Genomic DNA, 288358 nt, shown 5'->3' on the forward strand with positions numbered 1-288358 from the left:
ACGTGAATTAATTCTGTGCAACCCCGTGCTCACATATTACATTTAACCAGCACGTGAAGTGATTTGTGCTCTCCTCGTGCCTAAATACAAATCTACACTTTTAAATACACGTGAAACACAGACCCGTTTATATCCCGTGTACCAATGACTATACACCAACATTTACACACGCACGCAACACACAACACACAAATGCACACAGGGGCGGGGCGCATTGCCACATATACCCCCCCTTGTGTGCAGCACACATGGCCTCAACGGCCACCTCCCCCCTTAAAAATCCAGCAGTCCAGGCCAAAGTCTCGGGCTGGGAAGGGAGGCTTCAGTGGGCCCATGGCTGGCAATGCTGTCAGCACCCCTGCCGGTAGTGGCACGGCTGACAGCCTGTTGGTCCACTCCTGCAGCGAAACTGCTGCTGGGGAAAGTGGTCTCCTGACCTCTCCCCCTGTCTTTGTAGCCGGTAGCTCCCTTTGGTGGGGCTCCGACCTCAGTACTGCCGGCAGCGAAGAAGCTGCAGTGGGAGCAGGTCTCCGGACCTCCCCCACGATCTCCGGCAGCGAAACTGCTGCAGTGGGAGCAGGTCTCCGGACCTCCCCCACGATCTCCGGCAGCGAAACTGCTGCAGTGGGAGGAGGTCTACGGACCTCCCCCACGATCTCCGGCAGCGAAACTGCTGCAGTGGGAGCAGGTCTCCTGACCTCCCCCACGATCTCCGGCAGCGAAACTGCTGCTGGGGTTGGTGGTCTCCAGACCTCCTCCCCCTTCTTCGTGGCCGACAGCTCCCCTTTCTGGGGCTCCGGCCACCGTACTGTTCTGCTTCTGGGGCTCCTGCTGTTCAGCTACTGGCAGTGGCGGAGGCAGAGGCAGCTCCTGCTCCTCTGCTCCTGGAAGTGGCAGAGGCAGCTCCTGCTGCTCTGCTCCTTCCGGTGGAGGTGGCGGAGGCAGAGGCAGCTCCGGCTGCTCTGCTCCTGCCGGTGAAGGTGGGAGCAGCGTGTAGTCTCCTGCCGATGGAGGTGGGAGCAGCGTGTAGTCTCCCCCTTTTTCAGGGGACTGGTGCTGCTCTGCCTCTCTTGCAGCGGACTGGTGCGGCTCTGCCTCTGAAGGGGAAACCAGCAGGCATTCTTCCTCTGCTGGTTGTGCTGGGGAAACCAGCAGGCATTCTTCCTCTGCTGGTTGTGCTGGGGAAACCAGCAGGCATTCTTCCTCTGCTGGTTGTGCTGGGGAAACCAGCAGGCATTCTTCCTCTGCTGGTTGGGCTGGGGAAACCAGCAGGCATTCTTCCTCTGCTGGTTGTGCTGGGGAAACCAGCAGGCATTCTACCTCTGCTGGTTGTGCTGGGGAAACCAGCAGGCATTCTACCTCTGCTGGTTGTGATGGGGAAACCAGCAGGCATTCTTGCTCTGCTGGTGAAGGTGGGAACAGCTGCCTCTCAGGCTTCGGATTCCCGCGGTCCCCCCGTCTGGGCGCTGGACGCTCGCGGTCCCCCCGTCTGGGCGCTGGACGCTCGCGGTCCCCCCGTCTGGGCGCTAGTTCCTCCTCTTCATACTGGGTGGGGCATATGGCTAACGTGTGCCCATAAGCCCCACAGCCAGGGCATAACTCTGCTGCGAGGTTCTTTAAAAAAACCTCCCAGCCATCATCCCCGACCTCCTCCCTTTTGGGCTGTGGACGCCCCGACTCCTCCCTTTTGGGCTGTGGACACTCGGGTTCCCCCCACTCAGGCGTAGGACATTCGGGTTCCTCCCACTCAGGCGTAGGACGTTCGGGTTCCTCCCACTCAGGCGTAGGACGCTCAGGCTCCTCCCACTCAGGCGTAGGACGCTCAGGCTCCTCCCACTCGGGCTGTGGACGCTCAGGCTCCTCCCACTCGGGCTGTGGACGCTCAGGCTCCTCCCACTCGGGCTGTGGACGCTCAGGCTCCTCCCACTCGGGCTGTGGACGCTCAGGCTCCTCCCACTCGGGCTGTGGACGCTCAGGCTCCTCCCGCTCAGGTACTGGAGAGGGCAGCGACTGCTCCTTTCCCTCTTGCTCACTGGAAGGCATCTCTCCCATGTCTGCAGCTAGGTAACCCAGCACCACCATGGTGAGGTCACGAACGGATGCCGGGTTGTGCTGTTGCTCCCAGTCCTCCCATCGTTTCCCATCTCGCATCTGCAGTGCGTGAATAACCATGGGGAGGTCACTGGCGAAGTTCCCCTCGGGGTGCACCAGCCAGTCCCATATTTCCCGGGACGGTGGGGAACCCGGTGGCAGTGGGGGTAGAGGGGTGGCTACTGCCCCGTTGTGGCTGTCCTCCTCCCAGCCCGGCATGCAGGATGAGGGCTGCAGCTGTTGTTGCTGCTGCTGCTTCTGCTGCTTCCTGCAGCTCTTTCTTCCCATCCTCGCTTTACTATTTTTTTTTTTTTTTTTTTTTTTTTTTTTCACAGAACCCCCTCTCCTGGTCTGACGCTTGGAGGCGCTATTATCCCACGATGACACCACGTGTCACAAAGATGGCCGGAGTGGGTGGCGTCAGACCAGAATATAAAGGAAATAAATAAACAGAGAGATGTGGTTTGGTATAAGCTGGGCGCGTGATCGCGCTCAGCATTTAATAAACAGAAAATAAAAGGTTTTAAACACAAAAACACGGGACACGGCACTACACGCCAAAATAAACAGGTAGACAAAACGGACAGACACTAACAAACAGGGACGAACAAACACGGTGAGTGAAAACACTTATCTTTACGCTTTTGCTTTCTTTTACTTTCTCCTTCTCTCTCTCCCGTTCTCCACTCACCGAACACCTAACCCTGAGTGAAAGAAACGTGCATCTATATATACTGTTGTGCTGGGATTCAATTACTAATTAATTATTCACTTGAATCCCAGCACGTGAATTAATTCTGTGCAACCCCGTGCTCACATATTACATTTAACCAGCACGTGAAGTGATTTGTGCTCTCCTCGTGCCTAAATACAAATCTACACTTTTAAATACACGTGAAACACAGACCCGTTTATATCCCGTGTACCAATGACTATACACCAACATTTACACACGCACGCAACACACAACACACAAATGCACACAGGGGCGGGGCGCATTGCCACATATACCACCCCTTGTGTGCAGCACACATGGCCTCAACGGCCACCTCCCCCCTTAAAAATCCAGCAGTCCAGGCCAAAGTCTCGGGCTGGGAAGGGAGGCTTCAGTGGGCCCATGGCTGGCAATGCTGTCAGCACCCCTGCCGGTAGTGGCACGGCTGACAGCCTGTTGGTCCACTCCTGCAGCGAAACTGCTGCTGGGGAAAGTGGTCTCCTGACCTCTCCCCCTGTCTTTGTAGCCGGTAGCTCCCTTTGGTGGGGCTCCGACCTCAGTACTGCCGGCAGCGAAGAAGCTGCAGTGGGAGCAGGTCTCCGGACCTCCCCCACGATCTCCGGCAGCGAAACTGCTGCAGTGGGAGCAGGTCTCCGGACCTCCCCCACGATCTCCGGCAGCGAAACTGCTTGAATCCCAGCACGTGAATTAATTCTGTGCAACCCCGTGCTCACATATTACATTTAACCAGCACGTGAAGTGATTTGTGCTCTCCTCGTGCCTAAATACAAATCTACACTTTTAAATACACGTGAAACACAGACCCGTTTATATCCTGTGTACCAATGACTATACACCAACATTTACACACGCACGCAACACACAACACACAAATGCACACAGGGGCGGGGCGCATTGCCACACTCGGTTATGCTAAAGTTATTTAAAATTGGATAGGAACAGGTCGACATGTGGGGCATGTTGTCCGTGTCCTCCTTTGTAAAAACCTGTGAAAAGTAATCATTTAATATATTTGCTATTTTTTTTTTTCCATCTATGATTTTGCCATTTGTGTCTCTTAGACATTTAACCTCCTCTTTGAATGTTCTCTTGCTGTTATAATATTGAAAAAACATTTTGGAATTGGTTTTAGCCCCCTTAGCAATATTGATTTCTATCTCTCTCTTGGCCTTTCTAATTTCCTTTTTGACTTGTGTTTGCAGTTCTAAGTACTCTTTCTATGTACTTTGTTTTTGGTCCCTTTTAAACGCTCCGTAAAGTGCCTTTTTTCGCTGAATCTTTTTTTTAATTGATCTATTAAACCATTTTGGCCATTTTGTTTCACAGTTAGATTTGTCTACTTTTGGGATGTAATTGTTTTGGGCCTCTAGTACTACATTTTTAAAAAACAGCCATCCTTTTTGTGTGGATGTTTTCTCTATTTTACTCCAATCTACTTCTGTTAGTCTCTGTTTCATACCTTCATAGTTTGCTTTTCTAAAATTGTAAACCTTAGCTTTAGTCTTTACTTTTGGGGTTTTAAAAAATATTTCAAATGCGACCATGTTGTGGTCTGAGTTTGCCAATGGCTCTCTGACCTCCGTTTTAGTTAGTTATTCTGTCTTCATTATTTGAAAAGACTAAATCAAGGCATGCCTCCCCTCTAGTCGGTGCCTTGACAAATTGCGTTAGGAAGCAGTCATTTGTCATTTCCATCATTTCAATTTCGTCCGTCGTGCTCCTCACCGGGTTCTCCCATTTTTTATGGGGGAAGTTGAAATCCCCCATTAGTATGGCTTCTCCTTTTCTACACGCATTTCGAATGTCACTGTACAACAGATTATTTTGCTCAGTGTCTGAATTTGGCGGTCTAGCACGCTCCTATTATTATGCCCTTTGAATTTATGTCCATTATTCTGACCCATATTGATTCTGCATTGTTTTCTTTGTCCTGATTTAACACCTGGGCTTCAAGACTATTTCTTATGTATAGCACTACCCCCTCCGCCTCTTCTGTCCTGCCTGTCTTTCCTATACAGTGTGTACCCACTAATATTATATTTGTCTCCATCACTCTCCGACAACCAAGTTTCTGTAACACCTATCACATCGTAGTTACTTGTTAGTGCAGTAGCTTCAAGTTCTAACATTTTGTTTCTGAGACTTCTAGCATTAAGATAAATACATTTAATAGTTGTCTTACCTGAGTTGTTCCCCTTGTTTTGATGTGGTCTCCCTTCTGTTTTTTTGTTTTCTCCCCCCTTCCTTTCTAGTTTAAATGCTTCTGGACCTCCTCAAGGATCCTTTCTCCGAGTAGATTGGTTCCCTTTCTGTTTAAGTGCAGTCCGTCCCACCTGTATAGATAGTCCTTGTTGTAGAATGTGCTCCAATGTTCAAGAAAGGGAAGCCTTCCTGTGTGCACCACGATTTCAGCCATTCAGCGCGTGTCAGGCGCGTCAGGTGCGTCAGGACCGATTTATATTCACACGCGCAGTTTATTTTAGACGCGTTGTTTAAAAGTATTTTTTTCACAGTAAAAGGTTTAAAAGGCACTGCATATCAACAGGACACTCAGTACTGCATCTCCAGCACCGCTCCACCCCTCTTTCGGTATATTTTTCAAATAAGTCTTAATCAAAGTACATACCGATAAATCATCTCTTGATCACTCGTTTTATCACCAAACTCCTCAATAATGCGATTCAAGTAGTTCAGTAGTTCGGGACAAACACCAATCACAAAATGTTTTAGTACAAATATTTATTGTAGAGAATGTGGAGTATGCGATTTAGAAAAGTATGCTGTATATACACACATTCATTTGGCATCAAACCTAACTTGGTTTGAGGGTTCGCTGCCTGGCCAACTGGACGAGGCTGAGACCCCCAAAAAGAACAAGCCGGTCTCAATGCCACAATTAGAATTGAATATAGCCCACTTGAAGGTTTAGCCAACCTTTAACAAATGATCATCAGCACGCAGGAGAGGAAAACAAAACCCATTTTTGGGAAATAAACCTCTGGGAATCCATGGCTGATTCGATTGCCCTTCCTCCAGGCAGGCTACTAACCCTTAAGAGCACATTTCTGTAAAAGCATTTTTAGGCTCCATAATATTTGTTATAATATAAACTTGGTAAGCACTGGAGGATCAACAACCTAACCGTTTGATAAGAGAGTCTGGAACTCAGTGGAAAAAAGCTGCTACGATTCTGAAGGAAGGACCGGAAAACTGCTCAGCTGCGAATCCGGACCTGGAAATAAATCAGGTGAAAAGGTGAAAGAACAAATGTTGAGTGACGATTGTTCAGTTTTCGTTAATAAACAGCGGGCCTGAGGGTGATGCGCCCTAAGAAATATGGAGATGGACAAGAGAGAAAGGGGTCATATGGGCTAACATGGGAGTTTAATTTATAAACAAATTGAAAAGCTTTCTCTAATCTTCCTGGCCCATTTTACTTCTTTTGAGCAGGAAGGAAAGGGTATCAGATGAGGGGATTGCTAGGTCAGAGATTAAGGGGTGAATCTGGGGGTTGAATTTGAGAGCGATGTAGACTCCCAGCACCTATGGGAACCCAAGAAGGCTAAGAGAAAGAGCTGTAAGGTTTTATCTAAAAAACAGGCAGGAGTAGCTGGAGCAGATGAGAGGCACGAAGAGAATACATTGATGGCAATAGGTAGGCAAGCAGGAGGAGAAAGAGATTCTGATAGTTGAAGCCCTTTCAGGATTAGTGAAATTTGTGAGTTGCAGAGTGTAAAGCTGGGACACTGAAATTGAGTTTATAGAAAAACTTGATGCCGGAAATTCAAATCTTATAGCTCTGTTCTTAAGGGACAGAAAATAGGATGACGCTACGGGGACTGAATGATGGAAAGGAATGTTGAATGCAAAGTGAAATTTTAAAGCAATTCCAGGATGACCAGTACATTTGCAGTGAGCGGGGAGTGATGCTGAGAAGAGTTGTTTCTTGAGCCTGCAGAAATCAGGGAATGCAGCAGGTGGCTCACGTGAATGTCAGGTCTGAAATGAGGCATCCGAGTTTGCAGGAGGTAGTCTTCGGAAGCCAATGCTCTGAATCTCTGCGTTTGGAAACGAGAAAGAGAATCAATTATATTCAGGTGGCCGAGAATGTGTTGAGCTCTGAAAATGAACTGATGAGTAACAGATAAACAGGTAATCCTTCTGAATATTCTCATTATATGGTGGGAGAATGAACGATCTTGTTAAAGATTTAGACTGAAGGTGAATTGTGAGTGGAGAAGAATGGATTTTGAGCCCAGGAAGACCCCCAAAAGGAGTGCGGCTACAGCAAATGGACACACTTTGCGCAAAGACGAGGAGTGATCGGTTATAGGAATAATGCTGAATTCGTTGGGCCATGGAGCAGAAAACCAATTTTCCCTTGTAGTATCCTCCAAAGCCAAGAGAGGGAGCTGCATCTTTGAACGGCTGAATGTCTTTGTGCAGCAGGAGACAGTTGTCATAAAAGAAAGTACTGCCATTCCTTTCTTTTAGTAGGAGCTCCCACAGGCGGAGTTCCTTGCGAAAAAAAAAAAAAATAAAAGAAACCAAACCATAAGTATGACATCATTGAGGGAATCGACAGAAAGGATCAAATAGAGAGAAGGTAGGAGATAAAAGCTCTGCCTCGAGGATTTATCCTCATTGCGTACAAATTGCAAAGCATATGACATGGTTTATTTAAATTTCGAGAAAGCTTTTGACAAAGTCCCACATAAAAGATTAATTTCTCATATTGAACGCAGTAGGGATTCAATGAAATGCATGCACGTGGATTAGGGAGTAGTTAACATGTAGAAAACAGAAGGCCTCCAGAGTATGCAGTATTGCGGCCCTGACTGATATTCAAAGAAATGGGAATGGTTTTGAAAGTGTTTGAATAAACTGCCGGTAAGCTGAAAGAAGAAAAGCATCTCACAGAGAAGAGACCACTATGGGGTCGTGCTGGACACCCATGGCGGCCAGGGAGGTCACTGCAGGGGCCTGCTGAATGCCTGCAGTGAGGGGAGGGTAGCCTAAAAGGTTACATTTGGAAGACCGCGGAGGTAAGGAATAGAAGGGGGCAGTGGGGCCCTGTTGAAGCTCGCAGCTGGTAGAAAACCGTTTGACAGAGAAGGGAGCACTATGGGGGCCTGCTGGACGCCCATAGTGGCCAGCGAGGTCACTGCAGTGATGGGGGGTGGGGAATGCGGGAGCAGCCGCACCCAACTGTAATTACTGATTAGAGGAGACATCAAAAATAGAGCAAGGTAACCAGTGGTGTATTACAGGGATCAGTATTAGGTCCTCTGCTATTCCTAATCTACATAATGATTTAGATTATGGCATAGTAAGCAGACTTGTTAAATTTGCACACAACACAAAAATAGGTGGAGTGGCAAACACTGTTGCAGCAGCGAAGGTCATTCAAAATTATCTAGACAGCATTCAGAACTGGGCAAGCACATGGCAAATGACATTTAATAGAGAAGTGTAAAGTACTGCACACAGGCAAGAAAAATGTGCATTATAAATATCATATGGAAGATACTGAAATTGAAGGAATCTTTGAAAAAGACCTAGGAGTTTATGTTGACTCAGATATGTCTTCATCTAGACAATGTGGGGAAGCTGTAAAAAGGCCAACAAGATGCTCGGATATATTGTGAAAAGTTTTGAATTTAAAATCAAGGGAAGTAATGTAAAAAATGTACAATGCATTAGTAAGACCTCACCTAGAATACTGTGTTCAGTTCTGGACACTTCATTAAAAGAAAAAGGATATTGCTGCTCCAGAAAGAGTGCAAAGAACAGCGACCAGAACTGTCCCGGATTTAAAACACATGTCGTATGCAGACAGGCCAAAAGAAAAGAAGCTATTCAGACTTGAACAAAGACTACGCGGTGATCTGATTCAAGCTTTCAAAATCCTAAAAGGTATTGACAACGTCAACCCAGGAGACTTTTTGAACCAGGACCAGGGGTCACAAATGGAAATTAGACAAAGGGGCATTCAGAACAGAAAATAGGAGGCACTTTTTTACACAGAAAATTGTGAGGGTCTGGAACCAACGTAGTAATGTTGAAGCCGACACCCTGGGATCCTTCTTGATCCTTCTTGATGATACTCTGAGATCAATAAGCTACTAACAACCAAACGAGCAAGATGGGCTGAATGGCATCCTCTTGTTTGCAAATCCTCCCATGCTCCCATGTAGTTTAAATGGCCTAGGAGGGACAGAAGATTGCGTTTAGTAGGGGGGGGGGGACCGGACCGGACCGAAAAGTGGAAATATAAAAAATACAATCCCCTGAGGACAGGCTCAATGGGCATGATTTTAAATGTGTTTGATATATTGGCTTTAGTCAATCATGCGTTTTTCCCAGCAATTTTGATTAAGAATATGGCGTGGTCGATTTGCATATTGCAGGGAGCAATCTTCGTGAGGGACTGTTGATGCTGGGTGTGGTGGAGTTACGGTGAGCGGAAATGAAGGAAGTTACAGGCAGAATAGCACAGGTTCCTTCAATGAAGTTATTACAAATCTGGGAAAACAATCTCTGGATACAAATGCTCAAAACTGCCGATGAGCAGTGAGGGAAGGGAACCTGCAGTGAGAGAAGGGAACCAGAAAGGTTATAGTTAGAGGTGAAGGGAGCACTATGGGGGCCTGCTGGACGCCCATAGTGGCCAAAGAGGTCATTGCAGGGGCCTGCTGGACGCCTGCAGTGAGGGAAGGGAACCAGAAAGGTTATATTTGGAGGTGAAGGGAGCACTATGGGGGCCTGCTGGACGCCCATAGTGGCCAAAGAGATCACTGCAGGGGCCTGCTGGACGCCTGCAGTGATGAGGGGGTGTAACCAGAAAGGTTACAGATGCATATTATACAACAGTGGCGGGTGTCGAAACCCCAGGATAGATCGCGGGAGCAACCGCTCCTAACTGTAATAACAATCTCTGGATACAAATGCTCACAACTGCTGAAGCGCAGAAAGAAAAGCATTTCACAGAGAAAGGATCACTATGAGGGCCTGCTGGACGCCCATAGTGGCCAAAGAGGTCACTGCAGGGGCCTGCTGGACGCCTGCAGTGAGGGGAGGTAACCTGAAAGGTTAGAGTTGGAGCCAGAATGCTCAGGAACTGCTAAATGAGCATTTGATTGACAGGTGCGATGGTCCTGCTTTCGGATTTTTCCGGTAGTAGAAGCGCTTCGTGGAGATGCAGTCGGTGCGGGCGAGGTGTTTCAAGTCCGCTTATAATACGCGGAAATTGGGCTAGCTTCTTGAGTCGCGGGTTGGAATTTGTAAAAACACCCATACTAACATGGGTTGGGCTTGTTTTGTCGCGATACTTGGCAACACTGCGTAAAGCAACGATCAGTGCTGACGTCATAGCGCCTGCGACGGGAAGGATGAAATAAAGTAAACAGATTCTCCTTACGTGCTGTAGATTTGAATGGGATGTTGTTGCTACGAAGATAAAGCTGGAGCCGGGAGATCGTCCAGTCTCTGATTTCAGGAGTTGCGGAGGAACGAGTGGCCAGGCGGGAGCCACAGCAGACAGGAGAAGCTGACATCTGGGCCGACCGAAGTTGTGGTGGAGTTGGCCCGGGAAGGGCTGGTTGAACTGGTTGCGTGGATCTCGGCTCCGGTGAAACAGCAAACAGATCATCATACGTCGAAACGGAATAATCCAGAATGCAGACCATGATGCGTGCATGTACGATGAAATCAAAACACAACTGAGAGATAAGTGAAGCGGGTATTTATAGTGCTAACAATTTAAATTAGCTAATGTGTAAATTGAATGATTCAATTTGGTGACGCGGAGATTGGTGTCTGACCCTCCTCCCGAACTTTAATTATAAATTTCATTTATTTTATTACTATAACATCTCAAACAGCTCTGCAAATGTCTGTGATATTCTCGGAGCACTGGATGCGGAAACAGCTATCTTGTTTGTCTATGTCTGTGTTATCTATGTGGTGTCGGGTCTATCAGTATTCATGAGATACGCCGCCTTTTTTTTCCGGCTTCTCTCGGCTCCTATCGATCTCACTTGGCCATTGAATGGTTTTCTCAGCTTTTTCCGGAGAAAAAACGACTAGAGACCTGTTTTTTGCGTCTTTTTGACAGGGTCCGACATAGGCTCGCAAAGGGATATAAGGCATGTCGTATGCAGACAGGCTAAAATAATTTAATTTATTCAGTCTTGAACAAAGAAGACGTGGTGATCTGATTCAAGCATTCAAAATTCTGAAAGGTATAGACAATGTCGACCCAGGGGACTTCTTTGACCTGAAAAAAGAAACAAGGACCAGGGGTCACAAATGGAGATTAGATAAAGGGGCATTCAGAACAGAAAATAGGAGGCTCTTTTTTACTCAGAGAATTGTGAAGGTCTGGAATCAACTCCCCAGTAATGTTGTTGAAGCTGACACCCTGGGATCCTTCAAGAAGCTGCTTGATGAGATTCTGGAATCAATAAGCTACTAACAACCAAAACGAGCAAGATGGGCCGATGGGCCGAATGGCCTCCTCTCGTTTGTAAAATTTCTTATGTTCTTATATTCTTATGTAAAAACACTAAAAATAAAAACATAATACAACAAACTATAAATCAAAGATGCTGTGAAAACAGCAGGCCTTGCAGCAGCCCCGATCCTAGGGTTCGCCATGTTTTTATACTGACGCTCCACTGAGACGCGCCCACCTGCCTGCTGGAACAGCTGATCGCTTTCAGCTGCTGTTCCACGCAGACAGGTAGTGGTCCTAAACAGAGCGTCATCACAATTAAATAATTCAATTAATCTATTTACACAAATCGATATATTTATAACAATTAATCTCAAACATACAAATATACACAATTCCCCATGTGCAGGGCTTCTGCACTGTCACATATCCCCCCGCTCAGAATGGAACCCGTAGGGGTCCATTCGACAAAATATTTAGTTTTTTTCCTAAACACACACACACACACACACACACACACACACACACACACAGACAAACAAACAAACAAACAAATCACAAGGGTGGGTAGGAGGGAACATTGGAGCCAGCAGCAACAATCAACACACGTCAGGCTCCAATGTTAGCGTCCGCACAACCATCAGATAGATCATCAACGTCACTAACATTCTACAACAAGGACTATCTATATAGGTGGGACGGACTGCACTTAAACAGAAAGGGAACCAATCTACTCGGAGAAAGGATCCTTGAGGAGGTCCAGAAGCATTTAAACTAGAAAGGAAGGGGGGAGAAAACAAAAAAACAGAAGGGAGACCACATCAAAACAAGGGGAACAACTCAGGTAAGACAACTATTAAATGTATTTATCTTAATGCTAGAAGTCTCAGAAACAAAATGAAGCTACTGCACTAACAAGTAACTACGATGTGATAGGTGTTACAGAAACTTGGTTGTCGGAGAGTGATGGAGATGAATATAATATTAGTGGGACACACTGTATAGGAAAGACAGGCAGGACAGAAGAGGTGGAGGGGTAGCGCTATACATAAGAAATAGCCTTGAAGCCCAGGTGTTAAATCAGGACAAAGAAAACAACGCAGAATCAATATGGGTCAGAATAATGGACAAAAATTCAAAGGGCATAATAATAGGAACATGCTATAGACCGCCAAATTCAGACGCTGAGCAAAATAATCTGTTGTACAATGACATTCGAAATGTGTGTAGAAAAGGATAAGCCATACTAATGGGGGATTTCAACTTCCCCTGTATAAAATGGGAGAACCCGATGGGGAGCACGACGGACGAAATTGAAATGGTGGAAATGACGAATGACTGCTTCCTAACGCAATTTGTCAAGGCACCGACTAGAGGGGAGGCATGCCTTGATTTAGTCTTTTCAAATAACAAAGACAGAAAAACTAAAACAGAGGTCAGAGAGCCATTGGCAAACTCAGACCACAACATGGTCTCATTTGAAATATTTTTTAAAACCCCAATAGTAATGACTAAAGCTAAGGTTTACAATTTTAGAAAAGCAAACTATGAAGGTATGAAACAGAGACTAACAGAAGTAGATTGGAGTAAAATAGAGAAAACATCCACAGAAAAAGGATGGCTGTTTTTTTAAAATGTAGTACTAGAGGCTCAAAACAATTACATGCCAGAAGTAGACAAATCTAACTGTAAAACAAAATGGCCAAAATGGTTTAATAGATCAATTAAAAAAAAGATTCAGCGTAAAAAGGCACTTTACAAAGCGTTTAGGCACATTTTGACAGGATGTAAGGTGGCTCTTAGCCAAGGTCGGTTTACTTGGCGCAATGACTAGGTGCTGCAATGTTTGGCCTTAGCATTGGAAAACAAGCGTAACATGACCAATAAGTTGCCACCAGTTCCATCAAAACATTACACACAAAAAACAACATTCCTCCGCCCAGGAGAGCAACCACCAAGAAAAGGTGTTAAAACCAAGCCTCGCCCAGGACAACTGGATGCTGCTAGAGACTGGAAAATGCTGGCAGATGTTGGTCAACGGCTTATTTTTCCACCTGAGATTGCCACCACTAACCTTCAACCAGATATTGTCTTGTGGTCTGGCTCAGCACGCCTTGTTCACCTGGTAGAGTTAACAGTGCCATGGGAGGATGCTGTAGATGAGGCATATGAGAGGAAGAAACTTGGTATGCTCAACTAGCCGCTGAAGCGGAACAGCGAGGATGGAGAATCCGGGTTTACCCAGTGGAGGTGGGTTGTCGAGGATTTGTGGCACACTCTACAACCTGGTTTCTCAGAGACGTCGGATTCAGTGGCCAAGAGTTAAGAACATAAGAAAGTTTACAAACGAGAGGAGGCCATTCAGCCCATCTTGCTCGTTTGGTTGTTAGTAGCTTATTGATCCCAGAATCTCATCAAGCAGCTTCTTGAAGGATCCCAGGGTGTCAGCTTCAACAACATTACTGGGGAGTTGGTTCCAGACCCTCACAATTCTCTGTGTAAAAAAGTGCCCCATATTTTCTGTTCTGAATGCCCCTTTATCTAATCTCCATTTATGACCCCTGGTCCTTTTTTCTTTTTTTCAAGTCAAAGAAGTCCCCCGGGTTGACATTGTCTATACCTTTTAGGATTTTGAATGTTTGAATCAGATCACCGCGTAGTCTTCTTTGTTCAAGACTGAATAGATTCAATTATTTTAGCCTGTCTGCATACGACATGCCTTTTAAACCTGGGATAATTCTGGTTGCTCTTCTTTGCACTCTTTCTAGAGCAGCAATATCCTTTTTGTAACGAGGTGACCAGAACTGAACACAATATTCTAGGTGAGGTCTTACTAATGCATTGTAGAGTTTTAACATTACTTCCCTTGATTTAAATTCAACACTTCTCACAATATATCCAAGCATCTTGTTAGCCTTTTTTATAGCTTCCCACATTGTCTAGATGAAGACATTTCTGAGTCAACATAAACTCCTAGGTCTTTTTCATAGTTCCCTTCTTCAATTTCAGTATCTCCACACGCACGTGTTGTGTTTTCAATGATAGCTTGGCTTCTTTTGCTGAAGGCCCAGTTAGTCCAGATTTAGCATGATGTAGCACCTAAATGTAGTCTGCTATTCGACTGGTGGTCTAAAAGTCCAGTTGTGAAAAATGAGTTGGCTGTGCATCTGTGGAACGTTTAAATTAGTCCAGCACTCTCTTTTTGTAATCTGAACTTTTACTTGATGCCTGCTTTTGTTTGTTGGAGAAAGCGATGCTCATGGGCGTTATTAGGTAAGAATGTTTAATTGACATTTCCTAATTGTCAGGTAACCAGGGAGCTAATTGATTGCTCAAGGGTACAGCAGCAGTGTCCCCCACTAGGGATTGAACTCACAACCCTCCGGTCAAGAGTCCAGAGCCCTAACCACTACTCCACACTGCTGCCCAGTGTATACTGAAATGTATTTTTTGTGTAAAGTAGGTAGCTAATCCACAGGTTTGTATCACCCGTACATAAGTTTTAATCAATTAGAAGAGAAGGTTGGGGTAATAAATTATTCACTTTGAAGGTTTTTTTCAAAATAACATTTTGTAAACAAAAAAGAAAAAAAAAATCTAATAGTATTATTTTCTTAATGTTAAGTAATCTGTATCCCCAAATGCTATAAACTTAATTTAAATGACAATATGTAGCTAATTGTGCAACTGTTATTATGTCGAGAAAGTTTATTTTTTTTAGTAATTATTAACTACATTTGATATGGGGCACAAAACTAATTATCTAGACGTACTTTACAAATGTATTGTTTGTATTATTATTTATATTCCTAATTCAATCAAATCAGTAACTGTCTACAGAACGGAATGACCTAATGTCAACATTGATAGCAATGTAATTTATGGTAATTTTTATTCTATCAGAAGTAAAAACCGGAATCGTTTTCACGTTTTCTTTCATACCATAATTTTTGCCTGAAAGCATAGTGACGATAATGAATTATGAGAAAACCCAAAGACCAAGAAAGTTAATATATTTAGCTAATTATAACGTAAACTCTCTAAAATATTGCCAGTTAGCTACACACACATTTGAAAAGGACCGTGTAAATAAATACGTTTGTATTTATGACAGTTTTTGAACAACAAAAAAATAGACCAGCTTTTTTTAAGCGGTCCTTTACACTAAGTTACCAGAGTACCACAAACTACCGCAAACAGAAGTTAAATAATTACCTCAGTTACCACAAACTACCTAAATATAAGTCAAATTACCACAGAGTTACCACGAACTACCAACATAAGTGGTCTCTGAAACAGCAATATTGTAAATTTGTTTGCAGAATACAACGTTCTCCTAATTACTACAAAACATGTAAGTGATCATATATTATGATATTATTAAGATTTATTTTCATTACGTATGTTTATAAAGGCTACAAGTACTATTAGGGGGAAACAACAGCCCGGTAGTTAACGGTATTTAACAAACTGTCAGACTCGAGATCTTTTTTGAGGCACCAGTTGCTGTAGCAACGTCATCAGCTCACTTATTTCCTTCAGTATCTACCGGTAGAGGCGTTGGGTAATACACACACGACAAAGTAGTTATTAAACAAATGGCAGGTTTATTAATAAATAAAAGTAAATACAACCTTGTCACCAGCTCAGCTCAGAACAGATCATGAGTTTGACTCAGGCGTCTTTGCAGGATGGTGGAGTGACTAACACCAACCCCCTTTTCCTCCCGGCTCCGGGACATTCACTCGGAAGCGGAACTACCTGGTACCTACATTACAAATAAACTCCCTCTGTGCAGTAGCGAATTAGGTCCGTATTTGAGTAAATTATTTTGCTCAAATTGCGAAATGTAAAATACAGACCAAGAAAATATCGAAGCAGAAGACAAAAACATCTGCATCGCTCTTTGTATGAATGGATTTAAACAAATTAAGAAATGGAAAATGACACACTACCACAGAGCAAATCAGAGAAAATAGAAAGCTGCATCGGTCTCTGTGCAAAGCTATTTACACATTGCGAAATTAACAGGAAAACTACAAAACATAAAAGCAAATACATCTTTGTGTAGTATTATTACACTGTGTAACATTTTTTTTTTATTTTATTTTATTCCTGGGGTAGTAAGTGTTATTTCCTAATTGCTTGTGCCTCAAAAGTATAGAAAATAGCTTTTATTCCCCACAAACTTTGCTTTTGTGACCAGGACAGTGATATTTTGAAATTTACCTATTTTCCAGAACATTCCAGATAGATTCAGTGCTGAGTAAACTTGGAGTAACTTCTAGAACTTTCCAGTAATATAAATAGTAGTATAAATACAGGGGCCTTAAGCCCACCAGTTCAGTTTAGTTCCAGCTGCCTAAGTGGATGCATATCTGCATTTTTCTGAGATGGCATCAAGGTCATAGGAGACTTCAAAATGGTGGCATTCCTGATGGGTCACCAAGGGGGTTTTACCAAGTTTCCCTGCTATCTTTGCCTTTGGGACACCAAGGCGCACTACCACAGGCGGGACTGGCCACAGCGGACCGAGTTCTCTGTGGGGAGGAACAATGTCAAGTGGGAGCCACTGGTGGATCCCCGGAAGGTGCTGATGCCACCACTGCACATCAAATTGGGCCTTATGAAACAATTTGTCAGAGCTCTAGATAAGGAGTCGGCAGCCTTCAAGTACCTTCAAGACTTCTTCCCTAAGCTGTCTGAGGCAAAGGTCAAAGCCGGTGTCTTCGTCGGACCACAGATAAAGAAGATCCTGGAGTGCAATGAATTCCCCAAGAAGCTCACTAGTAAGGAGAAAGCGGCTTGGAACAGCTTTGTCGCAGTGGTTCGGGGCTTCCTGGGCAATCACAAGGCCGAAAACTATGTGGAGCTGGTTGAGACTCTGGTGAAGAACTACGGCACAATGGGCTGTAGGATGTCCCTCAAAGTCCATATCCTTGATGCTCATCTTGATAAATTCAAGGAGAACATGGGAGCGTACTCGGAGGAGCAAGGCGAGCGCTTCCACCAGGATATACTGGACTTTGAACGCCGCTACCAAGGACAGTATAACGAGAACATGATGGGAGACTACATTTGGGGGCTGATTCGTGAAAGTGATTTACAGTATAATCGTAAATCTCGAAAAACTACTCACTTCTAAATCTTTTGTAGTCATTTTTGTATTACTTTAGTATAAATACGTGTTAATTTGGATTCATATGTTGTTTTTTTCTGACTATGTGAACGAAAAGACACAAATTCGCCCATTTTCTCATTGGAAATAGGTAAATTTCAAAATATCACTGTCCTGGTCACAAAAGCAAAGTTTGTGGGGAATAATAGCCATTTTCTATACTTTTGAGGCATAAGCAACTAGGAAATAACACTTACTACCTAGGAACAAAAATTGTGTTACATAGTGTTATTATTTGTTTATAATAGGAGACGCCTTACCTTTGTAAAATCATTGACAGTTCCTGTGGACATTTTGAAAATGTTCATGCTGCTGCCTCGATCCCCAGGCTCCTAGCGTATACACCATAAACTTATATTGAATATGATCGTATTGTAACGTTTTTGTCAGGTTTATGAAGCAGGACTCACGGAGACAGTGTGGAATTCTCGGTCCCGAATTTTTATTGGAATAAACTGGGAATTCCTGTCAGGGGCTGGAATTCAACAAACTAAAACAACAAACCCTTATTTATCCTATTGCTATCTCTCTCGCTTTCTCTCAAGTCGCTATCACTCTCTCTCACTCTCAGTCTCTCCCCCCTGTCACTCATGCACCACCTTATATAACCTCGCCTCATCTCCCGCCGCTGTCCGGCTAAACCAATCGACCCATGGTCTACAGTCCCCCTTTTCCCGCTGCTAACTAACGGCGTAACCCGTTCCCCTTACAATACACATAACATAAAAGATAGACAAGACAAACAGGACAGACAACAAGTCCTGCAACAATACAATTGTCCGGGTCGTTACACAGCCCCCCCCCCCTTAGTCCCTCGTCCTCGAGGGAGGGCAAAGTCTCGAAAATGGCCCAGAAGCCGACGATGTCGTTGCGGCCGTGGTCTCCTCACAGGCGTCGATCCCCTGTCAGCCACAGCAGATGGACTGACAGAGTCCAAGGGTGTGGAGCTCCCAGGCAAGGGGCTGTCAGGAACTGGGGTAGAAGGTGAGGGACTAGCAGGACAGGGTGAATCAGCAGGAGGCAAGAGGGGACTGTCAGGGGTCGCTGTGTCAGTCTGTGCTGGGTTCCGTCCCAGGTAGGGGGCCAGCCGGTCCCGGTGCAGGACCACTTTGCGCCCTCTAGGTGGAAGCTGCACCCGGTACACTACCTCCCCGATCCGCTCCAGGACCTGGCAGGGCCCGAGCCAGTGGCTGTCCAGCTTGGGGCAACGTCCTCGCTTTCTCTTGGGGCTGAAGATCCAAACAAGCTCCCCGGCGATGAAGTGGCGGCCCCGAGCCCTGAGGTCGTAGTTCCGCTTCTGCCTGACACCAGCAGCCTGCAATTGGTCCCGGGCAAAGTGTTGGGCTACCTCCAGCCGGTCCTGCAGCCTCCGGGCGTACTCAGGACCTGGGGGCACACTGGGGGTGTCTGAGGGGCGGCGGAAGATCATCTCCGCTGGCGTGCGGAGCTCACGACCCAGCATGAGCAGAGCTGGAGTGCAGGCATTGGAGTCCTGCACAGCTGAACGGCAGGCCAGCAACACAAGAGGCAGTTGGGTGTCCCAGTCTTTTTGGTGGCTTGCGGTGGTCACAGCCAGCTGTACGGCCAGCGTGCGGTTGAAACGCTCAACCAATCCATCACTCTGTGGGTGGAGGGGGGTGGTCCGGGTCTTCTGGATCTGAACGCTTGGGGGACGACCACCTGCCATCTCACCTCCCCTGTTGCTGGCTCCTTCCACCTTCCACTTCCCAGGGTGGTCTCCACTGGTCCTCCAGCCACTGCAGCACAGGACAGAGGTCTGGGTCAGCCTCCTGGTACCTCCTCCACTCCATCCTCTCCACTGGCACCAGTGTACAACACTGCTCCGTACTTCCTGAGGACAGCTCGGCCTCCTTCTGTTCCCTCCAGTCGCAGTGTGCACAGCCCTCCTGGGCACAGGGTCGGCGGGACAGGGCGTCCGCATTAGCGTGCTTCTCCCCTGCCCGATGCTGGATAGAATAGTTAAACGCTTGTAGTTGTTCTATCCAGCGGGCAACCTGTCCCTCCGGCTCCCGGAAGGTCAGGAGCCACTGCAGGGCTGCGTGGTCCGTCCGCACTGTAAAGGGGAGCCCACAGAGGTAGTGGCGGACCGACTCGACCACTGCCAGCAGCTCCCGTCGCGTCACACAGTACCGGCGCTCGGTCTTGCTGAGTGACCGGCTGTAGTATGCAACTACCTGCTCACCATCTGACCCAGGCTGCGACAGGACAGCTCCGATTCCCTCGTCGCTCGCGTCAGTGTCCAGCAAGAAGGTGGAGTGGGGGTCTGGAGGTGCCAACACAGGGGACTGACACAGGGCCATTTTCAGGCTGTCGAATGCCTCCCGACGTTCCTGGGTCCACTCAAAGGGCTCACCCTTACGCAGGAGGCAGTGTAAGGGAGCAGCAATGGTGGCGAAGCCCTGCACAAACCTCCTATAGTAGGACGCGAGTCCAAGGAAGCCTCTCAGCTGGCGGAGGTTGATGGGGGTAGGCCAGTCTCTGACTGCTGCGACCTTGCAGGGCTCTGTACTGATACCGTCCTCTCCAACTCGATCGCCCAAGAAGGTAACCTCCTTGCGCAAGAACTGGCACTTTTCAGGGTGCAGCTTCAGTCCTGCCTCTGTGACTCGTCGGAGCACTTCTCGCAGGGAGGCCAGGGCTGCCTGGAAGGTCTTCCCATGGACCAGCAGGTCGTCCAAGTACACCAGGCACTCTGTAGGGGGCATGTCGACCAGCACTTTTTCCATGAGTCGCTCGAACGTTGTGGGGGCGTTGCAAAGTCCGAACGGCATCACGGTGAACTGCCAGAGCCCTCGGCCAGTGAAGAAGGCAGTCTTGGGTCGGGCAGCCGGGGACAGGGCCACCTGCCAGTAGCCACTCCTTAGGTCAAGGGAGGAGAACCACTTTGACCCAGCCACCAGGTCCAGGGACTCGTCGATGCGGGGGAGGGGGTAGGAGTCCTTCTCCGTGACATCATTCAGGCGTCTGTAGTCGACACAGAAGCGCCACTTGCCACCTTTCTTCGGAACCATGACCACCGGGGATGTCCAGGGACTGTCTGAGGGCTCAATGATTCCAGCCTCCCGCATCACCTTCAGTGCCTCCTCTGTAGCCTCCTGGCGGGCCAGTGGTTGGCGGCGGGGCCGCAGCTTGATGGGCCGGGCCTCCCCTGTGTCGATGGAATGCTGGACCATGTGTGTCCGGCCGACGTCTTCAGGGTTGGTAGCGAAGCTATGGCGGTAGGTCAGTAACAGCTCCCATTGCTGGGCCTGTTGATCCGGGTGAAGTCCCTCACAATTCTGGCACCAGACTGCGGTCACTGTGGCAACAGTGGGGTCCTCCATAGTACCTGGGGGGGGGAGCAGACGAAGTTGGGGCTGACACGGTCGTCTTTGCTACTGATGGGGGCTTGGAAAAGGAGGGTCTCCGTCCCTGGCGGCTGGTGGCCCAGGAAAGGGCTGAGGTCCCCTGGGCTGGCATGGGAGGGCTGCGGGAGTGGAAGTCTTCTCCGGCGCTGGGCCCGTCGGAATGCTTAGTTGCCCCTGGGGGCAGGGGTAGGCGATGGGGTCAGTATGCGCTGGCGTGGTGGGGTCCGGGAGAGGGCTGAGGTCCCCCGGCCCAGCGTGGAGTGGCGTGGGCCATGGCGGTGTAACAGTGGGTATGGCTGGCTCATTAGCTCCCCTCTCTTTGCAGTCTGGCCCTGACGAGCAAAGGGGTCCCGGTCACGGCCCAGCTGCCCCGGCGGGAAGGCTCGCCCCTCCAGATAGGCCAAGGCCAGGGCCGGGCCCCCTTGTAAGTGCAATGTCCCGGTTCGGAGGTCCAGTTGCCCGTCTGTGTAGCGCAGGAAGTCCAGACCCAGTATGCAGGGGTCCTGGACAGCTGCTACCCAGACAGGGTGGCGTACTGTCCGCCCAGCCACTTCTATGGCCAGGTTGCCCCGCCCTTTCATAGGCATCAGCTCCCCAGTGACTGTGCGGAGTTGGACAGTTGTGGGTTCCAGCCAGACCCCCTCTGGGAGCACATCGGGGCGGACCAGGGTCACCGTGGAGCCAGTGTCCACCAGGGCAGTACAGGGGACCCCCTCAACCTGGACAGGAACATGACAGAAGTCCCCTGCGGTGGTTCGCCCGACTACCACAGCTGGTCTGTGTGGATTGCTGTCAGTGGCTTCAGGAGAGTGGGGGGGGCACCCTCTCCCCGCTTGGCGGTCGGGCCCCAGCTGTGTGTGGTGCAGGTGGACGGTTGTAAGTATGGGAGACAGGATGGGGGGCCCACGTTGTCCCACTTACGCGGGCCCCTTGGTGTTTCCCGACGATGAGTGGGTGGGTGGGGCTGCAGCAGAGGGGCATCGTCGCTGTAGGTGCCCAGGTTTGCCACAGTTCCAGCACAGGCGCGTGTGGGGGCCCTGTGTGGATACGGTTCGGATCAGGGCGGCCAGGTCAGAGATCCAGGGAGGAGCAGCGTGGCTGTCTGCAGTCTCCTCCTCTTCTGCTTGGGCTTGACATGCAGTGGGCCTGGGGCGGTCGGTCCATTCTCTCCCCTCTCGTTGGTTTCCCCCAGAGGCCCAGTCACGCTCACCCTCCTTGAGCACAGCCTCGACACGTTCTGCATGGGCCAAGGCGAGCTCTAAGGAGGTTGGGGCAGTGAGCCGGACCTGCTGGCGCAGGGCATTAGGGGTCAGGCCACGGACAAAGGCCTCCATGGCCAAGTCCCCTTGCGTGGCTGGCGGGTAGTCGGAGTACCCCCGCCGGGCCAAGTACAGGACATCTGCTGCAAGTACACCCAACTTCTGTCCCGGGACTCTGATCCGTGTGGCCAGGCGTTGGCGGGGGGCCGACAGCAGGCTCTACTCTCCCAAAGCGGCAGTCCAGGCCGTGGCGATAACATCATAGCTGTCCAGCTCGTCTGGGCCCAGGTCTAGCAGCACCTGCAGCGCTTTCCCGTCCAGGGCTGCCGCTAGCTGCCCAGCTTTCTCTGTCGTGCTCCAGGCATTGTTGAGCGCAGCCATCTTGAATTTGGCCTGGTATGCCTCCCATGGTGATGTCCCGTCATAGCGGCCTGCTTTTACCATACTTCGGCCCGCCCCCTGCATCCTGTCACTCACACTTGCTCTACTTCCACTCCCGTGGTCGGCACGGGGCCCATCTCGGGGCCTAGCTACCTGAATCCCCACAAAACAGTCACTTAATTGTGCCAACACACTTTTGTAGCTGTCACCGTGAGCTACATCAATAAACTGGAGGTATGGTAAGGCATCACCGGTCAGGCTGGTGATAATGCCTACAGTTTTTTCCTTATCAGTCCATCCTTCTAATTTCGCCATTAATTCAAACTGCATTAAGAACATTCGCCAGTCGGCCTTACCATCATAGGTGGGTTTGTTGATGCAGACCCCTTTGTTTTGATCCAGCAGCTCAGAAGTCGCTCCTGCGCACCGTGATGACGTCACTTCTTCCTGGACCATTTTTTCTCCATGGGCGCTCAATGCCCTGTGCTCTGCCCCACTTCCGCCCCACTGTGACTGTTTGACACGTCGTGATGCTTCAGCCGCAGCTCCTTCTTCGCTATCGACGCTGATGACACACTGATCCCCTGCGCGTGTGGCAGATCTCCCGACCGCAGCCTCCGCCATCTTGACTCTTCGTTCTATTTCGCCCTGCAGGCTCCCGCCTTGCATTCGTTCCCCGCTGTTCCTAGTCCTACTGGCGCTTGTCTTTTGCACCCCTCTGACACTCAGCTCTGCTACAAGGTCCTCCAGCCTGCAACGCAGCTTGTCTCCTCCCAGTGGCGGTGAAACTGCCATCTCCGCCGGTTCCTGCTTCATTTTCCGAGGCAAGTGCGCCATAATCCCGCTTCTGTACACCAGTGTAACGTTTTTGTCAGGTTTATGAAGCAGGACTCACGGAGACAGTGTGGAATTCTCAGTCTCGAATTTTTATTGGAATAAACAGGGAATTCCTGTCAGGGGCTGGAATTCAACAAACTAAAACAACAAACCCTTATTTATCCTCTATTGCTATCTCTCTCGCTTTCTCTCAAGTCACTGTCACTCTCTCTCACTCTCAGTCTCTCCCCCCTCTGTCACTCATGCACCACCTTATATAACCTTGCCTCATCTCCCGCCGCTGTCCGGCTCAACCAATCGACCCATGGTCTGCAATCCCCCTTTTCCCGCTGCTAACTAACGGCGTGACCCGTTCCCCTTACAATACACATAACATAAAAGATAGACAAGACAAACAGGACAGACAACAAGTCATGCAACAATACAATTGTCCGGGTCGTTACAGTATTCTATTGGAATACGCTCATATATATATATATATATATATATATATATATATATATATATATATAGACACATAACTCGTTTGATTATATAACTGCTTTATATTATATTAAGAACAGCAAACATTTAATGTATTGAAATACCCAAATACTTAACATAATTCAATTTTTGAGGTAAATATGGACAAACACAAAACAAACCCTTCTTACTGGACAAGACAGCGACACTTGCTTGCTGCTGTAAACAGACATATGACAGATATTGGTCAACAAATGCATCAGGACCTACGTGGTACTTTAGCAGAGGAGCCATATAATCAGGCAGTATTATTATTATTATTATTATTTATTTCTTAGCTGACGCCCTTATCCAGGGCGACTTACAATTGTTACAAGATATCACATTATTTTTACGTACAATTACCCATTTATACAGTTGGGTTTTTACTGGAGCAATCTAGGTAAAGTACCTTGCTCAAGGGTACAGCAGCAGTGTCCCCACCGGGATTTGAACCCACGACCCTCCGGTCAAGAGTCCAGAGCCCTAACCACTACTCCACACTGCTGCCCCTAGTAGATGATAGATGATACAGTAGATGATACATGTGCAGAGGTCTTTTACAATTGTGATGAAGATTCAGAACCATCACACAACCCGAACACACTTCAATATCAGGAGGATGATGACTCAATGTTCTTGGAAAATAATCAATCTAGTAGTTATCAGAATGATGAATCGGAATTGGATGAGTCAGAATCATCTGACAATGAAGATCAAAGTGATGAAAATATATTGGAAGGTCTGACAAATTGGTCTATTCAATTTGGCATCAGTCTTGTTGCTCTGTCTGCTTTGTTATGCATACTTAAAAAATTCCACCCAAATCTACCAAAGGATGCCAGGACCTTACTTAAAACTAAGAGAGCAAGTGGAGTTCAGACAAAGGCTGGTGGTACATATTTCTACTTTGGTGTTGTCTCAGTCTTGAACAATTTTCTAAACAGTATGTATGATCAACTGAAAGATGGGATGTGCTTAAATCTACAGATTAACATTGATGGTTTATCCCTGTACAAAAGTTCAAATATTCAGTTATGACCAATTTTAGGAATGTTACAAGGATTTACACACAGAGTACCAGTGGTCATTGCTTTGTTCTGTGGTTCACACAAACCAAAACCTGTTGGTGATTTTCTTCACAACTTTATTCAGGATATTAATTGCCTAGAGCATGGGTTCCAGTTCAATGGAAAGCAACTGAAAATGAAAATGTCATCAATCATTTGTGATACTCCAGCCAGAGCATTTGTAAAAAAAATATTAAATCTCACAATGGCTGTGGAAATTGCATTCTGTCTGGAGAGTACAGGGAAAATATGACTTTTCCAGAAACAAATTCCATTGAAAGAAATGATGATCATTTTCAGCAAATGCTTTATGAAGATCATCAATTTGGTCCATCTTCTTTCCATAAAACATCAATAGGAATGGTATCCCAGTTTCCCAGCAAATGCTGGTATCCCAGCATTTGGTATGCTTAGGTGTTATGCGCCGTTTGTTACTTTTTTGGATCAAAGGATCACTCAAATACAGGCTTCCAGCTTTTGCTGTAAAGACACTGTCCAACAAATTGATTAACCTAAGAAAATATATCCCAGTGGAATTTTCCAGGCGACCAAGGGGACTGAATGAACTGGATCGGTGGAAGGCTACAGAGTTTCAACAGTTTCTCCTTTATACTGGTCCTGTGGTTCTCTCAGAAACACTAAGCCCACCATTGTACAACAATTTTTTGCTTTTTTTTGTAGACATATATATATATATATATATTTGCCAGTCCAAATCTATGCATGATTTACTGCTCCTACGCACATGAATTACTAGTTTTGTTTGTAAAAAACTATGGTAATCTATATGGTAAAGAGTTTATTGTGTACAATGTGCACAACCTCATCCATTTAGCTGAAGATGTCAGAAATCATGGACATTTAGATATGTATTTTGCCTTTCCATATGAGAACTTTCTCAGCAGACTGAAGAAGGTTGTGAGAAAACCACATATCCCATTGCAACAGGTTGTACGACGTTTATCTGAGGGAAAATTCCATTACAATTTGTCAGCAAGCAATCTCCCGAAATATAAAAAAGAACATTCCAATGGACCTGCACCAAATGAGTATACAAACTGTGCTCAATACAAAGAAATACAACTGCACACCTACTGCCTGAGAATGACCGAACCAGACAACTGTATAATTATAGGAAATTATGTTTCATTAATTCGAAACATATTTGTTCATGATGCAAGATGGGCTGAATGGCCTCTTCTCGATTGTAAACTTTCTTATGATTCAGCTGCATACATGGTTGTTGAAAGATTTCGGTACAAGAGTTCCCTGTTTGAATATCCACTGGATTCTACCACTCTGGGCATCTATGTGGTAGCAGACCCTTGTGGGGAACTAGAGTGTGTCCCTTTAGAAAAGGAACACTGTGGCGGAGTGTCCCGCCCCTATATATTTATTTATTATTATTTGTATTTTTGTTTGCGGCACAGTTCAAAGCGCCGCGTATTTGTTATTGTTTTTATAATTTAAAACCCTGTGAGGATGCGTTGCTGACCAGCTACTGATTATTTAACTAGCTGACAGTCTAAACTTGTGCAGACTGTGGCCGAGGGGTAATAAGATAATTAACAGCTAGTTAACCTCTCAGCCAGAGTATAAGAACCTGCAGCTGTCCGTGCTGCGGGGAGGAGTGTACAGAGGAGAGTACTGGGAGCAGAGAGAGCGAGGAGAGAGAGAAAACTGTTAAGAACAATTGCTATATGTAAATATACTTGTTTCTGTTTATTTGTTTGGCCAACGCGCCTTTTTGTTTTGTGTTTTGTTTGTTTAAATCTTTTGGTTTATTGATTTAGTTTCACCCGCCCATCCACTGTTTTGGTTCAGTTACTTCCTGGTCCGTGACGTCACCACCCCTGAGCACTGCAAGCCATCCTGTCACAAACACACAAAATGTGTTCTTCTCCCACATGGACATCATTTTGCTGCCATTCCATCATTGTGATTACTGAACATTATGATTAATTAACATTTGTACAAACCAAGGTATGTGAACACAATTCACCATCAAACAATATTTTCATAAGTACTTAAAATTCCAGTAATTTACATCCAATATTTATATTTTTTTAATGAAAAGGTGAATATGTATTTGTTATACAAATTATTTACAATTCCTTTTTTTCTCTTTTTAGCTTACATCATGTTCCTCACTGTAGAATTTTTAAAAGACCATGACGTGGCAGTGGTCCCTAACAACTGGGTGCAGGGAGATGTGTGTAAGTGGCCTCCTTATAGAATGGGACACATGACCAGCAAGGCTATTCAAAATAAGGAATCACCATCTATTTGTTGGCAAGACTACAATATTAGAATTTTGTACAAGTCAGGTAATGGATTATTTAATCATCTGTCTGTTGCTATAATAGGCTATTAATAATAACCTATAATAACAATGATAATAATAAACTAATAAGAACAACAACCACAACAACAACAACAATAATCAGGGTGCTTATAGGATACATGGTTTTTCAGTGTTTAACAAAGGTACCTGTGCAGAGCTGATGAGCAAGGTTTCAACCGCTATACAGAGCAGAAAATGTTTTTATATTTCTTCTTTAAAAATGGAGCTCCAGAATATGAAAAAAGCAAACAAATGCTACAGAATCTTAATACTAACAAGGAAATTGAGTGAGTAGCATTCATATTATTACACTGTTAGTACAAGTGATAATTGTTATGTTCATTTTTGTATATTTTTAAAGAAACCTACAGCAAGGCTTTACAAAAATTACCACATGCTGTGAACAACAGTCTGACCTTCAAACAGATGGTGAAAATGAGGCACCAGTACACAGACGTAGGAGACTGTAAGTCATTTGTATATATATAGTATATACAAATGACTGTATATGTATAGTTTTAGGCAGGTGTGAAAAAATGCTGTAAAGTAAGAATGCTTTCAAAAATAGACATGTTAATAGATTATATTTATCAATTGACTAAATGCAAAGTGAGTGAATAGAAGAAAAATCTACATCAAATCAATATTTGGTGTGACCACCCTTTGCCTTCAAACAGCATCAATTCTTCTAGGTACACTTGCACAAAGTCAGGGATTTTGTAGGCATATAGTCAGGTGTATGATTAAACAATTATACCAAACAGGTGCTAATGATCATCAATTCAATATGTAGGTTGAAACACAATCATTAACTGAAACAGAAACAGCTGTGTAGGAGGAATAAAACTGGGCGAGGAATAGCCAAACTCAGCTAACAAGGTGAGGTTGCTGAAGACAGTTTACTGTCAAAAGTCATACACCATGGCAAGACTGAGCACAGCAACAAGACACAAGGTAGTTATACTGCATCAGCAAGGTCTCTCCCAGGCAGAAATTTCAAGGCAGACAGGGGTTTCCAGATGTGCTGTCCAAGCTCTTTTGAAGAAGCACAAAGAAACGGGCAACATTGAGGACCGTAGACGCAGTGGTTGGCCAAGGAAACTTACTGCAGCAGATGAAAGACACATCATGCTTAGTTCCCTTCGCAATCGGAAGATGTCCAGCAGTGCCATCAGCTCAGAATTGGCAGAAAACAGTGGGACCCTGGTATACCCATCTACTGTCCAGAGAAGTCTGGTCAGAAGTGGCCTTCATGGAAGACTTGCGGCCAAAAAGCCATACCTCCGACGTGGAAACAAGGCCAAGCGACTCAACTATGCACGAAAACACAGGAACTGGGGTGCAGAAAAATTATTATTATTTATTTATTAGCAGACGCCCTTATCCAGGGCGACTTACAATCGTAAGAAAATACATTTCAAGTGTTACAATACAAGTAATACAATAAGAGCAAGAAATACATTAACTTTTGTTCAAGCAAAGTACAAGTGTGACAAACCACAATTCAATAATACAGCAGATAATAGTGATAGTTACATCAGGATATGATTAAATACAAAGTACTACAGGTTAAACACTTGGCAGATTACAGTATTCTGAAGTACAGGATTAAATGCAGTAAAATAGGGGGCAGATAAGAGCAAAATAAAGCACATTTACATGAAGGGTGATAGTGTCCCAGGATACAAACAGAGGAGTTCTACAGGTGCTGTTTGAAGAGGTGAGTCTTAAGGAGGCGCCGGAATGTGGTCAGGGACTGGGCAGTCCTGACATCTGTAGGAAGGTCATTCCACCACTGCGGAGCAAGGGTGGAGAAGGAGCGGGCTCTGGAGGCAGGGGAGCATAGCGGAGGTAGAGCTAGTCTTCTAGTGCAGGCGGAGCGGAGAGGTCGAGTGGGGGTGTAGGGAGAGATGAGGGTCTGGAGGTAGCTGGGTGCAGTCTGGACTGATGAGTCAAAATTTAAAATATTTGGCTGTAGCAGAAGGCAGTTTGTTCGCCGAAGGGCTGGAGAGCGGTACACGAATGAGTGTCTGCAGGCAACAGTGAAGCATGGTGGAGGTTCCTTGCAAGTTTGGGGCTGCATTTCTGCAAATGGAGTTGGGGATTTGGTCAGAATTAATGGTCTCCTCAATGCTGAGAAGTACAGGCAGATACTTATCCATCATGCAATACCATCAGGGAGGCATCTGATTGGCCCCAAATTTATTCTGCAGCATGACAACGACCCCAAACATACAGCAAAAGTCATTAAGAACTATCTTCAGCGTAAAGAAGAACAAGGAGTCCTGGAAGTGATGGTATGGCCCCCACAGAGCCCTGATCTCAACATCATCAAGTCTGTCTGGGATTACATGAAGAGAGAGAAGCAACTGAGGCTGCCTAAATCCACAGAAGAACTGTGGTTAGTTCTCCAAGATGTTTGGGCCAACCTACCTGCCGAGTTCCTTCAAAAACTGTGTGCAAGTGTACCTAGAAGAATTGATGCTGTTTTGAAGGCAAAGGGTGGTCACACCAAATATTGATTTGATGTAGATTTTTCTTCTGTTCACTCTCTTTGCATTTTGTTAATTGATAAATATAAACTATTAACATGTCTATTTTTGAAAGCATTCTTACGTTACAGCATTTTCTCACACCTGCCTTAAACTTTTGCACAGTACTGTATAATTATATATATATATATATATATATATATATATATATATATATATATATATATATATATATATATATATATATATATATATATGCCTTGCAAAAGTATTCAGACCCCTGACCAATTCTCTCATATTACTGAATTACAAATGGTACATTGAAATTTCGTTCTGTTTGATATTTTATTTTCCAACACTGAAACGCAAAATCAATTATTGTAAGGTGACATTGGTTTTATGTTGGGAAATATTTAAGAAAAATAAAAAACTGAAATACCTTGCTTGCATAAGTATTCAACCCCCACACATTAATATTTGGTAGAGCCACCTTTCGCTGCAATAACAGCTTTAAGTCTTTTGGGGTAAGTATGTACCAGCTTTGCACACAGTGTCGGAGTGATTTTGGCCCATTCTTCTTGGCAGATTTGCTCCAGGTTGTTCAGATTGGTTGGACGACGCTTGTGGACCGCAATTTTCAAATAGTGCCACAGATTCTCAATGGGATTGAGATCACGACTTTGACTGGGCCACTGTAGGACATTCACCTTTTTGTTCTTGAGCCACTCCAATGTTGCTTTGGCCTTGTGCCTGGGATCATTGTCCTGCTGAAAGGTGAATTTCCTCCCAAGCTTCAGTTTTTTAGCGGACTGAAGCAGGTTCTCTTGCAGTATTTCCCTGTATTTTGCTCCATCCATTCTTCCTTCAATTTTAACAAGATGCCCAGTCCCTGCTGATGAGAAGCATCCCCACAGCATGATGCTGCCACCACCATACTTCACTGTAGGGATGGTGTGTCTTGAGGCATGGGCAGTGTTAGGTTTGCGCCACACATAGCGCTTTGAGTTTTGGCCAAAAAGCTCTATCTTGGTCTCATCTGACCACAAAACCTTTTCCCACATCGCAGCTGGGTCACTCTCATGCTTTCTGGCAAACTCCAGACGTTCACAGTGGGGTTTTAATCCAGAAAATGTGACAGCAACTTTAATGGTTCACAGGTGTAGGCCAATGGTAAGGTAATTGTGTCCTCATTAGGGCAATTTCTTTCATCGGTGTAAACTGGGAGCTTCCACAGCACAGGGGTTGAATACTTATGCAAGCAAGATATTTCAGTTTTTTATTTTTCTTAAAATATTTCCCAACATAAAACCAATGTCACCTTACAATAATTGATTTTGAGTTTCAGTGTTTTAAAATAAAATATCAAACAGAACCAAATTTCAATGTACCATTTGTAATTCAGTAATATGAGAGAATTGGTCAGGGGTCTGAATACTTTTGCAAGGCACTGTATATAAGCTTCCCGCACCCCAACCAGACATAGAATGTAATTAACAAGTATCAGAGGCGGCTAAAGTGAAGCAATAGACTTTACTTTACAAGTGATTATTTTGTTATGGTAGCTTCTGCTCTTCTGCAAGGATATCTTTCTGCAAACTCAAGAGCTCAGAAAGTACTTCAAAGAACACTAAAGGATATGTAAATGATAAGGATACGGAAAGAACGAGGTATACTGCATATACATAAACATGCCTATGGTCAATACATGGTTGGCTAGCGACGCCGGGCCAACGTGGTCGGGGCAACGTTGGCACGATGAGCAAAATGACGTTGGGTCGACGTTGGCCCAACGTTGCTGTGCTATCTGGGCTGGCACAAATTAAGCACTAGTTAAATAATAAAATGTAAGCCTCGGATAAAGGCGTCTACCAAATGGATCAAAAATAATAAAGACTACAATGTATTTGTTATGACACCTCCTATTTTAAACTCCAATTGCTTTTTTGTTCATTGAAGATCGTTGTTATTGGGTTTGTGATTATTTGTTTCTATCAAAGTTGTAATTTGCTTTGTTAAACTAATGATCTGACTGACAGCTTTACATGGCCCGGCTTGAACAAAACTCTTGTTCCTGGAGGAACACATTGATTCACATAAAGTAAATACATACTGCCTGCTGGATACGAAAAAAAAAGAAGTCTGTCAATACGTGTAAACGCAATACCGTAAATGGTTATGATCTTGTAGGTTCTAAAAAAAAAAAAAAAAGTGAGAAGATAATGTTTTGCCAAATAGAATAAAATACAAATGCATACTATTATATGTATGCATGTTATATATTCCATATTTAAGCACATACATTAAACACTTTCTGCTATTTGTTTACTGTATATCGTTGCCAAAGGAAGTTAAAAAAAAAAAAAAAAATTAACAGCGCGCGCTGGTTTACGAAGTTGTTCTTTCAACTGCAACAGAATGTTCATCTTGAAAGAACCGCCTGGAAGTTGGTTACTTATTCCCGGTTCCTTATTTGCGATGTAGTTGACAAAGCAGCGTGTCCTTTTTCTGTGTGTTTTAACTCACTTACACATCTTGCTCAATTAATATATTGCCACTATTTTAAAAAAATCGCTCCTTCTTTAAAAAAAAACAAAAAACGAAAATATTAATAACAAATCTGTGTCAGCAGCATAGCGGTACCCTATATTACCCGCTTGTTTTGCCCCATTTAACCCACCTTAGACGGCTGTTACCAATCATAATGACTTACGTATGGCCAGTCTTTGGGGAGAATTTGTCATGTGCTTAGGGATGTCATTGCCCATGTCATTGATGATGTCATATGTGACAGGAAACATACACATAAGGGTGCAGAGTTAAGGTTGCGTGGCTACCTTAACTTGAAATTTCCTAACCTTTTGGACATTTGCAAACAAACCTTAACATTACTTTAACAAAGTTTTTGCCATTGAATATATATATATATATATATATATATATATATATATATATATATATATATATATATATATATTGATAAATAGACTGAACACGATTATGCCGGCGGGACTCAACAGAAAAGAATGAACAAATTAACTTCAATAAATCTATAATATTTAAATAAATAAACAAAATTCATTCAATAGTTGTGCATGCTGATGCGCTGGGGAGGCCAAATCTAGACTGATCCTCAGAGCCAGCATTGCATGATATAATAAAAATATAGGTTTATATAAAGTAGTGTTAATTAGAATTAATACAGATTCAAAGATAGAAGTAAAAATAATGTCACAATATATATAACACCATTACATCATGTAAGAATAAATCATGAATTTGAATGTAAACAATAACAAGTAGTTGTCATGCCGTCAAAAACCTATAAATACCTCCAATGTTTGGATTCAAACACAGGCTCCCTTGAGAAAGATATGTACAACATATCGAAACGTTGGGCAGCTGGCTCTTTGAGCTAATATATATATATATATATATATATATATATATTTATATTCAAGCAAATAAGAATAATAGTTTTTTTGTTGTTGTTTACAGTTCAGTAGTTCAAAGTAACAGTTAAAATGTAAGGCTGTAGTTCAGGGGTCTCCAACCCTGGTCCTGGAGAGCCCCTATCCTGCAGGTTTTATAGGTGTCTTTACATCATCAGTGGCTAAAGATCTGGAACACCTGTTAATCTTGACTAATTAAGCTAATAATTGGTGCAATTAAGTAACAGAGAATGAAAACCAGCAGACCCAGTTGCTCTCCAGGACCGGGGTTGGAGACCCCTGCAAGTGTAGTTAATGCATACCCAATACATTAGCATTAAAGTATGTACATTTATTGAAAACATGTATAACTTCATGGTAATGTTGCATTTTACTCACCCAAAATACATTTTATTCACATAGTGTCTAAATTGGAAAATAAATGATTCAATGACTCATAATCTTACTTATTTACACAATGATTTATAATCTGGAGATCTGAGCATACCAGCATTAAATCTTATAACCTGGAGAGCTGAGCATACCAGCATTAAATCTTATAACCTGGAGAGCTGAGCATACCAGCATTAAGTCTTGACCAGCTGGAAATCCGCAAACTGCCATCTCTGCCCAGAACAGAAAAAAAAAATGGAATTTCCAACATGATCACAAAACTTTCAGGGACAGAAAACGAAAGTATATGTTACTGTGTACTATGATGTACTTTTGCAGTATCCCAGATAGCATTTTGAGGGATTTCTGAATCAGACAGCAAAACATTAATAATTATATATATATATATATATATATATATATATATATATATATATATATATATATATATATATATATATATATATATATATATATATTATTTAAAACGTTGATATTTAAATTTTGCAAAGTGTTATTATCATCATATGGGACAATATAACTTTAAATCCTATAAACCTATAGAAAAAAACCTCCTTTAATTTTTTATATATAACGTATTTCTATAGTATAGAGATAGGTTTGATCTGATTCTTCTGCAAACAAAGGGTTAAGTCAGTAAGTATAACTTTTTGATTGCAAAAGAAGCCTGGGCTTGAGTGTCATAGTTATTTGTAGCAGGTTCACGCTATCAGTAAATTAAGACTTGGATTGGAGAGCAGCGTTTACCAGCCAGAGAAAAGGCAGACACTAACTCGTGCTGAAAAAAAGACATATATATATAGCAACCTAAGGCGTGCGGATTTTCACGTCTGTTTGTCTTTCACTCTGTTATGTTATCATATTAATACTATATCATCGTTAAAAAAATAGCGACCATCGTTTACAATAAATATATATAACGAAATGGTCACGTTTATGCTTTGTTTACTTATTTTGCCAATATATCTTCAGCAGAACGAATATGTTAAAGGTGAGTACGACATCCTACATTATGTAATATGAAATTTAATGGTGGCTGGCTTTGTGTTATTTTTTGTGTTGAAAAACGCAAATAAAAAGTGTAATTGAATTGGCATGAAATGTGCGTGAAATCTTTTCGTTATTATTACCAACGTAATGGATAACCAATTTGCACAGCTCCAGGTGACCCATATAATCCGTTTAAAAATATTTGTCTAAAGAATATTTCTTATTTTTGTCACTTATACGGTATTAACAATAAATAGGAATATACTTTTCAATACATTACATTTTTCCATTGTATTGGGGGTGGGGCGATGTTGATACTTGAAACAATGAAAATTAGAATATTTATAAACGTTTTTGTTCGACAATGTTTGTTCTAACTTTGTATTTCGTAACCATGTGTCTTGTTTGGACAAGCAACATAAAAATGTATCGCCTTATTCAGTTATCTGAATGTACGTATATTTATAGGTATATAGAAATATTAATAAAAGAAACGGCGACAAATTGTCATTAAAATAATCGTGTTTTAATACGATTTTGTTTTAACATAAATTAGGCCTGGCCCAGTATGTTTGCGTACAGTACATTTACAATGGGCCTGTTGTCAATAGTGCAGGCAGCACTTAATATCTTAATCTTATCTGAAAAGAATGTACGCATTCTAGCATTTAGACATTCTTTTTTAAGTTGAAGAGATCAGTGTGAGTGAGCTGTAATATTTGTCAGTCTACACCACTGTATTTGCACTCGATGTCTTTTTTTTTTTTTAAATTTTCATTTTCCAGTTAGTGACAGTGATAAGACTTCGCTTGTTCACTAATGTCATAAAATAACATTTTGTTAGTAACCTTGGTTTCACAGTACGTTTTCTTATGGTTACATGTCTTAATCTTGATTTCTGTTCCATGTTTCTGAATGCAGCTTGTGTGTTGCAGTACAGTATAGGGGGCGGGGGATGTAGAAGACAACATTGGGAGGTATTCCAGCAAGGTCGACTCCTTCTTGTTGGGGCGCGCGGAGAGTTCTGGGATAGCATCCACGTTTTGCTTTGCTGTGCGTGTTGGATTGCAGCTGGTGTGGGGTGGTGTGGTGCGGTGCCCAGTGAAATTCACGGGAGAAAGACATGACTAACCTGCAATTCAGTCCTTAAACCTCAAGATAATAGTTGCAGAATTTAATAAATGCATACAAAGCACTGGCATAAGAGTTGCACAGCACAGATGGCAGAATAAACAATCAGTGTGTTAATTTTACACTAAGTTTTTGAAAAATTGACTAGTTACTATAGCCCTGATCAGTGCAGAATAAAACCACGTTTTATTTAACCAGCACAAAAGTTTCTGAAGGCAGTAAGTATTTTAGGCCCACAACATGTTTGGATAAATTAGATTGTATTCCCGTTTAGATTGTATTCCATCTGGGTTTGTTGCCCACTGTAAATCAGAAATGGAAGGATAAACTATATGCAAAAGCTAACGGTGGAATTTCTTTGACTGAATTTTTGGAGAAATGCAGAACAATTATTTTCTAATTTAGCAAGAAAGGGTAAAGTGTAAATATACTTCAGCCTTTCTTGCTAAATTAGAAAATAGTTGTTACCAATTCTATGGATGCTGAAAAGTGTTTCTTCATATGGACGCATTTTTACAAAGCAGCTTCAATCCCTTAGACTCGGTTAACGAACTGACAATGCTTAAGTTAAGTAGCAAAATATGATGCACAAGAACTATGCAGATTTTTTTTTTTCTTCATGCAAACAAGTAACACTTACGGGCTTTTTTTATTTTATTTTTTATATATATTCAAAGCACCAAACCGATGTTTCAAAACCGATCAGGATACCATTTGGCACGCTTGTTTGTCCGTGTCATGGAGAATTTTTTTTGGTATAGATTGTGAAAATGTATTCGGTAGTTTTAAAATTAGAATGGCGTAAAAGTTTGTTTATTACAACAAGTTATTCAGAATTTTTTGCACTCAAATAACAAACGGCTGCGAGTTTTTAAATACCTGCTTTGGTAGGCTGGTAGAACTCATTAACGGAGCGCCTTTTTTGTGGAACCAACAATTAAATAAACTTGGCATTCCAGTAAACAACAAAAAGGATATTTAAAAAAAAAAAACAAAAAAAAACTGTTAAGTGACAGTAAGAGCCGAAGAAGACTGGGAAATGGTCAGTTAAGACCGCCACTGCGCTCTTGCTTTCACCCATGTTCTGACAAGGCTTTCCAGCACACACTGCTTAACTGGTACAGTAGGTGGGTTCCCTTCAGACAACACAGGTAGTCACCACCACTGGGCATGTCAGTGGGGTGCTGAGGATTCAATAGTTATATCTGAAACGGCCCAATACAGTAGATATCCTTTAGAAGTTTCGTAGAGTCACTGTCCTTTTGTGATTAAAACCAAAAAACTGTAGTACTGACTGACATTTTGTTAATCTCAATTTGTAGTATTCCTATGAAAGTGTGTACTGTTCTTTATGAACGTTATACAACTGTGTAATTTCCAATACAAAGATACATACACGTTGTGTCAATTTCTGCTAAAACAAAAAACAAATGTAAACAATCTCTTCTGTTAAAAATCAAGAGAACAAATCCGATTGACACTTACGTTGTTTCAGTTATCTCCTTAATATGCCACACGTACATCAAATTTATTTTTCGGCATATTTAATGGCTTTTGTCAACAAAATTAAATATAGCTGAAAGGGTTGTCAACAAGTTACTGTTGGAAATGTTTGTATACTTGAAAGGAAAGAACAGAAGAAATACATTGTCTCACTTTAGATGTGTTCATATTCTAATTGTTCTGTGTTTTTTTTTTTTAAATTCACATGTCAATGGTTTTGCCACAAACAGTGAACTTCTAAAGCAGTGGTTCACAGCCCTGGTCATGGAGACCCCTTGTGTCTGGTTTTTGTCCCAGCTGAGCTCTTTTACTTAAATGAACACTCGGGTCAAGTAACTATTTTGGTTAATCACATTTAACTATTCACCTTTTAAGATGTTGGAAATTTTAAAGTTTGATTCAATTTCATACATAACTTAATCTCCATCTCTTTCAAACCATTAAACAGCTTTGATTAAGCCAATTTGTTAGAGTGTTCAATAAAGAAATCCGGGGGGGGGGGGGGAATAACAGCAACACAGGGGGGGGTCTCCAGAACCACTGATCTACGGCATATTAGACTGTTTCAGAGAACTTTTGAATCCTCAGCAACCCACTGACCTGCCCAGTGGTGGTGACTGTACCAGTTAAGCAGTGTGTGCTGGAAAGCCTTGTCGGAACATGGGTGAAGTAAGAGTGCAGTGGTGGTCTTGCCTGACGATTTCCCATCTTTCGGCTTTGTCGGCTCTTACTGAAAACATAGGTTTTTTTTGTTTTGTTTTTAATATCTATAGTGTTCAGCGACCGGTGCCAGTAATCGGAAATCCATTTTATTTATATAACTGTAGTGTACAAAATTGAAGGCATACGAGATTGTTGGTTGGGTTTTAATAAAAAAATAAATAAATTTACAAGATTAAACAATCTTGTGTTCGGGACGTTTTGGCAAAAACCCTTCAGCTGTTTCTTTTTAACCAGCTGGAGGGCTTTTGCCTGAAACGTCCTCAAAGAAAGATTATTTCTCTTTAATTGGCAGCTACCTATAAGCCACAGATACCATCCATAATTTGAATTCTGAAAGTGTCGAGTATATCCTTTCCCTTCCCGTGTGAGCTTGGGGATCTGTGGTGTACATCTCCCCTTTTTAAAAATCTCCAATTTCGGAGAGTTCTCCTTGAAAAAATGATTTGTAACCAAATTGACTATGATGTCTCCTTTTCTTATTTTATTTATTATTTTAGATGTTGTAAAGGAATTTGTATTTTATGAATGTATATTTTATAAGGTATAGTGCAAATCCAGCTATAGCTAGCAGTGCTAACCAAGGAATATTCATGTTTTGGGGTTGCTCACTAATGATTGGTCAGCTGTCGGAGCGTTGACTTTCCTGTTGGTTGCTAAAGCAGGCCCTTCAAGTGAGGCAGAGAATACCCTGGGAGATTTATGGCCTGCCTCTACTCACTCCTGATTGGTCGCCTGTCTAAAAAAAGACATTCTTCGACTCGCCTATTGGTTAAACTCACTAAAGACCTTCAACTGAAATGGAGAATACCCTCAGCTGTTGTGTGGGGTGTTTGTTTTTTATTTTATTTATTTATTTTTTGTAAAAACCTCTAGTAAACCCTGTAAGCTATCTTGGATAAAGGTGTCAGACAAATTAACAAATAAGTAGTATGTTTCATAGTATAAGCAAGCACACTGTACGCGTATGAGTGAGGCAACATAATGTCATTTGACTGACTGTTTACTTGGCACTATCTGGTCAGCAAAGAATACCTTGAAGGTCCTGACGGCACGCCATTGACATACACACACAGTTGTAGTAAAGTTTACATACTCCAATGGAAATGGTCGTTTCTGGGAATTTCTCAAACCAATAATATTAGTTTTGCCAATTAAAGTGTTCATGTACTGACAAGGAATTAAATTAATAGCTAGTTGAGGCACCTTTTTTAGCAATAACTTTTTAAATAATTAGGATATGACTGACCCAGGGGACTTTTTCAACCTGAGAAAAGAAACCAGGACCAGGGGTCACAAATGGAGATTAGATAAAGGGGCATTCAAAACAGAAAATAGGAGGTACTTTTACTCAGAATTGAGGGTCTGGAACCAATTCCTCAGTAATGTTGTTGAAGCTGATAACCTGGGATCCTTCAAGAAGCTGCTTGAAGTGATTCTGGGATCAATAAGCTACTAACAACCAAACGAGCAAGATGGGCTGAATGGCCTCCTTGTTTGTAAACTTTCTTATGTTATCAAAATGGCTTGTATTCCATAGGGTTAAGGACAGAATGCGAGTCCTCACAGTTTGAGTGTGGAAATGGTCGCTGTATCCCATCTGTATGGAAGTGTGATGGAGATGAAGACTGTTCTGATGGGAGTGATGAGAGTTCCTGTGGTGAGTATACAACAATGGTGCCAAATATCTTGGTATCTTATTTTCAGATTCACATACTTGGGTTGGTACTCGATATCAAGTTTTAAAATGAGAATACGTGTTTAACTTCCTTTCAAAATGGTACTTTTGCGACTGATTTAGTGAATGGAGTGCATGATGGGTAAGATTTATGCTCCTGTTGATGATTGATTCTGTCAGTCATGTGTCCCACAGTTTAAACAATGCAGGGTAGAACATCTTGTGTTAAATGGAGTTTTTACTGCAAAGTACATAGACGTAACCTGAATAGTTGTGTTTCTCAACAAATCGCTGAATTCAAATCACTGCCTTTGTGTTCTACGCTTGGTTTGCCTTTTTATTTGCCTCCTTACACTTCCTGGTGTCCAGTCTACCACAAAGATCTAAACAACAGTTTTAATAAGTTAACTTTAAGATCAGTTACAGCCCCTATTTGGTTTATGTGGAAATCGGGCAAGTCAGTTTATGAATTTCTCTGGGCCCTAATCATTAATGTAAGGGAAGAAGAAATAAACAATATTTAAACAATACAAGTAGGAGGCAGTGGTTGTTGCAAGCATGACAACATACTACAGTTTGGTTAACAGTAGAAAATAAAGGTTCAAAGAAGCAGTTCTTAAATGATTAACATAACAAATCACTGTATCAAAAAAAGTAGTGTGCAGAGTAGGGCTGTCAGTTAAGCCTCCAAGTAGCAAACGTTTAATTGGACAGGCAAATATAATCGTTAGAAAAAATATTGATGATTGTACCCCCCATGTGGTTATTTTAATGTCATTGCTCTTCAGTAAAAGCTTGTGCACCACAATGGAATGCGAGGGTTAATTAACTAATACAGCTTTGCGCTTGGTACTGTAGGAGTACCGGCATTAAAGCTGTTCTGTGGGCGGCACTGATTGTACTTGCATCGACCTAGATGTGATCCTCAATCAGGAAACTCGGACGGCGCACGCAGGCTGGTTTTGAAGAGAAAAAAAAATAAAAAAATCCCCAGGTTTAACAGTTAATTTTGAAACTCGAAAGAAGCACAAACTATAAACAGTCTGTTTTTCCATGCACACAATGTGCATGTTTGCCAGGAATACAAGCTTGTCGACCAATGCGGTGTGCTTTTTGTTTACATCGAATGCACAGAGGGTGTTTCATCGATTTTATCGGATATTTATATCTATGTAATGCAGAATGGAATTGATTTTAAATCAATTTTTGAATTAATCTAGCAACCCTAATTCAAAGGAATGGCTTCTGAAATAACACGTACCATCTTGTAACTGAAGTTGGCCTACCAGTTTTTTTTTTTTTAAATGTAAACCACCCATTCAACAGTTCATTTATCTACTATTGCATGGTTTTGCTAGATGGGATTTGGGTATTAAACTAATTTGGCCTAATGTTTTTAAACTGATTGTAATTAAGTCATTTTCCTATGTCAGTTAGGAAGACCTGTGCTGAGGTGGACTTTGTGTGCAGCAATGGCCAGTGTGTCCCAAAAAGATGGCACTGCGATGGTGAGCCTGATTGTGAAGATGGATCTGACGAGAGTCTTGATGTCTGTCGTAAGTTGGTATTTAAGACCAAATCATAGTGTGGGTCTGCATTTCCTTGATTTGAGACGCAGCTAGTGTGGTGCTGTGATTCATATAAACAAGTCTCACCTTTTGCCATGCTATTTTAATTTACACAGTTTTTATTTTGGAGAAATCCTCCTTTCAACATGCAAATACAGCTATGGCCAAAAGTTTTGCACTACCCTATAGAATTAACTAATTTTGAATGAAACCTGCCAAATGTTACGTTGAATTACATACCACTTTGTAGATTTCCATATACTTCACAAAAACTGACATTTGAAAAACTGTACTACTATTATGACTTCCGGTAGACTATTTGCGATATCATTTTGTAGTTTTGATTACCTAATGAGAAATATCAATTGTCAATCCTTAATTCTAGGTAATGCAAAACGTTTGGCCAAAGCTGTATTCGTATTGTAATATAGGAAGTTATTGTCTGATAGCGTTCCAGTTCAGCCTTGCATGGACATATTGTTCATCTGTCTTAGAATTAACATAAGGATTTTAGATTTAAACATAAGAATGCGGGAAAAGTATGGACGTGTTTTGGCTTCTCTGGTGATAAAGGAAATGACACCAAAAAAAGTAAACTATGATGGCTGCAATACACTGCAACAAGAAGTCGAATGTTGATTTGAAGGGGTAGTTATTTATCAAGTAGACTAGTTGGACACATTTTTGAAAGATCTTTCTCTAGAAACCACAGGGGAAAGTATGTAACTTGTATTTAGAAACCCTATTCAGATGCATTGTGAAGCAAGCCCTGCAGCCACGAGGTGCTGCTTTGGGCATCCTCTCCTGCTTGAGCACAAGAGAATTTTGTAGATGCCTGTATAACCGCACAAATTAACTGTGTGAAGTTTATAGAACAGTATAGGATAATGACAGTCAAGTCTGCTAAAATGTGGTTTCTTTGCTAAATGCAAAGATTTACAAACTCATCCTCCAAACCCCCCCCCCCCCCCCCCCCCCCAAAAAAAAAACAAAAAAAAAAACAAATACTAGGAAGTATACAATGAGCATTTCTTGAATTAGTTTAATCACATTAATAACACTTTGTTAGCTTTGGATACTGAAGGTGAGGCTGCAAATTATTTTGATTAACCTTATGAATGTTCCTGCAAGCTCGTGGAAATGTATTTTTGTACAGGGATTTGAAGATAAATAGACTAGATCCAGAAAACTGGGGGAGACTGGGTGTCTATATTGTAATTGTCGTCCACCTTTCAAACCCTCTATTGTATTCAATTTAGTGATTCCTTATCTATATTGTCGGTCATTGGCACTTGGATTGTTTTACTGGGCGAGTTTAACAATCCTGTTGACATTGATTCTGATTCCAACTCGAATTTGGGGCTACTGAATTCCCCAGATTATGTCCAGCATCAAAGGTCCTACACAATCGTGGCCATGCTTTAGATCTAGTAATTTACTCATGTTTTTTGCCATTCTTTGAGATTAATCTGTCTGTAACTACAAAGTGTGGAATGTACAGTTTAAACTCGGGTAGTTAATTCTACAACTGCTGTAAAGTTTTCTGAGGTGAGCTCATTGCCACTTAATGAGTTATCATGAGTTGGTTAACACCTGCAGCACCTCCTTGACTGTTATACAGTAGTGCCAGTAAAAGAAGCTCGCCATGGTTTTAATGCTATGACTCGTAAATTGGAAAAGAGATGGAAGGAATCTAAACTGCATTCATTACTTTGCATGGAAAAGTCATCAGGTAAAATATAGGCAGGCTCTGGCATTAGAACATAAAGTTTACAAATGAGAGGAGGCTATTCAGCCCATCTTGCTCGTTTTGGTTGTTAGTAGCTTATTGATCCCAGAATCTCATCAAGCAGCTTCTTGAAGGATCCCAGGGTGTCGGCTTCAACCCCATTACTGGGGAGTTCGTTCCAGACCCTTGCAATTTTCTGTGAAAAAAAAAAAAAAAAAAAGTGCCTCCTATCTTCTGTTCTGAATGCCCCTTTATCTAATCTCCATTTGTGACCCTGGTCCTTGTTTCTTTTTTCAGGTCAAAAAAGACCCTGGGTGGACATTGTCTATACCTTTTTAGGATTTTGAATGCTTGAATCGGATCACCGCATAGTCGTCTTTTGTTCAAGACTGAATAGATTCAGTTTTTAGCCTGTCTGCATACAACATGCCTTTTAAACCCGGGATAATTCTGGTTGCTCTTTGCACTCTTTCTAGAGCAGCAATATCCTTTTTGTAATGAGGTGACCAGAACTGAACACAATATTCTAGGTGAGGTCTTACTAATGCATTGTAAAGTTTTAACATTACTTCCCTTTATTTAAATTCAACACTTCTCACAATATATCCGAGCATCTTGTTGGCCTTTTTTATAGCTTCCCCACATTGTCTAGAAGACATTTGAGTCAACAAACTCCTAGGTCTTTTTCATAGATTCCTCCTTCAATTTCAGTATCTCCCATATGATATTTATAATGCACATTTTTATTGCCTGCGTGCAGTATTTTATACTTTCCTCTAAATGTCATTTGCTGTGTGTCTTCCCAGTTCTGAATACTGTCAATCATTTTGAATGACCTTTGCTGCTGCAACAGTGTTTGCCACTCCTCCTATTTTTGTGTTGTCTGCAAATTAACAAGTTTGCTTACTATACCAGAATCTAAATCATTAATGTAGATTAGGAATAGCAGAGGGCCTAATACTGATCCCTGTGGTACACCACTGGTTACCTCGCTCCATTTTGAGGTTTCTCCTCTAATCGGTACTTTCTGTTTTCTACATGTTAACCACTCCCTAATCCATGTCCTTGAATCCCTACTGCGTTCAGTTTGAGAATTAGTCCTTTATGTGGGTCTTTGTCAAAAGCTTTCTGGAAATCTAAATAGACCATGTCATATGCTTTGCAATTATCCATTGTCGATGTTGCATCCTCAAAAAAATCAAGCAGGTTAGACATGATCTCTCTCTCCTAAAACCTTGCTGACTGTCTCCCAGGATACTGTTTACCATATACCGTATTTGCTGGAGTATACGTTGAGAAATTTAACTAACACAATGCTGGAATGATGGGGGGGCGGGGGGGGCGGCCGGTGTGTGGTTACTGCAATACCTGTCTGTACCTAGCAGAGTTTAGGACCCGGGAGCCCTGTGGCAGGCAAGTTCACATACAGTACTTGGCCACGCACCTGCACCCTGAGCCCCCTGCCGCCACTGCTCTGCACTCCAGATTTTTGGATTTCCAAAAGTTGACCGGTATGTAGTAATGTTATCTTATCAATTGTGTGATCCTGCAGCATAGTGCTTCTGTGAGAAACGGCAGCACATCAATTGGTGTGGGCAAATCCTTGTTGCCAGGGCAAATGCTTCTAATTTCTCTCAAATCAAAATGTAAACATCTCAAGATTTGGCAAACAGTTCTGTGACATTCATGGGGTTTCTATGCAGGCCAATTTACACATGAAATGGCAATGCGTGTGCATGTTTACTTGTGTAAATCAGCAGTGGCTTCCTTCTTGCCACCCACCCATACAGGCCATGTGTGGAGTATTCTTGAAATTGGGGAAAATGTTGACTGTCCAACAATCTTAGCCAGAGACCTCCTGTAGTTCTTTTAAAGTTAATCTTAGGCCTCACAGTGACCTCCCTTTTGGAGGGTCGGCCTGATAGAGGCAGTGTCTTGGTGGTGCCGAACTGTCTCCACTTTACCATGATGGACCTGACGGTGCCCCAAGGGATAGTCAAAGACATTGAAAGTTTCTTTTATAAACTTCCCCGAATCTCTTCCTTTTCAATAACTTTATCCCAGAGTTCTTTTGGCAGCTCCTTGTTCGGCATGTTTTGCCATTCTGCTTCAAATTCACTTCATACAACAGAAACAGTTTGATTTCTTCTTCCAGGAGTATTTGAATCAGTTGAACTACTGTGATTGGACACAGGTGGGCTCTATTTATCTTATGTGCCTTAAGGCAATTTGTTGTACCTGAGCTTATTTTGGGTTTGCTATGAAAAAGGGTGTGAAGACTGATGCAATCAAGACTTTTTGGTTTTATTTACTTTTTTGCATATTTCTATAACTGTTCTTTCACGTTAAGTGTAAATGTTGTGTAGATCAGTGAAACTCCTACTTTAATGTTCAAGGGTGTGAAGACTTTTTCAAGGCTGTGTATAATTTATATATATAACACCACACATACACCCCCCACTAATGACATTTGAAAAACAATTTGGGCAAGAGCAGTCAAACACATACATTAACCAACCAGGCACGAGGTATTTTGCTATTGCAGAAGCATAGATTCACTCGTGTACCAGTTCTCTGTGCATAGAAACCACATTAACAATTTCACTAGTAATCTTCAAAAGCAGCAAGAGTACTTTTTATGCATAGCTAATTTACATATCAAACCCACCTTTCCCATTCATTTGTATGACGTTGGGTGAAAAGCCCAATTTTCTCGAATAAAATAAACTGAGTGAATGGAAACCCAAAAAAGGCATTTTACACGACATTTCTTGTGTAAATGTTTAGTTTAAAAAAACAAATTCATGGAAACCCCATGACTGTCTAAATATATACAGTGCTGTGAAAGTATTTGCCCCCTGTTTCTGCATTTTTACATATTTGACACTAAATGTAATCAGATCTTCAACCAAAACCTAATGGATAAAAGGGACCCTGAGTGAACAAAGAACACATTTGATACGTATTTCATTTATTAGTTATGCAACACCCAATGCCCCAGTGTGAAAAAGTAATCTTTCCCCCCTTACTCAATAACTGGTTACGCCACCTTTTAGCAGCAATAACTGCAACCAAATGCTTCCTGTAGGTATTGATTGGTCTCTCAGCGGCGTGGAGGAATTTTGGCCCACTCCTCCATGCAGAACTGCTTCAACTCTGTGACCATTTGTGGGTTTGAGCATGAACTGCTAGTTTCAGGTCCTGCCACAACATCTCAATGGGGTTTAGGTCTGGACTTTGACTAGGTCATTCCAAAACTTTTAAATTTCTTGTTCTTCAACCATTCTGATGTAGACTTGTTTGTGTGTTTTCGGATTATTGTCTTGCTGAATGACCCAGCTGCGCTTCAGCTTCAGCTCACGGACGGATGGCCTGACATTCTCCTGCAGAATTCCTGATACAGAGCAGAATCTATGGTTCCTTCAATGATGGCAAGGCGTCCTGATGCAGCAAAGCATCCCCAAACCATGACACTACCACCACCATGCTTGACCGTTGGTATGAGTTTCTTACTGTGGAATGCAGTGTTTGGTTTTCGCTAGACATAACTGGGCCCATGTTGGCCAAAAAGTTCCACTTTTGACTCCTCTGTAAATGGAACATTGTTCCAGAACTCTGATCATCCAGGTGCTTTTCATGTTCTTAGTGAGCAAAGGTTTCCGCCTTGCTACTCTGCCATGAATCCCATTTTTGCCCAGTGTCTTTCTGATGGAGTCATGAACAGTTGTAACTTTTTATTTAAGTTTCTATTTCAATTCTGTTTTCTTTCCCTCAGTTTTGATATGGATGTTCTTAACCATTTCTATTTCAATCTTCATTTTTAATGATTTCAGTTTTCACTCTAAACCAATGGTGGGCCCTGTACAGGTATTAAGTGAAGTGCTCCAAAATATTAGTTTGTTAGTGCTGTTAGAAAGCAACAGTTTCTGATTCATCTTCAGAAACACTTTGTTCCGGAGATGTATCCATCCAATTCCTTCGTCCAGATGATAGTTGTCCACACACAGAATTCTCTCTGCAAATGCTTGGGATGCAGGGACTGCAAGAAGATCTTCAGCAACTGGTGCAAGCCTTGCATACACAATCTCCCTATTTTGCCAATTTCAAAGGAGTCTCCGTCTCGCAGCATGCTTTGCTTCATTCGGAGATATGTGGAAAGTTCAGTATGTGCACTTCCTGCATTGCCAGTAGTATTGCCAGATGTTGGAGTGAGTTCAGCACCAACCTTGGAAGCCAAAAACTTGAACCTCTAACACAGTTCCTTCAGCAGTAGCACTGGTAGCGCATTGGAGGTTGACACTGGATTTTTGTTGTGACACTGAAGGACACAAGACCTGGCTGTTTTCATGAGGCTTTCCATTTCTGTTGTGAAAAGTGCAAAGGCAACAGTTGGGTCCATCAGGCAAGCTGCTGCAGGTGTGGCATCAAAATCTGTTGCTTGAGGGTTCAGTAAACAAGCAGAGTGTTCATGAAGTGACTTCAGCATAATCTGATCAAGTAGTTTTGAGATGACTGACTGTAGTGTGCTTCTAGATTCAATAGGCAGGGCACAACTTCAGACTGGCTGGAGCTAATCTATATGTACTGCAAATGGTTCAAACAACTTCACAAGTTGCTCCAGTTTGGACCAATCACTGGTGAGCAAGGTGTTGCCAAGCTCATGAGAACTTGGTTCAAAAACAGTCTTGGTCTCCAGAAGTATCCATGTTCAGAGTACTACTCCAACATGTCGCAGTCTTTAATTTAGTGTTTTGCCACACTTGGAAATCATTTTTTCAGTGGCCACTGAAGATTTACATACAGTATTCACCAGGCTTTTAGCTCTGCTAATTAAATTTCCAGTACTGGGATGTTTGAAGGCATCCTTCAGAGTGAGCTGCAGGGTATGTGCCAGACATGGCATCCTTGTGTACTTACTAAGATCAGCATCTTGGTCGTCAGTTGTTTCCACAACAGAATCCATACCTGTAAAAATACAGGTGAATTGAACACTGCTAAATTGAAAATCTACTTGGAAGTAATTACAAAGTATTAACAAAAAATAGTATACAGTACATGGATTTTGTCATTGGTGATTTTAATATATATATATATATTATATATAATCTAGAAATTATGAGCAGTTTAACCTGCCCAAAAGGACTAAGATGACACTCGGATTGTTAGAAACAAATGTATAGATTGTAAAAGGGAACAAAACAATTTTCGCCGTGCAAAAAACATGTTTAAGACAGACCATTATTTTTATAAAACTGATGTAATTATATAATTTAAATCTATCTGTACAAAGCTAAACATAATCACAATAAGTGATTTTTAAATTACAATCAAAGACCAAGCTGTAGTTTTTGAATAGGTTGTGGAGATCGTTTTTAAATGTCACACTTGGAGGTAGTGGAGTTAAAAAAACAAAAAAAAACGCTTATGTAACAGGATTTGTAGCTAGCTAATAGGATTAGTATGAACCACAACAAAAATCACAGTAATGTGTGTTTTAATCTGTCAAAGTTTAATTATGGGCACATCGATGTAAAACAAATTTCTGTTAAATGCACTGAATATTACTTACTTGTATCGGAGCCTTGATACGTGCTGCTTGCATCGCTGTCATCAGGCTCGTTTTCAGCATATTCCACTGCTTTTTCAGTAGCCTCACAAACCTTGCCACTTTGCGACAGTATCTTAATGGCTTTCACAATGTTGGCTCCATTGTCTGACTGTCAGTAGTACCATTTCCTTTAATGTCCCAGGTAGTGAGTGTGTGTTCAGTACATTTTGCAATCACTTCTCCTGTAGGTGGATGAGAAATTCGATGTAGGTTGATAAATGTTGAGCTGCTTTTGCAGATGGATTGTAGAAGCAGGCAGAAATTCCCATGTAGGAGGCTGTCCGACCTTTCTTGCTCCTTCCATCAATACATAGGGTTACTTTGCAAGTTGTTTGCAGCGTCTGTTTTACAAGTGTTGTTGCACTGTCCATTCTTTGCGCAAGCTGACTGGTAACTCTGCCAGAACCTGGGACCTTGAGCTTCGGGTAGAGTACCCCACAGAACTTTTTAAAGGCTGGTTCACATAATCTAGTTGGCAGGCCAGTCTCCACGAACAAACTGACCAACGCATCTTCCCGTTTTGAGTATTCAACTGACCTAATTCCCCACACCTCTGCTCTTTTAAAGCACAATGTAAGTGTCTGTTGTGATCCAGATGAAATGGAGGTACTCTGAACAGATTATCTTTTTCCGATTTTGAGCCTGCTTTCTGTTTGTGTCCCTTTTTGCCACTTCGAACACCTCTTTGTGACAGCTGTTAAGGTTTATTTTTAGGTTGGTGGAATTTTCCCTTATGCTCCACTCCACATATAGTAGGCCTACTGTTGGTATTTTCCCCTTCACGGAGCATTAAATAGACATTTGCTCGCATCTGAGCTTTCATCCAGCATGTGGTGTTGGTGTACGCACACTCGTATTGATGAAATGGTGAGAACGTTTTATTATTTCTGTAGCTACCTCGTGTAACTGAATTCCTTACTCAAAACGCAACCGTTTACTTGCTAAGGAAGTGCGTCTAACACAACAGCCAATCTCATCTAATTGTGTTCACTGATGCAAAAAAATAACCCAATGAGAAACAGGTTTTACTTTTAAAATGAAAATGGAGAACATTATATTACAGCTAGCTTGCAACTGAAACGGGGGGGATCTGAATTTAATATTTCTATTGCGTTTGTTTCAAACTATTAAAACAAACAACTTTTGATCATTTGTTTCAGTTTTTATTGGTTAATGGAATAATTTATCTTCAGTTTGTCAGTTTCAGTAACCCTTTCTAGACTGGGGCATCAACAACTTTTTTTTCCGGAGGTCTTCAGGAATTTCTTTTGTTCGTGGCATGATGTGCCTCTAGAACCTGTGTGCTGACAACTTCACTCTGATGGTAAGGGCCAAAGTTAGTCAGATTTATATTGGGCAGGGCTGGCCCAAATCAGGCCTGGTTGTTAAACAAAGTACTCCACCAGCTGACCCTAATTATCCCTTTAATTCGGTCGAGTTAACTGGGGGGGGGGGGGCGGCAATAACTTTCACACCTGACGATTGTATGTTTGATTACCTTGCACACCAAACAAATGAAAGCATCAAACTGGTGTCATTTTTTCTCTGACTCCCCTTTTGTATACTACAACTCACACAAATCTGACCAAATATAATGTGAAATGTGCAAAAATGCAGAAAATCAGACGGGGCAAATACTTTCATGGCACTGTTATATATAAATTAATCCAAGGTTTTTTTACATCCAGAGCTGTCGCGTAAAAGATGCAGTTGTACAGCCAGACCACACCACCTCCCACATTCCATTGAAATACATACTTCCATGTGGGCTAAGGAACTGGGGGTGTGGCTTGAATACTAAAATATTGTAGGCTATACAAAAAACATGTACTGTAGTTCTAGGTAGAAGTGCTTCTAAAATTGTCTGCCACTCAAATGCCGTTAGGCTATCTAATGCATTTTAGGAAAACTAACACCTGTAGTGCACTCCCTAACAGTTTCAATTTCAGGAGTTACTACTTGTTTTCTGTTACACAACTTACCATGTGCTTAAATTAAAAAAAAAAAAAAAAAAAAAAAAAAAAAAAAAAAATAGCCCGATTCTCACCCAATGGGGGCTCGACTTACTCGAGCAAATACGGTAGGTCATTTTCAGTTTTGGATCTTTTGTTTCCATAGATCTACATAACTCGGGTAAAAAGATAATTGTCAGGACGACTTTTTATTAGCAGCGGTTGTGAAGCTTTTAGCAGACTGTTTCCCCTAAATAGCTGGTGTACGTCTGAGAACTGGGGTTTTATTGATAATGGGCATAGTTTTTGGGCTAGACCTAGTTGTGTTGTGGTGTGTTGGCTTTTTTTTTTTTTTTTGGTTACAGTTTACACCCTAACAGAAGGGGCTCATTTACTTGCAGAAAACAGAATTTATATTAAACTCCTGACTAAAAATAAAATGAGGGTCCCAACGACCTAGTTTTAAATGACCATAATTTAAAAAAATTATCTGTTAATCTTCGGCATCATCCAGAGGCTCACACCCTGAGAATCTAATTGCCCCCAGACCATTCAAATGATCATGTACCCCGATCCTATGACTGGGACTACTTTTAAAATCTTTAGCAAATCTGTCAACCTATTTTATTTTGGAATCTAACCTTTTTAGCAGTAAATTTTATTCAGCGTGTGTCGGGTCCAATTTTTCACGGTTTATTTTACACAAGCTGTTGTAAAAGTGTGTGGTCTCCCCCCCCCCCCCCCCCCCCCACCCCATCCCACACAGTAAAACCAGTTTAAGGCACTGCATAGCGACAGGACAATCAGTGCTGCATCTCCAGCCCTGCCTCACCCCTCGTTTTGCTGTATTTCGCATACCTCTTCATAGTCATGCATACTGATAAATCCTCTCCTGATCACTCGTTTAATCACCAAACTCGTCAATAATGCGATCCAAGTCATTATTTTATTACTACTATCTCAAAGCTCTGCAAATGTCCGTGATTCTTTTGAGCGCTTGATGCAGAAGCCGCTATCTTGTTTGTCTTATGGCCATGTTCTCTCTGTGGTGCTGGGGCTATGTGGTGTGTTTGTGGTTTTTTTGCTTCTATTGGCCATTAAATTTTGGTTTTATCTGCTCTTTCCGGAGAGAAACGACCTAGACCTGTGCTCTACGTATTTGATGTTGGACCGGAAAGGGTAAATTGTAATGTCGGACCTGCTCCAACATAGGACCGCCAAGGGCTAATATAGATATTTTAACATTAAGAACATAGTTTACAAACGAAAGGAGGCTATTCGGCCCATCTTGCTAGTTTGGTTGTTTAGTAGCTTGGTGATTCCAGAATCTCATCAAGCAGTTTCTTAAAGGAAACCAGGGTGTCTGCTTCAACAACATTTACTGGGGAGTTGGTTCCAGACCCTCCATTCTCTGTAAAAAAAAAAAAAAAAAAAAAAAAAAAGTGCCTCCTATCTTCTGTTCTGAATGTCCCTTTATCTAATCTCCATTTGTGACCCCTGGTCCTTGTTTCTTTCTTCAGGTCAAAAGTTCCCTGGGTGGACAGTGTCTCTAGCTTTATTAGGATTTTGAATTGGTAGATACTTGGCTGAAACACGACGCAAATGCTCCCCTGGTAGAGGCTTGCCGGTCAGGCTTTTCTTTGTCAGAAGGCACAAGCCACAGGGTGAGGAGGAGGAGGTATGCCAACATCTTTGTGACTGAAATTTGTACTAAAGTGCAGGACTGATGGCTATTCCTCATTTGAAATTTTACCACTTGTTTCTAGTCCACTACATACTGTAGTTGTATATTGGCCACCAAGACCCAATTCCCTTTTAATTTCTGAATTTGGAGATTTCTTATTGACATTGATTGTCAAGCATGATAGGATTTTGCTGTTGGGTGGGAGGGGGGTGGATTTTTTAACATACATTTTGATGTGGGTTAGGATCCTCTTGCCAGAACTTTTATATCACTGATGGAGTCACTGGGATTTACACAGCATGTTACCAGCCCTACCCATGAGCGTGGCCGTACACTGGATTTAGTCATTCCTCATGACTTGGATGTACAGAAAATAATTACTGATCTCACTTTCTCTGACCTATGCTTTTTTGAGTTCTCATTATCTGGTTCCATCAAGCACCAAACATGGTTTGTTAACTGTCTTATAATTCATCAACCACCAAATTTGTTCTTTGGAAGCTTAGTTTGCTTCAACTCTCCTACAAGCAGGATCAGTTGAACTGGTAGTTTCACTGCCACTCTAATGCATTACTCGGTAGCGCCGTTTAAAAAAAATGGAAAATGGCTCTTACAAGATTTTCCCCATTGGTTTAATGAGACAACTTGTGCACTTTAAACGTGTGCGTTGTACATCAGAACGTTGATGGAGAGACACTAAATTACAAGTCTGCTACCTTGTCCGAAAAAATGTTTTGAAATAGTGCTGCTCTATCTTCTGCCAGATCAGCCAACTATTCAAACTTTAGATAATTTGAATAATCCCAGAGTTTTGATTCTCTAGCTAAATTACTAATCCACAGTCTGAGTCCCCTCTGTTGACCACTTTTTGACTGAAGATTTCATGAATTGCTTTAATAAAAATGCTGACATTCACAATCTGGTACTCAATATCACCATTACAGGCTGTCACGAAATAGCAACTTATTTGATGCTCCAAGGTCAGAACAAGTTTTTGACACTTTTTCTCAGATAAGCTTACAGGATCTTGCAAATCTAGTAACGAACATGAAATCCACTACCTGTATTTTATAATATTGCTCCAAGTTATGAGGAAACTTCCATTGCTACGCAGATGACACTCTGCTATAGTTATCACTTAAACCAGGGGACAACTTGGCTGTGTGCACTGACTGGTCTGGCCGACGTAAAATGAATGTCAAATGTTTTGATGTTCCAAGTACTTTTTATTCTTGGTCCCTTTTTAAATGCTCAAAGTGCCTTTTTTTCCTGAATATTTATTTAATTGCTCTATTTAATTTGGGATGTAGTTTTGTAACTTTAGTACTACATTTTTGAAAAATAGGGCTTTTTCTGCGGATGTTTTCTCCTTCCTTCAATCCTAATTCTGTTGGTCTCTGTTCCGTTACTTCATTAATTTACTTTAAAATTGCAAACCTTGGCTTTTAGTTACTTTTGGGGTTAAAAAAAACACTTCAAATGAGACCATGTTGTGGTCTGAGTTTGCCAATGGTTCTCTGACCTCTGTTTTTTAGTTGACTCCCCTCTAGTTGGTGCATTGACAAATTGCATTAAGAAGCAGTCATTTCCACCATTTCAATTTCGGCTGTCGTGCTCCCCACCGGGTTTTCCCATTTTATATGGGAAGGAAGTTGAAATCCCCCATTTAGCATGGCTTCTCCTTTTTTGCTACATGAATTTCTAATGTCATTGTATAACAGATTTTGCTCAGTATCTGAGTTTGGTGGTCTATAGCATGCCCCTATTATGCCCTTTTGGATCTTTTGTCCCTTTTATTCTTGACCCCATAGTCTGTTTTTTGGGGTGGTTTTTTTCTCTCAGATTTAACACATGGGCTTCAAGACTTGTTTGTATAGCGCTACCCCGCAGTCTCTTCTGTCCTGCCTGTCTTTCCTATACAGTGTATACCCACAAATATATGATCTAGCTGAAGACAGAGCAGTCTTGTATTTAATCAGACCATCTTTCCAGACGAGAAGGCCTGTAATTTTGGTATTTCTCCATTTGTTCTAGCTTACGACGTGCACGTATTAAGCATCAGAGTTGTGTCATTAAACCACAGGGATGATATCTTGAAAGCTACTTTTTTTTTTGTGGTGCTACAATATCCAAGATACTATGGTGGAGTTGTGAGTTTGTATAGCATGTCAAAACTGCCTCAGTCAGACCACTTAAATAACAGTAAACACTAATACAAAAGCAGCAATTTTAAAGTTGCATTAAAACCCAGAGCCATTTTGTAAAAGTGTATTTTTAGTCTTGAATTAAACTGCAACAGTCCCAGCTTCCCTGACCAAATGAAGGCAGAGCATTCCATAATTTAGGAGCTCTAAAAGAAGCAGTCCTGCCTCCCGTGTTGCTTTTGTTGATCCTAAGAATAACCAGCAGCCCCGCATCCTGTGATCCGAGTGCGGTTTGGAAGGGGTCAGTAACTCCTGCAAATATACCAGGTGGTAATCCATTCAGGGCCTGGAAAGTTAACCGCAACATCTTAAAATCAATTCTATACTGCACAGGGAGCCAGTGTAAAGAGTCCAAAATGGGGGTGATGTGTTCACTTTTTGTGGTTTGTCAGAATTCTAGCGGCGGTATTCTGAATAAGCTACAAGTGGGATAACACACGTTTTGGGATACCAGAAAAAGTGCATTATAATAATCCATTCTAGGTGAAACAAAGGCATGCATTAGTCTCTCTGCGTCTGCTACAGAAATAATTGGTGTAAGTTTGGCTATTTCTCAAATGGTAAAAAGATACTTTTGTAACTTCCCTAAAGTATATTCTCAAATGAGAGATCAGGATCAAAGATGACCCCCAAACTCTTTAATTTCTAGTTTTGATGAGACTGCAAGGGTCGAGCGCATGTAATCCCACATTTCCTTTTAATTGGTTCTGTGAGCCCACTAGCATAGCCTCTGTTTTATCTGACATCCAATGATTAATGTCCAAGGCAAGAAAATTCCTTGCTTTAGGGACAAATATAGCTGGGTATCCTCACCATAACAATGGAAGTTCACTCTGTCTGCAGATAATGTCACGTAACGGTAGCATATCTCTGGGTGGCCAATCCTGTTCCTGGAGAGCCACAATCCTGCAGGTTTTCTGGGTCTCTTATATCATCAATGACCAAAGACCTAGGAAACATGGTGTTGAACAATTAAGAAAACAATTGGTTCAATTAAGTAATTGAGAACTCTGGTGGAACGAAAACCAAAAGACTCTGCAGCTCTCAAAGACCAGAATTGGCCACCCCCGGCATATATAATGAAAACAGCGAAGGACTAGAATGGAGCCCTGTGGAACACCACGGACAACTTCTGATAATGCCGAGTTTACCTCCCCAATAGACAGACAAACTTATCGGAAAGATGAGATTTGAACCAGGATAGGACAAGGCCAGACAGTCCTACTGTGCTTTTCAAGATGATTCAGTAGGATGTAATGGTCTACAGAAGGGGTCTCCAACCCTGGTCCTGAAGAGCTACTGTGGCTGCTGGTTTTCATTTCAACCAATGTGTTACTTAATTGAACCAATTATTGACTTGGTCAAGATTAACAGGTGTTCCAGATCTTTAACCACTGATGTAAAGATGCCTATAAAACCTGTTGGATAGGGGCTCTCCAGGACCAGGGTTGGAGACCCCTGGTCTACAGTATCAAAGGCAGCACTTGCATCTAGAAGAAATAGACCTGATGGAAAGTCCGAGTCACAACTTCAAGGGCTATCTCTGTGCTATGTACAGCATGAAAACCAGACAAACTTCTCGAAATTTTATATATATATAATAAATTATACCATTGAGTTTGAAATGTTGCAATTTGAATTGCAACAATTGTCTAGAACCTTACCCAAGAATGGTAGGTTGTAGATTGGCCTATAGTTATTGAGGACTTTAGGCTCAGTTTGTGTTCCTTAGACATAGGCTTTATACCACAGATACCTTCATCCTTTGCGGTCCTATGTCGGACCTGGTCCGACATTGCAGTTTTCCCTTTCCGGTCCAATGTCAGACCCTGTCTGACATCAAAAAGACGTAAAAAACAGGTCTCTAGTCGTTTTTTCTCAGGAAAAAGCCGAGAACCATTTCTATGGCCGATTTGAGACCGATAGGAGCCGAGAGAAGCCGAAAAAGAAAGGGGGGCGTATCTCATGAATACACAACACCGACGCCACGTAGATAAGACATAAACAAACAAGATGGCTGCTTCTGCATCCAGCGCTCAGAATATCACAGACGTTTGCAGGGCGCTTTTTAGGTGTTGTAGTAATAAAATAACAACTTGGATCGCATTATTGAGGAGTTTGGTGATAAAACGAGTGATCAGGAGATGATTGATCGGTATGTACTATTAAGAGGTTTTTTTTTGAAAAATATAGCGAACGAGGGGTGGGGCGGGGCTGGAGATGCAGTACTGAGTGTCCTGTTGATATGGAGTGCCTTTTAAACCGGTTTTACTGTGAAAACTTTTAAACAGCGCGTCTAAAATAAACTGCGTGTGAAAATAAATTGACGTGCTGAATAAATGGACTGCAAAGGGTTAAGTACAGAGGGAAATATACCAGAGGAAAGTGAACCATTTATAATTTAAAATATGGGTGGTCATAACTCCAAGAATATCTTAATAGTTTTGTAGGAAATTGGATTGAACATTTTATAGATTTAAATTGTCTATACATTTAATTTTAGGCAGGTGTGGAACAAGCTAGCCTAGGGGTTAACCTGTTGTAGAAAAATGGGTCCCCATTTACTAACCTCAATATACAGAACATGTTATTTTTAATTTAATTGTGGCCTGTATCATCTGGAAGCCTAGTGAAGAAATACTTTTGCGTTCAGTTTTATAGGGCACGGTATTCTGGCATTTTTATCTGACTTTCGGGGGCAGGGTTCCAATTGACACAAGATGTGTCCTCTCCAACAAAGTGTGTTTTTTTTTTTTTTTTTTTTTTTTTTTTTTTAAATACCATGGTTGCGTGGTTTAATATTTAAAGAGTCGTCATAATTTGCCGTTTTTATTCTTGAAACTAAGACAGCTGCATGATTTGTATATGTGATATATAAAAATCTGCATGAGGTAACAGATCACATTTAAAAAAAATATATGAATTGACTGTAGATTTAACCATGTCTATTTTCAACTTTGGGTTGAGCAAAAATATCAGGATAAAGAAAAAAAAAAAAGCCGCAGGAACCTAGTGCCGTGCTAATGTTGCAGCGTGGCTTATATTTTCTTGAAGCAAAATGGTTGGTTATTTAATTGGTTGATTTTTCTGTTTGCGGTTTTAAATAAAAGCAAGGTCCTTCTTTTTTTTGTGCGACTGGGAGGGGGCAAGTACATTTAAGGACAAGTAGATTTTTCTAGCATTTTGCCCCTTGGACAAGTTTTCAAAAATTAAAACCACTGCATAATCTATTTTGTGATTAATGAGCCTGAGTCTGCTTCTTTTTTATTAATACATATGTACTATTATAATTGTGTGCTTTTGGTCCTCTTAGATATGAGGACCTGCCGAGTAAACGAGTTCAGCTGTGGCGTTGGGTCAACACAGTGTATTCCCGAATCCTGGAAATGTGATGGGGAAAAGGATTGTGATAATGGGGATGATGAACTAAACTGTGGTAAGTAGGCTAGGCATACTTCATGTGGTGAGACTGGCCCACCAAAAGGGAGCTTTGTTGTAAAACACTCCATCGCTGTCCAACAACTTTTGAGTGCGTCAAATCAAATCTAAGTGTACAGACCTAGAAAAATTAAAAGGTATTTGATACTTGTATTGTGTGTTGTCAATTTTTAGTTGGCGCTCCTTGTTTGTTTTATGATAAATACCCGGTTTTGGAATGTAGCTGTTTTGAACACTGTTCCTTACCCTAGAAGATGGTGATAAATGTCCTGAAAGTGACGAACCATAAACGGGGGTGCCGAATGAACAAGTTTTAAATTTAAAAAAAAAAAAAAAAAAAATTATATATATATTCATATATTCATCTATTCATCTTTTAAACAAAGCATAACACCACTTGAGCACTAACTACACTTTAAACAATCCTAACTAAATATCGGATGGCAAAGCCGATCCCTCAAAACACTTGTTAGACAAGTTACACACAATGATATTACCTTTTAGGTTCACATGCACAGGCCTATACACACAGGTTGCAACCTTCAAACAGACAACCTAACAAAAGCCTAACTCCACCAAAAAGCGCCAACTACATTAACACACAAAAGTATCAAATACCTTTTCCTTTTCCTAGGTCTGTATGCACAGACTACTCATTTATACTTTGGAACTGTTTATATACGTGTCTGCAGAGGTGGAAGACTCTGACTCATGAATCCTGAGATCGAGACAAGAGGTGCGTTTACACTAGCGCAAATATTCCAGAATGAGCGGACAAGATGTATTTTAGTAGTGTAAATGCTACTAAACATGTCCTGGAATCTGCCTTTATCCTCAAAGTTGTTCGTATTCTGGAATATGAACTCTTTTGAGAGGATAAGAGGCCAGATTCTTTATGCATTATACTTTGCTAGTGTAAATGCGCAGAAAAAATATTCCGGTAAGATAGGAGAAAATACCCAATGGGCAGTGTACGCCAACCAGCAACGTCGTCAAGCTGCCTTCCCTTAATTCATAAACAAGAAAACATTTTTAACTTCAAAGTCATACTTTCTAAACCTAAGTGCAACTTGTTTCTATACATTTTTTAGAACAGTTAGTTATATATATTGTATATTTTTTTTAATGAATTTTTACATTTTGTGTGTAGACTGGGTGTCCGTGTAACACTTTCAATGCAATTTTTTGAATGTGTGGGGTGTGTATTTTTTTGTAACTTCAAACATACTTGCTATTTGTGTAATGGAAGGGTCATAATCTGCCTGTACCAGAGTAATAAAATTAAAATGTGTCGCATTCATATGTATGAACGTAACTATCAGGATTTATTTTTTACAGTTCAGGGGTCTGTTGCCATGGTAAGAGTATGTAATGTAATTTTTATATCTTAAATCCTGAGCTCTATAATGGTGATACTTTTCACTGGGCTTCAAGTCTTGTGTCAGTAGGATAGGTTCTCCACCTGGCAGTCAATCATTTTGTAACCTATTTTATTAATTGGTCACTCTAAATAGAAACAAGTGCTGCAAAACTACTCTTGTATTGACACAAGCATGGTATTCATAAAGACGGCCATAGAAGTTTAACTGCAGTATTATAAAACAACACACCCAGTTATTCAAGGTCATTTAAAAAAAAAAAAAAAAAGCTAGGGTTTTCAAATGTTAATACAGTAAATGGGACAGAACTCTGGGAGACGGTTCTTCCCAATGCAATTTAGTTTTAATTGGGACGTTGCTTTGTATAATTGGGATACAGTATTTCAAATGATAGACGGAGATCGGTTTTTGGAGCAAGACTGTGGCTTCTGTAATTGCTATTGTCAGGTCATTCACTTTAGCCCCTCTTCTCATGTGTCTGTTTTGGGGCTTAACCAATCGTTTGATTTTATGCTTTTGTTAAAAAAAAAAAAAAAAAAAAAAAAAAGGTAGTTCCCGTTTCAACAAATAATTTGCCTTCTACAGGCAACATTACCTGTGCCCCCATTGAGTTTACTTGCTTCAGTGGTCGTTGCATTTCCCGCAACTTTGTCTGTAATGGGGAAGATGACTGTGGGGATGACAGCGATGAGCAAGAATGTGCACCCTCCTCCTGTGGACCAAGAGAGTTCCAGTGCAACAATGCCTCCTGCATTCCTGCCAGCTGGGTGTGTGACGATGATGTGGATTGCCAGGACCAGTCAGATGAGTCTCCACAGCGTTGTGGTCAACATCCTACACAACCTGCAAAGTGCTCCTCTAGCGAAATGCAGTGCAATTCTGGTGAATGCATTCACCGCAAGTGGAGCTGCGATGGAGATGCTGACTGTAGGGATGGGAGCGATGAGACCAACTGTCGTAAGTAAAGAGAATAGTATGCATACTTGAAAATTCACCTTTTTGCTATTTGTTTATAGTGTGCCAAATTCTTCACTGTGCATTTACTGTTTTGAGGCATGACTTGTTCTAATAAGTGGTAAAAAATGACATTTATCATACCAGCTGTAGTACTGCTTGGCTCAGATTCTTATGAATTTCACATTTGTTCAAGTTCATAAAGCAAGCCCTCTAACAGATTCATTTGAATTTCTTAAATTGATTAAATATCAAGGTTTGAAGTGTGCTGTACTGAGATTTTTTACAAAGTCCTCCTTGGTTAACAACATCCCGTGGGTTGCAGTTTTAGTGTCGACATCCAAGGTGTCAAGTTAACCACGGGTGCACATGGCATTAACATGCATACAAGTAACAAATCGCACGTTTACAGTATTTACAAGTTCTTATTAAATGTCCTTATGAAAATGTTTGAAAACTGCAGTTAAAGAATCAATTGGTGTACTGTACAAATTCTTATAGTTCAATTGAAATAAGAATGAACACAAATTACAGCGTTATTTTTGGAGAAACAACCGAACCACAAACTGACTATATACTTTTTTTTTTTTTCTTGGCTTGTACAGTCTAATTTTAATGGCTTAAATAGCAAAGGTTAACAAATGTACAGAATAGTCAACTTTCAGTTTCAGGAGTCAAGCATTGTCTTGTTTCACATTCAAAAACACCCGCTTAAACTTCTGCTGACAAGCTTGTTATCCTGAATAATCTGATCTTTAAAAGCCAATTGAATGTGAACTAATTTTTTTTGCTTCTCACTCATTGTGAACTGATACTGTGACCAGCTGCACTTGGTATTTGCAAATGAATGAACAATCAGTCACCAGTGTTCAGTCACGTGAAACGACAGTGAGTTATCCACTAGTGTGGTGTGTGTGTGTGTGGTTTTTTTTTTTTTTTTTTTTTTAAATCATAACCGGCAAGTGTCATTTTGAGAAGTGTGGTGTCGGAGGCAGGATCCATATATATAGTATGGAGAAAATCCAGCACCAAGACTGGTCTGATTTTAAGCAACCATGTCAAGGCTGACTGTAGAATTAACCAACAACTTTAGAAGTCGTAAGATGGAATGGGGAAACATGAGGGAGTTTTCATTCAAGGATAGTGTTGGATCCTGAAAAGGGGTGGGTTTTTTTTTTTTTTTGGTTTTTTTCCCCTGTGAAATGCACATTAAATGAAATTATTTTAAGTTGAATATTCCAGTACAGTGAAATGTTTGTGTGCCTTTTGTATTTTGTGCATAGTATTAAACTTACTGTTAAACTTAATATTGTTGAACAAAGGAAAACCGAGACTCTTTTAAATTTAGGGGTAAAATTTTTCAGCTCCTATTAAAGGATAAGAGCCAAGTGCTTTTGCCCATATCTGGCATATTGCCCAGCACTGAATCTTATGATGTAGTGCTTGGAACCAATTAAGGCTGTACAAACTACCTACTTTAACTTTTAGGCTTAAGTCCTACATTTCATACCTTTACAATTTTCCTTGAAGTGTATTTGAAGGGGCTACAGCCAACCACATCTGTGTTTCTGTTGTCTTAGCTGCCCGGACATGTCGTCCAGACCAGTTCAAGTGTGATGATGGGAACTGTATCCATGGAAGCAGACAGTGCAATGGGATAAGAGACTGTGTAGATGGTAGTGACGAAGTCAGTTGTAAAAATGGTAAGTGTTTTACAGCATAACAATTTAGATTGGGGTATTGGTATACTGTAAGATTCACTATACCTGGGTTTCTACATTTGGTGTTAACTCCAGTGGAACTTCTGATCTCCTTGTACAGGTCAGAAGATCTGATTACACTCCTTCCCCCCCCCCCCCCCCCTTTTTTTAATTTTTTTTTTGACACTTTACAATGGAAGCAGTTTTTCCTGTATTTTAATTTTGCTTGATCCCACTCTAGGCTAAATGTTAGTTCAAACTTGATTTTCTTGCAAGTTATTGAAGAAAAGCTTTCATTACATCAGCTGGTGTGTGCTTAAGCTTTAATAGCCAGTATACACGTGCACATTCCATACGTGAAACTTGTAGCTGATAAGGTTCCTGATCTCCTTGCGTCAAGACAATTTTTCATTGAACCCCACGCCTGCTTCCTACTTGTGACTATTGTGTTTGCCTTGTGCAGAGCCAAATGGTGGGGTGTTTTTTTTTAATTATAAATTTTATAGTGCAAAACTGACATGTTTCCCCCCCCCCCCTGTTGATTTAGAACCCAGGACAAAACAAATATATACAAAATAGCAGTAGCCTGATTGATAACACTTATCTTGCCTCCCAAAACACTTTTGTTTGCGTCTGCAGAAATTTAACCATTTCACTTCCATTGTTTCAATGATGCAGATGTGTCTTCATTTTTCAAACCACTAAATCTGAGATCCCTATAAAGGTGTATTTTCAAACACACCTAGTCCAGAAAACAGCAAGTGGATCGCTCTGCTTCCCCGATGTACTGTTGAATTTCTGGAGAAACACTAGTCGTATTAAATATTCAAATCAATCTCTTATGCATTGCAAATTTGATTTTTATATTTAAATTAACTTTCGTGGGCGTGGGGTCTTGATGTCTAATCTTAATGAACCCTTTTAGGCATTTGACACCAGTGTGTTTTCAAACTTGCTTCCAGTACCTAGCAGTTACTGCAATGGTAAGTTTAAACAAACTCTGGAGCAACTGGAAGCATATTTTAATGTAGTTTCTGGGAGAGAATATTGTATGAACCATGCTGACCTTTTTATTTTAACTGATTTTCCAGGCTATACTTTTTTTTTGATAGCATAATGTATATTGGCAGTACTTGTGGTTTTAGGACATCAGACTTTTATATGCAGCACTTGCAGGGATGTGTCATCTTGGATTTCTACATTCAATTGTTTACACCCTTTTAAGACTTTAATCCCTTTGTGGGATTTCTCCATTTCTAAATGGGCAGCATGAGAATACATGAGATGTTTGACATCTCACCAATAGACTACTGTGGGTGGTGTGTGTGTGGTGTTTATTTTTTTTTATTTTTTTTTTTTACAGCATTGAGTTACTTAAGTTTTATTGGTGCTTTTCCCCCCCTTTAAACAGTTGCCCAGTGTTCTGGTTCTGATAAATTCAAGTGCAGGAGTGGAGAATGCATAGAGATGAGCAAAGTCTGCAACCAGAAGAGAGATTGCCCTGACTGGAGTGATGAACCCCTGAAAGAATGCAGTAAGTACAGTATTTCTGATATGATTTGAAACCCTTATCAGTTGTCATTTCATGAAGGCATTTATTTGCAATGGTAGATCTAATGTGTCGAGTCGTCGTAGTAGTGACTCGACGCGTGACCAAGTTAAAACTAGTTGCAAGCAACTTTAAGGCTTCCAAGCAGTTATAGTGAAATTAAGCGCATTATGTACAAAATTTCACAGCTGTGCTATTTACTATTCTTGAAGACTTTTGAAAATTGCTCAAAATTCTTTGACCATTTTGACCATCGCACAACATACCATAGTCCTCTACTTGTGTCAAATTTCATGTATTTTGATGCAGCCAATAAGTTATAGGCAGTTTTGTAGCCAGTTGCGTATGTTGATGTCCTGCATCACATTTGACCTTTTAGAGGTCACAGGCTGACATTTTTCATCGGCATTCCCTAAAGTTAAAATTTCAACGTAAATTCCAATATGGCCACCGCACCGTGTGAGCAATCTTTGTCTTCAGCAGTTATTACTGTCCAGTGGTCGGTGCAATTGTGTTGACATTGAAGAGCATAAGTGCAATGGTGTTATGGGTTGCAAAAGTTTTTACAATTATCAATATGGCCACCAAACCATGTGACCAAAATGTGTCGATCATGTCACCAGTACTTCACGAGTCTCTATGGTCATATAAAGTATCATGACTAGTGTATTGCACCTTGGATTTATGCACGAATGTAGATAGAGCTGTTGTGAAATGTTTATTTGTGCGCCGCGGCCATGTTTAACGAAAGTGTGGATTTTACAAACTGTAGAAAGGACCTGGTCATGAACATGCGTACCAATTTAGGTGTCGATTTGACGTTGCGGTTTAAGACAAGATTGTTGAATATTTGGCGCCAATGCAGCGTAGCGGGCAAAGGTGAACATGTTCAATCGAGGTCGATTGAACAACTTTTATAGGCCATTGCTACACTATCTGCTGCCATTGTCATAGTTCCACCTTAAGTTGTTTTGAATGGCAAGAGTTTCGAAATTCCCAGAATTTCCACGAGATCCAATATGGCGGTCAAACCATATGACTTTCATTTGGGGACGCCAGTCTGGTTGTCCAGCCATAGGCATCTACTTGCGTATGCGTTTTCATAACTGTTTGGGAAGAAAAATAATAAACACAGCAGTAACAATAGGCTTCTCTGCCTAAACTAGAGTTGAGAGCAACTTTACGGCTTCCAAGCAGTTACTGTGAAATTTAAGCGCATTGGTTACTATTTACTGTTCATGAGGCCTTTTTTTAAAAATATTTTCCAAAATTCATTAAATCATAAGAAATATAGTTTACAAACGAGGCGATTTCAGACCATCTTGCTCATTTTGGTTGTTAGTAGCTTATTGATCCCAGAATTTCATCAAGCAGCTTCTTTGAGGATCCCAGGGTGTCAGCTTCAACATTACTGGGGAGTTGGTTCCATTCCCTCAATTCTGTGTAAAAAAAAAAAAAAAAGTGCCTCCTATTTTCTGTTCTGAATGCCCCTTTATCTAATCTCCATTTGTGACCCCTGGTCCTTGTTTCTTTTTTCAGGTCAAAAGTCCCCAGGGTTGACTGTCAATACCTTTTAGGATTTTGAATGCTTGAATCGGATCGCCACGTAGTCTTTGTTCAAGACCTGAATAGATTCAATTCTTTTAGCCTGTCTGCATACGACATGCCTTTTAAACCCGGGAAAATTCTGGTTGCTCTTTGCACTCTTTCTAGAGCAGCAATATCCTTTTTGTAACGAGGTGACCAAAACTGAACACAATATTCTAGGTGAGGTCTTATTAATGCGTTGTAAAGTTTTAACATTACTTCCCTTGATTTAAATTCACAATATATCTGAGCATCTTGTTGGCTTTTTTTTTTTTTTTTATAGCTTCCCCACATTGTCTAGATGAAGACATTTCTGAGTCGACAAACTCCTAGTTCTTTCATAGATTCCTTCAATTTCAGTATCTTCCATATGATATTTATAATGCACATTTTTATTGCCTGCGTGCAGTACTTTACATTATTCTCTTAAATGTCATTTGCCATGTCTGCCCAGTTCTGAATGCTGTCTCGATCATTTTGAATGATCTTTGCTGCTTCAACAGTGTTTGCCACTCCTCCTATTTTTGTGTAACCTGCAAATTAACAACTTTGCTTACTATAACAGAATCTAAATCATTAATGTAGATTAGGAATAGCAGAGGACCTAATACTGATCCCTGTGGTACACCACTGGTTACCTCGCTCCATTTTTGGGGTTTCTCCTCTAATCAGTACTTTCTGTTTTCTACCTGTTAACCACTCCATAATCCATGTGCATTCATTTCCTTGAATCACTACTGCGTTCAGTTTGAGAATTAGTCCTATATGTGGGACTTTGTCAAAAGCTTTCTGGAAATCTAAATAAACCATGTCGTATGCTTTGCAATTATTAGTTGTCGATGTTGCATCCTCAAAAAAATCAAGCATGTTAGTGACACGACCTCCCTTTCCTAAAACCATGCTGATTGTCTCCCAGGATATTGTTCCCATGTAGGTAATTTTTTCCATTTTCGATCTTATAGTTTCCATAAGTTGACATTTCAGGCTTATTGGTCGGTCTATAGTTGCCTGGTTTGGTTTTGTCTCCCTTTTTGTGAATTTTTATATATATATACGTGTGTGTGTGTGTGTATGTATGTGTATATATATATATATATATATATATATGTATGTATATATATATATATATATTGTGTGTATGTGTGTGTGTATATATATATATATATATATATATATATATATATATATATATATATATATTATATATATATATAATATATAAATATATATATATATATATATATATTATAAATATATATAATATATAAATATATAATTTATACAGTGTGTGTGGACATTGCCAAAATAATCTATGGAGAGTTTCTGTGATGTCATGAATTGGGAGACAATTGGTTGTCACAGAATTTAACTCGCTGAAGTCCATATTTTAGAATACCTGGATATTGGTATATGGGGTGTCCCTTTCTTTGACTTAATTTTGTAGAAAAAAAAAAAAATCTTAGAGGTCTAGAGAGGAATGTCTTGTTTTTGTAATTAAATTTAACATGATTGGTCACATGACAAATGCTTGGGAGGGGGGAAATGTATTCTGTGCTGGACTGTAGCTATCCTGCTTGGCGTACGTGCACACGTAGACACACTGATAGACAAAACAAGTACACTTTCATTGCGCTCACTGTCACTCGGGTCACTCTTTGCACTGTCTATAGACGTGATACAAGTGTTGCATAATTACTACCATTACTTTCAATGCAAAAGTTGGCACATTTGCCAGCTATGTAATATAGCATTGCCACATCTATCTAAGACCATTGGTTTACAAATGCAGCAGTGTGGAGTAGTGGTTAGGGCTCTGGACTCTTGACTGGAGGGTTGTTGGTTCAATCCCAGGTGGGGGACACTGCTGTACCCTTGAGCAAGGTACTTTTTTTACCCAGATTGCCCTAGTAAAAACCCAACTGTATAAATGGGTAATTTTGTATGTAAAAAATGTGCTATCTTGTAACAATTGTAAGTCGCCCTGGATAAGGGCATCTGCTAAGAAATAAATAACAGCTTAACGGCACAGTATTCTGCATACCAATACTCCTCCTGGGCAGTCTTGGTGGAGCATTTGTCATGTGATTGGTCATTGCTGATGTCCATGTGTGACATCATATGTGATGCGATGCATAGGTATAATAGGGGTGAGTTAAGGTTGCGTGCCTGAATGTCTCATTTCCTGACCTCCTTTTATTTTTGAACTGCAACATTAGTGTTTTAACAAGTTTGCTAATGAATTTCCATGTGGGTTCCACCACCCCCGGTCCTGGAGTGCCACAATCCTGCAGGTTTTGTAGGCATCTACTTATCAATTGTGAAGTACCTGGAACACATGGTAATTTACCAATTAAGCCAATTAATGAATCAGTTAGGGCTTGGGTAAAGCAAAAACCAGAAGTGTCCGTAGCACGCCACGACCAGGGTTGCCTACCCCTGTTTACAGTATCAATTTCTAAGGTACTACACACGTGGAAGGAAGTACACGTGTGTGGAAGCAACATCGTGGGAGAAGTATGAGTGGACAAGTACAACGCAGTTAGAAGCAGGTTGACAGCTGCAGAAGCTAAACTAAACTTTCAAAAGAAATTGTTCAAGCCAGTAATCTGTGACAACTGCATGATGTGGGAAATCCGAGAAAACCCAAGTTTGTGTAAAGTGCCGCACGATCCAGGACTTGCTTCAACGATTAAGCCTGCTAGAAAAGGAGCTGGAGGAAATGAGACGGCAACAGGAGCTTGAGGAGCTGACACCCACAATTCATGGAAGTCTGCACCCCTAGCAGGCTGAAAGCCACCACGGAGATGGAAGAGAGTCAAAACAGCTGGGTTCAGATAGGCAGAAGCAGGGAAAAGAAGAAACTTCGTCAAACACAACCACCAGAAATCCAGACAGCCAACAAATTTGAGCCACTTCAACATTTAGATGACCAAAACCAACATCCAGGACTCTAAAAACAGTGCTGGCCAGGCAGCAAAAAGAAGGGAGTCATGATTGTTGGGGACTCCATATTGAGAAACACAAAATTCAGTTTGCAGTTTGGACCCCCTTACTACAACAGTGTGCTGCCTTCCAGTAGCCTCTGTCAAGCACATCACTGAGAACGTGGACAGGCTCCTAGAACGAACAGGAGACGACCCGGTAGTAGTCATCCATATCGGTACAAACAACATTGGAAGACAGACCAAGAACCCTGCAAAACAAATTCAGAGCTAAGAAGGAAATTAAGACAAGACCAAAACTGTGGTATTTTCCAGGATACTGCCGGCACCTTGCAAAGGACCATGTGGACAGCTGGAAATACAAAATCAAAATGCATGGCTGAAATCGTGGTGCACACAGGAAGGCTTCACCTTTCTTGAACATTGGAGCACATTCTACAACAAGGACTATCTATATAGGTGGGGCGGACTGCACTTAAAGGGAACCAATCTACTTGGAGAAAGGATCCTTGAGGAGGTCCAGAAGCATTTAAACTAGAAAGGAAGAGGGGAGAAAACAAAAAAAAAAAAAAAAACAGAAGGGAGACCACATCAAAACAAGGGCAACAACTCCAGAGAAAGCAAAGGAGAGAGTTGTCTGAGGAGATCAGAAAGAAAATAGACAAGCATGGTAAAGGTAAAGGCTACAAGACCATCTCCAAGCAGCTTGATGTTCCTGTGACAACAGTTGCAAATATTATTAAGAAGTTTAAGGTCCATGGAACTGTAGCCAACCTCCCTGGGCGCGGCCGCAAGAGGAAAATCGACCCCAGATTGAACAGAAGGATAGTGCGAATGGTAGAAAAAGAACAAAGGATAACTGCCAAAGAGATACAAGCTGAACTCCAAGGTGAAGGTACGTCAGTTTCTGATCGCACCATCCGTCGCTTTTTGAGCGAAAGTGGGCTCCATGGAAGAAGACCCAGGAGGACTCCACTTTTGAAAGAAAAACATAAAAAAGCCAGACTGGAATTTGCTAAAATGCATATTGACAAGCCACAATCCTTCTGGGAGAATGTCCTTTGGACAGATGAGTCAAAACTGGAGCTTTTTGGCGAGTCACATCAGCTCTATGTTCACAGACGAAAAAATGAAGCTTTCAAAGAAAAGAACACCATACCTACAGTGAAACATGGAGGAGGCTTGGTTATGTTTTGGGGCTGCTTTGCTGCGCCTGGCACAGGGTGCCTTGAATCTGTGCAGGGCACAATGAAATCTCAAGACTATCAAGGCATTCTGGAGCGAAACGTACTGCCCAGTGTCAGAAAGCTCTGTCTCAGTCGCAGGTCATGGGTCCTCCAACAGGATAATGACCCAAAACACACAGCCACGAATGGATAAGAACAAAACATTGGACTATTCTGAAGTGGCCTTCTAAGAGTCCTGATCTGAATCCTATCGAACATCTATGGAAAGAGCTGAAACTTGCAGTCTGGAGAAGGCACCCATCAAACCTGAGACAGCTGGAGCAGTTTGCTCAGGAAGAGTGGGCCAAACTACCTGTTAACAGGTGCAGAAGTCTCATTTGAGAGCTACAGAAAACGTTTGATTTGCAGTGATTGCCTCTAAAGGTTGTGCAACAAAATATTAGGTTCACGGTCCCACCATTTTTGTCCATGCCACTTTCATTTGTTATTTACAATATTATGTTGAATAAAAAATCAAAAGCAAAGTGATTTCTATTAAATATGGAATAAATGATGGTGGATGCCAATTACTTGTCAGTTTCAAGTTATTTCAGAGAATTGTGCATTCTTCGTTTTTTGTGGAGGGGTACCAACAAATTTGAGCACATCTGTGTGTGTGTATGTGTGTGTATATATGTGTGTGTGTGTATATATATAATATATATATATATATATATATATATATATATATATATATATATATATATATATATATATATATATATATACACACACATATACACACACACATATATACACACAATATATTATATATATATATATATATATATATATATATATATAATATATATATATTGTGTGTATATATGTGTGTGTGTATATATATGTATATATATGTATATATATGTATATATATATATATATATATATATATATATATAATATAAATAAATAAATTGCATCTATTTAGTGTAATGTGATTTCTAAACTTCCTATAATCCATGTATACTTATAAAGCAGTAAATACAGTAGGGCTAGTATCTATTTCAAGCATGAATGCCATGTACTTGAAATACAGGTACAATTTTTATTTTGGTCCATTTTTATAGTGTACTTAAACTGTATGGTATTAATACTAACAGTTTACTACCATAGTAATAATCTCAAATACATCAACACTACTAGCAATCTAAATGCTTAAGTATTCCTTTGCAAATCTAGTGGTATATGGTGTACTTTAAGCTCTCTAGAAATGTATTTACAATAAAATAATACTCTGTTATTCTCAATCTTGGAATCTTGACATTGGTTATTGTACTTTGCACAATGTCATGATTCTAAGTGAGTGTAGCAGTAGTTTTCAATTAATAAAACTAAGTTTTTTGAAGTCTTAACACTTTTTATATGCTTTACATTTCTATGGGAAACATAGATCCTTATCCTTGTATTTAATATCTAAAAATTGGCCCTTTTTTATAAATGAGATGTATTTAAAATATTAAACCAATGTTTCATTTCTCATATTCATAGGTATAACGGGGCCCATTTTTGGATATTAGAATTAAGGGTTTTTTTAAATCATATTTTAATTTGTTGTTTTCACCATATGGGGAGCATTTAACAACATAAATGAAATGTAAAATATAATTTTACCCCAAAGTTAATTTAAATGATAAATAAACTTAACACAGGCCCAGACCAAATCAAGACTTTGACCCACCCGCTAATTGCAAGTTACAAGCCCCTACAAGTGACGGGTTCCCTCTGGGGTAGAAGGAATACCTCTGACAAGCAAAAAGTTGCCATCAGTACCAGGCTTGTAAGTCACATGTGGGTCAAAGTTTTGTTATTGCTATTGCTGCTTCTCATGATGTTTCCTCGTTGCCTGCAAGAGGCGCTGCTTCCTTCCGCCTGCCCGATCTTGTGCATTTTAGTCACAGCATGGCTACTGTCTCGATTTCTGAGTCCTGTGCTGTTTTTGTCAGGGGACTCTGGCGTGCAGCAATTAATCAATTTAACAACATTTTTTAATCCATTCACCTGCCACAATGTAGCTCTAACAGAACCTTGTGGACACAGTTATTAGACTTGTTTTTTAGAATGAATAAATAAATTAATTTAAAGACTTGTCAAGTCTACTAAATTGGGATAGCATGCTATCTACTATTCCCACGCATCCGTAAGCTTAACTCGCGCATTTTGAATAAATATGTAAAATACACATGACTCCAGATAACTTGAATACCCATGGACTCTGACAATGTCAACATATCTAAAGTTACCATTCTGACCCAAAAAGTGTTATTCCCCCAACCTAACACCAACCCCCACATTATCCCCTCTCGCCCCCACCACCCTCACACTCATACCTTCCCACCATCCCAACCATCAGGAAAATGTTGTACTAGTAAAACAAAAAAGTCTGTTAAGTACTTCGATACTTCTGTTTACTTCATAATATTCTTAACATGACATTTATTTAACATATCCTCATGCAGATTTACTGCTCATTTTGAAAAGCATCAAAAATGATCAAATGTTTAAGTAATGTTAAGGTTCTACACAGGCAAGGTGTAACATGAGTAACTCACCAGCCATCACTTTTTGAAGTTTGAGGTCCTAAAATGATCTTTTGTTTAAGTCCCTTCCAGTTGAATTTGGTTGCTAATTCATTACCAAGTAAGGCAGCCATAATTCTGCAGACAGTGGTAGGAACAGCCACCCCACCAATGGTTCCAAGGAAGGCAGTAACAAAATCAAAAAGGAGAGTAGTTGGCTTGGGGTTAAGAGCTAGAATGACCCTTTGCTATCAGCATGCTTGCAAGACTGCAAGTGCTGTGACATGTTGGTCCTTGCATAGCTTAAAATCTACCTTTTACATTACAACAGAAATTAAACATGGTTTTAAACTTGACAGCAGTGTTTCTGAGATGTGCTCCGATAAAGAATATATATTTGGTATTATCAATCTACATTTTTCTAAATTTGTGCCTAACAGTGGTTGGTACAGTATTTAACAAAGCCAAGTGTGAATGGATTTTAAATTAACTGCTAAAGGTTTTGTTGGCAATACATTTTGTTTATAAAGTTGCTCTATCTATCAGTTGCTCTGTATCAGGTGAAGCTTGGTTTGGATTTTTTTAACTTTTGTAGGATTTTCTACTGGTATATCCCATAACTTATCTGGTATCACAATTTTTATAATGAATGTTGCCATTTTGATCCTTGTATCTCTTCTAGAAGTTGTTCAAGGCTGTCCATGTTCAAATGTATTCAGTGGCAGGGAGACCATCTGGCAATGCCACCTCAGAACCGCTGTTCAACTGCTTTGCTATATTTGCCACCATCTTCTTAAAATAAAATAACCAGCTCACTTTTAATCTCCTCTAGGGAGGTCACAAAGTGACGGTCCCTTGTTGCAAAATTCAAAACTTTATTAGCTATGTAATATTTCACTTATGATTTGAGTATTGCTCCTCACAATGTGAGCCACCTGGTACGTGAAACTGTAGTGTGGAAGCTACTAATCCCACAGCAACAGCATTTGAGATAGCAGGCTATTTGGTGTCATCCAAATCCACTTTTGTTTTTATCTAAAAATTGTTTAGTACAGTAACCCCGACGTGGAAAACACAACTGCAAATTGGGAAACTCAATGACATTAACTATGAAGTGGAAAGAGTACATACACTCAAAGACAGAATAACTAAGAGGTCAGAGAGCCATTGGCAAACTCAGACCACAACATGGTCTCATTTGAAATATTTTTAAAACCCCAAAAGTAATGACTAAAGCTAAGGTTTACAATTTTAGAAAAGCAAACTACGAAGGTATGAAACAGACTAACAGAAGTAGATTGGAGTAAAATAGAGAAAACATCCACAGAAAGGGTGGCTGTTTTTTAAAAATGTAGTACCAGAGGCACAAAACAATTACATCCCAAAAGTAGACAAATCTAAATCTAAAACAAAATGGCCAAAATAGTTTAATAGATAAATTAAAAAAAATATTCAGCGAAAAAAGGCACTTTACAGAGCATTTAAAAGGGACCAAAAACAAAGCACACAGAAAGTACTTGGAACTGCAAACACAAGTCAAAAAGGAAGTTAGAAAGGCCAAGAGAGATAGAAATCAATATTGCTAAGGGGGCTAAAACCAATTCCAAAATGTTTTTCCAATATTATAACAGCAAGAGAACATTCAAAGAGGAGGTTAAATGTCTAAGACACAAATGGCAAAATCATAGATGAAGAGAAAAAAATAGCAAATATATTAAATGATTACTTTTCACAGGTTTTTACAAAGGAGGACACGGACAACATGCCCTACATGTCGACCTGTTCCTATCCAGTTTTAAATAACTTTAGCATAACAGAGGCAGAAGTGTTAAAGGGACTAGGAGCTCTTAAAATAAACAAATCCCCTGGGCCGGATGAGATCCTCCCAATAGTACTCAAAGAAATGAAAGAAGTTATTTACAAACCGCTAACCAAGATCATGCAACAGTCTCTTGACACAGGGGTTGTACCAACAGACTGGAAAATAGCAAATGTAATACCAATCCAGAAAAAGGGAGACACAACCGAACCAGGTAACTACAGACCAATAAGCCTGACTTCTATTATATGTAAACTTATGGAAACTATAAAGATCCAAAATGGAAAATTACCTATATGGTAACAATATCCTGGGAGACAGCCAGCATGGTTTTAGGAAAGGGAGATCATGTCTAACTAACCTACTTGACTTTTTTGAGGATGCAACATTGAAAATGGATAACTGCAAAGCATACGACATGGTTTATTTAGATTTCCAGAAAGCTTTTGACAAAGTCCCGCATAAAAGATTCATTCTCAAACTGAACGCAGTAGGGATTCAAGGAAATGCATGCACATGGATTAGGGAGTGGTTAACGGGTAGAAAACAAAGTACTGATTAGAGGAGAAACCTCGAAATGGAGTGAGGTAACCAGTGGTGTACCACAGGGATCAGTATTGGGTCCTCTGCTATTCCTAATCTACATTAACGATTTAGACTCTGATATAGTAAGCAAACTCGTTAAATTTGCAGACTACACAAAAATAGGAGTGGCAGACACTGTTGAAGCAGCAAAGGTCATTCAAAATGATCTAGACAGCATTCAAAATTGGGCAGACACATGGCAAATGAAATTTAAAAGAGAAAAGTGTAAAGTATTGCATGCGGGCAATAAAAATGTGCATTATAAATATCATATGGGAGATAGTGAAATTGAAGAAGGGAACTATGAAAAAGACCTAGGAGTTTATGTTGACTCTGAAATGTCTTCATCTAGACAATGTGGGGAAGCTATAAAAAAGGCTAACAAGATGCTTGGATATTGTGAGAAGTGTTGAATTTAAATCAAGGGAAGTAATGTTGAAACTCTACAATGCATTAGTAAGACCTCACCTAGAATATTGTGTTCAGTTCTGGTCACCTCGTTACAAAAAGGATATTGCTGCTCTAGAAAGAGTGCAAAGAGCAACCAGAGTTATCCTGGGTTTAAAGGGCATGTCGTATGCAGACAGGCTAAAAGAATTGAATCTATTCAGTCTTGAACAAAGAAGACTACGCGGCGATCTGATTCAAAATCCTAAAAGGTATAGACAATGTCAACCCGGGGGACTTCTTTGACTTGAAAAAAGAAAAAAGGACCAGGAGATTAGATAAAGGGGCATTCAGAACAGAAAATAGGAGGCACTTTTTTACACAGAGAATTGAGGGTCTGGAACCAACTCCCCAGTAATGTTGTTGAAGCTGACACCCTGGGATCCTTCAAGAAGCTGCTTGATGAGATTCTGGGATCAATAAGCTACTAACAACCAAATGAGCAAGATGGGCTGAATGGCCTCCTCTCGTTTGTAAACATTCTTATGTTCTTAAAGCATCTCTGATTTGGAGGAAGAACAACCTGTCGATCACTGATGCAACCAACTTCAGAGTTAATGTTTTTGTAATAGCAGTTGTGTTTCCGAATTAGCAGTTTTTTTTCTAATTTGTCATTTTGTGTTTTCTAATCTGCAGTTGCTTTTTTTTTTTTTTTTTTTTTTTTTTTTTTTTTTTTTTTGAACTTGTAGTGTTTTGCACTTCGGGGTTAATGTACTAAACCATTTTTTTTTTTTTTTTTTTAATTTGGCCATGTACATATTAAATGTCTTCTGCCTCCTGTTTTGCTATTGGAGCATTTTCTGGTCCTGACACCTGTATTTACAAAAGCAGTATCTGAGGAATCACGCCCCATGCCAGCAGGTTCAGAAGTTGACAGCTTTGACCAGCAGGAAAGCGATACAAACTGCTAGCCATTTCAGTATTTGTATATCCCAGATTTATCTGCAAAACAAAAGGCTGTGCTCAAAGTAATAGCAGATTCAAGTGTGGGTGAAATTATTACACCGTACATGGGTCAGTCCTCCTTAACAGACCTATATGTTTATTGAATCACTCCACAGAGATTTATTTCTTGCCTTCATGCTGTCATATTTCAATTTAATTTGTTTCCCATATAATCGGGGATATATAAATACTAAAATCAAAACATAGCTAACCATTTGACAATTGCAATGTTGAGAGAGTCGGCGAGCGCCAATTTTTTTTTTTGTGGGGAGGGGGGAAGCGGAGCTCAATGAAACAAATCCGTGAACAGCTAAAGCCTTCAAAATAGAAACTAGAAAACCTATAACGTATGTATCATTCTAATTTAGTCCTATTTGAAGTACTTTAATTTTGTCATTATTTTTGTTGGTGCTTTTGGCATCAGAAAAAATCATACAAATACGTAAATGAACACTTTTTAAAAAAAATTTATACCGTTATAGCTTCGGTTTGTGTGTACTGGCTCGGCTATGGTGGCTGTATTCTGCTGTACCCGAATTGGGCCAGTGCGGGTTTTGCATGGTCTGAACATGCCCATGTTTTGCCCTCGTGGGCCTAATATGTAAATGTTTGCTGGGAATCACTCAACCAAGAGTTTTTCAACAAATTAGTCATAGTGAAAAAACACAAAGCATTGCAAGCAAAGATAAGTCGTGTACGCTCCAGCGCCAGTGCAAATTTCTAAGTAGGGCAGCACAGCTGCCTGCTCAACTCAATAATACTGTTATTTAAAAACATGAACTTGGATAACACACTGAACTGATTAAACTACAAACACTGAGCATTTAAACTCAAAGTAAACGTACCTAGTAAATACTACACATTTTAAAAGAAGCAACATCATACAATGTGTGGGTTTTTAAAATTTTTATTTATTTTTTTTGAGCACAGACAGCAGAACCACTGCCCTGCTATTTAAATATGTAATTTAGCCAGCAGCCAGTTGGTTGTTTTATAGTTAACCTCACCCAACAGAAAGGAAACACATACATCAGTACGGCTTTGGTTTTATTTGAAAGGAGATTCAACATTATTCATTAGATTGCGAATTACTACAATGTGTTTTTAAAGAAAAAAAAATAATAAAATCTGCATTTGTAGGATTTGTCGCGTACTCCCTGAGGAGCGCTCGCGTACTCCCTGAGGAGCGCTCGCGTACCCCAGTTTGAAAACCGCTGTTATAGAAATTAATACGTCATGTGAAGGGTGTCTCTTATTGTATAAGATGTAATCTCATGCAGTTTGGGCGAGAGGACCGTGATTTCTGGCTGCACAAACTGCGCAAATGATGTGTCTTGTAGTTATTATATTAATTTAATATGTATTACACACATCTTTACAGTAAATAACTTATTTTCGTTCTGTAATATTCAATCCCTCGTCTCCCAGTCTAAAAATGGTTTGTTCCTTGATCGACCGTAACTGACCTACAGTAGCCGATCTGTGCTTTTTCAGGCTAGTTAAACATGGTGAAACTATTTCTTAAATGTACAGTTGTAGTCAAGTTTGTACCCCAATGGAAATTTCTAGAAATCTCAAACAATTTATAGGAAGTCTTTTGTAGCAAAAGTTTTGCTTTTGTGGATGAGGAAAGATAGAAATAGATGTGTACAATTGTTCATTTTTTTTTTTTTTTTTTTCAAAACTCAAAATGCTCATTCAAAAGTATTCATACCTACAAGGAAAATGAAATTAGCTAGTTGAGGCACCTTGTTAGCAATAACATCCTCTTTTAAATGATTTGAGTGTTTGTCATGATCTTTTGGCATGATTTCATTAGCGATTTCTTTTTTTGACCATTTAAAGGCAATGCCACCAGACCTATAGTGCCGGAGGACAACACAGATCTGGCAGCTCCACTGCAGAACCGCAGGCGCCCTATTGGCCACAGGGGTTGCTGATGCATGGTGAACCGTGGCTGAACCTAAGCCCTCCCTACCTGGGTGGCGCTCGGCCAATTGTACGCCGCCCCCTAGGAACCCCTGGTCATGGTCAGCTGTGACAGCCTGGATTTGAACTTGATCTCCAGGCTATAGGGTGTATCCTGCACTCCACGCAGAGCGCTGTTACTGGATGCGCTACTCGGGAGGCGCTTGGTTTTTTAAAAAAAACAAAACAAAAAAAACCAAAACATTCTTAAATGCAAAATTTGTTCAATTTCATTCAGATTCGAAGGACTTCTCTTGTGCACGGCCTTCAACAGATCGGAACTTTGACTTGGCCATTCCAGAACCTTGACTTTATTGTTCAACGATTCTGAAGTAGATTTTGATGTGTGCTTTGGATTGTTGTGCTGGAACATCCAGTTGAGCTTTTAAACCAAGTTTTGTAGCGGAGGGTTTCAGATGATTGGCCAGTATCTTTTGGTAATCTATGGAATCCATTTTACCATGTATTGGAACTACATTTCTTGTGCCATTGGAGGAAAAACAGCTTCCTAGAAGGATATTGCCACATCCGTGCTTGACAAATATGGTTCTTTTCTTTGTACGCCTCACCAGACTTTCTGCAAACGTAACGAGTATCGCTGTGACCAAATTTAGCGCTTTTTTCATCCCTCCACAAAACCTTTGACCAGAACTCGTATCCATCATTCAAATGCCATTTTGCAAACTAAGCGATTTTGTCCTTGTGATGTTTCCCTAACAGTGGCGTTTTCCTTGGCCTGCAACCATTGAGACCTTCACCATGCAATACTAGACCTATGGTTGAAATGGAAACCCCAGTCCCTCTTTGAATATCTTTGGCAGTCAATCTTGGATTATTAACCTTCCTTGCACTTCTACTTGTTCTTTGTGAAAGAACCTTTCTTCCAGACCGCGGGAATATTGCGACAGTACCACGAGTCTAGTACTTGAGTTTTGCAAAAAAAAAAACAAAAAAAATTGCTGAAATTGTAGACATCTTTTTGTATTTTTTTCCCCTCCACAAAAGCAAAACTTTGCTACAAAAATGTGTAATTCTTTGAGATGTCTAGGGATTGTAAATTTCCATTGTGGTATGTAAACTTGACTACAAATGTAAAACTTGCATTGCTAGCATTTACAGTGCCTATAGTAAGTATTCACCCCCCCTTGGATTTTTTCACAGTATGGTTGTGTTACAACCTGAAATCTTGATGCATTTAAATGGGATTTTTTTCCCTTTTTTGATTTACACAACCTACTCAACACTTAAGAGGCAAGAGAATTTATTGTGAAACAGTTAATGGAAAAATAAAAACTGAAGTGTCTTGGTTAGATAAGTATTCACCCCCCGAGTCCATGCTAGGTAGAACCACCTTTTGGCAGCAATTACAGCTGTGAGTATTGGGGTAAGTCTCTACCAGGTTTGCACATCTGGATCATGCAATATTTGCTCTTTCTTGGCAAAATTGTTCAAGCTCTGTCATGTTGGATGGGGATCGTTGGTGGACAGCAATCAAGTCTTGTTACAGATTCTCGGATTTAAGTCTGGGCTTTGACTGGGCCACTCTAGGACATTCACTTTCTTGTTTTTAGCCACTCCAGTGTCGCTTTGGCTGTGTGCTTGGGGTCATTGTCCTGCTGAAAGGTGAATCTCTGTCCCAGTTTTCAGTCTTGCAGACTGAAGCAAGTTTTCCTCAAGGATTTGCCTGTGTTTAGCTTCATCCATTTTGCCCTCTACCCTGACAAGCCTCCCAGTCCCTGCCGATGAAAAGCATCCCCATAGCATGATGCTGCTACCACCATGCTTCCAGTAGGGATGGTGTTACCTGGGTGATGTGCTGTGTTGGAAATGGCTTCCTTCTTGCCACTATTCCATACAGGCCAGATTTGTAGAGTACCTCAGCTATTGACACATGGACAGTTTCTTCCATCTCACCCATGGAATGCTGTAGGTCTTTCAGAGTTGTCATTGGCCTTCTCTGACCAACGCCCTTCTTACCCGGCTGCTCAGTTTGGGAGGACGGCCTGCTCCAAGCAGATTCTGGGTGGTGCCGTATACCTTCCACTTCTTAATGATCGACTTGACTGTGCTCCAAGGGATATTCAATGACAAATCTTTTTATACCCCTCCCCTGATGTGTGCCTTTCCACAACTTTTATCCTGGAGTTGTTTTTAAAGCTTCTTGGTCTTCATGGTAGTATCTTTGCTTTGAATTCAACACCCAACTGTGGGACCTTTTAGATATGGGTGTATTTAATCTGAAATCGTGTGAACCACTTTTATTGCACACAGATGGACTCCATTTAACTTATTGTGTGAATTCTGAAGGCAATTGGTTGCATTTGATCTTATTTAGGAGTGTCATAGCAGAGGGGGTGAATACTTATCTGATGCAGACCTTTTCAGGTTTTTTATTTTTAATTGATTTGTCCCCCCCCATTTTTCACACATTGAAAGTGTTGAGTAGATTGTGTAAATCAAAGGGGGGGAATAAAATCCCATTTTTAAATGCAACAAGATTTCAGGTTGTAACACAACCGTACTGTCAAAACATCCAAGGGGGGTGGATACTTTACTATAGGCACGGTAAGTGTCCTGAAACATCATTGGTAACAAATTGAAACTGTTTATCTGATTTGGTGTAGGAAAGGTATTACTAGGCAAATGAAAACAAAACAAACAGGATTTTCCATTTTGTTATTTAAACTAATTGGATAAGAGGTATAGGAATGTTTGGAAATGCTGCTCTGATTTGACTGACTTTTTTTTTATTTTTTTTTTATTTTTTATTTATTTATTTTTTATTTTTTTTCTCGTATCTGATTTTATAATCAATATAAGGACTTTCAGAAAAAATGGAGGTTTATACCACAAATACCTGAACTGACTATTCAGTACAGAAAAGGTGATCTGGACCAGCACTGGTTTCAGCAATCTAGGATGTCTAAAGTCGGCATAAAAACATGAGCATTCCTAAAGTCAAATTTTAAAGTTTATGGACAAACACAGATTTATCAAATCTAAGCTACAAGGCAGTTTCCTCATGGAGGTAATTATGTGCAATTATGTTCACTTGTCAACATGCCACAATAGGGACGGACTAGTTCTCTAGCGAGTGGTCCCCTGAAATTCAGAATCTTTCTTGCTACCTCAAAGCTACAGCTCTTCTGGAACTGTATCCAATCGTTGCAGCTGCTCACATCTGGGGCCACCGATGGTCAAGAACATCTATCGCGTTCTTTAGCGACAATAAATCTACAGTCCATATCATCAATAAAGGAAGATCTTCCTCTCCCCTTGACCGCAGTTAATACATCGCCTCATTTGGATTTCAATGTCTTAATTTCTTCATTCAAGCCAGTTACGTTCCTGGTTCACGTAATGCAGCTGATGCTCCTTTCTCGCCTGCAGATCGACAGATTTCAGCAGTTTGTTCCCACAGCACCTCCAAGTTCTGCAATACCCGCACCTAGTATTCCTGTGAGCTCTCCTGTCTTCAGCCATCTTCAATGTGCTAGAAATTACATGTCAGCTGCCCTAGCTCCAACAAGATTATCCTACTCTACAGGCTGGTCTTTCTCCTCCTGCGCAAAAAAACAATTCTGCCATCCATTTAATCAAGACTAGATCAAAGCCTGTATCGTCCATGCACAAGACATTCTATATCTCTCCGCTTCCACAATCAAATCTTACATCTCCAGAATTCAGTTCCATTACAGTCTCATGTCGGTGTCCTCTCAGATTTTCTTCTGGTCATTCCAGCAATCTGCCTGATGCTCTGTGGTATATCTAAGAGCTCCCCTCCTGCTTCCCCCATCTCAACTTCCTATATCTTAGGGTATTCTACAGTAGCTCATATCAACCTTGAAAAAAGTCCTTCGATCTCCTCATGGAAGTCATGTGCTTAACTGCTTTCTTTGGATTCCTCATATGCTCAGAATATATACAGTCCCATCCCTTTCCAGCTTCCTTTCTCTTGGCATCCGTTCCAACGACATCTCCTCCTTGGTTCCAGATTCTCATTTCCTAATTCTGCTCCGCATCTGTAAGACAGATCAACTTAGTCAGCGTCAATTTTTATACAGCTGTCAGATTACAGATATACAGCAAGAAGCCTTTCCTCATGATGGATCCACTGTTCACCAGCTCCTCATGCAGTAGTTACAAGACATTGGTTCTAAACTCACCTTGCCTCTAATCTATGAAGCAGACCTTTCTCCTCGGTTCTACATTCCTCACTCCTTTTTAGAATTGGCGCAGTCATCTCTGCAGCAAAAGCCACCATCAATCAGCATCTAAGATCCTAGGGCAGTGGTCCTCCCCAGCAGTAGAATCCTACATGCACACATTTGTTTCCGTTATAGCTGCAGCTCACCAAAAAACATGCCTGGAGTGGGGGCTACCTGATCCGCCGGGTCCACCAGAGCTGCTTCATCACTGTGTGGCAGGTAAACACCACCATAATTAAACTCTACCAATTCTTTGGGTAAAAAAAAAAAAAAATCTAGTGTTTCCCCCCTCCTTTTCATAAATGTTATGCATTAGCACATGAACTATTTTGTCCTGCTGGTGTGGGATTATGCAGGGAGCCGGAGGTCCAACCTTTGGGGGCAAGTGTGGCTCACTTCCCCGACCTCTGGCTGCTGCCATCCGCACCCCGGTTGGGGGGTTTCTCATTGTGTGAATCCGAGGGGACCCCCACGGCCACATGCTTTTATCCTTTTATTAGCTCCTGCTCTTTATCTTGCTTAAATTGAGAGTGGGCTCTATTTCCAGCTCCCTATTCTGTCATTCCTTTTCCAGGTTCTTAAGCGCAGGTGCCTATTCCTCCTACATGACTGCCGCTCCGTAGAGCCTGTCATGGGCTCTGCTGAGCCAATCTATCATGTGTTTTCCGGTTCCCGAGGCTGCTGAAATAGCCTGCCTCCAAGGCTGTGCTCTCTCCTGTGGCCAAGAAGGTCGGGAACTTCTTTCCTATCCCCTGAGGCCACTCCAATCTACCTCTCCAAGTAACAAGCTTTCACTCCAGCCCTGGCTCTTGCCCCCGTGAAGTATTTCATGACTTAAAGACGGCCCAGAATATGCCCATGACCATAAGGGTTTCGTTATGGAACACAAAGGAAAGGCACAATTTGAAGTGTACATGTACTGGTCAGGTTAATACTGACAGGAAAAAAAGCCTACTAATTTTGGAAAGTAATAGAAAATAATTTCATACAGTATAAAGCGAAAGCTCTAAAAGATTTACATAAATCAAAAATAGCTAAAAATAAGCCCTGAAAAATAAACGATAAAATCGAAGTTCTAATTATAATCAGGTTTGTTTAAAATGTTGCACCCTCGTTTTGCTCATTTTGTACAATCTGCACGCAGCAAATGTAGATTAAACTAAAAGCTAATAGATTTCTAATAGAGACTAAAGTTAAGATTTAAGATGTCATTAGACTGCAAGACTTGCAGATCGGTTCGCTGTACTTCTACTGGCAAATTTATGGATGTCACGCTTCGCCCCATTTGTTTAATGACATGTCCTAATTAACGTTGGATTTTATCTGTTTGATTAAGATCAATTCCTAATTCTGCACAAAAAGCACATTTGCTGCTTCCCCCACGGTTTGGTGCCTTCTCAACGCTAACAATCGTACTCGCATTCTAGTATTCTCAGCAGAGACTGGGCTGAATTTCAATCAATCTTTGAGTGCCCATTGCAACAGATTGCCACAGGGTGCTTCACATGGGCAAAACCAGGAAATATACATAGCAGTAAGCATTGAAAGCAGACCAACACATTAGTAAATACAATATTGTGCAGAAGTACAATAAAATAAAAGCAATAACACAGTGAAAAAGCAATAGTAGTAGTCATGTATATGCCTATAACATTGTCTTCAGCCTAGTTTTAAAAGCTGCCGTAGTTGGTGCCTCCCTTACAAAGACTGGCAGTTCGTTCCACAATTTAGGGGCCCTATAGCCGAATGCTCTACCACCTTTGTGTGTTTTAAAATTTTTAGAATGGTGAGATTGGAGTGGGTGACCCGGAACATATGGGACCAATACGTCTCTTGGGTAGGATAACCCATTTAAGGCTTTATGGCTTAAAAGCAGGACTTTAAAATCAATTCTGTATCGTATTGGGAGGCAGTGTAGGGATGCCAGTACCAGCGTAATATGGTCAAACTCTTGTTTTTGTTAGGGTCCTTGCAGCAGCGTTTTGCGTGAGCTGCAATCTGGACAAAAGTTTTACAGGAATACGAGAATGGAACATTACAGTAGTCTATTCTATAAGTTAAAGGCGTGCGTCAGTCTCTCCGCATCCTGTGCTGAGAGAAAGCGTCTTAATTTAGCAATATTTCTTGGATTTGGGACAGAGGAAGAGAATAGTGTCGTTCCTAATGTGGGATTCAAATGAAAGATTGGTAAAAAGACACCCGTAATTTCTATCTTTTGACTCGATGGGGTAGCTGTACAGGCTCATTGATTTGACCTCCTTGATTTCTTGACCCACAAATTATGACCTCCTGATTTTATCTGAATTTAACAGTACAAAATTAAGACCTCCATTTCTGTATTATCTAGGACAGGTATCAGTGGTATTTGCAGATGTGAAATCACCTGGTTTCAGAGAGAAATACAGGTTGTGTGGTGTGTCTCCTCGGCATAGCAGTGAAAGTTTACCCTGTCTACGGACAACAAGCAAAGGTCATTCAAAATGATCTAGACAGTATTCAGAACTGGGAAGACACATGGCAAATAACATTTAATAGAGAAGTGTAAAGTACTGCATGCAGGCAATAAAAATGTGCATTATAAATATCATATGGGAGATGCTGAAATTGAAGAAGGGAACTATGAAAAAGACCTAGGAGTTTGACTCAGAAATGTCTTCATCTAGACAATGTGGGGAAGCTATAAAAAAGGCCAACAAGATGCTCGAATATATTGAAGTGTTGAATTTAAATCAAGGGAAGTAATGTTAAAACTTTACAATGCATTAGTAAGACCTCACCTAGAATATTGTGTTCAGTTCTGGTCACCTCGTTACAAAAAGGATATTGCTGCTCTAGGAGTGCAAAGAAGAGCAACCAGAATTATCCCAGGTTTAAAAAGAATGTTGTATGCAGACAGGCTAAAATAATTGAATCTATTCAGTCTTGAACAAAGACTACTACGCGGTGATCTGATTCAAACCATTCAAAATCCTAAAAGGTATAGACAATGTCAACCCAGGGGACTACTTTGACCTGAAAAAAGAAACAAGGACCAGGGGTCACAAATGGAGATTAGATAAAGGAGCATTCAGAACAGAAAATAGGAGGCACTTTTTTACACAGAATTGAGGGTCTGGAACCAACTCCACAGTAATGTTGTTGAAGCCGAAACCCTGGGATTCTTCAAGAAGCTGCTTGAGATTCTGGGATAAATAAGCTACTAACAATGTGTGCATAGGATCTATAGTTTTTCTTTTTGCTGTTTTTGAAATGGAGTCATAAACCACTTTGATATAGACTGAATTTCAGACATTAAAATTCTTCACTTTACAATTTGATTAGTTTCCCTAGGGTAACCATTTATTTACTTTTTTATTTTAATATGAATGAAATCTCAATGAAAAGTCATCAACAATGATAAATGTTAATTAATCTAATTTACATTTTATTAAAATATCCATGGTTACTGATGGGTAGAAGTTATTTGCAAATTTCTCTAGATATGACACATTAGTCAGCTGAACTGAATTCTCTTTACAGGCAAGACCGGAGATGCAAAAGTCAAATTCACTGTCTTGTGCAGACTCTTATTTTATATGCATCTCAAAGAGCAGGTTTTATGCCTTTTTATGGTCTACAGCAATACAGCCCTATATAATCCAATACTACTCCTGTGCAAAGTATTTTAAGTTTAGTTTAATTCCTAATATGCATAAAACAAATTTGGTTCTGCCACATGAGATCATTCTCTTTAACCCTCTTGGCCATATATGCATTTCTTCATAACATGATGCATTTTCCACAGAATGTTTCTTTGGGAATGGCTGTCATATTTTTGTCTTGGCTTTTCTGTACCCGAAAACAGGATATATAAATCACTGCTTTATACACAGAGCCAGCTTTTTTTTTCATTGTTCATTTTAACCCTTCACTTATGTAACATAATGTATACAGTATATCTTATTGGATAATGTCATGAGTAAGCTGACTTTTTCTCCTGTTTTGTCTTGTAGATTTAAACGAATGTCTGATGAACAATGGTGGGTGCTCTCACATCTGCAGAGATCTAGTTATTGGCTTTGAATGTGGCTGTACTCCGGGTCTAGAGCTGATTGATCGAAAAACATGTGGGGGTAAGATGCAGGTGTTGGGGTGGTTTTTTTTTTTTTTTTTTTTCTCTAAATTTGACTTGAGCATCAAATCAAGTTTTTAATGTGGTTATCATGCTCAAACACTGGGATATATAGATATACAGTGGCTCTCAAATATTCACCCCCTTTGGACTTCCACATTTTATTGTGTTACAACATGGAATCAAAATGGATTTAATTAGGAGTTTTTGCCACTGATCAACACAAAGTCCATAATGTCAAAGTGAGAAATAAAATCTACAAATTGTTCTAAATTACAAATATAAAACAGAAAATTGATTGCATAAGTATTCACCCCCTTTGCTATGACACACCTAAATAAGCTCTGGTACAACCAATTGTCTTTAGAAGTCACAATTAGTTGAATGGAGTCCACCTGTGTGCAGTTAAAGGGGGGGGGCACACATCAAATCTCAGCTAGTTTGCCAGAAGGCATGTGGGAGACTGAGACCAAGTGGAAGAAGATTCTATGGTCCGAGACCAAAATAGAGCTTTTTGGCCTTGACGCTAAGCGCCATGTTTGGCGCAAGCCTAACACCGCACATCATCCTGAGAATACCATCATGCTATGGGGATGCTTCTCTGCGTTAGGGCCTGGAAAGCTCGTGAAGATAGAGGGCAAAATGGATACAACAAAGTACAGAGATATCCTGGAGGAAAACCTGCTGAAGTCTGCAAGAGTTAAATTGCTGTTCACCAAAGGTCCCCATCCAACTTGACAGAGCTTGAGCAATTTTGCAAAGAAGAATGGACAAGAATTGCAGTGTCCAGATGTGCAAAGCTGGTAGAGACTTATCCAAATCGATTCATGGTTGTAATTGCTGCCAAAGGTGCCTCTACCAAATATTGACTCAAGGGGGTGAATACTTATGCAATGAATTATTTTCTGTTTTATATTTGTAATTTAGAACAATTTGTAGATTTTTATTTTTCACTTTGCCATTATGGACTTTGTGTTGATCAGTGGCAAAATCTCCTCATTTTAAATCCATTTTGGTTCCATGTTACAACACAATAAAATGTGGAAAAGTCCAAGGGGGGTGAAATACTTTTGAGAGCCACTGTATGTGGGGTGTGTTGTGTGTTTTATTTATTCATTTTATTTTTTTCCCCAGTCAGCACAAAATTAACTAAACTATATTTGTGGTGCCTTGAACACCTGACTTTAAATGGCAGTGCAGTTGTGGCTTGTTTTGTTAATCTGTTTGTGCCAAACTAATTTTATAAAAAAGTTAGTGCACTGTCACACCTAGTTAGTTTGACCCTTTGATGCGGATTGAAGTTCGGTTCCCTCGAAGTGTTGAAACATCGAAGAACCATGTAATCGCACCAGATTGTGTGCATCATATCAAGTGAACCAAGGTCCCTTGAAATGGAGGTCCCTGTTCACTTGGAAGGGGACTCGTGTGTTTGCCACTTTGCTCCGTTTCAACTTTTTGCAATGTGAAGCAAAACGTATTCCAGTTCTCTTGGAAACCAACCACTCCAGACAGCGAAGCAAATTGTGGAAGTGACGTACTTCAAGCACCAAGGAAAGTGTCTCGCCTTGTCGCACATACGCAACGCAGGGCTTTTCAGACACCATAATGTCACATGCAGTTTAGAATAAATGTAAGGCTTTGCTTTTAACTTTTTATAAAGCCCTCAATGATTTAACACCCATTTATTTATAGGAGTTGTTAACCATGTATACTCCTAGTCACACTCTTTGATCACAGGATGCAGGGCTGTTGGTTATTGTGAGGGTGAATAGAAGTATGGGAGGAAGGGCATTTTCTTGCAAGGCTCCAATACTATGGAACTCTGACTTAATTCTTAAAGCTGCCTTTTTAAATCAAGACAGAAATTTATTTTTACCAACTAGCAGCCTTATCATAGTTTATTATAACTGCTTTTTTGTTGTACTTTATAATTTCAAATTTTATTAATGTTCCTACTGTGGTTTTTATTCTCTTATGAACTGGCTTTGTTACCAAGTTTTGTATTTAACTGTCTTTATTACAATGGATTGGTTCCCTATCAAGTACGAAATGTAACCATTGTCATGGGTATTAAATCCTTTTGATACCTTCTAACATAAGTAGATATTCCAATTCTGCACAGTGCCAGTGACACAGTCGCGCCTACCGCCTGAGGGAGTAAAGACTGTTAACTATCATCCATCATTTTTCCTTTCACCACCTGAGGGAGATCTATGAAACTTAGCTGCTTTTTGCTTGTATATTACACTATAATGCAATTTTTAAATTCCGTGTTTTGGTAATTGCAGCTGTTTTTTGTTCAGTCCCTCAGTGACCTTGTGCTCCGCTGCTCCTTCCCAAGTATTGAACACCTTTAAGTTGGCTACTCGTGTTCTCTTTAAAGCTGCTAGCTTCGGTCGAAGCATAAAAATAAATGTTATATAAACTATTAAACGGTACGTATTTGAATGCTGTATTGTGTAAGATATTCTCGGTGGGTTCTGTGATTTCCCACAAACACTGATGTAGCTGCTGGGCTCGGCTGTCCTGTTCGGCTGAGACGCGCTGTGTCGGACTGCTTGCAGTTTTTTCTCGTGTCTAGTTGCCACTTTAAGGTCTGCCTGCAGAATTAGTGTGAAGACTGTTGGCTAACAGTAGGCTTCCTTAGTTTTAGAACTGTTGGTCAGCCAAGAGCGTTATAGGTGGGTATCGCTCCTGTGTTGACTAGGGCCAAGACCTGCTCCCGTTCCTGCTGGTACTTTGTACAACGAACAAGGTTACCTTTGCTGATTTCACTTGCAGTCACTGGGCTCATCTCTGCCTCGGGTCTGACTTCTTGCAGTGTCTTGTTGCTGCTCTGGTATCTGATGGCGACAGCAGGCTTCCTCCAGTCTTAGGACTGTTGCGTTGAGCCTGATGTTTATACAAGTGGACATCCCTGTATTTCTGTTTTTCAGTAACTGATCTACCACTGTTCTTGGTGAATGAGGTTACTGGTAATGTACTGTGCTCTGCACTGTACCACTCTGTGCACCATACTGTGCTCCATGCCCTGTACCGTGTGTGTACAGTACTAGTGCTTGGACACTGTGCAGGTACTTGAGCGCAGTGAACCCAGCTTGAGTTTGACTCGCGCTGTTTTCTTTTTACAGTACTTGCCTGTAATATGCCATACAGCTGCGTTGCTGCTTGTGTTGTCTGAGACAGCAGGGTTTTTTTAAGTACTGTGGACTGCACAAGCCCTGTTACAGTAAGTACTGTATATAGGAGCTACAGCTCCCGCCCTGTTATACAGATGTTGCTGCTTCGGCTGGGGCGTGGTCTAGAACGGCAGAGGGGGCGTAGGGTATGTGTAACTCCTATTGTGCACAAATATACCTAACCTGTGCTACATGCACCAAACCAGTACCAAACAGCATTGCTTGGCCAGCAAGTCTTTAACATGCTAAGGCAGCAACTGTACATTCTTGCTCTACATTGCTTGCTGTTTGCATAATGCCTAGGGTTATCCCTGTGATTTATGCAAAGCCAGCCTGTAGTACCAAGCAGGCCTTGTTGACAGTCCAGTTACTGTCTTTAACAAGCAGAGACAGCAACTGTACATTTTACTGTACAGTGTTTGTTTGTGTCAAACCGCTTGTGGTTTTTTGTGCGCTTTTTCTCCAAGGTGCTCTGCGTCTAAGAGGAGTCAGATGGTGTATGTGGTTAAACTCCCCCTGTAACGGCGGCACTCTAGAGTGCACTGTGTCCTTCACCTGTACAGCGCTCTTCCCCATCACCATCTCATAGGCTCTGTCTATGGAAGAGCCATGCATCTGGGAATAGTGCAGCTCTGGGCAGCAGTTTTATCACAGGCACGCTTTCTCCGTTCAGTTTAATTCCAGCCTGCTGCCTACCTGGTGCAGCTTCAGGGACCAGCACAGAAGCAAGAGCCTCAGGACAAGCCACAAGGTTAGCAGTGGCCTAGGGGTTTGCGGCCATAAGTCCAGGGTTTCTTCTCGGGGAGCCATCTGGAGTATTGGTGTCAGTGCACTAGACATCTGGGTGTTTTTTTTTTTTAGTACTGTTCAGACTGGCTACTCACTGCAGTTCAGGCACAGTCCTGCTCCCTTGCGGGGTGTGACTGCAGCATCAGTCACGGACCCACAGGACACCGTTGTGGTGTCCTCGGGAGGTAGCAGCTGTGCTGCAAAAATGGGTTATTTATATGGTACACCCCCTGCAGTTGGAGGATGGGGTTCTACTCCATGCCCAAGCGGGATGGTGGCCTCGGACCAATCCTTGACCTCAGGCAGGTCAACCTGTTATGAGCGGAAGGAAGTTAAAAATGTGACGATGCAACAGCTAGTTGCAGTCATTCAGGCCAGGCAATTGGTTCACCAAGTTGTACCTCAAAGATGCCTATTGTCATATCCCCAAACCGGCACAATTCAGTACCTATGGTTTGTTAGGGAACAGCGTATGAGTTGAAGTTTTGCTGTCTTTTGGCCTCTCTAGCGCCCTATGCCTCTGAGGTGCAGGAATGCTACGCTGGCCCCATTTTGAGACCCAAAGGTATCTGTACTTTTTGGTTCGCTTTGCCCAGTCTCCAGCTCAGACAGACATATGCTCACACGTAGCTGTTCATCGGCCACCTTCTATGGTTGGGGCTTATGGTGAATCTGTTAAGAGCCAGCTTGCCCCTTCTCAGACAGCCTCCTATCTAGGAGTGTGCTTGGACTCCAGGTCCACTCCTTGTTGGACGGCAGTGTGCAGAGAATAGCCGCCTGTTAGAGCTCATGGTAATGACATTCCATAACTTCTGGCAGAGGGCAGCGGCTTCTCTGACCCTACCTTGCATGCACCCTGAACCGTGGCTGCAGTGGTGTGGGCTACTACCCATACCTTACTAGGTTCTATCAACTGAAATATTGTGGATCCACAAATCCTTGGTTTTGGAACAAGTGTTAAGGACGGCCTTGAGCTTGACCCTTGCAGGATAAACAGAGGCGAGTTCTCCCTCAGTTTTGTAGCCCTAGCTACTTGTACTGGGGTTCCTCATGGTAATGCAGAAGGTGGCCATTGGCTTAGCCTGGTAGCATTCCAGTTGGTCTGCAGTACTGCCTTGTGACAGCTTTGGTACCCATGAGGTAATGGTTACATTTTGTACTTGATGGGGAACGTTGGGTAATTTTATAACCCTGGTTCCCTGAAATTAGAAATATAACCATTAACCTTCAAGATCACTTCGTTCATTATTGTAGTAAGTCTTGAAGGTTAATGGTGATAAACTAACGTTTTTAACTTGGGGTCCATGTGATGCAAGGTGCTATATGAATTTAAGTAAAATAAATAAATAAATGTACACAACTGCACATCACAAAAAATACTATGGGGCTGATTTTCGTAACTGGCGTGACCCAGGGCTATTCAATGAAATGACACTAATACCAGTGTGTTAAGATTTACTATTGCAGCAAGTGCATAATTTTAAGCATAATGGCAAAACTGTCGCAAGCAAAGAAAAGTATGAAATGACAGTTGAATAATTTGTATTGCATCTGGCTTTATTATAATTGTGCCATATACACTCGCAGGGAAAACATGCCAAGACAGAGCGGTGTACTGTCTGTACAGATATTGGTCACTGTTGCATTTGTGCTGCTCCGCCTGAGTTTTAGTGTTGCATCTGTATCTCTCCACACTGTCACGTGTACAACATTTAAAACTTATTACTGGCAATAACACTCACTGTGACCCTCTATAGGATTAAGTGGTTACAGATAATGGATGAATATTAGCGGTTATTGCCAAATTGCAGTTGGTTGAATGTACTATGTACATCTTTTTCATAATCCACAATTCAGTCATCTCCTCCAAAAAAGTGTTTTTCTGACAAAGCACCAAATAAACCAAAAAGAGGGGGGGGGGGGTGCAATGTGAAACCAGTAGAACTCTAGTTTGTAAAGCTGCAAGTGAACTAAACAAATACATTTGAATTCCCTTTAAAAGAAACTCAAGTTTGCTTGAATTCTGTTGTGAAACGAACTTTAAAATTAGTTTGTTTTGCAAGTGAACCACGATTCAAATCACTTGCAAGTGAACTAGGTGTGAAAATGCCCTTTGTTTTTATTTTGCTTGATTTTACTACAATGTCACTTTTTTTTTTTTTTTTTCTTTTTTATAAATACATTTCCAGATATTGATGAGTGTCAGAATCCTGGAATCTGCAGTCAGATATGCATCAATTTAAAAGGAGGCTATAAATGTGAATGTCACAAAGGTTACCAGATGGACCCAACTACTGGAGTATGCAAAGCAGTAGGTAAGTCCTCCTGTCCCCCTCCCCCACTGTGAAACATTTCTTGGTTGAAAAGTGCTCTTGGCTCACCCTGACAAAGTACACTCTGATACCGGTACTGTAGGATAATTTGGATGCAGCCTTTTCTTACACTTGCCAATGTACAGTAATTGCCAAATGCTGTAGTAGTATTAAGATTGTTATGAGACCAAAATTCCAAGTATCTCTTGTCCACAGAACATACATACTAGTGAAATATATACACATTAATCTATGCGTCTGCTGACTGCAATGATCTTGGCATGTTTTATATTTGAGAGATTTTGCAAGTGTTGTATGGAATTGGTGGCTGGAGTTAACTGTATACAGTTGTAATATTGCAAATGGCATGCTGCAGCTTGCGTATTTTGTGTTAGCTAGTGAAGTTCTGATCTGAGCGCATGTAAGACAGCGCTTATGTTTACATGTGGTGTTTTTTTGTAAAACAAGTTTTTCAGGGGGTACATTTTGTTTACGATATTAAATACATCACAGCAAACTGTCAGTTTCAGATATTTAAAACCATTCTTTTTCATTACCACAATCAGCTAGATTTAGTGAATGGGAGTTTTTTCCACTGCAATCAAGTGCGCTGCAGTACATATTTCATTTAATTCTCTAAATGTTACTTTCTTTGGTAGTACACATCGTAATTCGTGAAGTATCCCTTGGGCAGAGCTCTCCCCCATCACCTGCTTAAGACCTATGGTCTTGATCTTCCTCTGCCACCGCCTCCTCCAGCTGTTGCTCAGGGCACAGTACTTGCTGAGCTGCTGCGTGAGCGCACTGACCCCCCCCCCCCCCCCCCCCCCGTTCCCTTGGAACAACACAGGGCTTTAAGTACAGACGGGCACCTCGGATGTGCTGTCCATTGCTGTCTCTGTGGCTGGCGTCCCAGAGTTCTCCTCCTGAAGAGGTAAACGCTGACAGCCCATTACCAGTTAATGTTAGGAGGCAGTGTGGTCCAGTGTTGTAACCAGGTGGTCACCGGTTCAAATCCCACTTCTGCCACTGACTCTCACTGTGTGACCCTGAGCAAGTCACTTAACCTCCTTGTGCTCCATCCTGCAGATGAGATGTTGTCCGTACACCTGCCTGGGGTGGTAAACTGGGTGCCATACCTCCTCTTCCAGGAGAGTTCCCAGCGCCTGAGGTGGAGGCTTTACCCCAAGGTGGTGAGCCTCATTTGGGACAGGTTTGGGAGAGCAGAGATACTCCTCTTTGTCGCCCCCTTTTGGTTCTACATATCGAGCTGGAGATCTGCTGGCTGGGTTTTTTTGTTTGTTTTTGATGCCTTGGTTGTATGCCTTCCCACTGCTCGCCATGCTCCCGCTGTCTGGAGAAAAGCAGGCAGGACTGGGCCAGAGTGCTATTAATAGCACTGTTAAGGTTGATTATTTATAAAAAAAAAAAGACAAAAGCTGTACATCAGCTGCAGACACTTCTATGGGTGTGCCAGAAGGACTGAAGCACCCCTGAGTTTGCAGACTTTGAAGCAGCAAAGTGGTCGTAGTCTGTCCAGTAGGGTCATTTGACACCCTGCAAAATGCCAGAGCAGCGTCCACACGTTTCCCAGTACAGGTATGTGGTGTCTGTCTCATGGGTTTGACCCCACGACTTGTCCCATGGAAGTGATACTGCAATTTTTGCAGGACCTATTTGACGAGGGGAAATCCCCATCCACGTTTTAAAGGTCTATCTGGCAGCCTTTTCTTCCTGCCATGTTAATTCCCAGGAGCTTACTTCCTGGTGGGGCAATTTTTTGAAAGCTCGGTGGCTTCAGCCACCTCCTGAAGGATATTGTTCCTCACCTGGACGCTTAACATAGTGCTTGATACACTCATGAAGCCTCCATTTGCACCCTTACATTCAACAGAGGTGAAATTTGTCACTTAACTGCTTTTTTGCTTGCAATTGCCTCTGCTGAGTTAGTGATGCAAGCATTTAATTGCCAAAGCCTGCTAAAGCCTGGATAAAGGTTACGCTTTGTACCAATCTAAGCATTCCACATCAACTGGTCTGTGGAATTGGAGGCCTTCCATCCACCTCCTTTCCAGTCTGACAGGGAGCGATTTGGGCTACTCCCCATACCTTTGCAATATTGTATCGACCCTGAATATCATCGGTCCCCAAAACCTTGGCTTTGGAGTGTTGAGGGTGGCTTCTGGGTCAAGCCTTACACCATAAGAGAGGTAAGTTCTCACTCAATTTTTAGCCCTAGCTACTTGTTACTGGGGTTCTGAATGGTAACTCACAAGGCAGTCTTGGCTTAGTCTTGTAGCAGTCCGGTAGTTCAGTAATAGTTACATTTCGTACTTGATAGGGAACGTTGTTATCATAACCATGGTTCTCTGAAATGTAACCAGTAACGTTCAAGGTCACAGCGTCCATGATTTGCAGCATGTTTGAAGGAAATTATACTAGTACCTGTCTTAAGCAGCAGCAGCCGCAAGCCGCTGTGACCCAGCAGCCCTAAGATGTTGCTGCCACAGGCCCACATGTGTTGGCTATCATACAGCTGGGTGCTTACCACCATGAAGTCTGGCTACTCTGCAGTTTCATTTTGGCCCTCCCTCCCTTTTGGGGCATGACTGTAACACCGGTAAGACCTGGCCACTGGAAATACTTGCGGTTTGACTTTCAAAGGACCGCGTATGAGTTCCATGTACTGCTGAAGTTCCTGTGCCAACTGTAAAATCTATTCTTTCCTTGGTAAATTCTTCTCCATGCATTCTATGTAAAGTGCCCAGGAGTTGATGGCTGTTAAGTCCAATACATTGTACAACACCTGAACAGGCCAACGGCGGGAGCCAGCTTTCACGCAATACTTGCGTGCCATCTGATCCAAAACATCAACTCCATATTTTGTTGCATTGTAAAAACTCCACGGAAACTATAAAGATACAAAATGGAAAATTACCTATATGGTAACAATATCCTGGGACACAGTCGGCATGGTTTTAGGAAAGGGAGATCGTGTCTAACTAACCTACTTGACTTTATTTTGAGGATGCAACATTGAAAATGGATAATTGCAAAGCATACAACATGGTTTATTTGGATTTCCAGAAAGCTTTTGAGAAAGCCCCACAAAAGATTAATTCTCAAACTGAACGCAGTAGGGATTCAAGGAAATGCACGCGCATGGATTAGGGAGTGGTTAACAGGTAGAAAACAGAAAATACTGATTAGAGGAGAAACCTCAAATTGGAGCGAGGTAACCAGTGGTGTACCACAGGGATCAGTATTAGGTCCTCTGCTATTCCTAATCTACATTAATGATTTAGATTCTGGTATAGTATTAAATTTGCAGACGACGCAAAAATAGGAGGAGTGGCAAACACTGTTGCAGCAGCAAAGGTCATTCAAAAGGATTTAGACAGCATTCAGAACTGGGCAGACACATGGCAAGTGACATTTAATAGAGAAGTGTAAAGTATTACATGCGGGCAATAAAAATGTGCATTATAAATCATATGGGAGATACTGAAATTGAAGAAGGGAACTATGAAAAAGACCTAGGAGTTTATGTTGACTCAAATGTCTTCATCCTAAACAATGTGGGGAAGCTACAAAAAAGGCCTCACCTAGAATATTGTGTTCAGTTCTGATCACCTTGTTACAAAAAGGATATTGCTGCTCTAGAAAGAGTGCAAAGAAGAGCAACCAGAATTATCCTGGGTTTAAAAGGCTTGTCGTATGCAGACAGGCTAAAAATTGAATCTATTCAGTCTTGAACAAAGACTACGCGGTGATCTGATTCAAGCATTCAAAACTCTAAAAGGTATAGACAATGTCGACCCAGGGGACTTTTTTGACCTGAAAAAAGAAACAAGGACCAGGGGTCACAAATGGAGATTAGCTAAAGAGGCATTCAGAAAGGAAGATAGGAGGCACTTTTTTGCACAGAGAATTGTGAGGGTTTGGAACCAACTCCCCAGTAATGTTGTTGAAGCAGACACCCTGGGATCCTTGATGAGATTCTGGGATCAATAAGCTACTAACCAAACAAGCAAGATGGGCTGAATGGCCTCCTCTTGTTTGTGAACTTTCTTGTGTTCTTACCGTTAAGAGGTAGGACTGAGACAGATCTTTTGTAACTGTACGTTGTGCACAACCCACACGTGTAACTGGCCAGAATGAGCCAGATCACCCTGCTTTAAGGAGTTTTTACAAAAAACTTCAGCAAGCCATCCCTTGCAATGTGTCGTACAAACAAAATAAGGACACTAGTTCAGGAAGCCCAGAGCCACTACTGGTATTCAAAACATTTGAAGAAATTTTTGTACAAACTGTAATCCTGTGTAAGAACATTGAAAGCTTACTTGAACTGTAGACTTGAATCAAACAGTACATATTTTAGTTTAAAATACAGCTTTCTTTTATGGGTTTTACCAAATATAGATATAGATATAGATATAGATATATAGGTCCTGAATTGATTTGTAATCAATTATTCTACCTTTTAAGTACCTTAAATATACTTTCTTTTTCTTATTGATCATTTTGGTACACAGCAGTTTCCTTTTTCTCAAACTTTACATATATTTTTATTGCTACTTAAGAACTATGACTTGCATATGAAAAATAACATCTCGGTGCTTCCAAGAACTAACAAGATTTACCAGTTTTTTGAACCCAAGAATAACTCCAATTTTATATCAAACTTGTAAGATCAACATGGCACAAGACAAGATTTACCAACCATATTAATTTCATTAAGAACTGTTTAAAAGTAAACCTCATTCCTAAAGGCGTCGGAATGAATTTCCATCCAAGCTACAATCATAGAGGATATTATAGGCAAGTGCAATCTACTTTATTTAAATGTAGTAAAAGTATCATGAGGCATACTATCAAATTATCAATATAAAATACAAAAACTTGACCATGATATGATGACTTGCAAGACATGCTTGAAAGATATGTTTAATGATTTGTACTACCAAGCTTGTCGCCTTGTTCACAATTTTAAATGCCGATCTCTATGATTTCATGAAAATAACTAAAGCAAAAAAAAATGGATTAAGCTCAAGGAAGACTATGACATTAGACTACCATTAATTATCAAAATGTAATACAGCAAAGACCACATAACTGTTACAATCCCAGAAAATTTGGCACTTACTACTGCTGAACACTCTGTTTTATCCAAAGGTCTCATTTGTACCTATAAAGAAATCCACTGACACATTTGCAGTCATCAGTGACACACCGCATTTCTTTCGCTGCATGTGTTTACATGCCCATTGAATTAGGTGCTTCACAATTCTCCAACACAGCTTCTGATTCCTTTTAGATATTTTCCATAAATACAAACAAAAGCACTCTACTTGGACACCAGCCTCCGGCGCTTTACAAGCCTTAGATTTTTTTTTATTGATAAATGTGAACGAGAAATAAGCCAAATTAATTTAACACACTAATAGTTTAAACTTGACAACAGATGAATCACGCCTTACAGAATATACAGAAACGTAATGACATCATAATAAAACCTGCTGACAAAAGGAGGAGCTGTAGTAGTTTGGTAAAAGGATCTTTTATATAGAAGCATCTAAACTTTGACACTGACTTCTACACAAGTCCCAAATGATCTTACCCAACTGTTACAAACTAGAGTCACATCTACTATCCATTCTGCCATCCAGAATAATTTATTACCAAAATCTGTGTCTAATCTTATTGTTGAAAACCCTCGCTGTAGCCGTTTTTATTTACTTCCTAAAATTCATAAGCCTACCAACCCATTGTGGAATCTCTACCTTCATACGTTAAAGACTCTAACCATTTTTTGCAAATAGATAATTTGACTTTAAATCGTAACAGTGAAAATATAACTTTCTTCTCAATGGGTGTCAAAAGCCTCTTCACAGTTATCCCCAACAGTGATGGTTTACAAGCACTAAAATACTTCCTTGATAAACGGACAGTAAAAGAACCTGCAACCGATATTCTTTTGCAACTAGCCCAACTCGTCCTTTCTTTGAATTGTTTCTCCTTTTAATGGAGACTTTTATAAACCAATTGGAGGTGTCAGCATGGGAACATGGGATGGATCAAATAGTTTTTCATTAGTGCAAGGGACATACACCAATGTTATATCTTAGATACATTGACAACATATTTGGCATCTCCGATAACACTAATGAAGATTTAATGGATTTCATACATTTTATTGACCTGTCTCATCCAGCTCTAAAGTATACACGGAACATTTCTGAACAAATTTCTTTCTTGGACATTACCATCATGGTTTCTAATTGTGCCATCAATATTACAATCTTCTACAAAGAAACAGACTCATTCATATCTAAGATACGACTCCTCACATCCCAAAGCTTGTCGCAACTCCAGTCCATACTCCCATTTACTAAGAATGACGCATTTGCAGTGGTGATAGTGATTTATATATTTTTTTTTTTTTTTTTTTTTAATAAAACAAATGACGTGTGCATTTTTCAGAAACTGGTTTTCCCAGACACCTATACTTGGAGAAGCTCAGTTGAGTATTGACAATAAACAGAAAGGATGCCTTGTACAAAACCAAAACACAGAATACCAACAATCGTATTCCCCTTGTTCTTACATATCATCCTATGACCAAAAAAGTACAACACATCATACAACAATTAACATTCTTCAAGATGATCCTTCTACAGCTCCTCTGTCATACAGAAGACAAAAATCTGAGCGCATCTGGTCCACCGTAACATTCGACCCAATCTTAAGGGTACGTTTCCATGCAATAGGTCACGTTGTGCAACTTGTAAATACATTCACAGCAACACAGTAGTTAAGGGAGCAAAATCCTCATTTCCTATCCATGATACTTTTACTTGCATTAGTAAAGGAATAGTATATTGCATTGGCTGCATCAAATGCAACAAGCTATATATTGGTGAAACAAAACGACGCTTGACTGATCGCTTTGTGGAACATCTGAGAAGTATACGAATTAACACCTCTACCTCTCCTGTCGCCAGACATTAACAGAAATGACTACACTGTAGAAGACATCACAATTTGTGGGATGGTTCAATGCTATGGAACTAATGCTATCAGGAAACGAAAGGAATGTGAACTTATTTTCAAACTAGGCACTTTGGAGCCATTTGGAATGAACATTATATTCTGAGGTCGTCATCAACATTCTGGAATTTTGTTTAAAAGACCACTTGCTTGTTTTTTCAACTTCTTAAAGCATTTTTTTTTATGCCAAAAGTAGAAGTTCTCTGCTCTTATTTATTTTTTTTTTACTTTTTTTTTTTTTTTTTTTTTTAACAAACTGCAGCTCCACATTGTTTTGAGTGAACGACAGATCTTTGTAGTTGGAATAATACATACTGTGGCAGTAACACATTGTACAACTTTAGGGTTCTTTTTTAAAGTGTTAAATTAACTATAAAAAAGTGAATTGCTATTTTTTTTCTCCTCATTGTGAAATCTAAAGCACAAGTAGCATTCTGTTACAGGGAGTGTGAATTACAGTAATTTAATGTGTGTGTAGCTATCATATATAATATATCTATCTCTATCACTTTTTGATTAACGTGCACGTTTGTATACAGTGATATTAAGGTTACTATGGTATTGTATTTGACAGTTATCCTACCTTGCTGATGTATCTATACTTTCCCTACATATTTCATAGTTTTCTATCCACTGAGTTGGCGCAAGTCATTTTAAGGTACATTTTTATTTTACCCCCTCCCGAGACACTGTCAGAATTATTTTGGACCTCCCCATACATATTCAATGTAGTCCAATTTTAAATTTTCTTCAACAGTAAATTAGTGGTGTTTGTTCTACAGGAAAGGAGCCATGTCTGATCTTCACCAACCGACGGGATATAAGAAAGCTAGGACTGGAGAGGAAGGAGTACACCCAGATAGTAGAACAGTTAAGAAACACTGTGGCACTGGATGCAGATTTTGCCTCACAGCAGATATTTTGGGCAGATCTTGGACAGAAAGCTATTTTTAGGTAACTTCCTTTATTTTTTATGTTCAGCACTGTCTGAAAACAATAACCTTGTTGTCTGTCATCCTCTTTCGATATGTTAATATTCTTTGATACAATTGTTTGATCTGCTTACATAATGCTGCAGCAAATCCAATTAACACACACAATAAAACAGGATTAAATTGTTGATTACATAAGGATTGGAGCTTTCCAATGAACAGTCAGACTACATTTAATATAAACTAATAGCCATTTATTAATTTGTTTTGGTACAACATAAATCATTCTTCTGAGTGCATGGTTCTCTTCCCTGGATCATATTGGCTAAAACTAATTTGCACTCTTGCTGTATCTACAGTGCTGCTTTCTGGAAATTCTCTATAAATTGGCTCAGTTGAACACTGTTGGCGGTGCTCTCTATATAACTTATCAATGGAAATCACTTGGAATTTGTAGAACACATTTTGCACTGACATTTGCTAATGACAAAAGTTAAAGTAGCAGGGTTCAGAAAAATAGTGTTGCACGTTCTCTCGTGTTGGTACATGTTTTAAATAATATCTTGACAACTTTTTACACTTAACTTGGTCAGTTTCAAAGCTCTTTTCAAAATGGCTGCTCTAGTGCCAGTCAGGATTATTGTTCACATTGTAAAACTGGTAACACAGCAATAGCGATCCATGATGTGGTACAGAACAGAAAACCCAGAGTACTTGTTTTAAAGTATTTAATCGCTCTTCCTGCGGTGATTTGAGGACAGATATCAAACCCCAGTGCACATTTTGAAAAGAGCTTTGAAACAGTTAAGGGCTATTCACACTAGTGTTTTATTTGCTGTCATTTTCTAGGGTAAGAAATTTGAATCTAATTGAATACTACCTTTAACACACGTGCAATCGCTGTTCAAAAAAATAAACATTTTATTACACAGTATCCCATAGTGTATCTGACTGCAGTGGGAAGAGTAAAGGGCGGATAAATGAATCCTGTTTTAAATACAATTATACACAGCTGTAATTACTATATTCACACAATTGTTTTGAGATTCAGCTTTTATTAGGGAGCTCCCCTAAATTCCTTGTTTTAGAAAGATACAGGGTATTAATGCTTCTGACAGGGTAGCCGTGTGGATGCATGGATTCGCTGCTGAGTGACAGGCAGGAGATCGAGACGGAGGTTGAAGTTGATACACCTCGCATGCGAACAGGATTTATTTACATAAACACACTAAATATATTCCAAAATTACAACATTTACAGTTCTTGCATTAAGAATTTTCAGAGTTCATGTTTTTTGAGTGATTTTTTTCCTAGGTCTCTTAAAGGTCTTCAGTGTTGAAGGAGTTCGATATCATACCTAAAGTTTAATCCAGTGGTTCTGAAACTTTTGTTCGCAGACCACCTGAATTCTGTCGGACCATACAATAAACAATATATACAGTGCCTTGAAAGTATTTGCCCCCTGTCTGATTTTAATGCATTTTTACTTATTTGACACAATGTTATCAGGTCTTCAACCAAAACCTATTAGATGAAAGGAACCGAGTGAACAAAACACAAAAATGATACATTTCATTTATTTACTAAAAGTTATGCAACACCCAATGCCCCTGTGTGGAAAAAGTAATTGCCCCTTTAGACTCTAACTGGTTACGCCACCTTTAGCAGCAATAACTGCAACCAAATGCTTCCTGTAGTTTATTGATTAGTCTCTCACAGCGCCATGGAGGAATTTTGGCCCAGTCCTCCATGCAGAACTGCTATAACTCGGTGACATTTGTGGGTTTTCGAGCATGAACTGCTAGTTTAAGTCCTACCACAACCTCTCAATGGGGTTTAGGTCTGGACTTTGACTAGGCCATTCCAAAACTTTTAAATTTCTTGTTCTTCAACCATTCTGATGTAGACTTGTTTGTGTGTTTTTGGATTATTGTCTTGCTGAATGACCCAGCTGCGCTTCAGCTTCAGCTCACGGACGGATGGCCTGACATTCTCCTGTAGAATTCCTGATACAGAGCAGAATTCATGGTTCCTTCAATGATGGCAAGGCATCCCCAAACCATGACACTACCACCACCATGCTTCACCGTTGGTATGAGGTTCTTACTGTGGAATGCAGTGTTTGGTTTTTGCCAGACTTAATGGGGGCCCATGTCTGCCAAAAAGTTCCACTTTTGACTCGTCCGTCCATAGAACATTGTTCAAGAACCCTTGAGGATCATCCAGGTGCTTTTTGGTAAACTTGAGGCGAGCGTTCATGTTCTTAGTGAGCAATGGTTTCCGCCTTGCTACTCTGCCATGAATCCCATTTTTGCCCAGTGTCTTTCTGATGGTGGAGTCATGAACGCTGACCTTAGCCGAGGAGAGAGAGGCCTGCAGATCCCTGGATGCTGTCAGAGGGTTCTTTTTGACTTCCTGGCCGATTTTACGCCTTGCTTTTGGAGAGATTTTGGCAGGACGGCCACTCCTGGGGAAGATTCACTACTGTCCCAAACTTTCTCCATTTGGACAATATGGCTCCGACTGGTTCGGTGGAGCCCCAGAGCCTTAGAAATGGCTTTGTAACCTTTCCAGACTGATGGGCATCAACAACTTTTTTTTTTTTTTCTGGAGGTCTTCAGGAATTGTTTGTGGCATGATGTGCCTCTAGAACGTGTGTGCTGACAACTTCACTTTGATGGTAAGGGCCAAAGTTAGTCAGATTTATATTGGGCAGGGGTAGCCCAAATCAGGCCTGGTTGTTAAAGTACTCCAACAGCTGACATGAATTATCCATTTTAATTGGGTTGAGTTAACTAGGGGGGGCAATAACTTTCATGTCTGAAGATTGCATGTTTTGATTACCTTGCACACCAAACGAAGCACCAAACTGGTCATTTTTTTTTTTCTGACTCCCTCTATATACTACTACAACCCACAAAAATCTGACCAAATAAAATATGAAGAATGCGCAAAAATGTAGAAAATCAGATAGGGGGCAAATACTTTCACGGCACTGTAGCTGTCTGAAAAATAAACGCATAAAATCAATACGACTAGACTTAACATTTATTTATTTTTATGCAATGGATGGGCCTGTTTCTGTGAGCAAAGTTAATTTTTAAATTGGAGTTTTAAAGAATGATTCTAGTTTTAAGTTTCATAACAAATTTAACCGGGGGGGTTTACCATGCAGTTATATAGTACTGTACAATGCATGGCAAAGCCTTATTTTTGCCAAAGCACAATTAAATTAATAATAAATGATCAATACACAACATATTAAACTTGCAATACATATACACATTTGTGAGGTCTTTTTAAAGTGTTGGTGACATTCCTTTTTGTCACATTTGATCTTTAAGTGGCTAGAATTACAAGAAAAATAAAAAGGAAGAGATACAAAGATTTAACAAGTAAACAACATGAAATTGAAGAAAATTGCTTTGCAGCTTGTGTTTTCATTGATTTTATGAAACAAAAATGTTGACTTAAACAGTTTCGTCTTAAGTCTAAATGTCTACGATAATTTATGCTTCTGTGTAATTTTGGCTGGTCTCAATCGCTCCGTAAAGAGTGCTGACATAAACCGCAATGATGGCATGTTAGTGACCAAGCATTTTAAAATGCCAGTGTATTTTTGTATTGGCTTCTCCAGGTCAGCAGTAGTAATGCATGATGGTGAACTTTGTCGTTTTTTTTTTTTTTTTTTTTGCTTCTGTTTTTTCATCAAGAAATACACGATTTGGCATTTTTAAATGCTAGATCACGAACAAGGGTAACATTGTGGGTTATGTCGGCGCTGTTTACAGAGCGATTGAGACCAACACGGATGCTTCATTTTATAATTACAATAAATGTAAACGTTAAAGCTCCGGTTTTATGTTTACAACAGATATGACATTGTTTGACTATTTTGTCTCAAGTGTTTTTTTTTTTTTAATTTTTTTTTTTTTTATTGTATCTGTTTTTATAAGCAGGATAACACTCCAGGGCTTGTGCTTTTTGTGTTGCTTAGTTTTGTGCCTTCAACCCAACTACAGCAGTATGTTAATGCCACACAATACACGCCCTGTCGTGTGTTCACTTACTTTTACAAGCTGCTGTGTTGAGTGCACGTGAGCACAATACATAAACTCCCTAGTAAAGAATACATTTTAGACACTACAAAACTGACAGTTTAGATTTTTTTTTTTTTTTTTAAACTTGGAGATATTCTCCATGTATGCGTTTCTTTCCTACTTCTGTAGCTGGGTTTTTAAGGTCCCAATTGCAGGGTTTGCAATGGGATCTATAACTATGCTGCCGCTTCCTTTCTGTAACCTTTCCACGGACCACAGATTGAGAACCACTGGGTTAATCCATGTCCTACCAAATTTTATTTATGTATTTTTTCTGGTGTAGTAACAAGTGTTCTTATCTCCAGGACTTTAATAGATAAACGGGATGAAGTAAGCAACCATATCAAGGTTATTGATAATGTACAAACACCAGTTGGGATTGCAGTAGACTGGATCTACAACAACATCTACTGGACTGACCTGGGCACGAAAACCATCTCTGTTGCATCATTCAATGGCACCAAAAAGAAAATTCTGTTTGACAGTGGTCTGAAGGAGCCAGCCTCTCTTGCTGTTGATCCTCTGTTGGGGTAATTTTGTTAACTTTATTTTTTATATTAAATTGGTTATTTAGCCATTTTAAATTGTATTGTCTATGTATTAAATTGAACTGTAATGTGTGTGGTATTTACTTTGCTTCGTGAATGAACAGCAAATAATTGTATATTCTACAAAATATAAATTCATAGACTGACAGCTATTTTGTTAACCGGTAAAGCAGTGTTGTCTGGAGGAGTTCAGTCAGTCTGAAAGCTTGCATTTAGCATTCAAAATGACCCAAGGTTATTGACAGTAACAAATTAGAACAGTGCCTTTGTGTTTCTACCTAGCAACATGACCTGAATGCTGTAGATCCTGAAAAAATAATCGGGTCGTTGAAGTTTGTGTGAGCCATAACCGTGGTTTTAGTAATCCCATTGTGGCACGGGTACAGTAGTTCAATGGTTGCACACATCGCAGACTTATACAACAGTTTATGGTAATGCTATAGGAACAAGCCGAAGTAACTATTGCAAAGCTTGTGAGATATGGCAAACCAAGCTAGAAGATGGTAAATGCATTGTAAAACCATGGGAATGGTATGCTGCATTTTATGTATGGGAACAAATACTACTATAGTACAATTTAGTAGCTAAACTGAAATGGGTGGGGGTGCATTACAAGAACTATCTCCAGTAGTCCGTGTCTTCATATAGTATTATGAAGTTTATATCTTGCCAACATGTCATTTTATAAGTAATTAGTCATAAATCGTAATGCACTCACAAGCCATGTGGTAGTTGCACCAGCATCCAATTTGGTAGGTATTACAGTTAACATTTGAAGAGGACAATGGGATTGGCACAATTTGAGTACAGGCATGGGGCTTGAATAAATATTTAATTTTATAGAATTGTTTTGTGTGTAATGAGACTTTTTTGTTTGTTAAAACCAGCCATCAACTTCCCTTTCCCCATACGATATGATCCAGTAACATTCATCAATAAATAAAAACTGCAAACTAATTCTCAACATTTTATATATTGTGGATCCTGGTTTCTATAATAACATGCACCAATAACAATGTGTAATCCAAAGTGCTGTGCCAGAATCCCATTGAAAGTTCCATGTGTTTTGGAAGTTTTAAAATAGCTAAATTTAAATGTAAATATTTTAAAACCTATGTTTTGAATTCAACTTGTTGATTTTTAGGTTTAAACATGCTTTCTTTTCCATAGGTTGTACTTGATCTTCCGAATTATTACTCCATGCAGTTACGAACTTTTGTGACCAGTTTCCCTCTATGTAACCTCCTGTTAATTGAGTGTGGGTAATGACTGTTATGGGGGGGCTGGTTAATAAATTTTACCAAAGTGATTTGTGTCTCAATTGTTAAACAACCTTGTAATCCTGTTTTGTTTTATTTATTTATTTTTTAAAAGGTTCCTCTACTGGTCAGACTGGGGTGAGCCAGCAAAAATTGAGAAAGCTGGGATGAATGGAGTAGACCGGCAGGTCCTGGTGATGACAGACATTCAGTGGCCCAATGGAATTGCACTAGGTAGGTAGCTGGTTCATTCCTCATTTACATACATGCTACCCCTCGTATCTAGATATATTTGTGCCAGAAGTGTGTTGAAGCCTGCCGTGAGCCGTTTCAAATGACAGTTGAAATAACTAAATCTGTCTAGCCTAAAACAGCTATATCATGGCAGAGAATTTTATGCAACTATTTTGTTAACTACAATTAGTGGCATCCAAAACAAGCTATTTGCCTGTCATGATACTGTCACAGTGAGAATTGTAAAAATATCGGCTTTGTAATCCCTTTTTTTTTTTTTTTTTTTTTCTGACCATTTTAAATCAGCTGCACTTTATACCCCTTATCCACTGGCACATCCGACCCGTGAGGGCTCTGTACGGGTACAGGTATGGGTGGTTCTCTACTGGCTGTTTGCCAAGCAAGAACCTAACCGCAAAACTCTGGCCACACGAGACATCTTGGATCTAAGCCAAGCCGTGCCAGGGACGGGGTTAAGGATTTTTTGTCATTACTTTTGCATCCATCAGTACACCAGAAAGACAAATATGGCTGTGATGACAGAGAAGTACAGCCATGGGACGCTGAGGCTCTAGTTTCTCAAATGAGAGAGGTTTATGCCTGGATTTGAAGCAAATGGCCATAACCTCCTTGTTTTTGTAAACTTTTTTTATGTATTGCTGTCAATCAGGAAAAGACAAGGCCAGACCCAGGGCACTGAGCTGCTGAGGGGGCCCACAGCCTGGTTTTAAAAAATACATAGTTAAATGCTATTTTGCAGTTTTAAAATCCAATCCACTTGCCCCGTGATCGCGCTAGCTAAACACTTGCGTCTCTTACTAGTCATGCGCGCGCAGGGTTGCCAACTATATTTACAAAAACCTGCCCACTCAGGAGTGTAAATTGTGACATCAGAATCACCTCTGATGTTCCCCATTGTAGCATAGCAACTACACTATTTGCAATTGCAACTTTGTGTTATGTGCTTAATTACCAGGGATCCTAGGAATCGGTTTTTATTTTTACACTTGCAAAAACCATGCAAGGCTTTTTTTGGTTGTTTGGTAACCAAATCAGTACACTTGCCATATAATCAGACACAGGGAATTGCTTTAAATTTAGTAAACATACTTGTTCAATAAAACTGCTTCTGGTGAACGAGGCACACTGTCAGTGTCACGTTGATGTTGAAATGTAGCTGTAGTTTACTTCAGTATCCAGTGCGTTTTTACTACTCAAGCTGTTTAAAGATGCCAAACTATAGAAATCACACCTAAATATTGGGTCAATGAGTTTGGCAATATCCATACAGGTGACAGACTAACTCAAGATAAACTAATATAAATACAATTTTTTGGTTTGTATTAGTACACAGACAAATTTGTAATGTGTAAGGCCTACATTTGTTTATTGATTGATGGCACTGGTGAGTTTGTGGAACTTCCTTCAAATTTGAAAGTGTACCAATTAATGCTTACTGTAAAAAGTAACTTATTCAATAGTACTGTTTGCGTATCTTATGTGACGCGGGGGGCACTCAATTTTAACCTTATTTTTAATTGCGGAATAACGCCGATATGAAATCATACCAATCAATCAAACATTCCTTTCCTTTAATCAAGTAAAACCTTTCAGAATAAATTCTCATTTGCAATAACACCTGTTACCAGACTGCACTTTTAGAAAGTGCAACGTTTGTAGCCCAAAGTAATAATGAAATGTACGTCATGTCACAGATATTGATGCGTGTTATTGTTACAATGTTTCGCAACAGTGATGTAAACACTAAGGGTTGTGTATCATGTAGCTGAGTATTTTGCTTAAATATTGTAAATGTTTTAAAACTATTCAAAATGTATTACATTTGAGTATTCCCACAAATGCCCAAAGCTAGCCCAAAAAATAGGCACCTGCCCAAAGCCATTTTCTTCACGCACAATACAAAAAATAGAAGCCCATTTGGGCGTGAACCCGTCCAATCTGGCAACACCGTGCACATGCTGGAGGACGGTGAGAGACTAATACAGAAAAAATTGGAAAACTTAGCGGTGCAGCAAAACGAAAAAAACAAAAGGAAAAGCAAGCTAGTGAAAAATGCCTGCTGGAAAACAGACTATATATCAAATTTCGGTTTTAATTCCTATAAAAATAGTAATGACAACAACAAATGAACCTGAACAACTGGTCACCGAGAGTTTTGGCGTCGCTACTGTTCCAAATAACGGGCCTGAATTAAAGTAATTGCTAAAAACTATATAAACTATAACTAAACAAGTAAAAACTAATAATAAATCAAGTTAATATATGTATGTGTGTGTGTGTGTATATATATATATATATATATATATATATATATATATATATATATATAATGTGTGTGTGTGTATAATATATATATATAGTGTGTGTGTAAAGCTGAATGGCTTCCTGCAATATCTCAGCCTTCTAAACGCCCACAGCTAGACTGAAATCACTACATGACACGCATATGTCAATACAAATGTCACCTGACCCTCCCCCAACTTTCATTGCACTTTCCACAGTACTGGCACTGCTTTAGAGAATGAAACCTGGAACGCTAGACTGAGAAGCCGATCATAGAATAGAATGTGGAAACTTGACGTACAGCATGGTACTGCAGTGGGTTTTCATTTGACATCACGGTGTTGAAGTGGTTAATCCAGTTATTAAAAGTTGTGTATTTAACTCGCTAGATGGCACTGTTTTAATGACAAGTCTTTTTATAGCTAATTGTTTCATGAATGTATTGCATGTTTGGTATTCACGTTAAATGGAGTGGTTATTTGAATCTGGTGTCAGTTGGGGATGGGGCGGGGGGGGGTGTGTGTGTTCTGGTTCATTGTCCAGGGGCACATGATACCAAAATCCAGCCCTGCCCTTACCACTTTTTAGTGTCATTTGAAACTCCACCCATCATCCATCAGTCCACTAGTTTTCTAGTGAGATGGCACTTTCAATGCAGAAATTTACAATAAACCAGCATGTGCAATTTATTTTTAAACATAAAATGTGTTTTTTTTTTTTTTTAAGCACAGACTTGCAATTAAACACTACTGTACATTATTACAAGAAGGGAAGGGAAGGTACAACACACACTCCAAAAAAGCTAACAATGAATTAAATTTAAATTTGGGACCATTACACTGCGGATGTATACACAAGTTTCTGGTTTTGTCTCAATTTTAAATGTGTTAATTATCTTCCAACAAATGACAGGTAGCCATGTTTTATAAGCGGTATAAACCACTTTTGGGGTGGTTAAAGGCACCCCAGGTATGGTATCTATCAGGGAACTGCATGGCCCGTCATGGTTTATACCTTGTATATACTCTGAGCACACTCTTAAATTCAGGGGAGACATTTAAGGGGGACAGATGTTTTTAAACTCCTGTAAGTGAGTTTTGTTAGTGCACCGGGCATGCTATATGTCCAGACAACTTTTTTAATCGAGAAAATCACACACTCCATTTAATTTGAAGTTAACGAATTGGAACTTTTTGTTTATTAAATGCTTGAAGAAATGGATTGGTTGGTTGCGCAGACCACCGTAAATCCCAAATAAGCAGTCTGGGCGATTCAGTGCCTTTACAGACTTAACAGCATTAGTACTTCAATACAGTAATATGGTTGGTTATTATATGTTAGCCTTCAGGCTAGCCATACAAAAAGCTAGAGCACCCACAGCTACGTTCTAAAACATTCAATATATCGCTCTCTTAAAACTAAAACATAACATGTACCTTTTTTATAGCAGTGCATCCAATATAAACCAGATATAAATTAAAATATATTACCTTCCAGTATATGGAAGTGTAGTGGAGGATTGTGACAGGCTAGCTGCAGGGGTTACGTCAGGCCAGAAAGAACCACACACAGGCAGTACTTGTAGTTGAAACCGAGACACAATTGCTGCGCTCAATGTTTCAATTAAACAAATAAGATTTAAACAAAAACAGCACACGGCACTTTATGCCAAAATAGACAAACAAAACTGATTAACACTTTAAACGGTGGATGAACAGATGAACAAAGAGGGTGAGTCTAAACAACTTAGAATTACTTTTATTTTACTATTCTTTACTTCTCCTCCACACCCATTCTCCACTCACCGAACACACAACCTCGAGTGAATTAAATGTGCATCTATATATACAATTGTGCTGGGATTCAATTACCAATTAATTATTCACTTGAATCCCAGCACGTGAACTAATCTGCGAAAACCCTGTGTTCACATATTAAAGTACTTTAGATGCACGTGAAGTGCAATCCCTCTACCTAAATACAATTATACATTTTAAATAACTCATGCTGCACACACCCATTTATATCCCGTGCAGCCATACCTATACACCAACGTTAACACACCACATGTAACATACAACACAGGGGCGGGACACATTGCCACAAGGATATATGAAATAATAAGAACTGTCTTCAAAAGGCAGAGACTTCTGAATACGACCAAACAGCAATCCGTTTTTCAGAAACCCTCAGAGCATGGACCACGGACCACGTCAGCTTGCAAGCTCAATAGTATTGAATGAGGTCTTACTGTGGGCTTATATAGGATTTTCCCTCCATTGAGTACATCGGGAGTCTCAATTAAATCTGGTCATCAATCTGCCTTGACAGTTCTTATCTTTTGAGTTAATTTATATATTCTAGAAGAATCTGGTTAACTCCTTTTTAACTAATAGGAGTTATTAAAAAAAAAAAAAAAAAAAAAAAAAAAAATTCAAAATTTAATTGGATATAACTCCTTTTCCAAAATATTGCAACATGATCTCATGGTTCTCAATTTCAACCCCTTTCTCTAAAAAGTTAGGGGAACTGACGTTTACAGGATCCTTGCTACCAAGTACAGTACAAGTTTATATGTGTATTAAGAGATTCTGATTTATATATAATATAATTGTTTAATTATATAAACCTGCGTCTACAATATGTCCCTCTTAGCAGTATATTATGTTACCTTTTCAGTGTGTTGTCAATAGGCCAGTGTAACTTCGTATACAAATGTGTTTTAACAAAATATTGGACAAAGACTGTAGTGGTTTATCTTAAGCCTTTGAATAAAACCACTAAGCATACAGTAGCCAGTCCAGTTATTTAATTTCGGGCTACAATGAACATGTTAAATGCAATACTTGTATTAACTGTACCATGCTTGGACTCAGCCTGACTTATCTGTTTCTAAAAATTCTCCTGCACAAGCAGGTTTCAGACAGCCTGTTTACTTGCCAAGGCTAGTGTTTTAATTAATATGAAACTCTACTCAAGTACTTTTCCAGTACTCATTATTTTAAATCAAATTTTAACTTAACTCAGTAAATCATCCTCCGCTTTATGCTCATCTCTTCTTGCCAGGTTCAAAATTTATGCGATATGTAGAAGTTATTTTAATATAAACTTCTACCTCCTGTTATCCGAAAGGTATTTCGTTTAATATTGAGATCGCTCATTAGAGAAAGGTCTTGGATTCAAAACTGCTGACGACCAGAGTCTCGATTCAACTGTCAAAAATAACTCAATTACCAGCAGGTAAAGGCGAGGTCCCCAAATTATGTCTTTAAGTCTACTCTGTACTAGTTATTTAAATACAGTTTACACTATTGTCTTATATTCAAACTTAACAGTTCCTCCCTGTTTTTTTTATAGCAGTAAAACTTGTATGAACTAAACCATTTTATTTAGTTTAATTGATGTCATGTCTAAGACTTTTTTTAGTTGAAGACAGAAACTGAACTAATTCTTAAATTGATTAAATTAAATGCTCGCTCCTGCTTTTACAGTCTTTGTATTATAGTAGAACCTTTTAAAAAAGCAAAAACATGTACTTAACATATTTCTCTTCATAGTTTTGTCACTATTGGATCAGATTACTTTATTTATTTAAAACCTCTTAGTAACAATACAATCAAATAGGTCTTTTTAGTTTCAAATATCATTCTGTCTAAAGGCTACCTTTGGTCTCTGCCAATTTAAAATACCTAGCCTCTGTATTTTAGTTCCCCCAGATGCCTGCTTCTGCCAAGGTTACAGGCTTCTGCACCAGCAGCTGTTAAATCAGGGAAAGCTTGGCTCATTTCACAGGTGTTTTTTGGCCAGCGTGACCTCAAGCCAGTGCGCTCTCTTTACACAGAATTACACCATTTATTTTTTAGTGTTATACTGGACTTTTCAAAATGCATGCATACAATATTCCCTTAAACCAATACAAAGTATATTTAACATCTCAAATGTGTCTTAACAATTTATTTAAAACATTGTCATGTCAAGCAGATCAATTCTTCTGTTATAATAAACTTAATATGTTTCAACAGTTTCTTTTTAAATGATTTATAATATGTATTTCTAATTCAGATACTTCAATATAGCAGTCTCTCCTACAGTTTTATTTTACTTCATTGGTATACACAGAAGGCAAGAGGTTAATTTAATTAGGCACCTGCTTGTACTGCCATTTGGTCTGTCTTTCTGTCTCGTGTGTGTGTGTGTGTGTGTGTGTGTGTGTGTGTGTGTGTGTGTGCCTTTTCAAGCTGCATGGAAGCTATACTGGATCCATTGAGACTTGGAGGCAGGAGAGTGTGCAGTACTTGGAGGACTGGCTCATTTGTGCCCAGTCTCCAACCTAGGCCCACCCGAAACGAGTTACCTTCATCGGTTGGGCCTGTCAGTGAATTGTGCCAAGAGCCAGCTCACACCTTCACAGACAGCCTCCTATCTGGGAGTGCGCTTGGACTCCAGATCCATGCTGTCCACTGTATGACAACAGAGTGCGGAGAATAGTGCATGTTGGAAGCTTTTTCAGCTCAACGGAGTGCTTACAGTAGTGACGTTCTACACCCTTCCATTGGGTCGCCTGCGCATGTGTCCTCCTAAGCATAGTTCAACAGCAGGGTTTTTTAACCCACGCTGAGCCATGGCTGCCTTGTGACTGTCTTTCCACTGTCTAAAGCAGGTGTGCACATCCTTATTTTTGTGAGGGCCAGATCACACAAAAAAGGACAACTGGCCAAGGGCCAAAATGCATGTTGTAAAATGCAATGCATATATATAAAAATTACACACACATATAACCGTATTACTTCGAAATAACGCCTCGCTCAGATATCCGCTTTTTAATAGATGCCACCCTCAAAAAAACGCCAGAGTTCAGTGCCAACACAGCAGGGGATAAAACAAGGGCTGCGTTTACCTCGTCGTCATCTTGGATGATAAACTTAAACTCAGGAACTTGGAGCTTTGCCGGTCACTCCAAGTGCTATCCGAAAGCTGGCTGAAGATATTTTCTTTGGGGGGGGGGGGGGGGGGGTAGTTTTTGTTTTTTATTCAATTGGAATTTTGCTCAGTTCTGTACAATTATTTATTTGAATCTATATATGTATATATGTATATGTATATATATATGTGTATATATATATATATATATATATATATATATATATATATATATATATATATATATAATATATAATGAAAAACGTGCTTACTATCTGAGAAGATTTAGTTTTGGTTTCTCTTACAGAGAAATTACAAACAAGCAGAAATGACCATGAGAAATCAATAACAGAGTAGGATATACTTGTTAACAGAAATCAAACCGATATTCAGAGGTAATATTTTTTGTTAAAAACCACTGCATCACTCAACTACAGTTGTGTCTTAAAAACCAATACACACTCCTGATTCTCTGGTACAGTACTCCCCTGAACTCCCATCTAATAGGCTCTCGTTAACTGTTAATAAAATGCCTGTAAAGCACAGTATTAAGGGCCACCCTCATTTTAAGGTCTGCAGTCATTTTGATCAATTTAATATAAACACTGCAGTGCCAAATTGAAGTAATACGGTATTGTGAGGCATGTGAGTATTAATGGAATATCCAGACAGCAATTTACGTGGGTCCGATTATCCTGAACATGAAAGGGATAAAAACGAGAGACGTTATTGTATTTTCCAAACACTGTGATAAGAACATGGTTTACAAACGAGAGGAGGCCATTCAGCCCATCTTGCTCTGTGGCAGGAATGGCTGAGTGGTCTGACGTCACGGCAGAAGGGACAACAAAATCAAAAAGGTATTGTGCAGTGGCGCGGGCGCCGTTTTACTTAATGCAACCAAAAATAAATAAAATATTCAAACAGAAAACAGTCGCTCACAGAGCAAAATAAATAGTTAAACAAAACAAAATCACGAACACAAAAATAATAAACAAAACCCAGGTCAGGCTGAGCATTTGCCTTCACTGTTCCTGGAGTTTACTTTTAGTTTCGTTTTAATCCTCTCGCTCACTCTCCTTCCAACACCCACCCTGAGTTGGAGATCTGCAGGCTTTTTATAACAGGTGACCATCTCCCGATTAGCAACAAATTAATCACTTAATTAATTCGGGAGATGGCCACCTTCTGCACGAGTTTTTTTCATTACACCTGGCAGAGGACGAGCACCGATCTCGCCTCTGCCAGGACATGTTTTAAAAATAAACAAAACACGGCGCTACGCCGTCATAAATATAATACAATAAAACTAAATAAATAATACAAAACACTCTGCACAGGGGCGGAGGGGGAGACCCCGATCTAAAAATAAATAAACAATGTACAGGGCTGCTCGCCCTGTTACATGCTCATTTGGTTGTTAGTAGCTTATTGATCCCAGAATCTCATCAAGCAGCTTCTTGAAGGATCCCAGGGTGTCAGCTTCAACAACATTACTGGGTTCCAGACCATCACAATTCTGTGTGGAAAAAAAAAAAAGTGGCTCCTATTTTCTGTTCTGAATGCCCCTTTATCTAATCTCCATTTGTGACCCCTGGTCCTTGTTTCTTTTTTCAGGTCAAAGTCGTCCCCTGGGTTGACATTGTCTATACCTTTTAGGATTTTGAATGTTTGAATCAGATCACTGCGTAGTCTTCTTTGCTAAAGACTGAATAGATTCAATTCTTTTAGCCTGTCTGCATACGACAGGCCTTTTAAACCCGAGAATTCTGGTTGCTCTTTGCACTCTTTCTAGAGCAGCAATATCCTTTTTGTAACGAGGTGACCAGAACTGAACACAATATTCTAGGTGAGGTCTTATTAATGCATTGTAAAGTTTTGACATTACTTCTCTTGATTTAAATTCAACACTTCTCAATATATCCGAGCATCTTGTTAGCCTTTTTTTATAGCTTCCCCACATTGTCTGGATTAAGACATTTGAGTCAGCATAAACTCTGAGGTCTTTTTCATAGTTCCCTTCTTCAATTACACTATCTCACATACGATATTTATAATGCACATTTTTATTGCCCGCATGACATACTTTACACTTTTCTCAATTAAATTTCATTTGCCATGTGTCTGCCCAATTCTGAATGCTGTCTAGATCATTTTGAATGACCATTGCTGCTGCAACAGTGTTTGCCATTCCTCCTATTTTTTTGTCGTCTGCAAATTTAACGAGTTTGCTTACTATACCAGAATCTAAATCATTAATGTAGATTAGGAATAGCAGAGGACCCAATACTGATCCCTGTGGTACACCACTGGTTACCTCACTCCATTTTGAGGTTTCTCCTCTAATCAGTACTTTCTGGTTTTTACATGTTAACCACTCCCTAATCCATGTGCATGCATTTCCTTGAATCCCTACTGCGTTCAGTTTGAGAATTAATCTTTTGTGCGGGACTTTGTCAAAAGCTTTCTGGAAATCTAAATAAACCATGTTGTATGCTTTGCAGTTATCCATTTTCAATGTTGCATCCTCAAAAAAGTCAAGTAGGTTAGACATGATCTCCCTTTCCTAAAACCATGCTGGCTGTCTCCCAGGATATTGTTACCATATAGATAATTTTCCATTTTGGATCTTATTATAGTTTCCATATATTTACATATAATAGAAGTCAGGCTTACTGGTCTTACTGGACTCAAGTGGCCGGGATATACATACTCGCACTTCCGCCCCTCACCAAGGTGACACCCCTCATAAAGATGACTTTCGTCATGGTCATGAGAACTTGGTAAGGGAAGTCCTGAGTTAGCTTGATGCCGTCTGTCGGGAGGTTGAATTACAGACCGAAACCCCTTTGACTCATCACAGGTATATATAATAGGCTTCATCTAGGGTACGTGATGTCATAAACTACAAGACAGTTAGTATTAATATTTTTGTCCAACCTGATTTCATTCCCTAGGCAAACTATAGCTGAAGACCGTTTGACCAACACAAGACCTTGTCCCTGTTACTTGATAATTAAGTGTAAGACTAGATCTTAAATTATATTTGGCTATATTTGCCTGTAGCATCAGACCTAGATACCCTGCTGACAAGCCTATTGCAGTTTTACACACCAATAGTATCCAGTGAAGCAGTCTTCTGTAATCTAATGCAATCCACTTTAAGGATACGAGTAACTGACTGAGTCTGAGTGCCCCCCCTAATACAAATCCGGCTGCTTTTATTCATTAGCCGATCCAACCTTTTTAATTGTTTAACAGTGGCATGCAAGTACAAAGTATCACCATAATCAAACAAAGGAAAAAAATACAGCTCTTAATAACTCTGCTTCTACTTAAGTGTGTTGGGTGTTTTTTTTTTTTTTTTTTTTTTTTGCTGTCGATCAAGAAACCCAAGTGTTGGTGTAGTCATTTGAAGTAGTGAAAATTATGCAAATCAAACTTTAGCAATGGATCTAACCATATCCCCAGATATTTATAACGGTCCACCACCTCAAGAGGCTCCCGTCAGTGATTTTGAATACTTTAATTCTTGTTTTAGAGTTTAATTTAGATCCAAATAATATTTTACCTTGGTGTGTTTTAAGCAGTAGCTTTAAGTTCCAGAATCGGTGTTGTAAGATATAAAATGCCTCTTGAAGTTTTTCTACTACATCTGTGCCAGAGTGTCCAAACGCATAAAGCACTGTCATCTGCATAAAGATGACCATGAACTGCAGTCCCATGACAGACATTATCAATATACAATAAGAATAATGTTGGGCCCAAGAGTCCTGCGGTACACCTTTTTCAATCTCAAAAAATTGTAGATAATTTACCCTCTCCCTTTACTTGTTTCCTAGCATTTGAATGAACCACGGAACCTGCTTCCTGTCCAAGGCACTTGCAATATCATTAACCACTTTGGTCACATCTGTTATTGTCCCGTGACCAGATCTAAACCCTGACAGGTTCTTTAATTTCAATAAACACTAAGTTTAACCAATACCACTTTCTCAAAGTATTTTGCTAATACAGACGGCAATGATATTGGTTTATAATAAACAACTTATTTAGAAGATTCATCTTTATGTACTGGCACATGTGGCAGTTTCCATAATGTAGGTAAAGTACCTGTATTTAGGGATAAACAAATGTGCCAAAGGATATGAGTATTTCGAGCCAGTTTCAAGTAGTAATGGTTCCAATTGATATGCTCCACACCCCTTCAAAATATCTGATCCTTTTAGTTGGTCACAAACACATGCGTCTCTCCTTTCTTTCTTTCATTCTTTCTAAGTTGTAAATGGTAATTTGGTGTAATTGGTATTTAAACAAATTAATGTGGCTTTTTTCCCTTTTTTTCAGACACACAGTTTTACTTGGATTATAAATGCAATAAGGCTCTTCAGGGTATCCGTATATGTTTAAATATACAGATTTCTCGGGGTGTCTGTATATATTCGACGTACATGGACACTGTCGGGCCTTATTGCATACATACAATCTACGCCCCTTTCCTGATGCTGCTGTACTGTCTTCCTCTCTTCTGAGCAATACAGTGGCTTTTATTACTAATATTAATATTTTGAATGTTAAATATTAACTAATATTTAAGTTGAGCGAATAGCCGAACATGAAAATCCTGTGTTTGTCCCAGCACAAATATATAAATAACACCGCAATTTTTTTTTAATAAAATAAAACCGGACACTAAAGGGCCTCACTTATAAACTATTTAAATAGCAAGTATGTATGTCTAATATATACTTTTGTATAAAATGCAGCTAAACACATCAGCAGTTGTGCCTTCACAGGTCTGCAGCAGCCTCAAGAGCTGTGAGTACACCTCCAGACTCTGGCATGTACAGATTTCAGTAGCATACATCCCTGTCATGGCTGTAAATACAAACTTTGGGCCATCGATAACATGAGTCACTATGACCTATGTCCACAGTATTAATCTGTAAAGATGTACATTGGTGCTTGTATATACCCCCAGTTTGAGACTCTAACTTGTGCGAAACCAAGTTTCATCAGAATTGAGCGCTTTTCAGATATGTGAAAACACGAGACATACAGTATAAACTGCCATGTAAGCTGTTTTTACCAAGTATAATCATTTTTATTTTATTTTTCTTCCTTTCAGACTTGGTAAAAAGCCGTCTATATTGGGTGGACTCCAAACTGCACATGCTTTCCAGTGTGGATCTGAATGGTGAAAACCGTAGAACAGTATTGCAGTCACAAGAGTATCTTGCTCATCCCTTTGCTCTCACAGTATTTGAGGTAAATGACTGACAGTTAATATCCTCTAATTTACCTTATTTTTGTACCATCTTCAGTAGCCTTGGCAATGCCAGAATTCTATAAAAAGTTAAGTAGAATGATTGAATCATTGGTTTACAGTGGAGCTGGTCTGGGGTTTTGTGAAACGCATTTGATTTGGGAGGAGTCAGGATTAAGTTTAACCAATGAAATTCAGGCAAGGGTTTTACTTGCATCTCCAGCTGTTTGGAAATCTCCAAATATTTGCTTTTAAACTGAGCACAAATCGGTCTTTGTTTCTCATGTCTCCCATGATGCAAAAAAAGGTGAAAAGATCAGTAGGAAAGTTTTTTTTTTTCATTCTTTTACACAGACAGCAGTTAGATTGCCACTATCAGCAGACTGAGTGGGGGAAATGTATAGTACTTTGGGACACTTGGTTTCTGTTCTCCCATCTTAATTTATCATATATCATTGTGAGACTAAAGGTACACACACATATTGATTTCTCTGACCTCTGCTGTGCTAGGTCTAGTCTCTCCAAATCCTATTCCTGGCTAAATAAGTTCTAAGTAGTCAGAAATCATAAGGTAGTGCCTTCATTTTGCAAGTTGGTGACCATGAGATTGACCACTGACCTATTATGGCTGCAAATTGAGATAATGGGACTTGTTTTTGAATGCTCAAGTTATTCTTCCATAGCATGTGGTTCTGAAATATTTAGTCTCATTTTGCAGGATCGCGTTTTCTGGACAGATGGTGAGAATGAAGCCATCTTTGGTGCAAATAAATTTACAGGAGCAGATGTGATGACTCTGGCTAACAACCTGAATGAACCACAGGACATTATTGTTTATCATGAACTTATACAACTTTCAGGTTGGTCTAACTTTAATTCTTTTTTTCAGGCACTGTTAGGGTTGGTATCCTATTTTCATATTTACAGTACTCCAATTTCAAAATGAGTGAATAGAAGCCCATGACATTTGTGGGTATTTAGCAGAAATCGGCCTCGGAGAAAATATTAACGCCAAAATAGCAGGTGAATAATGTAATTGTAATAATGGGTTAAATACCTTACATTTGGAAAATACAGATGTTGGGTGGCGAGGCAGGAAGCATGCTTCTCAATGTCAATGAATAACAAAAAAAAAAAACAAACAAAAAAAAACCTGTTAGTATCAAGACAAGTCATTCATTTAAGGGCATCCTTCTGAACAATATGATAGCATGCCAAAATAAACTTTCATGTTTTGTGGATTAAGTTAATATTTATATAATATATGGATATATCTATCTGCGCGGTTGCAGGTTTGAACGAAGGTTCTGTTTTAAAGTAGATTTTACAACCAGCTCAAAAGGGGGGTAAATCCCCATCGAGATGCATGAAAATTGGTGGTCGGATTGACAGGCTCAACAAACCCTGTGAACGGGGTAGCATTTGGTGAAATACTTTTTGATTAAAAACAGCTGTTTTTAAAAAAAGAATTGAAAAATAGTCCCGTGAGTGTAGATGTGCAACGGGATATTTAGAATTTTCGGGGGGGGGGTCGGGAGTTCATCGAAAGCGTCAGCGGTCAGAGAAACGAACAAGTGAAACGGAGAATGCAGTGGCACTTTACAGTATTACCCTGTTAGCTGGGTTGTATTGTTGCTCCCTAGTCCTTAATTTGTAATGACAGGGATGGCAGGGCTCCAGCGATAATTTAAAATTAAAGTCTGTACGTTGCTGCTGCTTGAAATAGAATGAACGTACAAAAAAAACACACACACTTAAGAGCGGAAAAAACAAACAAACTCATAACTAAAGAGGGAAACCCATGAGGTGCCGTGGCTCAGCCCTGGCACAAATTTAAACACTAGTTAAATAATAAAAGGTAAGCCTCGGATAAAGGTGTCTACCAAATGGATCAAAAATAAGACTACAATGTATTTGTTATGACACCTCCAATTGCTTTTTGTTTATTGAAGATCGGTGTTATTGGGTTTGTGATTTATTTGTTTCTATCAAATTTGTAATTTGCTTGTTAAACTAATGATTTGACCGACAGCTTTACATGGCCTGGCTTGAACAAAACTCTTGTTAGTCGAGGAACACATTGATTCACATAAAATAAATACATACTGCCTGCTGGATACAAAGTCTGTCAATACTTGTAAACGCAATACTGTAAATGGTTATGATCTTGTATAGTGTAGGTTCTAAAAAAAAAAGTGAGAATGTTTTGCCAAATAGAATAAAATACAAATGCATACTATATGTGTGCATGTTATATATTCCATATATAAGCACATACATTAAACTTTCTGCTATGTTTACTGTATATCGCTGACAAAGGTCGCTGGTCCACGAAGTTGTTCAACTGCTACAGAATGCTTATCTTGAAAGACCTTCACAACGTGAAGTAATTTACTGACAGGTGGGTAAAAGCTATTTGTTGATTTAAGAAACTCCTGAAATAAGGATGTATCAGACAGCAGTTGAACATCCTTGAGTAAAGTTATTTAATTTTTGTTAATGAAATGGGTCAATAACAATGTTTTTTAGAAAGTATGACATGACTGACGATAATCAGCCTGTATTGAGAAAATAAATAAATTAATACTACTCGTAGAGAGTAGTCTAAATCCGGTAAAAAAAATAAAAAAAATTACAATACAGTATATTAATACAGTGACAATACAACTGTAGTAATATTTGTATTGCAATTGTTTGTGTACAACTCGTCAAGACAGTGCTGTAAAGTACAACTTTACAGAATTCTATATTACATTGAGTAAACTTTTGGGCAATTCAATTTAGAAATTAATGTAACCTGTTTCATTTTTAATAAATACTCACGGATTACTCGCAGATTATATACATTTTCAGATATCCAAAACACTATACAGAATTCTATTTATTACATTTCAGAAACCTTTTTTTCCTTTTGGTGGTTGATCCAAATATCTCCTGTAATTCAGGTAAGAACTGACGACTTGAAAGATGCGCCTGACAGATGGGAGAGAGAAGCGACGGCAAATCCAATATGGCATCAAGACCTTAAATTACACACAACGTATCCGTCTGCCTAAAAACCTGCAGGATTCTTGCATGATCTTTCTAGAGTGTGGACAGAGCCACACAACATGAATAACTGCTCCCCGGCAGTACTGTTCAAATGTCCCCACCTCTCCAACCTCGGGTACAGTCCTTGCTGTCGCCATATCTGCAGCCTCTGGCAGCCGTTGCTGTCCTGACCTCTCCAGCCTCAGGTACAGCCGTTGCTGCTTCCACCTCTTCAGCCTCTAAGGCAGCCGTTGCTGTCCCCACCTCTCCAGCCTCAGGTACAGCCGTTGCTGTTGCCACATCTGCAGCCTCAGGTACAGCTGTTGCTTTCCCCAACTCTCCAGCCTCGGTACAGCCATTGCTGCTTCCACAGCCTCAGGTACAGTCCTTGCTGTCCCCACCTCTGTAGCCTCCAGGGCAGCCATTTCTGTCCCTACCTCTCCAGCCTCGGATACAGTCCTTGCTATCCCCACCTCCAGCCTCCAGGGACAGTCTTTGCTTTCCCCCCTCCTTGCCTCGGGGGCAGGGATTAACAACATTTGATTTTACCTCAATAAACCTGGCTTTTAAAAATCTTTACATACTTGTTGGTTTGATTTTCCAAGATGCCTTCTGCAAAACTATGGAAATTCAATGGCAAAAAATTTAAGTTAAGGTTTGTTTGCAAATGTCCAAAAGTAGGTTGGCCCAAACATGCACCTGGCGATTCTTCCTCTATGGCGAACACTGCTCAGAGCGCTCTGTGATACTCATGAACTTGGCAGTTTTCAACTCGTTGTGTAATTAAATACAAATCACTTAAGCACCATCTTTCTGTATTTTGTAGAAGTATAAATACTCCAGTAAACTAAATAACATTCATCATACTCATACTTTGACGGTTTTTGTTTTATTTCCCTTTAAAAACTGCCATTTCTGAAAAAAAACACTGTCTCAAGCACATTCAAACTGGTAGAAAATGAATAAAAATATTAAATTAAATCTAAAACACACATTTTCAGTATAGTAACTGAAGAAAACATAGCATGTGCAATGTAATTTATTTTTGCTCGTAGTACTTTCTCGTAGTGATCTCAAAACAAAGCATCACAGCCAAACCTGTTTTCCTGATAGTGCAAAATAGGCATTCCAAACGGGTCCGCGGCACAGTTTTATTTTTCTACACCTTTTAAACTCGCGGTTGAGTCCTTGTCGATTTGATTTCATGTTTGTGTAATAAATTAAAAGTAGACAGCCTAAACTTTGTCAGTGAGGCCCTAAAATGTACGTCATACAGAAGGGCGTTTTTTTCGTTTCCTTTACGCGATTATCTCAAAAACTAAACCAATCAGGGCTGAGCTAAGACTTAAACTATTGGTTGTTGAATGTGTCTCTAATAAAACGTAATTTAAATCAAGAGCCAATCATGGTCGACATTTTAGATATTAAGGCGTTAACATTGTACGCACGTGGTGACGGGCTTGTAATTTTCGAACAGTACTTGGGCTGTTATGCTGCGGAGCGTTACAGAGATTTGAGTCAGACACCAACGTTCTAACAGCGAGTATGCGGGAGCAGCAGAGCAATACTTTATTGTACGGAATTAGGAATAGAGTTGTTACATTTATTAAAGTTAAATTATAAAAATGTAAATGATACATTTTTATATGTAAAGATTTTGAGCAATGGAGTTCTACACGAAATATATGTATTTGCCCTTGCTAGACAAAATAATCGACCCCTGAAATATGCGTTTTGTGATTTATTTTAATCACTACTTCATCCATAATTTAAAAAATCAAGAACTTAAATTTTAAACAAATGGTCTAGAACGTAAGTAAATTAATTGAAAATAGTAATAAAATGCGTGAAATTAAGCTTGGACAAACTGTCTTTCGTTGTACGGGGTGGGTGGGTGAAACAGTGCTGCGGCTCCAGCAATGCTGAATATTAAGTAGGTCATTTAAAATACGCTAGTACAGTAGTTGGTATAATAGGTAAACAGTTAACTATAGATAATGGGGATATGACATAGATCCGACATATGCTTGTGTGTCTGTCATTATTAGACTGCCGTTTTGAGCTCATCTCCTGTGTAGGTTGAATATTTTTAGGCTCAGTAGTTTTAACATGTAACAAAACGTCAAAGTGGTCATTTGCATATTAATTAATTATTTTAACCATTGTTTTAAACTACTCAACGGCAACAAATACCATGATACCAAATTATATATGCTTTAAATATATCAACTTTATAGAAATTACAAAGTTGCAATTGTGTATCAATTTACACGTTTAAATTAGATTAATATATTAAATTAAACGCTAAACACTTTATATACAAATAATCCCATTACCTGCCTTTTCAGTGGCAAATGCACTCTACAGATTCTTAGCATGTAAAACATTGTTATGATGACTTTTGAACCCTAAACAAATACTATAACACATATTGCAAAAGTGGAATAGTTATAATTTAAGACAAATAAAAACGCTTTTAAACAAGCTATAATATGTTGCGATACATTATAAACAAAACCCTTGCATTTAAAAATGACCCCTACCCATTTTTTGCAGTACAGATTTACTGCACAGACACGTGTCTGTAGGTGCCACGCCCCCTGGGCAGTCCTGACAGATGGGAGAGATGTGTTTTTAGGGGCAGGCTGTTGCATTAAAAGAAGAACTAACTTTCAATTTAAAAACATGACCAAGCTTAGAGTAAACCTTTTTTTTTTAATTAATTTTTTATTTTTTAATTCAGAAAACTAAAGTCAGTAGAGTGCAACGCTTAAATCCAAGATGGCCACCGAGAAGGAAAGGGTAGCAGGATTTGGTGCTTAAAGCATTTCTACACGTTTTTAAATCATTTTTTATATATTTTAATTTTAGATATGTTTGTTAGGTAAAAACTGTTAACCTATTTTTTGTTTGAAATCTAAAATGTGGCCACCCTAACAAAAGGTTAGGAAATTGTGAGTTAAGGTAGCCACGGAACCTTAACTCTGCACCCTTATGTGTTTCCTGTCACGCTTGATGTCACATGACATGGGCAATGACATCACTAAGCACATGACAAATTCTCCCTGAAGACTGGCCATACGGAAGTCATTGTGATTGATAACATGTTCAGTAACTGCATTATCTTTGCTGTCAATGTGCTTTAACCAACAACATATTTCCATGTACTCAGAAATGTGTAATTCATGTTGAGGTATGTAGTGATGAGTATTTGATGTTTGGAAAGGAGTACCTGAAAATGGATGGGACATGCAATATGTGAAACCCTACATCTAAGAACACTCTCCATTTAAATTTCACTCAGAAGGCACCAGTGAAATAGAAAAGGAATGTTCTGTAGTACAGTATGGTATACTACTGCTCCATGTATATTGTGGTACACAAAGCAGTGTTTTATGTTTCTGCTTTATGTACTTCACTGAACTGCAGAAATCTGCAATTGTACCTAAACATTTCAATGTCATAATTGGCTTCTAGCCATAAGATTGTTAGCAATAATTCTTACTGAACTGTAAAGTTTGAAAATGGATAACAGTGCAAAAATAAAATGAATAGTACTGTAGAAAATGCAGTGACTCCTTTTGTCATGTGAAACAGTGTAGTTCATACAAGAAAGCCAATGTTGTGGATTCCAATATTAGAGTTTGGAGGAATATGGCTTGCGGAAGGTCCCAACTAATTAATTAGCTCTACTGTATTCTGAGTTTATTGGTTTTATTTAGAACACTGGTGAAATAATGAGCTTGATATCAGATTGTGGGAATGCAGTTGCTGAACACGTTGCCAATCACAATGACTTCCGTATGGCCAGTCTTCGGGGTGAATTTGTCATGTGCTTAGGAAAGTCATTGCCCATGTCATTGATGTCAAATGTGGCTACCTTAACCTGCAATTTCCTAACCTTTTGGACATTTGCAAACAAATCTTAACGTTACTGTAACAAAGTTTTATTGCCATTAAACGGATAGATGGATGGCATATGAAATGTTTTTAAAAAAAAAACCCTAATATCTATAAAAACTAATATTTTTATATATATATATAAAAATATATATATATATATATATAAAATATATATATATAATAAAAAAAATTATGAATTGTGGGCCATTGTTGAAGGCCGATATTTTGGGCCAATTCCCAGGAGACCACAGTACCGATGGGCAGCCATTTTAGATGGCATAATTGTAAAGTAGGTAATTGTCTAATTGATTCAACAGCTTCCTTCAATTAAACAATTGGGAGCCTTTTAAAAAGGGCAGTGTCAACCTGTTAGTTGAGGTGAGCTGGAAACAAGAACCAAGTCTTTGTGTAAGGTAGGACTTAATCCTGGTGTTTTGAGCCAGTAAGCAGTTTAGCTGTGAGGACTGTTAGGGATACTTACTGGTATAGTTAATAATCCATTAAGGAGTTAGGCTTTTGTTTTGTTTATTTTTGATTTTATTGAAGCACTGTATATAATGCACACAGGTACCGCCCTGTTTAAACTGCATTCCTGGAAGTTTGACATTTTTATGCTAGAGGACAGTGTAAAAGGTCTGGGAAAGGTGACAAACATATCAATCATTTCTGAGTTGTCACCATGGTGGAGAACACTGGCAACATATATTAGGCTGTGCATAAAAAAAATTAAAAAAAACTTTAGGAATATGGAGGAGTGCCTCAAGGCCCTGCTGCAATGCACAGCAGCACTGCAACAAACAACAAATGGCTGTAGCGCAACAAGATGCAAACCGATTACTTTGGGAAGAGCAGCAACGTACTGCACTTCAGACCCAACAGGAACTAAAAATGCTGACCCAGAAGCTGGACGAGATGACCAGGGCTATCGACACCGATTTATGTGGAGGCATTTTTAATGGCTTTTGAGTGGACCGCAGAGGTAGCAATGGCTGGCAGGACAGCCTAGGTAAAGTGCCTTGCTCAAGGGTACAGCAGCAGTGTCCCCCACCTGGGATTGAACCCACAACCCTCCGGTCAGGAGTCCAGAGCCCTAACCACTACTCCACACTGCTTGCCAATAAGTAATACTGTGGCAGGATTTCCCTAACTTTTTGGCGTTCTTGGGCAAAGGGCGAATTGGAACTGCCTGATGAAAGTGACGTGGCGGAGTTGGAGCTACAGTGGTGAGCTAGGGGAATTGTTTCCTTTTGATGATTTTCGATGTGTGAGAGAACCCAGCTAGTGAAGGTTTTATTAGGAGAACATGAACAGTGCATGGGAAGGTGTAAGCATAATAAACAGAACTGTTAACCCGGAGGGTCCCTTGTCCTATTCTCATTTTATACAAAAAAATGATTTGTTTTATCGTGTAGAAAAAAACTGGGAAGATAGAACAGTTACTGGTGCCACGCTCAAATAAATGCACAGTACTAGCTCTTGCCCATTGTCATGTTCTTTGGAGGTCATTTGGGAATTAAGAAAACAAAGGACAGAATTTTAAGAAGGTTTTATTGGATAGGCCTACACGCCGATATAGAACAACACTGCACTTCTTGCCCTGAATGTCAAGACCGCCCTGTTTTTAAAGCTTTCCGTAGTTCTTTAGTGCCCATTATTGGAAGTGCCATTTGAGTGAATAGCAATGGATTTCATAGGACCAGTGGGGAAATCCGCTAGTGGGCACCAACACATTTTAGTCATTTTAGACTATGCTACTCTGTATCCCAAAGCAATACCTCTTTGCAACACTAGTGCTAAGACGGTTGCTAAAGAGCTCATACTCATGTTTAGCCGTGTCGGTATCCCGAAGGAAATACTGACTGATCAGTGGACTCCATTCATGTCCAAATTCACTAGTGAGTTGTGCAAGTTGTTAACAATCAAACACTTAAACTAATGTTTACAATCCCCAGAGTGATGGTCTCGTTGAGGTTCAACAAGACTTTTAAAATCTGTTACGTAAAGTAATAGACGGGGGGGGGGGAAAAACTAGGATTTTTTATTGCCCTACTTAACCCTTTGCAGTCCATTTATTAAGTGCGTGTCGGGTCAAATTTATTTTCACATGCACAGTTAATTTTAGACGTGCTGTTTAAATGTTTTTTTTTTTTTTTTTTTTTCCCCCCAGTCAAACAGGTTTAAAAGACCCTGCATATCAACAAAGCACTCACTAGGCATCTCCAGCCCCGCCCCACCCTTTCGTTCGCTATAGCTTTCACGTATGCCAAGAAATAAATAAGTCCATACCGATCAATCATCTCCTGATCACTCGTTTTATCAGGCTGTGTGGTCCAGTGGTTAAAGAAAAGGGCTTGTAACCAAGAAGTCCCTGGTTCAAATCCCAGCTCATTCACTGACTCATTGTGTGACCCTAAGCAAGTCACTTAACCTCCTTGTGCTCCGTCTTTTGGGTGAGACGTAATTGTAAGTGACTCTGCAGCTGATGCATAGTTCACACACCCTAGTCTCTGTAAGTCGCCTTGGATAAAGGTGTCTGCTAAATAAATAATAATAATCACCAAACGCCTCAATAATGCGATCCAAGTCATCATTTTATTACTATAACATCTGAGAAAAGCTCTGCAAATGTCTGTGATACTCTCTGAGCGCTGATGCAGTCACAGCCAGCTTGTTTCCTTATGGCCTCCATTATCAGATGCCAGGGGCAAGTATGACTATTCATGAGATACACCCCTTTTTTTATATATATATATATTTTTTTTTGGCTCTGCTCCTGTCGCTCCCACTTGGCCATTGAATGGTTCTCTGCTTTTTCCAGAGAAAAAACGACTAGGGAAAGGGTTAAGGTTTGTTGTCTGAGGGGTACCGCAAGCTTCGACAAGGGTTTTCTCCCTTTGAGCTTATATGGGAGACATCCCAGAGGACTCTTGGATATTGCCAAGGGGACATGGGAACGTGAGCCCACCCCCTTATGTAGTGTAATAGAGCATGTGTCGCAAATGCAGGATCGCATTGCCACAGTGATGCCCATTATACATGAACATATGCGTCAAGCACAGGAGGCCTAGAGAAGTGTGTACAATCGCACAGCTCGGGTATGGATTTTTCAGCCAGGGGACAGGGTCTTGGTTTTGGTGCCCACTGTAGAAAGCAAGTTTTTGGCTACGTGGAGGGGTCTGTATGAGCTTATTGAGCGTGTTGGTGAGGTCAATTATAAGGTACGGCAGCCAGGTAGAAGGAAGCTGGAACAGTTCTATATCACGTAAACCTCTTAAAGACGTGAAAGTATTTGTCCCCTGTCTGGTTTTCTGCATTTTTGCGTATTTTTGACACTGAATGTTATCAGATCTTCAACCAAAACCTAATATTAGATAAAAAGGGACCCCGAGTGAACAAAGAACACAAATGTGATACATTTTTCATTTATTTACTAAAGAAAGTTATGCAACACCCAATGCCCCGTGTGAAAATGTAATCTCTCCCTTACTCAATAACTGGTTACGCCACCTTTAGCAGCAATAACTGCAACCAAACTCTTCCTGTAGTTATTGATTAGTCTCTCGCAGTGCCATGGAGGAATTTTGGCCCACTCCTCCATGCAGAACTGCTTCAACTCAGTGACATTTGTGGGTTTTTGAGCATGAACGGCTAGTTTCAGGTCCAGCCACAACATCTCAATGGGGTTTAGGTCTGGACTTCGACTAGGCCATTCCAAAACTTTAAATTTCTTGTTCTTCAACCATTCTGATGTAGACTTGCTTGTGTGTTTCGGATCATTGTCTTGCTGCATGACCCAGTTGTGCTTCAGCTCGCAGAGGGATGGCCTGACATTCTCCTGTACAATTCTCTGATGGATAATAATTCATGGTTCCTTCAATGATGGCAAGGCATCCAGGTCCTGATGCAGCAAAGCATCCCCAAACTACCACCACCATGCTTGACTGTTGGTATGAGGTTCTTACTGTGGAATGCAGTGGACTTTTGACTCGTCTGTCCACAGAATATTGTTCCAGAACTCTTGGATCATCCAGGTGCTTTCTGGCAAACTTGAGACGAGCATTCATGTTCTTAGTGAGCGATGGTTTCCGCCTTGCTACTCTTCCATGAATCCCATTTTTGCCCAGTGTCTTTCTGATGGAGTCATGAACACTGACCTTAGCCGAGGTGAGAGAGGCCTGCAGATCCCTGGATGTTGTTCTAGGGTTCTTTGTGACTTCCTGGACGATTTTATCCCTTGCTTTTGGAGAGATTTTGGCAGGATGGCCACTCCTGGGAAGATTCACTACTGTCCCAAACTTTTTCCATTTGGACAATATGGCTCTGACTGGTTCGGTGGAGCCCCAGAGCCTTAGAAATGGCTTTGTAACCCTTTCCAGACTGATAGGCATTAACAACTTTTTTTCCGGAGGTCTTCAGGAATTTCTTTTGTTCATGGCATGATGTGCCTCTAGAACCTGTGTGCTGGCAACTTCACTTTGATGGTAAGGGCCAAAGGTAGTCAGATTTATATTGGGCAGGGTTAGCCCAAATCAGGCCTGGTTGGTAACCAAAGTACTCCAACAGCTGACCCTAATTATCCCATTAATTGGGTTGAGTTAACTAGGGTAGGTGGGGTGGGACAATAATTCACGCCTTGCATGTTTGATTACCTTGCACACCAAACAAATGAAAGAAGGACCAAACTTTTGTGTTTTTTTTTGGTTTTTTTTTCTGACTCCCTCTATGTATTTGGTCAGATTTTTCTGTAGGTTGTAATAGTACAATGTGAAATGTGCAAAAATGCAGAAAATCAGACTGAGCAAATACTTTTTCACAGCATTATTATTTTTATTATTTCTTAGCAGACACCCTTATCCAGGGCGACTAAAATTGTTACAAGATATCACATTTTTCCAATTTTATTTTTTACACATTATTTTTACATAAAATTACCCATTTTATACAGTTGGGTTTTTACTGGAGCAATCTAGGTAAAGTACTTTGCTCAAGGGTACAGCAGCAGTGTCCCCCACCTGGGAATGAATCCATGACCCTCAGGTCAAGAGTCCAGAGCCCTAACCACTACGTGGCCTAGCTAAATATAAGATATGTTTTTGATATAAATCGGCGAATGAGTGTTTATATACTGTAGGGTAGAGACAGGAGCAACACTCAATATTACTTGAGGGGAGTAATATGTTTAATAACAGGGAATTGTTTATAATGAGTGATATAAACTAGGAAATTTACATTATAAAAACACTAGAACAATACCAAAAATATAAAATTAACATTTCGTATGTGTCCATATCATAAGTTTAGTGTGAAACACTTTACGGTGGCAAAGTAATGTCATCTGAATTCCTTTGGAAACTTTAAATATAAGTCCAGTGCTGTAGCCTACTGGAGGTTAAATGTCTAAGACACAAATGGCAAAATCATAGATGAAGAAAAAAAATTGCAAATATATTAAATGATTACTTTTCACAGGTTTTTACAAAGGAGGACACGGACAACATGCCCCACATGTCGACCTGTTCCTATCCAATTTTAAATAACTTTAGCATAAGAGGCAGAAGTGTTAAAGGGACTAGGAGCTCTTAAAATAAACAAATCCCCTGGGCCGGATGAGATCCTACCAATAGTACTCAAAGAAATGAAAAGTTATTTACAAACCGCTAACCAAGATCATGCAACAGTCTCTTGACGCAGGGGTTGTACCGACAGACTGGAAAATTGCAAACGTAATACCGATCCACAGAAAGGAAGACAAAACTGAACCAGGTAACTACAAACCAATAAGCCTGACTTCTATTTTATATGTAAACTTATGGAAATATAATAAGATCCAAAATGGAAAATTACCTATATGGTAACAATATCCTGGAGACAGTCAGCATGGTTTTAGGAAAGGGAGATCGTGTCTGTCTAACCTACTTGACTTTTTTGAGGATGCAACATTGAAAATGAATAATTGCAAAGCATACGACATGGTCTACTTAGATTTCCAGAAAGCTTTTGACAAAGTCCCGCATGAAAGATTAATTCTCGAACTGAATGCAATAGGGTTTCAAGGAAATGCATGCACATGGATTAGGGAGTGGTTAACAGGTAGAAAACAAAGTACTGATTAGAGGAGAAACCTCAAAATGGAGTGAGGTAACCAGTGGTGTACCACAGGGATCAGTATTGGGTCCTCTGCTATTCCTGATCTACATTAATGATTTATATTCTGGTATAGTAAGCAAACTCGTTAAATTTGCAGACTACACAAAAATAGGAGGAGTGGCAAACACTGTTGCAGCAGCAAAGGTCATTCAAAATGATCTAGACAGCATTCAGAATTGGGCAGACACATGGCAAATGAAATTTAATAGAGAAGTGTAAAGTATTCCATGCAGGCAATAAAAATGTGCATTATAAATATCATATGGGAGATAGTTCCCCTCTTCAATTTCACTATGAAAAAGCCCTAGGAGTTTATGTTGACTCAGAAATGTCTTCATCTAGACAATGTGGGGAAGCTATAAAAAAGGCCAACAAGATGCTTGGATATATTGTGAGAAGTCTTGAATTAAAATAAAGGGAAGTAATGTTAAAACTTTACAATGCATTAGTAAGACCTCACCTAGAATATTGTGTTCAGTTCTGGTCACCTCGTTACAAAAAGGATATTGCTGCTCTAGAAAGAGTGCAAAGAGCAACCAGAATTATCCCGGGTTTAAAAGGCATGTCGTATGCAGACAGGCTAAAAGAATTGAATCTATTCAGTCTTGAACAAAAGACTACGCGGCGATCTGATTCAAACATTCAAAATCCTAAAAGGTATAGACAATGTCGACCCAGGGGATGACTTTGACCTGAAAAAGAAACAAGGACCAGGGGTCACAAATGGAGATTAGACAGAAAATAGGAGGCACTTTTTTTTACACAGAATTGAGGGTCTGGAACCAGCTCCCCAGTAATGTTGAAGCGGACACCCTGGGAGCCTTCAAGAAGCTGCTTGATGAGATTCTTGGATCAATAAGCTACTAACAACCAAACGAGCAAGATGGGCCGACTGGCCGCCTCTTGTTTCTATACTTTCTTATGTTATTTATTCATATTTCTTATATATTAATCTCGCATCACACAGAGCTTTTTTTTCCAGTTGACTTTTCTTTTTTAAACTGTCGCGCAATTTCTGGTGAGGCGGTAATTAATTGCAAGGTATTTGTCATTTCTAGCGAAAAGGAACATCTGATTTTTGTATCTGAAATACATGTGAAATATTCTTTCAGATACTTGTCCCAGCACAAATAGAAACAGTTTGAAATTGGGATACTCAAATGCTTGTATCCTTCTCCAGCTTTATAGCAATAAATAATTTTCTGCCTAAAGGTCTTCAGACAGCTCTTACTTTTTCCCACATTGACTTATTGGTAATGACAGCAATCATCCTGTGTCTAACCCTTTTATACTCCTAAGAATGTTCACCTACAATCCAGCATTTTCTAGAATTAGGTTCTGCGTTCATAGTGTGTGTGTATTCTATCTATCGATCGAACAAAAAATGGAAACACCAATGTAAAGTCACTTAATAGGGCGTTCGGCCACTATGGTATCCTGCTCTGTGGAGTTCTTGGCGGACTGTTTTGAAGGTTGAAATTTGCAGTCCATTGATCTGCAGTTGCTTGCCTGTTTTTGCCTTGCACTTCGAATTAATGCACGGATCTCACGATCCTGGAGGATGTGCTTCCACCCACTGTTGTCCTTTGCTGATGATGTCTTTCCCTCTGAGTTCCATGCCGACATCACCTTGGACACCGTTGCTCGTGAAACATCAGCAAGTTGAGCTGCCTTGGTCATTGAAGCTCCTGCCAAACTCGCCCCAACAATCACCCCTCTTGCAGCCATCATAACCACAATTATAGGCAACCCGGCCTGTCCAGCATTTTTATACATTACCCTAAGCATGCTGGGATGTTTGCTTAATTAACGCATGAGCCACACCTGTGTGGAAGCCCTTGCTTTCAATATATTCTCACTTACCCAGGTGTTTCCATTTTTTGTTCACTACCTGTGTGTGTTATTTATATATATATATATATATATATATATATATATATATAAATATGAATATTACACACACAGTGCCTTGCAAAAGTATTCAGACCCCTGACCAATTCTCTCATATTACTGAATTACAAATGGTACATTGAAATTTTGTTCTGTTTTGATATTTTATTTTAAAACACTGAAACTCAAAATCAATTATTGTAAGGTGACATTGGTTTTATGTTGGGAAATATTAAGAAAAATTTAACTGAAATACCTTGCTTGCATAAGTATTCAACCCCCACACATTAATATTTGGTAGAGCCACCTTTCGCTGCAATAACAGCTTTAAGTCTTTTGGGGTAAGTATGTACCAGCTTTGCACACAGTGTCAGAGTGATTTTGGCCCATTCTTCTTGGCAGATTTGCTCCAGGTTGTTCAGGTTGGTTGGACGACGCTTGTGGACCGCAATTTTCAAATAGTGCCACAGATTCTCAATGGGATTGAGATCACGACTTTGACTGGGCCACTGTAGGACATTCACCTTTTTCTTGAGCCACTCCAATGTTGCTTTGGCCTTGTGCTTGGGATCATTGTCCTGCTGAAAGGTGAATTTCCTCCCAAGCTTCAGTTTTTTAGCGGACTGAAGCAGGTTCTCTTGCAGTATTTCCCTGTATTTTGCTCCATCAATTCTTCCTTCAATTTTAACAAGATGCCCAGTCCCTGCTGATGAGAAGCATCCCCACAGCATGATGCTGCCACCACCATACTTCACTGTAGGGATGGTGTGTCTTGAGGCATGGGCAGTGTTAGGTTTGCGCCACACCTAGCGCTTTGAGTTTTGGCCAAAAAGCTCTATCTTGGTCTCATCTGACCACAAAACCTTTTCCCACATCGCAGCTGGGTCACTCTCATGCTTTCTGGCAAACTCCAGACGTGCTTTCAGATGGTACTTTTTGAGTAACAGCTTCTTTCTTGCCACCCTCCCATACAGGCTAGTGTTATGCAGAGCTCTTGATATGGTTGACTGGTGCACCATTACACCACTCCCAGCCACTGAACTCTGTAGCTCCTTCAAAGTGATTGTTGGCCTCTCTGTGGCTTCTCTCACAAGTCTCCTTGTTGAGTTTTGAGGGACGGCCTTTTCTTGGCAGTACCTGGGTGGTGTGATGCAGCTTCCACTTCCTGATTATTGATCCAGCTGTGCTCACTGGGATATCCAAACAATTGGATATTATTTTGTACCCTTTCCCTAATCTATGCATTTGTATTACTTTATCTCTAACTTCTGTAGAATGCTCTCTTGGTCTTCATTTTCCTTCAGATTCACAGCCTGACCAATGATCCTTCAACAGTGGGGTTTTTATCCAGAAAATGCGACAGCAACTTTAATGGTTCACAGGTGGAGGACAATGGTAAGGTAATTGTGTCCTCGTTGGGGCAATTTCTTTCATCGGTGTAAACTGGGAGCTTCCACAGCACGGGGTGAATACTTATGCAAGCAAGATTTCAGTTTTTTTATTTTTCTTAAATATTTCCCAACATAACCAATGTCACCTTACAATAATTGATTTTGAGTTTCAGTGTTTTAAAATAAAATATCAAACAGAACGAAATTTCAATGTACCATTTGTAATTCAGTAATATGAGAGAATTGGTCAGGGGTCTGAATACTTTTGAAAGGCACCAATATTGATTATATATATATATATATATATATATATATGTGTATATATATATATATATATATATGTATATATATATATATATATATATATATGTGTGTGTGTGTGTTAAAGTGTTTTTATTTAATACCCACAGGTCAAAACTGGTGCAATGAGAAGATGGTAAATGGAGGCTGTGCATATTTGTGTCTGCCTGCTCCTCAGATAAACATCCATTCTCCAAAGTTTACCTGCAGTTGTCCAACTGGAATGAAACTAGCAACAGATGGGCAAAAATGTATACCAGGTACAGTTACTGTTTAGATCACTGAACACAAACTAAAATTTTGGACTTAGTTGCTATAGGGTAGAGAAATGGATAGCTTGGCTTTTATTGGATGCCAAATGGATCTTGGGGTTTCATGGATTGACTGGACTGTTAATTAGCAGCAGATACGCTGGGTTCCTTTAGAAAATGTCTGTTACCATGGTAAACTTGCCGTACCTAGAGGCACGTTGCAGTTATCGTGCAGTTCAGCTTGGTGTAAAAGCAATACTTTCTTTTTCCAGCAATTTTCCTTAACTAGATTTCTGCTTTTTAGATTTGTTGCTCTCAGGGCTGTCATGGGAATACTGTATTAACTAATGTAATGCATTTAAATTGCATTTTTTTGACAATTTTATATAATACTAAAGCAAAAAAAATCAATTAAAGGAATAAATAATTTTGCCCATGCAAATGCTATTTAAATGCAACTGTTAGAAAAACAAGAACATAGCATACATATACTGGATGCAGTTAGGCAGATTGTATAGAAATACAAAAATGGATGAAACGACAGCATGAAAATGCTTAGGCTACTTAACAAGACTATAGAATCCCGACCCCACTTCCCCGTAGCCTCACAAGCTTAGTTATTTCAGGCAAACCTAAGTGATAAATAATAATATGCTACAACACAGAGCTGATATCTCGAATTTTATATTTATTTTTTGGTTGTTAACAATGTAACATACTTGGCTGGGTGCTGATGATGACATCTCACTGAGAGGTTTTTCCTCAAGTGTGTATATATATATATTTTTTTCCCCAGAAGTCGCGCTCAATGGGCTGGTGGACTCGCTGCTATCTGTCGCAGTACTCTTAATAAAGAAGATTATTCCTTATTTGAACACTTGATGATAATGCTAAATATCAAATTACCTATTCTCATTGCTGTTATATACAGACCGCCAAAATATAATTCATGTTCCTTAACACTAGAACCGCTGGATTTTCGAGCTACCTAGAACCGCCACGTGGGTCACTGTGACCCATACGTTTTTTAAACTGCTTAGTTATGAAAATTAGACAACTATTGGATAAAACTGAAAAGTTTTATTCATGAACATCATCATATCTAACATTTGCATCGCAGAAACACCGCATTTAAATGGAAAATTAAACATAAAGGCTTTATTTTTAAAAAGTGCATATACAGCACGACTACAAACAGTGAAAAATATGAATTTCAAAAGAAACTGATATGTTTATATACCCATGTACAGGTGTAAACGGGTACATGTACACAACTATAAAACCGAAATCATTGTTTCTAATACGAAATAGAAAATATAACACTACTTCCGGTATGACGCCTGCATTGTACTCTATGGCGGAGCGTCTGCCAACTGCCTGCAACCAGGAGCTGTGGTGTAAACAGACGCAGTTCCATTGAACACTATTGTGTAAACATACAAACCTGTAAAACCAAAAATGTGTTTCTTTTTTTTTCTTAATAGTAATGTAAAAAATATATATATAACACGTTTCATATTAGGCACAAGTTGTTATCCTACCTGTCATTTCAGTTTGCTGTATGCATCCTGAGTGCAGCTTGCCGTCTTCCAATCAAAATGATTGCTTTCAAAATTAAATATTTCCTTCTGATATATTCCCAGTTGCATTTGTGGAACAAAACAAAGGTGCTACAGGTACATTGAAAAATAAGCTACAAGGCTTTCACTGAGTTTGCATCTTGACACCTCCACAATCATAGCAATCTCCTAATCAGTCTACAAACAAAAAGGCTTGAAATAAAAAACACATGTGCTAGGAGGAAGGGGCGTGTGTTTGCTGCATTTATAAAAAAAAAATAGAATACATTCCGTTATATTAAAAAAAAAAAAGACATGTATTGTAATGCATGGGTCACATTGACCCACGTGGCGTTTCTAGGTAGAACTGTGTAACTTTATAATTTTTGCAATTCTGGCTACCAAACGCAGTCTGGATATTCAAGTCATATATTTAGGAAAAGTCAAAAACGGACACATATACGATTTACAACGGAAGAGTAATTAACATTTTAAAACCAAAGTGGGCCAAGTTGACCCGGATGGCGGTTCTAGTGTTAACAGAGTTTGCTAATTTTCTGTCCACCACTATCTACCAAGCATAGCAGGGTCCTTTTAGTTGGGGATTTTAATATACATATTGATGATGAATCTTTATTCTCATTCTGTGTAGTTGTTAAGGCTTTTAGATTCTTTTAGACTACACCTAACATGTTGCAGGGCCAACGCACAATCATGGCCATAATTTAGACTTGGTCATCTCTCAGGGCTTAGGTGTTCATAGTCTAACAATTAGATCTTGCTAATTCTGATCATCTTGCTATTCTTTGCAATATTGGGTTGCCCTTACAAAATAAGAGACAAGTGCATTCTTATAAAACTCCTTCAATAAACACCATCCAAGTTTTCTAATATATTAAGGATATCACCACTCGCTCCTTCTCAGTCATTGTCATTAGATGAATTAGTTAACAGCTATAATGGTCTCTTAAAAACTACCTTTGATATAATAGCCCTTGTCAAAATTCGCACTGTCCACTCTAACAAACTTCACCTTGGGTAACTGCTGACATATACACCAGATGAAAAGGGAAGGTTGTAAATTGGAAACGCAGATGGAGGACTACAAAACTGTATCCATTTTGAAATCTGGAAACCGCATCAGATGAAAGTTTTCAATAATGCTCTGAGGGTAGCCAGAAGCTCATTTTTTCCTGTTTTAATGCAAATAAAAATAACTAGGGTTTTTTTTTTTTCCAACGATTGAAAAGAGTTAACCCATCTTCTGCACCTCCTTTTGATTGAAGCCATACCTGCAGTGAAGAATTTCTTAATTTTCACAATAAAATGATAAATATCAGGGATCAAATCTCTCAGAATGGCCCCAACTTGAATTTGAATGTACCCAATAGATCAGTTGGTTGTCATGGAATCATTTTCTCCTATCACGTTACAAAACCTGAATAAATGAATTATGAAGATGAACTCCTCCACTATTTTAGATCCAATCCCCACTAAATTCCTCAGACATTTAACCCTTTGAGTAGTACGAACGTACCGGTACGTTCTGCAACTTTAAACTTGAATTACTGAGCCTGCAAAACCCCTGATCACAAGTCTGACACTAGGTTTCTGTAACACCTTTTTATTGGCCTCTTGCGCCCTCTGCCAGATATTGACTGAATTACATATAATAAACCCATTCACAAAATGTCAACAGTGTTTGTAAACCGGTGAAAATCGCTTGGTGAGAAGTATTAGTAATAATACTGAATTCAGATTCCAATTTAAATTCAAATGCATGCAATTCTTCCACTGAATCGGATGTCAGCAAGTGTGTCCGTGAAGACATGAGCAAAGAATATTTACCATCAACATGAAGTGACAGCGAAGAGGCAGCTCCAAGCTCTGTGCATTGCTCCATGCTTCAGCAGTATTCATACGCTGAAGCATTAGACACTCACTCCCTCGCCCCCACAACCTGTTTACCTGGATATTATTTATTCATGTCTCTCTCTCTCTCGCCCTTTTTTTGTTAGGACGTGTTGTGGTTGTTTTCATCAAGTTTATTGCGTGCATGTTATTTTTTAGTCAACCTTTCCCTATGACCTAAATAAAATAAAAAAAATTGTTTTATTTACTGTAAAAATGATTTGTCTATCGTCGGTATTCATTACATACATGCATGCAAAAAAAGGACTGGCAGTGCATTTTAGAACTCACTACTCAAAGGGTATCTGTGTCCCTTTTTGTTATGGAAATTATAAATTAAATCCTTGTCAACTGGATCCTTGTTCCTGCTGCATTTAAAACTGTCCTGGTTAAGCCCATACTAAAAAAAACACTAACTTGGATCCTACTATTTTAAGCAACTTTTAGACCTATATCCAGTCTACCTTTTGCAGCTAAGGTTTTAGAGAAGGTGGTAGCTGGCCAACTCTGTATATTTCTTGGTGATAACCAAATACTTGGTTTCAATCAGACTTTAGATCTGGTCACAGTACAGAGACTGCCCTAGCTAAAGTGCTGAATGATTTACTAATGAGCGCAGACTCCGGTAACATAGCCATTCTGGTTCTGTTGGATCCAAGTGCAGCATTGGTACCAATTGATAATGCTATTTTAACTGATCGCCTTGAAAGTTAGATAGGGCTATCAGGAACTGTTTGACTGGCTTAGGTCATATCTTATGGACAGGAAGAATTTTGTTTCAATAGCAGACTCTATCACAATTTCTTGAGGGTCTGGAACCAACTCCCCAGTAATGTTGTTGAAGCTGACACCCTGGGATCCTTCAAGAATGCTTGATGAGATTCTGTGATCAATAAGCTACTAACAACCAAATGAGCAAGATGGGCTGAATGGCCTCCTCTCGTTTGAACTTTGTTCTTCTGTTCTTATCTACCATCTCCTGTGGTGTCCCCCAGGGCTCCATTCTTGGCCCCTTGCTAGTCTCCTTATACATGCTACCATTGGGCATGATTTATCCGTAAACACCATGTACATTTTCACTGTTATGCTGATGGCACACAACTTTACATCTCTCTAAAACCTGGGGATAAGTGGGCTGTCTCCACCCTAATTGCATGTCTGTCGGAGGTGGAAAGCTGGATGTCCCAAAAATGTTTGCAGTTAAATTCAGGTAAGACTGAAGTCTTGCTGTTAGGTTCTGAGCTGAAATTGGCGTTGGTAAATTCTATAAAAACACATTTAGGTAAATATAATTCAAATATAAATTCCAAGGCCAATTGTGCACCGCCCCTTGGGAGCTCCCGTCCTCGATCGGCAAAGGAATAGCCTGGATTCGAACTCGCGACTTGCAGGCTATAGAGCGCATCCTGCACTCACGTGGAGCGCCTTTACTGGATGCGCCACTCGGGAGCTTCAATCTATTATTTTAAACTTGTTCACTGTATTTCTGTTTTTAAACTGAGTTGTTGCTTACTTTTTTTATTACAATTTTTGCTGTAAATTGTGTTCTGTATTTTGCTGTTTATTGTTTTGTGAAGCACTTTGAGACACCTTTGTGAAAGGTGCTATATAAATAAACTTTAAACTTCAATAATTAATATCAGTTCTCTCAAGTACAAAATGTAACCATTAACGAATAGGATATATGTTATAGCCCAAATTAACTTCTATCAAAGCTGCTCCTTTAAGGCTCATGCAGCCCCTACTAGGACTAATGCGGTGATCTGTTTTCAGGGTGCACAACTCGGAGGCCACCAGTAGCCCTAGTTTTTTGCTGCCACATACCTAGGGCCCATTCTGTCTGGCCCACCTGGATTCTTGTCGATCATGCACCTCAGACACTTGGGTGCTTGCCACCATCAAGGCCTGCAACTCTCTCCCTTTGTTTCGGCCCTCCCTGTCAGGGCATGATCGTATCAACGGTCATGAACCCTCAAGACACTTACTTTCTCGGGAGGTATCGGCCCTGCTGCAGAAACAGGCCATTTTCAATTGTTCAACCTGTCGGTGAGAGAGAAGGATTTTATTTGATGTATTTCCTGGTGCAAAACAGGATGGTGGCCTCAGACCGATCCTAGACCTCGGACATCTTAATCTGTACTTGAGAGAACGAAGGTTCAAGATGCTGACAATGCAACAACTGTTGCAGTCACTCAGGCCAGGCGACTGGTTCACTGTGGTCAGTGGCACTGGAACAATTTATAGTGGGGGTGCTGAAAGCCGTTGAACAAAACTCTAACCCCTGTATATGATGGAAGCCATGCAAAGCCAGGGGGTGCTGCTGCACCCTAGTTCCAGCGCCCCTGACTACGGTGGACCTCAAGGATGTCTGTTTTCAAATCCCTATAAGACCCGGCTTTAAGAAATACCTTTCAAGGGACTGCGTACGAGTTCCGTGTACTGCCGTTTTGGCCTCTCTCTCTAGCTCCACACACTTTCTCGGTGCATGTACGCTATACTGGCTCATCCTGATGCTATGGGATGGATACTATCAAAGGTATCAAAGTGCTCAATTACCTGGAAGACTGCCTTATGTGCCAAGTAACCAGCACAGGCAGTGTTGCACACGGGACTGGTCACCAGCCACCTCCAACAGCTAGGCCTCATGGTGAAACATTTCGAGAGCAGGCGCCTGACACATACAGGGCTCTTTAAAGGAGCAGCTTTGATATGTGCTCGGGTAATTTGGGCTTTAAGAGATATATCCCATGCGGTAATAGTTAGATTTCTTTTTCAGGGAACTAGGGTTATAACAATAACCTAACATTAGGAAGTTAGAAAGGCCAAGAGAGATAGAAACCAACATTTGTTAAGGGGGATAAAACCAACTCCAAAATGTTTTTCCAATATTATAACAGCAAGAAAACATTCAAAGAGGAGGTATAAATGTCTAAGACACAAATGGCACAATCATAGACGACATTGAAGAAGGAATCTATGAAAAATACCTAGGAGTTTGACTTGGAAATGTCTTCATCTAGACAATGTGGGAAAGCTATAAAAAGGCCAACAAGATGCTTGGATATATTGTGGGAAGTGTTGAATTTAATGGGGACATTTTCCATGGAACCCACTGTATACAAAAGATGTTTTCTTTTATATTAGAAACTAGGTGAATTTACAAAACATTCTGGTGTGTGCCCAGTAAGGACAGTGCAGTCTCTGGGATGCAGTCACCAGAGTCCTAACATGTTCTGATTTTGATCCAGTTTCAACTATTTCATTTTGTTGTTTTAGCTTACACTGCATCACCTAAACTGACCCCAAGACCAGTGACGGCAGGTAAGTTGAATGGGGTGGGGGAGGGGTCAGAGGATTAGACCAACACTCTCTCCAGACTACTTGATTGCTACCTGGAATAAAAATATGCAGGGCTTGTTGCTGAAGGGCTTCCGTCCATGTACATTCAATATTTGGAGGTAAAAGCCTGTGATGTATCGGTATTCGGCATACCTCAATATCAAATCAGTAACTACAGTACTACAAAGAAACGAGAGAGATCAGAGTCAGAACAGAAAATAGGAGGCACTTTTTTTACACAGAGAATTGTGAGGGTCTGGAACCAACTCCCCAGTAATGTTGTTGAAGCTGAAACCCTGGGATCCTTCAAGAAGCTGCTTGATGAGATTCTGGGATCAATAAGCTACTAACAACCAAACGAGCAAGATGGGCTCCTCCTCGTTTTGTAAACTTTCTTATGTTATGTTCTGATTAATTGATGCAGTAGTTGAAGAGCAGAGGAACATGTCAAACGTGAAGCGATATTAGTAATCATTAGCTGCCGCTACATGTATTTGTTTGCCAGTTACAACACTAAGTATGAGAAACTTGAATAACTGTCTCAACCCTAAAATGTTGACCTTATTTCTTTTAAATAAAGGTTAACTAAAGTGTTGTGGTATATGATTTAGGGGGGAATATGAGTACTTCAATCCATGAGGCGAACTCTTCAACAAAGGGATCGGTAGCAGCATGGACCATTCTTCCTGTGTGTGAGTACCATTTATTTTCTGGACAATATATTTCAGTATATTGTAGTATTGTATGGTGTTTTAATGGTTTTGCCTTGTAGTGAATTAGGTATACAATTTATTTAAATAGTGACTCTGTAGTCACCCACTCAGTGACATAAAATATGAGAAATGATGTACCTTATTTAAGTTCGGGATCATGTAGAACTTAGATTTTCTTGACAATAATCTACATTCATTCACAACGTGTAAAATATAAAACCTTTAAGAATAAAAAGGGTACACAACTAATCTAATTACAGAAAGGAAAGGCTATTGGTGCTATTTGAGTCATTAGTTTCTTAGTCAAATGATTACAACGACCACAACATTTAGCATACATGGTTAATATACTATTAATTATGGCTAATCACATAAACTGTCTACTTTTGCATTCATATTTTCAGTACTCGTTTCTCATTGCAATCGATCCTATTTCATATCAGAATGCACAAGAATTAATTCAACTTCCCATTCAGAACGGAATCCAACGTTCCAATAACTAATTTATCAAATTAGTTTTACCGTGTTAAGTTTAGATTGATCTACTAAACAATGTTATCAATCTCATTTGAGTCTATATTCAAATCAACTCAGAAATGGGGCAATGATCAAATTCTCTTCATTTGAGGTAACTCCTTTTTGAGTTGCACATTTCAACTAACAAAATACATTTCTACACACTCTGAAACAGGAAGTTTATATTCTATTCCTAGAACAATGTATCCACTAACTTGATAGCATTAGCCACAATTAATTTCTCAAGTCCATAAATTGTTTAATATTTGATATGTTTAATATTTAACAATTTTCAAAGTCAATCTTTTGGTGATGAACACTGCAGCTTCTTTCTCTGGATCTGAAGTTCACCAAAAGTAACGGAGACGGTCGTTCTTGTCATAGGCATTGTGTTGCATCGGCTTTCAGCAAACAATAGTTATTTTCAAATGAAGTGGCTTGTTGATTTCCAATAGTCTTGCAACATTATCTTCGACTTGTCGTAAGGTTTCCAACTGGAAATTGTTCCATTGATCAGATGTAAACTCGCAGTTCAAAGAATGCATTGCAATTGAAAAGTTAAGTAGTTAGTAAAGGTGTTCTCATTGCAATAAGCACAGCCAGCTGCTGGCTGTGCTCAAGTTCATTTTGTGCTAGGACATAGAAACAAAGACCCGCTTCAGATGAATGCGGGGTCCTGTTTACTGGTTCAGTCTCTCGTAGAGCAAAGCTGATTTCAGCCTTCTCAGAGCCTGATTTTAGCCAGTCTTCAGACCACTGATTCTCCCATGACTCCAGCACACTTACCCATTGCTTCTGCAAGCTTTAGAAACTTTCTTCAGAGCAGTTCAACTTCCATTTCATTTCAGACCTCAGAACCACTTCTCACGTTCTTTGCCTGTCCCAGTCTCCTTATTTTTTTAGTTCCGACCCATCTTGATTGGATCATTGCATTCATGGGTGGTGTTTAACGTCATGCAACGTACCTAAACGTTGGTTAGCTTGTCTCTGAGACACTACTTGGCCTTGCCCACAGCTCATGATTGACAGTTCAACCAAATTCTTTGTCTTGTCAAAGGTGACTGACTGCTCCCCCCCCCCCACTTTCTTTTGGGGGGGGGGCGGGGGGAATCACCCTTGTCTGTTTTGTCAAAGTCTTCCAGAATGGCCTGTGCAGAGATTTCACATCTAATCTCCCTTTGACCAAGAGAAAGGGGGGGGGGGGGGGAAGAGAAAAAAACTGTCAAAACCAAGTTTAAACTGTGCATACTACTATCCAGCAAATAAACTGATTTGACTGTCTCGTACACTAAAACCTTCTATACACAATAAGCGAACATTACATTTTCAGCATGGGATTATGTAAAAAAAATTGATTTGACACATGAGGGTAGATGCAAGTATAGGCACAGTACAAATAATTGCGGATGCAAAATTCAAATTGCATTGTGGCCAGGCAATTATTGCAGTGTTGAATTTAAATAGAAAAGTGTTATTTAAATTAAGGGAAGTCATTTTAAAACTTTACAATGCTTTAGTAAGACCTCACCTAGAATATTGTGTTCAGTTCTGGTCACCTCGTTACAAAAAGGATATTGCTGCTCTAGAAAGAGTGCAAAGAGCAACCAGAATTCACGGGTTTAAAAGGCATGTTATATGCAGACAGGCTAAAAGAATTGAATCTATTCAGTCTTGAACAAAGAAGACTACGTGGTGATCTGATTCAAGTATTCAAAATTCTAAAAGGCATTGACAGTGCGACCCAGGGGACTTTTTTGACCTGAAAAAAGAAACAAGGACAGGGGTCACAAATGGAGATTAGTTAAAGGGGCATTCAGAACAGAAAATAGGAGGCACTTTTTTTACACAGAATTGAGGGTCTGGAACCAACTCCCCAGTAATGTTGAAGCTGACACCCTGGGATCCTTCAAGAAGCTGCTTGAGATTCTGGGATCAATAAGCTACTAACAACCGAATGAAGACATTTGGCTGAATTATGTATCATAAAGCTGGAGAAGGATGCAAGAATATTTCCAAGCGTTGGAGTATCCCATTTTCAGCTATTGTTTCTATTATCAAGAAGTACAGGACTCGTAGAACTGTCACAATGCTCCCTCGGTCTGGAAGAAGGTTCTTTTTCACCAAGAACAATTAAAAGAATTGTGAGGAAGGTTAATAAAATCTGAGATTGACTGCCAAAGATATTCAAAGTGAATTGGCTGCAAGTGGTACTGGAATTTCCACTTCAACCATAGGTCAGGTATTGCATGGTAAAGGTCTCAATGGTCGCAGGCCAAGGAAAAAGCCACTGTTGGGGGAAAATCACAAGGACAATCGCTTAAAGTTTGCAAAACGGCATTTGAATGATGGATATGAGTTCTGGTCAAAGGTTTTGTGGAGTGATGAAACAAAATTGAGCTATTTGGTCACGCTGATGGTCCATTACGTTTTGGAGAAAGTCTGGTGAGACTTGCAAAGAAAAGAACACCATACCTACTGTCAAACATGGAGGTGGTAATATCCTTCCATGTGGCTGTTTTTCCTCTAATGGCACAGGGAATTTAGTTCCAGTATGTGGTTAAAAATGGGTTCCATAGCATACCAAAAGATATTAGCCAATCATCTGAAACCCTCTGCTACAAAACCTGGTTTAAAACGCAACTGGACATTCCAACACAACGAACCAAGCACACATCAATCTACTTCAGAATAGTTAGAGTAAAATCAAGGTTCTAGAATGGCATAGTTGAAGTCCTGATCTAAATCAGATTGAGAATCTTTGGTAGGAGTTGAAGGCTGTGCACAAGAAGTCATCGGAATTTGATTTAACTGGAACAATTACACATTGAAGAATGGCCTAACATCACTGAAGAATCATGCCAAAATCTCATTGACAAATATTCTAATAGTTTAAAATTAGGTTATTATTGCTAAGGTGCCCCAACTAGCTATTTTATTTTACTTGTAGGGTATGAATACTTTTTTGAGTTGGCATTTTTAGGGTTTTGCAAAAATGCTTAATTTAATTGTAGTCTAGTTCTTGTAACTCTTCCCCCCCCCCCCCCCCCCCCCCGTATATATGTTAAGATGTGCACGATAGTTTTTATACACTTCCTGAACCTTACGCTCCCTATGAGGGGTGCACCCCTCAGTTTGAGAACCACTGCTCTAGCCTGTGTTTTGTAATCACTTATTGGTTTGCTGCATATGTATTGTGGTGCAGGTTTTCAATCACCCACAAATGTAATTGTTTCTAGGACCTTCCGTACAATGCGTGCTGAAGGTGGATTTTTCTTGCTGGCATTCTCCTAGTGAAGTGTAGTCAGCTGTATCCTTAACACAGAATATATTCCTTACAGATAGCTAGCCCCTATCCTCTGTGCATTTTATATACACATAAAAATGTATATTCAAATTAGTTATATTGAGGTGTACATGATTAAAATTGTGCAGTTCGTATAGGTCATTTACAGGGCAATAAATCAACATTGTTTTGCATTATTTTCAATTCTATGACCTTATTGAAACCCTCTAGTGGCTGAATGTGTCATTTTTCACGATGCTCCAACTATGTTGCGTTTAATTATGAATCGTTGTATACAGTGGAGAATCATATGCAAAGGAAAATATCTGATGCACCATTTGGCTACTAGAGGGTTGTTCAATATTGTTTGTATGGATGTCAAAAAAACGGAACCATTGCTTCCTGTGGTTGTTTTTTGCATTTTTTTTTAAGATAATGTTTGATTTGTTTTCTGAACTTAATATTTATTATTTACAGTGCTATTGGCTATGGCATCTGCTGGTGGATACCTATTGTGGCGTAATTGGCAACGCAAGAACATGAAGAGTATGAACTTTGACAATCCAGTCTATCTGAAAACAACGGAAGAAGATCTCAACATAGATATTAGCAGACATACTTCAGTAGGACACACATACCCAGCAGTAAGTGGTTTTGGAATTTTACTGTTTTGCATGCCAAATTAATTTAAATGGGAAATGCCATCTCTGCAATGCAGGCCACTCTGATTCAGTTTGTTTGTAGTTTAATACTGTCCTTTTGGCTTGGTTTACATTATACTATTAAATATCTGTGTATTTTAGTGTTGTGATGGTACAGTTGCGGTGTTTAGTGACCAATTATTTATTTTCCCCCAATTTGGAATGTCCAATTTTGTTTTTCTCCCCACCGCAGTGGGTCCCTACACAGCACAGACATTTCTGAGGGTGTGTGTGTCCTCCTGATATTACAAGCCTAAGCCAGAATCGCTTTTTACGCTGAGCAGAGGTGGGCAAGCTACCGATCCCAAAGAACAGAGATCAGCCCCACTCTTTACCCACTCTGAATGTGCTTGGTGTCTGGCCAGTAGGGTTTGCTGTTGCGCAATGAGAAGCAATCCCTGCTGGTTTCCCATCCCATTATTTTATTACTGTAACATCTCAAAAAGCTCTGCAAATGGCCATGACATTCTTTGAGCGCTGGATGCCGATGCAGCTATCTTGTTTGTTTTATGGCCATGTTATCTCTGTGGTGCTGAGTCTGTGTATTGCTGAGAGCCGACCCCCCCCCCCCCCCCCCTTGGTTTTTTATTTTTTTTTATTTTTTTTGGCTTCCCTCGGCTCCTATCGGTCTCACTCGGCCATTGAATGCTTTTCTCTGCTTTTTCCAGAGAAAAACAAGTAGAGACCTGTGTTTTTACATCTTTTTGATGTTGGACGGTCAGACCGGAAAGGGAAAATTTTGTAAACTTGTGTTATCAGTAGAAAGCCATTGAAGATGGAGAAGAAATGGTATGTGGCAGGAAGAGTAATGTCCAGCGCAAAGCTTCAGAGACAAATATTTCCAGGCTGCTACGGCAGCCGAAGGCTAGTTGGGTGGCAAGTATTTTATTTTGCCTGCAGATTCCGAATAGATGGAGGAGGGAGGGGTGGATAGGCATAACCTCTTTTTTTTAAAAAAAAAAGTCTTATCGGCTAGCCAGGATCCATGGCCTGCCATCTTGATGCTTTTGATGGCGTTGGCGATTCTGTAGCTGGCAAAAGGAGGTGCTGAGAATGGACCAACCATGAATCCTTTGTAAACTTCTGCTTGAATTAAGGAGCTGGTTATTGAATTTGCTGGTTACGAGCGGATGTTGCAGATGCATAATGAGGCGGGAACGGTAGATAAGCCGGTGGAAAATCCATTTTGGAGGCTGTCTGAGGTAGGAAACAAATTGCTTATCTGGATGGTGATGAAGGGCTTCAGCTAAAGCTGCCCTGTATCGGGGTGGATACTTGCATGAGAGATGATGCTGTAGATACAGGTTGTATTAAAGTTGTTGCAGATCTGCCTGTTGCCTGAAATGTTGCGTCCGTATTTGTCTGTGGCTGTCGGGTGGAGCAGAGTCGTGGATTCGGTTGGGAGCTCAGATTCTGGTGTTGAAACGAGGAGGGGTAGTGCGGTGGTCTTGACGGTACAAGGTTGATTTGCTGACTGTGCTTTTGGACACAGTGATGTGGAATGGGCAGTGGAGGCGCACACTCCGCAGGCGTTGATTCGCAGACAACTTAAAATCCTGTTAAACAGATCTGGACAGGAGCAATATTTGATCTGTTGCAGCTTTTGCTGAAAATGATTTATGGCAGGGGTGCCAAACTGTCTCGCGAGCTGCATGCGGCTCTTCTCCACTTGTTGTGCTGATCGCGGTGAAAAGCTAGGTAACGTATTGTGGCTTGATAACTGGAGGAAGAGAAGAAAGAATAAAACACAAGAAATAAAGTAGTAAAATACATGTTTTGTTTGCTTTCTTATTTCCATTTGTGTTTACTGTTCTCCCTCATCTCTTCCGCCTAACCAGTATGTTTTGATGCAGCGGCATCAAGCGTGATGACCTTTGACACTCAACGTTCGTGACTCTCCACGTCTGCGTATTGTGCTCACTTTCAGTTGTAGTTTGTTGGGGAATTTACCTTGTTTTTCAAGGCCAGGGTCAATTTCTTTTTATTTACCGGTTCATTTTGCCAAGAAAATGGCTGAGTAAACTCAACTAAGAAAAGACGGTATGAGGATCAAAAATTAAGTTTCAAGGCAGAATGGGAAGAATTTGCATTTGCAGAAGAAAGCGGTAAACCTCTGTGCCTTCTCTGCAACAAAATGCTTGAAACACCACTTTGAAAGTAATTGCGGCAGTTTTTCATCTGAATATTCTCCTGGATCATCTGAATTAAGGAAGAAAGGTAACCACATTTTTTAAAATCACGTCTCAGCAGCCAGCAGATGCTGCTATCAGCATTTAGTAAAGAAGCTGATGTAACAACTGAAGCAAGTTTTGCTATTGTGTGGAATATCGCGTCTGCCAAACGTCCTTCTGAAGGAGAATGTATTAAGAAGAAAATTGCAGAATGGTGGCAATTTAGAATCCCAATAATAAAGCTTCAAAAGCTAGTAAGCCAAATTCCATCTTCACGCCATACAACAGAGAGGCACATCTCTCTGATAAGTGCTGAAATTGGAACAAGTATGAAAAATGTGTAACTCAAAAGCAATTCAGCTTAGCGCTCGACAGTCCACAGACATACAAGACAAACCCCAGCTAGCAATATTTGTTTGCGATGTTTTATCTGATATGGATGTAAAAGAAGAAATGTACTTGGTGGCTTTAACTGACAACCCGTTGTGCCGACATTAAGAATGTGCTGGATAACTTGTCAGTGTTGCAACTGATGGCACCCCTGCAATGGTAGGAAAACATGTAGGTCTTGTCAGACTTCTGAAAAGTGATCCCAGGTTTCTGGACTTTCTGCATGTTCTTTGTGTCCTCCATCGTGAACATCTCATGGGCAAATATTTAAAGGATGCAAATGATGTGAAGACGGTCCTGCAAATTGTCAGTTTCATCTACACAAATGGGGAAAACTCACCAACAGTTCAAAAATGGTATTGAAGAGCTTGATCTTAAACCTAAATTTGACAATCTTTCCCTATTCTGTGTGGTGAGGTAGCTATCAACATGCAATGTCTTAAGCAGGTTTATGGCACTTCTGGAACCAATCCAAGGTATTCCGTGAAAAAAAAAGTCCTGTCCACAACTGGAGGACCCACAGTGGCTTGCAGACATCACGTATCTCACCGATTTTTGTCATGCAGCATGTGCAGTGTCTGAAAACAGCACTCCAGGGGCAGGGTAAGCTAATTTCTGACCTTACTCGGACTCTCTCTTTTTAGTTTCCAGAACAAGCTGAAGCTTCTTCAAAGGGATGTTAAATCGAGAGACTTTAACCACTTTCCCTGCCTCAGAATATGGAAAGTTTCCCAAAAACAAAAGTAGGAGAGCAGAAACTCAAGGAATACAACAGCAAATTGCAAGGACTGCTGGATGATTTTTGTGGCAGATTTGAAAAAGTTTAAACCATGCTTTTTCTTTTCTTGTAAATCCCTTCATGGTTGATGTGGTAAGTGACGGCTGCCCTATCCCTAAACCCCTGATAAGATACATAAGCTGTGGAAATGGAACTACTGGAACTCCAGGAGGATGAAGGTCTAAAAATGGAGCACAAATCAGAGCTTGTAGTTGAGTTTTGGAAACAAGTTCCAGGACCAAAGTATCCACAACTCAAAAAAAACAAGCATGCGACTCGTATCAATATTCGGCAGACCATACTGCTATGATTCGCTCTTTTCTGTTCTCAAGTTTATTAAATCAAAACACCATGCGATCCTGACTGATCAACACCTCACAGAGCTCCTCCGTACTGCCCTGACAACAACCAACCTGACTTCAAGAGGCTTCCCTCCAGGATGGAAACCCACTAGGCGTCCATCAAAATGGTATGGCGAGTAGAATATAAATTTTTATAAGTGGTTTGTAGGCGCATGTTAAAGAATGTGAATGTTACACTGCTGGTCTAAGTGAATTATGTTTTGAACAATACTGTAATCACTTTCAAAATAAGCACAGTGCATCTGTCATAGCTTTCATATATGTCAGGTTTCTGGTTTTCAGTGTTTTCCGACAACTTTTCTCCTCTCTAAAAATTTACCAGGCTTTAAAATGGGCTTTAAATCGTTTGATTGTTGCTGTTTCACTTTTGATTTGAAAGCAGAATGAAGAAAATGAATGCAAATGAAAGCGCAAAATTAAGTCTTGTTGGACATCAATGCAATCAATGTTCATCTAAGAACGTTGCGTTTGTTAATGTTGTGCTTTTGTTTGCAGGGTTCTGTAAATTTATGGAGAGGGTAAACAGAGCAGTGGACATCCCGTTAACTTGAGAGAGCCATCGCAAATTCCCCCAAAGTGATTTTTTTTTATTTTATTTTTTTTATAGAAGGCGTGGATCTCTGGATTTTAATGTTACCGATTTTTAAATCCAAGTAGGCGTGACTGGAGTTGCAGTGGCAGGGATAATGGCGACTGTAGCTAGAGTTGCTACCTGATTTTATCCAGTTTGTCAAGCCCGGTGTTGATGGCTACGATGGCTTCCGTGATTGGTTGCATTAATCCTTTTTTAATGTCTTCGAATATCTCATGGTGCAGACTGTAAATGGGATTGGGTTGAGCTGGACTTGGAGGTTGTAGTGCTTCGCTGTATACTGGAATGTCGTCCCTGGGGACAGAGCGGCGTTTACTTTTGCTGGAGGTTGCCTGACTGCTGGCTGCCAAGCGAGGAAGAATCGCTGGTTCGGCTCTGAGATCTGTGCAGAGGATTGAAATAATGCCAGTCGATCGCTTCCTGCTGGAATGGTTATACCTTTTTTTGAAGATGTTTCTGGATTTTTGCAGTCTGCCAGTTCTTGTAATGAAGCAATTGCAGGGCTGCAGTGCTTGGATCGTGAAGTTGCTGAGCTGGGGGGTGGATGGCTGTAGTTGAGGGACCTGGCTGCTGGCTTTTGTCTGGAACAGATGAGAAGGGAAGGATCTGGCTGGTTGCCATGGTAGCAGGCTTGTCTTTTACTATGGAATAGCAAAATGAAGAGGTTTTGCTGTGTCCTGTTCAAGAACTGAAACACTTCGATAGAGGTGCTTGTGTTTAGGCTTTAAATAGGTGAGTTAGGTGATTAACACCCTATATGTTAATGTGTTGGTTGTCCCCCAAACCTCGCAATAAGCTTATTTGTCTGCAACTACAATACAAATTAGATTTACTTTGATAAATATTTTCAGTCAAATTGAAATCATTTGAATGTTTCTTTGATATTTCCACTATTCTTTTTGTAATGATTAATCACTTCAAATGATGTTTGTAACATTTGAAATGTCATTTAATTTTATAGCAAACATTCTTGAACTCTGTAGGGAGTAACATTATGGACTTCTTGCAATCATTGGTACAGTTCCAACACACCCTGGTATTACTACCGTTTTACAAAAGTCAGGAAACAAATGCATTATACAGGCACATAAGCTCATTCCAAGTTTGGAAATTGACTACTTAAAAAAAAAATAAACAAATAAACTCTGTAGAACTACATCTAGGACCACATCAATAATTTTAGAAGCAATACATTTATTTTTTATTTTTTTATTTAGTCATAACCAATGATTTTTACCCAGTTTTCTCCCCAATTTTTAGAATCGCCAATTGTGGTGTTAATCCCGGTTCACCGCTACAACCCCCAGCGACACATGATAGCCTATAGTATATGAAAGAGATGCCAACTGCAGGGATGTGCAGTTAGGGTAGGCAAGGTAAGCACTGCTTACTGTTTTAAACAAATACAAATGTATTTTGTTTGTTGTGTAAATGTCTATGAAAAAGATCAATAATCTTTTTCTATTTACACGCTCAAGCTCTATCGGAATGCGATATCCACAAAAGCTGCCTTTTCAAGCTGCTTCTCTTTTACCATGTATTAAGATAGAATCTGTTTACATGCGTTTACTCTTCTATGCACTCAAAGGGGTGAAAAAAGCTGAGGCAGTGACTGCTTTTGGTTCTGTTCGTTCTATCTGTGCAACGTCAATTTTGGTAGAAATCCAAGCAGATGTAGCCAATCACGTTAATCAAATACAGGAAATAAACACGGCATTGAACTGCTTTTCTTTCATCCGTAGTCAATCTGTCAATCATATTTGTCCAGCCATTTTACGGTACATTATCTCAACATCAGTGCACTTTTTTGGATACAAGTACTAATTGTTAAATAACAAAAAATTGCTTTTATATTTTTAAACATTGCAATAAATCAGTCAAGGGAAGTCAGAATGGATATCGAGACTTTGAAGATTTTCAAAGGCGTCCTTTCAAGAGAAAATAGTCTAATTCAGTGGGTGTGCTAATTCAGTGGGATTCTGTTTCCCGTGTTGTATTTTCTACGTAATGAGAATGTTTGTTTGGACAAAGATCGGTTACAGCATTCTTTAATCTATCGACTGCTCTAGGTAAACTATGAAAAATCTGTGGCTCATATCCAAAGCCAGTTATCTCTGAAAGTTTGAAAGGTAAGAATAGATTTAGCCCTAAACAAACAGCAAAGTAACCAAACTGACCATCATAACAAAAAGCTTCGAGAAAATCGGGAAAAGCCGGATAGATGCAACGTGCTATCTAATTGGATAGCTGGCCTTTTGCAGGAATAATGAGCAGTAGCTCAGTAAATAGTGGTAATTTTACATTGAGCTTGTACACCTTCTAGCCTTCTACATCTCCCAGTCTGCAGTTTTTTCAGGACTGTAATAGAATTCAAAACAATCCAATTCAACCGCAAATGCTTGGACGTTGAACTTAGCAATTGAATATAGTGGAACATGTTTTGACCATTTATCTACTTGTGGTTGGCATGAAAGCATAAGTCTTTTATATGGTTATGTTTTGTGTAGCTACTAAGTTTTACTATTTTGCTTTGTCTGTTATATTCTATGTTGTGCTTGTATTACCAATTGAAGTTCATTATTTAAACTACAGTAATATAGGGAGGGGGAAAAAACAGTATTTTGTTTGTTTGGTATTGTGGTTACCGTTCTGTTAAGTTTGCAATGCAGTTAATGTTGTGGTTGCTAGGTTACATGTTGCCTGATGTCGTAAGTGAGTGTGTGCATGTACGCTGAAGCAAATAGAAAAGCTCCGTGGTTAAGATACAAACCACACTGTTTCGTGCTCCTTTGTACAATATAACAAGTACCATAGAACAATACTGGTTTATATATTAAATATATAATGTCTTTCCAGTAATGTAGCCTGACAGTAATGCCTATCCAGACATTTCATTCACCGCATGTCACTGGCCAACTGCTATTGGAGGTTCTGTTATGGTGCTATGCCAAAGGGGTTTTAAGCGATTTTTTAAAAATAAATAAATGAAGGATAATTTCCTGTCAATTCTTTAATTTCATTAGTCTAAATATATATTTCCGTTTTAAGTTGTATGCCATTCTAACTGGCTCCCTAAAGGTCCTGGCAGCCATGTTACTTATCAACCGGCTTAGGGGTCCTTCAGAAACTAACCCTAACAAATGCCAAATATCTAATTTTATATAAACATTCAGCAGGGTGTATTTAACCCTTTGCAGTCAGTTTAAGTGCGTGTCAGGTGCGTCGGGTCCAATTTATTTTCACACGCGGTTAATTTTAGACAGTTTAAAAGTTTTTTTTTTCCCCTGAGTCAAATGGGTTTAAAAGGCCGTGCATATCAACAAAGCACTCACTAGGCATCTCCAGCCCCGCCCCACCCTTTCGTTCACTATAGCTTTCACATATGCTAAGAAATAAATAAGTCGTACATACCGATCAATCATCTCATGATCACTCGTTTTATCACCAAACGCCTCAATAATGTGATCCAAGTCATTATTTTATTACTATAACATCTCAAAGCTCTGCAAATGTGGTGATGCAGTAACAGCCAGCTTTTTTCCTTATGGCCGCCGTTATCTGATGCCAGGGGGGAGTATGACCTAATCATGATACGCCTTTTTTTTTTTTTTTTTTTTTTTCTCTCTGCTTTTTCCGGAGAAAAAATGACTAGAAACCCGTTTTTTGCTTCTTTGTCGGACGGGGTCCGACATTTGACCGGATAGGAATAATTACAATGTCGGACCAGGTCAGACATAGGACCGCAAAGGGTTAAATGTTTCTGTCTGCATTCCAACTTGGCCTTGGGACTACTGGTATCGTGCAACATTCCATAAGAAACCGCTGTATATTCATGTATTTGCTAAACATTTTCTGACTGCATATATTTTATAAACCTATTAATACATCTCTATTTTTAACTTGCGTAGTACACAAACGTTGAAATATGTACAGACAACACCTTGTTTTAAACTAAGTAAAAAATATATATATATATATATATATATATATATATATATATATATATTTTTTTTTTTTTTTTTTTTTTCTGCTGTTTGAAAAACTGATGTTTTAGTTTGTCAGCCTTCATTTGTGCAAAACATGCACGTAAACAAACAAGCCTCTTTTTTTTTTTTTTTTTTAAAACATATACTGTGGTTTAAAGTTACTTTTTTAGACTGCGTCAAGCCTTTTTCAGGTTAAACAAATTGACCCGTTCCATAAGGTAAGCCATTTGTTTTTATCCATTAAAATGTCTAATTGTCCTTCGATTTTAACAGTATATGCGTCACTTTAGCAGACATTTCAGTTAGGGATATAATTGGGTAAACGGTTAACCAATAATGTAAATTCATACCATTTTTATATAAGTTAACCCTTTGCGGTCCGATGGTTCCGACGTATACAATTTTCCCTTTCCGTTCTGATGTCGGACCCTATCCGACGACATCAAAAAGACGTAAAGCACAGGTCTCAGTCGTTTTTTCTCTGGAAAAAGCCGAGAAAACTATTCAATGGCCGAGTGAGACCGATAGGAGCCAAGAAGCCAAAAAAAGGGGCGGATCTGAGGAATACACATAGCCCTGGCACCACAGAGAACACGGCCATAAACAAACAAGATAGCTGCTTCCTCATCCAGTACTAAAAGAATGTCATGGACATTTGCAGAGCTTTTTGAGATATTACAGTAATAACAAGGACAGATCACATTATTGAGGAGTTTGGTGATAAAACGAGTGATCAGGAAATGATTTATCAGTATGCACGACTATGAAGAGGTATGCGAAAAATACAGCGAACAAGGGGTGGGGCGGTGCTGGAGAGGCAGTACTGAGTGTCCTGTTGATATGCAGTGCCTTTTAAACCTGTTTTACTGTGAAATACTTTTAAACAGCATGTCTAGAATAAACTGCGAGTGTGGAAATAAATTGGCCCTGACGCGCCTGAGACTCTCAATAAATGGACTGCAAAGGGTTAACATATAATACAAATTGATAAAATGTGTCTGGTATTTTGTGTTTTAAAAAAGTAAATAAAACGTGGTCTTTTACGCACTGCGTTTTATTTGGCAACACGACATTGGGTTAGGCATGATTTTAGTAGGCTGAAAACATCTATCAAACTAGTCTCAAGCTGTCTATTTCCGGTGTTTGTACGCGGAGCTCAACAGCTGGCATCAAAATTGAAAAGGGAGGAATGTAAAGATGGAGCGGTCAAAACAAAGTGTCTTTCTTTGTCTGAACTCCACACATGAACTTCCCGGTCTCCATGTTGCTTGGGTCAGGAGAAAGAACCAGCCAGGTCTTTACCTTTTTTTATAATCCTCATTGGTGCCAAATAAGCTCCTCCTCCATAAAACCCCCACCTCTTAGCCGTCTCGTTGTCCAAATTTCTCCTGCTTTCCTTGGGTAAGGACTACATGCTTTCCATTATTTTTGTTTGAAAAAAAGTAGGATTTTTTCCCTTTTTTTCTCCATTTTTTCTGCTTCTATGCCTTCCATCTGTTGTGTGGTTCCCCACTTTCTTCCATCTTCTAACACAAATTTGTTTAATGTGTGTAGACATGTCAGTCACTCCAACTCACAAGGAAGCTCCTTCCCCATTGGTGGTTCACCGTTCTGATAAAGGTCGTTCTACACCCTCTACTTCTGAAAGAGCAGGCAGCCCCAGAGAACAACGGGGTCCAGGTTTTTTCTCCTCCCAGGAAAAGCGAGAAAATCCACACACTCCCGCAGCAGCAGGGAAAGACGTATCGGCGACCACCATTACGGTGGCTCCAGCAGCCAGGGCTCAACCATCCCCTCCACAGCTACCAATGCCTAAAGATCTTTTTTTCAATGGTTAAAGGAATATGAGCAGTCATAGCAGGCTCAACCTTTACAGCCTTTAGCTCATACAGCAAGTTCTGATACCATTGCACCCGGAAGTACACAGGATCAATACTTTCCAGGTGCACTCACCCTAGGAGAAGATGACGTCATTGACTCCACCCCTATGTACAGAGATGCAGATGCCGTACTGAGAAGGATTTCATCCTCTTTCAAGGTACAAACCCAGAGATGTGCATATCAGGATGACTTCCTTAGCATCTTGGATGCAAGGGATAAAGCCTTTTGAAGGGTTCCCCTTCCATGAGGCGGTCTGGAGGCCTGTTGAGGCAGTTTTGGCAAAGATCTGCTATTCCTGCACCATGCCTGCCCAGAGTAGATGCATTCTACAGGGTGCCAGTGGATCATAAACACCTTTTCAAACACCCTAAATTGGATACCATCATGGCTACACTAACTGCAGGTATGTCTTCTAGATCTGCTTCTTTGAATGGATCTGAGAAAAAAAAAAATTGATAATTTCTTAAGATTACTCTGCCTCCACATGCAGCATGCAGATCAACAATTATCAGATCCATGCAGCAAAATACCAGCAAATGCTGTGGAACCAGCTTTCCACAATTTTACAGTCGCCTACAGCTGAAAATCTAGAGGTGGCCATGCAGCTGGTAGAAGGGAAAAACACAGCAAAACTTAAACTGCAAGCAGCATGTGATGCCATTGATCCTGACGCCAGAGCTGTGGCTAATGTCATCTCTGCAAGACGGTGCGTCCAAATGAAAACATCATCTCTGTCTGCAGACACCCAGACAAATATTGGGGATACCCTTTCAGGGTGATCTTTTATTTGGCACCAGCCTGAAGGATTTCCTGTCTGACATGGAGGCTAGACAGGTGATTTTAGATCTTGCTCTACTACAGGGAGAGGTGCACCGTGCAACAGGGTTTTTTTTTCAATAGACAAAGGTCATTCAAACTCGCAGTTGGCAGGGCCGCTTTCAGCGTGGCCAGGAGTTCAGACCATGTTGAACAGGACGTGGCTATTATAAAGCGGGAGGTAGACCCTCTACGTTCTCCTGACATTCTCAGCCTTCCACCTCACCCCCCCAACACCATACACTGCCAACGGGAGGAAGGGTGTCCCATTTTTTTTTTTTTTTTACCAGCAGGGAAAAAATTATATCATACCCTGAGGCTTATTCAACAGGGTTACAGGGTTCTGTTCCAGGTTTTACCACCATCAACAGGCATCATCCAGACAGTGTGTTGGGGTGTTTTTTTTTTTTTGGACTGGTCAAGGCCAAGGGGCATCTGCCTGCAAGAGGAAATAACAAATATGCTGCATTCCTGTGCCATAGAAGCAGTGTTCGCACTTAAAGCTTTTTAGAGAACAATTTTTCGAAATCTGGCTGCGAGTATATTCGTATATCAGGTATTGGGATTGTATTGAGACCACCTTGGTGATTTTTGGTCTGTGATGCTTGAGTGACGTTCACGGCCAGTGCCATCGGTAAGTGCAACCAGTTATTTTTACAGAGATTAGCAGTGTTTTTGTTTCCTCCTCTACAAAAGAAAAACTGTACTCTACCTATACTTTAAGAGCAAGTTAGTAGCTGTTTTTTAGTTTCTTAAGAGCTTTTCTTGAAATAGGCTTTTTATGATTTACATAATTTAAGCCACAAGCTGCATGTTTAGCTTGTAGATTTAGGTGTGTGTGTTTGTCTGACGGAATTTCATAATCTTTAGCGATTTTATCAGGATTTTTATTCCAGGGGTGTTGCTGAAGGTAATGGTTAATCCAGTGCTCTAATCCCCCCTGCAAAAAAATAACAGTAAAAAGTTAATGTATTAGAGGGTTCCCATGTTTACAAAACAGCAATACATATATTGCACTCTAAAGGTTTATTTAAAAAAAAATTGAGTTTTTTTTTTTTCTGATAGCCCCAAACCTGAGTTACACTGTATATAATGTCACTCTGCAAAGCACAACTGATAGTGGTACTGGTGTTCTATACAAGTACATTAAATGTAAAACTGATTCAAACAAATGAAATACTGTGTGGGTTTTATTTCTAAAACAACTGCATCAGTTCATTATTTTTTTTTTTTGTTGTTTTTAAAACGTTAAAGGAAACTATAAACTGAATAAAGTACTGAAAACAAGATTCAACACTATTCTCAAAACAGAAGGCTGTATTCCATAGTGCTGTTGGTCATACAGTTTTACACTTCCATTTGTGTGGCTGTTTACCCCAAAACAAACATAGTTCATGACTCTTGAAATTTAAATCAGCGATAACAGTATCACGTCTTTTAACAGCTTGTCTGTACAAGTTTAATTTCCAAATGAAATTAACTAGGGTTCCACCTGTAATTTGTAACCTTAAGTTTCTTATCAATAAATTCATATTTACTTTAAAGGTCTTCACACAAAGTAAAGTTTACTTAATTTAAAATAAATAAATAAATGCAGTTACCAACAATTACTAGGCACGAAACCCCAGACCCACAAGCAGATAAGAACTTGAAGCATTTGTGGAAGCACATACTAGGATAGAAACAAATGATATCCCTCTTCCCACAATACGAGTTAAATGCATTTTTGTAATGTCTATATATTGTGTATATAAATTGGTGTCACAAACCCAAAATAGATCTTACTTTTATCTTTTATAGTGTTTCAAACATGCACATAACGTACAAGTGTACATACTGTAAGTTACATCCCTGCTGTCTATGTATGTATTAATAAATACAGTATTTTAGTACACTTGTGGAAATTAACTTACCTGTCAAAGTAGTTTTTAGGCAGAAAAGTAGGACAGTATCCCACTATGCTTTTTATTCGACATTACTATCAGTGGTGTAGTGGTAAATAAGTGTGGAGTTGAACACAAACATGAACAGATTGATTGCTATTGTCTTTTCCAATGAGCATGCAGAGAGGCTGACATATTGCCCCCCTAAGATTTTGGGAGGGGGCCACATTGACCCTCAATCTGCAAGTCCTGAAGCAAACACTGAAGAAGAGGTCCCCTTATCTTCACAGACCCAGGGCCATTACTCAAGATACTTTGATACAAAAGAAAAACGGGGAAATTCAGGCTTATTCTAGACCTCAGGAACCTGAACAGTTTTATTCTTTCAGAAAAATTCAAGATGGTATCGGTAGCCATTATCATCAAGGCAGTTCAACCAGGGGACTGGTTGATTTTCTCAGATGCCTACTCTTCCTATACACAAATACAGAAAATCTCAGATTCTCCATCAAAAACCGCCAATTCCAGTTCAAAAATACTTCCTTTTGGGATCTCCACAGCCCCCAGTGTATTTACCAAGGTAATGGCTGTGGTAACTGCACATCTCCGGGGCAAGGGTATCCACGTCTATCCATACACAGACGACTGGCTCGTTAGAGCTCCTTTAGAGAAAAGGCTTTGGAACACAGACAAGGACTCTGCCTTTTTCAGGACTTGGGCTTCCTGGTCAACGAAGAGAAGTCGTCTCTCACCCCAACACAGTTTGTAATCTTCCTGGGAGCGCAGTTCAATACAATCTCAGGAAGAGTTTACCGCACAGAAGAGCAAGCTGCTACAATCCGACACATCGCAAAACATTTCAAAATAGGAGCTAGAATAACAGCACATTCCTATCGGCAGTTTCTGGGGCACACGGCAGCATCAGTCTTCCTGGTAAGGCGTTACATATGAGACATGTGCAAAGGTGCCGCCTTTCTTGGAACCACACTGCCAGACTCCTAGCGCATCAAGGTCTCCAACGCAGCCACAGAAGCCAGATGGTGGCAGCTTTCACCTTGGGTATGCATGGGGATGCCGCTATCTCCACAGCTACCTACTCTGTCTATATACAGACGCCTCCCTCTTGGGGTGGGGAGCACACCTAGCAGACGCTCAGGTCCAAGGCATGTGGTCACCAAAAGAGAAATCTCACAACAAATTATTTGGAGCTCTTGGCAATCTCCTTGGCACTAAAGCACTTCACCCCAATATTGAAACAAACAGTATTCATCCTCACAGAAAACACCACAGCAGTAAAGTACATAAACCATCAGGGAAGCACAAGATCATGGGACCTCTGCACTCTAGCCATGAACATCTGGAACTGGTGCAGAACACGGGACATCTCTATAAGGGCAACTTATTTACCAGGATTAGACAACAGTGTAGCAGGTAATGGCACCCCACGAATGGAGGATTCGGCCAGACATCGTAGAGTGGGTATTCAACGAACGAGGTCACCCAAAAATAGACCTGTAAAATACCCAGCTGACACTTTTGCTCCTGGTTTCACCAGGATGCAGCAGTAGCAACAGACGGTATGACCATTTCATGGTCAAAAAACCTGATGTACGCATACCCGCCCTTACCTCTAATCCCAGAGGTACTCAGGAAGGTAAGGAGAGATAGAGCCAGTCTCATTAGTAGCCCCCTACTGGCCCAAGAGGCATTTTGGTTCTCGGATTCAAAGACCCATGCACTTTCCACTAAACCCCGACCTGGTATCTCGGAACGGGGAGACTACTACACCACATTCCAGCACTTTTTCAATTTGCTGCTTGGAGATTGAACGGCAACAATTGAGGGGTAGGGGGCTATCCTGAACAAGTGGTAAACATTTTACTCGCTTCAAGAAAACCATCTACCTTTCAAACCTATACAGGTAAATGGAGGGAGTTTGTTTCCTGGTGCAAATCAAAATCCTTACACCATTCAAACATTCCCATCTCAGATTCTCATCTTTCTATCTTACTTCAGCCACTTATTCCATAAGGGTCTCTTGATGGCAGTGACATCGGCAAGAAGGGTAAGCGAGCTCCAAGCACTGGTTATTGACACGCCATATTGTGTGCAGAACTAATCCTCAATTCTTACCAAAGGTGGCAACTGAATTCCATATAAATCAAACCATAACATTTCCAGATTTCTACCCAAAACCTCACAAATCAAGGGAAAAAGCTAGACTTCATCTTATAGATGTCAGAAAAGCCCTTAACTTCTACATCCACAGGACCATCTGTAGCAGACCATCAGGGAACAAGACAGGAAACCTGTCTCGAAACGGACGATTTCACACTGGATAACATCATGCATTGAGTTCAGTTACAGGCTTGACAGCAAAACCGTTCCAAAACCCATCAAAGCCCACTTAGTAAGGGGAGTGGCTACTACTTGGGCAAAATTTAAAATCTGTTTCGATTCAGGACATCTGCAATGCTGCCACTTGGGCATCTTTTTTGATACTTTTATCAAATACTATAACTGCATGTATCTTGCTCTCAACCTAACTTTGCTCGTTCGGTTTTATCTGTGGTTTCTTCTACTAGCATCTAACCTACCACCCTTCAGTCTACATACTTTCGTATAGTTCATGTTGTGTGGAGTTCATCAGACGAGGGAAGAATACGAAGATTACCTGTAATATGGTTTCTTCATTGGATGATGAACTCCACACACCTATATCCCACCCGCCTGTCCCCTTTCTCTTTTACTATTTTTTCTTGTTTGGTTTACTTGGGTGAAACTTGGACAACCAGACTTGGATACGAGATGGGTGTTTTATGGAGGAGGAGCACATATTTGGTGACAATGAGGATTATAAAAAGGATGTCTGGGAAAGATCTGTTTTTTTTCTCCTGACCCAAGCGACATGGAGACCGGGAAGTTCACTTTGTGTGGAGTTCATCATCCAATGAAGAAACCATATTACAGGTAATCTTTGTATTTGTCGGATACCTGCAAAATAAAAACATTTTAGTTTAAGAAGCGGGTACGTTAATTTTTTTTTATTGCCACTTTTTAATCAATTATACTTCCAACCCAGTCCCTTGCCCTACCTGCCTTTGTAAGTTCTGAACTGGTTCCCTAGCAACCAACTTGCCATGTCAGCGGGATGCACTTCTGTAGTCTGTTGTGAAGGGAGTTCAAAACGTTGCTTTTATAACTATTAAACAATTGACAGTTTTCTGAAGAAAAATGTTGGAAACGGGAGTAATGAAGGGGAATAGAGTGACACTGCAGCAAAAGTGCCGACAATAACCGAAGAGCTTATGCTAAATGGCTTCCTGGCATATATTTGATGGCTCCAAGGACGAGATATTTGTCTTTCTCACTGACAAAATCGAAAGCTGGATGAAGCTGCTGTCTTTGTGGTATGATCCCGTAAACTGTGGCAGCCTAGAAGCATTTGTAAAAAAATTTATTTTTTTGTTGGCTATAAAAAATGTTGCATAGTGATTTGGGGCATGGCGTGGCCCAAAAGTTTGAGAACCAATGTCCTAAGGTATAGATTTTGGACATGTTTCCATGCAAAATAAAATTGGTCAATTTTAAGTTGTACCATGTTTTGGCCGTGCACTTCCTATTCCATGAGGAATGTGTGCCACTTCACATACTCATGACATGGAGAGAGAATTTGGTGTTTCTAAACTGCAGGGAAACCCGGCTATTGGCAATTCAGTTAACATTTTATAGCTGTAAAATGTAACATTTTATAAATAACTTGAACTTCAACTGTTTGAGTTGAAAACAAGTAAAAAGGTCTACTTAAACAAATTATCAGTTGAATAAGGGTATAGTTAATTGAGAGCTTGATTGGAATGAAAACCAGCAGACACAGGGGGTCCCCAGGACTGAGTTTGAGAACTCCTGTTCTAGGCTAAATATATTCAGTTCTTTCAGTCTATTTTCATAGCTCAGCCCTTTTAAACCCTGTGATTAGTCTGGTTGCTCTTCTCTGGACTATGTCCAGGGCCACAATGTTCCTTTTAGTACTGCGACGACTAGAATTGGACATCGTATTCCAAGTGCAGTCTCATTAGTGCATTTATATAACCTCCTTAAATTTGGTATTCTATGTTTGTTTTGACTCTCATTGCTTCCCCTCACTCTCTCTCTCTCTCTGGTTGCTAACAGCAATAAGTCTATTACAACACCAAGGTATTTCTCTTGGTGAGCCTGTTCAGTTGTATACATTTGGTATTTAGATCCTACCTTTTTGTCCTGGACAAGTAAGACTCAACACACATTTGTGATGAAGGGTTCAGAAATGTAAATACTTGACAAGACAAAACTATTCAGGTGTGCACTGGTTCAATTCAAATTATATTCTAGGTCTAATTATGTTATGTTATTTTGATTAAAGAACCATGGTTCCAATTGCATGATTCCCGTTAAATCCAACACAGTTTAATACATTAATCAAATAACGGCTTAATTTTTTTTTTTCCTTTTCAGATATCTGTGGTTAACGCAGATGATATAGACTAAAGCTCCTCCGTCCCCAATCCAGACTTTGAAGTTGATGTTCTTTTGGGAACCAGACCAATGGCTTCTACCAGAGCAACATCCAGATGCCTTAACTGATTTAAAGTTGGTCTGGGTGTTTCATTGATTTTGTAGCAAGACAACAAACTATGTCCTTGAAACCATGGATCATGCCTGCATGATGTTCTATAAGGACATGTTGAAATATCTGTTTACTGTCCTCCTTTCTTTATAGTTACATGGGTCAAAGTTGAGTTTCCATGATCAGAGGGTTCCATACATTTCTAGATAATTATAAGACAACAGACCCATATATGACATCATCCTGTGGGCATGTTCGATGAGGCCATCAATAACAATGCAATGTAGTTACATTTTGTCCACAAAACAGTCTAAAATGTTAGCTCCTTACACACCTCTAAATCAAGCCATATTTTGGTGGAAACTGGCTGTATAAGACAGTGGTTCCCAACCCTGGTTGCGGGGACTACCTGTGTCTGCTGGTTTTCATTCCAACTGAGCTCTCAATTACTTACTTAATTATACCCCTACTGAACTGATAATTTGCTCAATTAAACTTTTTTAATTTTTTTCAGCTCTAAACAGTTGCAGATTTCAAGTTAGCTACAACATTTTATAAGTAACTTGAACTGTTTTAAGAACTGACAATTAAAGGTCTAATTGAGCAAATGATCAGTTCAATTAAGGGTCTAGTTATGTAGAGCTCAGTTGGAATGAAAACCAGCAGACACGGGGTCCCCAGGACCAGGGTTGGGAACCAGCTGTTAAATTCACATCATCCAGTTTAAGCACTTTGATCTACTGTACCTGTAAATAATATATTGTAAACATTTGACAGATGTTTGTTGTGTGGGAGTTTGGTTTTTTTTTTGCAATGCTTAGGAATATATCCAGAGTAGGAATACAGTCCTATATAAAATTGAATTAATTTGTTTAAATATTTTGTATGTACTGTTTCAGTGACCTTTTTATAAGGTGTGCAGGGTACTTGCGCTGTACTGTTGTGAGCAAAACATTTGCAATCATTTCAATAAAAAAAAATAAAATGTTAAGTGTCTTTTTTATTTAGCCAGTGTTCCCTGCAGTGCTAGCGCCAAGTCAAGCCCATTAGCAAACCCAGACCTTGTACCGCTACTGTGGTCACACAGAGAAGGGACACTTCTTCGTAATAATATATGGAGGAGCTGGGAGACCTGCTCCACCTAAGCTCAAACTTAAAACCTGCTGCTGTGCCATGTATTACAGAAACAAGAATTTGTTAAATAAGTATAGAAGTGTACTATCAAGCACTAAGCTGCAATCTCCTGACTCCTGCAGCTAACCAGCCTTGGTTGCAAGTTTGTTCTTTTGAGACAAATACATGTGGCTTAAATGTCAGTTTTCCTGATCGTTGAGCTGTCCTGCCGTGTATCTAAAGGGCCATGGAATTGTCAAAAAAAAAAAAAAAAGTGCTAGGATGGAACCTTGCAGTCAGTCCCCTGAGGAAAAGGAGCAGTAGACCGTGATCAAGTGGAAACTCATCAACCAATTAAGCACTACTGACTGGTCCATTTATCATCTCTGAAGTCAATTGATTGTTCACGGTTGTTTTAAACGGAAGGAGTTATAGTATTAATGTAAATATGTATTTATACTATCCATACAGTAGGGTACTTCAAACTATAATGATTCACTACTCTGAATCAATTAGTACTGTAATTTTGTATATCCATCAGATATGTAAAGATATTTTATCTGCAGAGGGAGTGGTTACCTTTCAAGTATGAAATGTAACCATTATTGAATGGGATATCTCTTTTATAGCCCGAATTACCTGAGCACTTACATAAAAGTTGCTCATTTAAGAGCGTCTTGTACGCGTCAGACATTCTCTGCCCCCAGGAGATAAACACGACTGTTGCATAAGGGTTGGCATCATTTTTTTCAGCCTGCCTGAGGAAAGAGCGAGCGCTGACTTTGTCAAAACCTAAAGAGAAGTTGATATAGTCACTTATTTCAAAATTGAAATAATTGCTTTCATTTTAAGTGTAATTCTTTCTTAGCCTAGGTTCTGATTAACCCCCTTTTGTGGTTGCGTGAAGCTGGTGGCACTCCCCCACCCCAGGATTCAGTACCTCTCTGCAGCTAAGTTTTCACGCTCTACCTCCAAAGAGCCAATATACTTTCTTGCTAGCACCTTTTCATAGAGAGTCACGATAGTTTCTAATACAGGGGTCTCCAACCGTGGTCCTGGAGAGCTACTGTGGCTGCTGGTTTTCGTTTCAACCAATCTGTTAACAGGTGCTCCAGATCTTTAGCCACTGATGATGTAAAGACACCTATAAAACCTGCTGGGTAGGGGCTCTCCAGGACCAGAATTGGCGACCCCCTGCTCTACAGGGGGGGCAAAAAAAAATAGATATAGATGCACAATGAAAATGCAACACTAAGTTTTACATTAATAGCTCATTTGGCACATAGATAATGTTATTTACATTTTAAATAGTGAGCAGATAGGTTGAATTGTTTCAGTAGTATTGTTCCTTGGGATAACAAAATACTGAGCTCAAGTCATGTGATTTCATAAATGTCAGGTGCTCAGTGTTTGTTATTTGAGTTAAGTTAAAATTGCCTAAAATTAGATGATTTAAGAATCTGTATAAATAGCCATTCGAAAAGACATGATTTTAATTAACGTAAGAACAATGAAAGATACAACCATGCCCCACTTGAGTAATGAAGATCACCTGGTTGCTATCGGCATGATGAAGGTGGCCTGTCTGTGAGAGAAGTTTCCCGGAGAACATAAAGTTTACAAACGAGAGGAGGCCATTCGTGTTTAAAAGGCATGTCGTATGCAGACAGGCTAAAAGAATTGACTCTATTCAGTCTTGAACAAAGAAGACTACGCGGTGATCTGATTCAAGCATTCAAAATCCTAAAAGGTATAGACAATGTCGACCCAGGGGACTTTTTTGACCTGAAAAAAGAAACAAGGACCAGGGGTCACAAATGGAGATTAGATAAAGGGGCATCCAGAACAGAAAATAGGAGGCACTTTTACACAGAGAATTGAGGGTCTGGAACCAATTCCCCAGTACTGTTGTTGAAGCTGACACCCTGGGATCCTTCAAGAAGCTGCTTGATGAGATTCTGGAATCAATAAGCTACTAACAACCAAACGAGCAAGATGGGCTGAATGGCCTCCTCGTTTTGTAAACTTTCTTATGTTCTAAGCTTGTTATCACACTTCATCTTTTGACACTTTCTTAGTTTTGGCCAGAAGAATTTCATTTTTATGCACTCTACCTGCCACCCTGGAATCATGGAAATGTTCCAAGACTTTGTCTCAGTGACTTGGGTAGATAGACCCACCAGCTGTCTTCAGCTGTTTGGCGCTGTGTGTGTTTCTGAAATACTAGTGAATCCACAATCAAGAAATCACTGAATATCTTACTTGCACACTGCTGGTCCTCCTTGCTCATGGACAAGTTTCCCCCACGTAAGAGTTGAAAGATTTCTTTTGACTGCACATCACTTTGCTCCCCTTTCAAAATATCACAATTGGTTCCTCCTCTATTGAGCTGTGAAGTGTTGCCACTACAGCAGTAACATTGATTAATTTTGGTGGAAACAAGCATTTCACCATTCCATCTCTGGAATTGCGGCACGAGAAAGCTCATCTGGACCAAGGTTTACTTTACCTCTGCAGTGATGAACTTCCAATTCAAATTCTTGAAGAACCCACCTACCCAGCTTACCCACACTGTCTTTCAAAGAGTGGAGCCATTTGAGGGCACTGTAGTTAATGAGAAGTGTAATTGCTGTTCCCTCCAGGTAAGCCCTGTACTTTTTTTACTGCCCACACAATGGTAAGACACACTCATTCGGTTGTGTGATAACTCCTCTCTGTAGCTGTGAGGGTGCGGCTGCATGCGCTACGATCCTCTTGGTCCCATCCAGGAACTGGTAGAGCACTGCCCTCAATCCCACATCACTGGCATCAGTCTGCAGACAAAAGAGAAGTGTCATATCAGGGTGGTTAAAGGTGCCAGCTGAAGCCATGGCATTTTTTATCCTCTGGAAAGCCTCCTCTGCTTGAGAAAACCAGTGCCATTACTTCCCCTTCCTCCTCAACTGGTTAAGTGACCACAATTTCAGCTAAATTCTTTATGAATCCACAATACCAATTTACTAAGTCCGGGAACCTTTGCACATCTTTTACGTTCCTTGGCCATAGATATTCCACAATGTTTTTGAATAGTAGCTGGATCTGTCCCAGAAATGTCATTTGTCTTGGCAAATGCACACTTCAGTTTGCAGGTCAAATCATGCTCTCGCAGCCTCTGTAGCACCTTCCCAAGGTACTTAAGATGGTCTTCGAAGGACCTCCCCCATCAGTCACTGGAATGTGGTGGGTACATTTCGGAGCACAAATGGCATGACGCAAAATTGGTCCCTCGTGTGTGATGAAGGCTGTCTTGTACTGATCTTCCTAGCACACTTGGACCTGCCAATAACCGCTTTTTAAATCTAACACTGAATATATGAGAACCCTGCAAGCTGCTGAAGATTTCCCTTAGGTTCAACATGGGAAAAGCATCTGGTACAGTAATTGCATTGAGACGGCGGTAGTCAATACAGAAGTGTGTACTACTATCTTTTTTTTATTCACAATCACAACTGGGGCTGCCCAAGGTGATGTGGAGGGCTATATCATGCCTGCCTTAAACATCTCCTGCATTTGCTTCTGAATTATAATTATTTTAGCTTGGGTGTACATGTATGACCTGGCTCAGTTTGTAGTTGCATCTCTGGTTTTAATTGTATGCTGTACTGCTACAGCTACTCTGCTTGCTCATCAGACAGCACACTGTCTTCACTCAAAGACTGCACTGGTGTGGAAGGGTCCACACACTCTCTTCTGCTGGCTTTAAAATTCTTAGCCACACACCATCAGAGTCTTGAATCGTTCCACGAGCAATGTCAATGCTTAGCCCTAGTTCCCCAATCACATCAACACCAATCAGTAACCAAGTTAGGCATCATGTGCACTGAGCCTGTCCATGTTTTGTTAAAAAGAGTCATAGTAAGTTTCCAAATCACTGGGTCTCACAAGGTTGATTGGAGGCCAGCAGTACAATTTGCTTAATATTTCCATTGCAAGCCACCCATGGTGTGGGTGCTCGCTTTACCACCTGCTCTGAGACCACTGTCCTTGATGACCCTGTATCAATCAGGCCTCCAACCTCAACTGGGAATTCTAATAGCATGGGGGTTTTGTTTTGTTGCATCACCACACCTACAGTGTCTGAAACTCTTTCTAGTGATGATGCTGCCTTCCCCTCCTTGGGGCAGTTGTATCATTTATGGCACATCACATCCTTTGCAACAGTCTGCAGTTTGTGCTCCGTTTTAAATTTACTTCTGTCAAACCTCAGGTCTGCTCTTCCTTTTATTTGCAATTTATCTTCTTGCACAACATTTACTTTGTTTACATTACTATGATCTGCTCCTAAAATTAACAGTTTTTTCAGAGAATTCTCTACCTGTCTACATCTCAGGATAAGCTCTTCAAGGGAGCCTGTCTGGAACAGGGCACAGCAGAAGAGGTCTCAACTCTGGCCTCAGCACCTCAATGACAAAGGTGACAATCTCCCTTTCTTCAGCAGCTGGGTGTAGTTTCCAGTAAACTACCATTTTTCTCATCACAAAGGAGCCCAAGTCATCATCGGATGACTGCTGTGGGTCTAGTTCTTTCCTGAGCTGTGATCTGTCTCAGTATTGCCTTGTGTCTGCTTTTAACTGTGCCTGTCGCGTCAGGGGAGAGAAGCTTTTCATACCTGAGCATGAAATTAATCAAAAACTAATTACTCCTTCTGAGTGGCGCATCCAGTAAAAGCACTCCATGTGGAGTGCAGGATGCGCCTATAGCCTGGAGATCACAGGTTCGAATCCAGGCTATCACAGCCGACCATGAACTGGGGGTCCAAGGGGGCGGTGCACTATTGGCAGAGCGCCGCCCTGGTAGGGAGGGACTAGGTCGGCAGGGGAATCCACGGTTCACCACGCAACTGTGGCCGATAGGGCGCCTATGGTTCTGCAGTGGAGCCGCTAGATCTGTGTTGTCCTCCGGCACTATAGGTCTGGTGGCATTGCTGTGGATCCACAGTGCGAAAAATGACGGATTGGCAGGAGCATGTTTTGGAGGATGCATGTTCCAGCCTCCATTCCCAGAGTCGCTGGGGGAGCTCCGGGATACGGAGAACAAGGGCATTTCAAATTGGGGAGAAAACCGGGGTAAAAAAAAAAAAAAAAAACACATTGGCGACGACTAAATTTTAAAAAAAAAAATCTACAATGTCGCAGAACAATGTGCACCAAATTTTTGCCGAAAACTGGATTATTCAACTATAATTGCAAACTTTGCCATGGAAAAGCACGACAGGTTAATTTCTGATTGTCTTTGTGAGTGTTTGTTTTTTTGTGATTTGCTGTAGTAAAATGCAATGCAAATAGTCGCTGTTGTCCTTTTTGAAACTCATGGTATACCGTAGTACTGGTAAGAACATAAGAACATAAGAAAGTTTACAAACGAGAGGAGGCCATTCAGCCCATCTTGCTCGTTTGGTTGTTAGTAGCTTATTGATCCCAGAATCTCATCAAGCAGCTTCTTGAAGGATCCCAGGGTGTCAGCTTCAACAACATTACTGGGGAGTTGGTTCAAGAATCACATTTTCTTGTCCCTTCTGTAAACTGCCCCCAAGATCACATGACTTTAATTAAAGAAATACTTTATGCCCTCTAAATCTACATGTGTTTTATTTGCTTATTATCCTATTATAAGACTACCTAATCTTCAAGTATTTATGTTTCAGCACTCGTATATATATTTGGCATGCTTAATAGTCACTAGAGAGAAAAACAAGTCGCCTCTGGGGTAGTCTTTGAGCCATCTTGTGCAAAATTGTATGTGGTATAGGGACAATACGGTTATTGTCTTAATGTTCCAGTACAGGTGGTGTCCAATAGAATTTGACCTTTTTACTGCCACGTTGTTTTAACCCCCGGAGATCTTTTTCACATTTCTAAAGGTGATGCTTTGTTTGTTTTCACAAAAAAAAAAAAAAATCTAGTTATGATGATGAATTAGCTAAGAAAGAGGAATGATAAAATCAATACAAATAGAGATAATGTAAAACTTTTAAATTCCACATGGTACATACTGGATTTTTTTTGTTAGGTTTAGTTTCCCATTGTAAGAAAACAGATAACCAGACAGCAATGTTTAATGATGTTTAACAGGGAAAAAATGTTTAGCTTTTCTCATGGCAAGAAAAATATTCTTTCTGTACTACAAACTCAACATAATGTGTAATGGTACATTTGCATATATGCACAGATTTACTGGACATCAGTTTCCAACTATATTCTGCCAAAATACATTCCAGTATCGGCGTATATGTTCAGACAAGCTGTATGCTTTTTAGGCATACCATCAGGTTTTATTAATTAAATATTACCATAAGGGGGAACCAATGATTAATTTTATGCAGGTCATGTTATTCATTTAAACCTGTGACATACTGATAGATTTGCTTATAAGTCTGAAACAAAACATAAATGTATATTTAAATACTAAATAAAGAATTTAAGGGTTTTCTGCAACCTACAACATCCCCCCACCATCCCTTCTAAAGAATATATAAGCATTCAACACATAATCTATTTAGACCTCCTGCTATATTAATTACAATCCCATTTTTATCATAGTTTACTTACCTTAAAAAAAAATATTATATTATTTTTTTTAATAGCAGATACGGTACAGAAATAAGTTTACAAACTGCGTTTAAGGTCAGGTGGTGACAAACTTGTCTGGGGTCCTGGAAAAAAGGACCTTTGAAAATACTGACAGTGGTAAATATTTCTGATTTATAGATTTGACAGGCAAAATGTTTAGTATGCTGACAGCATAATAGGATGTTCCCTTCACATGCCTAATACCAGACTTGTAATCGAGTCCTCAAAACTCAAGTCTGAGTCTGTCCGAGTCTCGAGTCCAAATCCGAGTCATCAGGGTCCGAGTCTGTGTCACTATCATTCGAGTCACGAGTCCTGGACTTCGAGTCTCGAGTCTGAGTCCTTGAAACAAACTCAAATCAATTTTCATTCAACTAGTGGTAGTAGTGGGGGAACAGTTTACCGCACAAAAGAACAGTCCCGTATAAAAGATTAATTCTCAAACTGAACGCAGTAGGGATTCAAGGAAATGCATGCACATGGATTAGGGAGTGGTTAACAGGTAGAAAACAGAAAGTACTGATTAGAGGAGAAACCTCGAAATGGAGTGAGGTAACCAGTGGTGTACCACAGGGATCAGTATTAGGTCCTCTGCTATTCCTAATCTACATTAATGATTTAGACTCTGATATAGTAAGCAAACTCGTTAAATTTGCAGATGACACAAAAATAGGAGGATTGGCAAACACTGTTGCAGCAACAAAGGTCATTCAAAATGCTCTAGACAGCATTCAGAACTGGGCAGACACATGGCACATGACATTTAATAGAGAAAAGTGTAAGGTTCTGCACGCAGGCAATAAAAATGTGCATTATAAATATCATATGGGAGATACTGAAATTGAAGAAGGAATCTATGAAAAAGACCTAGGAGTTTATGTTGACTGTCTTCATCTAGACAATGTGGGGAAGCTATAAAAAAGGCCAACAAGATGCTCTGATATATTGTGAGAAGTGTTGAATTTAAATCAAGGGAAGTAATGTTAAAACTTTACAATGCATTAGTAAGACCTCACCTAGAATATTGTGTTCAGTTCTGGTCACCTCGTTACAAAAAGGATATTGCTGCTCTAGAAAGAGTGCAAAGAAGAGCAACCAGAATTATCCCTGTCTTTTTTTCTATTTGCATGTCTTTTTCAACTTATCTGTCACTATCTTCTTTTCTTTTGGAATTGGAATACTGTTTGAATGTATCTGAAGTTTATAGATAAGCTTCAAGTTCAATTTTGTGGACGTTGTTTTTCACTTTGATAGAAGCCATGATCTGGACTATAGAGCTGGTGTAGTGTTCGAAAGTGGTACATTGTCAGAATGTGGTATGCGTACCACAACTTGACTTGTGTAATGGCAGAAAGTGGTACGATGTCAGATTACAAGTTGTGCGCTGTCATATTTTGGTACATGTGCAATCAATTGCGATCTGATGGGTGTTTTCCTATTGTCTAACATTTGTACATTTACCATTAATTATACATTTTTTTTTTGCAAACTTAAACTAGCAACAGTACAATTTCTCTAAAAAAAAAAAACAATTCCACTGCAAAGTTGTACAAGTAAAAAAAAAAAATGTGCAAGACCCAATGCATATGATAAATATTTGTATACTATTTTCTTATATATTATATACTTATGATAAATTCTGATGTAAAAATATGATAAATTCAATTTAAAAAAAATGTAAGACCGAAAACAGCATAACATACAACATTTCAATGGGCACTTCCCTGCTTTCTTAGCGGAAGTTGTTTAGGCATGCACGAGCAAGTGCAGTGTGCTGAGTACCACTACACAGGTAAGAAATTAAGGTTACTTTCACCTCTGACTATAGCATCTACTTTGACTTCAATTCGGGGTAAAATCTGCCAATCTGACTTAGACATTGCCAGAACTGTATATATACTGTGTTCTTAAATAGTACATTTTGTATTATTTGTTTTGCAAAACAGAAACTTTGTTTCACTTTCATTGCATTTGCACTTTTATTAAGTCTGATTTCCATTACATGAGAGTCGATGTTAAAACTTCATGCTGATTTGAACTCGGCTCTCGCCAAGATAAGCACCAACTAAGACGTTGCTTTACAATAAACTAATGTGAGCCATCTGCATCTCCATCCATTTGCGTTTCTTTCCATCTGATGATGTAGATATCCTTCTGCCTGGTGTTAATGGCTGAAGTGTAATGCTGGCTCCAGGGATCAGCTTATTTTACCTCCCCAGCGCATCAGCACACACAATGGCTGCGATTGCTGGCTCCAGGGATCAACCACAGTGCGGTCTCCCCAGCGCATCCGAATGACAACCGTCTGGATTGAACTAAGTAGGGTACATCTCTGGGGTCTTCAATTGGGCACCTTCCGTCCTCTGAGTTTTGTCGACTAGCCCACGACACCTGAAGAGGGCTTGACAGTGATTATACAATGTATAATACAATTATGCATTTACGAGATTGTGCTTCAGTTCATTTGATTTCGGACCATGTATATAACTTTTCTCTTTTACACAAAACATTATATTCATGTATTTCCCAGTGGTGGCTGGTGGCCAAAATTTCCAGGTGAGAGGGTGGCCTACCAGGGGGCCAGCCTCAGTGGTAGAAGCACTGTCCAGCCTGACGTGGTTATCAACAAGATTAAAAGTGCCTCCTATTTTCTGTTCTGAATTCCCCTTTATCTAATCTCCATTTGTGACCCCTGGTCCTTGTTTCTTTTTTCAGGTCAAAAAAATCCCCTGGGTCGACACTGTCTATACCTTTTAGGATTTTGAATGTTTGAATCAGATCGCCGCGTAGTCGTCTTTGTTCAAGACTGAATAGATTCAGTTCTTTTAGCCTGTCTGCATACGACATGCCTTTTAAACCTGGGATAATTCTGGTTGCTCTTCTTTGCACTCTTTCTAGAGTAGCAATATTCAGTGACCAGAACTGAACACAATATTCTAGGTGAGGTCTTACTAATGCATTGTAAAGTTTTAACATTACTTCCCTTGATTTAAATTCAACACTTCTCACAATATATCCGAGCATCTTGTTGGCCTTTTTTATAGCTTCCCCACATTGTCTAGATGAAGACATTTCTGAGTCAACATAAACTCCTAGGTCTTTTTCATTGTTCCCTTCTTCAATTTCAGAATCTCCCATATGATATTTATAATGCACATTTTTATTTCCTGCATGCAATACTTTACACTTTTCTCTATTAAATTTCATTTGCCATGTGTCTGCCCAGTTCTGAATGCTGTCTAGATCATTTTGAATGACCTTTGCTGCTGCAACAGTGTTTGCCACTCCTCCTATTTTTGTGTCGTCTGCAAATTTAACGAATTTGCTTACTATACCAGAATCTAAATCATTAATGTAGATTAGGAATAGCAGAGGACCCAATACTGATCCCTGTGGTACACCACTGGTTACCTCGCTGCATTTTGAGGTTTCTCCTCTAATCAGTACTTTCTGTTTTCTACCTGTTAACCACTCCCTAATCCATGTGCATGCATTTCCTTGAATCCCTACTGCGTTCAGTTTGAGAATTAATCTTTTATGCAGGACTTTGTCAAAAGCTTTCTGGAAATCTAAATAAACCATGTCGTATGATTTGCAATTATCCATTGCCAATGTTGCATCCTCAAAAAAGTCAAGTTAGACACAATCTCCCTTTCCTAAAACCATGCTGACTGTCTCCCAGGATATTGTAACCATATAGGTAATTTTCCATTTTGGATCTTATTATAGTTTCCATAAGTTTACATATAATAGAAGTCAGGCTTATTGGTCTGTAGTTACCTGGTTCGGTTTTGTCTCCCTGTTTGTGGATCGGTATTGCTATTTTCCAGTCTGTCAGTACAACCTCTGTGTCAAGAGACTGTTGCATGATCTTGGTTAGCGGTTTGTAAATAACTTCATTTCTTTGAGTACTATTGGGAGGATCTCATCCGGCCCAGGGGATTTGTTTATGTTAAGAGCTCCTAGTCCCTTTAACACTTCTGCCTCTGTTTAAAGCTATTTAAAACTGGATAGGAACAGGTCGACATGTGCGGCATGTTGTGCGTGTCCTCCTTTGTAAAAACCTGTGAAAAGTAATCATTTAATATATTTGCTACTTTTTTTTCTTCATCTATGATTTTGCCATTTGTGTCTCTTAGACATTTAACCTCCTCTTTGAATGTTCTCTTGCTGTTATAATATTGGAAAAACATTTTGGAATTGGTTTTTGCCCCCTTAGCAATATTGATTTATATCTCTCTCTTGGCCTTTCTAACTTCCTTTTTGACTTGTGTTTGCAGTTCCAAGTACTCTTTCTGTGTACTTTGTTTTTGGTCCCTTTTAAACGCTCTGTAAAGTGCCTTTTCTCGCTGAATATTTTTTTTAAATTGACCTATTAAACCATTTTGGCCATTTTGTTTTAGATTTAGATTTGTCTACTTTTGGGGTGTAATTGTTTTGCGCCTCTAGTATTACATTTTTAAAAAACAGCCATCCTTTTTCTGTGGATGTTTTCTCTATTTTACTCCAATCTACTTTTGTTAGTCTCTGTTTCATACCTTCATAGTTTGCTTTTCTAAAATTGTAAACCTTAGCTTTAGTCATTACTTTTGGGGTTTTAAAAAATACTTCAAATGAGACCATGTTGTGGTCTGATTTTGCCAATGGCTCTCTGACCTCTGTTTTAGTTATTCTGTCTTTGTTATTTGAAAAGACTAATTCAAGGCATGCCTCCCTAGTCTAGTCGGTCTTGACAAATTGTGTTAGGAAGCAGTCATTTCATTTCCACCATTTCAATTTCGTCCGTCGTGCCCCCCATCGGGTTTTCCCATTTTATATGGGGGAAGTTGAAATCCCCCATTAGTATGGCTTCTCCTTTTCTACACACATTTCGAATGTCATTGTATAACAGATTATTTTGCTCAGCATCTGAATTTGGCGGTCTATAGCATGCTCCTATTATTATTATGCCCTTTAAATTTGTGTCCTTTATTCTGACCCGTATTGATTCTGCATTGTTTTCTTTGTCCAGATTTAACACCTGAGCTTGAAGACTATTTCTTATGTATAGCGCTACCCCTCCGCCTCTTCTGTCCTGCCTGTCTTTCCTATATAGTGTGTACCCACTAATAGAATTCTGATATGAATTCGTCTCCATCACTCTCAGACAACCAAGTTTCTATAACACCTATCACATCGTAGTTACTTGTTAGTGCAGTAGCTTCAAGTTCTAATGTTTTATTTCTGAGACTTCTAGCATTAAGATAAATACATTTAATAGTTGTCTTACCTGAGTTGTTGCTCTTGTTTTAATGTGGTCTCCCTTCTGTTTTTTTGTTTTCTCCCCCCTTTCCTTTCTAGTTGAAATGATTCTGGACCTCCTCAAGTATCCTTTCTCAGAGTAGATACAAATATACTGTACGGTATATTTAATAACCGACTACCCTAAACAGGCAGTAGTGGTCGGTAAATTAACCAAAAAAAAAAAAAAAAAAGAAACATTGCAGAACACTGCAAGATATTCCTGAGCTTAAGTTAAACACTGCTGAAGTGCAGCATCCTCGGGAGAAAAATTGACAGACGGCGCAAAATAAAGTCAGATTAAAACTGAAAAGAACAAAGTTGAACAAATAACAAATAACATTAATTTAGTTAGACAAAGATAGTTAGACTTGTGAATTTTATTTTAATATTTAAACAGCTTAAACATTTTTTGTCTTTCCGCAAAGTAACACACCATGCAAGATTGAGAAGAGCCGAAGTCGTGCTGCTCATATTTATAGCCTTTGTTGTCTTGGTTCATGCGCGCTGATCGCCTGATCACCGTGTTTGCTAACCGGCTGCGCTCCATCCAGACATTTTTAAGCCAATCAGAGCCCGTCCTGTCTGACGGTTGGCTGCTACTGTGCATGTGCAAGGCAGATTTGGGTGATTTCTGAGCGAGCACAGCCTGGCTTCAGCCCATTAAACAGATGGGATGAACAGCATTGTTAATGTGCCAGTGTCACATGAGAAGGGGAAATGAAATGCACATCACCCAGAAGAAGGGAAGCGCAATTAATAAGAGCCTGGGGGTTCAACGAGCAAGCGAACACTGTTAACCGGCCGCCCCTGGTAATTCCCCTTTGTATAGGTTCATAGTGGAACAAAAACATGAAGTTCACACAAGACAGATTTCTAGATTGACGTGTTTTTCCGGCATCCATAATAAATTATTTTCATTTTGGTAAATTATTAAATTGTATTAAGTTATTCTGTTTTTCTTTTTTTGCTATCAATCAGTTCTTCTGTCTTCTGACTGAATTTGCCAGGTGAATTAATTGATGTTGTTTGCAAACAGTGATGGCATGTGCTGGGAATAAGTGGAGATTAGATGCAAAGCACAGAATATTTAATCACACAGCAACTTTCTGATATGAATTAAGAAGTTCTAAAGTATGAGTATAACTTACATGATTATTATTTTTCATTTGTTTTTGTTTTCATTACGTACTTAGGAATGCAGTTTTACAAATGTATTTCTACAGTACTTAAAACACGTTTTAAAGTAGTAAAGAGAAATAAGTACTTACTTGTTTACGGTGCTGACATCATTTATTCCTTATAGAACTTAATGCAAAAGGGGAAAAAAAAAACTTGGTCTGCAATAGCTGCAGATGGATTTGTGTGGGGGTGTGTTTACCAGTTGGATTTGTGTGGGGGTGTGTTCTAGTTGGATTTGTGTGGGGGTATGTTTACCAGTTGGATTTGTGTGGGGGTATGTTCACTAGTTGGATTTGTGTGGGGGTGTGTTTACCAGTTGGATTTGTGTGGGGGTATGTTCATTAGTTGGATTTGTGTGGGGGTGTGTTTACCAGTTGGATTTGTGTGGGGGTATGTTCACTAGTTGGATTTGTGTGGGTGTGTGTTTACCAGTTGGATTTGTGTGGGGGTATGTTCATTAGTTGGATTTGTGTGGGTGTGTGTTTACCAGTTGGATTTGTGTGGGGGTATGTTCACTAGTTGGATTTGTGTGGGTGTGTGTTTACCAGTTGGATTTGTGTGGGGGTATGTTCACTAGTTGGATTTGTGTGGGGGTGTGTTTACCAGTTGGATTTGTGTGGTGGTATGTTTACTAGTTGGATTTGTGAGGGTGTGTGTTTACCAGTTGGATTTGTGTGGGGGTATGTTTACTAGTTGGATTTGTGTGGGTGTGTGTTTACCAGTTGGATTTGTGTGGGGGTATGTTCACTAGTTGGATTTGTGTGGGTGTGTGTTTACCAGTTGGATTTGTGTGGGGGTATGTTCACTAGTTGGATTTGTGTGGGGGTATGTTTACAGTTGGATTTGTGTGGGTGTGTGTTTACCAGTTGGATTTGTGTGGGGGTATGTTCACTAGTTGGATTTGTGTGGGGGTGTGTTTACCAGTTGGATTTGTGTGGGGGTATGTTCACTAGTTGGATTTGTGTGGGTGTGTGTTTACCAGTTGGATTTGTGTGGGGGTATGTTCACTAGTTGGATTTGTGTGGGGGTATGTTTACAGTTGGATTTGTGTGGGTGTGTGTTTACCAGTTGGATTTGTGTGGGGGTATGTTCACTAGTTGGATTTGTGTGGGGGTGTGTTTACCAGTTGGATTTGTGTGGGGGTATGTTCACTAGTTGGATTTGTGTGGGTGTGTGTTTACCAGTTGGATTTGTGTGGGGGTATGTTCATTAGTTGGATTTGTGTGGGGGTGTGTTTACCAGTTGGATTTGTGTGGGGGTATGTTCACTAGTTGGATTTGTGTGGGTGTGTGTTTACCAGTTGGATTTGTGTGGGGGTATGTTCACTAGTTGGATTTGTGTGGGGATATGTTTACAGTTGGATTTGTGTGGGTGTGTGTTTACCAGTTGGATTTGTGTGGGGGTATGTTCACTAGTTGGATTTGTGTGGGGGTGTGTTTACCAGTTGGATTTGTGTGGGGGTATGTTCACTAGTTGGATTTGTGTGGGTGTGTGTTTACCAGTTGGATTTGTGTGGGGGTATGTTCACTAGTTGGATTTGTGTGGGTGTGTGTTTACGCTGCAACCTAACTCGCTTCCAATTTCTTATTTTTACTATGATTGGCTGCAAAGATAATTTTTTGTTGTGTGGGTTTTTATTGTGTACAGGTTTCCTAGTAACTGCAATATTATTTGTGTAATAGAAAATAAAAAAAATGACTCATCATTAATATCTCCGAGTCACAGAGCCCAAATGAGTCACACAAGGTCGAGTCCGAGTCTTTGCAGCCGTGACGAGTCCGAGTCCAAGTCACTAAAAATGTATCTCGAGTCCTACAAGTCTGCTTAATGCTAGTGTTTAATTCTATAATTTCCCTTTGTATACCTGAAACACTATAAATGTATAATTCAAATTAAGAAAATAAGGTTATAAACTTGTTAAAGTTAAAAGGGGAACTGAACATCCCCCTAAAAGTAAATGGCGTATCTCTTATAAAAGTTTACCATGGTAAATGTGCACAATAATTTTGCAGTTTTCTTGTGGTTTGCCATGGTTATACTTTGCATATACCATCATCATTTACCATGGTTTGCCATGTTCTTTGATATGCTTTACCATGCTTCCCCTATGCTTTATTACACTTTGTTATGCTTTTTTTGGATAAATGTTTATACAGGGGTGGGAGCAGAGCAAAGTAGCCAAGATCGAAAATGAATGGTGCCGAGTGAAGCAAGGCAAACATTTTAGCAGTTTATATTTTAACAGTAGTTACACGTACCCTATACATTACAAAACAAATATGCGTATACAACCTACAGAAACAAACACACTGTGCACAATAATTGCACAAACCATTCCATTTTACAAAACAAAGTACAACAGAAACTAAAAAATAAATAAAAACCAAACAAAAAAGCTGTATTACTTGTTTGTTAGCTTATTGCAATAACTTGGTAGCTCTGAGTCGCCATTCATAACGGCGTCTGTCAAGCAAATACAAAAAAAAAAAACACATGCTATGCTCCTGCTGCCTTCAAACCAAAACTAATATTACTGTGCTGAGAAGGCCTTGTTTCCAGTTAAATAATTGGCTGCTCGATTTCACTGCATTTTCTCATACAGCTATTTTATTTCTATTCTATTAAATAGAATATCTGTGAGCTAACATTGGAAGTATTTGCGCTACATCAAAGGTCAAACGGCATTCAAACATTGAAACTCCAGTCGCTATTGTTCTATAAATCCGTTTTGCTGCAAAAGAACGTAACAAGCAGACAAAAATAGATTTTTTTTTAATCAACCTTGAGTGACTAATTCAGTGACATTTTCAAGTTTTGTAAACTTTTTAAAATGATTTTGACATGCTATTGAAAAGGAACGTGCAATTTCCATATGTTGCTACCTTTAAATCAATAAATCGCATACACGACAAACCTTGAATGACAAAGTTTTTGTATTTTTCTTTTAATACTATGTAGAAATAATTATGAAGTTTTAAAATGACAGACACCTTCAAAATTATTAGTAAATTGTAACATCATATATGCCTTGGTCAATGTACATACTAGTATAAGTATAACTCGAACATCAATCATGAACTCGGTATTTGTTTGACCCCGTTGCCATAGTAACCAAATGCACGGCTCTGATAAAAGTATGACTTTACAGTGTATTACTGTAAGGAAAATAAAAAAAGATCACGGTAAACTGCAAGAACTGAAAACAACTTTTCATTTTTGCTTACGAAATCAGCTCTCGACCTGCTCGCCACAACACCCGCCATTGCTACAGTACACATTCCAAACACACAATTTTTTCACAAATTTCACAAAATCTTTTTAAGAAGATGGAAAATCGTCTATAAACAGAACACTCCCACCCTTGTTTATAAGGGATACAGCAAAAGAGTATTTGCTTTCATCATTCTAAAATGAAATGCAAGCAGATTTATTAATAAAAAATATGTCTTAAAAATTCTTTGATGTCTTTCTTAAAAATGAACCTTTTCTGATCATTAATCTAAATTTACATCCTTGTTCATATACAATATTAGTAAAATTAAAACTACTTTCACTTTTTTATAATTAAAAGATTGGATAAATGTGTTACACTAACATTTTTTAGGACATTCCAAATTGTGATTTTGTACATTTGAATGACAATAAATAAATAAATACAACATCAAACACATTCAAAATAAGTCTACAATAAGATTTAATCTATGTCAGTAAGATCTATTAATTTAACAGTTCTATTACTTGGGGCAACCTGGGTAAAGGACAGGTGATATTACTTAAGTGTTTCTTTGTTTTTTTTAAAGGTTAAAATGAAAAAAAAAAACACTAGATGGCACCAAAATATAAGTAACTGTACATATAGTACATTCTTCTTAATCTGAAATATAATTCATATTTGTATTTCACAAGTACTTTTTTCACAAAATCAGGTGTATTTGTGAAATACAAATATGAAAGATATCCCATACTTTGTTTAGTAATCAAATTCATACATGATGGTTCACATGTTAGATTGTCCATGATTAGTTCTAAACATTGTCTTTGAAACAAGCTAACAGTAACAAAAATATTATATTTAAATTTGTGCAGAGAAATAGCAAGTAGGTTATTACCATTTACCCCAACCACAGAGGCATGATGTGAAAGTAAGTAAAGATGTAAGTATGGCGTAGTAGTTACAACACACTACCCTCCAATAAGAGGGAGGACGGATGACTACATGCAGAATGCCTGAGCTGGTGCATTTGTTGCTCATTGGACCCAGCTTACTAAACATCTTGGTATCCATAATACTTTTAATGAGCAATCCATTTAACAGTGCAGTGGTACCCAAAATGCAGAGCGACTGGAGTGGGACATTTATTGATCTTTTGTCCCAGCTCAGAACCCTTTCTCAGATTAATATATTGCCCTGTCTTAAAATACATTAAAAAATTACTGAATGACTGGTAGTATTCGTTTTAACCAAATGTGGCACAACTCTTCACATAACTTCACATAACCCCTTGTATATAAAGTATATTGATAAATCGATGCATCACCCCAGCCTTAATTCTTTTATTTATGATGATTCTTTTATTTATGCAATTTTAATATAATATTATTGGTAGTTCATTTTAAGTATTTAGTCCACACTTTGCCATTTGTTGTTACCCAGGGGCCCTATAATGTTTAATTTGGCTTTTTGTAGATATCCCATCTTTATACATCATTATTTTGATTATTTTTGTAACTTCTCCTTTTTTGTTATGGTTCTTGCTGTTGAATACAGCCCAATGTTTCTGTACTGTACCTTGTCTTACTACTTATTTTATGACTATACAAGAAACCCAGAAAGGTTATTTCCAATGACTTAAAGGGAAATGTAACAGGAACATTTTTTTAGAAAGAGAAAGAGACAAACCAAAGGGAAGAATTATTTTGACAACACTGATGACCACATAATCTCACTGCTAGGCTTTTCAGGTTCATCCCTTTTGCTTATCAATCAGTCAAAAATACCAGGCACTGACCATTAGGTGGTTTCATTAGCACCCCACAGAGTGTCTGAGCAGGGCAGCCCACATCTGTCTTCATTAGAAGGTGGTTGCTGCTGGTGTGAACAGATGGGTCATTATTGCCTACATTGCCCTCTGGATCTACCTGGAGGATGTGTGAAGCTGTCCTACATAGGACATGCAAGCCCCACACAGAGCTTACAAAATACAACTAAAATAACAGGGACTTCTTCAGGACCTTGTCCTTTATATAGCCCTTATATAGCAGTTTGCTTCTGTCTGACTTTGTTTAAACCCAAATTATATGGTATAACAGTAAGAGGAGAATTACAGTGGCTTTTTGCACTGTATTTGTTTGGTTTCTGGAATTTGGAACCAAGCATTTTCACAAAGCTGTTTACATAAACAATGTGACCTATTGTAAAGTGTGGGGTTCTCTTCTTAAACATTACAAGAAACTAGTGTAACAAGCATCCGCTGCCATGGCTATGAATTCAAAATTTACATGTAAGTTTGACATACACAGAACTGTTTCTACAATGTCCAGATCAAGTTTAGTCAAAACTGAATTTGCACTTCTCAAAATATTTTGACGAGACAAACAGGTGAACAGGGAGCCTCCATATAAACCCAGATTCTTATATCTTTGTCCTTTTCAGGTTTTATCATAACTGGATAAGCAGTTCTTTAGGTGTGTGTGTATATGCCTGTGAAGACCAGGAAGAAGCAACTGACACACAGACAGACTGGAGTACAACTGCGCTGTGGTGCGTTTATTAATAAATAAAAGGTTTAAACAAAACTAAACACTTTTACAAACAAAAGGGCACGTGGGCCAAAACAAATAAACAAACAATAATAACAAGAAGCATTGTGCTGGTATAAAGCCAGCACGAGTAGCAATTGTTTACTAATTCTTATTTTACCTCCTGACTCTTCCCTTCTCCACTCACAAACACTCTCTCTGTGCAGCCAAACTGCCGGTCTTTTATATTATGGCCGAGGGGTTAACTAACTATTAATTAATTATCTTGTTACCCCTTGGCCATAGTCTGCACGAGTTTCATAATTTGTGTAACTGTCAGCCAGTTAAACAGTAGTTAATCAGTAGCTGACAGTCACGCATACTCACAAGGTATTTTCTAAAAACTAAAACAAAACAATAACAAATAATGGCGGACCGCACCTCGCTCATCCTGCCAAACAATACATAATAAAACCGGATTTTTGCCGTCCTATGTAATACATAACATCATAATTCTAATAAAACAAAATACAAATCATAATATACACAGGGGTGGGGAGTACCCTGTCACCTATGCCTCCCCCCTTGTGCGCAGCACACATGGCCTTAATGGCCACCTCCCCCCTTAAAAGCCCAAAAGTCTTGCTCAGGGTCCTGGGCCGGAAATGGAGGCATCACTGGGCCCACGGGCGGCAATGTTGCCGGTGATAATGCCGGCAGTGGCAATGCTTACAGGCTGGCTTCTTGAGCCGGGGCAGTCCTGGCAGCAGAAAGGCTGCCCGTGGCAACACTGGCAGCGCCAAGGCTGACAGCGGGGTGGCACACTCCGGCAGCGGAAATGCTGCCACGGACAATGCCGACAGCGGGAAGGCTGACAGCAGGGTGGCCCACTCCTGCAGCAGAAATGCTGCTAAGGGCAATGCTGGCAGCGGCAATGCTAACCGTGGCCATGCTGTCAGCGGAGTGGCATACTCCACCAGCGGCCACAGCAAATCCCCAGGAGACAGCGAGCAGGCGACAGTGAACTAGCCTTTACAGGTGATAGCGAGCAGGCCTCCCCAAGCAATGATGGTTCGGCGGCCGTAGGCAGTGCAGGCTCGGCAGCCCCAGGCGGTGCGGGACAGGCAAACCCAGGCGGTGTGGGACATAAGAACATAAGAAAGTTTACAAATGAGAGGAGGCCATTCAGCCCATCTTGCTCATTTGGTTGTTAGTAGCTTACTGATCCCAGAATCTCTTCAAGCAGCTTCTTGAAGGATCCCAGGGTGGCAGCTTCAACAACATTACTGGGGAGTTGGTTCCAGACCCTTGCAATTCTCTGTGTAAAAAAAGTGCCTCCTATTTTCTGTTCTGAATGCCCCTTTATCTAATCTCCATTTGTGACCCCTGGTCCTTGTTTCTTTTTTTCAGTTCAAAAAAGTCCCCTGGGTCGACATTGTCTATACCTTTTAGGATTTTGAATTTTTGAATCAGATCGCCGCGTAGTCTTCTTTGTTCAAGACTGAATAGATTCAATTCTTTTAGCCTGTCTGCATATGACATGCCTTTTAAACCTGGGATAATTCTGGTTGCTCTTCTTTGCACTCTTTCTAGAGCAGCAATATCCTTTTTGTAACAATATTCTAGGTGAGGTCTTACTAATGCATTGTAAAGTTTTAGCATTCTTCCCTTGATTTAAATTTAAATTCAACACTTCTCACAATATATCCGAGCATCTTATTGGCCTTTTTTCATAGCTTCCCCACATTGTCTAGAAGACATTTCTGCGTCAACATAAACTCCTCTAATCAGTACTTTCTGTTTTCTACATGTTAACCACTCTCTAATCCATGTGCATGCATTTCCTTGAATCCCTACTGCGTTCAGTTTGAGAATTAATCTTTTATGCGGGACTTTGTCAAAAGCTTTCTGGAAATCTAAATAAACCATGTCGTATGCTTTGCAATTATCTGTTGTCGATGTTGCATCCTCATAAAAATCAAGCAGGTTAGTTAGACATGATCTCCCTTTCCTAAAACCATGCTGACTGTCTCCCAGGATATTGTTACCATATAGGTAATTTTCCATTTTAGATCTTATTATAGTTTCCATAAGTTTACATATAATAGAAGTCAAGATTATTGGTCTGTAGTTACCTGGTTCGGTTTTGTCTCCCTTTTTGTGGATCTGTATTATGTTTGCAATTTTCCAGTCTGTCGGTACAACCCCTGTGTCAAGAGACTGTTGCATGATCTTGGTTAGCGGTTTATAAATAACTTCTTTCATTTCTTTAAGTACTATTGGGAGGATCTCATCCGGCCCAGGGGATTTGTTTATTTTAAGATCTCCTAGTCCCTTTAACACTTCTGCCTCTGTTATGCTAAAGTTATTTTAAACTGATAGGAACAGGTCGACATGTGGGGCATGTTGTCAGTGTCCTCCTTTGTAAAAACCTGTGAAAAGTAATCATTTAATATATTTGCTATTTTTTTTTTCGTCTATGATTTTGCCATTTGTGTCTCTTACACATTTAACCTCCTCTTTGAATGTTCTCTTGCTGTTATAATATTGGAAAAACCTTTTGGAATTTGTTTTAGCCCCCTTAGCAATATTAATTTCTATCTCTCACTTGGCCTTTCTAACTTCCTTTTTGACTTGTGTTTGCAGTTCTAAGTACTCTTTCTATGTACTTTGTTTTTGGTCCCTTTTAAACGCTCTGTAAAGTGCCTTTTTTCGCTGAATATTTTTTTTAATTGATCTATTAAACCATTTTGGCCATTTTGTTTTAGATTTAGATTTGTCTACTTTTGGGATGTAATTGTTTTGCGCCTCTAGTACTACATTTTTGAAAATGTAGTACTAGAGGCGCAAAATGTGGATGTTTTCGCTATTTCACTCCAATCTACTTCTGTTAGTCTCTGTTTCATACCTTCACAGTTTGCTTTTCTAAAATTGTACACCTTAGCTTTAGTCATTACTTTTGAGGTTTTAAAAATCAATTTGAATGAGACCATGTTGTGGTCTGAGTTTGCCAATGGCTCTCTGACCTCTGTTTTAGGTACTCTGTCTTTATTATTTGAAAAGACTAAATCAAGGCATGCCTCCCCTCTAGTTGCGTTAGGAAGCAGTCATTTGTCATTTCCACCATTTCAATTTTGTCCGTCGTGCTCCCCACTGGGTTTTCCCATTTTATATGCGGGAAGTTGAATTCTCCTTTTCTACACGTATTTCTAATGTCATTGTATAACAGATTATTTTGCTCGGCGTCTGAATTTGGCGGTCTATAGCACGCTCCTATTATTATGCCCTTTGAATTTGTGTCCATTATTCTGACCCATATTGATTCAGCGTTGTTTTCTTTGTCCAGATTTAACACCTGGGCTTCAAGACTATTTCTTATGTATAGTGCTACCCCTCTGCCTCTTCTGTCCTGCCTGTCTTTCCTATACAGTGTGTCCCACTAATATTATATTTGTCTCCATCAGTCTCAGACAACCAAGTTTCTGTAACACCTATCACATCGTAGTTACTTGTTAGTGCAGTAGCTTCAAGTTCTAACATTTTGTTTCTGAGACTTCTAGCATTAAGATAAATACATTTAATGGCTGTCTTACCTGATTTGTTGCCTTTGTTTTGATGTGGTCTCCCTTCTGTTTTTTTGTTTTCACCCCAGGCGGTGGAGGTGGAAGTGGCAGGTATTCCTCCTCTGGCGGTGGAGGTGGGCACAGCAGGCAATCTTCCTATGCTGGTGACGGCAGGAACAGCAGGCAATCTTCCTCTGCTGGTGACGGCAGCAATAGCAGGTAGTCTCCCTCGGGCGGTGGAGACCGCGAGGCTTCTCCGCCTCGCCCTGGAGACATAGGCTTTCCCCTCTTGGGCTGTGGACGCTCATGCTTCCCCGTTCTGGGTGCTGGACGCTCATGTTCCCCCCTTCTAGGCGCTGGACGCTTGTGCTCCCCCCCTTCTGGGCGCTAGACACAATGGGACTTTGGGTTCATCCCCCACCTTGTCTGTGTCCCGGTCGACCTCATGGATATGGCAACTTTGCAGCCACTGCCACGATTACGCAGCGGGTATGACATCAAACAGTCAAATCTAATTTAGTGAGAGGGTAATCCTTGCTATCCCCATGAATACAGGAAATGACGACGACCCCACGTGACCACCAAGGTACCCCTGTCAACAGAGCTTTTTCAATTAAAGTCTGCCCACATCCTGAGTCCAGTAATGCGTGGGTGCTCACATTACTAACACGTACATCAACAATGTAAGGCCCCTCCCAAGCATTACCCCAGGACTTATCTGGTGCTGAAAATAAATAGTGGTAGGCCGCGCCACAGTCCATCGCCGCTAGACAATTCCAGGCGAGGTGGCTGACCTCAATGTTACAGAAAGGAAAAACCTAGAAAATCATTGTGAGGTAACAGTTCAACACACACACATGAACACAGTAAATACTAATTTATTGGACATTATATATATATATATATATATATATATATATATTTTCACACACACACACACACATCACCCACTCGATATATAGCGGGTGTCGGGGTCCAATATAAATCCGCTATATATCAAGGACCGCGATATAGCGAGAGACCCATAGAAAAACAAATAGGCTAACAAATAAATACTGTACAACCACTCCCTCGTTTTATCGGGGGCGTCAGGGTCCAGTATAAATCCTCTACGCAACCCGCTTTTTCTAATTTTTCGTATAAAAAGCAGCACACCATTTTAATTCGTACAGTGGAGGGTAATTCCTTCTCATCAACTTCAGTCTCCAATTCATTTCATGAGTCTTCCTCTCCTTTCTCAAATGCATTGAAAGAATCCATTCCCAACAACAACATCGGAGGCTTGTTGCTAGGGAGCTGACAATGCCTTGTGGCTTTTGCTAGTGCATTGCTGCCACATGTGAACACCTCGTTGGCTAAAATAATTGGCTAATATATATATATATATATATATATATATATATATATATATATATATATATATATATATATATATATATATATAATATATTCTTTGCAAAACACTTTGTTAATGCATCAGTTAGTGTTGATATTAACGGCAAAAGTTGGGAAATGCGATGTTAGGATTTATAACCTTTACTCTGCATTCCCTCCCACCCCCTTACAAGCAGTGGAAGGGGCAAGACAATACAAGCAAACACAGACAGCCATCATCAGTTAAGACGAACAACATACAACTCTCTGCAGATAAAACAAGAGACATCCATCATCATGGCCCACTATGCACTATGTGCTCCCTAGAGACCTACTGGGAGGCTGCCAAGGTTAGGGAAGGTGCACTGCATAAGGATGGATATTTACAGAACGCATGTGTGTGCTGTCTGCCAACATAGTCTTAAAACACTACAGAATACAGAACATACTGGTATTATAGCACAACGTGTATTGTTATAAGAACATAAGAACATAAGAAAGTTTACAAATGAGAGGAGGCCATTCAGCCCATCTTGCTCGTTTGGTTGTTAGTAGCTTATTGATCCCAGAATCTCATCAAGCAGCTTCTTGAAGGATCCCAGGGTGTCAGCTTCAACAACATTACTGGGGAGTTGGTTCCAGACCCTCACAATTCTCTGTGTAAAAAAGTGCCTCCTATTTTCTGTTCTGAATGCCCCTTTATCTAATCTCCATTTATGACCCCTGGTCCTTTTTTCTTTTTTCAAGTCAAAGAAGTCCCCCAGGTTGACATTGTCTATACCTTTTAGGATTTTGAATGTTTGAATCAGATCGCCGCGTAGTCTTCTTTGTTCAAGACTGAATAGATTCAATTCTTCTAGCCTGTCTGCATACGACATGCCTTTTAAACCCGGGATAATTCTGGTTGCTCTTCTTTGCACTCTTTCTAGAGCAGCAATATCCTTTTTGTAACGAGGTGACCAGAACTGAACACAATATTCTAGGTGAGGTCTTACTAATGCATTGTAGAGTTTTAACATTACTTCCCTTGATTTAAATTCAACACTTCTCACAATATATCCAAGCATCTTGTTAGCCTTTTTTATAGCTTCCCCACATTGTCTAGATGAAGACATTTCTTTTTGTCTTTTTCATAGTTCCCTCCTTCAATTTCACTATCTCCTATATGCTATTTATAATGCACATTTTTATTGCCCGCATGCAATACTTTACACTTTTCTCTATTAAAGTTAATTTGCCATGTGTCTGCCCAATTTTGAATGCGGTCTAGATCATTTTGAATGACCTTTGCTGCTTCAACAGTGTCTGCCACTCCTCCTATTTTTGTGTCGTCTGCAAATTTAACGAGTTTGCTTACTATATCAGAGTCTAAATCATTAATGTAGATTAGGAATAGCAGAGGACCTAATACTGATCCCTGTGGTACACCACTGGTTACCTCACTCCATTTCAAGGTTTCTCATCTAATCAGTACTTTCTGTTTTCTACATGTTAACCACTCCCTAATCCATGTGCATGCATTTCCTTGAATCCCTACTGTTTTATGTTATGTTTTTAAGCGGCAGACCTCCAGTGATGCTAAGCCTTTTGTTTTTCAGCCTATGTAAATAGCAGCAAACTGAAATAGCTTATTAAATATATACAGCACTGTGGCAATGTGCTCCACCCCTGTGTGCATTTCTGTGTTGTACGTGTTGCGTGTAAATGTTGGTGTATAGAGATGGTACACGGGATATAACCGGGTCTGTGTTTCACGTGTATTTAAAAATGTAGATTTGTATTTAGGCACGAGGATGGCACAAATCACTTCACGTGCTGGTTAAAATGTAATGTGTGGTCACGGGAGTGCACTTTAATTAATTCACGTGCAGTTGTGCCGAGATTCCAATTGAATGATTGACTAGCAATCGAGTCTCGGTACAACTGCATAAAAGCAGCATGTTTTCACTCACTCGGTGTTGGGTGTTCAGTGAGTGGAGAACGGGATTGGAGACGGAGGCAATAATAATAATAATAGTTAAAAATAGAAGCTCACCGTGTTTTGTCTGTATAGTCTGTTTTGTTTGTCTGTTTATTTTGGTCTCAAGCGCCGTGTCCTGTTTTGTGTTCTGTCTATTTAAACCTTTTATTTCATTTAATAAACGCTGAGTGCCACCATTGCACTCAGCATTACTCATCACCACCGTCTGTCTGTGTGTTTCTTCCGGGTCTGACGTGTCACCATTCAGCCAGCCTTGTGACATATGGTTGTCAGAAGTGGGATAACAGCGCCCCCCAGACTCAGGCCGGAAAGAGTACCGCAGTTTCTTTGGGAAAAAAAATGACAATGGCAGAAGACGCCAGGAAACTACGGGACTGGATCCTGGACAATGCTGGGCTGGAGGCCCAGTCTATGCCCATAGCCACCCGGATCCTGTGGCTGATAGACAGGGAGCGATGGGAGGCCTATGGGAGGGAACACACCGTAAGCACCTGGGAGGAAGGTGTGGAGCTGGTCCTCAGCTACCTGGAGGCAGCTATAAGTGGAACAGCAGCCCAGGTAGCAGGGTCTCCAGCAGGAGGGTTCATAGAGAGCTGCACCAGTCTCCTGCAAGAGAGGCAGAGCCGCACCAGTCCCCTGCAACGTCAGGAGACTACATGCTGCTCCCACCTCCATCGTCAGGAGACTACACGCTGCTCCCACCTCCACCGCTTCCGCCACTAGGAGCAGAGCAGCAGGAGCTGCCTCTGCCTCCACCACCGCCAGGAGCAGAGGAGCAGGAGCTGCCTCTGCCACTTCCAGGAGCAGAGCAGCAGGAGCTGCCTCTGCCTCCGCCACCTCCACCAGCAGAGGGTGGATACCTGCTGGTTCCACCTTCATTGTTGTGGGAGGACTGCTTGCCCCTCCCACCTCCACCAGCAGAGGGTGAATACCTGCTGGTTCCGCCTTCACCGCTGTGGGAGGACTGCTGGCCCCTCCCACCTCCACCAGCAGAGGGTGAATACCTGCTGGTTCCGACACCACCAGGAGCAGAGGAGCAGGAGCTGCCTCTGCCTCCGCCACTGCCAGGAGCAGAACAGCAGGAGCTGTCTCTGCTTCCCTCACCTCCACCACAGGGAGTACGGTGGCCGGAGCCCCACAGGAGGGAGCTACCGGCTACAAAGAATGGGGGAGAGGTCAGGAGACCAGCATCCCCCGCAGCAATTTCGCTGCAGGAGTGGACCAGCATGCTGTCAGCCGTGCCACTACCGGCAGGGGTGCTGACAGCATTGCCAGCCATGGGCCCACTGAAGCCTCCCTTCCCAGCCCGAGACTTTGTCCTGGACTGCTGGGTTTTTAAGGGGGGAGGTGGCCGTTGAGGCCATGTGTGCTGCGCACAAGGGGGGGTATATGTGGCAATGTGCTCCGCCCCTGTGTGCATTTCTGTGTTGTACGTGTTGCATGTAAATGTTGGTGTATAGAGATGGTACACAGGATATAAACGGGTCTGTGTTTCACGTGTATTTAAAAATGTAGATTTGTATTTAGGCACGAGGATGGCACAAATCACTTCACGTGCTGGTTAAAATGTAATGTGTGGTCATGGGAGTGCACTTTAATTAATTCACGTGCAGTTGTACCGAGATTCCAATTGAATGATTGACTAGCAATCGAGTCTCGGTACAACTGCATAAAAGCAGCATGTTTTCACTCACTCGGTGTTGGGTGTTCAGTGAGTGGAGAACGGGATTGGAGACGGAGGCAATAATAATAATAATAGTTAAAAATAGAAGCCCACCGTGTTTTGTCTGTATAGTTCGTTTTGTTTGTCTGTTTATTTTGGTCTCAAGCGCCGTGTCCTGTTTTGTGTTCTGTCTGTTTAAACCTTTTATTTCATTTAATAAATGCTGAGTGCCACCATTGCACTCAGCATTACTCATCACCACCGTCTGTCTGTGTGTTTCTTCCGGGTCTGACGTGTCACTACCAGCCAGCCTTGTGACAAGCACACAACGTGAAAGTAGCATGATTCATCATAGCTCACTCCATGTTGCTGCAGCAGTACAGTACTTTTATGACAGCGACTGTCAACAGATACACCTGAAAAAAATATACATTTTATATATTTATGAAGCAATTCTGTGCATTTTGCTAACTTTCTTTATGTACGCGATTAATGCTCCTCCCACCTTCTTTCACAAGATCAAGGATACCCCGTGGTTGCCTCCCATACAGCAGCTCAAAGGGAGAGAACCCGGTCGAGCTCTGAGGCACCTCTCACTGCAAACAGCAGGTAGGGGAGGAGTTTAGCCCAATGTTTTTGCTCTTGGTTGACAAACCGCTTCAGCATCTGTTTTAAAGTCTGATTAAAATGTTCCACCAAACCGTCTGTCTGCGGGTGATAAACGGAGGTTCGAATGGACTTAATTTGCAACAATTTATATAATTCTTTCAAACACTGTGACATGAAGTTCGTTCTGTGATCAGTGAGGATTTCTTTTGGAATCCCTACTCTCGCTATAATCTGTACTACCGCTCGAGCAATTGCTGCGGCACTAGTGGATCTCAATGGTAGTGCCTCTGCATATCTAGCCGCGTAGTCCACCACTACCAAAATGTGCGTACATCCAGAGTCAGACTGGTTCAATGAACCCACTATGTCCATAGCAATGCGTTCAAAAGGAGCTGAGATCAGGGGCAGTGGGACCAGCGGGGCCGGGCAAACCCGCCCCGGCACTACTTGCTGGCATTCTGGGCATTCCGGTACATATTGTGTCACCTCACTAAAGACTACCACCCAATAAAATCGAGCCAATATTCGTTCCTGAGTCTTATCGCTACCTAAATGGCCCGAACATGGGACACTGAGAGCCAACCGCATGATCTCACGTTGAAAAGACTGAGGAACGAGTAATTGTGTTACAATCTGGCTTGTGCTCGTGGCTTGGGATACCCTATACAGCAAATGCCTGACAATAATGTGGTGAGGATATGCAAGCGGCCGGTTATCCTCTACATCCTTCCCCTTGATAGACCGAACCTGCCCCCTGATGTGTGCCAGCGAAGGATAGTTTTTTTGTTCCAACGCTAGGTCCACATCTCGGTGCCAGAATTTCGGGATATCGAGTGGAGCTACAGTAGCTCCTTGTCTCATTGGCATTCCTTCCCATTTTTCAACCCACTTTTTGTTTTTTTCGGGTGAAATCGGGAATGGAACAAATCAGCTTTCAGCGGAAAGATTTTCTCAATAGTTTCCTCCGCTGCTCCCATGGTCTTACCGGAGACTGGCTTTACCATTTTATTAATCCTAGTTTCAAAATACGGCCAGTCTCGACCTAAAATAACTGGATATGGCAACTTTGCAACCACTGCCACGATTACGCGGCAGGTATGACATCCAATAGTCAAATCTAATTTAGTGAGGGGGTAGCCCTTGTTATCCCCGTAAATACAGGAAATGACCACTACCCCGCGGACCACCAAGGTACCTCCATCAACAGAGCTTCTTCAATTAAATTTTACCGACATCCTGAGTCCACTAATGCGTGGGTGCTCACATCACCAACCCGTACATCAACAATGCAAGGCCCCTCCAAATCAATACCCCTGGACTTACCTGGTGCTGTTTGTATATAATGGGAGGCCGCACCACATTCCATAACCGCCGGACAATTCCGGGCAAGGTGGCCGACCCCATGGCACCGGTAACAGGTGGGGTGAAAGGGCGCCCACGGAGCTTGTATGTCCCGCTGCCAGTTTGGCAGTGGAGAGGGGTTCTCTTTTCTCACCCCGCTGGGGGTCGACCTTGCCCTCCATTGTTATGGAGGTAGGCCGCCCGTGGGGTGCCGATGAGAAGTAGCTTCGTGGGGGGAGGGGGTGAAGTGCTGTGGAGGTCCGGTCCTTCGGTCTGTTGTTCGGGGTCGACTGGAGGGAGGAGTGGGGGTGACGACCACAGGAGCGGATGCCAATGCACCCTCATATCCTTCAGCCAATCAGACGGCTGCCTCCAGCGTGGTGGGTCAATGTCAAGTGACCCAGTTCTGGGTGTCCGGCCCCAGCACCTTCACAAATTGTTCAATGGCAATTAATTCAGTGATTTTCTCAGCATCGTTGGTGCCGGGGCAGAGCCACCGGGTCACATGATCTACCAGCTGTTGTGCCACCACGTGGGGTCGCAGTCCTGGGGGTCGCTGGTATTCCCGGAACCGCCGGCGGTGCATCTCTTCCGTAATATCAAGCCGCTGGAGTATGACCTGCTTCACCTGGTCATAAACCAGGGCTTGCTTGTAGGTTAAGGCTTGGTAGGCTGCCTGGGCCTCCCTGATCCCTACCCAGTTGGGTAGCCCACCACTGCCGAGGCCACTGTGCTGCTGTTGCCGGCCTCTCAAATGCAATCAAGTAAGCCTCGGGATCATCCTCCAGCGACATCTTCACTCCCCTTGTCCTTGGTAGGGGTACTGCTGGTTTAACCGCCGATTCCCTCCCCCGATTGGCCTCCAGGAACAGGCCGTGCATCCTCTCCATCATGGCCGTCAGTGATTCTTGGTGTCTCCGCTCCTGCGTCTCCAGTAGCGCTGCCAAACAAGATAGCTGCTTCTGCATCCAGCGCTCAAAGAATATCACAGACATTTGCAGCGCTTTTTTTAGCCCCCTAGCAATATTGATTTCTATCTCTTCTTGGCCATTCTAACTTCCTTTTTGACTTGTGTTTGCAGTTCCAAGTACTCTTTCTGTGTACTTTTGTTTTTTATCCCTTTTAAACGCTCTGTAAAGTGCTTTTTTCGCGGAATATTTTTTTTTAATTGATCTATTAACCCTTTGCGGTCCATTGTCGGACTGGGTCCGACATTGCAATTATTCCTCACAGGTGCTTTGTTGGACTGGGTCCAACATCATTATAGCAACGCAAAAAACGGGTTTCTGGTCGTGAAAACCATTCAATTGCCGAATGGGAGCGACAGGAGCCGAGACAAGTCGAAAAAAAACAAAACAAAACAAAAGGCGTATCTCATGAATAGTCGTAAGTAAACAAGCTGGCTGACTGTGAATCAGCGCACAGAGAACACGGACATTTGCAGAGCTTTTTTGAGATGTTATAGTAATAAAATAATGACTTGGATCGCATTATTGAGGAGTTTGGTGATAAAACGAGTGATCAGGAGATGATCGATCGGTATGTACGACTATTATTATTATTATTTATTTCTTACATAGGTGAAAGCTATAGCGAATGAAAGGGTGGGGCGGGGCTGGAGATGCCTAGTGAGTGCTTTGTTGATATGCAGGGCCATTTAAACCCGTTTGACTGTGAAAAAAAATACTTTTAAACAGCGCGTCTAAAATTAACTGCGCGTGTGAAAATTAATTAGACCTGACGTGCCTGACGCACATTTAATAAATGGACCGCAAAGGGTTAAACCATTTTGGCCATTTTGTTTTAGATTTAGATTTGTCTACTTTTGGGATGTAATTGTTTTGTGCCTCTAGTACTACATTTTTGAAAATGTAGTACTAGAGGCGCAAAATGTAGATGTTTTCTCTATTTTACTCCAATCCTACTTCTGTTAGTCTCTGTTTCATACCTTCATAGTTTGCCTTTCTAAAATTGTAAACCTCAGCTTTAGTCATTACTTTTGAGGTTTTAAAAATTACTTCAAATGAGACCATGTTGTGGTCTGAGTTTGCCAATGGTTCTCTGTTTTAGTTATTCTGTCTTCATTATTTGAAAAGACTAAATCAAGGTATGCCTCCCCTCTAGACGGTGCCTTGACAAATTGCGTTAGGAAGCAGTCATTTGTCATTTCCACCATTTCAATTTTGTCCGTCTTGCTCCCCACCAGGGTTTTCCCATTTTATATGGGGGAAGTTGAAATCCCCCATTAGTATGGCTTCTCCTTTGCTACATGCATTTATAATGTCATTGTGTAACATATTATTTTGCTCTGCATCTGTATTTGGCAGTCTATAGCATGCTCCTACTATTATGCCCTTAGAATTTTTTCCATTATTCTGACCCATATTGATTCGACGTTGTTTTCTTTGTCCAGATTTAACACCTGGGCTTGAAGACTATTTCTTATGTATAGCGCTACCCCTCTGCCTCTTCTGTCCTGCCTGTCTTTCCTATACAGTGTGTACCCACTAATATTATATTTGTCTCCATCACTCTGACAACCAAGTTTTTGTAACACCTATCACATCGTAATTACTTGTTAGTGCAGTAGCTTCAAGTTCTAGCGTTTTGTTTCTGTGACTTCTAGCATTTAGATAAATACATTTAATGGCTGTCTTACCTGAGTTGTTGTCCTTGTTTTGATGTGGTCTCCCTTCTGTGTTTTTGTTTTCTCCCCCCTTCCTTTCTAGTTTAAATGCTTCTGATGACATGACATGGTTTATTTAGATTTCCCGTAAACTTTTGACAAAGTCCTGCATAAAAGATTCATTCTCAAACTGAACGCAGTAGGGAGTCAAGGAAATGCATGCACATGGATTAGGGAGTGGTTAACATGTAGAAAACAGAAAGTACTGATTAGAGGAGAAATCTCAAAATGGAGCGAGGTAACCAGTGGAGTACCACAGGGATCAGCATTAGGTCCTCTGCTATTCCTAATCTACATTAATGATTTAGATTCTGGTATAGTAAGCAAACTTGTTAAATTTTCAGACGACACAAAAATGGGAGGAGTGGCAAACACTGTTGCAGCAGCAAAGGTCATTTCTTATGTATAACGCTACCCCTCTGCCTCTTCTGTCCTGCCTGGCTTTCCTATACAGTGTATACCCACTAATATTATATTCGTCTCCATCACTCTCAGATAACCAAGTTTCTGTAACACCGATCACATTGTAGTTACTTGTTAGTGCAGTAGCTTCAAGTTCTAACATTCTGTTTCTGATACTTCTAGCCTTTAGATAAATACATTTAATGGTTGTCTTACCCGAGTTGTTGCCCTGGTTTTGATGTGGTCTCCCTTCTGTTTTTGATTTCTCCTCCATTTTTCTATACAAAAAATTAAACTCAGGATCCAAAATAACCTATTAATATTTACTTATCAATCATAATATCCTGCATAAAACACATTTTTTTATTTATTTTTACTGAGCTCTTGTTTTTTTTTATTTATTTTTACAAAGCTCTTGCTTGTTTCAATATTCACCCCTCTTTGACCAAGATCAAGAAACTGGCGGAGGACATTTTACAAGAAGTCCGGAGCCCTACATAAGAGAGAAACTACAGCAAATCCAAGAAGAGCTGGACGACGAGACCAAAGCCATGGGCGGTGTTTATATGCAAGTTTTAATCACGCTACTATAATGCATTCATGACGTGTCACGTGCAAATGAAGCATGATTGTGCTCGTTCCAAAAGTGCACAGTGCGTGCTAATTGGCCTAATTAGTCCCATAGCAACAAACTCCACAGTCGTGCAAAATACTTAACAATAGACTTTCATGAAATAACACAATACTTCCTCCACTTCCCCTATGTAAAAGAACAATCTTCTCTGGGAACGGTCTTTCTGTCCTCCTCTGTAGCGTAAGTAAGATTTTCCTTATCCCAGTCTTACTAATACAAATCAGTTAAATATCCATCCATCCATCCATTATTATCAATCCGCTTCTCCTGATGAGGGTCTCGGCTAAATTATATATAAATTGCATACAGAGATGTTGATTTATACCATTATTTTTTCATTTCCGTGTATTACGAACGATGCATGAGAACTACTAGATCATTATTACCAGCATTATTATCATAATAATAATCATACGAATAATGTAGCTTTTTTCCCGCAGGATGTTTCAAGCTTCCACCCCTTCTGACAGCAGCAACACCAGGTCCGCTGGACGGATGAGGAAACTCGTTCCCTCCTCCAAATTATTGCAAATCTGGGGGTTATGGATGAACTGGATCGACCTCGCCAAAGAAATGCCACCCTTTTCACCAGTATTACCGGTGCTCTGGCTGAACTTGGTATTAATAGAACGCTCCTGCAGGTACAAGATAAATTCAAGAAACTGAAATATCTCTACCTGCAGGAGAGAAAACGCTTGCAGTCCTCCGGTCAAAGCTTCGGTTCTGGGAGGAAATGCACCGGTTAATGGGTGACCGGCCAGTGGCAGTGGCATTGGACCATTTGCTGGAATCCTCATCCTCCCAGACGTCCTGTGAAATACCAGCCCCATCAATACAATATGGTAATTGCGTCAGCCATCATTTACTTTTCTAAACTAAAATATGCTACCGCGGTAAAGTTAGCTTGACGTTTGATATTCGACTCCAGCTAACCTGACATGAATGAAAATGGCTGTATCTCGCCAACCACAGAAGCTAGAGTGCTCAAACCTCCTTTAATTTAAAGGAGACCGATTGTGAATTGTTTCACAGTCTCTGTTTTACATGTGAATCCTAAGAATAATTTCTGGAAAATAATAACATACCGCCCATACGCACACTTAGCCTCAGCCACGCGTAAAATGGCTTTATCTCCTCAACCACAGCAGCTACAGCGCTCAAACCAACTTTAATTTAAAGGATGCCAAATGTGAATTGTTTCACAGTCTGTGTTTTACCTGTGAAGCCTAAGAATATTGTGAATACAATAACATATCGCATATACACACCACCGTCCCAGCGTCAATTAAAAGTGCTTGATATCCCTAACCACAGCAGCTAGCATTTTCAAAACAACTTTAATTTAAAGACCAGTTGTGAATTGTTTCACAGCTTCTGTTTTACATGTGAATCCTAATAATAACACTATGTAACACAATTTTTGTTCCTGGATAGTAAGTGTTATTTCCTAATTGCTTATGCCTCAAAAGTATAGAAAATGGCTATTATTCCCCACAAACTTTACTTTTGTGACCAGGACAGTGATATTTTGAAATTTACCTATTTCCAATGAGAAAACGGGCGAATTTGTGTCTTTTCGTTCACATAAAGTCAGAAAAAAACAACATATGAATCCAAATGTACATGTATTTATACTAAAGTAATACAAAAATGACTACAAAAGATTTAGAAGTGAGTAGTTTTTCGAGATTTACGATTATACTGTAAATCACTTTCACGAATTAGCCCCCAAATGTAGTCTCCCATCATGTTCTCGTTATACTGTCCTTGGTAGCGGCGTTCAAAGTCCAGTATATCCTGGTGGAAGCGCTCGCCTTGCTCCTCCGAGTACGCTCCCATGTTCTCCTTGAATTTATCAAGATGAGCATCAAGGATATGGACTTTGAGGGACATCCTACAGCCCATTGTGCCGTAGTTCTTCACCAGAGTCTCAACCAGCTCCACATAGTTTTCGGCCTTGTGATTGCCCAGGAAGCCCCGAACCACTGCGACAAAGCTGTTCCAAGCCGCTTTCTCCTTACTAGTGAGCTTCTTGGGAAATTCATTGCACTCCAGGATCTTCTTTATCTGTGGTCCGACGAAGACACCGGCTTTGACCTTTGCCTCAGACAGCTTAAGGAAGAAGTCTTGAATGTACTTGAAGGCTGCCGACTCCTTATCTAGAGCTCTGACAAATTGTTTCATAAGGCCCAATTTGATGGGCAGTGGTGGCATCAGCACCTTCCGGGGGTCCACCAGTGGCTCCCACTTGACATTGTTCCTCCCCACAGAGAACTCAGTCCGCTGTGGCCAGTCCCGCCTGTGGTAGTGCGCCTTGGTGTCCCTGCTGTCCTAAAGGCAAAGATAGCAGGGAAACTTGATAAAACCGCCATGGAGACCCATCAGGAATGCCACCATTTTGAAGTCTCCTATGACCTCCCAGCCGTACTCATCATACTTCAAGGCGTCCAGCAAGGTCTTGATGCTGTTGTAATCCTCTTTGAGGTGCACCGAGTGAGCCAGGGGAAGAGACGGGTACTTGTTACCATTATGGAGCAGCACGGCTTTGAGGCTCCTGGATGAGCTGTCAATGAAGAGGCGCCACTCATTCTGGTTACAGGCGATTCCGATTGCCTCGAACAGACTGGTCACATTGTGGCAGAAGCAGAGCCCATCTTGACGGGTGAAGAAGCTGGAAAAAGGTTGGTGACGCTTCCTCTGATCTGCGACTTGCACACTTTCATCCAACAAGTTCCACTGCTTGAGCCTAGACGTCAAAAGCTCGGCATTGGACTTGGTGAGACCAAGATCTCTAATCAAGTCGTTGAGGTCTTTTTGGTTGGGGTAGTATGGGTTTCTCTCCTCAGCTCCACCTCTGAAATTGTCATCTGGATCTACAACGTCTTCCTCGCTCTCTGACTTGCTGCTCTCTTCTAAAGACGGCTGCTCTCTCTCTGGAGGAGTGGGTACGGGGAGCTCATGGCAGCGTGGCACCGGGGCGATGGATGAAGGAAGGTCCGGATACGTGATAGCAGGTGCATTCTTGCCAGTCCGACGTTTGGAAGGGTCCACCATGCAGAAGTAGCAGTTGCTTGAGTGGTCAGTGGGTTCCCGCCAAATTCTTGGGATAGCGAACTTCATGGCTCTCTTTTCCCCTCTGTACCATCCTACAAAAATACATTTATTTCACCCATGACTAATGTGTAAGAGATTCTCGCAACATTTTTCATATATGATATATTTTTTCAATAACATTGAAAATTGTAAATCATTTTAAAATTAAAAACTTTTACAATTTTAAAAATTAACAAATTTCATAACATAAAATTCTGAGCAACAATTGTCCATCTTACCTTCCAGAGTTTTTTTGCAGTGCTCGCAGGTGAAATGAGGTGCCCAGGGTTTGTCTTGATCCCCGACAGGCATGCCGAAATATGCCTTTTAGGCCTCACACATCTTAGCAGATGCTTCCACGGAGTACTTTTTCGCTCTTGTCTTGATAAATTGGCCGCAGACATGGCAAAATGCGTCTGCCGGATGCTTGCAGCCTCTTGATGCCATCTCAGAAAAATGCAGATATGTATCCACTTAGGCAGCTGGAACTAAACTGAACTGGTGGGCTTAAGGCCCCTGTGTTTATACTACTATTTATATTACTGGAAAGTTCTAGAAAGCTCTAGAAGTTACTCCAAGTTTACTCAGCACTGAATCTATCTGGAATGTTCTGGAAAATAGGTACATTTCAAAATATCACTGTCCTGGTCACAAAAGCAAAGTTTGTGGGGAATAATAGCCATTTTCTATACTTTTGAGGCATAAGCAATTAGGAAATAACACTTACTACCCAGGAACAAAAAAAAAAAAAAAATTGTTACATGGTGTAATTTGTGACAAAACAAATGGTTGGGGATATCAAGACATTTTACGCATGTCAGGCTAAGTGTGTGCGCATATGGGATATGTTTTGTTTTTCACATATTATTCTTAGTATTCACATGTAAAACAAAAGCTGTGAAGCAATTCACAACTGTTTTTCTTTAAATTAAAGTTGGTTTGAACGCTGTAGCTGCTAATCCAGGAGCATCGCCTGATGCGCCTGGAGTACAGAAGGATGTACCGTCTGATTGCACGCACCGCTGCCAGGCAGGATCGGCAATGCAGCCACCTTTTGGAAAGGCTGGAGCACGCTGATCAACAGCACCAAGAGGTGGTTGCGTTGCACGCTGAATTTCTGCGCATAATAACATGAGAACTGCAGGTGCCTACCCCAGCTCCCGCTGAGGTGGACACTCGTTCTGCTGTGCGCAGTCCTGCCGAATCAGCGGTCCGATAAGCTTGTACAGAGCAATACCCACTCGCTTCAGCAGCGCACAGGTGTATGGACATGTATTGGTGACGGCTCCATGTCCACCCGTACAAGTTCCAGCAGTTGGTCAAACGTAGGTCGGATGACCCGAAATGTTTCAATCCATTTTTCGTCAGAGAAAGACTCGTGAAGCACAACTTCCTCCCACCAAACAGAGGGACGATGCACAAATAGAGGTCTGTACATAGGGACGAAGTGGATGAGGGTGTCTGCTGGAAAGAAAGCTCTAGATAAAAAAGCAATAGATGCACGATTCCTTTCCTGCAAACCCATTGCATGGGACTGAAGGAGTTCTTCCCATACAAGACTTCATATATCCAGTGTTTGTCTGCGTCTTCTCCATCCATCCATTTTTGTCGCAACTTCGTTGTAAGTAGGCCTATGATTTTATTACCCTTATAACTAATTGGCAAATACACACAAATTATGTTTTTATTATATTAACAGCATTTGTGTAAGTTTCCACATTTACTGCATAATTAATTTTAATATTTCAACAAAGTACCTGTGTTTGAAACCAACACATCATGAGTTGTTTTTAATATATTTGTTCCACATTAACACATATTTGTGATTATTGAACGCATAATACTTTTGTTTAGCACATTAACAGTTACGCATTTGGCTAAGACTAATATATATGGGTGTGTGAAAGGACATCAGTAGCCTAAGAAGCATAAGAAAAGCAGTAATGGGAATTGGTGAGTGCTGTCGGTTTTTGTACACATGCTAATTCTACCATTTCTAGAACAACTCATTCTAAACAATAATAGTAATAACTATTATTATTTTCTTCTTCTTGGCAGCATGAACCGTTTTAACTGCAAGCCCTTTGCATTCTAGACAGATGGGGGGTAACCTTCTCTTCATCTCTGCCTAGCGCGTAAAACCTCATGTAAACCACTATGCATTATTTGAACGATATCCTTTATCGCGCAGCATCTCTTTTCAGTGAGTTTGGTGATATTTAAATAAACCCTCCCATTATTCTATTATTAATGAGGTTGTTTGCATTTGGACGATTAAATTCTCTCTCTAAAATAAACTCTCATGTAAACGTAGAAGCAGAACTATCATGACCATAAAAGCGCGAGAAATCTGTTGTCACGCTTTTCAGTTTTTGCTTGTAAACTGCCCCATGGTCAAGAAAATAACTCAGTCCTACTACCATCGTAGTTTTACTCATCCCAGAGCTCCTTTAGCATGTTACGGCGCTTGTGACTTTGAATATGGGGAATATCTTGACTCCAGCTAAAATACGTCATGCAATGGAAGTACTGCTGTTTAAGTTAATAGCTGAAAAAGTGTCATGTAAGAGACTCTTTCAAAATAGACTCTCTGTAAATGTAAAGATGTACAACAACCTAAAAAGAGTACAGACTTACATGATGTTGTTGATGATGAAAAATGGGTTGCAATGCTTACAGACTCTGTACAAAGTAATACCCCCTTAAATGAGTTCCTAAAGAGAATGATACCTCAAATGTTTAATGGAATAGAATCCTGTGTGTGCATATAATTGTTTTGTATGCCTACGTGTCTGAAGTATGTCTTTACCAGATAGACTGTGGATTACGTCCCGATATAACCCAGATTGTCCAAGACACGATATCCTGTTTAATGGACAACCACCCCCTTTTATGTATGAACTTTATAAAACTTGTAAAGGTTCTTGTGTTGATTGATAAACAGTGAATAAAAACCCTTTGGCATTTGTTATACTTTTTTTCTGTGGGAATGGCCTGTAATTGCATGAAAAAAATATACTATGATACCTCAAATCCTGGGAGTTTTGGGGGTCCTCAATCCCTTCAAAGGGCCCTGGGTAATAAGGGTTTTAAGGTGGATGGGCCTTTGTTAACATCTTGATTATCCGAACAAGATTCACATACCTTGCACAAGCCCTCCAGAAGTAACTTTACAATAAATAGTTTATGTTTCTGATATTGATACCAATGGCAGGCTGATTTAGTGGATATGACTAGTTTGTCAAAAGAAAATGGTGGTTACAAATTTATTTTAACATGTATTGATATTTTGTCCAAATACTCCTGGTATTACTGTTAAAAAATAAAACGTCTAAGGCTGTAACAGAGACTTTCAAGAAGATCCTGGGGCATGGCTGGACCCCTAAAAAACTGCAAACTGATAAAGAGACATCATTTTTAAACAGAGAATTTCAAAACTAACTAAAAAAAAAAATACAAAATACACCATCTTACAATGTGTAGCGAATTAAAAGCCTGTATTGTCGAAAGGTTTAATAGGACTCTGTGACAGGGTGGACATGTGTGATGACGTCAGGCCAGAAGCAGGAACGGAAACAGATACTGCAGGTAGGGTGCAATGGCGTTTGCACCGTCTTTATTTTTAAATACAAAAAATAAAGTAAAAGATTTAAACAAAAAAAAACACAGTGCTCACAGAGCAAAATAAATATTTAAACAAAACAAAATCACGAACACAAAACAATACGATCCCAGGTCAGGCTGGGCAGTTGCTGTCACTGTTCCTGGAATCTCTTTAGTTTCGTTTCTCTCGATCTCGTTCCACCTCTGAACATCAACCCTCCCTGAGCCGAGAGTGGGTCTTTTATATTCGTGCCTGGAGCCTTAATTACCTATTAATAAATTACCTTATTAAGACTTCAGCCACATTCCCACGAGAGTTCTAGGGAAGGGGTTTTAACCCCATCTCCACCTACTACACATTACAAGACCGGCTCTCTCGCCGCTCTCAAACAGCAAATAATAAAAGACGGACGGTGCTTGACCGCCCGCACATAAACACAATAATGGATTAGGATGGATGGCTTCGTCCACCCGCCTACAAATACAATAACAATAACAATAATAATAACAATAATAATAATAATAATAATAATACAACACATACATCTATACAAATAATAATAATACAGGGGTGGGGTGTACTCTGTCACAGACTCTTAAAACAAAAATATGGAAATATTTTACAGCCTCAACACCCACAAATATACAGATAAACTACAAGAAATGGTTCAGGGTTATAATCATTTATACCATCACAGTATTAAAATGCCCCCCCCCCACCCCCAGAGGTTAATGAAGACAATTCATTTAAAGTGTTTAAAAACTTATACTCTATGGATACTCCAATCAAATGCCCTAAATATAGGTTTGGGTAGGGGACTGTGTCAGAGTTTCAAAGCTAAGAGTTATGAACAGACTTTCACTGGTGACATTTTTACTATAGCCGAATGTCTGCCAAGAGACCCCCCTGTGTATAAACTGAATGACTATGATGGGAATGAAATAAAATACCCTGATATTTGGGATAACATAGGAACCTCTGACAACATATTTTATATCCATAACTTGGCTTCTCAAGTTATGCATCATTTGGCCATACCCCCTGGATATCAAGAGAGTGTTAAGGACTTAATGTTGTTGAAACTGACACTGTGGGATCATTCAAGAAGCTGCTTGATGAGATTCTGGGATCAATAAGCTACTAACAACCAAACGAGCAAGATGGGCTGAATGGTCTCCTCTCGTTTGCAAACTTTCTTATGTTCTTAATAGGTGCTGTGAACAATGCTTTGAGGCCCCAGAAAGTTGATATGGAATTAAAATACAATAATGTTAATAAAAGAAAAGTGTATATATAATCAGTGCTAACAAAAGCTTGACTCACGCTGATGGACAACTCGGAAAGATCTTGGGGTTTTATGACCCTGAAATACAAAAGGCTCTGTGATGGGGTGCAGCCTATTTTGTGGTGGTTCTGTGTTTTTGTTGTATTGTTTAGAGTGGATGTGAGTGAGTTTGGGGTGTGGTTCAGTGAATTTATGTGTGAGGAATGTGTGGAATGTGCCTGGGCTAATGAGGTGCGAATTGCCCAATTAGCCCAGGCACCTGTATAAAAGGGAGTGGTTGGGTATGTTAGGAGGAGAGTGTTTGTTAGGAGGGTTTGTAACTGAGAGAAGACGTGTGTTAGAGAGAGAGAGAGAGAGAGAGAGAGAGAGAGAGAGAGAGGGTTTGTTTAAAGCCTGTTTTGTGTTTGTCTTTTTGGTTGGCCATCGTGCCTTTTTATTTGTGTTTTGTTAATTAAAATATTTTGGTTTCACTGCACTTTCTGTCTCTGAGTCTTCCCTCTGCTGCTATCCTGCCACAGGTTGGTGTCAGTAGTGGGATAGCGCCCCCTGGAGACTCAGAGCGGAAGTGCAGTTTTTTTGTTTTGTTTAAAAAAAAAAAAAACTAAACAGCACAGCACACCAACAAACAAAACTCACCCAAAAACTCCTCTCTCTAACAAAGGGTTTCAGCTGCCCTTTTATAGTCTGTGGCTGGAGCCCAATTAACTAATAATTAACAATTAAACACTTAAGGCTCCAGCCACATCCTCACATGTATTTTGCAGGGAGGAATTTAACCCCCTCCCTGCCAATCCAAAACAAACCAAGAATCACAAAAACATAATGAAAACAGTAAAACTAACAATAACAACAAACACATATTTATAGGGGCGAGCTGGCACCCCATCACAGGCTCATAAGAAGGCTCTGTACCCCATAGACATCAGAGCAGAGTTTTATACCTTGTATGTATACACCGATATCATTTCACACCAGGCTGTTGGAGATAGCTATGATGCTCTTCTAAGGTGCGTCCCTATTGAAGAAACAAAGACTAATATAGTTACAATAACTTATGATTGCCCTCATTATGTGCCAATCAGCAAGACCAGTTTTGATACTATAACTATACAAATTAAGACTGATCAAAACACTCTGGCTCCATTTCGCTTTGGGAAGGTTATAGTGAAGCTGCATTTTCGACCTGTTAAACAACATTTTTATAAATAATTGAAAAAAGGAAAATGACTGTCATGAGACCTTATGGGGGTTCTAATCCTTAAATAATCTACCACAAAAATCAAGCTGGAAATGGATTGCCTGGATTTAGTAGGGCCCCTGTAATGTACGGGGCGGGTATTGGTGGTATTAACATCCCTCATAACCAAGTGTAACAGGGCGAGGTGTCCTGTACATTGTTTTGTTTATTTATTTTTAGAACAGGGTTTTCCCCCTCCACCCCGTGTTATTTTGTATTTTATTATTATTATTATTAGTAGTAGTATTATGGTTTATTTATGATACTTATGACAGCGAGGCGCTGCAGGTTTTGTTATTGTTTTGTTTATGTATTTAGGACGGCGTAGCCAATTTGTTTTGTTTAGTAGCGTGGATGGGTAGCCCCATCCACAGTAAATTAATAAACTCGTGCAGAAGGTGGCCATCTCCCGAATTTAATTAAGTGATTCATTTTGTTGCTAATTGGGAGTCACCTGAATATAAAAGCCTGCAGCTCTCCAGCTTGCGGGGGGGGTGGGGGGGGGTGTATGAGGAGCGAGAGTAGAGAGCAAGGAGCGAGAAAAACATAAATTAAAAAGATACAGGAACAGTGAAGGCTACAGCCCAGCCTGACCTGGATGGTTTCTTTGTTTATTATTTTGTGTTCGGGACTTGTTTTGTTTGCATATTTGTTTTTGCTCTGTGAGAAAGTTTCTTTTTGTTAAAATATTTTATTTCTTTTTGTTATTTGTTAATAAAAACGGCGGCCAGCCGCATATTTCTTTAAAAACTGCAGTGCCTGGTGTCAGTATTTTTCCCGTCCCTGCTTCTGTCTGACGTCACCGCTTAGCCACCCTGTCACACCAAGATTCCAACCAGTCAGGATCTGGTTTAATGTTATGTCAGTCATAGGAGAAAACGTCGTAATCCCCCGGAAACTCACTCACGGCCTCTCAAAAAGGCTAGATGCTCAAGATCTAAATCGGGTAGTCGGGTAGGAGTTATAAATTATCCTGTAGCTACAATATTTTCACAAGTCAATGTAACTTTAGGAGAACGACTGATTAGTCAAAGCAGTATACATACCCCTACAGAAGTCTTATAGAGGTATTGCTCAACTATAGCAAAGAAACATTGGAGTCTCAATTTACTGTCGGGTTGTTTTTCAAAATGTGCCAGGAAACATGGACGTGACAGACCCCACAGGAGCCAATGCAGGTTTAGAATGAAGACATGCTTTTACTAGAAAAAGCCACATATTTGAGCTTTTAGGACCCCTGGACTTTTTTCAAGAAAAACTCATGTTAAATGCTTTCAATATCAAAATTAAAATGGTTAGGGCCAGTGATCGATTTTGTTTAAGGTCTGATGGAGCAGATCATTACAAACTTAAAATTTTAGAAGCATCTCTCTACGTCAAAAAAGTTAAAGTATTCCCTGAAGTAAAAATAGGCCATGCACAGGCACTGCTGGGCTTGAATTTCATTTTTGTGTGCTGGGGAGATTTCCCCCCCTATGCTGGGGATTCCAAAATTTTAGGGGGTAATGGCAAAAAAACGGCACTTTTGCATATAAAAAACTATATATATTTTACTGCATCATCATTCACACTGAAGACCTAAGGAGACCTAACAGCTGTTCATCACTGTAAGACTCTCCATTGCTTTTGCCATTGCCTGACATGAAGTTTTTGCTGCAGCAGAAGAAAACCTGCGCTCCATTTCTTTTTTTTAACTCTTTACACTCAGCCCTATTTCAGCCTGTTTTTCACTGTTTTCATTTGTGTATGTTTAACCACTGGATAGTTTGTACTGCATGCATGTAACATATCAAATGAAAGGCCACAAAATGTTTCATATTATGTAAAGATCAGGCATACTATACGTGGTAGAGATGAGAACATATCTAAAAAAACAAAATCATGTTTGGTCACTGCTATATATAATGTAATCATAGATGGCTAAAAAAAACATTGCACAATTGAACCTCAGTATGAAATGAACATGGAGGGGGGGGGGGGGGGGGGGGGGAGCTTATAAGCTTTCCAACGATACTGCCCTATTAGCCCTACTAGCTGCATCAATTACGAAGCAATATACTCAAAACGAAACCTTAGCTGTGAACCCTGTCACGTGATGAGAGTCTTAACTTTTACGGTGCCCTGGCGCCCCAAAATGAATGTTTTAAGAGTTAAAGCGAAAATCACCGCTTTCAAAACAACACCTAGATAGATTTAATATCGTATTTATTTTTTTCAAAACTGTTTACTTATACTGCAGTTTACTGAATTTCTATAATGCTTAAAGATAGCGGCCGAGAATCACATATGAGAGAATAAAGTCTTGCAGCACTTAAAATATCCAGCACTACTTTTTAAAATTTATTTATTTTAACACTAGAACCACCACGATAGTCATTTTGATGGTTTTCACTCTTAAAATTTAAATTACTCAAAGATCGGCGGTTGTCTGTTCTTGACTTTTCCTAAATACATGTATTAAATATACTGATGGCATTTGAAAGTCAGAATCGCAAAAATAAAAAAGTTATGAGCACTTCTACCTAGAACCGCCAAAAGTAGTAATTGTAGGTTATAATAACAATAAAAGCATGTTACAATACATGCTTTTATTGTTATTATAACCTACAATACGCTATTTTTATATGTATACAAGCCAGTTTGTTCTCTACCTCTGCTGAGTTTACAGCAGTATGTATTTGAATAGAATATTGCTCTTGACTAGATATGTGTTATCCAAATATCTATTGTAATCCTATCAATTCCTTGGAGAGCTGCTGTCTGGCTGAATACGTGAGCATATATAGTCTGCTGTCTTATTACTATTACAATAATTTTTCGAGAAATCTTGATATTTTTGTGTTTGATTTGAGAGTAACAACAGATATATTTGCCTCGGCATCAGAAATTTGGAACGACATCACTGAAAACAGCATTGCCTGTTTCAAGCTAAACATAAAACATTACATGGACAAGCAGCTGTTTCAGACAAAAGCATGGTGTCGCTGGACAAACAAACCTGTCAAATTTGGGATCCAGTTTTGGCTGGCAGCGGACCCTACCCCTACCTGTGCAAAGATGAAACTCGCCCCGCTGGTCAGAGACTGGGTGACAATGTGTTAGGCTGATGTAACCGTGCTTAGGAAAATAAATGAATGTTACCAATATATATATATATATATTTTTTTTTTATTTCACTGTAATTAGCAAAACAGTTGAAGAAAAAAAAAACAGCCTGGTTGCAACAGTAAACAAAGAAGAAGAGTGTTTCCACCATCTGTGCAAAACTTAGTACTCAGTGAAAGCAATCACCGGTGTCCAGTTGCTGTATTTTACAATGTACTGGACATGGCAGTCATCAATTCCTTAGTTTTGTACAATGAATGCACAGGAGAGATCTCTTATGATGCTAGCCACGGAGCTTTGGCAGAAACATTTTGATCAGAAAACTGCAACAGAAAACAATGCCAGGTAACTAAGTGCAGCAAAAATAAAACTTCTGATATCTGTGTCATGTGAAAGAGCAGCTTGTGGTCAATGCACACAAGTTGATAAGCGTTACATCTGTGTGGATTGTGCTAATATGGGGGCTACTTTGAAGTATGTTTCCCTGAATGCACATTCCCGTTACACAATGGGAACAGATTTATTATCTTTTTTATGTTATTTTTTTAAAATAATTATTTCGATTTTACAATTGTGTATGTAGTCCTACATATAACCAGTGTACAGCTGGTTACACAATATTTTCTTTTGAAATGTTTATTTTATTATAGTTTCTCTTTCAATTCCGAAATATTAACCATCACTAATGGGTTATTCCCCTTTAAGAATCCAAGAACTGAAAAGCATTATGCCAACAAACTCTCGCGAGAGTGCATGACACAATGTGAGTTGCCCCGACAAAAGCACATTGCAGCCATTTGCAAATTCTATTTTTCCTTTTTCACTAAGAGTGAAAGCACCTGAGCTAAGTACTTCTTATTACTTAGTAGTATATGCCTTGTGTAACCTGTTTTTTGCAGTGTTTTACTCACGGTCGCTACCGTTGTTTACCCTTTGGGGTCCATTTATTAATCGCGCGTCAGGCACGTCAGGTCTAATTCATTTTCACACACGCAGTTAATTTTAGACGCGCTGTTTAAAAGTATTTTTTTCCACAGTCAAGCGGGTTTAAATGGCCCTGCATATCAACAAAGCACTCCTAGGCATCTCCAGCCCCGCCCCACCCTTTCGTTCGCTATAGCTTTCACCTATGTAAGAAATAAATAATAATAAAAATAATAGTCGTACATACTGATCAATCATCTCCTGATCACTCGTTTTATCACCAAACTCCTCAATAATGCGATCCAAGTCATTATTTTATTACTATGACATCTCAAAAAAGCTCTGCAAATGTCCGTGTTCTCTGTGCGCTGATGCACTGATCAGCCAGCTTGTTTACTTACGACCGCCCCGTTATCTGACACCAGGCCATGTATGACTATTCATGAGATATGCTTTTTTTTTTTTTTTTTTTTTCGACTTGTCTCGGCTCCTATCGCTCCCACTCGGCAATTGAATGGTTTTCTCGGCTTTTTCCGGAGAAAAAACGACTAGAAGCCCGTTTTTTGCGTTGCTATAATGATGTTGGACCCAGTCCGACAAAGGACCTGTGAGGAATAATTGCAATGTCGGACCCAGTCTGACAATGGACCGCAAAGGGTTAAAATAATTATTATTATTCTGCCGAGTTTTGATCTAGTCAGCCCGAACCGGCCATGCGCCAGCGGGAGCCTGCGACTTGCGTTCGCCCTCCTCCGGGTCTAGTTCACTATTACGGCAAAGAACTCTCATCTGGACAGGGCTCTGTTCCAGTTAAAAAAAAAAAAAAAAAAAAAAAAGTTCTATCCCGGCTGGGATAGTTTTGTTGTTGTATTATTATTTTTTGTGTATTCAGTGCTGTTTTACATTACTGTATACCCTTGCCCTTGTTTTTCTTTATTTTACAGAAGACGGGATTGAGTTCTTTGGGCTCACAGGACACTGTATTACGGCTGTAGTACAGAGGTTATCTTCAGGCTTGGAGATAACCTGTAACTGTGGATCTACTGAGTGTGGTACTCGTGCTGCTCATTCCACAGTTACACAGTCTTCTTGACTGTACAGTTAGCTAGCGTGCATCTCTTCGTGAGATCTCCTGCTTTTTGTGGGATTGCTGGCTGCTGTTGTGCATTAGCACAAGGTTAGCGTTTTTTCTTCTTTGTACCTTGGTACCAGAGTTGACGCAACCTTTGCATTATTAACTCTATATTGAGACAGTACCGCGTCTCAGAACCGCGTTTTCATATGTTTGGTACTGACGCTACCGCGTTTGCATACGCTTTGGTACTGACGCTACCGCGTTTTTTCACTGCCTCTTCAGTACCGACGGTAGATATTTGTACTCGGTACCCAGACTGGTTCATACCAGGTAGACTGTTGACTGTGGCGCCAAGCTACCAGCAGCTGATGGCCACGAAAGATGTGTGCGCTGCTTAGGTCGAGCAAGCTCTGGAGGACCCTGCCTTTTGCACGCAGTGTGCTGTTTTCAACAAACGATCACTACGGTCCAGGCTTATGTGCCAGTCGAGCGGTAGCTCCATTACCCCTGCACAGTTACCTCCTACAGAGGCAGCTGGTAGCAGTAGGGGGAGCTCTATGGAGCGCAGTTCTGGAGAGTGCTGCTCCAGGGAGCGCCATTCCAGGGAGCTTAGCCAGAGGCCTCGCTCCGCGGAGCGCGGTGCCAGGGCACGTGGCTCCAAAGAGTCCGCCTCCAGGAAGCACAGGAGGAGGAGTCCCTCTTCTTCCTCCTCACCCTCTTCCTCTCTTGCTTCTTCTCCTTCCCAGAGGAGTAAGAAGAGGAGGCACAGGTCCCCATCATCGGACCGCTGGCGGGATATGTGTGAGATGTTCCAGCAACAGCAGTCAACTCTGACCCAGTTGTTGCTGAAGTGGTCTCTGGCAGTGCAGGCACCTGCTGTGGTGCAAGCACCTGTTGTGATGCGATCACCTGTTGCTCCACCTTCACAAACGGCTTCTCTCTCCCCCCCCCTCCTGCCTAGGGAGCTCATACCCCTGATGCGCTGAGCCAATGACGCACTTAGGGTGCCATGGCCGAGCGCGACAGTTGAGAGGTGCTCTGTTTATGACGAGCGTAAGGAGAACCCTCTGAGGCCCTGCCCATCCACCCGGATTTTTGGCAGGAACTGACCTCATCGTGGCAACACATGGCCACAGCCCCTGCAGTCCCTAGGTCGGGGAAGACCTATAGGGTTCACGAGGGGGACAAATGGGTTTGGTCCACTTTCCCCTTGTCGGGTCAGCCTTGGCACAGCCAGTGAACCTTGCGCTGCTGTCCAAAGATGCAGCTTGCCCGAACAAGCAATGTCGGGTCATGGAGGTCCTTCTGAACTCCGCTGATGCCTTCGTTGCCCGGTTGGGCAACTACAATACATGATTGGTGGCTTACCAGAGCCACATTTGGAGCTCCGCTGCTGATGGGGAACTTACCCTCGATCAGACAGAGGAGCTGCGGCTGATCTCCCGAATGTTGTTATGGCTAGCTAAGCTTCTGGGCCAAGCAACAGGGCGGAGTATGGCAGCATTGTTGGCTGTGTGCCGTCAGCTGTGGCTTTCTCAAGCCAGGCTGACGGAGAATAACAAAGCTGCTCTACTGGATGCGCCCATCACACCAGGGCATACATTCGGCCCTGCAGTGGACAACTTGTTGCTTCGGTCCAAAGCGGCAAGGGAAGCAACAAAGGCATTCAGTGACCTTGCCCCTAAGCCAGCAACACCGCCTAATAAGCAGTGGTATCAGAGGCCACCGCCTTGTCCACAGTGGCAGCCTCAGGGCGGTCCATGGGACTCTCCAGCGGCCGCTGGTAGGTCGGGCCGAGGGCACGGTAGGCAAAGGCGGTTCCAGCGCAATGTGTCTGATAAGAAACCGCAGGCGCCTAAACCGAAAGCAACAGCCCTAGGAATTTGCTGCCACAATTTGGCCCATCAAAGCCCATCTAGAGTACTGGGGCCAGTGCACCAGCGATTCGTGGGTGCTCACCACTATATGTCGGGGGTACTCCTTACAATTCAGCCATGGACCACCCCCCTTTCGGGGAGTGGTCCATATGCTGGTCAAGGACCCCCGAGCCAACGACTCACTGACTCAGTTGCTAAAAACCCTCCTGCAGAAGCAGGCTATTCGCATCTTACCACCCTCTGACATGGTCGGTGGGTTCTACTCCAAATACTTTCTGGTGCCCAAACGGGACGGCGGCCTCAGACCGATCCTCGATCTCAGACAGGTCAACCTGTATCTGAGCCACAGGCGATTCAAGATGTTGACCTTGCGACAGCTGTCACAGTCTATCAGACCGGGTGACTGGTTCACGACAGTGGACTTGCAGGACGCCTACTTCCACATTCCCATAAAACCAGGGCACCAGAAGTATCTTCGGAAAGGCTACGACTTCCGTGTACTGCCGTTCGGCCTATCCCTAGCGCCACGCGTTTTCACGAAATGCATGGACGCTATCCTGGCCACTCTGAGACTCAAGGGTATCAGAGTTCTACCTGGACGACTGGCTCATTTGAGTCGCCAAGTCAGGCGCAGCAACACATGGAACTTGTCACCGATCACCTATCCAGACTAGGTTTGAAGGTGAATCATGCGAAAAGTCAACTGACGCCAGCTCAAGTAGTGCGCTACTTGGGTCTGAGTCTGGACTCCCAGTCCATGACAGCAGCGCTGTCGGACGACAGGGTGTTAAGCATATCAGCCTGCCTAGACCTATTCCGGTTAGGCAGAGCTTTACCAGTGGTGACATTCCAGAAACTTCTAGGCCTGATGGCAGCAGCTTCTCAATCCCTTCCCCTGGGCCTCCTGCATATGCAGCCCCTCCAGGCCTGGTTCAACAGGATGGTCCCTCACCCAGTGCTGAACCGCAACCGTTTGGTGACAGTGTCCAGATATTTTCTCCAGACTCTCTCTTGGTGGAAACAACAGACCCACCTACGCCTAGGCGTCAGGCTGGGAGCGGTCATGAGAAGAGAAGTCGTCGCCACCGACGCCTCCAACCACGGTTGGGGCGGAGTGTGGAATGGTCGGGGTGCACAAGGGGTGTGGCGGCCTCCGTGGCAGGGCCAACACATAAATCTTCTAGAACTGCAAGCAGTGTTTCTCACTCCTCTTCAGTTCTTTCTAGAAGAGATCAGGGAGAGACACGTGCTTGTCCAGACGGACAACACAACAGTGGCAGCTTACATCAACCACCAGGGTGGTACGAGATCACCCAGTCTCAAAAGGGTGGTCACCATGCTTCTGGTCTGGGCACACACCAACCTCCTCTCACTCCGAGCGGTACACCTACCCGGAGTGGTGAACATTGCCGCAGACCTCCTCTTGAGGCAGGTTCCGGACGGCACAGTTTGGAGATCATCCCGAGGTTGTGAGCCTCATATGGGAATGGTTTGGGAAAGCAGAGATCGACCTTTTTGCCTCCTGGGAGTCGACACATTGCATCCTGTGGTTCTCCATAAGGAGAGACGAAGGGTGTCTAGGGGTCGACACATTGGCTCACCAGTGGCCAGCGCGCCCACTGTATGCGTTTCCGCCGATAGCTACCGCTGTGTCTGGAGAAGATCAGACAGGACAGGGCCACAGTCCTACTAGTAGCACCTCTCTGGCCCAAGAGAGCCTGGTTTGTCTCTCTGATACAGGGCGGTCTGTGGCATCACGACCCATCGAGCCTACAGCTCTGGGTTTGGCCCCTGAGCGGCTCCATTTGAATTGTCTGGGTTTGTCTAATAGGGCGATTGACACTTTACAGAATGCTAGGGCTGCCTCCACTCGTTCCGAGTATGGCTACAATTGGGGCGTTTTTCAGATATGGTGTCTGTCGAAGGGAGAGGATCCCACGACATGCCTGATGGCAGTGATCTTGCAGTTTTTGCAAGACCTGCTGGACGATGGGAAGAGCCCTTCTACTCTAAAAGTCTACCTGGCAGCTATTTCAACTTGCCATGTGAAGATAGACTCAGTCTCCCCAGGAGCACATTTTGAAGGGGGCTAGGAGACTCCGTCCTCCGAGGAAGGACGTTGTTCCTCACTGGTGGTTGAATGTCGTGCTGAATGCACTGACGAAACCACCTTTTGAGCCCATGCATTCTGCAGAGCTAAAGCTTTTGTCTTTTAAGACAGCTTTTTTGGTGGCAGTCACTTCTGCTAAGTGAGTAAGTGAGCTGCAGGCACTATCCGTTGCCAAAGCCTGTTTATATTTTGCGAAAGGGTGGTCACGAATGACACTCCAGACCAACCCTGCGTTTTTGCCGAAGAATATTTCGCCTTTCCATATCAATCAGTTGGTGGAGTTGGAGGCTTTTCACCCTCCTCCTTTCCAGTCCGACAGACAGAATGCTCCACACGCTATGCCCTGTTAGAGCGCTGGCATACTATGTGGAGAGGACAAAAGGTTGGCACCAGTCGGAGCAACTCTTTGTTTGCTACAGTTCTCAGTCCCAAGGTCAGGCTCTGTCTAAACAGCGCCTGTCTAGGTGGCTAACGGAGACCGTGAAGATGGCGTATCAACTTGCAAAGTTGCCCCCGCCAGAGAAGATCACTGGCCATTCCACTAGAGGGCAGGTCACTTCTTGGGCGATTGTTCCAGGGTGCATCTGTCATGGACATATGCAATGCAGCGGCGTGGGCGACCCCCACACGTTCACGAGGTTCTACAGGATGAACATCGTGGATCCGCTGTGTCCTGGGTTTGGATCAAGGGTGTTGAGGGCTGCCTCAGAGGCCGTCCCCTCAACTAAGGATTGATCGGTAAGTAACTTGTCACCTTGTAGGACTGCTAGCGCGGTTAGCTCAGAAGAGTCTTGCGCCTGTCCTCACGACAGATTGGGTATACTTACCCATTAGTGATGGTTAATATTTCGTAATTGAAAGAGAACATTAGGTTATTATCATAACCCTGGTTCTCTGAAATAGAAATATTAACCATCAGTCTTCGCGGTCGCTGTGGAGCTGCGAGACTCAAAAGTAAAAAGAGAATTTGCAGATGGCTGCAATATGCTTTTGTCGGGGCAACTCACATTGCGTCATGCATTCTCGCAAGAGTTTGTTGGCATAATGCTTTGCAGTTCTTGGGTTCTTAAAGGGGAATAACCCATTAGTGATGGTTAATATTTCTATTTCAGAGAACCAGGGTTATGATAATAACCTAACGTTTTCATTTTTCGAAGTCGTGCTATGCAGTAGGCTAATGTGAAAAAAAGCCTTTTATGTTATTTTTGTAAATAATGACTTCGTTTTCACAATTTTGTATGTACATATAGCAGTTTACACCTGTTTACACAATATCTTCTTTTGAAATGTTTATTTTAATATTGTTTTTCAATTTTTTAAGTCATGCATTATATGCGCTAATTTTGAAAATAAAGCCTTTTATGTTTATTTTTTCATTTAAATAGTGTTTCTACTATGCAAATGTTAGCCATGATGTTCATAAATAAAATTTGAGTTGTATCTGATGTTTTGTGTTTCATTTTCATATCAAAGCTTTTTAAAATGTAGCCATCAAAATGACTACTGCTGGCGGTTCTAGTGTTAACCAGAACTACTCAGAATGCGGCTCATAGTGCTTTCGTCACTGACACCCACTTCATTAGAGCTTGTTATTTAATTCAGGCCACTGGTAGGCATCTCAAAGACAAGCCTCTAATTATTGATCGCATTGATATCCTCGGGGGTATACCTTCTATGCTTTTGATCTAGCTCCTGACCTGGAAGCTGGTGACCATTTTTTTTAGTAAAATCAGGAAATATGCATCTTGAAATGCATTTTTAGCAGCACTCCTTGACACAGTGAATATGCTAGTATATGCTCTGTTTGAGAATCGTATAGAGGTATCACAACAACGAGCAGTGCTCTTTTGATTACTGAGAAGCAGTCTGAAAACACCTTTTGAGGTTTTTAAAATGAATACCTTACAACTTTCATCCGTAATGGCTAACAATCATTTTACTGGGAAGTTTTTTTATGCGGTTTTAGCTTGTGACCAACTCCCTAAAGAAAAAAAGAAAAAATTCCCTGCAATGTTTATTGTCAACACAGACCCTCAAAATCAACCTGGAAAACATTGGTTAGCTATCTAAAAGAAGATGGAACTGGAAAGTTTTATGATTCTTATGGCTATCCACCGGACTTTGCTTATTTTCCTAAAACTATTTCACAGTTTTTATTCAAGAACAGTGTATAATAATCAACAGCTAAAGTGACTCCTGACAGCCACCTTGGCAATCATTGTGTATTTTTCTTACATCATCGATCAAGGGGTCTTTCTCACCAAAAGTTCCTGGATCTGTACAGTAAAGAATTTGATAAAAAGTTTGATGGTCTACAAATTTGTTCAACGAATGTACACATCTAAAACGTCTAGTGTAAACTGCTTTTTATGTGTTCAATGTGTGAATTCATGCCATGATTTAAAAAAGTGTTACAAATGTTAGAAAATGTTTTAAAAAAAAATATTTTTAGTGTATTAAAAACAGAGATCCTTTAAGATGAAAAACATGTTTTTTATTGTATAACAGCATAGAATTGTATAATAATAACAGAAAATGAAAATATATATAGATCATTTTGTAAAAACAACTGTATACATAAATAAAATACCTACTTCTAATTGTCTAACCTAAATAATTAATACATTTGTAAAAGAACCCTACCTAAAAAATAAAAACTTTTTACAATTTAATAAACAGTCCATAATGGTTGTCTTCTTTTAAGACGGAGAACAACAGGGTTTATATTTTTACGTGTTTGAGAATTGGTCACAACATAATTAGACACATTTATACAAGACAGCCCCTTTAGGAAAGCAGACCAACCCAAGGGTCTTCTGCATGCTGATACATTACCAAAGCCAGTCACGCTTTTGATTAAATCAACCATGTGCGAGCCTCGCACGGTATTACCTTTTAAAATAAATTCTCCTTTATCATTCCATGATGTAATACTGGAGTTCTGACGCATTGTTTGTAAATGAAATTCAGCACTCCTCTTAGACCTATGTGGGATGCTCCTCATTACATAACCCTCAACCTGTGATCCTTCTTCTGGAATGGGTTCTACAATAGCTTCATTAGAAGGAACTGTCAACATTAAAGTATTAGTCTCTTTTTCATCTTGTTTAAGCAGAGTGAGATATTGCTGTAAAATGACAGCATATAATTTACTTTTTTCATAATCGCTGATGTCAGTTCTGAGTAGAATGTTTTTCATTTCTGTATCAAGACGACTTTCCACAGCCTTTCTAATAGGCTGTGGTGGCTGAGGGGGTTTGCTGTCTAAGTCTGTCAAGCTGCTGTTGAGGGACGAGGAACATTTTCTTTTCTTTTTTTTTTATATAAATTTAGTCGTTGCCAATTATTTTTATTATTTTCTCCCAATTTAGAATGGTCAGCTGACTGTTTTTTTCACACTGCAGACTCACCATGCAGCCACCCAAGAGCTACAGCGTCGGAGGACAACGCAGCTCTTGGGCAACTTACAGGCAAGCCCACAGGTGCCCGGCCAGATTACAGGGGTCGGAGGAACATTTTCTGAGTATGATCCTGTGGCAAAGTGCCCCGCCCCTGTGTGCATTTGTGTGTTCTGTGTTGTATATATGCGTGCGTGTGTAAATGTTGGTGTATAGATTGGTACACGGGATATAAACGGGTCTGTGTTTCACGTGTATTTAAAAAGTGTATATTTGTATTTAGGCACGGGATTGCACATCACGCACGTGCATTTAAAATATAATATGTGAGCACGGGGTTGCGCGTAATTAATTCACGTGCTGGGATTCAAGTGAATAATTAATTAGTAATTGAATCCCAGCACAACAGTATAAATAGGCACATTTTTAGTCAGTCAGGGTTGGGTGTTCGGAAGAGGAGAACGGGTGAGAGAGAGAGAGAGGAGTAAAAGTAAAGTAAAATCGTAAAGATAAGTGTTTGTACTCACCGTGTTTGTTTGTCTCCGTGCACCGTTTGTTAAGTGTTTAGTACGTTTTGTTTGTCTTTTTATTTTGGCGTGTAGTGCCGTGTCCTGTTTTGTATTCCGTTGTTTAAAACTTTTATTTTGTTATTAAACGCTGAGTGCCACCATTGCACTCAGCTCATCATCACCACCGTCTCTGTCTGTGTATTCCTGTCTGGTCTGACGCCACCCACTCTGGCCGTCTTTGTGACAGATCCATTTTTTATTTTAGCTCCTAAATGCAAAGAGATTTGATAAAAATGGTAGAGCAATCCCTAGCAGGGAACCTATAAAGCCTCATTTCTGGTTAACAGTCTTTTTCTCTTCTTTTTAAGAGTGTGTTTCTAATTACATACATTTTTTATAATGAGCTGCTGTCTTTTGAGTTGTTTCAATTGTTTGGTGGTCAAGGGGATGTTGCCTCTTAAAGTGTTTAACGCTATTTCAGCAATAGATTTGATAAGATCATCTGAGGCTTCTTGTAAAACAACTCTTATCTGCTGAGAAGAACCGTTAACAAGTCTTTTAAGTTTTGGAAGATTCTGTTTTATTCTGACCGACATGTCTTTTAACGATACAACCCCCCCCCCCCCCCCCATGAAATAACAACTAACAAAGAAAAACAAGATTAGTTTAACACTAAAACTGCCGGATTTTCGAACTACCTCGAACCGCCATGTGGGTCACTCTGAACTATACATTTTTAAACTGTTTCATTATGAAAATGAAAGACATACTATCGGATGCAACTGAAAAGGTTTATTCATGAACATCATATCTAACATTTGCATCACAGAAACACCGTATTTAAATGGAAAATTAAACATAAAGGCTTTATTTTTAAAATGACGCATATACAGCACGACTACAAACAGTGAAAAAATATAATAAAATATACATTTCAAAAGAAATGGGTATGTACATATACCCGTGTACAGGTGGAAACGGATACATGTACACACAAAACTATAAAACCAAAATCATTGTTTCTAATACTACATAACAAGAAAATATAACACTACTTCCAGTATGATGGTTGCATTGTACTCTATGGAGTAAAAAAAAAAAAATAAATAGAATAGCTTACATTATATTAAAACATACATGTATTGTAATGCATGGGTCACATTGACCCACGTGGCGGTTCTAGGTAGAACTGTTTATAACTTTATAATTTTTGCGATATTTAATATATATTTAGGAAAAGTCAAAAACGGACACATACGATTTACAACAGAAGAGTAATTAACATTTTAAATCCAAAATGAGCCAAATTGACCCGCATGGCGGTTCTAGTTTTAAACGTTTAGTCTTGGTGTTTTTCATTGATATAAACAACAGGCCAATCAGGATGAAACAAACCAGACCATAGACAATAATCTTCAGGGGTTTGTGCTTTTAGATCTACCAAGAAATATGCGTAAGGTACTTTTGTGGCATCTTCAAAAGCTTCTAAAAAAGAACTTTGTGTTTCTATGGTACATCTGACGGGCTAATGTGTTAATTTGAAGTTTGTCTCTGGGGTTTTTAAAAAGAATAATGTAATTGGCATTTAAGTTTATAGTAAGACTCCCCAGTAATGTTGTTGAAGCTGACACCCTGGGATCCTTCAAGAACCTGCTTGATGAGATTCTGGGATCAATAAGCTACTAACAACCAACCGAGCAAGATGGGCTGAATGGCTTCCTCTCGTTTGTAAACTTTCTTATGTTCTTAAGGCTAATTTTTCTTTGAAAAAACACATTTTGAAACAGACACATTATACACAGATTTCTATGATGAGTATATTTTGTAAAGGCTTTTTGTATTTCATCATAACCGCTAGCAGCCTCCATTAAATCATCTATAATGATTACATTGACTTTGTTAGGCAGAAGTAATATATCATCACGCAAAGAGGCTGGTATTCCTTCAACAAATTTTAAATTTCTAAATCTACTCAGGAGATCATCGTGTAGCGGTTGCCAGCAACTATAGCAGTATATGATGTTCTCAGCTACTTGGGACAGGATCTGAGGAGCATTTTCTAAAAGTTTTTTCACAAAATAACTTTTCCTTGAACTAGACGGTCTGGATATTATAGCTGCAAAAGGGGTTATTAGTCGCACATCAAAACCCGTATCAGTATCCATAAGGTAAAGTAGTGTAATCAGGCAGCAACACCCTCTTAATGTACATGATCTGAAAGGTTTTCTTTAATGGTTTGTTTTCAAGGTGAAATTATTTTTTATTTCTGTAAATTTGGGTGCCCCTAATAAAGATCTGCTCTGGGGGGGTGGTATTTCTCCATCTGTACAAAGTTTTGAACTAATGTTTTCAAAGATTCAAGGTTGATTATTTTGGAGCTTTCATAATTAAGGGTAATCCCTTTTATTTTCAGACACGTTTTACTGGTGCTCGTCTTGTAGCCATATGTTTTTGGACCGCCTGACACAAATTCTGTAATGTATTCACCGGGTTTAAGCTCGCTAGTTAATTCCCCAAGATCGTCGCCTAGCTGAGGGACCCAATCTCCAGGTTTACTCACGAAGATAACAGAGTCTGTGTCATGATATAGACAACGCTTCTGTAGATGATCCATTATATTATACAGTTCTAGACATGCGACGATAAAGATATTTACATTACCTGTGGGCGTGTGTGTGTCAGAAGCATAACACCATTGAATCTGCACCACTGTGTCACTAACAAAGAAAAAAACAGGAAACCTGATATCTCTTAGAAAAAAGATATTGCAAAAAATGTGTTCAGGATCTTTGACCAATGTGGCACTTAAAGGGTTTGTTTTTGACCAAATTTACCCCATAGAGAATTCAGAAACAGCTTGGAAATGTGTATTTTTGCGGGATTAATGGTGATATTTTGAGGTTCTAATTGAATCCCCTCTTTCAGAAAATAATCATGGATGTACTTTTCTTTACTCTCATAATCAGTACATTGAGAGGGATACCCTGAACTTTCCTGTTTCCCCTTCAAATGATTGTTGATGCAGTCTGTAAAGAGTGTCTCAGAGGTCTGATGGTAATGCCATATTTCATGTATTTTAGTCACTTTGTACCCATTCTCAAGAGCTTTATTTACTTCCACAGAACACCAAACCACTCTCAAGGCTCTTTCTTCAACACTATGGGTACAATGAGTTGTCTGATTAAGCGTTTCAGTACATGTGCAACAGAGCGTAAACATCAATTTGCCACAGATTCTAGCAGGTAACACCAGAAAATACAGACCCCTCGGTGGAGAAACAGTCAATTTAAACAGACTAAAAAAATTGACTCAAGTCCTGAAAATAGTGATAAATGATGTTGGGATGTTCATTGTGGTAGAATTTAGTCTTGTTAACAAAGGGGTACAGACTTGTAAAATCAAAGTATTCCAACTTTTCATTTTCTTTAGCCTCATAATGTAAAGTAATGGCGTTCGTTCACCCCCAAACAGTGCATCACAGGGGTTAATATGTTCTGGAAAATCAGCTTTGTTCAAAAATGCTTGAACGAGATGCTGTTTTTTCAGGGCCAAATCACTTGGACTGTCAAGCCGTACACCTCTTTCAAAACCCTAATCTAGTGGGTTTACATCATTAGAGTCATAACAAATGTCACAGCCGTGGTAAAAAACAACCTGCAAATTTGTAAGCCGTATGAACACCATTAACAAGAGCAAAACCATCCAAAAAACAGGGCCGTATTTTTTGTTATCCACCGTTCAGTATGTGCCGAATGTGGACTTTGTCAGTTTCAGATACATACATCATCCATTGGATTGAAGCATTTGAAAAACTATTTTGCTGGTTTGCATAGTTTTCATAGATGGCAATCATGTTTTTTGGCATAAATTTACTCCTGTGCATAGACATGCACAGGGAAGCAATTGTGGTACATTGAAAGGGGTCAATTTGGCATAAACCTAATTTCTGAATCTGAGGCCTCTTTTAAAATTTCAACATCATTCTTACAGTAAAAAGCCATCTCCCGTTTTAATCGATTCACACCATTTGTAAAAGTCGTCACAATCTTTAGACACCATCTGATGAACCGCATAGTAACGGGATTCAGGTTAAGGGCCTACATAATACTGGTTGGAGGCAGTATTGAAAAAATGCGGAAAATACCCCTTAGCGGCATCAAACCCCATTCATCGAACTCAGTCTCATAGGTTAAAAAGTTTAGAGAATCAATATAACGCATATTGAAAGCTACATCTCTAAAACACATCAATTTACTACCCTGGGCAATGATTTGAAGTGTGATACCGTTAGAGACCAAATAATTCATGCATAGGTACCCATCATAACCCTTCGAATTATGTACCAATAAAGTATACCCCTTGTGATGGAGTCATCTGTACCTTTCAAAAATATGTGCTACACATTCCTCACCTTCCCCAAATCATGCTGTACCATCCATATGCATACAGTAAAGATAATTAGGAACATGCACCCCCATTTCTTGACAACACTCATCACTTGCTTCAAGGGGCTTGAAGGTTTTAATGAAGCATTTGTGATTTTCATCAGGGTTTAGAACTGCTCTGCACATCTTACAATATACCTCAAGACACTTAGGTTTTGTGGGTTTTGTGGGGTTAATGGTGTAGAGTCTATAGCAGGTAGTAGATTGTTTTAAGGTGTCACAGGCCGTTTCGTTGTTTCCTGTGTTATTTAGTCTGAGAACCGTGTGCTCATCATAACAAGCCTTTGAACGACAATTTCTATGGCAATCATCACATTTCACTTTCTCCCTTCTATAGGAACACAATGCCCCTTGCAACTATGTCCTGAACGGTTGCTATATGCTGTGTAACAATAATCACACAGATAGTGTGTATTCAAAAAAGCTTTCAAATTTATGATCCCGTATTAGTGATGATCACTAAGAAACAGAAACACTGTTTTGGTTTTTGTTTGAGGAATTGTCTGGTATTTCATGAAAGTCTCTTTCTGAGGGCATCTAAACCAGACTGATTTTATCTTCAAGATGTTCTTGTACATTTAAAGCCTCGGCCATACTGTTCTCATGGGTTCTTTTAAGGTCTGTGTGCAACAGATATAACACACAGTAAGAAAAACATAACTGATATCAATGACAATCAGCCAAAATTATGCTGTGGCTCTGCAGCAAGGAGGCGATTTGACTGAGAAATTCATGAAGAGATAGAGTAGACCCTGTCATCTGTAAGAAAACTGGAATACCCAGACTGCTGTTAATTCCAGCTGTACAATATCATTTGGTCTGAAGGAGTCAACAATTCTATTCAACATGTTTTCTAGAGCTTAATGCATTACGATGAATATCTCAGCATAGGAATCAATGTTATACAGATGTGCAAAATTAAATCTGTCTAAGTTCAATATTGTTAAAAAACAGGGTGCTGACTTATCTGTACATCCTCCAAACTCCTAATATTTTCAAGATTTTGACCAGCTAACACTTCTACAACCCCATCCACAGGGGGTTGGCTATCTGCTTGAGTCCATGAGCTGCTGGATCTTTATCATCATCATTAACCCCTGCACCAAGGGTTACAGGGGGGGGGGGGGTGGTCTAGGTTGTTGTAACCCTGAAGTTCCTGGTTGTTCTCCATCATTATTACTAGGAACAGGGTGTAAATCTTCAACAACATCAACACTATCACTAGAGGTAGGAGACACCCTTCCCCTTAAACCATCCCCATTTTGTGAAACATTCACATTTTCACAGGACCTGCAGAGCATTATCCAAAGCATCTAAATTAATCATTGGCTGTTTTAAATCAGCAATAGGATGCTGGGCCGGCATATCCTTAACAGGGTTTGGAATTGCTTTACATGTACCTGCTACCATGGCCTCTAGACCTCAAGATTACAGGCAACATGACTTAAATCATTTAACATGCTATTTAGAAGATCCACATTTTCACCATCATTTAAAGATGTTGTGCAGGGATAATGAATTGGTCCTGGAGTTGTTATATTAGAGCCTTTAAGGGATTTCTCAGGGTGTTTATCAGAAACAATGAGGAATCATTTTCAAACGCCTTTCTGTAGAACTCTTCTTCTGGGGTCAGCAGAGGGACAGTGTTTTGAGAGGATACATCCACCCATTTAAAGAGTAGATATGATAAGATAATTACCTAATCAACAAACACAGCCACAATTCAATAATTAGTGGGGCTTGCGAAGCAAGAGTCCCCACTTTAAATCTTCGACATACTTCTTATTATTATTCTTTGGCACGCTACTCCTCTTACACCATTTAAGCTAGAAATGCTGTTCAAACTTTAAAACATGTAGACTGGCCTGGAACAGTGTGCTTGTAACTTTTTGATATCTTTTATACCTTTTAAACTATTAAGCTTTTTGTCCTTTTTTTGTCCATCTTCATTCACTTTAAATGGGACTTCTTTCAGCATTCTAAAGCTCAAATCTGAAATCAAAACAGAAATAATTTTTACCAATCAAGAGGTACAGCTGTTTTAGTAACCGCATCAACTAAATTTTCACTAACTTAAAAAAAAAAATGTTGACCACTTTCCCAACAAGTTAGACAAAAAGTTAGAGGGTATGACATCTTCCTCTACTTCTCTGCTATTCAAATATGAAATCAAAACAGGAATGGCGTCTACCAATCAAGAGGTACAGCTGAATTAACTGTCATAGAACTTTCAAATTTCAAATTGTAGCACATTTTAAGTATGAGACAATTAGTAAACAATGTGACTTTGGACACAAATCAGCTACTTTAACCACGTTCCCAACAAGTTAGACAAAAAAATCTTCCTCTACTTCTCTGCTATTCAAATCTGAAATCAGTTAAAAAATATCTTCTACCAATCAAACGGTACATGTCTGAAGAAATGTGTGATTTTGAATGCTTGAATCAGATCACCGCGTAGTCTTCTTTGTTCAAGACTGAATAGATTCAATTCTTTTAGCCTGTCTGCATACGACATGCCTTTTAAACCCGGGATAATTCTGGTTGCTCTTCTTTGCACTCTTTCTAGAGCAGCAATATCCTTTTTGTAAAGAGATGACCAGAACTGAACACAATATTCTAGGTGAGGTCTTACTAATGCATTGTAAAGTTTTAACATTACTTCCCTTCATTTAAATTAAACACTTCTCACAATATATCCGAGCATCTTGTTGGCCTTTTTTTATAGCTTCCCCACATTGTCTAGATGAAGACATTTCTGAGTCAAACATAAACTCCAAGGTCTTTCTCATAGCTCCCTTCTTCAATTTCAGTATCTCCCATATGAAATTTATAATGCACATTTTTATTGCCTGCGTGCAGTACTTTACACTTTTCTCTATTAAATGTCATTTGCCATGTGCCTGCCCAGTTCTGAATGCTGTTTAGATTGTTTTGAATAACCTTTGCTGCTGCAACAGTGTTTGCCACTCCTCCTATTTTTGTGTCGTCTGCAAATTTTGTTTGCTTACTATACCAGAATCTAAATCATTAATGTAGATTAGGAATAGCAGAGGACCTAATACTGATCCCTGTGGTACACCACTGGTTACCTCGCTCCATTTTGAGGTTTCTCCTCTAATCAGTACTTTCTGTTTTCTACATGTTAACCACTCCCTAATCCATGTGCATACATTTCCTTGAATCTCTACTGCATTCAGTTTGAGAAGTAATTTTTTATGCTGGACTTTGTCAAAAGCTTTCTGGAAATCTAAATAAACCATGTCGTATGTTTTGCAATTATCCATTGTCAATGTAGCATCCTCAAAAGATCAAGCAGGTTAGTTAGACACAATCTCCCTTTCCTAAAACCATGCTGACTGTCTCCCAGGGTATTGTTCCCATATAGGTAATTTTCCATTTTGGATCTTATTATAGTTTCCATAAGTTTACATATAATAGAAGTCAGGCTTATTGGTCTATAGTTACCTGGTTCGGTTTCGTCTCCCTTTTTGTGGATCGGTATTACGTTTGCAATTTTCCAGTCTTTTTGTACAACCCCTGTGTCAATGGACTGTTGCATGATCTTGGTTAGTGGTTTGTAAATAACTTCTTTAATTTCTTTGAGTACTATTGAGAGGATCTCATCTGGCTCAGGGGATTTGTTCATTTTAAGAGCTCCTTATGTATAGCGCTACCCCTCCGCCTCTTCTGTCCTGCCTGTCTTTCCTATATAGTGTGTACCCACTAATATTATATTTGTCTCCATCACTCTCAGACAACCAAGTTTCTGTAACGCCTATCACATCGTAGTTACTTGTTAGTGCAGTAGCTTCAAGTTCTAACATTTTGTTTCTGAGACTTCTAGCATTTAGATAAATACATTTAATGGCTGTCTTACCTGAGTTGTTGCCCTTGTGTTGATGTGGTCTCCTTTCTGTTTTTTTTGTTTTCTCCACCTTACTTTCTAGTTTAAATGCTTCTGGACCTCCTGAAGGATCCTTTCTCGAGTAGATTGGTTCCCTTTTTGTTTAAGTGCAGTCCATCCCGCCTATATAAATAGTCCTTGTTGTAGAATGTGCTCCCATTTTCAAGAAAGATGAAGCCTTCCTGTGTGCACCACGATTTCAGCCATGCATTTTGATTTTGTATTTCCAGCTGTCCATATGGTCCTTTGCAAGGTGCTGGTAGTATCCCAGAAAATACCACAGTTTTGGTCATGTCTTTTAATTTCCTTCCTTGCTCTCTGAATTTGTTTTGCAGGGATCTTGGCTTGTCTCTTCCAATGTTGTTTGTACCAATGTGGACGACTACTACCGGGTCGTCTCCTGTTAGTTCTAGGAGCCTGTCCACGTTCTCATTGATGTGCGTGACAGAGGCTCCTGGAAGGCAGCACACCGTTGTAGTAAGGGGGGCCAAACTGCGAACTGAACTTGCTGTTTCTCAATATGGAGTCCCCAACAATCATGACCTCCCTTCTTTTTGCTGCCTGGCCAGCACTGTTTATAGGGTCCTGGATGTTGTTCCTTTCGTTCTCTTGAGGTTGGTTTTGGTCATCTAAATGTTGAAGTGGCTCAAATTTGTTGGATGTTTGGATTTCTGGTGGTTGTGTTTTATGAAGTTTCTTTTTTCCCTGCTTCTGCCTAGCTGAACCCAGCTGTTTTGACCCTCTTCCATCTCCCTGGTGGCTTTCAGTCTGCTAGGGGTGCAGACTTCCATGAATTGTGGGTGTGCCAGCTCCTCAAGCTCCTGTTGCTGTCTCATTTCCTGCAGCTCCATTTCTAGCACACTTAATAGTTTAGCCTTTTGCGGTCCATTGTCGGACCTGGTCCGACATTGCAATTATTCCTATCAGGTCCATTGTCGGACCCTGTCCGACATCATTATAGAAACGCAAAAAACGTGTTTTAGTCGTTTTTTCTCCAGAAAAAGTCGAGAAAACCATTCAATGGCTGAGTGGGAACGACAGGAGCCGAGACAAGTCAAAAAAAAAAAAAAAGAAAAAAAAAAAGGTGTATCTCATGAATACTCATACATGGCCCTGGTATCAGATAACGGGGCGGTCGTAAGTAAACAAGCTCGCTGCCTGTGAATCAGCGCACAGAGAACACGGACATTTGCACAGCTTTTTTGAGATGTTATAGTAATAAAATAATGACTTGGATCGCATTACGTATGTACTGCCTCGCTTTATTGTGTTCTGTTTGCTGCTGGCTCCGCCCCTCCCCCCGTGTCTCAGAACGACGGCGAATTTGAATCAGCTGCTCTGTCCGACATCATCAAAAAGACGCAAAAAACAGGTTTTTAGTCGTTTTTTCTCCGGAAAAAGCAGAGAAAACCATTCAATGGCTGAGTGGGAGCGACAGGAGCCGAGACAAGCCGAAAAAAAGGGCGTATCTCATGAATAGTCATACTTGCCCCTGGCATCAGATAGGGGTGGCCATAAGGAAACAAGCTGCCTGTGACTGCATCAGCACTCAGAGAATATCATGGACATTTGTAGAGCTTTTTTCAGATGTTATAGTAATAAAATAATGACTTGGATCGCATTATTGAGGGGAAGCTATAAAAAAGGCCAACAAGATGCTCGGATATATTGTGAAAAGTGTTGAATTTAAATCAAGGGAAGTAATGTTAAAATTTTACAATGCATTAGGAAGACCTCATCTAGAATATTTTGTTCAGTTCTGGTCACCTCGCTACAAAAACTATATTTCTGCTCTAGAAAGAGTGCAAAGAAGAGTGACCAGAATTATTCCTGGTTTAAAAGGCGTGTCATATGCAGACAGGCTAAAAAAAATGTAATCTATCTATGCGGCGATCTGATTCAAGCATTCAAAATTCTAAAAGGCATTGACAATGTCGACCCAGGGGACTTTTTTGACCTGAAAAAAGAAACAAGGACCAGGGGTCACAAATGGAGATTAGATAAAGGGGCACTCAAAACAGAAAATAGGAGCCACTTTTTTTACACAGAGAATTGTGGGAGTATAAGCGGAAAATGGGAGTGATTTTCTGTATTTAATTGTTATGCGGTATTTCTTGTTTTCCAATTAAAATTTGCTCATAAAAAAAGAAGCTGCTTGATGAGATTCTGGGATCAATAATCTACTAACAAGCAAACGAGCAAGATGGGCCGAATGACCTCCTCTCATTTGTAACCTTTCTTATGTTCTTATGTTCTAATTGAACAAGAAACCCGGTCAAATGCATATTAAATACAAAACAATTTTACTTCACAGTAAGAGACAATTCATTGTTCTGACAAGGCCTTCAACACACACTGCTTAACCACTTCAACAACATGATGTACGCACATACGTCAAATGAAAACCCACTTACAGTGCGTTTTTTCAGTCTAGTGTTTCAGGTTTCATTCTCTAAGGCACTGCTAGTACTGTGGAATGTGCAATGAAAGTCAGGGGAAGATCAGATGGCATTTGTATCCAATTGCGTGTCATGTAGCGATTCCACTCTAGCTGTGGGCGTTTAGAAGACTTAGATATATTGCGGGAAGCCATTCAACTTTTACAAGTGTATATATATATATATATATATATATATATATATAGTATTTTAAATGATTATTTTTTGTTTTATTATTAGTTTTACTTGTTTAGTTGTAGTTTTATATAGTTTTTAACAAAAGCTAAACATGGCAACGTACGTGGAGAGCGACAACGGGAGTGATGAAGATTTTGAAGTTGGTTTGGAGGATTTCGATACCAGCGACAGTGATGTTGACTTATCACTCAGCAATGATGATGAAGAGGATGTGGACCCAAGAACAGCTGGGGACTTGGTGTTTATTACTCATCCCTACCATGATGCCAGTCCTCCTTCATTTGATTTTGCACCTCTTTACACAGATGTGCACCCCGCCGTGGAACTTGAGAGTTTGCGTTCTCCGTTGGAGTGCTTTTTGGCTTTTGTTCCTGAAAGGCTAATCACTTCCCTTTGTGACTGTACAAACAAAAGAGCATGCAGCTACTTTACAGGTGAGTCAGCTGAAAACGGGAAGCTGTTTGGTTTCAAATGGCAGTGCTGTGACAAAATACTCTCAAAACACAGTACTGGGTACAAGGCAAAGCAGGCGTCTGCGGCAGCCAGATCCATCACAATGCCTGCGCAAAGTAGCCCTGTACACGCATTTGTGACTATCTCTCCAATGTGTAGTGCTATATTTTTCGGAACCCGCTACTTAATCTTTGAAGCCTGTTTCAAAGCTCTTTTAAAAATGGCAGCTCTGGCACTGGGGTTTGAAATTTGCTCACAAAAAAAAGAAGCTGCTTGATGAGATTCTGGGATCAATAATCTACTAACAAGCAAACGAGCAAGATGGGCCGAATGACCTCCTCTCATTTGTAACCTTTCTTATGTTCTTATGTTCTAATTGAACAAGAAACCCGGTCAAATGCATATTAAATACAAAACAATTTTACTTCACAGTAAGAGACAATTCATTGTTCTGACAAGGCCTTCAGCACACACTGCTTAACCACTTCAACAACATGATGTACGCACATACGTCAAATGAATCCTTCCGATAGGATTCCGGACAATTTGTTACAGAACAGTGTGTTTACACTTGTATGAAACAGCAGGGGGTGCTTCTCCCAGGACAACAGTCTGAGCATGCGTACTTTGTAAACTTAGATGTGCTGTAATGACGACATCATTGAGCGCCATTATTTGAAAATACCTTCAGTGTAAGTAATGGATGTGATGAAGAACTTTTGGAAAGGTGAGCAACATATAATGAATCATATTTTACTATGTTCATGGGATGTATATGTCCGTGAATATATATATTTTTTAAATTTAGTATTTTTTTATTATTTTCTCCCAATTTAGAATATCCAATTATCTTTAGGCTCAGCTCACCGCTACAATCCCCGCGCTGACTCGGGAGGGCGAAGACAAACACACGCTGTCCTCCAAAGCTTGTGCCGTCAGCCGACCACTGCTTTTCACACTGCAGACTCACCATGCAGCCACCTCACAGCTACAGCGTCGGAGGACAACGCAGCTCTGGGAAGCTTACAGGCAAGCCTGCAGGCGCCCGGCCAGACTACAGGGGTCGCTGGTGTGCGGTGAGCCGAGAACACCCTGGCCGATCTACACAACTGAAGAAGGGTTTTTGTCCTAAACGTCCTGAAATAAAAACAATTTAAATCATTTAAACCTTGTGTACATCCAAAAAAAACTTCATTTTTATACACTGCAGTTATACCTCCTTCAAACAACTATGTAAAACTATATAGATGATTACTAATTATGTCTTGTTACTAACATATTCGTATTACACAATTTAGTGTAAAATATTAAAATAACAATAGGGGCGTCACATTTACTCTGACGTTCCCGGGGAGGGGGGGGGGGGGGGGGGGGTGGGAAACCTGCAGGGACTCTTTCTCATCGTTCAACAGCGAACCCTACAGGCCAGACACCAAGCACATTCAGAGTGGATAAATAGCAGGGCTAATCTCTAGCCCACCCACCCCTGCTCTGGATTGCTCGGCGTTAAAGCAATTCTGGCCTTAGGCTTGTGAGATCGGAGGACGCTCACATGCCCTCAGATCATCCGTACTGTGTGGGAACTCGCTGCTGTTGTATGGAGAAAAAACATAATTGGACATTCCAAATTGGGGGAAAACCCGCCCCTCCCCTTCTTCCTCTTTTGGGCAGGTAATTCCTCCTTCTCGGTCATTCAGGCAGGTAGCTTCTCCTGATATTGGAGGTGGCAGCATACCACTGAGTGCCCAAAATCCCTGCAGGCGAGACACCAACCTTTCTCCTCTAGGCAGGCGAGGAGGGCATCTAATCCGCCATCCAACAGAGCTCGGAAGGCAGAGGGGCCCATCTCGCGTTGTCAGGGAGCTGTGGCTGTTCCTTGTGAAGGCCTCCATAAATTGCGGGTCTTCGTGGGGGCACATCTCTCTGTAGCTTCTGCATCTCAGTTCCTCTTCCATTGTGCATTTTTTCCACTGCAGTTCTGCTCTCTATCTCTAGTGGGCGCTTCTGACACCACACGTAGCAGTGTAGTGTTGCGGTCAAGGCTGGTCAGCGACAGGAAAGCAAACCCAGCGGTACAAAAGCTGCAGTGAAAGCGCTGGTTGCGCACATTTATTAACAAACCACAATAAACAAAATCCACACTATTTACACACAGATAATTCAATGTTTGAAATGGAGGTAAACATGGATTACAATGAGGATGAAGGAGCAGTATCTCAGGATTGGCAAAATGTTAATCGTAGGAAAAAGAGTAGGAAAGAGGAACAAGATTAAATAGGTAATGAGGCAGGTGTGTAGCTAGCCTCTCATGCCAGGGGGTGCAAGTCTTACTGGGGAGTTTGCATACCACGTAGTATGCAGCCTAATATAACTGGTGAAACGCTATAAAGAGTTATCTCACCATCAGTAGATGATGTTCTCCTTTTCCACATACAATCCAGGGGTATTGATAAATCTAGGGGCATTGATAAATCCAGGTGTATTGATAAATTCAGTTCAGTCCAATTTCAATTAAGTCTGCAAATAGGGGTTGATTTGTCAGTGTCTCGTATTAAAAGGGAAATAATTGGCGTTTCAGAATAAGAACCAAAGTTATTTTTTTTAAATCTAAGGTAATTTAAAAAAAAAAGATTTAAAGTTCTCCTCTACAGCTCTATTTTTTGTTCCTTTAAATTAGAAAATTTAGTGATGACTTTTTCAAAATCAGTTCTTTCAGCTGTAGGTCTTAGAAAGTTGGTTTTCGTGCATTGATGAATGCAAGTAAGTTTTGATCATTTTGAGACGGCTGAAGCTTCGCTGTGCCTGGGCGCTGCTTATTGGTATGGTCAAATAAATTCGATATAAAATACTCAGGTTGAGGAAAGCACGCTCCATGTCGTTGGCAATAACGAAAGGGAGGATCTGGTCAGAGAAGAGGTTTTTGTAAATTTCTCGAAAAGAAGTATTCATCAGCCACAGTATCAACTACCAAATTGTCAGAGTAGTACTGTGCCAAGTTATTTACATTCTCCAATGAATTTGAATAAAACAAAAATGTCTTGGGTTAAGCACCAGGAATGCATTTGCCATTTCTCTAAAGTCGGTAAACCTTTCCTCAAACTGCTTCGCAAACACTTCCAACACATAATAAAATGTTCCAAATTTGAAGCAGTCTCTGTTGTCTGTGATTGGTTCCTCTTCAGCAATTTCATCAAAAAATATTTTTCTTTTGCGCAGTCTTCCCTTCTGAAAGACGGTTGTTGAATTGCATTTTCTAGTGATTTCCTTTGCCGAATCTTCCATGTTCTCAAAGGCCTCTTCTGAGTGCAGCTCTTTCATTGCGGGCATGCTCTGCAGCACTGCATCTGTAGCCTGTTTTCTAGAAGCACGCATGGTGTCCGAAAGCTTCTTCAAAGTTAAAACTGCACTGTTCAGAATTTTCTCTTGCTCCTCCTCCAAATTTCTATACCTTGGCAGACTCAATGTCAAAAAGCAGTAAAGCATTTCCAGAGTGCCAAAAAGAGTTTAGTGGTGGTGGAGGATGAGGCTGTGTAAATCAGAATTAAATTGAAATTGTGTGCACAGCAGTGGACATAAATGGCCCTTGAGCTGCAGGTTTCTTTTACTCTTGTTTGGAGCCCTGAGAGGTGGCCAGGCATCACCTTTGCTCCATCGTAAGCTTGACCCCTTATATACTTGACATTTAGCCCAAGTTAGTTGAGCGCATGTATTAATAAATCATGAAACGCCTCGGCACTGCTGCTGGCAACTCATCAAATGCTATGAAATGCTCAACACTTTGTCCTTTAGCAACATATCTCAATGACAGGGAGAACTGGTCAACTCTTGTGATGTCAATTGTAGAATCAATGATTACCAAAAAAAAACTTTGCAGCTTTCACCTCTTCTATAAAACCAAAATGTTGCTTGCGAGAGATGATATCAACTCGTTCTGTGCTTGTGGGCTGAGGTACCTTGGTCCAGCAGTTGAATATTTCAGATGCTGGTTCAGGACAGTGTCATATTTTGACAATAGTTTAAGCAATTCTAAAAAATTGCCCTCGTTAACACCAGGATCCCCTAGTCCGGTGTGTTCTTTGTGGCCTCTGAATGCCAACCCCTGCTGTGCTAAAAACAAAGTAGCATCAACCAGCCTTTTCAACACCTTCTGATTCTTGAAATGACGTATTGTCTTGGGTAATGCGGTACTTGGTCATTAGGGATGTTTTTTCTGCCTCACTGTGAATTTTAGATTACTCGTGTTTCTCTAGCCTCTATATTCCATTACAAAAACTCGAAAACCCCTTATTAGGATCAGCCCATGTGTCACTGTAATGTTCACTTTTTCTGTAGGCAAAGAACCAGCAACAAAAACAATGCAGGCAACCTAACTTTGGCAAGTAAACAAGCCAGTGTCTGTCTATTGTGCAAGTACTGTTCGCTGTTCATTAAATCGTCGTTGATCATCATCGTAGGGAAAATCTGAATAGTCATCTTTCAGGCCAGGTTCGCATGGGCCAAAATGGATCAGAGCTCGTACTATGGCAGGGGTTAGGATCTGGTATTTGAAAAGTAAAGAAAAGATCTGGTAAGGCTCCTGAGTGTCTAATTTGAATGCGAGGTTTGTGTCAACTGGCTGACTTGAAGTAGCCTGGTGTTCCATGTATTCAACAGCGGCGTCATCATCAGCAATCGCAAAATTACTCACATTAGCTTGTGTGTACAGTACGGTGCCTTTGGAGGAGCTGTCGCTGTCAGCCTGTCAATCTGTTCGTGAAAAAAATTAGTCAAGGGAACACATGATGATGCTGAAGCAAGTGTTTTTTATGCTCCCTTTCTTTTTGCTTTTCGGCGCCCGATTTAACTTTTCTCCTCTCCATGTCAACAGTCACCCACGCACGCACAACACTATCAACACAACGTCATATACCTTGACAACAAGACATGAAAGCGGGAAACGTATCTGTATGTATGTAAACATAGAGATTCTTTAGAAGAAAGAATTTACCAATAATGGGGAGTCAATGTACGTAATGGTGTATAATTTCTAATTCACTGGTTGCCTACGAGGGCTTGAGAGGAGGCAAAATTGGGAGTGAGATATTGAGAGCGAGACAAACGGAGAGGATTTCTCTGGTTGCTTACGCGGCTTGAGAGGGGGTGAGATTTGAGAGTTTAAGAGTGAGACGAGTTTGAGAGGGATGGCGAGATTGAGTGATGGAGTTTGGGAATGGTGCTTAGTAACATTGAGGTTAGATACTGAAATAAAAAAAAATGTTCTAGAAAGTTATAGAAATGCGTTCGAGTCCATCTGTGCCCTTGCCCTGTAATAACCTGTACTGCTTGTATAATTTGATTCTGTACTGTTTATCTAACTTGTTTTCGTACTGCTCAACTAACTTGTTTTTGTATCGCTTATCTATCTTGTTTGTCTCAGAATGTTATGGGAAAAGGGATAGCTTACAGAAATGATTCACAGGGCGAGCCTCGAGAAAGTGATCTGGCCAATTACTCTCTCGCATGTGGAAGCCTAACTTGGTAAGCTATAAAGGACAGGTTCCCCCCCTGCTCTGGTGAGAGTCAGCCGTGGGGATATGCGCAGTCCTGCTCGGTATTTTTGGAGACAGCTGCTTTCTCTTACCAGGGTCGAGGGGCTCTCCCGATCTGCTTGCAAGGGTAAGAATTAGTTCAGTTGCGTCTCATGGGTTGTATTGATCTGTGATTAATATAACCTTTGTTTGAGGAGAGTCGGCCGTGAGGATTTGCGCAGTCCTGCTCGGTAGTTTTGGAGACAGCTGCTTTCTCTTACCAGGGTCGAGGGGCTCTCCCGATCTGCTTGGAAGGGTAAGGATTAGTTCAGTTGCGTCTCTATGAGTATATTGTATCTCTGATTAATATATTCTTGTATGTGTGTTTGTCTATCATTGTATCAAGGGTGTGAAATAAAGCGGACCTTATTTGGAATTACTCTGTGTAGTAATTGTCTTATTTACCTCCACATCAACTTCCTTCTAAAATTTAAAGCAATTAAAATTTCACACAACATTATTGGCGTTGTCGGCAGGATTCTAAAAGGAAGTTTGGACGTAAATAATCACAATGTTTAAATGCAAGAATAAGGGGCTTGAGCCTGAGGTGCTGCCTGAATGGGATGAAACCATTTATAGTGATGGGGCACTAGAATTAAGAAAGGGCGGAGGGCTGCCAGAATCTTGGTTTAAACTATTGAAACAAGCAAAATACAATATGTCTAAGGACTAGTTATACGGGTTTGTAGTGCTTAACATGTACGGGCATACTCGGATTTATGTTTTATGTTTGTTTTTGAGAGAATTTGTTACACCTGTTTTGTCTTTGTTTTTACTGTTTGGTTTATAAGTCACAATAAGGGGGCAATAGGATAAGCCTCTAACTTAACTGTCCACATTAGGTGATACAGATAAGGAACAATCAGACAATAAGTTCCAGTTAAGCCCAAATAGCACATACAAAAGTGTAAATTAAATGTGCAGTAAACCAAAATAAAAGTTTACGCTTCGTTAAGCATAGCTTTAAATACGGAATATTGGTAAAAACAAGACAAAACTAAAAAGTGTTGTTGTTTGTTTGTTAGTTTTGTGTTTTGTTGGGAGTCTGATCAACTCCAAATATGTTAGAAGATAATATTGAGGGTCATCAAATGGATGACTGGAGAATATAGAACATAGACTATGTTTTAAAATATGGCAAAAAGGGAATATATATATATATATATATAGAACAGTAATGTATACGTTCATGTAACAGGAGCAGGGAATGTGCGTGTGGATGTGGAAGATTACTCTGAGTTTTTGGACTTGAGCACAGATCCTATTATTAGGCAGTGATGCAGGAGACAAAAGCAGTGTCACTCAGAGCTACGCGAGTGATGTGAAATGGGATGTTTGCACACATGTTTACGATGTGTTTTGTTTATGTTGGTTACAATTAGTTTTTTACGGAGCTTCTTGCAGGAGAGGTGATGATAATTAGATTAATGTGATAACTGAAACATGAATAAATCGTGAGTGACATGAGATTATTGATGGTGCAGTATAGGACTGCAGGCTTGATGGATTGTGGTACTGGTGTGATAGACAGCCTGTTGGTTAATGTGAATATAGGGTATAAATGATGAAAATGCAATTGAAGGAAATTAAAGTAGTGGCAACATACTGAGAGGATGGAAGGACCGGCTAGTTTTAGCGTTCCAAATATTTTAAAAAAAAAAATGTCACAGAAGTAAATAAACCTTTGATCAGCACAACTAGAGGAACAGGAGGGTTTGGGTCCACAGATGTTAATGGAGCTAAAGTGTGGGTACAACAGGCGAAGGACCGCCACAGCCAGCCGACGTAATTGCTGTAGGGAAAGATAACACGGTGGCTATAATAAAACCTGGCAAGGAAGGATGGGAACATGTCCCAGCTACTAAATGTTATGTAAGAGAAAACTAATGAGTTGTGAGTGTGTGTGTGTTTGTTTGCAGATTCACCATGAAGCACTGGGTATGGCGAACGATGGCAATATTGGCAGTGGTGGGGATGCTGCAGGCCTGGTCTCCAGGACATCAATTAACAAAGCCGGATTGGGTCACACTGAGCTGGAATAACTACACCAAAACCCGAACCCAAGATAACTTCACCTGCAATGGTAATACAAAGTGTTCATTCGCCAGCGTACTGGGACACTGTGGTGCTGTAAAAATTGCAAAATGTGGGCTATAATACTCGGATAGCCCTGAATAAAGTTGTACAGTGGATGCCCGACGGTGCGCTCATGCATGTGTATCAAGCGTACTGGGACCGAGTAGCATCCAAGATGGTCATGGACATAACTAACGTAACTCTACAACAGTGGCAGAACATTACCAAGTGGATGAACTGGACAGAATGTACATTGCAAATGTTATATGCATATCACCAATGCACCAAAGTACAATCATTGATTTTACGACAAGATAATCATGAATATAACAATTTTGGAACATTTCAGAGTTATGGGTGAACGTGATAAAATAATCTACTATGTGTAACAATACTATGTGTATGGGGAGATATGTTATGCATAATGTAACGAGAGTGACACCTGTATGTAAATACTATGTGCATCCCATAATTGCTGGGGGAGCCCACTGGTATCTCCAGGTTACAGGCACATGGTTGGATATACATACTAATCAGACATATGATTTACTAGATTGTGACAAGACAGACCAAGGCATGGTTTGCTTATTAAGGACAGGACGTACTAACCCATGTTTTACAGACGGAAAGGGGTTGTGTGAATGGAGACATGAGCCATTGAGGGAAATTTTGCACGAAGTTATGTATAAGTACGGTGCATGCCCATCCACAACTTACTTATGTGCCTTATTCTGGGTGTTTATAACAAAACAACATCAACACAATGCTACTGTATTAAAAATTAAAACGATAATGGCACAAAATACAATCTTAGGGTTAGGGAAAGTTATTGAACGTAATGCACAAGATGCGTGGTGGTCCATATTTGAGGGATGGTCACCAAAGGCTAAAGGAATATTAAATATATTAATCCACCCCATCTCAATATTATTGGGGATTGTATTTCTTTTATGTGTATGGCAAATATGTTTATGTATCTATCTTCGCAGAATTACAATGTATTTGGCAGTGCACAGATGGATCTCGACCGAAGGGCCGAATGAAATAAAAAAAAAAGTTCTAGAAAGTTATAGAAATGCGTTCGAGTCCATCTGTGCCCTTGCCCTGTAATAACCTGTACTGCTTGTATAATTTGTTTCTGTACTGTTTATCTAACTTGTTTTCGTACTGCTCAACGAACTTGTTTTTGTATCGCTTATCTATCTTGTTTGTCTCAGAATGTTATGGGAAAAGGGATAGCTTACAGAAATGATTCACAGGGCGAGCCTCGAGAAAGTGATCTGGCCAATTACTCTCTCACACGCGGAAGCCTAACTTGGTAAGCTATAAAGGACGGGTTCCCCCCCTGCTCTGGTGAGAGTCAGCCGTGGGGATATGCGCAGTCCTGCTCGGTATTTTTGGAGACAGCTGCTTTCTCTTACCAGGGTCGAGGGGCTCTCCCGATCTGCTTGCAAGGGTAAGAATTAGTTCAGTTGCGTCTCATGGGTTGTATTGATCTGTGATTAATATAACCTTTGTTTGAGGAGAGTCGGCCGTGAGGATTTGCGCAGTCCTGCTCGGTAGTTTTGGAGACAGCTGCTTTCTCTTACCAGGGTCGAGGGGCTCTCCCGATCTGCTTGGAAGGGTAAGGATTAGTTCAGTTGCGTCTCTATGAGTATATTATATCTCTGATTAATATATTCTTGTATGTGTGTTTGTCTATCATTGTATCAAGGGTGTGAAATAAAGCGGACCTTATTTGGAATTACTCTGTGTAGTAATTGTCTTATTTACCTCCACATCAACTTCCTTCTAAAATTTAAAGCAATTAAAATTTCACACAACAGATACTGATAGCAGGACGAGATAGGGTGGATGAAGAGTTTCCCTTCTCGTCGGGTCAGACAGCATCCTCTGCCTGCTAGGTGACGTAGAGAGGGAGACACGAGAAGAGCAAAAGATTAGATATAAACACTTTCCGCCGGGTCAGGCAGCATCCTCTGACTGCTGGGTGACGTAAAAGTGAGAGAGAAAGAGAAAAGTTTAGACATATAACATACAACAAATCTGACTCTCGCTCCCGACGGGTCAGGCAGCATCCTCTGGCTGCTGGGCGTTTAGTGGAGCAACAGACAGGAAGGGGACGAACAGGACAAAAGGACAGATCCTTCGCAACTCAGTGCAGCATCCTCAGGCAGCTAAGCAGGCAGCTGGGCGGCGTGCAGAGATTAGGAAAAGTGTCTCGGGTCCGTTTAGGAGAGACGAAAACAGAGAAACCCCCCCCCCACGGTCGGGGCCCGCTCGGATGGGTGGAGGCACGGCCGACTGCATGGTGGGGCTGAAATGGTCCTGGACCTGAAATGGAAGAGAGGAGATGGGACAGCAAGGTTGAGGCCTGGAAGGCTTAGCGCATAAGCAGCAGAAGAATAGGATGTGGCCGGGGGTCCCCTCAGGCCGGCGAGGAACAGTCGGGCGGCAGTGGTTGAGAAGAGAGGCCGACCCAGACAGCCGGGGGAGTGAGACTCACTTCCCCCCCCTGAGGGAGCCCTATGCGGACAGTGCGATATAGAAAAGAGCAGAGGTGGGGAGGAGGAGGAACAAAAAACAAACACGGACAAGGAAGCGGAAATAGTGCTGGGTTAAAGTACAAAAGAGAGAGAGAGATAGACAGGAGGGGCAGTCAATAACATAAGTGCAGCAGCGCTGGCCAGTCCTAATAATTGACGAGGTGAGCGCTGCATTGAATGGTTGGCTGGAAATGCTAAATGAGACTGAACTGGGATCAGCTTCCACCCGGAAGAGATCGGTGGATGCTTACCGGGCAGAACGCCACGGAGGGAAGGTAAGACTAGCTAAAGAAAAGGACTTAGGATAAGAAAAAAGCAGCGCAAGGCGGGAGAGAGCCCTCTATGGCATCCCCCGAATTACACCTAAAGGCTAACATTAAAAATTACATAATTAACTAGAAACCTTAAATAAGCATGTGAAGCAATAATATTTTATTAACAGTATTGAATTCAATGCCAGTCTGTGTGTGTGAAAGGGCAGTGTGAGGGGCCCCTAATCGTCGGTTTCAAGGCCCAGGAGGTACAACTGCACCTGCCCACACGAAAATTCCGCTTATGAAAGGGGGGCTTTGTATGCAGTAAGGAGGATTTTATTATTATTTTTAAAGCAGTAGAGGAAGAGAAGATTCTAGGAGCTTTTAGCCCACTTAGATTAGCAAGATGGATTAAAAGCATGATGCAGATGTGAAACAAATTAAGAAATTGGCAGATGGGATATTGATATTTTGTAAAAAATAAGGAACAAAGAGATAAGGCATTAACGGTAATTAGTTTGTGGAAAACAATAATTGACAGTTATATACCAAGAAATGTTAAATCGGGTAAAGGGAGTGTGAAATTAAGAGTGTCAAAGGGGTTAGAGACCCAGAACAACTAGGAACTACAATTCCCAACAACGGGGCAAACATACCGTGCATGACGGGTAACAGCGGTAGCTTTAAAAAGCTGCGGGAATCAGCTAGAGGGGAGAGGGAGAGCAGGTGCACACACGAGCCGTGGGACGGGAGAGTACCTAACCCAGACGAAAGTGGGCAGCGGCATTGGGGGCGAAATTGGGAAATTAACCAGTGGTAACTCAGAGGAATACAATTGTAACACTCGTTTCTAAAACGGTACAGCGTAGTGGGACATTCCATTGAAGCAACCTTGCGGACTACCATTGTCACCAGTCGGAGACAACCATTGTTTCTACAGCGGGACTGTGCACGGTGGTTTTACCTTGGAAACAACACGGCGGACTACAGGCTTCCCTGCATCGGAGCAACGCAGAGAACACTGTCCGCTGTAGAGTGAGTACGCTGTGTTGTACTGTTGATATGCTGGGAGCTATGGAAGTACGGGACTTGTGTGTCTGTAAACAGAGTGCTTAAAGACTGTATCAAAAGCCCACAAACTGGGCAAGTGATTAACCCAGGAGAACTGTGTTCGGCTGGAAGAGTTGAACGGTGTACAAATTGCGCAGGGACAGAGAAAGAGTGATTTAAATGAAAACAACTTTATTGTATGTCCGGGGAACAGTGGAACCTGCAACAAAAGAGAGGCGAGAGTTAGAGAACGCTCAGTGCTCACTGTTTTTCACCTGTATTAATTCTATTCTACACAGCAGTGTTATTACTTACCTTTACAAAAGGTTGGCCGGGTGTTGGGGCCGCACTATACCGCAAACAGGCTTCCGGGGCCGTCGGGATTACAAACCTGTGAGTAGGACGGGGACTACCACAACTCCACAGCGCCATCTGGTGGATGTCCGCGACAACCTGGAAAAGAGAAAGAAGCCACAATACCAAGCCACTACCAAAGAAACTTGGATACAGCAAGCCATTTCTTACCTGAGGGTCTCGTTCCACAAAAAGTCCTGGACTGTGTTTATTTGAGTTGTGTTATTATTTGTCTTGATAATTGGAACTTCTGTGTGTTCATTTGTAGAATATAAGAGGAAAAGGAAAATCATTAAAACCGAAATCTCCTTGGACCTGGGTCTCTGTCACGTTCTTCTGCACCAAAACAGGCACTACGTACACATCTCATACTTATGTGGACTTCACCAGTTCACAGGAGTGATTTATGGTAATTCATTGGATACAAATTTGGAAGAGCTACTAGGATGTATTAAGCTAGGGAAAGTCATAGATGTATTAAGGATTAGTTTGGAGATGGAAAAAACACGCCCACTATGGCTGTGACGCTTACTTTTGAGGGATCTACTTTGCCAGAAAAGGTATATATAGGATATCAGTTATATCCAGTTAAACCATATATTCAGGCACCACTTAGATGTTTTAAATGTCAAAGGTTTGTACAGTAGCAGGGATTTGCAGAGCTAAGCAAAGGTGTCCAAAGTGTGTAAGTGAACATGATTATGGGAAATGTGCGGAAGAACAAGTAATTTGATGTTGTGATTGTGGGGGTAATCACAGGGCAGCGTATGGATGTTGTAAAGTTTATAAAAAGGCTAAGGAAGTACATAAAATAAAAAAACCAAATGGAATTATCTTGTATGCTGAGGCAGTTCGGATTGTTAAACAAAAGTAACAAGTAGAGATCAAGTACAGTCGTGGACAAGTAGAGATCAAGTACAGTCGTGGACAAGTACAACACAGTTAGAAGCAGAAAGGAGGAATTACATCTTTAAATCTGGAGTTGCTTTAATCAGAAAACACTGCAGCTTAAAGCCTTACAGCTGCGTGTATTTTTCTGATAACAAGCTGAAACTCGGAGCAGCTGATTCAAATTCCGTGGCGTTCTGAGACACGGGGGAGAGGCGGAGCCCGCAGCACAAACAAACAAAAGGCAGGCAGACTTCCCAGCGACAGCGTGTGGAAGCGACATCGTGGGAGAAGTACAGTCGTGGACAAGTACAACGCAGTTAGAAGCAGTTTGAAAGCAGGTTGACAGCTGCAGAAGCTAAACTAAACTTCCAAAAAAAAAGGTCTTCAAGCCAGTAATCTGTGACAACTGCATAATGTGGGAAATCCAAGAAAACCCAACAGAGCTCAACCAAGTTTGTGTAAAGTGCCGCACGATCCAGGACTTGCTTCAACGATTAAGCCTGCTAGAAAAGGAGCTTGAGGAGCTGACACCCACAATTCATGGAAGTCTGCACCCCTAGCAGACTGAAAGCCACCAGGGAGATGGAAGAGAGTCGAAACAGCTGGGTTCAGATAGGCAGAAGCAGGGGAAAAAAAGAAACTTCGTCAAATACAACCACCAGAAATCTAGACACCCAACAAATTTGAGCCACTTCAACATTTAGATGACCAAAACCAACATCAAGAGAATGAAAGGAACAACATCCAAGACCCTATAAACAGTGCTGGCCAGGCAGCAAAAAGAAGGGAGGTCATGATTGTTGGGGACTCCATATTGAGAAACACAGCAAGTTCAGTTCGCAGCTTGGACTCCCTTACTACAACAGTGTAATGCCTTCCAGGAGCCTCTGTCAAGCACATCACTAAGAATGTGGACAGGCTCCTAGAACAAACAGGAGACGACCCGGTAGTAGTCATCCACATCGGTACAAACAACATTGGGAGAGACAGACCAAGACACCCTGCAAAACAAATTCAGAGAGCTAGGAAGGAAATTAAAAGACAAGACCAAAACTGTGGTATTTTCTGGGATACTGCCGGCACCTTGCAAAGGACCATATGGACAGCTGGAAATACAAAATCAAAATGCATGGCTGAAATTGTGGTGCACACAGGAAGGCTTCACCTTTCTTGAACATTGGAGCACATTCTACAACAAGGACTATCTATATAGGTGGGACGGACTGCACTTAAACAGAAAGGGAACCAATCTACTCAGAGAAAGGATCCTTCAGGCAGTCCAGAAGCATTTAAACTAGAAAGGAAGGGGGGAGAAAACAAAAAAACAGAAGGGAGACCACATGAAAACAAGGGCAACAACTCAGGAAAGACAACTATTAAATGTATTTATCTTAATGCTAGAAGTCTCAGAAACAAAATGTTAGAACTTGAAGCTACTGCACTAACAAGTAACTACGATGTGACAGGTGTTACAGAAACTTGGTAGTCTGAGAGTGATGGAGACGAATATAATATTACTGGGTACACACTATATAGGAAAGACAGGCAGGACAGAAAAGGCGGAGGGGTAGCACTATACATAAGAAATAGTCTTGAAGCCCAATTGTTAAATCAGGACAAAGAAAACAATGCAGAATTAATATGGGTCCGAATAATGGACACAAATTCAAAGGGCATAATAATAGCAGCATGCTATAGACAGCCAAATTCAGACGCTGAGCAAAATAATCTGTTATACAATGACATTCGAAATGTGTGTAGAAAAGGAGAAGCCATACTAATGGGGGATTTCAACTTCCCCCATATAAAATGGGAAAACTCGATGGGGAGCACGACGGACGAAATTGAAATGGTGGAAATGACAAATGACTGCTTCCTAACGCAATTTGTCAAGGCACCGACTAGAGGGGAGGCATGCCTTGATTTAGTCTTTTCAAATAATGAAGACAGAATAACTAAAACAGAGGTCAGAGAGCCATTGGCAAACTCAGACCACAACATGGTCTCATTTGAAGTATTTTTTAAAACCCCCAAAAGTAATGACTAAAGCTAAGGTTTACAATTTTAGAAAAGCAAACTATGAAGGTATAAAACAGAGACTAACAGAAGTAGATTGGAGTAAAATAGAGAAAACATCCACAGAAAAAGGATGGCTGTTTTTTAAAAAATGTAGTACTAGAGGACAAACAATTACATCCCAAAAGTAGACAAATCTAAATCTAAAACAAAATGGCCAAAATGGTTTAATAGATCAATTAAAAAAAAATATTCAGAGAAAAAAGGCACTTTACAGAGCGTTTAAAAGGGACCAAAAACAAAGTACACAGAAAGAGTACTTGGAACTGCAAACACAAAAAGGAAGTTAGAAAGGCCAAGAGAGAGATAGAAATCAATATTGCTAAGCGGGCTAAAACCAATTCTAAAATGTTTTTCCAATATTATAACAGCAAGACAACATTCAAAGAGGAGGTTAAATTTCTAAGAGAAACAAATGGCAAAATCATAGATGAAGAAAAAAAATAGCAAATATATTAAATGATTACTTTTCACAGGTTTTTACAAAGGAGGACACGGACAACGTGCCCCACATGTCGACCTGTTCCGATCCAATTTTAAATAACTTTAGCATAACAGAGGCAGAAGTGTTAAAGGGACTAGGAGCTCTAAAAATAAACAAATCCCCTGGGCCAGATGAGATCCTCCCAATAGTACTCAAAGAAATGAAAGAAGTTATTTACAAACCGCTAACCAAGATCATGCAACAGTCTCTTGACACAGGGGTTGTACCGACAGACTGGAAAATAGCAAACGTAATACCGATCCACAAAAAGGGAGACAAAACCGATCCAGGTAACTACAGACCAATAAGCCTGACTTCTATTATATGTAAACTTATGGAAACTATAATAAGATCCAAAATGGAAAATTACCTATATGGGAACAATATCCTGGGAGACAGTCAGCATGGTTTTAGGAAAGGGAGATCGTGTCTAACTAACCTGCTTGACTTTTTTGAGGATGCAACATTGAAAATGGATAATTGCAAAGCATATGGCATGGTTTATTTAGATTTCCAGAAAGCATTTGACAAAGTCCCGCATAAAAGATTAATTCTCAAACTGAACGCAGTAGGGATTCAAGGAAATGCATGCACATGGATTAGGGAGTGGTTAACAGGTAGAAAACAGAAAGTACTGATTAGAGGAGAAACCTCAAAATGGAGTGAGGTAACCAGTGGTGTACCACAGGGATCAGTATTGGGTCCTCTGCTGTTCCTAATCTACATTAATGATTTAGATTCTGGTATAGTAAGCAAATTCGTTAAATGTGCAGACGAGACAAAAATAGGAGGAGTGGCAAACACTGTTGCAGCAGCAAAGGTCATTCAAAATGATCTAGACAGCATTCAGAACTGGGCAGACACATGGCAAATGAAATTTAATAGAGAGAAGTGTAAAGTATTGCATGCAGGAAATAAAAATGTGCATTATAAATATCATATGGGAGATACTGAAACTGAAGAAGGGAACTATGAAAAAGACCTAGGAGTTTATGTTGACTCAGAAATGTCTTCATCTAGACAATGTGGGGAAGCTATAAAAAAGGCCAACAAGATGCTCGGATATATTGTGAGAAGTGTTGAATTTAAATCAAGGGAAGTAATGTTAAAACTTTACAATGCATTAGTAAGACCTCACCTAGAATATTGTGTTCAGTTCTGGTCACCTCGTTACAAAAAGGATATTGCTGCTCTAGAAAGAGTGCAAAGAAGAGCAACCAGAATTATTCCGGGTTTAAAAGGCATGTCGTATGCAGACAGGCTAAAAGAATTGAATCTATTCAGTCTTGAATAAAGAAGACTATGCGGCGATCTGATTCAAACATTCAAAATCCTAAAAGGTATAGACAATGTCGACCCAGGGGACTTTTTTGACCTGAAAAAAGAAACAAGGACCAGGGGTCACAAATGGAGATTAGATAAAGGGGCATTCAGAACAGAAAATAGGAGGCACTTTTTTACACAGAGAATTGTGAGGGTCTGGAACCAACTCCCCAGTAATGTTTTTGAAGCTGACACCCTGGGATCCTTCAAGAAACTGCTTGATGAAATTCTGGGATCAATAAGCTACTAACAACCAAACGAGCAAGATGGGCTGAATGGCCTCTTCTCGTTTGTAAACTTTCTTATGTTCTTATGTTCTTAAGTTGGTGGTTCTGTGTCTGCACAACTCAGTAATGACTAAAAAAGTACTTTACAATACAGGATTTAAGGATGATGCGTTGATCGTTAGTAAGTCTCCGTTTTTGGGGTTTATGATAGAAGTGATGAATTGTACTGCACAAACAGGAAAAAAAAGGTCTGAGAAAATAAAAATCATAATGAAATCTGCAATGAAGTATTTAAATGTATCAAACATAATATGTTTGAACAGGCATACAACTTGGTTGATAAATGTAGCCAGAAGTGTGAAGGGTCAACTTAATGCATGGATATATTCATAAGAAGAACATAAGAACATAAGAAAGTCCCCAACAATCATGACCTCCCTTCTTTTTGCTGCCTGGTCAGCACTGTTTATAGGGTCCTGGGTGTTGTTTCTTTCATTCTCGTGATGTTGGTTTTGGTCATGTAAATGTTGAAGTGGCTCAAATGTGTTGGCTTTCTGGATTTCTGGTGGTTGTGTTTGACGAAGTTTCTTTTTTTCCCTCCTTCTGCCTATCTGAACCCAGCTGTTTCGACTCTCTTCCATCTCCCTGGTGGCTTTCAGTCTGCTAGGGGTGCAGACTTCCATGAATTGTGGGTGTGTCAGCTCCTCAAGGACGATGGAATGCCAGAAGTTAAATAGCAAATGGTCAGGAATTTTAAACGTTTATTAGTGAGCAGTATACATTTTCAGAAATGATTTGTCTTGGTTAAAGGGGCAGTTGAAATGTAGTATTTCTGGATATGAATTGTAATGTAATTGAGGTTAAATGTAACAATACTGAATTAGTTTTATTTTTTTTATAATCCGGGTAATATATTGACATTTGAAATATTAGAAGACTTAATTAAGGAAATACACCACCCTTTATTTGGTGATGATAATTATTATAGGTTTATTAAGTATATTCAGGATACTGATTGATTAATTCATTATAAAGAATTAAAATATTTGTTTTTTATTTGACCAGTAGTTGGCAGCATTAGGTCTCTTCTGTGACTTAAGCAGCCATTTCATTTTTAAATAAGAAGAGAGAGTGAGAGAGAGTCACTGCCAATCAGCACTTGGACCATGCATGGCTATGAGTGGGAGATTGCTGTTGAGTGTTTATCAACTCTAGCAACTTGTTTAATGCATTTAGTCATTTTTCCTTTTGTTATTTTTGTTTTGTAAATAGTTTCACTGTAAGTGTTACTATACCGGTCTTGTTCTGAAGATCATATATGGTCTGATAACTTTTTTATTTATTTGAGCAACCAAAAATAAAGAACTATTTTTGTGGACTTACGTTCTGTCATTATCTGGTAAACAACAAGTCTTATCTTTTCTGTACCTGCTCATCCTACAAACACTACCATAACACGTTAGCATGACAGAAACCATAAACTATATGGCACCATTGTGCCGCTATAATAAAATACAGCAACATATCAATAAAACATACATGTTTCCAAATGCCTTGGTAGGATCACCATGGGCCACTTGATTACTAGATTTGTCTAATATATGCCATCTACATATTTTGTCTTTGCCAGTCAATCATTTTAAGAAAATTTGCTTTTGGTTGTCTTTACCAATATTGTAACTTAGCTGGTTGTTCTGGTATAGAACTTTGATTAGACTGAGAGCTGTAGGGCCTGCACACCAAAAGTCATGTCCCATGTGAATCTGCTTTAATTGCTTCAAAATAACAAGAAGGACAGGATACTGTGGTATTTACACTGGTATTAGGCCACTAAGATGTATTAAAAATATCCTTCTCAGAATAAACTCATGGTATATTTCCAAGCATATGTAGCTTTATAAATGTGATATGATTATTTATTATTTTTCCCCTCAGTACTGCTGTTATTTTTTCTTCCACTCTGCCAGATAGTCTCTGGTTTCTGGTTGGCTGCACTCACTGCCTCGCTACTGTACCCCAGGGAATTGCCCTTTTATTACCACAATTACAAGTTTAATGAAATTACAACATTTCATTAAACTAATATCTTTCTGCACAAGCCTTCTCTAAAACGGCACAGCTGGAGGCCCATTTCTTTTCCTCAGCTTAAACACTTTGACAGTTTAGAAAAGCCATTATCGTTAAATAACAGGTTTTGCAAAAGTAATTATCCCGGGTTCAAAAGGCATGTCGTATGCAGACAGGCTAAAAGAACTGAATCTATTCAGTCTTGAACAAAGAAGACTACGCGGTGATCTGATTCAAACATTCAAAATCCTAAAAGGTATAGACAATGTCGACCCAGGGGACTTTTTTGACCTGAAAAAAGAAACAAGGACCAGGGGTCACAAATGGAGATTAGATAAAGGGGCATTCAGAACAGAAAATAGGAGGCACTTTTTTACACAGAGAATTGTGAGGGTCTGGAACCAACTCCCCAGTAATGTTGTTGAAGCTGACACCCTGGGATCCTTCAAGAAGCTGCTTGATGAGATTCTGGGACCAATAAGCTACTAACAACCAAACGAGCAAGATGGGCTGAATTCTTATACTAAAAAAAATATCAAATTTATGGTCATTTCTAACTCCCGGGACAGATTTTCTCACTTATTTTGCTCAAAAACTCTTACATACTTTTGTCAACAAACCTTACATTTCTGCAAATGGCATGTAGGTCTGTGGTTACTGTAATCCATGTCTGTACTGGCAGGGTTTAGGCCCCAGGGGAGCCCTGTGGCATGCCTGGCTATTCATGACGGCTGCACGTTCGAGAAGCCCACCCCTCACTCTGAAAAACACCTTTTGTACACAGAATATTTTACGAATAAATTAAGTTAAACAATAAAGATGTTTTTTTTATTTAGAAAATAAAACTAACTTAATTTTTTTTTTTTCGTTTTTGGCCGGGTTATTTTTAGTACTTCAAGTGCGAGTTTGGAGAAAGAAAAAAAGGAAAAACGGCATCTGTATATGCTTTGCTGCCGTGCAAAATCAAATACAGTAGACCTGTTTACTGTAAAATAAATTAGAAGGAAGTAATAATGTGGACTAGGTTCACACCTTTATCTTATAGGCCTTCTTCAATTTAGGCCGCTAAGATTTCAGTTTAATAAAGACCCTTTTTAAAAAAAAAATTTTTAAGATGTGAGTAGATAGTATATTTGCTAAAATCGATCGCTATACTATATTTTTATAAATTAGTAAACGATTACTATAAGCAAGTTTTTTCATTTTAAAATTCTGCACGTCAAAAGTTTTTACAAGTACTGTCATGGACCGTCTTCTGTGTTGAAACTCAACAAGCAAAATAAAATGTCGGATAGTAAACAATTCGTGTACGTAACAAAATGACCTATTTCCATCTTGCAAAAGGTATGAAATCATCCATCTGGTGATATTTTGGAAGAGGTCGTTACAGAGCATGCAGGATTCAGGTAACACAGCTAGGGTGAGAATACTCGAGGTCACCCACGAGTATCAACGTTCCTCTTAATCATTTTTTCATGATTAAAATACATGTTGTTTTATGTACATGTAATAGATGATGCTTGCAAACTCTATGCAGTAAGTGTGTATTGCAGGAGCACGTCGGGGCCAAGTACAGAACTGCATCTAACTTACTTGGTCAAAACAGATTTAACAGGGACAGCTCCATGAACGCTATCCTTCACGTTTATTTTTCTATTACCATTTCATTTAAATCTGAGGAGTTTATCAAATGTATTAACCCTTTGCGGTCCATTGTCGGACCTGGTCCGACATTGCAATTATTCCTATCCGGTCCATTGTCGGACCCTATCCAACATCATCAAAAAAACGCAAAAAACGGGTTTCTAGTCGTTTTTTCTCCGAAAAAAGCCGAGAAAGCCATTCAATGGCCGAGTGGGAGCGACAGGAGCCGAGACAAGCCGATAAAATAAATAAATAAATAAAAAGGCGTATCTCATGATTAGTCATACATGCCCCTGGCATTACATAGGGGCGGTCATAAGGAAACAAGCTGAATGGTACTGTATCAGCGCACAGAGACTATCACGGACATTTGCAGAGCTTTTTTGAGATGTTATAGTAATAAAATAATTACTTGGATTGCATTATTGAGGAGTTTGGTGATAAAACGAGTGATCAGGAGATGATCGATCGGTATGTACGACTATTATTATTATTTATTTATTAGCATATGTGAAAGCAATAGCGAATGAAAGGGTGGGGCGGGGCTGGAGATGCCTAGTGAGTGCTTTGAAACTGCGCGTGTGAAAATAAATTGGACCTGATGCGCCTGATGCGCACTTAATAAATGGACAGCAAAGGGTTAATAAAGTATCACCAATACAGAACAGAAATGGTTCACTATGATTATGAATAGCAAATTCAGAGAAGCTCTGAAAATATTCATAGCCACTACATAATATAACTATTGTGGCAATGTGCCCCGCCCCTGTGTGCATATTATGTGTTGTATGTTGCGTGCGTGTGTTAATGTTGGTGTATAGATTGGTACACGGGATATAAACGGGTCAGTGTTTCACGTGTGATTTAAAAAGTGTAGATTTGTATTTAGGCACGAGGAGGGCACAAATCACTTCACGTGCTGGTTAAATGTAATATGTGAGCACGGGGTTGCACAGAATTAATTCACGTGCTGGGATTCAAGTGGATAATTAATTAGTAATTGAATCGAAGCACAACAGTATATATAGAGACACGTAGCATTCATTCGGGGTTGGGTGTTCGAGAGTGGAGAATGGGTGAGAGAGAAGGAGCACGTAAAATTAAGGAAAATAATAAGCGTTTAGTACTCACCGTGTTTGTTTGTCTCCGTGCACCGTTTGTTAGTGTGTGTTCGTTTTTTTGTTTGTCTCTTTATTTTGGCTACCAGTGCCGTGTCCTGTGTTTTTGTTGTTTCAAATCTTTTATTTTCTGTGCTGTTTATTAAATGCTGAGCGAAAGCATTCGCGCAGCTTCACCAAACCACACCTCTCTGTCTGTTTGTTTATTTCCTGCTTCTGGTCTGACGCCACCCACTCCGGCCGTCTTTGTGACACTATTTAACATTATTTAAAGCATTATCATGTTTCTCAATGGCTATTCTGCACACCATACAACACAATGAGAATATTAGCATACAAACACTTGGTTGTGAGGAGGCGTAAGGAAAGTATGGCCTAATTGATGCAAACAATAGATACATTAAATCCATTTCTAAGCACAAGCTCCCTGGAAAAGTTGTCCCATTGGTTTTCTGTTCAGCAAATAAAAGTAAAATAATATATTATTATTTATTTCTTAGCAGACGCCCTTACCCAGGGTGACTTACAGTTGTATACAAAAAAATACATATCAAGAATTACAGTATATAAAAGGTAAACAGGTCTACTGTATTTGATTTTGCACGACAGCAAAGCATATACACATGCCATTTTTCCTTTTATTCTTTCTGCAAACTCGCACTTGAAGTCTAAAAATAACCCGGCCAAAAACAAAAACAAAAAAAAAATTAAGTTAGTTTTATTTTCTAAATAAAAAAAACATCTTTATTGTTTAACTTAATTTATTCGTAAAATATTCTGTGTACAAAAGGTGTTTTTCAGAGTGAGGGGTGGGCTTCTCGAATGTGCAGCCGTCATAGAGGGATAAATATGGGAGCTTGCCTCACGCACTGTATGAAGTCAGGCATGCCACAAAGCTCCTCTGGGGCCTAAACCCTGCCAGTTCAGTAACCATAGCTACATGCCATTTGCAGAAATGTAAGGCTTGTTGACAAAAGTATGTAAGAGTTTTTGAGCAAAATAAGTGAGAAAATCTGTCCAGGAAGTAGGAAATGACCAAAAATGTGATATTTTTTTAGTATAAAAATAGGTCTGTCTTAAAGTATAGCTATACCAGCCCTCTTAAGGATTTTATATGAACGTATTAAACATAGTACACAGATCGCCAGTCTAATTAAAAAGTTACAAGCTACCCAGTGCCAACAATCAATAATTTAAACAAACTTACCATTTTACTTTAAAAATTACAATACGGCTGGGTAGTAAAGAACATTGCATTCATATTACTTTATGTCTGAGGAGTTAGTCTCTGGCATCACTGAAAAACAGAAAATATATAGATAGGATAGATTGACTTAATTAAAATAAAGAAAGAAAGAATGAATACAAGTAACCTACACTAAACTATACTGAAAGATCACCTTTTAAAAACAAATGAACATCAACTGAAAACAAACACAAAATAAAGAAAACACAAAAACATTAAATTACCATGGCATTTCATAGAGTCCTCCGATTGAAAGTAACACCCCCATTACTGAACGACCAAGTGAAGATACCTAGGGTGTGCGTGGGGGGTCAAAAAAAAAAGTTACATCGTGGTCATGGGTCAAAAACAGCCGGGGGGTTTGTTCGAGATCTTAACATGTAAATTAAGCAAAGGTGTTATGAACATACTTTACAAAGACAGGAAACGTCTTTGCTATTCCTCTGCTATTTCTAATCTACATTAGTGATTTAGATTCTGGTATAGTAAGCAAACTTGTTAAATTTGCAGACAACACAAAAATAGGAGGAGTGGCAAACACTGTTGAAGCAGCAAAGGTCATTCAAAATGATCTAGACAGCATTCAGAACTGGGCAGACACATGGCAAATTACATTTAATAGAGAAAAGTGTAAAGTACTGCACGCAGGCAATAAAAATGTGCATTACAAATATCATATGGGAGATACTGAAACTGAAGAAGGAATCTATGAAAAAGACCTAGGAGTTTATGTTGACTCAGAAATGTCTTCATCTAGACAATGTGGGAAGTAATGTTAAAACTTTACAATGCATTAGTAAGACCTCACCTAGAAGATTGTGTTCAGTTCTGGTCACCTTGTTACAAAAAGGCTCTAGAAAGAGTGCAAAGAAGAGCAACCAGAATTATCCCGGGTTTAAAAGTCATGTCGTATGCAGACAGGCTAAAAGAATTGAATCTATTCAGTCTTGAACAAAGAAGACTACGCGGTTATCTGATTCAAGCATTCAGAATCCTAAAAGGTATAGACAGTGTCGACCCAGGGGACTTTTTTTGACCTGAAAAAAGAAACAAGGACCAGGGGTCACAAATGGAGATTAGATAAAGGGGCATTCAGAACAGAAAATAGGAGGAACTTTTTTACACAGAGAATTGTGAGGGTCTGGAACCAACTCCCCAGTAATGTTGTTGAAGCTGACACCCTGGGATCCTTCAAGAAGCTGCTTGATGAGATTCTGGGATCAATAAGCTACTAACGAGCAAGATGGGCTGAATGGCCTCCTCTCGTTTGTAAACTTTCTCATGTTCTTATGTTCTTAATACATATTCTCCCGTTTTTTCACAGGTCTTCGGTTCTAGTATGCTCGGTATGCGGTTCCACCGCTCACCCCACTGACCCTCCACCCTGTCCCCTCACGTCCCTCCTTCGCAATCCTCCTCATCTTTTCATCCCTTTCTCTCTTATACATCTCCGTCTTTCTCAGGGAGCATCACCCTCAGACCCGCTGTTTATTAACGAAAACGTAACAATCGTCACCCGACATTGGTTCTTCTTTCACCTTCGCCAGATTCTTTCCAGGATTTGCAGCTGAGCAGTTCTCCGGTCATTCCTTCAGAATCGTAGCAGCTTCTTGCCACGGAGTTCCAGGCTCCTTTATCAAACGGTTAGGTTGTTGGTCCTCCAGTGCTTTCCAAGTTTACATTAGAACAAATATTACAGATCCTAAAAATGCTTTTACAAAAATGTGCTCTTAAGCGTTGGTAACCTGCCTGGAGGAAGGGCAATCGAATCAGCCATGGTTTCCCAGAGGTTTATTTCCCAAAAATGGGTTTTGTTTTCCTCTCCTGCATGTTGATGATCATTTGTTAAAGGTTGGCTGAACCTTCAAGTGGGCTATATTCAATACTAATCGCGGCATTGAGACCGGCTTGTTCCTTTTGGGGGTCTCAGCCTCATCCAGTCGGCCAGGCAGCGAGCCCTCAAACCAAGTTGGGTTTGATGCCAAATTAATGTGTATATACAACATACTTCTCTGTAAAATCACATACTCCGCATTCTCCACAATAAATATTTGTACTAAAACATTTTGTGATTGGTGTTTGTCCCAAACTACTGAAATGAAATTTATAATTAAAGTTCGGGAGGAGGGTCAGACTCCGATCTCCGCGTCACCAAATTGAATCATTCAATTTACACATTAGCTAATTAAGATTGTTAGCACTATAAATACCCTCTTCACTTACCTCTCAGTTGCATTTCAGTTTCATCGTAACCCACCACCTCCCCATCTCCACCTTTCTTAAAAACAATTTCTATGTTTTATCAATGAGGGTCTCAGCCTCGTCCAGTCAGCCAGGCAGCGAGCCCTCAAACCAAGTTAGGTTTGATGCCAAATTAATGTGTATATAAAACATACTTCTCTGTAAAATCGCATACTCCGCATTCTCCACAATAAATATTTGTACTAAAACATTCTGTTATTAGTGTTAGTCCTGAACTACAGAATTATTGTTTTGAGATTTAGCTTTTATTAGGGAGCTCCCCTAAATACCTTGTTTAGAAAGATACAGGGTATTAATGCTTGTGACAGAGTAGCCGTCTGCTGTGTGGGTGCGTGCATTCACTGCTGAGTGACAGACAGGAGATCGAGATGGAGGTTGAAGTTGATACGCCCTGCAGGCGAACAGGATTTATTAACATATCAACACACCGAACAGCTCACGTGATACTACCAGCAATGGTTGCACACGGAGCACATACAACATGGTAGGATCTACAATCTCTGAACTAATCTTCTCTTTTCAATAATAAACTAACATTGCTGAAGAGATTGATCATAGCGGATAAACGATTAGGATAAGCGACTATGTGACGGGCGGATACACGACAGATTACTGTGCATATTTTTATAATTTAGCATATGTATTTTAAATGGAAAACTCTATCAGCCTATATTTTACTACTTTTAAAAAATATTTATACAGTACTACTTATTTTTATCACTGTGTTTTAAAGTAATAATTACATTGATTTGTTTACTACTTTACTGTGTGTAATTTAAAGGGGTAAATTGATTGATAGATTAAAATCGATCTTGAGCATACAGGAAGCCAATGTAAGGCTGCTAACACAGTGGTAACGTGTTCATGTTTCTTTGTTCTTCTTAAAACTCTGGCAGCAGCATTGTGCACAAGCAGCAATTCAGATATAACATGACTTGAAATACCAGAGAAAAGAGCATTGCAATAATCAATTCTAGTTGTTATAAAAGCATTTATCAGTCTCTCAGCACCCGGCAGAGAAAGAGAACATCTTAGGGGCTCATTCATTAAAGGGCGGTATTTTTCCCATTTTACTGTGTGTTAACTGTTGATTGCATAGTTTGGTATTTCTTCGAGTTTACTGCCACATTCATCAAAGTTTTTGCTGGAAAAAAAATATAATGTGCTAAAAGACCTCATTAACATATACCACCACCAGTTAACATGCAATATTTTACTAAGCACTACAACAGGTAACTGCATGGTAAATTGCAGCCTGCTTTCTGGCTGAATGATAGTTTGAAAGGGCCAGCATTCCACTGTGTTCTTTGGCCCATCAGGGTACTGCAACCCTGCAATCAGGGGTGTAGTGGCTAAAAAAAGTACCGGAGCTGTCTTTAAATCATCAATGGTAGTAACATTATATTTAGGGTGACCATATTTCCCTACACTGAAAACAGGACACCAGGTAAGAAATGGTAAGTGCTCAGGGGATTTCAATTACAGTATGCAAAAAGCTAAGGCAGTTTCATATATTTTATAGTTTCATGTATTTTACTTACAATTCATTATTTGCTGGCATTGTTCCTTGTCTTGCTGCTGTCCTTCAGGGTGTGAAGCTGCTTGATACCAGTTGTATTTCTTTGATGATGCTATTTTTTTGAGGGTTTGCTTGTCTTTCAGCAACTTGTCGTTGAATGCAGTACAGTCCAGAGAAAAGTTAACTAGCACGCACAAGACAGGGTGGAGACATTCAAATGTGATTTTTCAGGAGACCACACATCATTCATAATTGAATAGACACATTCAACAGGCGCTGTAGTACCAGGCAGACACAGCACACATTCCACAGCCTTGGCTGCGTATTGTACTACATTATGGTCCATCTCGAAAAATCTTCTGCTACTTTTTGGTGACGGGCATTCTCTGATAGTTCCAGTCTGAAAGACAACTGGAGACAACTGATTTTGAACTGGACCACTTGTCAAAGAGATGATTCTCATCCAACATACTTAAGGTTGGAATTTCTTTCATTGGCCTGTATTCAACAAGAGTGTGCAGTAGGTTCTTCACTTCTGTGGTGACAATCTTTCTCCAAGCCTCTCTAATAAGTTAACGTGCAGAGAATGTATTTGCAGCGCAACTTCAGTCACCGATGAATAATTTTTTTTGATCGCCTCCGTTATCTTTTGGAACGTGGCAGTTTGTTTGCTGGCAAAGAGCAGCCACAGTTGAGTGGCAGGATCATCAAATAGCTTCTTCAGCAGTGTCGGGCATTTGTCTTGAGAAAGAAAATATGCTTAACGCCCATCGAAAACCAACACAATCCTATCTATTGCTGGTCCTAATGAGAGGAATTGTGTGCTGCCATGCTCTAGTAATTTGAAATACTCGATTTCGACAGATCGACAGAAGCCTTTTAGCGCTTCAACATGGACCTTGCAGATAAGAAAGTATTTGCAAACCTTTACAGCAAAGCTCTCCACGTCGAAAGGAAGTTTGAAGGCAGTTATGCACAATATGTGCACCACACCCAATACCGAAGATCTCTTTTCCTAAGTTGGCCTGGAGCTTCCACCACAAATTGTTTTTCCCACAACGTCTGGCACCACCAAAGTTAGTATTGGTGTTGTCTGCCAAAAAGTCACAAAGAGAGTACTTTTCAATCACTTGCTGGATGAATGCACACCGCAAATCAGATGTTTCTCCGGGTAGAGACCAAAACGAAATTATTTTTCTGCAAACTCCATTCAGTGTGAGAAAATACCATACAAGAACAGGAAATAGTTTTTGCTCCTTTTTGTTCAACACGTCCACACTAAGCGTAATAAAGGAACACTTGTCCAACTCAAGCTGCACTTCTTCAATGGGTAAAGGGGCTAAGACATTGCAAATTATTAGGTTGCAACTGTACCAACTTAGGTTGGTACAGTTTCTTAATTGTGATGTACAGTTACTCGACCGGAAACTGTGTCTGTGCCACTGAGTGATAAGCAAACACTCCCTCACTGGCAAAAACTTTTCAGCTGCTGTGTCTGGTCTCAGAACAAATCCTGAAACACTCGGCATTGAACACTTACTTTTATCAGCATCTCTGTGTTTCTTGCTTTGAAGGTGCTGGGTAATGTCATTTCGGCCGCTGTGGGCAATGGAGAAATGTGTTCCCCACATCTCGCATACAACTTTGCTGTTGTCTGATGTTAAAGTGTCTTTTTTTTAAAACTTGAACTGTTTTTGGAGGTCTTCATTAAAATTACACAGATGTTTCCCGAGACATTTTTATAGCAATAGATGACCACAAATAACACAGATGCGCACAAGCCCAAACAAAAGACAAAAGCATCACATGTGCAACATGTGATGATTAGCGTGTCTTTCATCAGTTCCCTGGAGATTTGTGCTATGAGTTAATGAACTGAGTTAATGTTAGTATGAAGTGTAGACTTATGGTGTTGAGGTCAGTCACCACTAAATTGATCCAAATATTTTTTTTTCCTGGATGGTCTACAAGTTGGCAGGAAAAAACGTAACAAATGCCCAGTTTTGCCAAAAAAGTAATGAGGTCCGGGACAGGGCTTAAAAAGGGGACTGTCCCAGCCAAAACGGGATGTAGGGTCACCCTATGCTTAGGCCATCCATGCTTTGTATACCATACGACTTTTTGTAGTTGCACATCTGGATGTATGGTCACCTTAACTGTATTACTTAATTTTACATTGAATTAAATTAAATAGCAACTAAGTCAAAAATACTGTAGCATTTAAAGTTTAAAAAACAATTAACAGTTTCTTGAATTATAACAATACACTTAACATTGTTTACATTGGTGTTTCTTTTTCCCGCATAAGAAATCCAGTTATTTATAATCCGACGATATGATGACTTACAAAATCTTTCAGCTTTCACTTTCCACAACACTTTCCACATTTCACATCATTTTCCACATTTCACATCATTAGTAGCCCTAGAACCTTGAGGATAATGTAGAATATCCAATCCCAGAAGTTATTTCCCATAGCTTCTCCAGACCAACCATACCTTTTGAACACTGTTGCTTTTAGGTTTGCGTGGTCGACTTCAACCTTTGCTTTAGCAGTTTCTTTTCTGGTTGCTGCAAGGCTATCTTGACCAGCTTGAGAACACAACAGAGTATGATTCAAGGTAGCTGTCATCCCACCATGCTGTTATTTCAAATTCTTCAGCTTCAGGCTCGGGTATGTACAAATCACCTATCTGGGCTCTATGTGTTGGGGCAAAACAGAATCCAGGTGGAGTTCGACATGTAAGTTCACCATACTTCAGTTCAGTGTGATTGCTCAGAATACACCATTGATATCTCCCTACCTATATTGCTTTTTCCCATCCTTCTAATTCAGTAGTTATATTCTGATTAATAGGGGTGGGTGATTGCAGAACACTGACATAACACATGGGTATTAGTTTCATAACAGCATGCTTTGTGTTCCATACCACTCCAGTTACCACATTGTACCTTCCAGGTTGCCTTTTCCCATACAATAACAGTGTAATTATGTAGTACCCCTATTGGTCTTACTTTCATACTATTTCTATATTGGTTATCAGGGTTTTTTATAGGGCATTGATAAATAGAAGCCAATATGACCTGGCGGCTCTTTCCCATTCTGTCTTGGCCACACCAGACTTGCCCATCAATTCATATATGGCTGTGCCGTGTAACCTAATACCTTGGTTTGCATACATCTGTCTACTACCTAGCTTCTCTATCTCTGAGCCTGCCTTCCCCGCTATCCAAGCCTGTCCTTTAGACATCTGGTAGATATCCCAGCTATTTGCAGCCGAATTACCTTTGTCTTTCTTATTTTTCTTTTCAAATACTTTTAGTTTGCCCTCGACTCCTCCCCATTTCATTATTTCCATATACATACGATCTGCCGGTCTCCCATACATTTGAGCTTTTTGTAAGTGTGGGCCTGCTCTGTCCAATACTAAATGTACAAATGCTTGATCATCTTTATCTGCATTATCATTGCCACTATATTAGTGTATAACTTCCATTTGTAATCCATATACTGTACGTGGGAAATGGTTCTTTAGCTCCCTGTCACCTGTCTGCAATTCTTCCCCAATCTACCATGGGGGGTTCTCGCGCTGCTTCTATTATGGTTTTTAAGTCATGCAATGCATCAGTAACGGGTTTCCTCACCAGACCAGTTTTCAATATATCTCCATAAATTTGCCCGACATTTTATTACTGTCCAACACTTCGCCTACTTTCAGAGGTTCACTCTCAGTGATAGTCCTGAAACGGGGGTTTGCCCCGTGTTGGACCACTACTTGCTTATCTGTTAACACAGCCACCTGTACTTTATTTCTGTATTTATCCTGTTTTTACTGCCATTCTTCCTCTGCTAGTCTAGCCCAACCTATTCTCTCAGAGCCGTTGTCATCACTGTCCTCATCATTGTCTTCTTCATTTCCGCTGGGCAGATATGCCAAGGCAGCTACCACATCTACTTTAGTTTTTAATTTATTCCACAAGGAGATGTTGTCAACCCGTATATTGGAAGTTTTGAATTTAATTCTATCTTTCCATTTTTAGGTCTTGACATTGTTGCTTATATTTGTCTCTCTCATTTTCAGTGACTGTCAGTTGAGATAATAAAAATGTAACTTTCTCATATAATTGATCTGCTTTATCTGGGTCCCCACGAGATCTACGGGATTTGGGTCAATTGGTAACTTCATTTTCCTTCTCGTCATCGTTTCGTGTGGGCTTCCCAGTTGCCCTTGAGGGCGTTGCTCTTATCTTAGCAAGGATGGTTGGCATTGTCTGCAGCCAATTATTTTCATTTTGGAGCATTCATTTGGTCACTTTTCAGTGAGGGAATTAATTCACCCTCAGGGGTCCGCAACTCTTTTGTGTTATGAATATGAATATGAATATGAACACTGTGTTTAAGCACTTCTAGTTTTGGAACCTTAATCAAATTAAACCCCAATACATCTACAGAAAGGCATTAAGTAGACCTTTCCAGTGATGTCAATTATTTTGTTGTGGGATCTATTATATTTTTTTCATATGAGCTACACCTCCCAAAAAATGATCGCAAAATGTAAAATAATACAAAATATTTTTTTTTAACTATCAATATCACCCTTTTTCCAAGTTTTATATAAAAGGATTTCAAATCTGAAATCAGAATTGAAATATCTTGCACAGTTCCAGAGCTAGACAAGGTTTTACAATGCATAGCATTTTAGAAAAATCAACCTCTGAAATGGCAAATGCAGACCAGGCCTAAGACTTCCCAAAAACTGAGATTGGAAACATGACCCTGTTTCAGATACAATTATATTTATTCACCCTTTGCAGTCCATTTATTAAGTGTGTGTCAGGCGCGTCAGGTCCAATTTATTTTCACACGCGCAGTTAATTTTCTGTTTAAAAGTATTTTTTTTCCACAGTCAAACGGGTTTAAAAGGCCCTGCATATCAACAAAGCACTCACTAGGCATCTCCAGTCTCGCCCCACCCTTTCGTTCGCTATAGCTTTCACATATGCTAAGAAATAAATAATAATAATAATAATAGTCGTACATACCGATCGATCATCTCCTGATCACTCGTTTTATCCCCAAACTCCTCAATAATGCGATCCAAGTCATTATTTTATTACTATAACATCTCAAAAAAGCTCTACAAATGTCCGTGTTATTCTCTGTGTGCTGATTCAGTAACAGGCAGCTTGTTTCCTATGGCTGTCCCTATCTGATGCCAGGGGCAAGTATGATAAATCATGATATATGCCCTTTTTTTTTGGCTTGTCTTGGCTCCTGTCGCTCCCACTCGGCCATTGAATGGTTTTCTCGGCTTTTTTCGGCGAAAAAACGACTAGAAACCTGTTTTTTGCGTTTTTTTGATGCTGTCGGACAGGGTCCGACATTGGACCGGATAGGAATAATTGCAATGTCGGACCAGGTCCGACATAGGACCGCAAAGGGTTAAAGTATAAAAATATTTTTTTTTTATTTAAAAAAGAAGCAAATTACAAATATTGGTAAAATAAACAGTCTTCGACAAAAGTTTGATATGAAGATTTTTATTTTCAAAACTAGAATGAATAAAATCAGACTGAAAAGCTTTTATTGCATAAACATTTATATTTTATAACAGAACAGATAAAGTTTTATAAATGTTATAACATTTTATACAAGATAATGATCAGTAAACTATTTACAGTAAATTGTCTTTACAGAAAGATGAAACATAGAAAATATGCAATAAGAAAACTGTAAGGCAACATGCAATAAGAAAACTGTAAGGCATTAGGAGCTACAGTAGTTACTCGTCTCTACAGTCTTACAAAAGTTAGCCCTGCTCAGTAAGCACATATGACACAGCGGGGGAAAAAACACTGCAGATTAAAAAAAAACATATAGAGTTTAAAATAAAACTTAATATATGATGTGTTGATTAGCACTCTTGGAATTGTAGAACCGGAGATACAGAACTTAGAATCCACTGTGCACTCAGTCGTAATGGCGCCGGCAGTGACTTGTCCTTGTAATCAAAATATTATGGCCCTTACCATCAGAGTGAAGTTGTCAGCACACAGGTTCTAGAGGCACATCATGCCATCAACAAAATAAATTCCTGAAGACCTCCGGAAAAAAGTTGTTGATGCCTATCAGTCTGGAAAGGGTTACAAAGCCATTTCTAAGGCTCGGGGCTCCACGGAACCACAGTCAGAGCCATATTGTTAAAATGGAGAAAGTTTGGGACAGTAGTGAATCTTCCCAGGAGTGGCCGTCCTGCCAAAATCTTTCCAAGAGCAAGGCGGAAAATCGTCCAGGAAGTCACAAAGAACCCCAGGACAACATCCAGGGATCTGCAGGCCTCTCTCGCCTCGGCTAAGGTCAGTGTTCATGACTCCACCATCAGAAAGACACTGGGCAAAAATGGGATTCATGGCAGAGTAGTAAGGTGGAAACCATTGCTCACTAAGAAGAACATGAATGCTTGTCTCAAGTTTGCCAAAAAGCACCTGGATGATCCTCAAGAGTTCTGGAACAATGTTCTATGGACAGATGAGTCAAAAGTGGAACTTTTTGGCCGACATGGGCCCCGTTATGTCTGGCAAAAACCAAACACTGCATTCCACAGTAAGAACCTCATACCAACGGTCAAGCATGGTGGTGGTAGTGTCCTGGTTTGGGGATGCTTTGCTGCATCAGGACCTGGACGCCTTGCCATCATTGAAGGAACCATGAATTCTGCTCTGTATCAGAGAATTCTACAGGAGAATGTCAGGCCATCCGTCCGTCAGCTGAAGCTGAAGTGCAGCTGGGTCATGCAGCAAGACAATGATCCGAAACACACAAGCAAGTCTACACCAGAATGGTTGAAGAACAAGAAATTTAAAGTTTTGGAATGGCCTAGTCAAAGTCCAAACCTAAACCCCATTGAGATGGCAGGACCTGAAACGAGCAGTTCATGCTCGAGAACCTACAAATGTCACTGAGATGAAGCAGTTCTGCATGGAGGAGTGGGCCAAAATACTTTTTCACGGCACTGTACATTCATGTGGTCCCCCATATGTGAGGAAAGTGTCCACAATCATGAGTTTATTGTCTTTAAGTGTTTCCAAATTACGGTGCTGTCCAGCGGCCTAGGCATTGAGCAGTGTGGAGTAGTGATTAGGGCTCTGGACTCTTGACCGGAGGGTCGTGGGTTCAATCCCAGGTGGGGGACACTGCACGCTGTACCCTTGAGCAAGGTTCTTTACCTAGATTGCTCCAGTAAAAACCCAACTGTATAAATGGGTAATTGAATGTAAAAATAATGTGATATCTTGTAACAATTGTAAGTTGCCCTGGATAAGGGCGTCGGCTAAGAAATAAAAAAATATATATATATATAAATATATATATATATATATATATTAATAATAATAATAATAATAAAGACATGCTTTTTATATGACCATCTATTAAGAGTTTAATGGCTGTGTGTGATGTATGGATGGTGATTTTGTTGAACCCAACCAAAGGTTCTGTTGTAATGACTGCCCAGTGCACACACAGTAACTGTTTAACACACTCATCACATCCCTTTTCCACAGGGGTTTGTTTACGAGAGTAGTATGCTACGAGCCTCAGTCGTGGGCTGTGCATTTGTAACAGGACTGCATTTAAAAGTATACACTGTAACCTAACAGTGTAGATGAAAGTCCTGGTCTGTGCATGGGATCCCAAGAGCTGGGGCACTAGTCAGAGCATTTTTGAGATCCAAAAAGGATTGATTCATATCCTCAGTCCATGTTAAGAGGACAGTCTTGGGAGGGTTGCCCTTCAACTGTTCATACAATGACTACGTGAGTGTTGTAAGTAGTAATGGTACGACAGCGTCTGTCACTTTTCTACGCCCCTTTCACACCTTTTGATTGATTTATGACCCCAAGCCCCACCCCTATTGGTTGATTTATGACCTTAAGTCCTGCCCCTTTCCACGCCTCTGAGTGATTTATGACCTTAAGCCCCGCCTCTTTCCACGTCTCTGAGTGATTTATGACCCTTAAGCCCCTCCCCTTTTCCCACGCTTTGATTGATTTATGACCCTTAAGCACCTCCCCTTTTTCCCACGCTTTGAGTGATTTATGGCTCTAAAGCCTCGCCCCTTTTTCCCACGCTTTGAGTGATTTATGGCTCTAAAGCCTCGCCCCTTTTTCCCACGCTTTGAGTGATTTATGGCTCTAAAGCCTCACCCCTTTTTCCCACACTTTGAGTGATTTATGACCCATCCCTTTTTACCGGACATCCGTCAAAAATAGCCCTCCCTAAAAATGGCGTCTGTTGTACCCTTATTTTATAGACTATTACAAAGAAAAGACAGAAAGAAAGAAAAGAAAGCAAGGTGTATTGTAGTGCATTGTTTTTTGACTATGTTTGAAACTCTCCATAACAATAACCAGGGGTTATTACCATACAGAGAGTCCCTAAACATTTTTTGATTATGTTTGAGACCCTCTGAAATAATAACCAGAGATTATTAACATACAGAGAGTCCATAAACATTGAAAATAGTCGTATAATCAGTATATTATACACATATTACACTGAAAATTAACCCATAATAGCAAGTCTCAAAAGGCCCTACATTTCGGTTGGATTTCCAGGCCGTGGTAGGTAGCTGTGTCAATTCTATAATAAACATGTTTCCATCTAATGGTTGATTTTAATATTACAACATGTTCCAAAAAACGATTTAAAGTTGTTTTTGAATCCAATAAAGGTTAGCACAGGCTGAATTGTAAAGGTTTTAGGGTATTTTAGGAGCCTACCCATAATGCCCTGTATTTGCATACTGGTTTCTATTAACTTTACAGAGAACTCTAAAAAACGATTTAAAATATATTTTAGACATTGGTAGATGTTACCAATACGTTCTTTGTATTAATTTGGTTATTTTAAAACCATACACGACGTGTTTAGGTACAAGAATAATCTTTTTCTGTTAAAAAATGTTTAAATGCTGCAGTATTAAGCATGCCGCCTACTGCCATCTGCTGGTCGAATTGAATATTGCAGTGGCTGCGCCCTGGATATGTGTAAGGTACTCTAAAAAACGATTCAAAATGTAATTTAGACGTTGATAGATGTTACCAATACGTTTTTTGTATTAATGTGGTTATTTTAAAACCATACACGACGTGTTTAGGTACAAGAATAATCTTTTTCTGTTAAAAAATGTTTAAATGCTGCAGTATTAAGCATGCCGTCTACTGCCATCTGCTGGTCGAATTGAATATTGCAGGGGCTGCGCCCTGGATATGTGTAAGGTACTCTAAAAAACGATTTAAAAGGTATTTTAGACATTGATAGATGTTACCAATAGGTTCTTTGTATTATTGTGGTTATTTTAAAACCATACACGACGTGGTTAGGTACAAGAATAATCTTTTTATGTTAAAAAATGTTTAAATGCTGCAGTATTAAGCATGCCGCCTACTGCCATCTGCTGGTCGAATTGAATATTGCAGGGGCTGCGCCCTGGATATGTGTAAGGTACTCTAAAAAACGATTTAAAAGGTATTTTAGACATTGATAGATGTTACCAATAGGTTCCTTGTATTATTGTGAACATTTTAAAACCATACACGACGTGGTTAGGTACAAGAATAATCTTTTTATGTTAAAACATGTTTAAATGCTGCAGTATTAAGCATGCTGCTGACTCGTGTCTGTAGCTCGTTTTTAATATGTGAGCATCGGTTTCTAATTATTTTCAAAATAAATATTGTATAAAAAGCGTATTTGAAAGTGAAAACTAATGTTTTAATATGAATAAAAGTATTTGATAGGTTCACCATGCCTACATCCGCGGCTGTAAAAAAGACGCAAGGCCATGTCTAATTGATCATTCTGTGTACTGTATTCAAATGGGGTAGACAGCTCTTTGAAAAAACAAATAATCAATAGCGTGAAGGTATGGTTTAATGGCTGATCTCATTATGCCTCCTTCAGGTAACAGTTTTTTGTTTTTTTTTTAAAAACCTGTTATTTTAGACTTTGATTGATGTTACCAATAGGTTCTTTGTATTATTGTGGTTATTTTAAAACCATACACGAGGTGTTTAGGTACAAGAATAATATTTTTCTGTTAAAAAAATGTATAAATGCTGCAGTATTAAGCATGCCGTCTACTGCCATCTGCTGTTTGAATTGAATATTGCAGTGGCTGCGACCTGGATATGTGTAAGGTACTCTAAAAACGATTTAAAATGTATTTTAGACATTGCCAGATGTTACCAATACGTTCTTTGGCTTATTGTGGCTATTTTAAAACCATACACGACGTGTTTAGGTACAAGAATAATACTTTGCTGTTAAAAAAAAAATGTATCAATGCTGCAGGATTAAGCATGCCGCTGACTTGTGTCTGTAGCTCGTTTTTAATATCTGAGCATCGGTTTCTAATTATTTTCAAAATAAATATTTTATAAAAAGCATATTTGAAAGTGAAAACTAATGTTTTAATATGAATAAAAGTATTTGATAGTTTCACCGCGCCTACATCCGCGGCTGTAAAAAAGACGCGCGGTCATGTCTAATTGATCGTTCTGTGTACTGTATTCAAATGGGGTAGACAGCTCTTTGAAAACAAATAATCAATAGCGGTAAGGGATTTTTTATGCCTCCTTCAGTTAACAGTATTTTTTTTTTTAAAAAAACTGTTATTTTAGGCGTTGATAGATGTTTCCACAATATTATTTGTCTTATTGCGATTATTTTAAAATTATACACGACGTGGTTAGGTACAAGAATAACATTTATTCTGTTAAACTGTATCAATGCAGTAGGATTAAGCATGCCACATGTCTCATGTCTCATGTCTGTAGCATCGGTTTCTAATTATTTTCAAAATAAATATTGTATTAAAAGGATATTTGAAAGCAAAAACTAATGTTTTAATATGAATAAAAGTCTTATCGATAGTTTCAACTCTCCTACACCCGCGGGCTGTAAAAAAGACGCTGTGTAAAAATAGCCCTCCCTAAAAATGGCATCCGTTGTACCCTTATTTTATTACAAAGAAAAGACAGAAAGAAAGAAAGCAAGTTGTATTGTAGTGCATTTTTTTTTTTTTTACTATGTTCGAGACCCTCTGTAACAATAACCAGAGATTATTACCATACAGAGAGTCCCTAAACATTTTTTTACTATATTCAAGACCCTCCGTAACAATAACCAGGGGTTATTACCATACAGAGAGTCCCTAAACATATTTTACTATGTTCGAACCCCTCCGTAACAATAACCAAGAGCTATTACCGTACATTATTATACACATATTACACTGAAAATTAACCCATAATAGCAAGTCTCAAATGCGCCGGGCCCTACATTTCGGATGGATTTCCAGGCCGTGGTAGGTAGCTGTGTCAAGTCCATAATAAACATGTATCCATCTAATGGTTAATTTAAAGTTGTTTTTGAATCCAATAATGGTTAGCACAGGCTGCATTGTAAAGGATTTAGGGTATTTTAGGAGCCTACCCATAATGCACCTGTATTTGCATACCGGTTTCAATTAACATTACAGAGAACTCTAATTATTATTATTATTTATTTATTAGCAGACTCCCTTATGCAGGGTGACTTACAATTGTAAGCAAAGACATCTAATTAATGTTATTTGTGAAGCTAAAAAATTTGACCACTACATTCTTTGGCTTAATACATGATTAGGAGTAAGGGTCATCTTTTCCTGTTAAAACTGAATATATTTTGGGATTTCTCAGGACTAGTAAGAAATTATAGAGAAAGAAGGAAGAAAGTCTGTTTTTTAACCAAGCAGCAGAGTTATGGGGAATATGGTGAACAGACCCTGTCTGTTGGCCAAGAAGAAAGAAGCAGTCCTATAGAAGAAAAGGTACAAAAACCTGTTTTTTTTTATTTAGTAAGAAAGTTTTCTTAAATAAGAGTCTTAACTACTATCCTTCAGAATAATACAACTTACATAAAGGCTTCTTAATCAATATGTAATATTTTAAACTATTACACTGAAAAAGAACCTTATCTAACTGTGAAAAATCTATTGAGCCTGTTCTTTTTTCAGGGAGGTAGACTTGGGGGTGGGCTGTTCACTGTGTAATTTTTTTTAAATTATTATTTATTTCTTACCAGACACCTTTATCCAGGACGACTTCCAATTGTTACACGATATCACATTATTTTTTACATACAATTACCCATTTATACAGTTGGGTTTTTACTGGAGCAATCTGAGTAAAGTACCTTGCTCAAGGGTAATGCATGGACTGTTCCCACAAGGCTGTTGGCTGATATTCGAATACGGGGGTCTTTCTATCTACTGTATACAGGTTCTCTAATTATTTTCAAATTAAAGTTCTAAAAACAAAAAATAAATGAAAATCTTTCAAAGTTGGCTGTTTGGTCGTGTGTAAATTCAATTCTTTAATAATTACAATTATTTTAGTTAAGATGAAAACATTTACAAAGCGATGAAATTAATAAATACACAATTAAATAAATAAATGTCTGCTGTTCAAGTATAGTCTATAATTGTAGACAGTGTTCAAGTTTGTTACAAATATTTTAGTTCAGATGTAAGCAGCGCCAAACTATGGACGCTTATCTTTGAATTGATTGAATGGAGGTCAGAAATTGTTTTACAATCACAAAAACATGTTTTTAGTACTGTGTTTCTGATTTTACTGGGCGGATAGGCAGCTGCAAATGGGATATGGTTGTCTTTTTATGATACACTTAATATGATCTAACTTAACATGATATGGCCTGTATGTTATGATGTTTAAGATTTTACTGCATTTAACTAAGTATTTGCATTATTTTAACATATCCATTTTAGATCTTGAAACAAAATGACATACTTAAAATATTTTGCTGTCAAATTATAATAAGATATGTTAAAAAGAAGAAAGATTAAACCAAGCATACATTAACTGGTAGAATGACTGGGAATTTACAAACAGTATGAATGAGAACAACAAAGCATATTGCATAAAGAGGATACAAAATACCCTTTACAAAGGGAATCCTTTCAACCTTCACCAGGGTGTGTATAAAGAAAATCAGCATATATCTAAACTAGCTGTTTTAAAACAGAAAGATTCCTGTTAAACATAACACCGCAGTCAGCATATCTCTAAACTAGCTGTTTTACATTCTTAAAGAATACAACCACCAAAGAATAATATATTTAGAAGCCATGCGAAAAACATACAAAGAAGCAGCACCCATATATACGTGCACTTTATTTTAGGGTTGATAGATTCCTTGTATCGGCTCTTCTGTTTATGTTTGACACGTCTGTGGCGTCGGGACAGGCAGCCTCAAAACAAGTCCAGAACAGTTGAATAGGGGTGCCGACACAGCTTTGAACTATTGAGGACGTCTCGTGTCTTTGTAAAGCAGCGTCATAAAACACCTTTGCTTAATTTACATGTTAAGATCTCGAACAAACCCCTGGCTGTTTTTGACCCATGACAACGATGTTACTTTTTTTTTTTTTAACCCTCCACGCACACCCTAGGTATCTCCACTTGTTCGTTCAGTAACGGGGGTGTACACTTTCAATCGGAGGACTCTTTGAAACGCCATAGGTAATTTAATGTTTTTGTGTTTTCTTTATTTTGTGTTTGTTTTCAGTTGATGTTCATTTGTTTTTAAAAGGCGATCTTTCAGTATAGTTTAGTGAATGTTACTTGTATTCATTCTTTCTTTATTTAAATTAAGTCAATCTATCCTATACATATGGAGGCAAGCTTCCATATGTATCCCTCTATGACGGCTGCACGTTCGAGAAGCCCACCCCTCGCTCCGAAAAACACATTTTGTACACAGAATATTTTAGGAATAAATTAAGTAAAACAATAAAATGTTTTTTTTATTATTATTATTTAGAAAATAAAACTAACTTATTTTTTTCATTTTTGGCTGGGTTATTTTTGGTACTTCAAGGGCGATTTTGAAGAAAACAAAAGGAAGCACGGTCTCTGTATATGCATTGCTGTCGTGCAAAATCAAATACAGTAGACCTGTTTACTGTAAAAATAAATTAGAAGGTAATAAAGTGGAGTAGGTTCACGCCTCTATCTTATAGGCCTTCTTCAATTTAGGCCGCTAAGATTTCAGTTTACTAAAGACCCTGTATTTATTTATTTATTTATTTTTTTAAGACGTGAGTAGATTGTAGATAATATATTTCCTAAAAACAATCGCTATACTGTATTTTTATAAATTAGTAAACGATTACTATAAGCAAGTTTTTTCATTTTAAAATTCTGAGCGTCAAAAGTTTTTACAAGTACTATCATGGACTGTCTTCTGTGTTGAAACTCAACAAGCAAAATAAAATGTCGGATAGTAAACAATTTGTGTATGTAACAAAATGACCTATTTCCCTCTTGCAAAAGATATGAAATCATCCATCTGGTGACATTTTAGAAGAGGTTGTTACAGAGGATGCAGGATTCAGGTAACACCGCTAGGGTAGGAATACATTTGGCCACCCACGAGTATCACCGTTCCCCTTAATCACTTTTTTCATTATTAAAATACACGTTGTTTTAAGTGCATGTAATAGATGATGCTTGCAAACTCTATGCAGTAAGCTTGTATTGCAGGAGCACGTCGGGGCCATGTACAGAACTGCATCTAACTTACTTGGTCAAAACAGATTTAACAGGGACAGCTCCATGAACGTTATCCTTCACGTTTATTTTTCTATTACCATTTCATTTAAGGCTGAGGAGTTTATCAAATGTATTAATAAAGTATCACCAGTACAGAACAGAAATAGTTCACTATGATTATGAATAGTAAATTCAGAGAAGTTCTGAAAAACTTTCACAGCCAGTACATAATATAACTCTTTATTTAACATTATTTATAGCATTATCATGTTTCTCAACGGCTATTCTGCACACCATCCTGTTCAAATTCAAACTAATGGAACATATTTTGATGTTTGTAGGAAAAACGTAACTACAGTAAGAGCACTTAAATAAACAGTAACATAGCTGCTATAAAACAGAAAGCTTACTGTTAAAAGTAACACCACTTATTTATTTTTTTTAAATTCATGAAAATATTTGTTGACTACGGTGTATTTCTTTAAATAGTAATTTTAGCTGCATGACAGCTTTTTTTGTTTGTTTAAAAATAAGTTACAAGAAATTACATTTCAGTCATTATTTTTACTTCTGTTGTAATCTGTGCTTTATCTGTTTTAGCCATTTTTTAGTGTACATTTATTTACAGTGTAGGTAGGTTACAAAGCACCCCTGTTAACACTATCACTACCCCCTCCTTCATAAACTTTATATTAACAGGCCAAACACACACACACACATACGCACACAGCAATCACTACCCCCAAACTTCATCATTAGAAACAGCCTCATAAATATAAAACTACCCAATTGTAATTCCATTTATGTATATAATTAAAATGCGGGGGGCTTTCAAAGTAGTTTAAACTTGTTTAGACTTGTTTATTTTGTCTCTGTATTCTTTAAGAATGTAAAACAGCTAGTTTAGAGATATGCTGACTGCGGTGTTATGTTTAACAGGAATCTTTCTGTTTTAAAACAGCTAGTTTAGATATATGCTGATTTTCTTTATACACACCCTGGTGAAGGTTGAAAGGATTCCCTTTGTAAAGGGTATTTTGTATCCTCTTTATGCAATATGCTTTGTTGTTCTCATTCATACTGTTTGTAAATTCCCAGTCATTCTACCAGTTAATGTATGCTTGGTTTAATCTTTCTTCTTTTTAACATATCTTATTATAATTTGACAGCAAAATATTTTAAGTATGTCATTTTGTTTCAAGATCTAAAATGAATATGTTAAAATAATGCAAATACTTAGTTAAATGCAGTAAAATCTTAAACATCATAACATACAGGCCATATCATGTTAAGTTAGATCATATTAAGTGTATCATAAAAAGACAACCATATCCCATTTGCAGCTGCCTATCCGCCCAGTAAAATCAGAAACACGGTACTAAAAACATGTTTTTTTTGGTTGTTTTTTTTACATAATGTCCGACCATTTGTGATTGTAAAACAATTTCTGACCTCCATTCAATCAATTCAAAGATAAGCGTCCATAGTTTGGCGCTGCTTACATCTGAACTAAAATATTTGTAACAAACTTGAACACTGTCTACAATTATAGACTATACTTGAACAGCAGACATTTATTTATTTAATTGTGTATTTATTAATTTCATCGCTTTGTAAATGTTTTCATCTTAACTAAAATAATTGTAATTATTAAAGAATTGAATTTACACACGACCAAACAGCCAACTTTGAAAGATTTTCATTTATTTTTTGTTTTTAGAACTTTAATTTGAAAATAATTAGAGAACCTGTATACAGTAGATAGAAAGACCCCCGTATTCGAATATCAGCCAACAGCCTTGTGGGAACAGTCCATGCATTACCCTTGAGCAAGGTACTTTACTCAGATTGCTCCAGTAAAAACCCAACTGTATAAATGGGTAATTGTATGTAAAAAATAATGTGATATCGTGTAACAATTGGAAGTCGTCCTGGATAAGGGCGTCTGGTAAGAAATAAATAATAATTTTAAAAAAATTACACAGTGAACAGCCCACCCCCAAGTCTACCTCCCTGAAAAAAGAACAGGCTCAATAGACTTTTCACAGTTAGATAAGGTTCTTTTTCAGTGTAATAGTTTAAAATATTACATATTGATTAAGAAGCCTTTATGTAAGTTGTATTATTCTGAAGGACAGTAGTTAAGACTCTTATTTAAGAAAACTTTCTTACTAAATAAAAAAAAACAGGTTTTTGTACCTTTTCTTCTATAGGACTGCTTCTTTCTTCTTGGCCAACAGACAGGGTCTGTTCACCATATTCCCCATAACTCTACTGCTTGGTTAAAAAACAGACTTTCTTCCTTCTTTCTCTATAATTTCTTATTAGTCCTGAGAAATCCCAAAATATATTCAGTTTTAACAGGAAAAGATGACCCTTACTCCTAATCATGTATTAAGCCAAAGAATGTAGTGGTCAAATTTTTTAGCTTCACAAATAACATTAATTAGATGTCTTTGCTTACAATTGTAAGTCACCCTGCATAAGGGAGCCTGCTAATAAATATATAATAATAATAATTAGAGTTCTCTGTAATGTTAATTGAAACCGGTATGCAAATACAAGTGCATTATGGGTAGGCTCCTAAAATACCCTAAAACCTTTACAATTCAGCCTGTGCTAACCTTTATTGGATTCAAAAACAACTTTAAATCGTTTTTTGGAACATGTTGTAATATTAAAATCAACCATTAGATGGAAACATGTTTATTATAGAATTGACACAGCTACCTACCACGGCCTGGAAATCCAACCGAAATGTAGGGCCCCAGCGCATTTGAGACTTGCTATTATGGGTTAATTTTCAGTGTAATATATGTATAATATACTGATTATGAGACTCTTTTCTGTATGTTAATAATTGCTGGTTATTGTTACAGAGGGTCTCAAACATAGTAAAAAATGTTTAGGGACTCTCTGTATGATAGTAATTCCTGGTTATTATTACGGAGGGTCTCAAACATAGTCAAAAAATGTTTAGGGACTCTCTGTATGGTAATAACCCCTGGTTATTGTTATGGAGGGTCTCAAACATAGTAAAAAAACAATGCACTACAATACACCTTGCTTTCTCTTCTTTCTTTCTGTCTTTTCTTTGTAATAGTCTATAAAATAAGGGTACAACAGACGCCATTTTTAGGGAGGGCTATTTTTGACGGATGTCCGGTAAAAAGGGACGGGTCATAAATCACTCAAAGCGTGGGGGAAAAGGGGCGAAGCTTTAGAGCCATAAATCACTCAAAGTGTGGGAAAAAGGGGAGGTGCTTAAGGGTTATAAATCAATCAAAGTGTGGGGAAAAGGGGAGGGGCTTAAGGTCATAAATCACTCAAAGGCGTGGAAGGGGCGGGGCTTAGAAAAGTGACAGACGCTGTCGTACCATTACTACTGTTGTAAACCCAGGCACATATTCCCTCAGAAAGTTTGCTACACCCAGCATTTGGTGGAGGCCTGTGATCATCAGGAGTTTAGTCATCTGTAAGATCACCTGTTTACGTGCAGGATCTATCCCCTTTGTTCTCTGTTTAATTTCATGACCCAAGAAGGTAAATGATGACTGCATCAGTACCGCTTTCTTGGGGTTTAGTTTGAGGCCTTCTGCTTGTATGTCAACAAACACTTGTTGCAGTATTTCCATGTGTTTATCTGAATCAGGTGTAGCAATGCATAAATTATCAACATAGTGCAAAATATATTCTTTGTTGGGGACTTGTGAAATTACAGCTGCCATTGCTTGATGGAAGATGCAGGTGGAGTTGCTGAACTCTTGGGGGAGGCGTGTCCAGGTATACTGAACTCCCTGTATTGTAAGAGCAAACTTCCATTGTGAATCAAGCGTAAGAGATAAGCCCCAGAAACCGTTGCTGACATCTAGTGTTGAAAATACGCATCAGTAAGAATGGTGTATGGATTAGCTACGATTGGTGTGACTCTACGTATAGTGGAATTATGTCGCTTATAGTCAATAGTGAGTCACCATGTGCCATCTGGTTTAGGCACCGGCCATATCGGGGAGTTCATAGTGGAATTACACCGTCTTACAATGCCCTGTGATACCAACTGCTGTACTGTTACAGCTGCTGCTTTTTCTGCTTCTGGTTTTATGCTATATTGTTTCTGCGGCAGGTGAGGCTGTCCATTGACAGTAATAGTCATTTGTTTTACATGGCCAGAATCATTTTTATGTGTTGCCCATGTATTTGCAAAAACAGTTTATATGAAGAAAAGGTATACCCCTAATACAACCATATAAGCATTAGTTACAACCAACTTCGACACAAGTTTCTGTATGGCTCAATGCATATGTTTGTATTAGAACACAGATATCAGTGGAGTCAATTCAAGGACATGACCAACTCATAACAGGAAGACACATATATTTATACACAAACATCGTGGGTGACCCCCCCCCCCCCATTTTCCTGTTCAGTATAAAATTGTTAAGGTGAACACCCTACTAACTCACACCTCTAACCACCCCTCCTGTTAAGGGAGGGAATGTGTCCAAACCTCTAGAACATTCTATAACACTTCACAACTATTACTTAAATGAACCTATTTAACCTACTGTTCTACTTTTGTTACTGTAAAAGCCAGTTTAAACTAGTTTGCTCTTTGTGGTGATCTCTCTTCACACCTTGCACCCACAAACAGGCTTTTTCCTTCTCTTTGCGTATCTAGGCTAGACACCTGTTACCTTGGCTGTCTGCCCAAACATCTTATTTGTGACTTTGGGGTCACTAAAGGGTTAACGCCTGTTGAAATGAGAAAACAGGAGTACATGATCAGATTTCGTCAATAGTCATCTGTTTAACGGCAGTTGCTATTCATAAGAGATAATTCAGATGTGTTGTTAAGCCCCAATGATTTTCGTCTATGAAGGCATTTTTTTTAACCCTTTGCGGTCCTATGTCGGACCTGGTCCAACATTGCAATTATTCCTATCCGGTCCAATGTCGGACCCTTTTACCTGTGTTCACAATAAACAGTTTGGACGAATACTGCCTGTGTGAACCTGTTTATTTTCATGGAGCGTTACAATATACAGTATACCAGTGCTGCTGATGCAGGCGATGGGAAATTTTGGCTTGCTTGGTATTGCAAAAAACACTGATCGAGCCTCAATGTTTTTTTTTTTTTTTTGGTTCTGCAGTTAAGAATGGAAATCTTATGTGTGCGTATGCAAATGTGTTTACCAGCGTTGCCAAACAAAACAAAAATACAAAGTATTTATTTAAAAAATACTTTTTTTCTAAATGATGACATGTCCTGAATTTTTGACAGACGTCATAAGACATCAGAATCAGGTTTTGCAAACTGCTCGTGACTGACAGCTGCAGACTTGGGTTTCGGTAGTACTGTAGGTGGATTCCGTTTTTTCTTTTTGCAACAGGTATCGATGGAAACTAGGAAACATTAATAATGCTGATGATGTCATCAAAAAGAGGCAGATTTTCGTTCTTGCACGACTGTATACCAATTCATAAATGCTTTGCGACAGTCGCCCGTATTCTCTGATCATTTTATGAATAGCAATATGGATGACTTTCGTTAGTTTTAAATTAAATTTGTTTTATTACGGCAGTTGGCAAGTACTTTTGTTAATAGGGCCCTTTGAGTCTGTGACAGGCTGCAGATGGTTTCTGCAAGGAAACTCCTTGTTTCCTCCTGTTTTCTGCAAAAAAAACCTCAAAGTTTAATTCTATTGCTATATCTGCTTCAACTTTGTATAAAAGTATAAAATACAAATCTTTATAATAAAAGAAAATGTATAATCAGTAATCAATTACATAATACGTTATACAGAAAGATGTTTCATTTAATTGTAGAGCAAGCAAACAAACATACCCTTCGTGATAGCCATTTTTACAACTCTTACAATACTATGTATATATTAACTATCTGTGGCTTGTGTACACACTTGTGAGGACCGGGTAACGAAGTATGTTTTTGAAAATAAACTGAGGCTTTCAGAAAAGTCTGGAATCCTGTGTATTCAGTTAAATACTCTTCCCCACAACATTACTCCAGCAACATACAACAAGTAAACAATATCGGTTAACTTTTAATATCTATAATTATAAAACAGTTTTAATGTAGGCCATATATCTTGTTCTAGTAGTTTACAATAGCTTAACTGCACTACCTATTATTATCGGTATCCTATCGGTATTGGCCGATTAATATATATTATAATATATATATAATTAATAATTAATATATATATATATAATTATTATTTTTTATACTCGCATTGCTCAAGCATTCTATTCGAAAGTGTTTTAGCAGTGTTTTCCTTATTCTCTGATGTGTTATGATTTGAAATTTTAATTTTTTCTAGACCTATTCTATTTTGTAATCCTGGTTGACCTCTTAATTTGTGTAATTTCATTATCTTTTTGTTGTTCAAATGTTCTAGTGTTTTGTTCTCAAGGTTGTCTACTTTACGAAGTAACTGTCTCATTTCTGATGGAGGGAAAATGGAATTCATATCATTTATTACTATCTCTATTTCATTACTTATTTCTCTAATTCGTCTTGCCGATGTTAATTTAGCTTCCTGCATTACCTTAAACGAAGTCTCTTTTGATATCTGATTTACATTTAATCTACATTCAAAAGTTGTGCATACTGATGCGCTGAGGAGGCCAAATCTAGACTGATTCTCAGAGCCAGCATTGCATGATATAATAAAAATATAAGTTTATGTAAAGTGGTGTTAATTAGAATTAATACAGATTCAAAGATAGAAGTAAAAATGATGTCACAATATATAGAACACCATTACATCATGTAAGAATAAATCGTGGATTTGAATATAAACAATAACAAGTAGTTGTCATGCCGTCAAAAACCTATAAATACCTCCAATGTTTTGATTCAAACACAGGCTCCCTTGAGAAAGATATGTACAACATATCGAAACGTTGGGCAGCTGGCTCTTTGAGCTAATATATATATCAGTCCTTAGAAATTCTGGCATGTGATTGGTTAAAACCTCATCACATGACCAAAAATAGACCCAACTACTGCCCCTGTGACGCTGCTTACAGTCTAGTTTTATTTTACAGACTGCCTCAGATTAATTCATCACGTTGAGCATCCTTCCTGTCTTCACACAACAAAGCAAAATGGAGGACAAACTCGCATCTCGACCTCCTGAAAGGGATTTAGTGACGTAACAGAAAATGAATTTCAAAATATACTACAAAACAAGATGTTGCAAACACTAAAATTGTCATAAAAGTTTCGCTTTCAGTGTTTTCTGACTTCCTGAAATAAAAAAAAATCAAGCTGGACGATGTAAATAAATACAACATTTCTATGCTTAAAAAAACGGTAATGTACTATTTAAAACTAAAGCTTTATTAATTATTGTAATTTACTTGACTGATTCATAAAACAAATATGGACTGCAGACATGGGCTCATAGTGGGAAACTAAAGTCCCTTCGGGAAGAACTATTGTTGCAGCTTCGGGCATTATAGTCCCCTGTCGGTAACTATAGTTCTTCTCCAGAGATTGTGGAGGCCATTCCAGTGACAGCCATTGAAAAACCAGAGAGAGAGGAAGAACCCGAGAGGGCAGAAGTTGGTACCCTGGAGGTAGATGCCCTCCCTACAAGGACTGAAGACTGTCCTGAGATCGTCCCTCGGTCCACTGGAGGGGCCCAAACTGGGGACAGAAACATCTGGTTCAGCAGCATACGCCAAGCCCATATCTGCACCTCCCAAATCAAAGGTGCGGAAGGTCCCCAAGAAGATCCCTCCACTGGTCTCTCCTGCTGCTTCCCCTGTGACTGGGGGAGGATCAGTGACATTAAAGCGTGAGTGCATTGTGCTTTTCCATCTAGAGGAAACCAATGGAGATCTGGAGGAGAGGGAGTCCATTTAAATTATCCAACACTTTGGTCTTTGGAAAATAGACACGGATTCTTAGATCATTATATGTGTGTGTGGCAGAGTGGTTGCAGCGATGACGTCACGGACCAGGAAGAAGCAACACATAAACAAAGAAGGGCTGTAGTGAAACTGCAGCGTTACAGCGCTTAGTGTTTTTATTAAATAATAACAAAACAAAAGGTTTAAACAAAACAAACACCAAACAAACAAAAGGGCACGTTGGCCAAACAAACAAACCTAACAAGTATCATGCTGTTTTTTAGCCAGCACGTATATAGCAATTGTTAAATCGCGTTCTGCCATAGACTTACATCTCTCCTCTGACACTCTCCTCCTTGCGCAGACAGCTGGAGGCTTTTATATTCTGGCCGAGGGGTTAACTAACTGTTAATTATCTAATTACCCCTCGGCCACAGTCTGCACAAGTTTAGTAAGGATGTGTGACTGATCAGCTACTGATCAGTCACGCATCCTCACACGGTTTTTAAAATGCAAAAACAATAACAAATAAGCGACGCTTCGCCGTAATATAAACATAAATCATAATATAAATAAATAATAAACAAAGGGGCGGGACACTCCGCCACAGTGTGACAAACAGAGCTGCAGAAAAAAAACATCAAAATAATGGTGTGCAGTACAGTCCTCCAGCAGATCTCCTTTGAAAATAACCCCCAATGTGTGCATATTGCAGACTAAAATGGGTTAAATACATAAAACAAAAACAGATAAATATATTTTGAGGGATCCGCCTAGCAATTACACTAAGCTTGTTCTCTGTCTTGTGCAGTTATGTGTGAAGCTTATCTTTAATTTCTACCAGCCTACATGTCAGTGTAATTATTTTAAAACAATTATTTAATGTGTTAAGGATGCCTAAACCAAGCGAACTTCACCAGTCACTGGGAGATTTGATTAAAACTGCACAGGATGCAAGTCTTGAAGCCTACTGTGTCTTGTGTCCAGTATCAGTCTAAGAATGACCTAAGAGAAGATTCTGATTATAGGTACTGTTGTCAGGAGGCCTGAACATGTTGGACCTTCCCAGGGTTCCTTAGTATCTTTCGTGTCCTATGAGGTTTCCAGCCAATCATTGGCTTTCTCTCAGCAGCACTAGAGTCAATTGATGCATGTGAATGCTGGCGACAGCAGAATAAGATGGCAAAAAAGACTATATTGACAGGTGGTTTGAGCTGAGGGTGGCAGGTTGATGTGGACTGGTGGCAGTTGTGATAACAGTGAGGTATGACCAACATTATTTGCCTGCAGATGTCAGTTTCCAGGCTATTGGTTCAGACCAATTGTACATCTTAGCATATTTTCAAGCCCATAAATAAACACCTAATGTTAAGCAAGGAGAGTAGAATGTGTCCAGTCATATTAAATGCAATTAATGTATTTAAATGAATTATAATTATAAATTGAAGTCTGATTTTTCTTTTATATGAAATGTGTACAGCATGTATAAATCTCTTGATCATACAGTACTTTTATGTTTATTAGATGGGTTGCAATACATTGTCTATCTCTACCTCCACTGTCTTGAAACTGAGCATAATGTGGAAATGTGGTCATTCTTTTCTGTGAGTATTATGGGCCAGATATTAAAAAGAGATGTGAGTTTTGCAAGGGCAGTTGCAGGTATTTTTCCCCTCAATTCTGCCTTGAGAAAAGGTTGTGCTGCAAGTGACATTTTAAATGGGAGTTGTGGGAGAAAAAAAAACAGTTGCTCACTATTTTAAGTGTTCTTCCTCAGCTCTGGAGGAAGAGAAATGAATACGTATGTAAGTCCACTTACAAGTGTGAAATTAAAAAAAAAAAGGTTTTCCGTAAATCCCAATATTGGGAACAAATTTGTTGCATGTGTTTGACTTAACTTATTCACAAACCAGCTAAAATACTATTTAATGGGTGAGTGAGTGTGTGAATGTTTGTAATTAGTAAAGATTGCATTTTGAAATGTGTACTTTCGAAGGGTGACTGAACAACAGTAACAAGAAAATTGCTGGAATTATGCAGTATTTGTGTTCTACTGCAATAATGAAATTTTAAAAATTGAAACACTACTGTACCAACGTTGCACAAGAGGGAGCTTAGAGCTCACAAAGCTTTGTTTGAATCAGGATTTTTCAACCTTTGTGAAAAAAAGTTTGTTTTCTTACTCCCTTGGGTAAGATATATGATGTGCCCCCCTTTTTATTTGTTTATGAGTTTGTGGTGGTGGTTGGCAGGGATAGGGTTAATTCATATCACTGCCAAATACATGTGAAAATGTGCCTGGTCCCAAATTAGATAATTTGTGCTAACTGGGAACAGCCACATGATATAAAAGGGAGCTAAAAGCCCCATTAAAGAAGCAAGCGAGAGAGACGCTCCTGTGTAGGTCTCCAGCTCACCGTGATAGTTTTTACTTGGGTGAAGATTTTCCTTTGTTACTTGTGTTCCGTGATTGTTTTGTTTAATCCTTTATTTTGGTCTGTGACTCTTATTTTATTTTTGAATAAATGCACGCTCTGGCACATAAAACTGCAACCTAGCATCTCTGACCTTGTTCCACCACCGGTGCCATCTTGTCATTACTTGGAGGTCACAGTGGTACTGCAAGACAGTTTAAAAAATAAATCAATAAATAAATAAAATGGGAAGAAAAAAAAAAACTGAAGAAGAAGGTGCTGACAACACAGACCAGCTGGCTGAACCCCACAGCCTGTGAGGCCCTCTGGGAGAGTACCCTGGAGGACATGCTGGCAAACCTGGAGCAGAGAGGGTGGTGCCTGGCTTGTGAAGAGTTTTGGCACGTTGTCGCTTTGGGAGAAGGAGGAGGATCCCTGGGCTGAGGGGAAAAGCGTCCACTTCACGGGAGAAGCTTGGCAAACCCAGGAGCAGGCACCTGATCCTCAGCGGTCACCGAAGATCCCAGATCAGGGCCACCCCAGGATTGGCAAGTGGAGCAAGAGCAGTGGATGGCTGAAGGGGATCCGCGGTGTGACTGCTGTGCCGAGTTTGGGCATTTGGACGAGGACTGTCCATATGAAGACCTGGGCTTCCACACAGCATATGCAAGGGGGGAGGTCGTGGATTCAGCCGATTGGTTTTGGCTGTGGGACCAACAACAACCGTCATCCAAACCAGAGAAGCCCCAGCTGCTGTCCCACGTGCCCAAGGGAGTTGCTCCTGTCCCGCGTGCCCGAGGGGGAGGAGCTGCCACTGCCAGAGCCAGTGCCAGAGCCAGAGAAGGAGCTGCCTCCCTACATAACCAAGAGAGAGGAGCTGCCACCTCACATGCCCGAGAGGGAGCTGATGTCCCCAGCACCCGAGAGGGAGGAGCTAATGCTCCACCCCCTTGAAATTGTGCCCTGCGCTACTATCAGAATTTCCGTTGCCAGCTTTGCTATGGCTGGAGTGCCCCGCACCACTGGCAACATTTCCACTGCTAGCATTGCCACTACCAGCATTGCCACGACGTGCCTTGCACTGCTGCCAGCATTGCCATACCAGCGTTGCAATTTCTGGAGTGCTCCACACTGCTATCAGCGTTTCTACTGCCAGCGTTTCCGCTGTTAGCGTTGCCACTGCCAGAGTGCCCCATGCTGATGTCAGCATTGCCGCCGCAGCCAGCGTTGCCACTGCCAGAGTGCCCCGTGCTGATGTCAGATTTGCCGCTGCCACCATTGCCACAGCCAGCATTGCCACTGCCAGAGTGCCCTGCGCTGCTATCTGCATTGTCACTGCCAGCACCGCTGTCAGTGTTGGGGACACCCCGGCAGAAGGAGGAGGTGAGGAGACCTTCTCCACCACAGCCCTGATCACACCCTGCCCACCAGAATCTATGGGGAAAGATGGACATGAGGGGAGAGGTTTGGTTTTTTAGGACGGGAGGTGGCTGATGGCGGCCGTATGTGCTGTGCTCATGAGGGGAGGAATGTGACAGTGTGGCAAGGTGAAAGCCCTGCCGGTGCATGGGGTGTGTGTGTGTGTGTGTGGTGTGGGGGGGGGGGGATATTGCGTGGCAGAGAGGGGGTTAAATTCTTCCCTGCAAAGACATTTGAGAATGTGTTTGTCGAAAAGTTGCAGGTGTATAAAAAGGGTGATCACGTGTGTTAGTTTTGGAGTTAATGTCAGTGTTGATGGTAAAGGTGCTGTGCTGCGTTTCGTCCGTGTCCTGTTTATGTCTGCAAGTGTTTTGTGTAGACCCTTTGTTGTAGCCCTTGTGCCTTTTATTTTGTTAATGTGTTTGTTTGTTATTATAAAATGGGTATTTTAAATACTCTATCCTGATTGTTCAAAACAGGTCACATGGGGGTGTTGATATTACAGCATATCACCATGGGTCGGCACTTTTCAAAAGCGGGCAAATCACTGGCAGATATCCATAAGCCATTAGAATTTAAAAACAAAAATGGCAGACATATTGGAATTTATCGCAATAAACATGACCGTGCCTCGTGATATTAGAGTATATCCCACACCCTGTCGTTCCTTATTGCTTACTTAAACGTGTGCATTTGTTCTTAAACTGCAGCTTTCTGAGCCTCTCTTCCTGTTGGTAACAGCTTGACCCTGTCATTCGGCCTCAAAAATGTAAGTAGTAAAGGCATTACAGCATCTGTCACTTTTTAGGCCCTGACCAATTTGATTGATTTATGACCATAAGCTCCCCCTCTTGTACACCCTTTGATTTATTTATGACCCTAAGTCCTGCCCCTTCCCATGCCGTTGATTGATGTATGACCCTTAAGCCCCGTCCCTTTGATTGATTGATGACCATAAACTCTGCCCCTGTTACACCCTTGATTGATGTATGACCTTTAACCCTGCCCCCTTTTCACACCTTTGAAGCCCTGTCCCTTTTCCCAAGCCTTTGATTGATCAATGACCCTTAAGCCCTGCCCCTTTACTGACAGCTGGCCAAAAGTGTCACGTGGTTTTTTTCTGACATTAACCGGATATCCGTCAAAAAATAGACCACCCTAAAAATGGCGTCTGTTTCAACATGTACCCTAGTTCATATAAGCAGTATTTAATATTATAGGCTATTACATAGAAAAGAAAAAGAGAAAGAAGAATAAAGGGTGTGTGTGCATTTATCTTTTGACATTGTTAGGGTTCCTCTAAAATAATAACCTTGATTATTACCGATCAGAGAGCCGCAAAAAATAAATAATTTGATTGCACTATGTAACACAATTTTTGTTCCTGGATAGTAAGTGTTATTTCCTAATTGCTTATGCCTCAAAAGTATAGAAAATGGCTATTATTCCCCACAAACTTTTGTGACCAAGACAGTGATATTTTGAAATTTACCTATTTCCAATGAGAAAACGGGCAAATTTGTGTATTTTTGTTCACATAAAGTCAGAAAAAAACAACATATGAATCCAAATGAACATGTATTTATACTAAAGTAATACAAAAATGACTACAAAAGATTTAGAAGTGAGTAGTTTTTCGAGATTTACGATTATACTGTAAATCACTTTCACGAATCAGCCCCCAAATGTAGTCTCCCATCATGTTCTCGTTATACTGTCCTTGGTAGCGGCGTTCAAAGTCCAGTATATCCTGGTGGAAGCGCTCGCCTTGCTCCTCTGAGTATGCTCCCATGTTCTCCTTGAATTTATCAAGATGAGCATCAAGGATATGGACTTTGAGGGACATCCTACAGCCCATTGTGCCGTAGTTCTTCACCAGAGTCTCAACCAGCTCCACATAGTTTTTGACCTTGTGATTGCCCAGGAAGCCCCGAACCACTGCGACAAAGCTGTTCCAAGCCGCTTTCTCCTTACTAGTGAGCTTCTTGGGGAATTCATTGCACTCTAAGATCTTCTTTATCTGTGGTCCGACGAAGACACCGGCTTGACCTTTGCCTCAGACAGCTTAGGGAAGAAGTCTTGAAGGTACTTGAAGGCTGCCGACTCCTTATCTAGAGCTCTGACAAATTGTTTCATAAGGCCCAATTTGATGTGCAGTGGTGGCATCAGCACCTTCCGGGGGTCCACCAGTGGCTCCCACTTGACGTTGTTCCTCCCCACAGAGAACTCGGTCCGTTGTGGCCAGTCCCGCCTGTGGTAGTGCGCCTTGGTATCCCTGCTGTCCCAAAGGCAAAGATGTCTCCTATGACCTCCCAGCCGTACTCATCATACTTCAAGGTGTCCAGCAAGGTCTTGATGCTGTTGTAATCCTCTTTGAGGTGCACCGAGTGAGCCAGGGGAAGAGACGGGTACTTGTTACCATTATGGAGCAGCACGGCTTTGAGGCTCCTGGATGAGCTGTCAATGAAGAGGCGCCACTCATTCTGGTTACAGGCGATTCC

The 288358-nt window shown here is 40.2% G+C and overlaps 1 protein-coding gene and 1 long non-coding RNA gene across 4 annotated transcripts; both read left to right on the forward strand.

The window, feature by feature from the left end:
• Nucleotides 1-34266: 34266 nt before the first annotated feature.
• On the forward strand, nucleotides 34267-165981 carry vldlr (very low density lipoprotein receptor). 3 transcript variants are annotated; one of them, XM_058996737.1, is made up of 19 exons: nucleotides 34267-34545; nucleotides 39439-39558; nucleotides 41010-41084; nucleotides 57635-57757; nucleotides 59724-60095; nucleotides 61673-61795; nucleotides 63204-63326; nucleotides 85580-85699; nucleotides 91856-91981; nucleotides 99811-99982; nucleotides 104366-104590; nucleotides 105983-106101; nucleotides 118454-118593; nucleotides 119310-119451; nucleotides 135363-135512; nucleotides 142250-142294; nucleotides 142924-143004; nucleotides 147302-147468; nucleotides 164879-165981. In XM_058996737.1, the coding sequence occupies exons 1-19, from the start codon at nucleotides 34479-34481 to the stop codon at nucleotides 164909-164911; spliced, it is 2523 nt and encodes an 840-aa protein (XP_058852720.1). In that variant the 5' UTR covers nucleotides 34267-34478; the 3' UTR covers nucleotides 164912-165981. The 3 variants fall into 3 exon arrangements, 2 of the variants coding, with proteins under 2 accessions (XP_058852720.1, XP_033870803.1); XM_034014912.3 differs by having other exon boundaries at nucleotides 34268-34545; nucleotides 41010-41132; XR_009308218.1 differs by lacking the exons at nucleotides 142250-142294; nucleotides 142924-143004; nucleotides 147302-147468; nucleotides 164879-165981 and adding exons at nucleotides 120911-120992; nucleotides 121537-121935 and having other exon boundaries at nucleotides 41010-41132; nucleotides 135363-135493.
• Nucleotides 165982-238091: 72110 nt separating this feature from the next.
• LOC131699617 (uncharacterized) lies at nucleotides 238092-242210 on the forward strand. The gene is made up of 2 exons (XR_009308221.1): nucleotides 238092-238646; nucleotides 240310-242210. It is a non-coding gene; the product is annotated as an uncharacterized LOC131699617 (long non-coding RNA).
• Nucleotides 242211-288358: the final 46148 nt, after the last annotated feature.

The sequence above is a fragment of the Acipenser ruthenus genome, chromosome 2, assembly GCF_902713425.1.
Source record: "Acipenser ruthenus chromosome 2, fAciRut3.2 maternal haplotype, whole genome shotgun sequence".
NCBI classification, from domain to species: Eukaryota; Metazoa; Chordata; class Actinopteri; order Acipenseriformes; family Acipenseridae; genus Acipenser; species Acipenser ruthenus.

What these genes read in the sequence shown, in the direction of transcription:
- vldlr (XM_034014912.3), top strand. Translation starts at nt 34,479, where the DNA reads ATGGTCACGTTTATGCTTTGTTTACTTATTTTGCCAATATATCTTCAG. An exon ending in GCAGAACGAATATGTTAAAG is followed by an intron (nt 34,546 to 39,438) that starts GTGAGTACGACA and finishes TGTATTCCATAG; the next exon opens with GGTTAAGGACAGAATGCGAG. An exon ending in TGGGCAAAAATGTATACCAG is followed by an intron (nt 135,513 to 142,249) that starts GTACAGTTACTG and finishes TTGTTGTTTTAG; the next exon opens with CTTACACTGCATCACCTAAA.